A 281808-nucleotide genomic window follows, 5' to 3' on the forward strand; every position below is an offset into this window, starting at 1 on the left:
TGGGAGATCCAGGGGAAAATTCACGAGGGGAGGGCCAGTCAACACTCCTCTCCCCAAAGTCAGATGTTTTTTTTATAAGTCTTTTCACCCCGAAGCCAAACAAATCAATTCCAGGTCATACAGACCCAGAATAGCAGTGTAAACAATTTTGGAATCAATTTGGTTTCGGAAAAGACAGCATTTAGGAGAGCTGTGGTGATTCATTAGAAAATTATTTTCTCATCCGGGCAAAGCCAAACAAGAAAAAAACATCATGACTCCACCTTTGCTTGCAAATATCCATAAGCAAAGCACTCAATTATGCCCCAAAAGACTTCATGATGTCGAGAGACACTCTCCTAATATGCTCATAGCTGTATTTTTGATGAAAAATACAAGCAACCATCAACTTGTGCTGGCTTTAGCACAACGACGAGGGATTAAAAGTGGGGACCGCAAAGCACTGTTGGAAAGCTTGGATACCGCTGACTAGGTGCAGCTGTGTTTGACTTTGGCGGGCTGTATAAAACTCAGAATAGGGGGGGAGGTATCTGTTTTCAGTCTGTTTATTTTGTAAATTCAGCTCCAAAAAAGCCAGGAGTCAATGGGTTAATCAGGTTGACTAAAATTCCAAATAAAAGTAGTATTAGCGGTATTTAAACGTGCAAGGGGCATCTCTGATTTGATACGTCCAATGATAATGGAAGTGCGGCAGTGTTGCTGAGGTTGGAAAACATTATATGCGCAAATTTTTTAAACAAAATGTATTTTTTAGAAAGCCTTTATGGTTCCCCTGTGTCTATCCCAGAAAGCCGTGGGGCCGTTTAAAAACAAAATGGAGAACGGACGAACGGAGAGAAGTTGTTCTTGCGGAGCGCACCGTTTTCCTTGCTTCAGTCTGTACCTTAAAGACAACAATAATGGTTCCTGAACTAGGCATAACTACATCAAATGTTATTTCTTCGGGAACAAGATTGGAAGGCGCTACTGCCTATTTTATTGGCCAATTTGATGGAAGGATAGTCGATTTACCAATTTCGAGTCCTGCACCTGTGATGCGACGAACAGTTCTACCTTTTAAACGACTACTTTTTTGCCCGATTTCAATGAAATTACAGAGAATGTATGGAGGATTGTATGCTCTCAAGCGAACAAAAGTGCAATGTCCAAGGAACAATTATAGGGCTTTCTCTGGCATCGTTTGAACGGAAAGTGTATCACTCGAATGGCAAGGTCTGCATCGTGAGCCCAAAGTCTCTGAAACGAGAAAATTTGATAAATTGTGATGTCTCCCCACATTTCCTTATAATAAATGGCAGCCATTTTGACATTGTATGTGCACTATTACGCATGCGTGGCGGCCATGTTGTCTCTTATTTCTTGGAATGCCACGGAAGAGCCCACGTCTTAGGCGGAAGAGCGGAAGAGAACCAAGATGGCGCCAAGTCAGCCTCTGGACGAAAGCTCAAAGTTTCATCAGATGCTGGTTCATCTAAAGAAAGCGGCTCCAAAACACAAGACGACTCGTCGGCTGCAATATCGGGATATCGTTTCATGGATATGGAAGTTCTGAGTGGTCTTTTCAAGCAGCTAGGATGTGGAGAATGTGGGGACTTCAGCCTCGTGTTAAGCGCAGACGAAGCCAAGAGGAAAGGATGCGCCTCGTATTTACGCCTGAAGTGCCTTAATTGTGACTGGATGAATATCTCATGCACTTCTAAAGTCCAGAATAGAAGTTTTGAAGTGAATCAGCGGCTGATTTACGGCATGAGAAATCTTGGCAAGGGCCATGCTGGTGCAAGGAAGTTTTGTTTGTTCATGAACATGCCGCCTCCAACCGCGAGGCTGTTCTCAAGCTGGCGGGTCAAGCTGGTGTAAGTACCAAGTGCCTGGCTGTGGTCTGCCTGATGAAGTAATTTCCAAAGTGAAGCCTGTGTTTGTCAAGCTCAGTGATGAGAACCTTCTCAGGAAGTGTTAACATGGCAAAACACAAAACCAGAACGAAAGTCTAAATGGCCTGATTTGGCAGCGTGTGCCCAAAGAGGTCTATGTCGGAAGAGATATTCTGGAACTGTGGCTATATGATGCTGTTATCCATTTTAACGATGGATTTGCCTCAGTTCCAGAATTACTGCACCATCTACAAATCCCTCCTGGCAGATATACAGTTGCAGGATGTCTAAAGGAGGATGCCGCAAGAGTTTCACTGGCCCAGTACAAGACCAAACAATCAACTAAAAAGCAAAGAAAAGTCCTCAGAGGACAAAAAAAGAGGAAAGATGACCAAAAGAAGCAAGCTGAAGGAGCTAATTATGCTCCAGGGGAATTTTAGACATTTAGATTGTCAACAATGACCTCATTTCTAAATGCAAATGAAATGCAAAACTTTGACTGTAAATATCTCAAAACTTCAAATTTCCGTCTAGGAGCAATATTCTATCAAGTGTGGCAGAAAGACAATTCATTGGATCTCCTTTATTTTTTCAGGATAGATTGATTACAGTTTGATGTATACAATGACGAAAACTCCAAGCAGTATTTTGAAACCTTGTTAGGAGACGAGGCTCCATGAAAGCAATTATTATGCAATAACTTGCTACAATTTCGAAAAATGTGATTTTTCAAAAAGTAGTTATCATATCTGCAAGATTTTTGGTCATTGTATAGTTCAAACCATAAAGAGAAAGTTCTGAAAGTTTGAGAGCTTTATGATTAAAATTTAGAGAGTTATTTTTGCTAGAAGTATGACTGATTTTTTGTGAGCGGTGGCTCTTTACTGGTTGCCATGGTAACCATCTGTCATGGCAACTGTCCTGAATAATTCGTCTGATGATGGAGATTACACCCAAAATACTTTTCAGTTGTCAAGGAGCTTTTTTCATTTTTATCATTATTTGAGTCCCATATCGCCTTTGCATTGTACCGTTCGCTAGACCCCCAGCTCTATTCTGATATACTGCGTTGCAGCGTATGTTTGGAAGTATGGTCTGCTTTTATTCATTGTTTCATATGCAATGATACGTTCGATATCAATAACGGGAGCGATTCATTTCCTCTATCAGCACTTTATATTGCCTTTTCACATTTCGGGACATTGTTTCGAATGAGACTTTTTTTTAGTTCATCTTACAAGAGCATTGCCAGGTTTTTTTCAACGTAGTACGCTGGCGAAAAAAAAAACAGCAACAGAACCTTTTTTGGCTCTTGGGGGGAGGGGGCGTTACGCGCGCCTGGGGGGGAGGGAGTACCTTGACAACTAATTGTTGTTTGATTCGAGCATTTTGCTATCTATCCCTTTCCAGATGATGTTATCTTGCTTTGGTATGTCCAATATACCCACGCTATGGTTGTTATCCAGACGCTATCGCCGCGAATACAGCCCTGATTCTCGACGGCAAGCTTTGTTCAATTTACAAAGCCGAATAATTGACGGATGGTACTTCCGTAAGCACAGTTACACAGTATATGATCCCTCCCATGAGATTCATCTGCATTGGATAACTACAGACAAGGTGTGTGTGACTTCGTTTGACGGGAAATCCATTATGTAGCTTTGCTATCAGGCGTGTACACAGGAAAAGGGGGGGGGGGGGGGGAGGGGGTTGCGCAGGGTGCGAAACCTATGCTTCGCAGGATATTACGTACCTATAAACTCTTTTCGTCCAACAAAACAATAGTGCGTTCGTTAACGAATGGAAATAAAATATAAGAGACAATTTTGAGGTGATATGTGATGTGACATTGATCCGATATGATATGATAAATATGATAAAAAAATGTTTTATCTTCTCTATTTTCTTTTGTCTGTATATATGTATTTTTGAGAATTTGACAAGGGCTTATGATTTTAAATTTATTGGATTCATCACACTAATGTAAAAGTCTTTACACGGTACCAATAAAGTAATCTATCTATCATATTTTTGGTGGAAGGCACAAGCCACGCCCCGGTCATTTTCTTACATTTTGTAGGGGTGGGCAGGGGGAGCATGTGCCCCCAGTAGGCCTTTCCAGATTGTGCTCGGCACTATTTTAGCGCAATTTGGGTTTAGGAGCACTATTTTGATCAGAGAGCACTTTTTGGGTAAACAAGTCAACTTTTAGCTTTTTTAACCCAAGTTACTAGATTTTGTTGTCTTATATAGACATTTCTAGTTTTCTTAACTACAAATAATATTATCTTAACTAGGCTAAGACTGTAAGACTGGTGATTTCGACATTTTTGTGCTTTGGTAACCATAAATATTGGGTAGCCTGTGGAGTTCATTACAATAATAGAATGCCTTATCTAGAAGATCTGTTTGCCATGTTTTCCTGTTTTACATCTACTGTAATTATTTCTCGTTAGGAGATTGTTATAATTAAGGTCTGTTATCAGGTTTTTGATATTATTGACATTGGTGATGTTTGTAAATGAACATTGTTTTTTAGTAGTATAAAAATAACAAAGGTAAACAAACACAAACGAGAACAAAGTAATTTATAAAACAGTTAGTTGTTACATACTAAAGTGTAATTTACCCGTTCATGGACAACAATATAAGATACTCTAATGCATGTATTTAATAAAAGCAATATTCTTTCTTTTATTCAAATTTTAATTAAAACACAACTTATATCTAAATTGTTTTAAAAATACGGTAATTTTCATTTTTGCCAAGGAGCACTATTTGAGCACTATTTTGATTTTGGAGCACTTTTTAAGCACTTTTTGGGTGATTTTTGGAAGCAATTTTCTGGCTTTTTGGGAGCACTATCTGAAAACGCCTAGCCCCCAGTGCCCCAGCCCCTCCTACAGCCCTGTAATAATGAACAAAGATCTAGCCTGCGAGCCGGCTCCCCAGTGGGCTAATTCGGAAATTTCGGTTTTCGGGGTTTCGGGATTTCTGTGGCGAGCAAAACAGCGAGAGGGGAGGGGGGAAGGGGGAGAGAGAGAAGAAAGAGATCAGACAAATGTTTGCATGCTATTTTTTTTTTCTAGTTTTGGCATTATTTTAATAAGGCTTATTAAAATAAGCACTACAAAAAGTATACTGGCAATATATTTGGATAAAACTTTTGTGCTAGCTTTTCATTTAATCGTTCCTAGGCATGTTTACTTTTTCTGTTCGAATTATTTGCTACTCGTAAAGATATAGCAGTCGAAGTCCTCGTCGCTCACAAAATATGAAATGCATTGCTCACATTGTCGCCAGACGATTTCAACAAAATTTTGCCAATTCGTCTTGTTGAACGCTGTCACCATATAAAACTTATCAATTCTTTATTGTAGTACTTACAATTTCAATGTCATTTTTAAGGTGGCCGCAGCTCGGGGCTTAGTAAACTTTAGTAAATTTAAATTGATGGCTGGCAAAAGATAGGAGTGCTATTGATAGGAGATCTCAGATTTGCGGGAAAAAGCAAATTTCGCCGAAAAAGACTTACATTTCCATATCAAGAAAATTGAGCCAAAAATTGTCGTTTTTGGCAAACACGGTCACTTCCACATATGAGAACTAATATACTCCTTATTTGGAAAATCTTCATGACTTTTGTAATTTTTAGGTGAGCGTACCCCAGGGGCTTCGTAACCTTAAAAAGAAAAACAGTTACTGTGACCATCTTTAGTTAGTTGAGAAGGTCCCTGAAAAGAAACTAAGTTTCCTCGGTACCAGACCCCCAAAACGACAACGTTTTCTTCATATGTCATTTGAAATAGCGGTGGAAAAAACGTGAAGGAAGCTCATTTTGCGGTATTTGAAGGCCCCATTGCGGGTAACACTTACTCTTTGACTACTTCCTGTACGACACCAAATCACTTCCGGTTGCTTGTCTCCACGACAACTGAGCTCTTACCCAGCACTTCGTGCGGGCTGTGGATCATCACGTGACCTTGTGTTGCTCCACAGAACGAATAATCTATGATGGCGGTCGCAAACTCGCACCGCGACCATCCTTGCGCGTTTAACGGTGAGGAAAATGAGGACATTTCCAATAGCCACGAATCTGAGGTAATCTCGAGGGTTGATAGAAATACATGGCGTGTTTTGTTCAGCTCTTGGATTTTGCGGAGTGTTCGAGATCGCGAGCTAGTCGGTTTCGTGCGAGTAGTCGACCCTTGTGTTTTGTTTTGATGTATACATGCAAAACTCTAGCAGGCTTACTTATATAGTTAGCTAACGGAAATTTATATGTATCCTTTGCAGGTCCGAACAGTACAACATGTGATCAGGCTAACCAAGGAAAACCTGGACCAACTTAATGCTCAGTTCTCGAACATCCAACACCCGCCTTCGATCTTTCTTGAGGTGAATATAACGTTTGAGTATGATTACAGCGCAGGTTTGGTTGTGCAAGGAGCTCAGTGTTGCAGAGTCCTGGCTTAAAACCTGACCTCCATCCGTATTCAATTTTCTGTCTTAACGCAACCATACAACAAAATTTTCTTTTGTGCCATTGTAACTTTTGCTCAAAACCAGCATTGTCATTTGCTAAACCTACTTTTTTTTTCCTTTTTTGGTCGACAAAACCGACATATTTTATTCTCTGCATTCTGATCATCTGTCTAAACTGAGAAATTATTTTGCTATTGGCGACTTGCTGACTACGAATTGATCTTTGGTCAAAGCAAAGGCTCTGTAAATATTAATGTAAATGTAATGTTTTAGGGCTCGATTTGGGGCAAGAACTTCGCCATAGAAGAGATATGTAAATCTGAGTGATATATATCGATATCGGTTCAGATCTTTTTAGACAGTCGTTCTGAAAAATAATTACGAACACGGAAAAATATGGAGACTTCCACAAAATAAAACGTTCAGTAAACTGCGTTAAACTGAATTAATTGGCAACATTCTTCGAGCTTAGGTTTGATAATAAAATTTTATTTGTACGGGTATCCTACAATTGCTATTATGTCTGTAATATCGACCTATATTTGATTTTTGCATCAAGACTTTCGAATTCGTCAGCGGTCACTAGTAAAATCCTTTTATTCAAAAGGTGTAGTAAGTTAATTAAGATTTTTGCATCTTCGTTTAGCTTATTTGTCAAACGCTCCGTAACTTCATAACTTTTGGAATTTCGTATGAGTATGATATTCGTCATGGAAATATGAAAATAGTGAAAGTTTATTTGATAAATATTTTGAAATAAATTTTGACTCAAAGGCCAATACTTGTTATTGCGTTAAATGTATCAGATGATTCAGAAATACAAGATTGGATAATTCATTTTTGTGTGTCCTGATTAAAAATCAGTACAAACACAATTTATTTTGCCCATAGGGATAAAGTACTCCTCTAAATAAGCAATTGTTCTTACATGTGTGCAATTTTAACAGGAGTACCAAGAGTTAACAAGTAAGCTGAGTGAACTGAAATGCAGGGAAAAGCATTTATTGGAGCTTAGAAATGGTGGTTCTGTGTCAACGAGTGCCAGCGTAACACCATCTTCCTCATCTGGCCCCACCTCGCCAACTCTTAGTTCGAGAAATAGTATTATAGGCAGTGAAAATCCAACATCCCCTCCTCTTCGGGCTCATGTGCGTGCATTTCTACCAAACCAGCAGCGAACCATGGTAAGACCATGTAGCTTTTGATAGTCCATCTATTGTGTTTATCATCTATTGTGTTTCCATCTGGCAGATATGTTTGTCAATAAACTACTTCACAAGAACAGCAGCAATAAAGACTACCACTGCTGTAAATTATAGATAATGCCAAAGTGACATGTGAAATCTTGTCTATCTGATTTTAACTGTTCCCTGACAAGTTATATGAGAAGAAACTTACAGGCCACATAGGAGCCTGAGGAATGATTGGGAAGAAGGGGGGTTTAGAGTGGGTGGGGGAGGAGGGAAAGGCTTAATTCCCCAAACAAATAAGTAGTACACTTAGAAAATAGCCACAATACACCATAAACTGGTTGTCAACTCTGCCAAATTTTTAGGGCAGTCTGCCCAGAAGAATTCTTGTTAAAGACAATTTGGCAGAGTTCAATACCAGTTTTTGGTGTATTATATTTGTTCTTCTGGTTCAAGAACACAACCATTTGGGCTTTTAGAAAATAGCCACAATATGCCTCTAAACACTCCTCTCCATGGTCCCTAAACACTCCCTCTCAATGGTGCTAGAGAACTTTAACAATCTTTACAAAGTAACATAACTTTCTGTTCAGGAACTGTACTGCTCTCCCAGTTAACTTGGGTGTAACTTTAGATATATTTGATCACCATTGATATGGACAAGGATGGCAGTTGACAAGTCTGGGACAAAATTTTGTTCTCTGACTAAGATTGGTTTATACAAATTAAGTGTGAGAAGTTAAGAGTTGATGAAATAGAATATAGAAATAGTAACCAGCATCACTCCCATTTGTATTAAGTCAAGGCGGTTTGATTTTCCTGAAACACCAAGTGATGAACATGTTCAATTATGTAGCATTTTAAAAACTCACTCTCCCAGCTAATTCTAGTTGAAGTAGTATGATAACCTAACTTAGTACCAGTCATTACTTTAAATTTCGCATGTTTTGCCTCAATAGATTTTCCTTTTTTACTGAGTCTTCTAATGTCACTCTTATTGTTGATTGATAGATCAAATGTCAGCCTGGTGTTACTCTCAAGCAGGCCCTGGACAAGCGTATGAGAATGCGTGGAATTGCAATAGAAACATGCTTGATATTCCACTGCGGAACCAGGTAAAGGAAGTAAAGAAAATGACAGATGTTGTACTTTAAATTTGGATTTTCAATCCTGGTTTGTAGCAAGCAATGGGAGGGATAGGATAGGCTGTATACACCTCGGAGAGGGACATAAAAGATGCTTTTTTGTGTGTAGTGAGCTTTTTCCTTGAAAGCATTTCTTGTGAAATAAGGTACATTTCAGGTATGATTGCAGGCCTTCCAGAATTTTTTCACCCAAATTATTCCCCTTTTTCCGGAAATAATGTGTTATGAATTGAAAATTATGCAGCAATTATGTATATTGTGCAATATGTTAAAAATTACCCAAATGGTATTTAAATAGTTGTTCTTTTGTTGCAGACTTATTTAGTCTACCTACCAGCTACCAAACATTTTCTAGCACTTTTACTTTTGTTTGATCTCCCTCCTTTCTGTACCCTTTTGTTCTTGCTTCACAGGCTGATATATTTTAAAATAAAATGGGTCCACCAAAAACTGGTATTCAAACAGCTGGTGCATAAATTTCAATCACTCTTCAAAGCTGGTGCATAAATTTCAATCACTCTTCCGTGAATAAGTCTTGATAATTAAAGACGAACATTTGTAAGATTCAAGTACTAATTTTTAAAGAGAGCCTGACATTTTTAAGTAAGATGCAATGTGTGTACCTACACTTTCAGGTGTTCATTTTATTATACACCACTGGTGTGGCCAGCTCTGGAAAAACTGGATCTCAGTTGCTAAAATAATGATGTCAAGAATTACTTCTCTTTTTTGTACACTTTGTACAAATAAGGGTTTTCATAGGCACCCTTGGGTCATATTCCTTGGCTGTGTCCTGATATGTCCTAAACCTTTTCCAAAAATTTCATGTTTTAGAGACATTATCAGTTGGGATACACATCTATTCGAACTTGAAGGAGAAGAGGTTAGTGTATAGGTCACCAGGCAAAACTTGTTGGCCAGCAAATAATATGAAACGTTTTTTTTTTGTAATTTGTAAGTCATCAGTTGGTGAAGACAAGAAATAATTGAAGCTCTTGAAACATATTATCACCATTGAACCATGGTACAGACAACAGGACTCAAGGAACAACAAAACCTGCACTGTAGTTGTTTGCGCTGAATACAGTACAGTAATTTTAATTATTAAAAATTACTGCAACTGTGTGTACAAAGATGAATTTATTTATAAAATAATAGACAAAGGGATTGATTATCGCAAATACTGTAATATCTTTATAAGGTACAATGTAATGTGGCTGTATTATCCCTGTATCTGCTTGTTTTGCTTCTTTTTCAACCAATTAATGATGTACTAATTAATGCTTTTTACTCCTAGATTTCTGTGGAAATGATTGATGATCTTCCTCACACAAACAGTATATCCCACAATTTTGTAAGTCCTTCAAGTCCCCTGGGTTTGAACATCATGGCCCCCCATTATTTGACAGGCATGTTTGACAACTGAACCCTATGTACATACAGTTCTTGTTTAAACCCAGTGTATTCTCCAAACTCTGAACAATTCACATTCGACGTATGTTATGAAATTTAAATTTATATTTAGAACAATTACAAAAAGACGCACATTTATTGCAACCTTTCATATCTGTGACATTCTTCAATGTTCATCAATTGCTCAATAGCAAAGTCTTCACTTCTCAAGCTTTTAAAATGCATTGAGAACTCAGGCCTGTAGCTCGACTGGAAGGTCAGCTTTAATTGAGAAAATTAAGTACCATTGCGAGGTAGGACGTGCTACAGTATCTACTATAAAAGAAAATGGTCCCCTTTATGGGTAAACAAACCCCCTCCCCCTGCTGAAAATCCTGGCCAAGGGAACTGAAACTGTATACATATTTAACTGTATGTTGGGAATGAGAACATAATTCGATGTCCTGATACTTCACTTTTGCCTACTAGATGAGAAAGACATTTTTTACACTGGCATACTGCGACTGCTGCAGGCGATTGCTTTTTACTGGATTTAGGTATGGCTCCTTTTTTTCTGTGGTTCCTTTTTTCTCTTTATTTTCTATCTTTTTGTATCATATCTTTTATATGTGCTGTTCACCCATCCCCCTGCTTTAATCGGGGCAGGGGGCATTGGTCATGTTTGGAAAATTAAACATTGTGTGTGATAAAGGAAAACAGAAAAATAGTAAAAGTCGCTAGATTTGTAAGAAAGAAAGAGTTGATGGGGAAGAGGAGAGATGATATGAAGTTGCGATCTTTAAAAATAATGAAAACTTGAGCATTTTCTTCCCAAACAGATTTCCAGCTTTTAAATTTCCAGTCATTTAGTGGGCTCCAAAGCCTAATTGATTATCAGAAAACTTGCCGCTTCAAAAAGGATGGTGTATAAATTGATAAAGGAAGTACCTTGTACCGTGTGCACCTTCCCCTATCCATCTTCCTTTTTTTTCATATTTTCTTTTGTTATGATATTTTATTGCATTTATATTGCAAATTTATCAATTTGAAATTATTTGTTAGGTGCCAAGTTTGTGGTTACAAGTTTCATCAGCGATGTGCAGCAGCAATTCCAATTATCTGCCAACAAGCGATGGATGACCACGATGTGTACAGACGGTAGGATAAAGAAGCATAGATAATTCCCGTCAATATGCATTATCCAGCTTCTATGCAACTTATATGCTTAGGCTAGGGCCATACATTTGTCATGTGTTTAATTTTTTTATTGTTTGTGTGAGGTATAGCTTCTCTCTGTTGCAATGTGTGCTTATATTTTGCTTTGTTGTCTGTAAAATGCAAAAGCTGCATTGTTTTAGTTATGCTTCCTTTTTCCTTTTTTATCATACTCTAACAGTAGGTTTTTCATGTTTGTTCTCTTTATGCTCTAAGTTGCTCATGTTATACTCTAGGCTGTTATTTTTCATGTACTAATGAAATACAATGTTAATATAAATGACTTTGCCATTTGTTTGCTAAAAAATGTTTGAACCACTAAACCAACATGATGATTGAATGACTTTCATAAACCATATAAACCATAAACCGAGCTAAACACAAATCATTTAAATATCATTTAAAGCAAATCTGCATCAATCATTTTGAACCATGTAACCCAACGTCTGTCATTTTGGACACTTTTTGCCAAAATTACATCAACAAAAAGATCTTGTATAAACTTTTCATCTTTGTATAGGGACACTGGGCCTGAGTGTATACTTGATAAGATTATGGAGATGTGGCAGGAGCTCAAATTGTTAGTGGAAAGTATTGTACTTGATGATATTGCAGCTGTGAATGCCCAAATAATGAATAAAATGCACAGGAATGACAACATTCTTTTTGACAAATTTCTATATATTTTACTTGGTTATATAGTCAAAGCTTCTTATCAATTCATGGTACTTTTATAAGAAGCTTTGCCGAGATTTCTTATTATAAAATGGATAATGATTTTTGCTGCCTGTTTGTGGGCTCGGATTAATAGAGAAACAACGTGTTTTTATTGTTGGTACTGAAAGAAAATTGGGCATTTACAGTTTTTCTGCAATGTGTGGCTTGCATGTGTCTGCACTGTCTGCAGTGAACAAGGGGTTATGTTAGTAATGTTACTTACTAATTGTATCTCTTTTGAGTAAAAACGTAACCTTTAAAATTTTAAAAAACTTAAGTGGGTACGAGTTAAATGGTTTTTTTAAGTTACTGACGCTAAGGTTGGCGCATCGCTGTGACACGAAAATATTCATTTTCAAGCCTTATTCATTTTCATTTTTGACAGCATTAATCACAAATTGTACTATTTCTGAACCACTAATGCTTTCTTCAGAACACAATATGCAGAAGTCGCTACCACGTTTTTATATTGCATAGAAACAAAATACCATTAATACACCTTTCGAATATAGTAAATCCAAATAAACCACTTTTAAGATTGTTTTTCAATTTCATTTTTCTTATTGATTATTTTTCTTTTCGTTTTCTTTGTTGCGTGTCATAGCACTGTGCCTATATGACTAAATAAAACTGTTAAACTGCACTATGATAAAAAAAAACATAGTCATTCAAGTGATCTCCACAAGAAATAAATGAATGTTGTCATTTGTTGTTGTGATGGTGGTAGATTATTGGCTGGCCGCAATGAGTTTGATGACGCTGAGACCACAGGACACCCAAAAATCACAAGAGAGCGTTCCATATCCGCACCCAATGTCTGTATTAATGCTGTTGGTACAGACAACTTCTTAGAGGTAGGAAAGCACTTTATCCACATGTCAGGTTTTCATGGGAAGCCTGTGGGCAGATCTGTGGTGGTGACTTGTGGTGCCGAATTTGAATACTACCTCTTTGGATTCGGTAGCTTTCTAACAAGCCTAAAATTCAGTTACTCCGACTTTCACGACAATTTTGTTGTTTTTCTAATATTTTAAACTGTTATTTTGAAAATTGATACTTTCCTTGAATTACTTGATACTCAAGAAGTATAATTGGTCCGTTTTTATTGTAGAGGTGATCCAAACGGATTTAATTTGCTGCTAGAACGAATTTCTAATTTGCAAGGGTTTTGTAGCATGAGAAAACATTTAACCCTAGTTTGACCTAGAGACTAAGATAAATAACTCCTGATGATTTTACTATATGTTTTATTCATTTTTTTTTCTCTGCCTAAAGGAGTTGTATAGAAGCAGTCAGGCGTCAAGGTCTCAGGTCGCCACGATCTCAGGTGCGGTTCAAAGGCATTATCGTAGGGAACTGTTTCCTGCTTTTAAGGTTGTATGGGTGCACTATTGTCACAGCTTAACAAAATCAAAGAGACTAGACATTTACAAGCGGCAATAATTAAAAAGATGGCATTATCTGGTGAATGGTAGTTACAATTGAAAGAAAGTCTTTACAGTGGAATCACATCAACTTGAATCTACAAAACCGGAGACGCAAGAACACAGAGTTAATAGTATCTTAGTATAATCGACTATTAAGCCGAGTTAAACAGGGAGTTCGAGCTATCATTATTTCTCTATAATGCCTGTTAGACGCTAACTGTTGAACACTTCGTAATTTGTCCAGCGGTTGAAGGCAATCGCCTGATGCGCAGTAGTCGACATGGCAGACACAAAAGTGAAAGTGCCACGCATCCACGAATAAACGACATCTTCCACGACAACAACGTCCATCCGCACAAGCTAGACACGGGGAGCGTGGGTTTACCGAATGGACACGCCCACCAAAGCGAGCGGCCGCCCAGCCCGCACAAAGTACCGCAATCAAGATACCCACGTGGCCGGGTGAGGTCCACACCTGATTCTGATCACAAGAAGGTACAAAAGTATGCCTGCCAACTCCTTGCAAAACAAAGAGTTTGATTATCAATTATACGTTTTGGGTTCTGAACTTAGCGCACGTTTTGCAATGCTTTTTGTATTCTTATTCCTCCTCAGCCAAAAATAATTCATTAATTCAAAACAATCATTCGTTGGCAGGCATACGTTCTAGGCTGGTTCTCTTGAGCACTGTACACATGGAATCAGAAATTTAGGATACAAATCGAGAGATCAAAAAACTAACTGTAACCATTACAAACCGTTCTATTTCGTTCCTTCTTGTATCCCATACGTTTTTACTTACTGCTATCCCCACACGTTTCCACTTTTTTTAACCATACAAGTCTAGCTCTTTGCCGGGAACCAGCCTTTCTGTGCATGACTTCTTACGGTATCTATCCTTCACTATCTTAGCTATCATCGCTGCGGAAACAAGGCACGAGAAATATTTCACGGCGCTCTCAGCTGCCCTTTTTTCTCGCGTCTTATTTCCGTGGCATTTTACTCAGCCCTAACCCCTATCCTTCTAATATTCTCGGCCCAGTGACCTACGAACTTCAATGGTGGCGGTGTGCTAGCCGACGCCATAAAATCTCAGAAAAGCGGGATTGTGCAGAATGTGTTCCTTTTGAATCCGTAGCCGAATACAAATAAACGGTAGTTCCACGCAGTTCTGAATTGTCCGAAACATCTTAACACTCATTCAATAAACAAGCAAACAGAAACCGACCAAATGGTCTTCAACTAACACAAGGATTGTTTTCCATTTTTATTTTAATACGCTTTCTCTTTAGCCTTGCCATGCACTTGCCTTGCCATGCACTACATGTTCGTGGGCTCTGGTCTGTCCTACTGCTCGCTAATCTCGAGCCTTACTTTTCTATATCTCAAGATCTTTTTTCTACGTTTTCAATCCTAAAACGTGATAACCATATGTTAGCCAATAGATGTGAACATGCTGTGAATAATGTGGCTTCATTGATTGGTCCTTTCCTCGCTCAGTTTTTGCGAACGTTTCAGCAAGGTAAATTTAATCGTCGACATGACAAAATATAATGCGGAAAAGCTTTTTTGAACGTCAACAAGCTCTGAGCTTCTTTAATTTATTCATTTTTCCTCAATAAAGATATAAAAAACTGAGAATCATACTCTCTTGATACACCTATTTCAATATACGTTGTAAGTGCAAATGGCGAATGACAAATGGCAGTTCTAAGACCAATCACTGCTTATGGGTATAGTTATTTCTAAGAATAAAAATGATAAGTAATATAATCGCATAAATTATCCACATTTTGACGTGGTTCATGGTAATTTTCGATCTTAGAACTGCCATTGGTCATAGGTGTATGTAGGCTCATTCTGTCTTTCTGTAGCAGCGATTACGAGCGAACTCCACAGACGACTGGGAAATACTGGAGGGTGAAGTTCAGATGGGTCCTAGGATAGGATCAGGCTCATACGGAACTGTGTATAAGGGCAATTGGCATGGTATGTACTATGGCGAGGTGTGGTGTGGTATGAGTAGTATAGTGTGGTTTGGTATGGCATGATTTTGTGTGGTGTTGTGATGTGTGGACACGGAAGGGACAATTGACATTTCATGTACTCTACACATTGCCAAGAAGGGTTTATAATATTGTGTGCCCCTCTTCTATCCGAAACAATATACTTTATACAAGACAGGAAAATAGCAACGCTACATAGGGAGAAAGACCAAAAGCAAAGTAAAACCCCTAATTTTACCCAACATATATGGAAAGACAGTGCAGTTCATCCACCTTTTTATTGATCCTGGTTGTGTCGATGGAGATAATAGAGGTAATACTTATGTCATTGTATTCAGGTGCGGTTGCCATTAAGACATTGAATGTGACGGACCCCACCCCTACTCAGTTACAAGCCTTCAAGAACGAGGTAGCTGTTCTCAGGTAGGGTTGTTGGTATGACTGGTGAGCAGCCAAAAATGGTATTTTCTTTTTGAAATAACATAAGCTTTCGGCCATGTATCTTGAGTTAATGTGAGGTAAGACGTAGTTTCGTTTTACTTTTGCATATACTACGCTACTAAATTTTGTGTTTCAGCATAAGAAGCATAGAATTGCCATAGTAACCGAGTTTTCATCATGATAACATTATGAGTTCCTTTTACTTCATGCTACAAAATCCTTTTTTTAAATACTAAGCTACCACTAAACATCAGTGCAGTGGATACAGCAAATTAAAATTTTCCTGACCATATTTGACTTCTAATTGTGTACATGCTAATACTACTACTTTGTGTTGCCTCAAGGAAAACTCGCCACGTGAATGTATTGTTGTTCATGGGGTGCATGTCTAAGCCGAAGCTTGCGATCGTCACTCAGTGGTGTGAGGGCTCCAGTCTCTACCGGCATCTACACGTCTTGGAAAACCGCTTCGAGGTGCTAAACTTAATTGACATTGCACGACAGACGGCGCAAGGCATGGAGTAAGTAGCGCTTTTCTGGCCTTACATCTCGATTTGCTTGCTGGAGATTCTTAAAGTCGGAGGGGGCAGTGCTCTAAAACAAAGAAATATTCTTTTGGTGTTTGAAGAGTAACTATTTTAAATAGTTTTCATGAAAATATTTTGTCTGGATCCGTGGTAGATCTGACTCGAGCCATTTTGTTATGTTTTTCTTGCAGCTATTTGCACGCAAAGAAGATAATTCACCGTGATCTAAAGTCCAACAGTATCCACACTTTATTTAAGGCACCAAGTTGCCCTTCCAAGATTCGCCTTTTGTCTGTAATGGGAATTCTGCATAGCAAATAGATAGCCAGAACACATTGTCATAAGGTTGGAAAAGGCAGGCCTTGGAATATTTTTGATGTGAAAAAGGTCAAGGGTGATGGTAGGATGCAGTCACGTTCCCAGGATTGGCCGGGGGGGGGGGGGGGGGGTGCGCAGTCATGGGTATCATATGGAAAAAGTATAGTATTTGAAGATTAATAAGAAATGACCGACTTTGTGGCCGCCAAGGGGGAGGGGTTGCGCAGTCATGGGTGTCATATGGAAAAAGCATAGTATTTGAAGATTACTTAATAAGGAATGACTCATATTTTGGCCGCCAATGGGGGGGGGGGGGGGGGGTGCGCGCCTGCGCACCTATTATATTTCTTAGAATAACCTGTTCAGCTTGCGAGAATAACCTCAACTATCTCCCAACTATACCATTGAAAGAGGGGACTTGAAAGTGATAAATGGGGAGAAATAACGTACAATATATGAAAAACCTGTCATTCAGTCCGCTTTCTCCAGTCTATCATCATAGTTTAGCGTGAGGTCAGACAAGAGTGCTCTATTCACGCAAACAACGTGTAAAAGTCATTTTTTAATACTACGAAGTCAACCTTAATTCGTGGCGTAGATATTTTTCTCCAGGAAGACCTTACTGTTAAGATCGGGGACTTTGGTCTCGCAACGATCAAAACACGATGGAGTGGAAGCCAATACTCAGAACAACCTTCGGGATCAATACTATGGATGGTAAGAAACATTTATGTCGCTAGTAATAGTATGTTAAACTATGGGTGGCAAGAACAGATCAGGAACTGGATAGAATTGGAAAATGTTTGTGAAGCTTGGAACTAACTTTAGCTGTTTTCAGGCTGCGGAGGTCATCCGTATGTTGGATCCGAATCCATATTCATTTCATTCCGATGTTTACGCATTTGGTATTGTGCTGTACGAGCTACTTTCGAGCACTCTTCCCTATGCACATGTTGGCAACAAAGATCAGGTGAGCTCCAACGTAGTGAGGATTTTATCTAAGCATTCCAAGAATTGTGATCTAGGAGACATTCAGTCTGGCCCATTACAGGTTGATCACAAAGTAGTCCAAAATGCATTGCAAGCATTACAACCAAAAAGGCTTTGCAGTAGCTTGCCAAGAAGGCATTGCAGAAAGTCATTCGGGAAGGCATTTACTCCAATGAAAGGCTAACGCTCAGCAAAAATCTGTTTTTAAAAAGGCGTTAAACATGGTGTTCTTCAACCTTAGTTTATTCATTTTGCTGACACCACGCCTACTCAGACCACCTAGGTATTCTACAGCTTTAGTCTGTAGTTTTTCAAGTCATACCAGCTATCCCAGAAGGCTAATTAGGCAGTTACCCCAAAGGCTTGCAGGCAGTTTTATTGTCAAATGTCTAGCAGGCATTTGTAGATAGGATAGCGTAGATGTTGAGGACAGTGTTATGCACAGAGCATCGCAGAAGCATTACCCGGTATGCATTGCAGGCTTCATAGCCCAGAAGACATTGCAGGCGGTGGAGGTAAAACACAAAAGTTACAGGCAGGGTGTCCCAGAAAGCATTGCAAGCAGTATAACCCATAAGGCATTGAATGCATCGTTTGTAGCTCAGAAGTGTATTGGAAGTGCACTTCATAAGGCACGGAAATGCAAATAGTTTGGATATGCAGAAAGAGTCAGGTCAAATCGTTGTAATTCTGATTCCATTCGTGTTATCACTCTAGATTCTTTACATGGTCGGACGAGGCTATCTTAGACCGGACATGAGCAAAGCACGGAACGACATCCCTAAAGCGTTCAACAGGCTTTGCCTTGAGTGTATTAAATTCAACCGAGATGAGAGGCCTCTCTTCCCACAGGTAAACCGTAAATTCAGCGTGTGATTACTTTTCAGACACCAAGAAGTTCTTTGGTAACTCTGCTTGTGATTACTGTTCCCACACCAATAAGTTCTTGGGTAACTCTGCGTGATAACTCGCCCCACACCAAGACGTTCTTGGGTAACTCTGTATGATTACTCGCCCCACACCAAGAAGTTCTTGGGTAACTCTGCATGATTACTCTTCCAAACCAAGAAGTTCTTGGGTAACTCTGCGTGATTACTCTTCCCACACCAAGAAGTTCTTGGGTAACTCTGCATGATTACTTTTCCCACACCAAGAAGTTCTTGGGTAACTCTGCATGATTACTCTTCCAACACCAAGAAGTTCTTGGGTAACTCTGCGTGATTACTCTTCCCACACCAAGAAGTTCTTGGGTAACTCTGCATGATTACTTTTCCCACACCAAGAAGTTCTTGGGTAACTCTGCTTGATTACTCGCCCCACACCAAGAAGTTCTTGTGTAACTCTGCGTGATTACTCTTCCCACACCAAGACGTTCTTGGGTAACTCTGCATGATTACTCGCCCCACACCAAGAAGTTCTTGGGTAACTCTGCATGATTACTCGCCCAACACCAAGAAGTTCTTGGGTAACTCTGCTTGATTACTCGCCCCACACCAAGAAGTTCTTGGGTAACTCTGCGTGATTACTCTTCCCACACCAAGAAGTTCTTGGGTAACTCTGCATGATTACTCGCCCCACACCAAGAAGTTCTTGGGTAACTCTGCATGATAACTCGCCCCACACCAAGAAGTTCTTGGGTAACTCTGCATGATTACTCGCCCCACACCAAGAAGTTCTTGGGTAACTCTGCGTGATTACTCTTCCCACACCAAGAAGATTGGTCATTTTTGTTTCATTACATTTTCACCTGGTTACATGGCCATTTTTACGTGGTAACATGGCCATTTTCACCTGGTTACATGAGTATTTACACGTGATTACATGAACATTTCCACATGATAACAAATATTTCCAAGTGATTATCTTCAATATTTTCACATAATTACCGTGAACACTTTCAGGATAATATATTAACATTATTTGGAGATGTTTATGTGGTTACATATACACTTAATTTGTTTCAGATCCTGGCATCGCTTGAAGCCATTCATCGCGCTCTTCCAAAGATTCAGCGGAGTACATCGGAACCGTGGAACATCGGCGCCAAACTTACCTCCGACGACGTCTTTTTCGGACCCTCTGTACCAGAAACTCCCATCAGCCCGTTCGGCGGGGGGTTCTCGTTCTTCTCGGGCGGGGGATATTAACCCGTCACGTGATTTCTCGAGACCATGTGACATGATCTCGATCACACAGTGCTGTGTTTTGACGTTTAGAATACGCGATGGTAGCACGTCACGTGATCGTTATTGCATGCTGCACTCGGTATGCCACAATGTCTTTTACGTTATTTGGGATATCCTCAACGTGGTACCGCGTGTCTGGGCGTTCGCTGGGAGTTCCGTATTGCAGCAGAAACTCTTAGGAGGTCTTCTCGTGAAAGACAGAACCGCTCTAGTAACAGAAGGGGCTGATTCTCGACTTAGTAACCCAGTGGCTTTACCGCTATGTTGATAATCAAGCACCATGAGCTTCGTGGCTCGTAGCAATTTCAAAACTCGTCATCTCATTTCCATTGGCAAGAGCTGCTTTACTGCGACGCACGTAGACCAAGACAAAATTTTAAGAATGCAAACTAGCATGCGAGATTGGCTGTTTTGATTTACACGAACTTTTTAACTAGGTGGATTCCTTGATCTTGTTCTGATACGCTCTGAAATGTCTCTGCCAAATTGGTTATCTAGTGAGGATGATGCCAATCAGATCAATCTCACGCATTCTAATCGGACTTCTTTACTGTTAAGGTGTTCACGGTAGCGTGCGTCGCATTGAAAACCGTCGCCATGTTGTTTTACGCAAATGATACAGCAAAGCAAACGCTGAAGAAACTAAAAGCAATAACAGTGTAGTAGAACGACCAATCTCATCCAAGGACAAAATGCAATCGAGTACAAATTTTACCTGACCGCTGGATGCGCGGCAGGCTATTTAAAGAGAGCTGGGTGTGGGGTGATTGGTGTAATTTTGTAGAATACTGTAGTATAGCAAGGGTGTAAAGCGCCTTGAGTGTACAAAGCTAGTTTTTTTGTCGGTGTTCTTGTGTTATCATTCGAATTTTTTGTAATGCGGACGTGAAGCCATACCGTCGTTACAAGTGGAGGGATGGGCGATTATATATGTTGAAATTACCGGCAAAAGCTCTAATACGACCCTAACGATCTATTTCTTTTTCGATTTGAAGAGAGGCTGAGGGCTTATTAAAATTTGATTTTCCACCGTTTTGACACCAGGATTGCGGCCCCCTAGAAATATTTCCGATGTAATAAGCATGTTAAAACAAACGCTTGTCTTTATTGACAAACACGTACATTTTACATTCAAACAAGACAAGAATCGCTGCGATTTTCAGAATTCTGTGAACTCGCCCTCATAAATTCCAAGCTACAAAATACATGTTCGCTTCCTTCAGTCAAAATCCTAATTAGCCTACACATTTATGGCTTCCAACAAAGCTATCTCACTGCAATGCGTCGACCAATCAGAGGGTACAAAACGGTGTTCCGTTAGAATTCAAAATTTGGGAATCGTGCCCAACATATCTATTACCCTTTTATATTTTGCCTAAGCCCTGACTGCGTCATTATTAAATCTCTTAGAATTATCAGTGTCAGCGGCAAAGCTATCCATCCCGCGATACAGTAAATGTTATACACGTTGGAGAAGAATAATGTTTTAAAAGTATCTTCGCACATCGTCTCCCCTCCCCCCATTGCTGCGACCTCAGATTCTGATAACATGGACCGTGACGTAAACAGGTTTATAAATACGTTAGCCAATCGGGGAGCGAAATCACAGTCCGCAAAGTTCCTATGCGCCATATACTCTTTTTGCCAAGTGTTGACTGGTTATTATCAGTTAGTACGTTGTTGATTGGCCCCTGAACTGTTAATATGGCCTGGGAAGGGCGCGACGTTTTTTTTTTTTTTTTTACTGTACAAATCTCTATATGCTGTAACTGTTACTGCTATGACACTTGGAAAGGGATGAGAAATGATTGCCAATATTACTCGAAAATGATATATATAATCAAAAGATATGTAGGAATCACCCCGCATTTCTCATCACTTTTTTATAAAATTGTCGCTCTTTTAACGTTCAGACAAATAAATCGTTTGCTGCATGAAATCGACTTGATGATTTTGTTTTAAGGCCATATGGTACCCTCCTCTGCTCGCGAAGAAATCGAGGGGACACAGAAAGCTCTAGGCAGGAAGGTATGGCAACAAAAAAAAGCTGGTCCCTCTGATTTTCCCACAACGTTTAGTAGGATATAGATTTCTTATCGCTTCAACAACACAGCGAGAAATGAGAACACTAACATCCCCTGGCCAAGCTTGTAATTTGTACAGGAACCTCACGCATAACGAGGCGTGCTCAGCCACACGACCTTTGTCCATCAGCGTTGTAAGTTCTGACGTTAACCGAAAGGCTGGTGGTTCAAGCCCTCCAGAAACCATTATTTGCCACGAGTCAAGTGCTACATTCATCTAACCGAAAGGTTGGTTGTTTGAGCCCACCCCGGGAGGAAATATTTGTTTTTGCATAGTCTAATGATGTTTTTAAAGTAGTGCCAGTAACATGGTTTCCACCCAAGTCTATGTGGCGCCCGCGATCAAGGTTGGTGGTCCAAGCCACTCGGGAGCGCAATGTATATTTTGCATGGTTTAAAAATTCCTTTTGTGGCAGAGAACACTAGAAGTTCCTTAACGGGAAATGGGAAAATCAATATCAACCTAAATGCACCCTTAGATTTTGTAAGATTTCTCTTTTGAGCTAATAAACATATGACTTCATGAATAATGTTTCCATTGTTATTCAATAATAAGGCATTTCGAACCGTTTTACGGTTACCGTTTAACGCCCCCTGTCTGGGGTGAACTCCACCTCATCATCGCGAAAACGAAGGGAAATTTATATGGTTCTATAACTCGAGTGCCTTTAAAGCCGCATTGTCACCAGTTTACTTCCGGTCGATTACGTAAGAATCTCCGATAATTTTTAACGGAAAACACGAAAAATATTTCAAAATATAGAAAGCAGTGTGTCTATTGGAAGTTTCTTTTAGGATGTGACTGCTAATTTAGAGCGGATGGCCTGTTTAATATTTCGGATTCGAATAGATTCTTTTGTCTTTTAATGGTTGAGGTTTCCGTCGGACCACCGGAAGTAAACTGGTGACAATTCGGCTTTAATCCAAAATGCCGATTAATTGGGTCACTTGATTAAGGGAGAGGGCCTAATTTAACTTTAGCGTTTGTTGAGATTTACTTTAAAATCAACGGAGCTACGGCGCCATGAATAATTTCTCTATTGTTTTTCTATAATAAGGCATTTTGGATCTACACAGATGCAAACGTTCAATATGGGGCAAATTTACCTCATTAACGAAAAACAATAGAAAAATTATTCATGATATCAGATATCCATAACCTTCCATCTGATTGTCTAATAGCTTCAACTACAAGGACGGTATGAGTAAACCATCGCAATCTTAGATTTTGGAGGATTTTCCCTGGAAATCAAGAGAGATATGGTGTCATGAATAATTCTCTAATGTCTCTTTGTAATGAGCCATTCTTGCTTGTATCGTACAGCGATTCAACGCTTCTAGACCAGAGTTGAATTTACTTTATTAGTGAAAAACAAAGGGAAAATTATTCATAGGTTATGTCTCGAGCACTTTGGATTTGATTGGCTTATAAATTGGGTCACATGATCATGAGAGTGATCCTAATCTGCCAATAGCGTGCAAGGGTGTTTCTTGGGAAGTTACAGGAGATATTGCATCGTTAATAATTTTATTTTGTACTTTGACAATGATGCATTGTTGGTACCATAGAACACACATCACTTGGCTTGGACGCGAGGGTGTCCGCTTAATAGAGGTACCATTGTATTGCAAGAGAGATTCGGAAACCACCCGGCGATGTGACACTCCAACTCGAGAGGTGATTTACAAAAGTGGGATTGTTCAATGGAGGGCGTTTTTACGAAATGGAACAATAATTTTATAGAAAGGAAACCGGGATTCGGCCGAATATAAGACAAGGTTTCGATTGCATATTTAGGGGATAGCTAAATGAACGGCCAGAAAAACTGAATCCCATAACAAAAGAGGGAAACGGTGTTCACTCTACCAATCCCTTACAAAAAACAGACATTAAAATATTCTATCTTCAAGGATTGGTTCCAAAAATATTAGAACAATTGGCTCCTTTATTTCACGTTGTTACTACTTCCCTGATGGGACCCGGGTCCATAACCTGATAAACACAAACTCGTCTCTATCGAAATTATAATTATTTAGCATTTGTTATTGATAAAAAAAATTCTATATTTGTCATATCTTTTTTCCTGTCCAATGAATAAAAGACTAGAGAAACTCGATTCTAGCACCTCAAGGGTCCGCAAATAAAATATTGAGTTTGTGCGGCCCCGAATTTAAACCACAAACAAACAAAAAGGCTTCGATTCCGTGAATAAATTATTATGATGATAATGATGACTGTAATGATAATGGTGATGACCTTTCTCTCCGCTACACTTTCTATTTATAACCATCTCGGACCGGCGGGCCTTCGTGCTCAGATGATTCCGGTGATCTCCCCTGAACTTCGCTATCGGAGGCCATATTCACCACCTAAAAAACATACAGTACGATGATGAAAATTCCGCGAGTATGTGATGTATACCCAGATACACCCCTCTGTAACAGACCCGGCTAATCATTTTCTTCGTTTTTTGGGGGGAACTCGCCGGGTTTAAAATTTCCACCGGGTCAACTAATTTTTATTTACCGCCGGTCACTTAACTTACCCGTCGGATAAGAGAGAAATTGTTAGGGTTGATTTAAAAATTTTACCGGGTGCCGCGGAGGCTGAAAGCTCGTCGTGTAGGCCGATAATTTCCGCCGGGTCGGGTTTCGCCGGGTATGTTATCTGTGTCCAGATAGATATTTGCTCCAATCAAAAACCAACGGCAGCCTTAAGGCGCCACGATATCATGGCAAATAAGAGCCGTGCTTGCCTCTGTCGTGCACTTTGCCAGTTGTGAAATTATCGTAAATAATCATTTCAAAGTGTCGGTAATTCCCGAGGGTGAATGTCGTCGAGGGTGGCGAAAAGCATTGAGGGTACAATTTTCCATCCTCGGGGACCCAGGGAGTACTGAGAGTAAACAAGCGTAACGCCAGACTCGCGCTCGTTACGCTCAGCGCACGTTTCCGCTCAGTACGCCCTGGGTCCCTGAGGATGGCAATTTTCTAGAATTATAGTCGGCTATACTGAAATTTCACAACAAAGAAAACCTGTAGGATATACCATGATGGTCCGTAAACCTGTGTGCCATATTTGTTTTCATGTTATTCATGATAATGTGTGACGCTTACGAACTCACTGGAGCTTCATGATAGTGACGTTTTACATTCTCTATACATCCAATGCGATGCCAGGCCCGGATTTTTCTTGGAAGGGTGAGAAATCCGAAAAAGTGGGCCTATTTTTTTTTTTGGGGGGGGGGGGGGGGGGTGGGAGGGGGGAGAGAGTTTTCTGACCACCCCCGAAAGAACAAAATGGATTGATGACATACCAGAGTAACCTAGCTTATGCTTTATAGTTTTGTTTACAACTAGCACGTCTGTTGAGAACGGAAAATGGGCTTTCTGCCGTTGTGGGGGGTGCATCCCTGCTGGGTACAGGCCTGGATGCCAACATATTTCAAGGTCCACGTGAAAAGGCATATTCCCGAGAATGACGATCGGAAGTAAACTATATTATGCACATCTTTTGAAACAAGTGTTTCAATATCGCGTTTTGATTCCTTCGCAACGGAAAATAAAAAAAGTGAAACTTTGTCAACAATAATAACCAATGACAAAACTATTATGATAGGGAAGACCTAAAAGGCTGTTGAATCCATGATTGTGCAATTTTAGTATCGGTATTTTCGCCTAAGGCACGAGCTATTAGCGAATGATAACGTCGGAGGCACTCAACTTGATTGATGATAATTGGCAAAAAGACAATGCCGCTTTGTTTTTCGTAGTTCTGACGCTTTTCCGCTTTGCTGTTTATTACAACTAACAAGGTCAAGTAGATAGGCAATGATTTTTTTTAAAACAGAACCTGAAGAACTCTGTGCTTTCGATTGTTTCATGCAGACAAACTAAAAAATTGTCACAGATATTTTCCCAGGTGCGGATCCAGACTATTGCAATTGAGCAAATGCTCCACTCAGACTTGAGGGAATTGATTCATTTTCCTCACATAGCTTATTTTTTCTTATCTTTATTCTGCATCTATGCTCTACAGTCAGATGTTTTTCCTGGATCCGCCCCTGTTTCCTATTATAATTATTCTATATTTATATATCATATTTTGCTTATATATTGCTAACATGTTGCTATCATTTATTGTAAATTTTTTTACAGGACATTTTTTTTTGTTGCTTAAGTTCCACCATGAAGTTACACCATGACGCTTCACCGACGAACAAAATAGAGAAACTTGTCAATTATCATCATCATCATCATCATCATCGTCATTGTCATCGTCATCGTCATCGTCATCGTCATCGTCATCGTCAACATCATCGTCATCATCATCATCGTCATCGTCGTCGTCGTCGCCGTCGCCGTCGTCGTCGTCGTAGTCATCATCATCATCGCCATTATCAGCATAAGGAAATCATTATCATCACCCTAATCACCCCCATTTTTATTATTACTGTGTTCATCGTAGTAATACGTGTTTTTGATTAGTAATGTATCCTTTGGCTACAAGCATGTGTTAAGTTCGGAAATCAGCTAACATTAAACAGATGTTATAAAAAACATCATAAATTAACTTGAAATATTTTATACCTCCACTGATTTGCTATTCAAACATATTCAAGTAAACTCCATGAGTATCGATTGCGTAACAAAATCGAAAACATTATGTATGAAAAAGACAAAGCTAGCCTGCTAGCCGGCTCTCCGGAGATTCGGGATCCCTGTGATCTTTCTCGCCACAGGGATCTCGAATCTCCGGAGAGCCGGCTAGTAGGCTAAGACGAAGCATGCCTAGAGCGGAAAAAAGTTAAAGAGCCCCTGTGAGCGCTTTCATCAACTCGAGTTCGTAGATCTCTTATCCCTAGTATTCGTGCAGGTTACTCCATACTACTTCATGCAAAGAGAATACGTCAAGGACCATTGCCTTCGCTACGCCAGCTTAACAAGTCAGGACCACAACCAGAACTTAAATATCGACTGAGGATTCTAAATCCCATCTGTTTTAGGCCGACCGTAAGATACGGCATTGCACGGTATACCTAGCGGCACCACAAACTGCAGGACACGGCGAATGTTATGCTGTATTCACACCAAAACCATGTTTAAATAAACAAGGTTTTTCTTTGCCTGATAACTTGCCAAGTTTTTAATTGTGTTTAATTCTTACTAGCTAAATGATCACTTATGTACAGCACAGTCTATTCAGTTTTGTTCTTGGTTCTGTCCACTCTTGGGAGATTGAGATTTGAACCAGTTTAATTAAACCACCTTTAAACTGGTTTAAGTGCTGGTGTGAATGCGGTATTAGACTTACAGATTTGCGTGTTACGTGTAGTTTCTGCAGTATAAGTAGATAAGTAAAGTCAGTAATCCAGCTTCGGGAATGTACTGAACAAAAGGTGATTTCTACCTATTGGGCATTTGCCCTTCGCACGGATTTAAGGTGATGGCAACGATGACATCGGGTAGTTTGTAGTACAAAACAACAAACAATAACAACGTAGAATCATTAATTTTATGTCATTTAAAACGCTTACAACTTGATTATCCATTAATTTTAAAAAGGACTTTGTAATATTTTGACTTTTCGGTTATACCGGTGCTATATAGAATTTTACTTACATGTTAACAACAAAAACTAATACCTTTACTATAAATCACTATTAAAAATGGCAAAGGTGAATAGCATGAGACGGGCTACTAAAACACTTAAAAACAATCGATGAGTCAATAACACCCATACACTTAATCACGGGTGTTTTCTGTCGCGTGATGTTGTAACGGCGTTAAAGCGTTATAAACGAGCTTTCATTAAGCGTTTTCATTAATCATGATTGTTTTGTCATTTTGTAACGGCGTAAACAGAGTTATAAACGAGTTTTTAGGACTACGGAGTACTATCAATAAAAAAAAATAGAATAAACGGCGATAACGAAAAAAGTAAAAAAATAAATAAAAATAAAATAATATAGTGTACTTGGACCTTGTAGCGTCTTGACCGCATAATCTGATAATGGCTGATGTATCGGAATTCGCGTGATTTAAAAACGCTCCATCGATGCCTATTAAAAGGAACGCAATTTTTTATTACCAAAATTTTAGAGCTTGCTCCAACCTTCCCCCCCCCCCCCCCCCCGCACACACACACACTTCATTTTCCTAGCCGTGTAGGGCTACACGTGGGTTACACTTTTCTAGAGACATACTTTAAGGCTTCATGTATTAGGTGTCTCCATACACCCTTTTGTATGTTGTTCCTGTATCTGTTTTTTGACATTTGATTATTTATTGACTAAAGTAAATTTTTTTAGTACGAGGGTTATTCAGGGGCCGGTTCCTAGAAAGCTGTTAAGCGCTAACTCAGGGATAAATACGGCTATCTTGATATTTGATTGAATAGAAAAGGGCATTTATCCCTGGGTTAGCGTTAGCTTGCTTTCTAGGAACCAGGCAGTAGCAGAGGGCGGGGCACGCCCCCTTATATTTTTACAAATTAATAAAAGGGAATGAAATATCTTTTAATGTTCTGTACCGTACCTTCCCACTAATATTCGAGGCCTGCTACATCACTGTTATAACCAAGATTTTTTCGAGATACACCTAAGAACATAGAACTATATATGGGGCACCCAATTCCCATGTAAATTACTCCATATAAGTGTTCTACCTGAAATAGGAAATAAAGTCTCGTTAATTGTATTCTAACTCTCGAAATAAGGAGGAGAACTTTTTGTTTTATGTTGGCGTTAATACATCCCTAAACCTTCAAAACAGACTCTTAAACCTTCTCTCTTAATACATTGCGCTTACAAAAAGAATCATAGTCGAAATAAAGCTAGAACGACAGAGGAAATCAATGGCATGAAATTTTCCAATTCTCAATATATAAGCTCAAGATTCCACATACAAGGAGTTCCTCTGAGCAAAAGCTTAATTCCAAATTTTAAAGAAATTTTGATATGAAATTTAGATATAAGCGAGCAAAGTTGGCTTAATTTCTGATCAGAGCCCGACTTCTCCCTAAAAACGAGGAGAATTCATAATTTGAACATTTGAAAATTGCACTTCCAGCCTCATATCTCGAAGACGAATCCATTAGAAAAAATACTTTTTAATATGTTGGTTTACATAACATAAGGAACCTCTATGCAAAAATTCACGCTTACCAAACTAAACCAGACCTTATTTTGGGATAACTTGCCATTTTTTGCTCTATCAACTAGCACACCTAGGGTTAAGGGCTTTTAAACAGCTGGTGGTTGGCGCTCTCGACGAGTAATGGTCAGGCTTTGGACTTGGGTTATTAACATGGCACTCAGAAACCTACTGAGTTAACAACTATTGACATTGTTGTGTAGGGTTTGGGTCTGTGGATAATTGTACTGAACAGTGCCGAACACATGCCAAAAATCTAAATGCCATCAGCTATTTTTAATCAATAAAATAATAAATCCATTGTAACAGTTTCCTTTGAGTTATGCGTTTCTTTGTTTTGTTGCAGACATTATGGCGAACGTCATTGTGAGGCAAAGCGAAATAAATATTGCACTTCATATTGTATATACTTCCTCGGGCCTAAAAAAGGACTAGCTTTTTGTCAGCATAGAGAAAAAAGACAACAGAAAAGATATTATTATCAAGAATTGAATTGTCATCATTATCATCGCAATATTGTCATCGGCATCATCATTTCGTTGACACATCATCATCATGTGACAACCATAAATGCTCAACATGAGCTTTTGTTTCCCACACACATTCAAGGTAGGAAAAGTATCTATTTTTATCTACATTTTCGTGACTCCCACATTTCCCTTTACGTAGGTTATTGACGATATCAAATATGATTACAAAAGAATGTGGGAAGTGACGCAAAACCTTGCATGAAAGCGTTCCTTGCCTCCTTTAGAGCTTGATAAGAACCTCTTGTTATCATGAGATTAAAAAAAGTGCCATATATTAAAAACAAATAATAATACCCGCTATAAGGGCACTTTCAATAGTGCAGCCTTTTAATTCCAAATTTGGACTATTTAAACCGGTTACACAAAGCTCTGTTTGTGCGATTCCTATTAGTGTTTATCTATTCAAAAGGATAATGGATTGCATGAGAAAATTCAAGCATGTATTTATCTAAAGAAGGGGCGAATGCTTACAGCCGGGTAAATGTTTAAAGCAACAAGAGTGCACATCAATTAGTCATCTAGAAGCTGTCTTATCTCTAGTATTCGTGCAGGTAACTCCATGGTACTTCATGCAACGAGAATATGCCAAGGACCATTGCCTTCGCTACGCCAGCTTAACACATTACCACAAACAGAACTGAAATCTACAGGGCGGCCGTAAGACACCGCACCGCACGGTATACCAAGCGGCACCACAAACCGCGGGACGCGGCGAATGTTGGCGGGAATAATGCACGTGCATCTAATGCATTTTCGTGTTGGAAAAGTATTGCGATGGAAACTTTTTGTTTGTGCGTGCTTACAGATTCGTGTATTACGTGTAGTAAAGTGAATTAGTAAATGTCAGTAATCCAGGCTTTGGTAAATGTACCCGACAAGAATTGATTTCTAACTACTGAGCACTTGCCCTTCGCTCGGAATGAAGAGCTGATGTTAGCCACTCGTTGTTTTAATTTATAATAGGAACACAATTTATTTGAGGAAATTTCGACGTTTCTTGATAAACAAAGTTTTATAGCTACATTACACAATTATATGTTTCATGAAGAAACAAGCCATTGAAGTCCAAGTTTTGAAATTCGCCCAGCAATGAAAAAAAATATATATAAAACCTAACTATAACTAACTATAAAGAGTCATGCATTGTAAATGAGTTATTGCCCAAACCTATGACCAAGGGGTATTACCAATCATAGAAAGAAAATAAAAGAGAATGCAAGAAAAAAGTGTGTGAAACAAGTTTTAAAAACGCGAGATGGCAAGTGTTTATTTGTGATAGTCTCAGGAGTTGTGGCGTCTTGTTATTAACGGTTGATGTATCGGAATTCGCGTGAAATGGCCCTCAGGCTAGTGGGCTGCAAGTACGCTTCATCGAGGCCTAGCAAAACATAACGGAATCACTTTAAACATGGCCAAAATAACCACAGCTTTGGAAAAGCTATCTTTTAGATGGCTATATAGGAAATGATAGCTGGCTACATGATTAATGGAAAGATGAAATATTTTGATTGCATTCCATTATTCATAATTGCTGTCAATATCATAGTCATTATTATTGACATGTAAGAATAGCCATTATGCAAGTTATTAATAAATTTTACTTTATTTCACTTTGGCAAGGTGGGTTGAAATAAGCATTTGCTATGCAATAAAATAAAAAAAGAATACGATTGTGATGATTTATGACAAAATAAAAAAAGAATCGATAACGAATGATATAATCATCAAGTGACCAATAATTAAATGACTTAAATTATGTTATCAGTTTGCATCGTAAAAATATATGTACCCTGTTAAACAAATAAATACCTTTTTCACACAATTCAGTTTCATTATATTGTAAATGCTCATTTGTATTTGCATCATTTAAAGTTGAATATTGTAACGTTCGTCAAGTCGTGAAAGTGCGCAATGTTTCAAAACAATTAGTGTTATTTCAAACCTTTTCGATTAATTCAAATCCGTGAGAACGTCTCCTTCTTTCTAAAACCGCCTTATTTCCTTTTGTCCTTACCAATCTCTTCTAAGACATCCTAGAAGCTAAGTGATTCAATTAAATCCTTAAATATGCACTTTTATTATTGTGCAAGCTCATCGAAAACTCAAGAGAACTTTGCACACGAAACACCCTTCGTAACAAATGCACTGGAAAGCACCGCCAGCTAGCAACAAAATCGCACTCAAGACAACTTCGTATGTTGTTAGCAATAATTTCTAGATTTGCTTGAATGTTTTCCAAGTCTATCGTGCCTACGCTATCGAGACAAGATTGGCAGGCCATAGCTCGGGGGTAGAGACATAAGCAAAGTGTATTAACGTATGAATGATAGCCAAATTAGCATGAGAATAGTGACGCAGTACTCTGGACTCTATTTAGAACACACCAAGTACTTAGTGGTGCTCAACTCGCATACCGCTACAGAATCACAACATCGCCTCTCTATTAAGGTAAGTGGTCCCTCGACAACCGCCTCGAAAAGTTTGTTGACTTTACGCGTCTTCCTATCATCTTTGCTCAATAAGCTTTTCTATTTATCTCTTAATTACTTTAATCGATTTTCGCTTCTCGCATTTTCTTAAAAATGCACAATCCATGCAGAAAACTTTGGGGAACTTTTTGTGAAAACTCCACTCATCGCACAATCTTGATTCAAATCTTATTAATTCCTTTAGTGTTTGAGTGCCTGTATGAAAATAATCATTAGTACAAAGTATGACATTTTAACTTGCCTAATCCTCAGCAAACAGTTTTATTTGTTGAGGACAGCATTCGCGTGTTTAGCGTGTCATTAGCAGAAGAGGACACTCTCTAACATTTTCCTCAAACATGCCAAATGAGCCGTTAACAAGCTAACAGATTTTCTATAAAACCGCTCTACCTCTCGGTGGGCTAAGCTCGTCCCCTAAAAAAGAAATCAGTCTCCGCAACACGGCAGATTTTGTTTGCAATTTATGGTTGATGAGGTACTCATTCGAGTGAGGGAGTGCAAGGGAGCGCGGCAAGGTAACTCCGCTCTCTCATCGCCCGGCCACCAGCCGTAGGAATCTAAATTGATTAAGACAACCATCGAGCGAAAAACCCTTGCCTGTCTTACGCTCGGCAAAGCGGAGAAACAAGTCGTGATTTGCAGTAAACCATGGCGCGTTACGGTGGTAGAGTCGTGAGCGGGTTGAGTGTAAAGATACGAATGTGAGTGGGAGTATAGTCACGAATTTTGTGAGAGATGAAGAGTCACAAAAACGGAGTAGTGAATTGTACTTTTGCTTATACTATAAGTTCATTTATTAGTATTTTTTACATTAGATACGTGAGATAACTTCAGTAGATAACTGAGTTCAGTTCAGAAGTCAGAGTTTCACATTTCTATACATCAAACGGTATTAGTCACATCGTAGGAAAGTAAAGCAAGCCAAGAATCTTTATGAAATATGTACTCAAATTATCGAAGGTAACTGATGGAAACGATCGATCCCATGTTATTGCTTATTGTATAAATGATTCTACTTACGGTACAAGTTAACACAAAAAATAGTAGCTAAGCATATTTTACCGATATCTATAAAACTCAATTGATGTGGATGTAAGCGGAATTGCGTAAAGCTATCCTCTGAGATACAAGGGAGAAGGGTACAAGATCTGTGCGCGTATTTGACAAAAGATATGCGTTCGAATGCAGAATCGAAACCTCTGAGACAACGCGCTTTTACAAACAATTGTTGCTATGCAGAACAAGGTTGCCACCAATACAGCTAACTCATTGTCTATACAAGAACAGTTGTATCTAGACCACTGGAAAAATAACCGGAAAGAAAAGAAGCCCCTCTATTACACAATGCTAGCGTCGAAAATCACAAACACAGCAACTGAAATAAACAAATACATAAATACAGTTGAGGTTTCACTTAGATTGGAAAGGGCAGCGACTCGATTGCGAAGTCATACTGGCTACTTGAAGGGTGTGATAGACAAACAACACACAGGTCGAAAAGGACAACTACATACCCTAATATATGTATTACCTCGAAAACAACGCTTTATGTATGTTTTTTACAAATATTTGTTTCGAACAATGTCCGGAGATTTTTTTAATAAAAATAAATCAATAGAAAATTGTTAGTCACAGACGATGTCAATTTTGTCGGTGACGATTTTGCGTCGGTCTCTAAGGAAGTCTAAACAGTTTTGCGGCTACTAGAAGCGGTAAATCAGGTCGAACGTTTATAAAAAACCTACAGGACGCCGATTACAGCGAGACATCACTTTTATTAATAGAACTATAAAAAGCGGGCAGATATAACGGATTGGCCAGCGATCACAAAGTTTGACAAACAATTTGAAACTTTTGCTAGATACTTTGAAAGTTGAGTAACAGATTGAAACAAGCATTTATGATTCTTATGAAGGCCGAAACGGTAAGTTCATGATGCTGTTTTGTCATTAATTTGTACAGTGGGGGTTCGCCAGAGGGAGAATCCAAACATTCCTTACTAAATTTGCCAAAAAGCGGTCACGTTTCGATCAGTAACTCATCATGAACAACTCAAGTTTCCGATTTATAGGCAAACTAATACAAAAAAGTCTTACGGATTTCAACAAAGACGCCATTCCTTTACATACCCTGTTTCGAGGATATTTGTGTTTAAAAAGATTTACATGAAAGTAATTATGTAAACAGAACTACAGAAGAACTACATAATACACTAGAAAGGGATGATTTCGACATTAGTTGAGGAAGCGTATAAACGGTGATGCAGGGGGTTCTAGCGCGCTCTTCTTTGAGTTCAGAGTGACGAAGAGTGTTGATTAAAATGGGTGCGGTATTTGGATCAATATTGACCAATTGGGCGCTATCTTTGTGCAGAAAATGGCCACTTAGCAATAATCGTTCAGTTGAAGTGGCAGAGGAATGTTATCGAAATGACAGTTCAAAGAGGCTCCTCCTCTAAGGGAATAATAGCTGAACATTAGCATACACCCACTCGGATTCCTCAAAGGCTCTAGAACCCTCTGTATTGCACGCTTATTTTCAGAAAGCAAGCACGAATGGCGCGCGGAATAACTGGCAGCGAGGATTACTTTCATGTCAGTTCCTAGATAAATTGAGAAATCTCTGTAAACACTTTGTGTCCATAAAGTACTTATGAACTATCTAGACCTTGAGAAGAATTTAAATAATCTTAAGGATTGATCTGAACAAAAAGTCTGAAAAAGGTTCGAAACCGAATGCGCACAAAAAGCAAGATTTATTATTCATTAAAAGGGGAGACATCGACTAGCGAAGCGAAGCTATAAATCGATTCGACTGAAAGCTCTGGAGTTCCGCTACTTTTCAGTGTTGCATACAAAATCATCAATCCCGAAACATCGCAAATAAAAGACAAACAAACGCACAGCGGGCGACAGCGCTCTTGTGTTCAAATAATTTCGCGGCTAAGAATCTCTCGTTGCTAAGCCTTTACCTTTCCTAATTTACCAGGCTTTGTTGTGGAGTTATTACAAAAAGCCGACACATAATAGAATTTTTCAATAGGCAGACCAAAGTAGGCCCTAATACGTGATTTCAAAGATATGTATTACGCATATTTTTGCGTAAATTCTCTCGGGGGACCCGATATGTTGACTCGAGTGCTCACCAGAAACACCACTATAGTTAGAGCCCTTAGTTTACGGTAGAATAGTTTTGGAAAAAAAGGATCAGTCACAAGTAACTGCCCATGTTTGCTCAGTCGAGAATGTCGGTTTTGCCGTCCTGGTTCGTGGCGCAAATCACTGTCTAATGCAAGCCAACCTAATAATACAAAACAATAGCTTTTCAATAGCTTATCATGATAATGCCGCAGTTAGGAAAAGAAAATGCAACCAAAAGAAAGGCCTTTTTGAATGCGGCGAAACTGGCAGTGTTACCGCTCCTGACAAATTCAAATCCGTAAACTTACCGCTAAGGGCAAAACCGGGAATCTTTTAATCGATTTTAAGTCCAGGTAAAACGCGGAAATAAATCCTTCTAAAATGTTTTGCAAACTTTTTGGGCCCCAAATTAATGGATGATTAGTAACACCCTACTGACTTCCCTTTGTCCATCCGCTCCATATAAGGGCATCCCAAAACAATCACATCTGACCCCATCCAATGAAAAGCCTCAAATAGGGCAAATGTCAATCAAAAAAGCCATGTAGATGTTTAACGTGATAATAGAATGCGGTTTAGTTTGTAGTGGCTGAGAGTTGCTCGGAAATACCTTTGCACGAGGTTTGTGTAACCGCGTCTTTGCAGTCTTCTCTGCACTGGTCTTTAGCTCTCCCATTCTGCACTTAACGCTTGAATGAACTAGGTCAGAAATTTGATAGTATTTGTCTTCTCTATTTGATTTTCACAGTTTTGGCTGGCGACCAGGGGTGACAGTGTTTAGTAACGCCTCAGTGATCTTAGGAAGCGCCTGAGTGATTTTTCAACAGTCAACTCCGTGCTCACTCAAACTGCTAGTATGTCCCATAGTAAACAAGGTACGTACGGCACCATCGCACCCCTTAGCTCCTTGCAAATATATCCACGCCTAAGCTCACTTTCCCTCCATTCTAGGCCATGGCGGAGTTAACCAGCTCGGAGGTGTTTTTGTCAACGGAAGACCGCTACCTGATGTGGTCCGGCAAAGAATCGTGGAGCTTGCACAGAGCGGAGTCCGTCCATGTGATATTTCGCGCCAATTACGAGTGTCCCATGGCTGTGTCAGTAAAATCCTCTGTAGGTTCTACGAGACGGGCTCCATAAAACCTGGAGTTATTGGAGGCAGCAAGCCTAAAGTTGCAACCGGGAATGTGGTGACTAAGATAGCAGAGTACAAACTTGCAAACCCGACCATGTTCGCGTGGGAAATAAGGGATCGACTTCTCAGTGAAGGGGTCTGCACGAGTGATAATGTCCCCAGTGTTAGCTCGATCAACCGAATCGTCCGTAACCGCATCAATAGCCAGGATAAAATGAGCAACCCTAAAGGAAACCCTGGAGACAACTCTCCAATGGACATGGCACTAAAATCAGATCGAGACATGCAGGCGATAAATGTACCGAGGTCTTCGTATTCCATTAGTGGGTTGTTGGGGATTCCAATGCCACATCAACAGGTTGCTCAACACACCTCGCCTAGCAAGCGCAAATACTCAGTGGATAGCGCCGACAGCACAGGTATTTTCGTGGGACGATGTTTGTGGGAACTGATAAGATTATAACTTCAAAGTAATTCTATCCCTCGAAGTTTTGATTCGAGTCTGTTTTACTTTGGGTCGAGATTTGTTATGGTTCAAGCTTTAGTTTATTTCTCTTGCTAAATAAAGCTTTGAGCCACGCTGTTTATTATTTAGGCTAGATAATCACATAACTTGTTCTATTTTTACTTAAGAGCAAAATGGAAATTTTTATATTTCCATTGCAAATTTTGAATGCCTTTACAAACACCTACAAACATTTAACAAATTTAAACTGAACTTTACAGTAGAATTTAGAAAGCCACTTTAATTTACTTCCTGTCTATGTTGAACATAAAGATTTGAGATTCTATGATGTTAGGTTGTTTTTGACAAGTTTTTAAGTCCGAATGCGAGTTTACTATTCTATTTACAATGCTCTTACCAGTTGTTAATAGACTCTCTTGGAAATGAATGCGTATTAGCTGTTCATTTTAGCCTTTAGATGAGCGATCGTGATTTTACTGGGATTTACTACTTTCTCTTTAGACTTGTAGCATACACATGCGAGATATTTATTTTATCAACAACACTGGAATTTTCGGCCACGTGCACACACTTTCGCGCCATTTCAACTGCTTAAAAAATTCCACATTTATTTTATTAAAGTTTATTAATTTCTTTAATTCAGCTCAGTTTGTGAATAATTTAGCACAAAATTATTTATTTTTTGTCGTTCTCGGTTAATTTATTTTGGCGTGATAAAACTGTTTTTACTTTAGGGAAACCATTCAAGTACAGAATTGAGCATTGAAATGGCTTACATTTCCACTCGAAATGCGTTAAATATGTAAACAGACGTTTATAAAAGTTGAATGACAATCTTCGCAGGTCAACTGAAATGAATTTACAGACAATTACTGTTCTATTAATTATTCAAAATAGTTTTCGACGTTTGTGTGAATAATGACAAGTTAAAGTCAAGAAGATTAGTGCCTTGAGATTTCATTCGAGATTGAATTTCTGTGATTTTCTCTAGTGGTGTATTTTTTTTGAAAATTTTTTAAATTCATGCAATGCTTTACAATTGTTTATGACTCCTTCGCATTGAGGGGCAAGAATTAAGCAGGTGGTACTTTTGTTTTTACCATAGGACATGAGCAGACTGTGAAAAGGTTAAATTTCCACTGTAGTGACCTTATCAGAAATTTTAGAATTTAATGCAGACTGTTTAGTGCAACCGTATCGCCATAAAAACATGTTGTCAAAGGTTTTATATGCAATGCAACAAATTATTCTTCCATAAGTTCTGTTGATTCTGAAGCAAAATCAATTCATATAATTTAAATTGAATTTCAATTTTCTCTGTTTGCTACTGAATTTTTTAAAAACAGTGGATTAGTTTACATTACCGATTCAAGGACAGAGACTGTAATAGAAACCTCTTTGAGAAAATAGACAAAGTGCTAATTAAAATCAAGAAATTCCAGTTTGAACACAGTGTCTTTGAAGGTTTCAGTTAATTGCAATCAGATTAAGTTCCACAGTTGTTGTTTTGTTTATATTTTTGTATTTGTATATTTTAAGGCAGTCATTCAGGTGATGAGGGTGACGACCCTAATTCACAGAGAAGCAAGATGTCTCGCCGCCAACGCACAAACTTCACTGATGAACAAATCGAAAAGCTTGAGAAAGTTTTTGAGAAGACTCACTATCCGGATGTATTCACAAGAGAGGAACTGGCTCAACAAGTGAACCTGTCAGAGGCAAGGATCCAGGTATTCATTGCTAAAACGCTGGAGCTCTGCACACCATATTCCATATGGTTTGCTCAAATTCATGTGAAATTGTCAATAACAATTGTCCACAATTTTATTATTTTGCATGCGAGGTCTCTAATCACTAACTCTTTCTAACCCTAATTTTGACCATGTTTTTCAACTCCAGCTTTAGAGTAATGGATTAATACTTTATATTGTTGTTTGTCTATACTAATGTTACTCATATTTTGTTTTTATTAATTACTAACTTATGAAGACTGATTAATTATTAAAGCAGTTAGCATACTGAAATAATGATGCAAATTTCTAAGTGGGCTTTTATTTTTCTGTAATGAAACATCCTACATTAATTGCTAATTTGCTGCCCTGTTTACACTATGGTATTTTTTATTGTAAAATCATTATTTAGGTCATTTTTATAAAATACCATTGTCAGCACATCTCATTGATACATTGGTAAGACCCAATGTGCTTTCATAAAAAAAAAAATCATGCTCTAAGGACATAGAGTAAGATGAGGGAAGGTGACAAGTTCCCCCAGCCCCCTCTGGCTGTGTTTTTGATCTGTTGTATTAAAGCAATAAGAGAGAAAGAGAAGTCTGTAAGAGGGGGCAGTAGATGGGGTAGGCAGTGGGTACATGCTGTTGGGGAAAGTATGCTTATAACCCTTGTGTAACAGGTGTGGTACTCTAACCGCCGAGCAAAGTGGAGAAAGGAGGGCAAAGACGGGCCACAAGACCCCCAGGGTCCCATCCAGACGACTTACATCTCTTCCAATGGTTATAGTCACCCATCAGTCATCAGCCCATCTAACATGCAAATGAACCCCATACACGTGGAGGCAGACCACACCCAAGTTCACTATCCACCCTCAAGTGACCAGGTGAGTGGGACAGCAGTTAAAATGGGACCATATTATCAAAAAAAGAAGACCTACAGTTGTTTTATCTTCTGTTCCCCTTTTTTATAATCTCTCAAATACTAAGGGTTTTATATATTAATTATTTGATAAGCATAATATATATTGTGTTAAAGAAGCCATTTGTTGGGAAAATATTGAACTCAAATGATTTCCAAAAGCTATAAAAGAACCTTAAGGCTATAAATTTCAATCCATTTAAGATTGTGGGATTCTCAGAGAGAAAGTCAGCATACTGTTATAAATTGACCTGTATTCCTCTCTAGAATATCCATGTCAAGAGAGAATTGACTGAGTTAAAGCCCATTTCTGAGAACTCTCTGGGCATGGGAATGCCGACCATCCAGCAAAACCAACAATTCACAAGCTACTCCTCTCCCAGTCCCACCACCTACATATCAGTGCCGACTACCGGGAGTGGAGGGCATCAGTACCAACTGCAGCCCATTTTCAGTAACATCTCAGGACAGTACCAAATGCAAAACCCTATTACAACTATCGCAGACAGCGAAACAACACAGATCATACATGGTGAGTGATCCTCTATGACTTTCAATTGTAAGGGTATTAACTTACATACTTATTACTAGGGCATTTTTGTGATGTTGATAAAAAAAAACTGGTCTCTCCTACCAGTTGTTTGCACGTCCTTTGGGATGTGTTTCTTTATTTACTTATGGTGATATTGTTATTCTTGAAGGAAACCCTGCCTCAAGCCAGGCACTTTCACCGCCAGCAGCCAACACGGCACCAGGCTATGTCCTTCCTCCTGTCAGCACCCTAACCAACAAGGGCCATGACAGCACCCAGTATCAATCAGCGCAGTTTGCTCAAATTCCACCAGGCGCCTATCCTTCATCGGACCAGTGGATACCTGCATACCCACAGGGTTTCATCGGCCGACCGGCTACAGTGTTTGCTGTTCCCGCTCAATGGTGAGTTAGTTGAGCTATTGTGTGCTGGTTTGGGTAGGTATGAGGGGGAAGGAATAAGGGGGGGGGGGGTGGCATTATGGAAGGAATAAGGGGGTAATGCTGGGAAGAGTAATGGGGGTAATAAGAGGGAAGGAGTGAAGGGGTTGGGATAAAGGGAGAAAATAATTGTTGGGTGGAGGTCAAAAGAGGCAGTGAGACCTTGTGAGTTGGAAGGTAGAAGGTAAAGGAAGGGAATTTGCTGCAAATGGTGAGCTTAGCTGACTTTGTTTATATGTCAGAGTAGGACTGGAGGGGGAATTGTATGGTGCTAGAAAAAAAAGCATAATAATAATGAAGTGGGTGAACACAAAGTGGGTGGTGCTGGTAAGGGAAGAGGGATTTGCAGGTTTTTTGGCAATGTTTGCTGTTCCTATGTGTTTTGGGGGAAAAAGGGGTTTAAAGATGGGGGTCAGCTCCAAGGGTAATTATTGATTAGCCGCTCTATAAATGTAGATATTATTTGATGTGTGCGGGAGGGGGAGCTGGGCGTAGTCTGAGTAGGGTAACATTGTATGTTCTAAATGTATTCATGTGAGAAGTGGGACGTCAGAGGTTGATATTAATAGTCATTAATTGTTGAACATTTTACAGGGCAGCCCCTCCTCCTTCGTCATCAAGAATTCAGAGCTCAAAGCTCACAACATCAGCTTAGGTAAAAATCCCACATGGCACAAGGACGAAAGGAAGTCCTGGTCCATTGCTGACGTCTAGGGGGAACTTCATAGTCAAACTCAAATAAATAAATTCAAAGATGTGATCACTCATACAACTCTCTTCAAGTCAAGTTTATTTGGATTTTAAAATTACATTTTGGCAATTACTGTCAATAAAATAATGTATAATCGATAACTGCACATGCTAAATATCGTTTAATAGTTTAACGCTTTTGTAAAAAATTTGAATACTTGAGTTTAGTTGAGCCCTTGAGATGTTTATAGACAGTAGCATAGGTGTGGTTATAGTGGGTCCTTATTTTGATATTGAAATTTTATCAAATTAAGGATTTCCTGAATTGTTTAGATTCTTAGCTAAGCTATTTTTTCTTTTAGGCTATAGATATTTTAGAAGAATTACCCCCTTTTTATACAAGGGAAAATAGGTTTGTGAACTGTTTCCTTGTCCCTTATTTTGAATGATAAAGTATTTTCTTGTTCTGCTCAATGGCTCAATTAAATATTTATCAATAAGATGGTGTTTATTAACACTTCATTATTTTTTGAAAATCTGACTAGACATTTAGTCAAATATATTTTCATTCATCCACATTCTGATGCGATTGTGACATAAATTTTCTTGTAATAATCTTGCATTTGGACAAACAACCCAGATATATCATGGGAAAACAGTATTTTTGTACATATTTTTCTATCTCATGCACATGCAACATTAGAATATACAGGTTTTTTGGAATGTTCACTTTTTCAAAACCAATAGACAAGACTTGCTTTTGGTCACTAATTCTAAAGGTTTACCATGACAGCTACAGATCTGAACTCCTGTAAATTTAGAGAAATGCACAAGGACAAGATGTTTCAAATTTAATGGATAGTACATACTATATGAACATTTCCTAAACAAATTTTAATCCTGTATTAGTGATGTCTGGATTTTTTTTACAATCGAGTTTTAGAAGTAATTAGGTAAATAAACACAGAGTGAGGTAAATATGTTTTTCCACATGGACTCTACGTGTGATATTACACATGGTATTTAATGATAGTGGATCATCGGCTTTATTTAATGGCGATATATGCTTTCATACAAGGTGATATTGTTCTCAAGGTATATTTAGTAACATGTCACAGCAGCATTTGAATTAGTCACAAAATAAAAGGTTGTATATTTTTTCTGATATATTGTTGGAATTATTATCCCATCTATCACTGATAGACTAGGGGAGGGGGTCCCCATTTATTGGACCCCATCCTCTCTTAGGTAGCTCGCCCTATATAATGGTGTTCAATGTTCCTTTATTAGAGCGGACATTCCAGTCGAGGGTAAGAGCCTGTGTACCGAGAAACCTAAGTTTTATTTCAAAGACCTTCCCAATTGACCAAAGGTGGCAAAAATCATTGTCTTGTTCTGTAAGGGTGTTTTATGCCTCCAAATATTTTCTTAATGTTTCTTTATTGTGCCTACCCAATATTTTGAGCTCTGCTGCAGCACTGTAATTATAATTTATAAAGTATTTGAAGCCAAACTGTTGCGACCTTGACTGTGAATGACTGTAAGCTAAATAAGGAATCTTGTCCATTATTGATTAGTGTCCTTATGTGGAAGTGACTGCGTTCAGCGAAAACGTTCTTTGGCTAATATTTTTAGATATTAATCTTCTCTTGTGGGTGGCCGTGACTGTGATGGTGATGGGGGCGGGAGAAGAAATGATTTGTACATCTTCAACCCTTTGTCCCCACTGAGCTATCAAATTCTTGTTTTCCTACTGGTGTAGAATCGCATTATTAAGCCTTACAGTACAAGGACACATGTACTTTTGGGGCACTTACAATCAACATTTCTTTAGCATTTGGGCCGTCCACACCGCCGTGTGTGGCCCTACGCTGATTACTTACGTGTGCGCGCTTTTCTGATTAGCATGTAAACTGTTTATGTTTAAAATTACTCGACAGCATTTTTCTAATTTTTCAGTTACGAGTAGACGTTTAGTCTGTTCGTTGGAAATATTACCAAGTCATTACAGATGACAATGCAGTGCTGATTTTGTTGGTTAAACTTCCCGCCGTGTTTAGGCGGGATGCTTTTCCCTATCTTTTGAGGGCGCTTGCCGGCAGAAATGAGCACTGAACGAGTTGCTTGCTCGAGAACGAGAACTTTGTGCCTTGCCATCTTGATTTTTCTCTTGCAATATGTTTCGCCAAAAAATAAAATAATATTAAGTCGCCCGTGCCTTGAAATCCTACCTATACCAATCGCGTACCCAAGAGGTATCACATGGAAAAACGATAGTATTTGACGCACGAATTATTTAATGAGAAATGACCAACTTTTTGCCGACCAAGTGGGAGTCCTAAGAGGATTTCGCGAGTCATGGGCTACACGTAGGCTGGAGTCGTGTTCACCCTGCGTACCCCCTGTGTTTGCGCCTGTGACTTGTTTCCTCTACACAGTAAGAGTAAAGAATATGCTCCCTATGACCGACCCATAACAAGTGAGCTTCTCAAACAAAAATCCGAAACTCCCCGGTACTGGTACACAAACTTCTCAGCTGAACGCAAAACCCCGACCACTTCCTTGAAGTTTTCTTTGAATTTCGATGTTTTTCTTCTCAAACAAGGCCCACGCTTATTAAAAGCGTGGAGAATTCAAACTAATTGGGAGAAGTAGAAAACAATAAATCAAAAGAATCTCTTTCCTTGCTTTCTAAGTTGGAACGCGTCTTCTTTTTTGTTACTAAATTTATTTGATTTGGTTTCCGTGAGTTGTGTGGGTTAGGTGAATTATAAAAATGTTAATGCTTTCCTCCCTTTTCTCTCTGAAGTGGCAAAACTATTTGTATGATGGCGTTTGTTCTGGGCTTAGAGAAACCACAGTTTATCCCAATTTAGAATGCACTACAAAAGGAAAGATCTATATTAGTTCGGAAAGGAATAAATAATTTTGCGACCTCACCGACGTGATCCTATTATCAACTGTTTTTAATGAAAATCCATCAAAGTCAAAGAATAATTGAAAAACTATGCAACGATATACTTTCAACGTTTCGATAAGTGTTGTTTTGTTAATGATTAAAGTTTGTAATGTTCAACGGTCTAGAACTAATCACCACTAATTATTTGAAATAGATACAATGAGTGTATCTTTTTATCTAATTGGCTAAATGCACAGAAAAGTTGGGCACCTATGTTGATGTATAAAGGCAGATAATGAGTATTTTGTTGAAAAGGATATGGAAAAACGATTTCATGCTACCTCAACGACGTGAGTTTGAGTATCAACGTGGCGACATCCGCTATCAAAACTTTCTTTATCTTGTTTAGAACAATTTAACTTGCTTTCACGAACAGGTGTTTTGAGTCTGATCCACGCCTTTCGAGTCTCCTATCGTCATAGCGTGTTTATGCTGCGTTTATTGTTAATGGTGGTATATATATAGGCGTTTACTCGCCTAGGGATCAGAAGCTATTTGCCATTGCTGTGTGTGTTTGCGACCAAACTATTTTCTGCCTTCAACAGCACAGGGTAAGATGGTACACAATTTAATTAATGCTTGAAAAAGTAATTTTAACTTCTAGCAGATTTATCGGGTACAATAAGCGATGTCTCAGATTTTCTGATCGAATTCTCTTGCTAACAAACCAGAAATGGAAAAACACTTTTAAAAAACTAAAAATCATAACAAAAAAATATACGGTCAGAAAAGCCGTTCCTTTTGACTTATTCCTCTATTTCTAAAAAAGCAAATAGGTCAAATAAGTAATTTGATAATATAATTTTTTACAATGGTAACCGAACTAGAAAAAAAAGGTTATACACTCTTGGAGCTAGGTCACGATACAACTGCGTGCTAGCTACCATAATATAAATAACAGAATCAATCACTTTAATCTTAAGGAAAATATTAGTGTAGGCAAAATAATATGAACCAACTAATTATAGAGAGAAGGAACGTGAAGATAGCTAAGTCAGCGTTGTCATTATGTCATTCATTAATAATTACATGTCTCCCGCGGTTACAAATCAAACATTACAAAAACTAACGTTGAAAATAAAAACATGATACTTTACTATGACATAACTATATCAATCGGGTTTTGCTGTAGATAGGTTTTATAAGGTTGTTATATTTGTGTACAGATGATTTCAAGGAGCGTATTTGTGCTTGGGCTTCTCTCACTGGCAGTGGTGGCCTTCGCTGAACAGGAAGACGCAAGCAAGCACTCGGCTCTGCCAAAGAGTATCAAGCAGTCAAAGAAGCGGACTTGTTTGTCATGGGACTGCGCGGACGGTGACGAGAGCGAAGGTCTACAAGTAGTCATAGCCGAGCCCCCCTACGAGGAAGAATACGAAGACGATTCCCATGAACGCGCGGGGTCCGAGAATGGAGATGTGAGGTACCCCGTTTTGGAAGATATTTTCGGGAAAAGGGCGAAGAAGGGTGGTTCACGGCGGTGTCTTGGTTGGATGTGCAGAGAAAAGCGAGCGAAAGAGCAAGATAAAAAGAGAAAAGTATCACCCCAAAGGCGAAGAACCGTCAAGTCAGGGAGTGGTAGCAGCATTTTCCCGGTCAAGAGAAGCAAACTAACGAAGAAATGTTTAGGGTGGGATTGCCACAACTACAGAAGATCGGATGACAAAAAGCGGATGGAAGCACGGAAGGGGGCGAGGCGAGAAGAACAAGCTAAAAAACGCGAAGGAAACGAAACCCAGCAGAAGGGGAACAAACGCTGCTTGGGGTGGAAATGCAGTTATTATTATAAGAAGAAGCGAGGCATGGCGCGGGATACAGGCTCTCGAGAGTGGAGGAGGACGGTCAAGGAAGCGGCACAAAAACGATCAACTGGACTAAAAAACGATGGAGTTATACCGGTAGGTACTAAAATTAGTTATCGATTAACACGTTTACTGGAGTCGAAACCTTTAAAAATGACGGGCGAGTCTCATGTGGCACAAATTGCTAAACAATAGCTCCACAGGTTAGACGCTTATTAGGGGGCTGAAACATGTAAAAATATAAGCAACCAGTGCCCGACATACATCAGATCGCAACAAATCTCATGAATAAAAAGTTGCGACCAAACAAATAGCATTACGAAACATAAAATCTGATTGTGAAGTTTATACCGCTGAAGTCCCAAAATATCAAGACCCCCAAACCAATTGAAAAGCGGTACTTATTATTGCCGATGCATTTGTTGATAAGCAACTTTGTTTATCCACAGATTTAGTGTGGACTCGGATTCTTACAAGAGCAGCAAAACCGAAGTGCGCACAACACAGACTGGATATTCGACCATTTACACCTGTATCATTTGTATATGCATGGATATGGGATACATCTCAACAAGCAATTTTCTCATAGACGATTTGTAGTTACTATTTTGGCGACACCTATAGAACAAGATTAATAACAGAACCGTTTCCTCGTGAAGAGAAATGCGGTCCGTTTTTTGGCGCGCAAAGAAATGAGACATCATAATAGAAACCTAGTTCCTTGCGCTCTTACCGGGTTTCCGGTGCACATAGATGAACCGTGAGGAAGCGTGGGTTCTGGGTCGGGATTTCCCAAAGACTTCATGTCTTTTAACCACCACAGGATACCCGATAGGAACATCTTAGCCTTGGCTGCATGACACAACCGCGCTGTTAACGGGCCTTGATGTTCGATAGTCTTTGCGGGCGTGCACTAATCACGGAAACAGTCTGCGTTACTCAAAATTATATTGTGTTATAGTTCATTTTATTTCATAAATAAAGAAATACTGAGTGAATGCATAAATGAAAACGGATCTTATCCCTTGGGGCTGGTTCTAAATCGTCTATCCACGTCACTTTTTCAATACATGTCAGGGCCGTAGCAGGGGGATAGTCACTGGGGGCCCGTGTCCCCCAAGAATTTTTTTAAAAATATAAGAAAATGACCAGTAGGGGCGTGGCTGTGCCCCACAATATTTTCGTAATGTTTCTGTATTGTTCCCCCCTCCAATATTTCGAGGCCTGCTACGGCACAAATGGCATAAATGTATCCTTGAATACGCTAAGAAAGCAGAGCAAAAAAAAGGCGCGTAAAGAATTGGCGTGTACCCGGTGTTTCCAGAAATCATCTGAATATGTTTTTTGTCCGAATGACGCAATCAGTATCCTCCACCATAGAACACAAATGTTGACCCTCATAAAATTATTAGTATCATATTTGGGGGAAAAAACATAAATTGCGAAATAGATATTTGCGCAAAAATTCAACCAAGCACTGTGGACTTTGGTTTTATCAGCTAAAACCTCTGAGGCAGTGTCTCGTCCTAACCTACCGCCTATATCTAGCGTCTGATGTCGTCCTTGTCCAGACTCACCTGGGACTCTCTTTGCGCTCGACATTCTGGCTCTTTCACGCGAGCAAGAATGTCGAGCGCAAAGAGTCCGAGGTCTGGACTAATGTCGTCCGTGAAAACAAACTACTTTATTAAACTCGCCTTTTTCTTTGAAATCACACTTGTAAAAGGCTCCAGATTTTCGCATTACAGCGCAAACCCAACTATCGGATTCACTGCTCTCATTCGCGGTTTGGAGCAAGATCTGCATACCGAGTGTTTTGTGTAAACACGTTTGTCTATCTTAGAAGTTTGTCTCTTCTTCCAAATGATCCAGATGTGGATTTTGCGACACCTTACTTTTGCGAAACTCAATTACCGGATCACTTGATTTCGTGATATCTCGAGAATCGGGAATTTAGCGTAAATAAAAAGATTTAATTGAAGCGAAATTTTTGTAGGTAAATGAGGTAGTTCTTATTCCCCCTTAAAATCATTCATGTTGACTCTGTTATTTTCTAAGAATAAGTAACAAGACAAATTTCAATGCACGTTACGTTACGTTAGCGTTTCTTTGCAGGATGTTTTGGATACACAATAATTGAGTACAATAAATCCAATTGAAGCTTATCAGCATGAAGCGTTATGATAAATCTCCTGACCTAAGCCAAAACGCTTGTATGTGTGTGTACGGGGGGGGGGGGGGGGGGGGGGGCAGGTAACAGGCTCTACCTGCCTTTTAGATGCTTGTTCCTGTGCCTTGCATGTCTGTTACTTATTGTGGATGCGAGGCCCTAATGGTTATGCGGTTAACACACTGAAGCTTCAATTTACTGGGGACATTTTAGAACCCGTGCGGATTTATCGCGTATTCTAACCCCCCCCCCCCCCCCCCCCCTTGTTAGCCGCCAAAAGGTTGCTCATTACTTGTTTATTGCTAGTTTTATCTTCGCCAATTATATCATTCCAAGAGACCATCATGGTCCCTTGATCATTCTTCACCTCGTGGACAGCCCACCCACCCTCAGCAAATCTACACAGCACGTCTAAACAGGCCCTTTAATAAATGATAGTTCTGAATACTTCGGCTACTTTGTAGTTGTTGTTAGTTATTTAGTTGTTGTTAAGTTTTCCGTGTTTTTTGTTTCTCACTAAATAGGGGATGGGAGCGTTTCGTGACCTACACTAAGAAAGTCTGAGCGAGAGACAGGCTCGATACAAAACACGAATGTCGCCAGCCGCTATCCTTGTTCAAATAGACTAAAAATAAAATAAAAAATATAGAATTCTAAAAAACAAAAGGATCTGCTTTGATTTGAACCCAGAGCGTTTCTTAGTGAAATCTCAACTCTAAAGGCTCTATACGCCTTTTTTTTACTTCTGTTCAACACGCGTTGTGCGTTATATTTGAAAATACTTGTGTGAAATATCAACTCTGAAGACTCTATATACGCCTTTTTTACTTCTGTTTAACATGCGTTGTGCGTTATATTTGAAAAATGCTTCCTTTGCGTACCATCGTGTGTGAAGCCCTGGCTTCGCCATATGATTGAAAAGCATAACATAGTCACCCACTCCTTGTATTACAAAGCGCCTATTCAATATTGAAGTTAAAAATATACATCGCAAACAGCCAGATGTCTTTGCTGTTTGTAGAAAAGCAGATGTGAAAGAACCAATCAAGGCGAACTGACAAAACAGCGTTTTCTTTCAAATTTTCATTGCTTTATTAAGAAAGAGAAAACATGTCCGGCCTACTTTAATTCAACGCACATCAATCTATGGATTGAACTATAAATTTTGCTTAGTTTACAACAACTAAAACAAAGATTGTGTACCCCATACGGGTTTGGAAACATTGCACAATTTTGAAGCAATTTTTCCTCGGAAATTACATTCATTAGATTTCGCGTCAGCTTTGTCCGGATTTACATGCTGTCTTGTTTAATTACGGTAACAATGTTACTTCCAATTCTATTTAGGAACTTCCTTTCCTCTTGTTAAACATACTTCCTTTAGCGTGGCGTCCATGGCTTTAAAAGACAACGAGCGAAACTATGGGATAAATAAACATCCCAGCTCGCATGAAAAAGAAGAAAGTCGTTATTTTTCTGTAAAATTCAAAAAAGAACAATAACTCTTGGTAAGTGTATGGCGATGTTCTTTTTCTATCCAGTTCTTTTTTGTGCTGTCCTGTTTCCATAATCTAATATAATTTCAAACTGATATTTTCGTTACATATCCATACACTGTTGTTTCTAATTTCAGAAATGATGGATCAGCGCTTTTCAATCCTTCTTTTCCTGATGCTGTTCATCACCTTTGCACTCTCGAAACCTCTAAGTCTAGAAAAACGCTTCGGTGCAAGGAAGGGGAAAAGAGTCGAATTCCAGAGGGAAGTGTTACAAGAAGTAGAGAGAAAACCCGAGAATACCGAGGCTGGTAAATCACTTCATGTGTCAAGTCAACTGGGAAATAAACCAGCTTTTGAAGAAAAAACACGTGCTCAATGGCAAGTTTACCATGTACCTCAAGTCGAAGAGGAAGAGTACTACGAATAAAAAAAATTGTTTTTTTAATAATTTGTTTAGCATTGAATATGTGGAAATTTGTCAGCGCAAAACGCAAAGAATAACAGCCTAAATAATAACAGAAAAAGACACAAGATAAATCGAATAAGGCTAAATGAATGATAAGTGACCGTAACGATATTTAAGAAGTGACCCACAAGAACTCTAGAGAAAGGCATTATGTTTTTTACTAAAGGCAGGTTTTGTATAAACAAGGAAGCTTAATTATTGTAAATAACAAAATAAACCAGAATACAAAGAATACAATACAAAGAACTCAGTCTTTTTGGAATTATTGAGCCAAAAATATTCAATGGTTTTCTGTCAAAGGGAGTGATACAGACCCAAAAAGCAGAGTTAACAGAATTTCTTAATCGATTTGATTTCAGAAAAGACAGCATTTTGGAGTGATGATGATTCATTAGACATTTTTTTTTTCTTTTTTTCAAAGCCTAACAGGCGAAGATGCCTAAAATCTACCTTTTCTTAAAACCACCCAGTGGTGATAGGTCTATCTTTTAGGGTATAAAGTTATACCAACTGCTATCTCTTTGGGGGTGTTCAAAGTTTCTCACGCCAATGGATCATCTATCCAGATAACAGCAGGACGGGCTTCAAGACTAAAGACAACATGGCACGAATATCCGCTTTTAATCTAAAAAAAAATTCGCTGGTTTCGAGAGTGAGACTGAGAAAAATTCCCATTCTGGGGAGAGGATGGGTCATTTTTTTTTTCTGGAAGAGGGTGTGGATGTTCACTTCGTTTTTTTTTTTTTTTTGTTTTTTTTTTTAGCACGTAGAAAACCACCGGACAGCCTCTATCTGCTGGTGTGCGTCGGACCTTGTGGTCTGCGGCGACAGTTGATTTTGAAATAAAACCTTTAAAAGAGGAAATATCGTTAAAAAAAAAAAAAACAACCTCAAACCATACATTGCATCTCGATGGTAGAATACGAATATTAGATTACATTTCGCCAAACACCCTTTAGCTCGCTTTTTACGGAATTTTCCCGGACTTGCATTCTCAGCTTTTTCGTGTTTTTGATCGGCGGTTTTACGCGTGGGCGCAGGCGCAGCCACGTCACATGAGTCGATGTCAGCCGAAATGAACATTAACAAAAACTTCATCAAAACATGACTACGAAACAATACTGTAGCTAGCGGAATACAAGCTACAGCTATCTACAGCAGCGGTAAAATTACCTCTGGCTCGATGCATTGAGGGAAGTATTATGCATCTCCTGTATTTATGGGGCAGATTAATGGGATATTACCTCGCAAACACGGCGCAAAGTTTCCGCAGTCGTTCACCGACCTTGACAACTTGCCACCTGAGCTGGCAATGGCTGTGTTGTCCAACTTAAACGCAACAGATCTGTGCCTCGCTGCCTGTGTGTGGGATCACTTAGCAAATAATAATCTACTCTGGATGAGGTAGGAACGCCATTTAAATGCATCATAGATACTAAAATATAGATATCGCGAGAGAAGCCGAATAGCACAGTGTTGGTTCTAGTTTATTATGACCTTTAAAAAATCCATCGTAATTTCATGCAAATTATGGGCGATTCCTGTTTATTTTAATATTTTAAAAGTGAGGCTGCATTATTTATACATAGCTTGTCGTTGTGATGTTTAGGCATTTATATAAGCCAGCTTTTATCTTATTTTTAGCAGGCTAGCTAGTGCTCTCTCAATCGACTATGATTTCTTTAATCGTCTTCACAATATCCGTCCAACCCAAGTGCCATAACCAAGTTCGTAAATTTCACTCGTGAAAATAGATAATATGTCAAGAGAAATGATATTGTTCATTAACTTTTATGCACTTTTTTAATATAATACATTTGTTAAGTTCCTCACCCATAAATGATTGTCATTTTATTTTATTTTATTTTATTTTATTTTATTTTATTTTATTTTCAAAACACCTGACACAAAAACTAGACATGACCCCTGCCTCATATTTTCAGGCCACTGTCAAAAAGACATTGGCTGTAGTATAAAGGCAGCTTCTATCCATATTTTTCCAGCACCTTCAGTACATATATTTAGGATGTCTTAAATGCTGAAGGCATATGTCAAACCTTGAACCTAATTCAGTGGAACCTATTGCTTTGGCACCAAGTACATGGAAGGTACAACATTTGCCGCAAATTGGTTCAAGTGTGATCAGTAGATTTAAGTTAAAGTCATTGAGTCAAATCGAATCTTGTGTGGATTGATGGCATGCATTGTATTATACTTGAACCGAATAAGATAAATATATCATGTAAATGAGTACTCAATAATATCAGGGTTCAAAATTTTTTTAAATCTATTAGATTTTGCCAGCTTTGTGGCTTTTGGTGGGAATAAAATGCCTGCATACTAAAAATATGAGAAGGGGATACAGAAAAAAAGAGCAGGCAAAGACCAGAAAACAGCCGGCCATCGCCAGCAGCTATATTGAACCCTGAATATGGCGAAATTACAAAAGTCAACACAAAATATTAAATTCGGTATGCTGGCCCTGCTTTAAAGGAATAAACACATGCCTGAAACGCTAAGTACCGATGTACAACAAATGTGCTTATTTTAGATGTATTTGACCAGTATCTGACATACTGGTTGGTAATGATTATCTTTATTAGTTTTCAAAATGCACGCCGCACAGAAAGTGCATATTATTCCCATGTTCTTTTGTTTTTAGACAATAATAAATCACTGCCCAAATGGACTTTATGATGTCCTAAGGCACTTTCCAGATGTGAAAAGCTGTAATTTTTAAGCAAATTACATGCAAAACTGTTGTAAGCAACAAGCTGTAGCAGTGCTGTCGCTAGAAAGAAAAAGGCACCGCGGTATGCCTTGAAACTTCGAGGCATACCGTCTTGGGTCAGCGGTAGCTAAGCTTAACTGATAGTGTTGGAATTGAGATAGGGGGGAGGTTTATGTTTTTAGTCTGTTTTTCTTACAATTTTGCTCAAAAATACCCAGGAGTGAAAGGGTTAAATGTTTTAGGGAAAAAGCCCGCAAATTGTCAGCGGTGTTCCAAACCATGTAAAAAACAAACATGGCTGCCGTAGCTGAATTCTTTGAATGTGGTGATGATTAAGACTATGATTTAACGTCATTCCTGCCTTTTTTGCCAATAATAAAACGAGCCAAATTCGATAAATAGCTATCTGAATGCAAAGTTTCTCTTCAAGGTCCATTTGTTATCATTTCAACTTTCATTATATATCATGTGGTCAACACACTTACGAAACGCCACTGGTAAGCCATTTCTACTTCCCCTCTGCTACTGCTGGCTGTGCACCAAATCCTTTGTGTTTTTTTTGCATGCATGCTTGCTGAATTAGCTCCAACAAATTCTTCAGGGGATTACGCGAAAAAAAACTTAAAATTATGCGGGATTCTTTACTAAATTATGTGCTAAATTACACAGAAAATCAATCATTACGCGCTAAATTACGCGGGATCTGCAATACATTTTTCTCTAAAGATCAAAATTGCAGGATTCTTTACTGAATTACACGCTAAATTACACGGAATATCATCTGTTACGCCCAAACTACATTTTGTACCGAAGGAAAGCACGAAATAACTTGAAAAAGGTTTATTTTTTGCGAGAAAATATCTTAGGCGAGTTTTCATTGGTTTCTAGCCACCAGCCAATTAAAAAAGGTATTTTATTATTAGTCCTAGGCCTTCTCGGTTTAGCAAAGAACGCCTAGTCATTTTATTTGTTTTCGAAATTCATTTCGAAATATAGCACTCTTACAAAGAATATCTGTCTTTTTTACGAGAAATAGAGGTAAGAACCCTAAAAGAACACATCAGCTGTGCACTTAAATGTTTTGTCTTTCAAAATTTAGCTAAATTACGCGGGATTACGCAGAAATTTGTGGATTACGCAGAGAAACCCAAATTACGCGCTTCCGCACAAGCGCGTAATTCCAGAAGCCCTGATTCTTGCTCTTATAATTTAGGCTTCGGAATTTATCTGCACTTCACTACGAGTAGCATTGTTTCCAATGTCTCCATGAATAACATTTCTTGACTTAACTTCGTTTTTTAAATGTATATAGCAAAATCACCCTAGGAGGGCTAGAGGGCCCCTTTTCCATTAATGATATCGGGGTTAACTGGTAGTCCCTAGGGAATCAATCAGATGGGCATAGACTTAGCTGAAGCAGTTATTCCAACATCACAGTAGTACCATTGTTTGCACTTGTCTAAGTCTTCTTGGCATAAAGCCAAGAAATTTATTGGTTTGGTCCATACTCTACATACCATTTTACCCTAAAGTGGGTTAAAATGCACCAAAACCAAGCTTTTGTACCGAATTATATTTTTATTATCCACCACTTGGCAAGGGCCAAGGGCCTTTTGATTTTTTTTTTTGCTTTCTAACATTGTTATCTCAGCCAAAAAGGCATTCTTGTGACCAAAGGTGTTTGCTGCTTTTCTTATACTTTACTGGCAGCTTTTAAGTAAAAAGCTTTCTCATATGGGCAAAATATAAAATATACCTTTGTAAAAAAGGGGAATTTTGACTGCCTTTATCTGGAATTTGTTTACAAGTCATTTTAGTTGTATATAAGGACCTTGGCCCCTCAGTTCCTCTTTAATTAGTTCTAGCTCGTGATGCTAATCAATTATGAATTGTTTTAGCCTTTGCAGAACAACATGGAAGCATGTTTCAGCTTACAAAACTATGGTGAAGGTGAGTACGATGACTCACTGAAAATGAATGTCTTTTTCTTGTCAGGATGACTATCCTCCCTAATTTTTTCTTGAGTTAGCTCATCGTAGCTTGCAGTGGTACTTAATTTTCCTTCATTAGATCAGACTTTACAGTCAAGTGGGAAGTACTTCCGAACCCTCTGAATAATTATGAACTTTAATTAATTTTGATTTCCTGAACTGATCCACCTAGATTAATTTCAAACTACCTGTGGATCAGTGACACTAACAGGGTAAATAAAGTTCAGTGGCAAGATTAAATGACATAAATAAACCTAGGTCTATTTTAAGTGTTAAGATGATAGGGTTTCAATGCTGTCAGGTGAGTGTGAGATTTTAGAAAACACCCAAAGTTATTTCTATCTGCATTGATAAACCAGTTGTGCTGCTGTATTGAATAAATATAAATGTATTGCTTTCAGAAAAAGATGACCTACAAGTCCCTATATCTTTTACTTGACGATGGCACTTGCTTATTTAATATTTACCCTAAGGAGGTATGTACATAACACTGTCAGTGGTTTGCTTCTTTCTAAACTCAAGTATACTGATACCTTTTTTTAGACCTGGATGTTAAAACTCTTTTAATCTGTATTCTTTTGCTTTGCAGGGGATTTTATTTTTAGTAAGACATCATGTCCTTGAGGACAACATCAAAGACTTAACATTATTTATCCATGGTTGGACTACCCTTAACCCAAAAGCAATAAGAAATTATCTTGAAGAACGGTGAGTTGAAATTGAAAATATATCATCCAAACCTCATCGCAATGCCTAAAAAGTAGGTTATAACTTGTGAGGCAGACTATAATCAGGCAAACGTTATATATGCCTGTTTTTTTTCTTGCAGAAGAGATATACTTGTGGAGCTGGTCAACATACAGCGTTATCATGGAATGTTCTTACCAGCTGCACTGAGGTATAACAAGGAAGGGACAATTTTTTCTGGGAGATATAATATGAGTTCCGTTCATAAGCCTACGAGGAGCAAGTCGGAACAATTTCAAATAAAGAGGAGTTGCAAATAGAATTTATACTGCAAGTAGTACGATATACCTAAAGGGAACGGTTCATGGAAAATAACACCCTGATCAGGCACATATCCAGGACTGGGTGAGGGTTGTGCGCAGTCATAGATATCATTTGGAAAAAGGATTGTTTTTGACATAAGGAAACTTTTTTGGTCAAGTGGTGAGCAGGGCTCCCGCCCCCTGTGTACACACCTGTGGGCTACGACTGCTTCAGCGTGTGCGCTTTTAGCTGACATCTACATATTGTCCTTCTTCAACAGAAAGCTGTTTCATATGATAGAGCCTCCAGAGCAGAGAGGAGAATACTTAGACTCACTACTTGAGTTGTTCACACGACGGTTCCTCCAGTGTAACCCTGATTGCCAGCTATCACAAGGTAAAGTTATATTTTGAGCCCACCCTATGCTAGAGCCTTCATGCAAATCTAGATTCTGGTTTTAGATGCCCTTCTATCCCAGTAGAACAAGTCCCTTATTGGCGTAGAAGTGAGAAAGACCAAATTTGCAGGTCCCAACCTATCCCAAAATGTCATTTTGTGTCAAAGTACGTGACGAATACTGCTGTTCTGACGTTTTTCTCTGGTGTTTTTTGTGACACATTTATCCTTTCGTCTGACTCTGTACATGTGTTCTTTATTTGCAGACATTTGAATCCTTTTGTCTGACTCTGTACATGTGTTCTTTATTTGCAGACATTTGAATCCTTTTGTCTGACTCTGTACGCGATTACTCACCCTCGCTCTTTTTATTTGCAGATACCTTGATCATCCTGTGTCACTCTCTGATCTTGCTGAGTGTGGACCTCAGTAGTCCGAAGGTAAAAACAAAGATGACTAAACGTGAATTTATCAAGAACCTTCGTGGCGTCACGCAGGAGTGCAGCGTGGAGTACATAGGGGACATGTATGATGACATCTACTTATCAGGGCACATAGCCGTACCCAAGAGCAAGTGCAGTAAGCCACCGGCTTTCCCATTCGAAAGGCCGTATGGAAAGATCTTCTTAGCGGCGTGAGACCAGGAGGATGACTCAGTCCAATAAGAAGACAATAAAAGAATGACGTCATCCCAATGACATGACAATAAAACAATCTTAGCAACATAAGTCAAAGGAAGTGACTCCATCTTAATGAAATCATATTGGCAGTATAAGACCAAGAGGACAAGAGAGGCTAGTATTAGGTCGTCTTAATGGAAATATTTTCTTATCAGCACAAGTGAAAGAATCCAATGAAGTCATCTTCATTGAAAAAAAAAGGCATAAGGCAAAGTAGATGGCTTCACTTTTATGTGAATAATATTAATATTCTCGGCAACACGAAACCATGAAGACATCGTTATTGAATGTTCCTAGAAAGATGACAAAGAGTATAGTACTGGTGCATTTTGGTGAAATTGTATGGTCAAGACTATAAAAGACGTTGTGTGTTTTTAAGAATTATTATTTTCATTGTTTTCGACCCTGCCCACAAATCTACCAAGGATTGGTAGAAAATTCTTAGCAGTAAGCTGTGCTAGCACAAAACTGTACATAGACTGATTGTCAAATGATGTTAGCTTTGTATCACGTTTATTTAGAAACATTTTTTAAGCCGAACATTTTTATATTGCCTATTTTATAATTACTTTGATAAGAGGATTACACAAATAAAAGGTAGTAGAATTCAAATTACGTTTTTGGACATACCCCTCCTCGCCTTTTCCAACGTTTAAGCACGTTCAGATAAAGAAAGGACAATCCTACCCTTTGTACTAAGTTAATAACTTGTATTAGACTAAAAGTGTAACTGAACATTAAAAACTTTTTTTTTAATTAAACACCGCGTCTGCACGAAATACAGTAATTATAAACACTAATAAAGAAAGCATGAAATATCTCGTGCGAATTATCTCGTAAATCATATACCAGCAGAGATCTTTTAGTCTGTATAACGCTAGCCTAACTTAAGCGGGACGATACTCTTTCCGTACATGTCCTAACTACCTGGCATAACTGTCCGGATTGTCTGTTGAAACTGTCTGTACATGATATCTGATCCATCTCTCCGCACATTTTGATTGTCTGGTCTATCTGTCCGTACATGGATTGTCTGGTCTATCTGTCCGTACGTGGATTGTCTGGTCTATCTGTCCGTACATGGATTGTCTGGTCTATCTGTCCGTGCATGGATTGTCGGGTCTATCTGTCCGTACATGGATTTTCTGGTCTATCTGTCCGTACATGGGTTTTCTGGTCTATCTGTCGGTACATGGATTGTCTGGTCTATCTGTCCGTACATGGATTTTCTGGTCTATCTGTCGGTGCAAGGATTGTCTGGTCTATCTGTTCGTACATGGATTGTCTGGTCTATCTGTCCGTGCATGGATTGTCGGGTCTATCTGTCCGTACATGGATTTTCTGGTCTATCTGTCCGTACATGGGTTTTCTGGTCTAACTGTCGGTACATGGATTGTCTGGTCTATCTGTCCGTACATGGATTGTCTGGTCTATCTGTCCGTACATGGATTTTCTGGTCTATCTGTCGGTACATGGATTGTCTGGTCTATCTGTCCGTACATGGATTGTCTGGTCCATCTGTCCGTACATGGATTTTCTGGTCTATCTGTCGGTACATGGATTTGTCTGGTCTATCTGTCCGTACATGGATTGTCTTGTCCATCTGTCCGTACATGGATTGTCTGGTCTATCTGTCGGTACATGGATTGTCTGGTCTATCTGTCCGTACATGGATTGTCTGGTGTCTGTCGGCACATGGATTGTCTGGTCTATCTGTCCGTACATGGATTGTCTCCCCAAATATTTTTTTAATTTTTTTTGTATCCCTCGCACCCCCAGCCTCTCCAATATTTTGAGACATGCTACAGCTCTGATGTATACGTCTTTAATAGTTTCTTAGGTGGAATAAAAAGAGGAGAGGTATTATATCAGATGGTACCGTGTCACAGCACAGGCACAGAGATACAACAACTCTTATCTTTACTTGACTCCGCATCATAACGTTTCGTAAAAGGGAGGATTGTAAACATTCCGCCTTGTTTGTAAAAGGGGAGCCATAGTGACTATTCGAGGGTACCCATAAAAAAATTCTAGTAATTTCTTGGCAATGGGATCGCGTATTTTCCCATGTGCTTGCTGCCTGCACAAGACCACCCATCATCCCGGAACGTCCCGTGTCTGTTGAGAATGCAATATTCCAAGTGTGTTGCGGTCATACGATCCTTCGCCTACATATATCCACCCGGGTGCACGTACTGGAGAACCCAGTTGGTAACCATGCCTATCTGTGGGGGGGGGGGGGGGGGGGGGTGGATTTATTTTTGAAGCACACCTTTCTAGTTCTCTCTTTAATAATATATGATAGTTCCCTCTTAATCAAAAGAGAATAAAAAGGCAGATTAACGTAGATATAAAACAAATAAAGGACGTTTTCTTTATATAAGTAGACGTTAGTCGATGCATATCACATAGACGCTATCCGAGGTATAATACGTAGATGCCACCCGAAGTATATCGCATGGACGCTAGCCGGGGTATATCACATAGATGCCACCCGAGGTATATCGCATAGACGCTAGCCGGGGTATATCCCATTTATATTAGTTGAGGTATATCGCATGATACTCGAAGCAATTGAGACAACCTCAATGCAATGAAAAAACCTCGGATCTCCCGCTAAGCGATTTGCACCTCCGGCATATCAGATCACCCTAATTCGATACTATGTGCTAACTCCATTAGTAGCGGTGATAGAGAGGTATTAAACCGCAGATGGGCACGATAGAAAACTTCATTATCTTTCTTATATCCTTTCTTTACACTTTTTTAAATTTATATTTGCATCCTTAATGTCGCAAGCGCTCACGCTTCTAGTAATTCTAATAACCATATTAAAATCTAATGAGTAAAATGTATGCAGCGTTTGCAATTCAAGTAGGGTATAGAAATAACTATTTGCTTATTTTCATGTCAAATAGAGCCGAAAACGAAAATGAAAAAAGGATTTTTAGCACCGGGGGAGCTTAAGCATAGATCAGCATCAGTTCTGTAGAGTACATCAGTTGAAGTCAAACAAGACAGCAAAGTTGTTGCTCTGTTTTCGTCAGGACGAAACAAGGTTCACTAATTTTTCGACAAGACGAGCGCGTAACACAATGACCCCCGACAGACAAGCATGCTAAGGCGTCGCAGTAATTGCTACGGACAATAGATCTCATAATGTATCACGTGATCTTGGATAACAAACATATAATAAACATAATGAAAATATTACACACACACAGTCCGTAGTGCCGGTGAACAGGAGAATAACAAACGCGGTCTTGGCTCTAATCTCTTCGCAGAGCGTTTCGTCCTCATGGTAAGAATTAGCGATGTTATGAGGTTATCTAGAGGGTATCCCTGACTGTCGACTTTCTTACAGTACGGTTTCATCCACTGCGCTTTGGCCGATCTGGTCATCGGGAAGTTCGGCGAGGAGGCTTGGAAAGATATAATGTAAGTGATTGAATATCCGCGGCTATACAAAACCAGGTGTGTGCTCCGTGTGGAAGTTTTTGCGTGTTGATGAAGTGCGTGGTTCGTTATTTTTTTTTAGTAAAAAGGCCGGTGTAGAGCTGGATGGAGGTTCTTACCTCATCCACAAGATCTACGATGACGAAGAGACCCTAAGACTTGTAGGTGCCGCATGCGAGGCAACCGGTAAGGGAAATTATTATAATTATATATCAGAAAATGTTAGGACTTCGGGCGCATAGTTATGGGGGATTTGTAATCTGCCATTACTCGGTTACTGTTTATACACAAGAATCCCTACAGCTTTTAAGACGTCAAGTTAGTGATTGACATTCACAGGATTACAGTTTGCTTTATGAGATTCGTCCGCCGTCTGCTAGGGTTTTTAGACCTCGAGTTTATTCATACACCAAATAATTAATGTGTCATTTGTTTTACTGGTTGTTTAAATCGCACTCAAACATTTTCGCACTTTTACTATTTTTGAGATGCCCATCAAAAGGTCAAGCTTGTACTTAAGGTTACTTAATGGTGTATAATACAACTCCTTTGTGTTTTTATAGGTCTGGAATTGGACACGGTATTGGAGGTTTTTGGCGCTCATTTTTTCGCATATTGCGAGAAGTCCGGTTACGATCGCATCCTAAAAGTCTTAGGCAGAAATTTGCGTGACTTCTTGTGTAACCTCGATGCACTGCATGATCATCTAGCCACTATCTACCCTGGCATGGAGGCGCCTTCTTTCCGCTGCACTGAGACAGATAACGGGACTCTTTTATTGCACTACTACTCTAAGCGCCCAGGTCTCTCCTATATAGTTATCGGTCTTGTCAAGGCCATTGCCAAGCAGCTACTGGAGACAGAGGTTAACGTGACTATTCACCAGGACATCGACGAGGAGAACGATCACGTCACGTTTGCGATCAGGGAAGCAGAAAACAAGCATTCGTCTGGTTCAAAGCTAGGACTGCAGACATTCGCCTCTAGCCATGAGACAGAGAAGGAGGCAAATAAGAGGTCGAAAGATGCCTCGGTCAAAAGTGAGACACATAAAAAGAGGGAGATGAATCTGTTGTCATTCTGCAAGGCGTTTCCCTTCCATGTGATGTTCGACCGAAAACTCAACATCAAGCAGGCAGGCCTCTCTCTCACAAGAATCATGACAAAGCAAAAGCTTAACGACACCCTGAAGTTCACGGATCTTTTCAAAATCTCGCGCCCTCGAATGGAGTTCAGTTTTCAGGCTGTCATATCTCATATTAACACTGTGTTTGTCGTGACTACAAAAGCCGGAGCCGTGCAGCTTCCGGATAACATCGAGAGTACTGATGCGAGCCTTAGACTGAAGGGGCAGATGCTGTACGTCCCGGATTCGGATTGCTTGCTATTCCTATGCTCCCCAAGGGTTAAAAACATGGACTCCCTTAGGGAAAAAGGCCTGTACTTCAGCGACATCCCAGTGCACGATGCCACGCGCGATCTGCTGTTTCTCTCCCACGCGAGGCGCGCGGAACGCGAACTCGTGGAAAAGCTCGAGGAGACCAGTAACAACCTAAAGAAAGTGGAAAGCAAGTTGATCGAGCATAAGAAAAGAACGGATGATCTACTGTATTCGATTCTGCCCAAGGAGGTGGCTGCAAAGCTAAGGTTGAACCAGTCGGTCCCAGCAGAGAGTTACAAGACCGTGACTATTCTGTTCAGTGATATCGTTGGATTCACGGCGCTCTGTTCCAACGATAAGATCGTGCCGATGGACATAGTGAAAATGCTCAATCGTCTCTACACCTACTTCGACATGCTATCAGGGATGAACGACGTGTATAAGGTATTTCGTTCAGAAACCATTGATAAAGCGGTAAACCCACCGTTTTCAAAACACTGTCCTTAATACTTAGTTACATACTTAGTTACACTTTTGCGATGTTATTGTGACTTCTAAAAGCAGAGCAAGGCGGAGTAAATAATGTTTGCTGATGCTGGTCCTGTTTATAAGTCGCCCTTGATTAAAATTTTCCCTAATGATTAACCAAGCGAGGCTTCGCTTGCAATGTCGCCGCAACATGCTAGTGATGGTAAAACAAGCATAGGTTTGCAATGTTGCCGCAACATGCTGGTGCAGTTTGCATAGACTTGCAATGTTGCCGCAACATGCTGGTGCAGTTTGCATAGACTTGCAATGTTGCCGCAACATGCTGGTAAGTTTGCATAGACTTGCAATGTTGCCGCAACATGCTGGTAAGTTTGCATAGGCTTGCAATGTTGCCGCAACATGCTGGTGCAGTTTGCATAGGCTTGCAATGTTGCCGCAACGTTGTAAACAGGCTTCTAGCATACAAAAACTTTACTCGTGTTACCGGTTACTCAGAGATGAGTTTAACCAAGTGTAGTTTCGCATGAATACACAACAAAGTTAACATTTCTATTCAAAAAGTGACCTTCTATTCGCTCTAGTTCAGTTGCTGAATTCTGAGTTCTTTTGCATGACTCTTTAGCTCAAATAAGAAGCGTATTTTTGGGGGTTTATAACCACTCTAAACACTAAGTTATAATTCAGTTATATCAGTTCAGAATTCCACTTATTCAGTACCATACGACTGCCCTATGGGCACTCATTATTCTTATTTTATCAACGGGGTCAATTGAATATTTTGAGCCACCATGAAGTCCTTATTCTAATCAGTCTTTTTCGTCTGGCTCGGCCGCCTCTCAATAAAATGGGCCAAAGGGTTAATACCCTCGACATTATTGATGTTTCCGAGTAATGAGTCGCAAATATTTTTATTGACCCGCGTTATCTGTTATTGCGATCGAGCGCGCCGTTATATGTCTTTGATGGCATAACATGGTTTCAAACTTGGTGCGTTAAAAAGCCTGTTGTCACTAGATGAACATGAAAAACATCTGGAAACCTACCGTGGACTTATTTTCTGTAAGGAACAGTCTAATCTGGCCTAGTTTTCGCCAAAGATATCTCAATAACAAATTGAGATTTTCAAACAGATTAAAATTAGGAATTTCGGGTCAATTTGTATTTTAAACAAGAGTAGATTATACAGGCGACGCCGCTTCAATAATGCCAAATTACTTTTTGTACCGTATAATTTGAGTTGTGGTCTCATCTATTTTAGATTAAAGAAAAGAACCGTTTATATACATTATTCTAAGTAGAGTTGTTGAGTGATTTTCATACAGGAAAAAGAACCAAGACGGTTAAAATGATCGCAGCTGGGATTTAGTAGAGTAAACTTTCAGCCTCTGGGACCCAAGGCAGCTTCATGCCAGAATATGATAAATGAGTTGAACTTACATCGCGGGTTAATCAATCGCAAGTTGTTTTTAAAATAAAGAAACCTGAATTTTGCTCTCCCAGAGCTTTTAATACTTTGGATAGTTACACGTTTTGTCCAGCAGGCTTTGTTTTAGGCGATCCATATGGTTTATGACTCTCTGAGGGAAATTACAGCCATATAAAAATAGGCCCGCACGCAGGGAAATTACAGCCATACAAAAATAGGCCCGCACTAATCAAAATGATTAACACGCACACAGAAAACGCAATAGACATTTGTTTTCTTTCGAATAATTTCCTTTCCTATTTCCAATTATCACACAATAGCAGAATTGGAAATTATGTCGTATTTCCCCTATGTTTAAACACGGAAGAAAAAAATATCTGGGTTGCCTATTTCTCACTTCAGAAAAGGTTCGCAATAATTGTTTTAATTGTATACACAGCGTGTATTTCAAATTTAATTGCTTTAGGCAATATTCTTTAACTAGCAAGCGTCTCAAGCTGTTTCTAGTTACATTAAATTTTCTGAAAAATTAATCAGCTTTCCTTGAGTAAATTTTAGGTTAGAACAATCTAGTCAAAGAAGTTTAACATTTGCAATCATTTTATTGATTTCCAACAAATGGGTTATGTTTTTTCTGTGAACACATTCACATGAAAATTTATTTAATGTGGTTTTATGAGTTAAGATATTTATAGAAAACAAATTAAGCATTTGATTGCTTTTACTCCATATTTTACTATCATCCTGTTCCCAGTCTCTTTAATCTGATACACAAAAAAATGCGAAGGGGAAGGGGGGAGGGTGAATAAAAAGGGCAGAGAAAAAAAACACATGCTTTAGGGTCTGGGGCAGGCCACGGATTATTCCGGTTTTTGGAGAGCCCGCGAAAGTAATGGAGTATAAATTGTAAACCGCATTCCCGACAGAGAGCTAAAAACCCTTACCCTATTCCTTGCAAGTATTTCTCCATTCCAACTCATTATTCAACCTACTATCCTACCAAATCTATCTGTTCAAACTTTACTATATGTCGAAAGTACAGTTTGCATGGTTTCTTATCAGGCGCACATCTTGACAAATAAAGTTAACTTCGATTTATAGGATTCTTGTGTGTTCTTGATGACTCATTTAATACATCCAACAACTATGTATTTTTACAAATCAATCAGTTCACCGCCAATTCAAACATTCAGATAGTTAATTAGGGCAATAGAAATCACATCTTCATACTTAGCATGTGTTAAGTTGTGCTTATAGGATTTAGGGCACCGGAAGAAAAACATGCATTGTTGTTCCAATTTGGCCATGAAATCTAAAAGAACGCCAGTTATGTAGCTTTTCGTCTTAGGCGCTTTTTACTGCACAAACACTTATTATTTGGTCGGCGTCCTTTGACAAAAGCGCCTAAGCTTTGTCGTGATATATGCTTGCATCAATTCTTTAGCAATTAAAGGATTTGTCTAGTGAGAGTGATGCTTATATCAAACCCAGGCTGAAATTGGTTAGACGACATTTAAATGAGACATGCTCATCATAACGAAGGAAAGACTATGAAACATCCAAGGGAAGACTATAAAACATCCAAGGAAAGACTATAAAACATCCAAGGGAAGACTATAAAACATTCAAGGGAAGACTATAAAACATCCAAAGGAAGACTATAAAACATCCATAAGGGAAGACTATAAAACATCCAAGGGAAGACTATAAAACATCCAAGGGAAGACTATAAAACATCCAAGGGAAGACTATAACATTCCTTGCTTATAGCCAACTATCGCCTTTTTTGAGAAAAAAAAAACAACAGATATGAGTACAAAATCAGTCTTGTCTTGCAACTGGCGAATAGATATTTCTCATACAAACTTGAAATTCTCATACCTTTTTATACAGTGGAGATCACTGATGGAAAGGGGGGGCCTGGTACCATACTCTTGTAGGTGGAGACTATCGGGGACGCATACATGGTGATAGGGGGTGCCACACCCACTCACTAAAGGGTACATTTTCTTATAGGTGGAGACTATCGGGGACGCATACATGGTGATAGGGGGTGCCACACCCACTCACTAAAGGGTACCTTTTTCTTATAGGTGGAGACTATCGGGGACGCATACATGGTGGTAGGGGTGCCACACCTACTCACTAAAGGGTACCTTTTTCTTATAGGTGGAGACTATCGGGGACGCATACATGGTGGTAGGGGGGCTGCCACACCCATGCGAGGACCACGCCGATAGGGTGGCGAGCATGGGTCTCGGGATGATGGAGGCCGCCGATGTGGTCCTCTCTCCAGTCGACAGGGAGCCGCTCAAGGTGAGAGGGATCCGCAAAAAAATGCGGATGTTCAACCTTTAAATACTGAGGTATTTCAGGCGCGTAGGGGGGTGCGCAGGGTGCGCGCGCACCCCCCTCTTGGCGGCAAAAAAGTGGATCATTTCTTATTAAGGTGTCTTTATATACTATGCTTTCTGCATATGATACCTATGACTGCGCATCCCCCTCAGCCAATCCTAGGTACGCGCGTGTACTTGACAATCCTGTATCCATGTTTCATACCGTGTACCTGATCCCCTTATCAGATACGTATTGGTATCCATACTGGTCCAGTAATGGCGGGGGTTGTTGGTAAGAAGATGCCAAGGTACTGTCTGTTCGGCAATACGGTGACACTCGCGAACAAGATGGAGTCGGGCAGCCAGCCGGGGCGAATCAACATCAGCATTGATACGAAAAGGTAAGAATGCTGATGAGGGAAACGAGGATAAGTAAGGCCTTTTTGCCTTTAGATGACAATATAGGATTCCTCTAGTCGGGATGAGCGTCAACATTATCCGTTCTACTCCTGTGGCTTTTTACAACTGGCTAGAGACCCAAGATATTGTGGACGATTATAGTGACTTATAAATGTGGCTAACGACTTCCACATAGGGTGCGTGCGCTAACCCTTTGCCGCCAAAAAGAGGGGCATTTCTTATTGAAGGATCTTTGCGAATATTATCTTCCATATGATACTGCCCCCCTCCACACACACACACACACACGCCCCCCCCCCCCCCCCTTGTGTGATGCCAATGATTTCAAAACTCCCTTCCCTTGTTATATATGCCTCCTTCTCCTTGAAATATATGCCTGCCGCTTTGGTTACTTTTTTACACGTGGGTCAACCTGAAAATATTTTAAGAAACCAATCCACAGATGATCCAAAGAGCCTCGGGGGAGGGACTCTCAAGAAAAGTAGACGGAGTGATCTTCCTATCTTTTAGGTATAAAATTTCGACCAACTGCTATTCCTTAGGGGTGTTAATGGTGTTTTTCTTATTCTTAGGGTGAAATATTTTTCGTATAGAGCAATGTCTCATTATTTTCAGGCTTTTGATGAATACAAGTGAGTACGACTTCGAACCCAATAAAGTTGTAGCCAATCCCTTGGAATGCTTTTTTCTTAAACGAAGTCGTCTCGCTGCATCCCGACGAACTGCGGGGCTCGATATCGCCTCGTCGGTGGCTCCGAATAGCGTCTGCATGTTTCGCTCACCGCTCGGGTCTCCTTCGGGATCACCGGTCACAAGCCGACGACGCGCGAGCTCCGTAGAACCAGCTTCTCAATCTCGTCTCGCGGGATCCGCCGAAATGCAATGTGAAAGGCAGCGTCGCACGACGATGCATCGATTTGGTACGAGTAGTAATCGATCCAAAAGGGGACCCAAGCTCCAATACGCGCCGGATGGTATTGAGATGGATCTGGATGATATGTCTGTAGTCGGGTTGAACGAAGAGAAGATCGTACAAGTCATGAAACTAAAAGGAAAAGTGGATGATGGGTTGCGTGACTACAATGATAATGAAGATGGCTTTGATGATGAGTCTTGATATTGTTACTAGTTGCGTGACACGTGACGGCATATTCCGTACAATGATAATGGAGATGAGTTTGATAATGAGTCTTGAGATTGTTACTAGTTGTGTGACACGTGAGGGCATATTCCGTACAATGATAATGGAGATGAGTTTGATAATGAGTCTTGAGATTGTTACTGGTAGCGTGACGCGTGCCGGCATATTCCATACAATGATAATGGAGATGAGTTTGATAATGAGTCTTGAGATTGTTACTGGTAGCGTGACACGTGACGGCATATTCCGTACAATGATAATGGAGATGAGTTTGATAATGAGTCTTGAGATTGTTACTGGTAGCGTGACACGTGACGGCATATTCAGTACAATGATAATGGGGATGAGTTTTATAATGAGTCTTGAGATTGTTACTGATAGCGTGACACGTGACGGCTTATTACATGTGTGACTACAATGACAGTGAGTTCGGTGATGGACCATTAAATGTCACGTTACCTGTGGCGTGACGATTACTGCCGTGCGTGACAATAACATCGAAGATGGGCGAGTTCGAAAAGAAGTCATGAAATGTCTTGTGATAATGTCGTGCGTAACAATGACAATGAGCAAGCTAAAAGGCTGAAATGTCACGTGAATTATGGCGTGACCTGTCTTTTTGTATGTTACAACGACTTGCCTTAAAACACGAAAGATAAGGAATATGAGAAGTTCCAATAAATCGTATTTTTATTTTGATGTTTAAAAAGGAAAGTAGCAAAAAGAACATAAGTAGCAAAAAATAAAAATAAAAACTATTTTTTTTCTATCCATGCATTTGTTATGTTTAAAAACGAATTCAATAAAGCTTTAAAAAATACTTTCCTGTTAATGCAATATAAGCAGTTGACATGTGGTATTGGTTGCTTTGATAATTTTGGTGATGGTATTGATGATTGTGGTAATGGTGGTGGTGGTGATGATAGAGGGGTAACAAAAGTGTTGGTGATGATGACGGTGATTGTGGTAATGGTGGTGGTGGTGATGATATAGGGGTAACAAAAGTGTTGGTGATGATGACGGTGATTGTGGTAATGCTGATGAATGTGGTAATAATATAGTGGTGGTGGTAATATCAATGATGATGATTGTGGTGATAATAATTTTGGTAATAATGGTGGTGGTGGTGGTAATATCAATGATGATGATTGTGGTGATAATAATTTTGGTAATAATGGTGGTGGTGGTGGTAATATCAATGACGATTATTGTGGTGATGATAATTTTGGTAATAATGGTTGTTGTGGTGATGATGGCGATGATTGTGGTAATAAATGTTGGCTGTGATGATGGTTGTGATTGAAGTAATAATGGTGAAGCTGGTAATATTGATGATGGTGTTGATTGTGGAAATGCTGGTGGTAGTGGTGATGATTATGGTAATGATGGTGGTAATGACAAAGCCGTAGCAGGCTTAGATTTGGGAGGGGGGCACAATACAGAAACCTTAAGAAAATATTGGGGGGCACAGCCACGCCCCTACTGGTCATTTCCTTATAATTTTTGAAAATATTGGGGGAACATACTCCCAGTGCCCCAGCTCCTGCTACAGCCCTGAATAATGATGGTCGTGGTGGTGATGATTGTGGTAATAATGGTATATCAAGGGAGTCATTTTTTATGCTTTGCTTTTTCCACATGACATCAAAGGCAATGACACCAGTGTGTCTGTAGCCAGCGTGGCAAGCGTTCCCGTGGAGTTTCAGCAGGAATAGAGAGCAAGCGAGGAATATAGCCGCGCAAAAAATGGGGCGACTCCACAGAAACGCTTGCTACGCAGGCTAGTGTCTCTGACAAGGGCTCTTTAGGTGACTCGACGTTTCCAAACACACCGTGGTTGAAAATAATGAAGTAAAGTGCATAGATATTCTCACTATTCGTTATCTTTTTTAAACAGAAATGCAGGGCAGTCAGTCTGCGTGAAGGGGGGACTCATTCGGTTATACGGTGAGGGTCGTGCGAGCTGGGGGTGTGCTGCGCAGTCAGAATTAATTTCACACTTTTTGGCGGTTAAAGGGGCAGTCGCAACGCCAGCGGTATTTTTCAGAAATGCTACCGTCACCAATCCAGCACAGAAAAATGCTACTGGACGCTATCTAAAAGAGGTTTGATTGTCTTCTTGTGAGTAATTTCGGCGCGATGCAAAGGGATTTCACAGCTACGTAGTCATTCTGCCGTTTATTTCGCTCTCAAGAAATGACGATTCCACGGTGTAATTTCACATGCGACGCCCCTTTAAAGTGGGTGCGTGCGCACCCGAGATATGATTTTAAATTCGTGGCTCTAAGAGAATTCCCATCTGGCCAGCTACATTAATATATCATTACTTCAAAGGGATATCTTGCTGTTAGAAAAACAGTCCTGGTCACGTCTGTTGAAAAAAGGGCGGTGTGGAGATTAAAAAAAACAGTCCCCCATAGCTTGTCGATCAACGTGGAAAGCTTTTGCAAATACAAAGAAAGTAAACAAATCACTAGAAGGCAAGGTGACACCAGTAGGGTTTCTGTCGGCGAACAGAGCAAGCTTTAAAGGTCTCTTGGTAGCTTTTGAAAACGAATGTAGAATACACTTTCACAGTAAATACACTTTAAAACATGGGCGAGGGGAATGAATGAATAAATAAGACCGGACTCTCATAAAGTGGATAGAAACGGCAGTCTATCTGTACATTATTTAAATCACAACAGAAGATAACCATTCCAGACATATTTAACAGTACGAAAGACACATTTTTCTTGCTCCAGTATCCCATCGTGCAAGACGATACACGATCTCTTCTTACACTAAAGGTCGCGTTTGTTCAAACGATCACATGCTGAGAGGCCCAGTCGCTATTTGGCAGAGCAGACACAATGATCTTACAGAGCTGAGGAGGGCGTTCAGGATAAAGGAAACATTGATCATCTAGGAAACATGGCTCCCTAGGCATTAGTTTTAAAGGTGACATCAACAGATTCGCATTGATTCTAAGTTTGCTGTGAACTACATGCGCGTAACAGGGAGTACAGCACCCTACTCCCACCCCAAATACCACCTCATCTCCCATAGCCCCCCTTACCCGCAGCCAGCACCCCGCCCTTCCTTCATCCACCGACCGCCGAACAGAAGAGCGCGAGTTTTGCTATGGGTTTGCGGTAGAGCTTACTCCATTAGTGCGAATCATTTGCAAATTATGGTCTTGTCACATACAAGGATATGCAAAAAAGTGGATCACGAAATCGATACATGCCAAAACAGAATAAACGTTCCAAGAAACCCACAATCAAAGCATGAATTCATTCTAGATATGCAGATCGTAAAACAAAGCGATCATACGCGGACATTACGATAGTAATGCCGCAAAGACAACTCTCCACCAAGCCAGTGCTAATCCTGATATTTGATTTTAAAACATCATCCTCTCATAAAATAAAAATATGGCTACAAACCATTGCTTGACAGCGGCTTATCTTAATTCGATCAACGAAGGTTCTCGAGTCCCAATATCCATTTGAAAGCGTCAAGTATGTGTGAAAGCGCATTAAATCAACTTTGTGCAAGCGCGCTTATAAAGCTGGCTTAGTATTCAAGTCAAATAGTTATGAGATAAAATACGAATAGGAAAATTTTTCGTGGTAAGCTCTCTTGAATCAATCGACTAGTGCTTACAGATCTCCATTAGGGTTCCGTATAAGTAATCTGTCGTCATAAACAAACGTCGGTAGCAAGTAAATGTTTGAAAAGGGATGGCAGTTTTAATTGAGCCGCTTTTAATGAAGTCTAACAAATGGACTGCAAATGGCATACAGCCACTAACACTAATTCCTCCTTTGTTTACAAAAATCTTTGAAAAGGAAAACTTTTATAGCGACACAAATGGAAGACTGTATCCTAAAATATTGTATTCTAATACGATCGGCACATTGGATATTGGCGAGAAACAAGGCATTGGAAAGGTTTTCCAGATTGGAGTTGGGGGATTAACGAACATTTTACTATTTCACCACTAATACTTTCTAAGAAAAGCAATCCATCAATCTTCTAAATATGGCAATGTCGTTATCCTGACTTTTCAAACCTAAACTGAGGTAAAAGGAAAAAAAAACTCATCACTGATTAAAATAAAAAGACCCCGTTCTTCATAATCAACAACTAGTTCAACTTTTAATTACCTTTTATTATTTTTATTTTGAAGGGTGAAATTTTATTTGGCACTCACGGTCATTAAAATGTTTTTGTAAATAATCAAAACTTGAAATGAAAATAAAATCTTCTGGGTGAAAATATTTTTCTAAAAGCTCTCAGCCTTTTCTGTGGCTCCGGATAAAACGAATGCATAAAATAAATCTGACTCTCTATGTAAAAAAAAAACGATAATCGAGAACAGGTTGCCTAAAATATCCACTAAAGCATTTACTTTAAGGTTGTATGTCACTGAGAAAGGGATATCACCAAGCCGAAGTAATATAATCTCATCTGTTATTGGCCTTCCCGTGTCACAAGTCCATTGTGAGCCCAAATAAAATACGGAACTAATCATTAGTATTTACATAATCTCTGTTATGTTGGCTCACCGCTTGCTATCCCGCTCAAGGCAGAGATGTTTGGGGTATGAGTTGATCGCATTCTAGTAATGTTGAGGACTCTGTGCTTGGATGATACTGGAGTTGAACACCGGGGAACATTATAGGCAAAGAGACCGCAATGGCTTCAACGGTGAGACAGCTTTCACAGAGCGACTAATCATTGCTTTTAAACCCAGACAGACAGTGTCAGAAGTAGCGAAAGCTCTATAGAAAGCGTTTCGTTTGGGAAGGACGAGTATAGAATAGTTCGTTTTCCGTGTTATAAAGGGAAAGATAGGAATACGGTTTAGAAAACGGTTTTCAACTAATTGGGAAATTTATTTGCCACTTTGTTTATGAATAAGACTCAAGTCATAAGAAAAACGCGTGTAACTATTTGGTGTACAAAAAATAGCTCGGGAAGGCTACAAAAGCACGTAACACTGTTTTTTTGAAGGCATTATAGAATGTAATGAATGGAGAAATAGGAAATAGAAGGAATATAAATTGTTTTATTCAAACACAATAACAAACCTCAACACCTCGTAACCAAATAGCATTGCGTCCCAGATGACAATATAGAGATACTTTTGCTTTATGGTGTTTGCCTTGTGTGTTTGCAGCTCGAGAATCTGGCTGATTCATTGAAACTGTTCATCATTGAAACGTATGGAAATGCAAAATGGGACAAAACACAGTAAGTCGAATAATAACTTTACGCACAGCGAGAATTATGGGAAAACAAATCTCCTAAAGTAATTGACGACCATCAAAGCTAAGGCTAACGTGCATATTTCTGCTTTCAGGGAGAAAACAACACAAGTTTCTACGAGGACAAACAAGCCAAAGGATGGAGAGAAATGTTCAAAAGAGAGCGATGTTTTCGATGGTGGCTCTGTCGGGCATATGAGAAATTCCTTGAAAACATTATCACAAATAGCCGGTAAGATTAGCGCGATAAGAGGCATTAGTTGCTTTTTGTGTGAAGTGGCGATATGTTAAGAGGATCGTGTGGAATGGTATTTAAGTAAATTGTTTTGCTCTCATAACGTTTTGATGGTTTCAAGTGGCCAGTGCAGAGACTGATAGTCGATGGGGGGATTTGGCGTGTGTAGCAGCTGAATGCCGGTTGAATGATCTGTGTAACTGAACTCTAAGGTTGATCTCCTAATATCGTGAACGCGACGACATCATTTCAAAACAATCGCCATCTTATCAACATAAAAAAAATGCCATAAAGACAAATACTTCTTGACAGCAACAATATCAATGCTAAACAACCGAGTATTTTCCATTCTTTTCGCCTAATTCCTAACAAATTCAAGTTTTGTAGTAAGTTTAAAAAAATGTGTTTAGCATATAACTGAAATAAACACGACTTGTGCGCAAGCAAATCAGTAAACATACGTAAACATAATTTTCAAATTTCTCACAATTCTAAGTACGCAACTCTTATTTTCTAAAGGACCTGAAAACACGTTCAACATCTGTTGTCTGATCGATGTTTGCACCACGGGCGGTACGTGCAAACTTGATTCACGAAAGTTTAGGCCTTCAAGAGAATCCTTTTTAATTTTTTTTAACCCTCTAGCTCTGCCTTCAAACGCGGATTAACAGCGTTAGGGAAATTCGGAGAGCTTCGTTTCAAATGTGACGAATTTGACATCGTAGCCATAGGAAACCATAGGGCAAACAATGCCTTCGAATAGGGCAGATCTCCAATCTCTATTAAGATTCAATTTTACTCTATTTAGTTTTTCTTTGTGCCGACTTTTCCGGTTACTTTCCAGATCCGGTAAGATTATACTTTAAGATAAATACCATTCTAAGATGAAGTAGTTTATTTATCTTTTTTAATTAAAATAACTTTCTATATAATTCCCAAATCAGACTTCTGAGCTTATAATAAACACCATTTGCTAAAGCTCTAAAGCAGAGTCGTGTAGTTGACTCGCCCGACTACTTAGTAACTATGTAACCTGCTAAGATACATATTTTTCATTTGAGAAAACTAACGACTAAGCTTAGACTGGAACTCTAGGAAAGAAAAAAACATGGATATTTGAAATTAGACTATAGGGGGAACTAGAAACAATTTGATCGAAAAGTATACGGTTTCCACGAAAACTTTTAAAAGCTAACCTCCCAGCAGGTCTCCGAAAAATCCCATCATACGCTGATAATTAGAGATCGAATTCGATGCGTGGCGGGCGTGTTTTATGTTTGGAATTTATCATGAAATCTAGCGTGTAGTGATCTTCACCTTCGTAGATTAAAAACGAGTGATGATAATAAGGATGCAACAGAACGCGCCATGTGTACTAAGTAAGCGATAGCTCAGTCTGATAGCTTATTATTGGGGAAGGTGCTGGGGGCATGCTTCTCTAGTGTAGCCTTCGTGGCAAGCGCATTGGGGGACAAGGGGACGACAGAAAGGGTAATAGCCACTAGAAAGGAGAACACGAAAGCGTCATCACCCTTTTTCTTACTAAAGGCTGATTAAGGCAGTACGATTTAGACGACTTGCCCTCGACACCTCTACAACTTCTAGTCGTAGAGTGTAAATCAGCCTACGACTCCGCTACGATCTTCGACTTCGAAAGTCGTAGTGTGTAATTCAGGACTATGCAATGTCGTGGGCACGTCGAATACGAAAAAATCGTACTGTGTTAATCAGTCATAATACACATCGCACACAACCCTATCTTTCAATCCCTTCAAAGCTGTAGTGATGACATTAATTATCATCTTTGCGGTGGGCCCTTAAGAATCTTTTGAGTCATAACGAGGATGAAGATGGTTTTGCAGTAGACGTGATGCTTTATTGATGTCCCATTTATTGCCCAAAGCAATGCTGACCGCATCTTTCAAAGCTTAGCCGCTCGGTAGTTACCGCGATATGAAGTTACCTTAATGTGTATGCCATCCTAGAAAAACACTAAGGGAAAGATGAATCTATTGCCATCGGTTGTTTGGGATATCTTCTATTAAATTAAGTAAACGCATAAAACTGCTTTAGATGGTCACTTCTAGATTTTGTACGGAATTTGTTCTTGAATATCGGTATGAAATTAATAACAAGGGTGTTGCTGAATAGACGTCTACGACGATTTGACCTGGGGTTCAGATTGAATGTGAAAAATAGAAGTGGACTCATTAACACTTGAAAAATAAGGAAATTAAAACTAATTTTATTGCACGTTAGAGTACAGGCTGTAAAAACGCTTTCCCGCGGCGTGTTTATCATCTTTATTTCTTCTCATTCTATTGGCGCCTTGTCGATGGTTAAGGTCTCTGTTTTGGGCACGACATTGATAAACATCAAGGGATCCGACTTTTAGAATAAACTTTGCTAATATACCGTGGGATTGTTGTAAAAGAGTGAAACGGTGAAGTGTATATCAGAGGTTGATTACTTAATAGATAACATCTAGAGTGTCATCGATGTAGTTTATGGAAAAAATACAGCAATAAATCACTTTAAGCTCTGCGTTTGAAACATGTAGTTTGGAGTTTTGGTTAATCATATAAAAAAACACTAGAATGGAAGAACGAAGTTTAAGACAACTGGATAGAGATCGATATTGAATAGAATAAATGGATTCAAATTATCATGTAATTGTCTCTATGTGGCAAGATAACAATTACATATTCCAAAAATAACTTATTATTTCCTGAAAGTATATCTTTATTTTTATAAGCTTTGAGATGAGAGGGAATACTTGCCAGCAAATAGTCTTTCTTTGCAGCCCTCGCAAGTGTCTGGGTACCAAGGGCAGCTTGAAGGTTGATTGACAAATTTTTATTAGCCTCGGAATTCTCGCCTGCCCTCAACCGTCCACTCATTATGTTTCCATTTTGTTCGCCCGCACCTTTACTTGTTTTAATTTGTTGTAGAACCGAGTTAATTGTTTTATACATTGGTTTGAATAAATTGCTGCGAGCAGCAAGAGCTCACAAGAGCTTACAGTCTTATCACCAAACAATGTTTTGTATATGATCGCCGATTAAATATAGCTCAGGCAAGCTTCTCAGGTTTAGCGAAATGAGGGAAAAGCTCTAAAATACTTTTGCCCAACAAAAACCATCAAAAGATATATTCTATACATTAGGAGATTATCTAGTTTAGTATTGACCGTATTTCACAAATATATAGTTGCAAATAGATATGATGGCCTATATGGATGATCATTAGGATAATTTTATCGGTGATAATGACATTGATGACGTATTTTATGACTTATAAAGACTAAGATATTAACGGTAGGGACATGGTAATGACATTGCTGTTGGTGATGATAAATGATGATGATGACGATGACTATGACGATGACGATGATGACGATGATGGTGATGATAATGACGTCGATTAAAGTGAAAGTGGTCCATGTTGCTGTTTGTGCTGCTAATGATGATTGAAGTAGTGGCGATTAGGGTGGCTCATGTTGGTTTTGCTGCTAATGATAATAATTATGAAAGTGGGTGATAGCTTTTCCCCTCCTCCTTCCTAGTTGATGGTAACGGTTCTATTGTCCCATTTAAACGCTCTTATCCCACCTTGCGCTTGCTAAGGAGGCTACACTAGGTAAGCACGCCCCAGCCCTTTCCCCAATAGTGATATTAGTGAAAAAAGTGCTGGCGAACAACAGTAGCGGTCAGATGATAATATGATTATGTTAATGATGATTGTGGTGTTGGAGGCAGCGAAATGGTGACGTTTATGACGAGACGTCAGGCAACGAAATGCTGCCGTTTATGACGAGACGACGACGGCGTTGAAACTTGTGATAACCCAGTAAAATCTCTCTTGTTCACAGGCAAACATGAAGATCAAGTCATGGAAGCGTTTGGACGGTTTGCATTTGACACCTGCCTTAAGCAGCCACAGGGGAAAATACTCTTCTCCCTCGGAAACTCCTTGTGCGACTTCCTCAACAGCCTGGATAACTTCCTGGAGATCTTTATTCAGTCACACGAGTGCTTGAGGAATGCCAAGGCACCCACCTTCAGCTGTAAAGTTATGGGTCGATGCCTGGAGTTGCATTATTATCCAACCCATAGCGGTTGGGAACACTTCATCATCGGCTCAGTAACACGGGCTGCTCACGTGCTATTCAAAAGAAATGTACTAATAAAACTAGAGGATACTGGGAGAGACCCGGACCATAGAGTATTCAGCATACGGGAGAAGGATCAGCAATTAAAAACGCAGAATTCTTTAGCTACTAAACGGCAACTACGTTCGACATCGCCTCAGGACCTACCCATTGGTGTCCAAACACTGTGTTCAACTTTCCCATTCCATGTGATTTTGGACAAAGAACTACAAATTAAACAAATGGGGTCAGCATTATTGAGACTAATAGGTCCGGCAATCCGACATGATAGGAAGTTTAGTACGTACTTCGAGCTTGATCAACCGGATATAACGTTAGGTTTCCAGCCGATTTTGTGCAGAATAAACGCGACGTTTTCCGTTCAACTAAAGTCTGCTACTCAAATAGACGACTCGGGTAAAAGGGTAACATTGATGGAGTTAAAAGGACAAATGATTCATCTCCCTGAATCAAACGCCATCTTATTCCTCGCCTCGCCATTGGTGGAGAAACTCGAACAACTAAAAGGGCGTGGCTTATTCTTGAGTGACATTCCAATCCATGATGCCACGCGTGACTTGATTCTGGTCAGTGAGCAGGCAAATGCACAAGACGGCTTAAAAAAGCGCATGGAGCAAATACAAAAGGAGCTACAGCAAGCGTCGAGTGAGTTAGAAGAAGAAAAAAAGAAAACTGAGAATTTACTTTCTTCTATATTTCCACACGATGTGGCGAACAAGTTGATAAACAAACAGCCAATTCCCGCGCGACATATCCAGAACGTCACCATGTTGTTTAGCGATATTGTGGGCTTCACGGCGATTTGTGGTAAATGCAGCGCTATGGACGTTGTTGAGATGCTGAAAAGTCTGTACACCAAGTTTGACAAGCTTTGTGGTGAGCTGGATTTGTACAAGGTAGGAAGAAAACAATGTGGAAAAGCAACCATCGCGCGACTTGGGGAGCAAGTGGCGATATTTTTTATTAAATTTGGTAAATGAAATATGAAACTTTGCTTTTGGATGGTTATTTCGAGATTTTATCGCATATTTTTTTTACAATTTGAAAGTAAACAAAGCTACAAAGCTTATTATGTCTCTTTAATACTTCCAATGCAACAAAACAAACACAATTTTCGCCCAAACTTTAACTAGATTCTAAAGAACTATAACCTAAGTATGTCATATGTTGCGAAGTCTTGAAGCTCGCGAGACAGTTTCAACGCTGATTCCGGCATTCCCTTGTGAACGTGTCAAGTACCAAACTGTACGCGACACTTTTTCTTGTTTACGATATTTCAAGAATCGCTCAATATTAAGTGGATGCTTTATATAGGGAGAATACTACATGGAAAGTGCGCGCGTACGGTTTTTATTCACGAGTTGTGCGCAGTATCAAAAAACGAATGAGTGAGTTTTTTTTATGCAAAACAACGAGTGAATAAAAACTGTACAAAGCACTTTCCATGCTGTATTTTGTTTATTATATGCATACTGAGAAATTTATAATGAGCTTATTACATAACATTTTATTAGACTCGGCTGCAGAGGCTCCGAAGTTTGTGCTGTTCGACGGTTTAGACGAAGACAGACAGAAACTAACATTGAAATGAATCTGTTTCGCTAATCTCACGCACGAGACTGTGATGTTAGATAGCGTTTTAACAGCCTTACATCTCGCTCGGTTCTACCCTTTGTATTCTGGTTTTCAAGACTTTCTACATAATCCTCTACTATTGTCTTCCATTTGGAACTCTTTGAATTCAATTTTCACAGTGAAATTTCATTCTCTCGCTCAATGGAGCTCAATTACAAGATACATGCAAAGCTACCCGTCTCCCCGCGTTAGGATCATGTGCAGTGAAAAAATATCGTTCGTCCAATCAGAACCGCGGACGACTTTTCTTCAAGGTGAAAAAACATCGTTCGCGCCTCTGATTTACTGAGACCAGTGAACGAACGAAACATTTACTGAATATGTTTTCAGTGAGTATTTCTCAGTATGTATAATTATAATAAAATAAGGTACTTACTTCTATCCATGTGTCTCAGGTGGAGACAATCGGAGACGCGTACGTGGTGGCGGGCGGGGTACAGAACCATTGCGGGACTGCTGAAGACGCGTACCACGTGGCGCTCATGGCCGTGGGGATGATTGATCACATACGAGACGTGCTCTCACCAGAGGGCGTGCCACTAAAGGTACGACGAGCCGCCGTTATTTTTTGTACCCCTACAACTTAAGTCTGCTTAGCAGCCATTCTTAGTGTCACAAGCTTTTGGGGCAAGCGTGCATGCCACTAAAGGTACGAATAGAAGCCGTCATTTTTGTGACCCTACAAGTTAGGTATGATTAACAGCCATTCTTAGTGCCACGCACGCTTTCCCTACAAGTTTGTGGTGAAGGCATGCGTCACACTAAGAGCGGCTGCTAAGCAGACTATTACAAGTTATGCACATATAAAAAGACAAAAGGTTATATTTAAAAAAGGTGATGGGAAACAGATTTTTCTAAAGCTGTAACCACCCGTCACTATAATATTGGATTCGCCTCTATAACAGAGCTATACCAGGCCTTGAAATATGGGGCGTGCGTGTCCCTAGTGACCCAGCCCCTGCTACGGCACTGATAATTAGTAAAGTGGAAAATAAGAAAGATGCTGTACAGCCACCTAGCCAGTAACTAGTCATCACGAAACCATTAAAAATGGTGTTGCAGTAAACATGGACATTTTTACGCTTAACCTTCCTTGATCGAAAACAACAAAAAGAGCTCAACACCAGATGTTTCTAGTGTAAGTCTTTACAGATTTCATTGCCACTTTCATTACTTGCAAAGTGTTTGTAGTGTCCGATGTTCAGATATTCCTATGCCATTTTCAATACTTGCAGATGCGCGTTGGTATTCACACTGGGTCGGTTTTGTCAGGGGTGGTCGGGACCAAGATGCCTCGCTACTGTCTCTTCGGTCATGACGTCACCTTAGCCAACAAAATGGAATCGGAGAGCGAAGCTGGCAGAATAAACATCAGCCCTACTACATACGAGTAAGTAAATGGAAGGGCCATTTAATAACACCCTCTTTTCAAGGTACTTAGATCACCGGGGACTGGAGGGTTCGCTTGCGGTTTCGCTTGCCCGCGACGCCTAAGAGGGTGGTGTCCAAAGACCCCATGGTTAAACAAACCCTTAAGTTTTAAAATGGCCGCGTTTTACCGACTAACTGTCCTACATATGGGAAACAAAAAAAAATTAAAGCAAACGTTATGCTATAAGTTTCTGAAAAGGGCTTCGAACTTTATAGATGGCGGCCAATACAAACTGTCAATATCTATATCTGCATATCTTTTGTTCAGATTAATCCGTGAACACAAGGAATTCATTTTCACTGAACGACCACGTAGCGCTCTGCCAGACGGTTTCAGCAGCCATGTCCATGGAACATGTCACTTCCTGAAAAAGAAAGCCACCTCCCTAAAACACGACGAGTCCTTATGGGAGAAACTTGAGTCGAGCAGAATCAGGCGAAAAACATCGCCCGACACGCCGACATGGGACACGGAGGGCAGCTTGTGTGACGTCACAGATGATACCGTCACGGGGCTGACTGCAAAGACATTTCTCGATGATGTAAATAACTATGTAACAATCGAGAAGGCGACTAGAAACTCTTTTAAGGAGACGACAGTGTGATTTCAGATTATAAAGTAAATCTATGTAGATATAATCCTCATTGATCTACCCTATACATAATGGTCTTGCAAAGTCCCTATTTCAAGCTCTACATTAAACGCAACAAAGAAAATCAGTGATTGTTTATTAAATAACCAGAGGGGGGAAGGGAAGTTATTGTGGGGATAAACTCTGAAATTTTTAACCACCGAAATAGGTGGGGGGAGTCCGAAAAAAATGGGCCCTCTAAGGGGTGCTCTGAATTTCCTGGAGGTTGGGGGGGGGGGGGGGGGGGCAGAAAACATGGGTCGAAAGCTTACCCCCGCCCCACACCCCCAGACACCCTTCTCCTTCTCTTCTGCCCTCAGGGTATATGAACACTCCCTAGGACATCACCCTGGATGTCACAGTCAAACCCTAACTGTATAGACCATTTACAATTTGCGTCGTTTCTTGATCAGGTTACTGTAGCCCACAGCTTTAGTAGCTCAACCCCAAAGAAAAATGGAACTTAATACAGCTCGTGTTTTTGTCATCAAAAGAAAGCGTGCGTGCGTGGTTGATTACAACCCACTAGTTAACCCCCTTTGTTTGCATATGAAAAATATATTTAATTTTCACTGACGATTAACTTTATATTTGTACATTACCCGTACACAGAAATTGTATCTCTGCAAGGGGAGAATAGCCTTAGGCTATAGACGTGTTTGGGTTACATAATTATGGGAATTGAGTTTGGTCAATCACAATAATAACACACTTCAACTGTCTCATTTCAATATCCTAAAACAATTAAAAAGAGTTGTTTTATACAAAAATTTATTTCGCTGAGTCGAGACAAAGCAGACTTGCGTGCGAAACCTTTTTTCTCTGCGGTGGTCAACGAAATGTAGAAACACCCCCATGATTCCTTGCTCTCTGACCGGAGGGTAATCATTAGCCGCGATCTCACTCATCTTCGAAAGCAAACAATAAAACATTAGACATCTGGTTACAGATTCCTACTGAACGCATCGCTCGTTATTAAGTTCATCTGCACTTTAGAAAAAGAGCTCTTGAACCGTATCGAGTAGTTCAAGGACTATGTACGGGTTCGTGAATAGAGCTCTTCAAGATCTTGTCATACAAGGCTACGGGCCCGATGTTTGGAAGGAAATCTTGTAAGTAAGACCGTAGAACCGGCGGCATTCGCATCGCTACTTGACATATGACCACACAGTGCACAGCAGCATTGTAGCATTGCATTCTAATGCTTGTTATATCATGTATTTAGGAAAAAAGCGAACCTAGATCTTGGGGACTCCAGAGAGTTCAACGAGAGGCGAATCTACGACGACCAAAACACTTCCGATCTATTGATAGTCGCTGAGGATGTGATCGGTAAGTTTGATAATGCTGCTAAATGGGGGGCTACATCACACAGCCTTCGGGCTGGTAAATTCTTTTGAGACACACTTGATATACAAGTACGGTCTATGGCGATTTTAAGAAGGCGCTGTTTCGAATATTCGACTGATGAGACCAATCATCTGGCGGCATAATCATGAACCTGTAATTGTCGGAGTCGTTTTAGTTTAATTGACTTGCACTTGACGCTCATGACTGTGGAAATACATCGAGATTGATATACCACATTTTATTGTTTCGACGGATTCACTCTGGTATTAGTTTGAGTGTTCGGGTATATCAGGATGTTTATAGTATTTTTGCTGGTATCAACAACGGACTGTAAAAGTAAACATTGTTTTTATGTTAGGAGAACAGGGGACATCTATCTACGTAACAACAACATCCATCATCGTGCCGACAAGTAGTGATAATTATACAATGTATAATACCGATAAAAATTGATTTGAGCTTACAGCTATGCTCTATAGATTCATGGATAAATTGTGTCTGCCCTGAAGAAGTCTTATTAAAGACGAAAATTTGGTAGAGTCGAAGACCAGTTTTTGGTGTATTCTATAGATCCTATGGGATGCTATTGTCTGTTGTGTATATGAAGATGAAAAAGGAGAACCAAAACATAGGCGTTTAATCATCCTTATTCCCTTTGCCGCGCACATTATAATCAATGAATTACCCTTCACAGAGAAATAGCAATGCTAGCGATCTAACCAGTAATCAAATAATTATTTTGTTTAGTAATTTATCGCACTAGATGCTCGAAAGAGCGGGAATAATGCTTTTATGTATGCTTGTTAACCTTACGGTAAGTGCCGCATGAATCTATACGATTAAAAAGAACAATAAACTAGCGCACCAAAGACAGCGTAAATGAATTCAAAAACACTGTAGCATAATGTGGAGCCATTATCCAATCTGACATTAAGTGTCAAATTGACAAATGGTTTTGAGGCAAAATTTGACAAAAATGACCACAAGGCCAGACCCGGATCAGTAATAATTATCCTATATATAGAAATGCGTGAATTCGGAAACCAAGATATTTAACAGATGCGAAATAAAATGATAAGCATTGAATGAGTTATAAAGCATTTTTTGCATGTCATACTTGCTCATCATCCAATCTTTCTCGAGAATTTTCATTGTTATGCGGGTGGTAGCGATTAGTGAAGGTCAACGATCCGATAATCGAAGTTATGAAGAGATAGGGCTCCTGAAAGGTTTAATCTGTTCGATCGTGTCTCTATGATTTTTTTTAATAACGTCTTATTTTCAGTGGAGGCTGGGCCGTTGGGTTGGGTTGTTAGGAACACAATTTTAGAACGCATCACACTAACAAAACAATCTTTTGCTGCTATCTGAGCCTTGACATGTTCTTCGATCTCAAACTGGACGTTCTTTACACAAAAAGTAATAAAGACATAAGAATTTTCCAATTCCCCATCATCCGTTTCTAGACGGGATATACTGTTGCGAAGGGACAAGGGGACTGACAACGTGTTTTATCGGCTATAAAGCCATATCTGTACATTATCAACATAATATCCTTCGCTTCTCTCTCTTCACTAGGGTTATCCAAAAATACAATTCTCGAGAGATTTGGTGACGCCTTCTTCGAGCATTGCATCGGATCAGGATACGATAGTATGATCCGTAGCCTCGGAGGAAACCTCATGGACTTTTTCAACTCCCTGGACGGGCTTCACGAGCAATTACTTCTCCTCTACCCAGGAATGAGGCCGCCATCTTTCCGAGCTAAGCGACACAACATCGACATGAAACTTGAGCTTGTGTACACATCTGAACGCTCTGGTCTCGAGTACATGGTCGTTGGACTTGTCAAGACAGTAGCAAGGAAGCTTTACGGTATCCAAGTTAACGTGGAATTAGCCTCAATGTCAAGTAAAGACCAGTCCTGGGCCATTTTCTACGTTTTATCTCAACATCAGGATGAGATGAAGTATATATTACCTACAGACACAACTCTTGAAAGGACTATGAAAGAGCTTAGCATAATGACCCTTAGTTCAAGAATCGGAACTGCAGCATTTTGCAGGGCGTGCCCTTTCCATGCGGTATTTGACCAGCGGATGGTTATATACCAGGCAGGCATCTCGCTATGCCGTGTGCTTCCAGCAGTACGAGTAGGAAAATCTAAACTCACAGACATTTTTGAGAGCATACGGCCGCCTATAAAGCTGACATTTGATAACATTTTACAGTACATTAATAAGGTTTATGTTATCAAGACGAAGTCAGGTCTTCTGGATTCTGCTTCATTGAGTACAGTTTCTGAAGATGACTACGGCAACTTGGAGTCCCCTTCAATGCGCTTTCGGGGGCAGATGATGTATCTACCAGAATGCAACAGCATAATGTTTCTTGCATCTCCAAGTGTTGTAAATCTCGATGGACTGAATGAAAAAGGTTTGTTGTAGTTGTCGTTTTATTGAATAGACAGTAATCGCCATATTATTTTGCTTGGCCGTGCCTCCACCACAGCTGGCGTGCGTTAAAAAAAAAAAAACAAGATGGCGCGAGATGACCTCAAGAAAAAAAAACATCTCATTATGCGAAACCATAGACTAAGGACAAGAGGGTTGAAAAATGAAAGACAGGCGAATATGCAAATTTCAAGTTGGTAAATAACGTGCTTGGTCTTATAACATAATGTCGTTGTTGTTGTTTTGTTCTTCCCATGAGCATCCCTTTTTAGTCTTTCAATTTAATTTCAAAGTAACTATCTAAAAATAGAGTTACATACATCCTCGTATATCAAATCCACTCAATCATGTCACAGCTGTTGTGGAAAGAGTAAAAATACATCCCACGACTTATACTAAACGTGTGATTTCATAATGAGGAATGATCCTATTCGGCCTTACTTTGTTGCAGGTCTTTACATGAGTGATATCCCTATCCACGATGCAACTAGAGACCTCATTCTCCTCTCCGAACAACACAATGCGGAGTTCAAGCTCTCGCAAAGGCTAGAGATCCTAACAGACAAACTACAGCAGACGTCTCGAGAGCTAGAGAACGAGCAGCAACTCAACGATCGCCTACTCTACAGCATCCTCCCTGCCTCGGTGGCGAACGACCTGCGTCTTCGAAAGCCAGTCAATGCCAACAAGTATGAGATTGTCACTATCATGTTCAGTGGAATTGTCGACTTCACCAACTACTGCAACAAGATCAAGGAGCCAATGGAAATCGTGGAGATGCTGAACGAGGTTTATACGGAATTCGATCAACTCACGGATAGCAATGATGATATTTATAAGGTAATGTCTTTGCAGCATATCTTACATTTAAACGAAATTCAACCAAGTGACGGTGCAGCATTCCTTACATGACGAGGTTAATGCGAAATTCGATCAACTGGTGAGTAACAATGATGATTTTAAAAGGTAATGTCTTTGACGCATCCCAACTGACAGATAAAAATGATGTATTTAAAAGGAAATTACTTACTAGCTTCTCTGTAAAAACGCTTTTGTTTTACCTAGGTTTTCAATTTGCTTACCCTCCCCTAACCCCTTTTATCACCTTCATAAAAATATTGGTGGAGAATACGTACAAAGCTTTGTTATTAATCCAAGACATGTTATCTGGTGACAGGTTGAAACAGTTGGTGACAAGTACATGGCTGTCAGCGGCTTGCCGACAAGATGCGATAAGCATGCGCTGAACATCGCAAACCTTGCACTGGATATGATAGACATCTCGAAGGGCATGAAGGCCAAGGGCATACAACTACAGGTAAGAAACTACCTTTTCTTATTCGGATGTGATTGACATCTCCACAAGTATAACAGTCAAATGACTGACATGTTGTTCGGGTCATGGCATCCCCATCTCAGTATACACCTCCTAAATATATATATGTATAAAAGGCATGGAGGCGATCGCAAAATACGTCTTTTCTCTAGATAAAGTGCTTTTCACAAAATGCAAGGAGTATTTTTTTTTTCAAAAAACATAACTATACAACTTCCAATGATAAAATGTTGTGGCCGTTAGTACTGTTAGTTTTTTTTATTGCCAACTATTAAACGTACAGTTCCTCTAATCATCGAATTGTTTTGTGCAACACGTTTAGGTAGGACGCTTGTTCAGGGGAGGGACTTATCTATATTTTTTCCTCTCCTTTTTCACACGATTTTCTTACCTTGTTTTGCTGCAGGTTACTATAGGCATTCACTCGGGGGAAGTGGTGGCTGGTGTAGTCGGGCAGAAGAAACCTCGGTATTGTCTGTTTGGAAACACTGTGAACCTCACCAGTCGAACCGAGACTACGGGCCTGAAGGGGAAAATAAACGTCTCGGAATACGCATACAGGTAAATTTATTATTGTATCATTATTTTTATGATGAGGATCGATGGAAAATTGATGACAAAATCGCAAAATTTGCCCAAAAATGATGGTGCTATTTGATATTTGAGACGGTACCACTCAGATAATTCTCCCAAAAGTACTTGTTGTCCCGAGATGTGAGTTTTTTTCTAGAGGTTCATGTCATACACTCGGGGTCAGCCATAAGGAAAGACTGAGCCAACTTAATAGCTGACCTTATTTCAATTCACGGCATAAATCGCCGAACTTTGTTTTTATTAAAACTGCTTTGCTTCAGCTTGTACCGAATAAGGGTAAAGTTTTCGTGTGAATGACACTTGATTGACACATTCTATTGATTGTACAGGTGTTTGTTGGTGCAGCCGCATGAGCAGTTCGTGTTCAAAAAGAGAGGTCCAGTGGTCATGAAAGGCAAAAAAGAGCCAATGATAACTTATATCTTACAAAGGAATGACAAATATCAACCAGACGGCGCCGAGCAAGACATAAGCTTGCAGCAGTTAGAGTAGAAAAAAAGAGGTCTGGGTATGACCATACCCAGGATTGGCTTAGGCTAAATAAGAAATGCCTTTAACAAATTAAAAATGAACCTTTTAATGTGTGAATAGAACGGTTTTTGTATTTATGTATGTGATAGTGAAACTATTAATGAAATAATTTCATTAGTGAAATATTTTATTAGTGAAATAAATTAATGCCCTAGTCGGGATCTTAAACAAGATATTGGTTAAACGTTCAAAAAGGTATATAAGACTCTGCTAGCAGAACAGGCACGGCAGCGCCCGTCCTGAAAAGTCATGACGAGAATCTCGAGTACCAGTGTTTGGTTAATCTAGCCCTGTTCAAACAGCGCAATTGCTGAAGTCCAAACCAGTCGACGTTACATGCCCAGCAATGCAGCGTAGATTGTAAACCATGTTGGGAGGTGCTGTGAGGTGAAACCACAGTATTAGCAGTGCCGCCAAGCTCTCAGTGGTAGAGAGAGTTTTGGTAAACAGAAGGTAAACACAACATTATACGTTGTTGTAGACAAATTTTCTCTTCTCTGGATTAATTCGTGATAAGGCTTTGAACAGGTATTGCTTACAGAAGTTTAATCTATTAAGACATAAGATAATTTGATCGACGTTGCTTGAAAAGCCCATATAACAGGAGAGATCTCAATGGGCTGCTTTACAAGGATAAAATCATTCTTATTAGAGAATGTTGCCATTTCACCTTAGATCACACGTCTCAAAGCAGACAAAACAGCCCCAGACGACAGCGGGAGTCCCATGCAGGATCACCTATCACGATATCCTTTACGGTACACCTCTAAAACATTACGACCTCAAAGTATTGAGGGTAAGAAAAATATTCGTTTTCGCCCATTTTCAGCTCTTTTGAAATTGCCATTTCCTTTGACAGTAGACCCTTGCCATCTTTTCCACAAACACATAGCTTGTGATGTTATCTGTCTTTCATTATGGGGACCCTGTGGCGCTATGGTCGCTAGCGAACCTGATGAGTCTGCATGGTAGAAGTGTGTTTTGATGTTTAATAACAGCAACCCTTATTTTATGCCGAGAAATATAGGATGTAAAAAGGATTAATATGGAAACGGGTTTTGCTTGCCTACCAAAGTTTAGGCTATTATAAGTGGCTGGTTATAGTTATACCGATTGGTTTTCTAATTAAGATATCACAGCCTGAAGATTCGAACATTGCACTATTCGATGTTGAAAATAAGTTAATTGTCACTTCACGGCTATATCTACATATCTTCAACTCAAGTAAGAGCTTAATTTTATTTTCTAAGTCAAAACTATTTTAAAAAAAGCATATATGTAAAATAACTGCTAAAAGCGGTATGTTAGTAATCACTGACGAAAAACGAAAATGAAAGGGGGGAAAAAACCTAAAAGTAATGAAATCAGTCGGGTAATAACAACCAAGATACTCGACCAATCATCACCGGGCAATTTAATTAGGGGTCTCAAAAGATTGACTTAATTCTATTTGCAGCCGAGGCCAGCCGAGGCCTAAGCAACACACGGGCTTGACATTTGAAGATGGTGAGTGGTCATTACAGCTTTTGCTTCGTTTCCCTGGGGAGTTTAAAGTAAGATTTTTCTCTTTCAGTATGGGTTTGTGAATCACGCGCTGGAACTTCTGGTCGTGCGTAACTTTGGGGTCGCGAAATGGGAGGAAATAAAGTATGTTCTTATTTTGATTATCTGACTTTCGCCGCTGGCTCTATTCTTAGCACCAGAGAAACATTGAATTTGCATGGCTTTTTTGTTCATTAGGCGAGCAGCAGAACTAGAAATCGAGGGCCATTTTCTCCAGCGGATTATTTACGACGACGTGATGACATATTCCTTGGTGGGAGCCGCCACTCGAGTGCTCGGTGAGTCACAAATAGCGCCGTAATAATGAGATTAGCAGGTTTTCGAGTGGTCACTTTTAAATAAATTTTTATTTTCATCTATCTCAGAAATAATTTTAACCACTATGCCTCTTCGATTATATTTCTTTACCTATATATATCCTGAGTATACGTATCATAAATATTCTTTCTTATTTTGATTGTAAGAAAATGAAATGTTAAACCTCTTATTCAACTCCAGTTATATTATTTCACTATTTCTACAATGTCAACATTCACATTTCTCATTCGGATTCAAGAAAGATATAATTCGAGTCCTTTTGCAGTAATTATTCTATTCAGCGTCTCATTTTACATCAATCATAACAAAACAATTGTATAAAAATTTGTTTATGTTTCAACAGACATCGAGACAAGTGCAATACTCGAGAAATTCGGCGAGATGTTTTTCGATTTCTGTCAAGAGTCCGGATACGATCGCATCCTTCAAGTACTTGGCGGGACCCTTCGAGATTTCATCGGGAATTTGGATGCGCTTCATGACCACTTGGGATCGATATACCCTGGCATGCGAGCTCCGTCTTTCCGCGTCTCCGATCGCGAATCTGACGGCGCTCTTATACTTCACTACTACTCAGAACGCGATGGTTTGGAGCCAATAGTGGTCGGTATAGTAAAAACAGTCGCTCGTAAGCTACTCAACACTGAGGTCAGCGTAGAAGTCGTAAAGGGGAAAGAATATGACGGGGACGATGTGCAATTTGTAATCAAAGAGATCAGTGATCGCGGAAGAGATTGCGATTCACAAGTGAAAAATTATGACCCGATCAAAGATTCCTTCCAGCTGTCAAACGAACCAAAAATCTCGCCGGCGACATTCTGCAAGGCATTTCCGTTCCACTTGATGTTCAACCGGGATTTGAAGGTTACCCAGGCAGGGGAATCTGTAAGTCGAGTAGTGCCCAGCCTCACCCCAGGGGATGCAGACATGTCAGAGATTTTCGAGCTCATAAGACCTCAGTTGCGATTCACCTACGAGGCTATCATAGCTCACATCAATACAGTCTTCGTGCTGAGAACCCGAGAAGGAAAACTTTCTAAGCCGGCCAACAACATGTGTAATAAGAATGGTTGCTGCAAGCTCTGTGGGGACTCCCTCCCCCTTCGACTCAAAGGACAAATGGTATACATCCCTGAGTCAGACAACATGATATTCCTGTGCTCGCCAAGCGTAGGGAACTTGGAAGATCTAGCAGATGTTGGTCTTTACCTAAGTGATATTCCCCTTCACGACGCCACCAAAGACCTGATCCTCCTCTCAGAGCAGTTCAAAGCAGAGTATGTCCTGACTCAACAACTAGAGATCCTAACAGATAAGCTACGACAAACGCACAATGCCCTTGCAGAGAAAAAACAGCTGACGGATCAGTTGCTATATTCAGTGCTGCCACCATCTGTGGCCAATGAGTTGCGGCATAACCGGCCTGTCCAGGCAGAGAGAGCTGAGATGGTTACCCTTCTATTTAGTGGTATTGTGGACTTTGCACAAATCTGCAAGAACTCCAAGCCTATGGAGATAGTGATGCTGTTGAATAATATCTACACCAAGTTTGATATGCTGACAGATCCATCTATCAATGATGTGTACAAGGTAAGTAGAACAAGCCTTAAGTTGAAGAGGGTACATTACGTATCTAGCAGAGTGAAGGAATACTGTATGTATCTTCAAGGAAGGTAGACCAAGCCTTTAAGGGTGCAAGGGCATATGTATGTTGTTACTAAGGGGACAGGTGTATAGACAGGGGTTGGCATAGGTTTACCATGCACCATCCCCCCATGGCTGCCACAAGCGAAGTCTATTTGTCCTAAACAATGACCTGCACTATAAAAGGGCTTAGCTCCGCCCCCTTCGGCTGAATTAAATTCAAACTTCAAGATGACAACATGCCATAACATTGTGTCAGTAGTGAGACTTTTTAGTTATGTTATCATAAATAAATAGAACTAATTTTTTACTTCCAGTCCTGCTCTTTTGGTGGGTTATTCATTGTTTTAGCCAAGAGGAAATAAACCGAGCCAACGAGAAGATAAGTGTTCAAAAGTTGAGTTTGGGTTTCGCTCCTTGTCGGCAAACAATTAAGACACGCTTGACTGAACACCATAGCTCCGCACCGAGTAACCGTAGTCTGACAACTGAGCCTTTCGTGGACCTGGTCCAGGCCCTTTTATAGTGCGGGTCCTTGTTTAAAGAATCACCAAACTTAAACAGTTTGCATACATTATGATACCCATTTGGTTCTTAAATGATTTATCTGTATCAACCTGGGAAGGGGGGGGGAAGGGGTGCGAGGATAATTTAGAGTCAAGGATAACCTTGTTGTGAAGTTTTTTTGTAGTCTTAACCTTGTGTCTTCAAGGAAAATGTTGTCATATTTGAGGTACATGAAATGCTAAATTTCCACACTAACTCCTAACCCTCTAGATTGCAACATGATCACTGTGCTTTAAAAGTATTTACTTCTCACACCCTTGTGTAAGCACAGGGCTTGTGTCTCACTCGACTCTCACTTGACAAAGTAAATGTTGGTGAAATATTTCGCAGAACCTCCAACAGCTTAGATCAAAATTGTTGGCTTTTGTAGAGGGAGGGAAAACAGAAGGGAGGAAAACTGAAAAGAGGAGAACCTGAGAACCCAGAAAAAACCTTCAAGCAAAGACGAAAACCAACTATCTTAACTCATGTTAGAACCGGGAATCAATTCCAGAACCCAGTGGCAAGGGTCACAGGTGCTACAGAGCAATGCTCTGCTAACTATTTGCCAATGCTTTCTACTCGCTTGTTGCCATTCTCATCCTAGTTCTAAAACCTTTCTAAATTATTACTTCCATGGCTTGATTGACAGGTTGAGACAGTTGGTGATAAATACATGGCAGTGAGTGGGCTTCCTGAGCGTTGTGCATTCCATGCACGGAGCATCTGCAACATGGCTCTCGACATGAAACATGTCACTCAGTCAATTATCCATAAGGGAGACAAAATACAGGTTGGTCCCTTTTAATACTGCAAACCACCCCCACCAAATTTCTAGCAGGAATTTGGATATCTGAACACAATTAGTCTCCTTCATTTTATAATTTTTTGTACTTTTATTCCCATGGCTAAATGCTACCAAGTAAAAAAAAAACTATTACCTTAATCATGTGTGTGTATCATGGTGCTTGCTTCTCATCTGTGAATCCTGTCGCTAGCTCTTCTTTGTCTTTACTTCTTCGCATTCTCTGTCCGCACAGGGTGTCCATTGTTTCCACTCCAGTTTATCTAGTCAGTAAAACAGTAAAACGGTCAAGCAAAGTGATAACACAATATCTACTTATCTACGTATCTAGATCCTTGCTTTTGGGGTTTTACAGTGCTTTTTAACATATTTAATAAAAGGACATTGGTTGGTTTATATCCAAATACTAAAATTTAAGATTACTTTTATCATTTCTATCAGACTTTGTGAGGCAAAATTATTGCAACGAATCAACACATAACAATAAGCATAAAATTCATAAAATCTCTAGCCAAAGCGGTCATAAAGAGATTATTACAAACAGAAATGGTGCACAAACAAAAATACATGTTTTTTAACCCTTCTGGAGTCGCAAATTCTTATGGACCTTTACAGCTTACGTACAATATGGTTGACCACTGTTTGTTTGTTTTGACTTTCATTCACGTTTCCTTCTTTTCGCGCGAGCTACGATCCGCTTACACATTACTGTGGGCTCGAGGCGACTACCCACAATGCAGCAGAAATACCACAGGGGACATCACAAAATAATACAGCAGGGAGCAACAGGCGTTCATGTTCCACCGACGACGGCAGAAAACAATGGAATTTGATTGATAAATCAATAGAAGCACGTGAAAATGCGCTCTGCCTGATATATTTTAGACTTTCTCCGCCAAACCACGACGCGAAGTTTCACGGTCTATTGACGACGCGGACGATTGACCTATTTATTACCAATGCATGGTGCTCGCTAGGTGTAGCAGGACTGTTGCAGGCCTTGAAATTTATGGGAGGCACGATACAGAAACATTAAGAAAATATTGGGTGAACAACCACGCCCTAACTGGTTATTTCCTTATAAATTTTGAGGGGGGGGGGGGGGGTGACGCCAGGTCCCACCCCCTGCTATGGCCCTGTGTGTAAATAGTGTCCTTAGTTTATTTCTTTTGACCATAATGTTTTGCTTATTGAATATACTAGTTTGGAATCGAACGCCAAGCGCGGACGTGTCTTTTTCGATCTCGTTGTCCTAGCCGTCGTCGTCTTCGTCCTTGCTTAAGCTCCCTATCACTTGGCTCTCTTTCTGTTTAGTATTGCCAATGCGCACAAATTTTCTCAAAAAGTATCTGTTATTTGTAGATCAAGATTGGCATTCACTCGGGGGAGGTAGTGGCTGGGGTAGTGGGGCACAAAACGCCTCGCTACTGCTTGTTTGGCAACACCGTGAATTTGACGAGCAGAACAGAGACCACAGGGGCCCCAGGTCAAGTCAACATAACCGAGTTTACATACAGGTATGTACGAGAAACGGGAAAGGAGGCGAAAAGCCTGTGTTCTGTGTTCTCTCCTTGTCTATTTGGCTCGAGTCTTTCTAATCGCAGTGCATGATCTTACGCTCTTATCGGTTGAGAGCCCTACACATCCCCGTGCATACGACGCAACACTTTTGATGACAAATTCAATCACAGTATAATATGAATATCTTATTATCCTAGTCTGCTTGGGCTCCGCTACCGGTAGCTAGGATTCAAAGAACACACTATTTCCCCCACAGGTGTCTTCTGGAACCCGAGTGCCAGGACCCAAGCTTTGTGTTCGAGAGGCGTGGTCCTGTAGCAATGAAAGGACGACAGGAACCCATGGTGACCTACCTACTCACGAGAGACCCACGGCATCGAAGCAGCTCATACATTGACAATCTAGAAAACAAGGGTACTTTCCTTAGGAGGGGTTCTGTACTGACAGACCAACCCACAGCTCAGATCATCAAACAATCGCCTCCTGTTACAAGATGTCCCATCACGAATGCAGCTTGCCAGGCTAGAGCGAAGATTGTCACGGACGTTTGAACTGAAGGGTGTAGAAAAAGTGATCATGTGACGACATGAAGCCCTCCTCTCCCTTCAGGCGCAAGTCCTGGTTTTGCCAGGGAAGGGGAACGCAGTCATATACAGTTGATTGGCAAATGGTTGTCGTCAACCGGCATATATTAGCCAAAGCGCATACGGTGATGTCTGGTGCACACTAATTACATAACAACATAACGACATGAGCGCGGTCGTTATGTCTATGTCGTATGGCGGGCTAAACAGATTGCGCGCGCCATGTCGTTATGTCACTAGTGTGCACTAGGCGTAAGACTGAAGTTATGCGTTGGCTAATATATGCAGCTAGGCGTTTCAGTGGTTTTTACCCATGCTTACATGCGGGCTTGTCGCGTAGTCGCGAAGCCGGTTGACGATTTTGGGATTTCTGTGGTTTTTTTTTTTTTCGAATCTCCTGGTTATGGTGATGTGACGTCATCCGAAACCCTCTTTTCTTGGTTGGCCATCCCCAATCGTAAACGGCCAGCTAAAGGAGTGTCGAACAGGGGGAACGAAGGGGGGATAGAAACAAATTGATTTATTAAACATCCGCTTGTGATTGATATATACTGTATGTTGTTAGCTAAACAAACTTATATATACCAGACATGTATATACCTGGAGCAACCGTTCAAATGTAGAAAGCAAATTCTGCTTATAAACAAAGCATGAACAAAAAACGTGAAAATGTGCTTACTAGACTAATTTTACAAATGATGGTTCAGTAAGAAACAGCGCAAAATACTTTTGGTAGAAAAATCCTTTCTGTAGATGTTTATACTCTCCCATCACTTCAGTGCCTACTCTAGCATCTGCGTGAAAACGCTGCTTCGTAGTATTTTAGATAGTCATATAATTGACTAGTCGTTCGGGCTTATGGTTGCACGAGGCGAGGTTTCGCTTCTGACTTTCGTCGATGTTCGTGAAGATTTCGTTCGCTCATGATTATTCAATAAACTCCATTTTGTATTTCCACACAACGCTTTTAATCCTCCAGAAATACAGAACATCCAAAGAAGACATTCTCTGAGTTTTGACCATCAATTTTGTAAAATAATTTAGTCCAAATTGATACGTCGCTCTCAACTCGAATTGATCGTAGAAATGTCTTCTTTCGCTTTAAATCCTCCACAGACGATAACATATATTCACTGAAAAAACTTCTTTTGGATGTGGATACGTTAAGCTGGTTATGCAGGTAAATTCCTAAAGTGATTTGTCGTCTTGCTGCTTTTTCTATCCCAAATAAACTTTCAGCAAACTTGAAATTGTCGCGCGCGTTGCAAGATCATTATGGCGGGAAATTGTCAAAACACAGGGAGTTTGAAGCCGATTTTCCGTAAAGTCAATAATTCTAGATAAAATGGCAAATAAAATGCCGTTTTAGTGTGAAGACCTATAACCTTGGGAGTAAAAATCCAGTTTTCGATGGTCATTTTACAAATCAACTCACCATTTCCAGCTTTGGAGGTGAGCGGTCCGGTCCGGATCGTAGGATACCGGACCTTACGAGAGCCAATCAGAGCGCGCGCTATTTGATGGATACCGGACCCTGAAAAAAATAAAAGAAATTATTCATTTAGTTTATTTATATATGGAACGTTCCCAGGATTTTTCTTGGGGGGGGGATGCAAAATTGAATCAAATTTTCGGGGGGGGGGGGGGTGAGGGGAGTGAGTTCTTTGATAAAAATCTGACCACCTCTAAAAAACGAAAAAAGGATTTTTTTTATGCCTTTGCAGTATCTCCACAGAGGTTTATTGTCGGATTTGGCTACGCCTATTGAGGACCGAAAGTGGACCTTCGGCCATTGTAGGAGGGTGCGTTCGCACCCCCTGCACCCCCCTGGGTAAGGGCCTAAAATTGCAGTTTAGTGCATTGCCCGTAATAAAAACATGGATCCTCTTTAATCCCTCAAAAGATCTTCTAATCATGACTTAGACTCGTTTATTTTCTGCCAAACCCGTAAAGGTGATATGAGGACAGCGACTGATTATGGCAAAGTTGTGGTAACTGGCGCTATGGAATTGAGGAGAACATGGAGAGACTCTAAGAATTGAGAGACAATTGAAAGGCTTCAGGTAGTCATAAACACAGATGGCATATTTTGGCATACGAAGTGCTATTCCCTTTTCACAAGCAAGGATAAGATCCAAAGATTCCAGCAAAAATTTCTAAAGGGTCATCAGGCAAAGAAAATGCAAGCGATCCCACACAAGACAGAAGGTGGTTTTGTTGACTTCGAAGATGCCCTTTAGTGTTCAGAGCTAACCACGAGGAAGCCGATACAAGGGTTAGTTCTGCACTGCGTTGGGAGCACCAGCGATATAGTGGTTGTTGCAGCAAGGGATACCGATGTACTTTGGCCCATTCCCCAAGTACCTCGTCTCGTAATGTTTGGATAATGGCTGGAACAGCTGCAAGGCGGAAGTACTTAAACATCAGAGCTAACTGTGACAGCCTTCCAAAGGGCTCACTATCTGCGCTCCTTTCGTTTAATGCACTTACTGGTTGCGACACACGACATCGTACATCTGCAACCACGCCAAACCCTCGGCATTGAGGACCAGCTCCTGTCATTGTTTGGCGAGGAAGAGCTAACGATCGAAAAGATATGTGAGGTTGGGAATTTTGTTTGTGCCATGTATAAGTGCAAGTCCAGTCTGTAAATGCGGCACGAGTGTTTGCTTATCTGCCAACAGCGGCCTGTACTGCCAAACCCAGACGGAAACGATGATGTGTGATGAGTGAGCAATCACGATGGAGGTTTTGCTCTTGCGCCACAACTGATGACAAAGGAACCGTTACCTAAAGCTTGTAAAGAAATCATCTCCTGCAACTGTAAAACGAGCTGCAAGTGGCTGTAAGTGGCCTATGGGTCAAGAACCCGACATATTGACAGCTCATGTGATTACAAGATCAGATAGCATAGCCAAAAGGATTGAGACCAGAATCAAAATAAGAGCTATATATAAATAACAGGAATACGCAGCATACAAACGGCTATCCCTCGTCATATTGTTACAGACTGAATTGATCTTAAATACTCGATTCCGGCTGCACGATTGATGTTTTGATCATTGCTATTTTTGGTCGTTGTCATGGTAAATGGCTTTCATGCAAAGGAGGCCCGGTCCATCAGACCTCATGAATATACGGATAAACGGTCAAAGCCGCACGTCCGTTTGGTTTAGAAGTAAATCAGCATTTTAGCATTCTAGATGGCTGTTAAAAAGCTTTTTATAACTTTTACTGTGATCGCTCTACTTTGTCGATTCTCAGACGGGGACGATTCGACAAGTGACCCTTTAGTGGTTCAGACTTTAGCCGGTGCCGTTCGGGGTAGATTGAATCCGGTTGTGCACGGCTTACAAGTGCGACAATTCCGAGCTATTCCGTACGCTCAGCCTCCGGTAGGAAAGCTTCGATTTGCTGCCCCTCTGCCGGCGAAGCCATGGTCAGGTGTGAGAGATGCGACCCAGCACGGCCCGGTCTGCCCGCAGTTGCCCGATGAAGAATTTGGTAAAATGCTAGGACTAGATCTTCCACCTGGGAAGACTATCGAAAATAGTAAGTCAGCAAATATAAACAAAGCCTCGCTTCTGGCAGTTTCATTCTTTATGGTGATATATTGACCGCAGTGATCTTGCATAGCCGTAGCAAGCCTCGAATTATTGGGATGGGCACGTGCCCCCAGTGCCCCACCCCCTGCTATGGCCCTGCCTGGGATACTAAAATTTCTTAAATACTAAACGGATACGACATGACGGAAAAACATGACGTGACGCTTCAAATAAGCCCATTTCACATTGAATAAGGCGGAGAATTTCCAGAGTACTTAGTAACTTAAAGCAAACAAAATATCAAGTGCGACTTTTTTTTAAATTGATGCGACTTTTTTCAGCTCAGGGACGAATTTTCAATCAATCAATCAATCAATCAATCAATCAATCAATCAATCAATCAATCAATCAATCGACCAATCAATACTTTACTCGCATTTCCATAATTCTTAATTTATACATTATTTGTTTTCGAGACTATATCTCATTGTTATTTTCTATGTTTAAATTTTGAGTCAGTCCAGGAAGAAATAGAAGAATAGTAGTATAATTGTAAGGAAATGCCTAGGACCTAAATGAACCAAAATGGTTTTCGAGTTGGGTCCCTAGCCAGAACTTGTAGTGAATCGAAAAATGTAGCCTTAGAACACACATACAAAAAAATAAACAAGCGAAAAAGCACACAAAACACATAGCAAGAAGCACACATGGGGAGGGTTAGAATTTTATGTGTAGAGTTCCATTTTGTTTTAATAATAAATAACTTCCAGCCTTTTTGCAAAACATATTTTATTAAGTTGTTTTAGATCAGGGGGCAGTTTTTCCCAGAGATTAGTCGCTATAACAGAGAGTGTTTGTTTACCAGTATTTGTCCTAAAACGAGCTTTGTATAGATTGTCATTTGCTGCATAACGGGTATTATAAGAGTGAATGTCCTTAGCGTATTTGAAAGAGTTGTCAAAGATAGGGGGAAGATGTTGCTTGTGCCAGCCATGTATAAATTTTAAAGTTCGGAGTAAAAAAATGTGATTTACTGTTAGGATATCTAAAAGGTTCAAGAGTGGTAAAGCACTTTCTGTATTTTCACCAAATAAAGTTAAGAAGAAAATTACCCTGGCGATATGATTTTGTTTAGTTTGAAGTATTTTTGTATTTGATTTATAGGTGCTTCCCCATGCTATTATAGCATATGAAAGGTAGGGAAATATGAGGTTGTAGTAGATCTGTCTAAGTTGGGATGGGGATAGATAGTGACGAAGTTTATAAAATATACCTGTATTTCTTGATATTTTGGAGGAGATAAATGAAATATGGTACTTCCAATTTATTTTGTCATCTAGAATAACGTATTTGACATGGTCTTTTTTTTCCAGGGTAACAGTTTCATCACCATTCGGGAGTGCTATTTTTATTTCCGTATTTAATTTCTTTTGGGCTGATTTAATTATCATAAAATTAGTCTTTTTAAAGTTTATTGACAGTTTGTTTGCATCGCACCAGTTCTTAACATTGCTTAATTCATTGTTGATAAGTATTTCGAGATCTTTTGAGTTTTTATTAGAGGCAAAGACATTTGTATCATCTGCAAATAACCGGAAGAATAATTTATCAGAAGAATTTATGATATCATTAATATATAGTAAAAACAATAAAGGTCCTAGGGTACTTCCTTGAGGAATCCCACAAATCACTGTTTTTAGGGAAGAATCAGTACCATTAAGGGATACAAACTGTTTTCTATTTGATAGATAACTAGAAAACCAATTTAGAGGGGTCCCACGGATTCCATAAGATTCAAGTTTCCTTAAGAGTATTACATGATTCACAGTATCAAAAGCTTTAGCAAAGTCGAGGAAGACCCCACATGTATAAAGATTGTTGTCTATTGCTTTTTTTAAATTTTCTGTTATTTCTGCTATGGCTTGCTGGGTTGAGTTGCCTTTCCTGAATCCAAATTGGCATTATCAGTGAGGATGTTAAATTTCTCAATATAATTGATAAGTTGTTTGTAGACTAGTTTTTCGAATATTTGGCTGAATGATGATAATGTAGAAATGGGCCTGTAGTTGGTAGGATCAAACGTTTCCCCGCCTTTGTCAACTGGTGTTACTTTTGATATTTTTAGTATATCTGGAACTACTTTTTGTAAGAGGGACAAATTAAAAATAGAAGTTATTGCCTCACTGATACTTGAATTTGCTAGTTTAATGAATTTTATTGGGACACAAATAGTAGCTTTATTAACTTTAAGGTTCTTAATAAGATCTGATACTTCAAAAGTACAGATGCCCCTAAACATGAAGCTACTGGTGAATGTTCGTTTAATAAAAGATGTGGGTTCTGTATCCGTAGTTGGCAGTTTATCAACGAGAGTTAGTCCTACATTGATAAAGTGTTCATTCAATTTGTCACATATGTTTTTTGTATCAGTAAAGCATTAATTGTTATAGATTAGTTTGGATATACAAGTGTTTTCCTTTTTATCCCTGTCAATTAACATGCCAATTAGCTTCCAAGTCATTTTTAAGTTATCTTTATTCAATGAAAATTGAGAGTCAAAGTAATTTTTTTTTTTAGCTGCAGCCATTATTCTGTTTAATTTGTTGTTATATGTTTTGTATTGTTTAATCATTACAGGATCACCACTGAAAAAGTGTGATTTATATAATTTGTGCCTTTGTTTGATTGAAACAAGGATATAATTAGAAATCCATGGTTTCCTGAGTTGTTTCATTTTGGCATTGGAAGCTTTCTTGATAGGAGCATGTTTATCTGTGAGTTTTTGCAATACATTGATAATAGAGGACATACTTTCATTGACATTTGTATTGACAAGATGTATATATATTTCGTCCCTGAGCTGATACACAGGGCAATGATGATCAAGGAAAATTATCTTAAAAAGCCAAAATCTGGTTATGTGCACTTCGGCCTCACGTTATTTGTGTTTTTAAAATAATATCTAAATTTCATATCTTCTAAATTTCTTTAAAATTTGGAATTAAGCTTTTGGTCAGAGATACTCCTTGTATGTTCAATCTTGAGCGTATATATTGAGAATTGGAAAATTTCATGCCATTTTTTTGCTCTGTCCCCAATTACGCTCCTCGTCTCAACGAGTCAACGCTCGAGCTTCCTCCGCAGGCAAATCATAATGAAAAGGACGGAAAGAATGGGTTACCTGTGGCGAAATTGCGGAGGAGGGAGACTGTCACTTCCGGTTTTTTTTGCCACAGGAAACCCAATCCTTTTTTCCTTTTTCTTGTCTTTGAGATGCCTGCGGAGGAGGCTATCTACGCTCGAGCCACACGAAATTACACGCTAACAAAATCGACTTTCTCTTATTCTCTCAAGATCCACAGAGCGAAGACTGCCTGACAATAAGCGTATACACTCCACAAAACAGCGACCCCGACAAGCAGAGAGCCGTCATGGTGTTTATACACGGGGGCGGTTTTACCTCGGGGGCTTCTCGCGATTACGACCCCTCTGTGTTAGTGGCCCTTAATGACGTCATCGTTGTTACTATCAACTACCGTCTAGGAGTCCTTGGCTTTTTCAATATCCCGGATACAGAGTACAAAGGCAATTATGGTCTGCTTGATCAGGTAGTTTTTTTGGTAGTTTTTTTGGTGTTACGGAGCACCAGCACCAAAAACACAATGGAACAAAAGCCAAAAACAAAGACCTTAGAACCAGACAATGAAATAGAGTACAAAGGCCTTAAGCACCATAAACAAAGCTCATCGTAACACCTTTTTTTCTCACGCTTTTGCATCAATGTCACATCTCTTCGTACGACGTATAATACCACAGCATAAACCACATCACACCGAGTATCAGGTTTTTTAGGAGGAAGAGGGAGTCCCCCTCCCCTGAGACTAGCCTTGTCCCCATAATTCACCTCTTTATTCCATCGATACATATCTCAGGTTCTCGCACTTCAGTGGGTCCAACAGAACATCGCAAGTTTTGGCGGGAATCCCAAGAGTGTTACTATATTTGGCGAGAGCGCTGGTGGCATGAGCGTCTCCCTTCACCTCCTCTCCCCCCTTAGTAAGGGTTTGTTCCACCGCGTGATAGCTCAAAGTGGCTCGGCTGTCACCGATTCTTTTGTCGGTCACTATGTGAAGACCACGGCTCTACTTGAGGTGTTTTCCAAGGCGGTGGGCTGCCCTTTCGACGACAAGCTTGTGGATTGTCTTAGGATTACAAGGTAATGATAAAATAAGTAGCCGCGTAAAAGGGGGGGGGACAAGTCTCCCCTCCCCCCCCGGTTCCGTCTGTCCGTCCGTCCTTCTGTCTGTCCGTCTGTCAATCCGTCTGTCCGTCTGTCTGTCCGTCTGTCAATCCGTCTGTCCGTTCGTCTGTCTGTCCGTCCGTCTGTCAATCCGTCGGTTCGTCTGTCCGTCTGTCTGTCTGTTTTGCTTTAATTCTGGAGTCTCTGTTGTACCTGCAAGATTATTGGAGACGCGTTTCATGGGACTTTTTTTCCTGCAGCTCCGAGGACGTTTTTGCAGCACAAAGCAATGTTTCGTATCCCAATAATGTTGGCGCTCAACTACTGACGACACCAGTTATCGACAAGCACTTTCTTCCTGATAAGGCCAGGAGATTACTGGGAGAGGGGAGGGTGAACAAAGCAGATGTGATGCTAGGAGTGACTGCCAACGAGGGAGCTCTTCTCGCGATGATGACCCCAGGGCGAATAAAGGGTGGTCTTACATTGCAAGAGCTCCACCAGGTGATTGAGTATGGGCTTGACACGTGTCCACCCGACAACACAATGTGTAAAGAAGCCATAAAATTTGAGTACCAAGACCACAGGGACCCCAACAATAGCGTCACAAACCGACAGCTATATATGGACTTATACTCGGACTCTATGTTTATTGCGCCTGCTATTTTCGAGGCCAACGCCCTTGCAAGTGCTGGTCATGCGACATTTATGTACAAGTTTGAGAACCTTCCAGATTTCTTTGCTCTTCCCCCGTATTGTGCAAGTGTGCATGGGATAGATATTCCCTACACATTCGGATTTCCGCTGACCCTTGGCGAGAGTTCGCCTCTGTTTGCGAGCCTCGTTAGGCGCCACTCTGAGCGGGAGAAGGGTTTGTCTATGTACATGATGAAGACCTGGGCTGACTTTGCTAAGCACGGGTAAGTGAAGTTGCCTACTGAGGGAGGGAGGGTGGTGCGGCTTGTGCCAACCCCAGAGCAAAGCGCCCTGCTATACAAACAAGATTGACTGGTCAAACTTGGTCGAAGCATAGCCAGGGGTCTAGTTTTATTTTTATAAAAATGACAAAATAAAAAAACCCTTGTGAACCCGGGGTGCGGCCTTCTCCTCAGAGATAACGAACGATACAGACGTCCAGAGTAGCCATCCCAAAAGAAATTTCTCTCCGCCTCCCCATCAGCCTGCCTTCATGTCTGGTTATTTCTCTGTTGTAAGTCATTTTAACAGAGGTGGGTGGCGGTTTCTCGTCCCCACCTTTGCCAAAGTGACGGAATTAATGTGTAATACAATTACCTTGATCGATTTTTTAATTATTCAATAATAAAATGTCACTCAAATGTGGCCGGAAAAATCCATATCAATGTGTCAATTACATCACTTCAGCAAACAAGCACGCCGCTCGATGTTGCTCGCATAAAGCCAATTTTAATGTTATATATTAAGATAAAAACTTGCCCGGGATAAAAAATAATTTCGCTGAATCGTGAGGATACATTTTGGTACACTTTTTAACATTACTTTTAGCTGATAACTGAGTTATGCTGTTTGACTCTTCAGGGATCCTAATCATGATGGAGATGCTCCAGTCCCTTGGCCACGGTACAACACCACCGCGCAGGCGCATTTGGTCATCGCACACGAGCCGAGAGTCGAGTACAAGTTCCGCGCGGAGAAGGTCGCATTTTGGAACGAGTTTATCCCGAAACTGACCAAGTTGGTGCAGACGAGTGATCGATCAGGCGGATACTATGGGAAATCCCAGAAAGACGAGTTTTGAAAATCTACCGAAGATGCTTTTTTTTGCAACGGCTGTTCAAAATAAATTGATGAACAAGCTGACAACATAACATAAACAACAACAAAACAAGATGCCAAACACTTTGTTCATTTTGTGCCGAGCTTTTGCGGGTCGCTCGTTGCAAAGCTTTTCAAGTTAAAAACATCACTTGGCTGTATAATCGTGGAAGTGTTTAGAAACTTGTTATTTAGGTTAAACATCGAAAAAATGGGAGACAGCCTTGCAGCTATCTGATTACAATAAACGTCTTCTATAATATTAAAATTCGACACGCCTTCTTGATATTACTTATAGCCCTTCTAGAGGATAGATGTTTTTGATTATAAATACATACCAGACATACACAATACTTAAGTACATATCTAAAGTCACGCGAAATGTTTATTTGCTTTATGGTGATTATTTCTCCTAAGGACGCCACGCTCAATTTCGTATACTTACTGTTGGGATGTAATAAAATAAGTTCTTTGAATGAAAACAGAGTACATTTCAAGTGAGACTCAGCTAGAATGATACATTCCTATAAACCTTGCAGTTTGATTGAATTGAGCGTTTTCTTGGTTCGGTGAACCAAGCCTTCACACTCATCAGGCCCGTACCCTGGGAGGGGGGGTACAAGGGGTGCGAACGCACCCCCCACACACACACAACGCTCAAAGGTCCACTTTCGGTTTTCAATAGACGTTCTATTATTTGTAGATAAAACTATTAAGCATCAGCTAGATCACTCTGGTATGTAGCCAAATCCGACAATAAACGTCCCGTGGAGATACTGCAAAGGCGTGGTCAGATTTTTATAAAGGAAATCCCTTCCCACACACCCCGGAAATATTAGGTCCACTTTTTCCGCACCCCCCCCCCCCCCCCCCAAGAAAAATCCTGGGTACGGGCCTGCTCATGCCGCATCCCCCGCATTTGTCTGGCGGGGGATGCGGCATGGGCAGACATCTTCCGAAAGAAACAGAATAGAGGTTCTCCACCAATATCTGCTGCTCTGTTGCAGCACTTTTTGCGCACTGCTTACATCGCTGGTCATTACTGAGTCAGACAGTCACTGCCTGTCCTACAATCTCTTCACAATCTAAATGGGACAATACCAAACCGGCAGTGGACAGTGGGAGCCTGTCTGGACCTTTCCAGAGCTGTCAAGTGTTTGTCAGTTACTCCTACGTGTGGGTGTTAACCGGAGAAAGGATGCGTGGTCGATGCAAGTTCGTCAAGTGGAACATCCCAGGCACAGCCAGGTGCAAATGTAACGGAAATTTGGAGGGCCAATAAAGCGCAAACTATTCACGTTGTTAAGAGCTAAAAATCAAATGGAAATAATATAGGATGATAACCTTATTCTGTTCGTAGCTTTGCATACCGTGCAAATTTTAACTCAAAATCTTGGACACCGCGTCACTCCAAGCTGTCGTCCACTGTAGCATGCGAGGCAGATGGAATCCCGTCACCCCTTATCGTGTGCAAGGCCGATGGCATCCCGTCATCTATTATCGCGTGCGAGTACAATAACATCCGTTGTTATCGTTTGCAATTTCGATGGCATTCCTTCACCACTTTTCGCCCGCGTGTCCGATGGAATTTCTTCACCCCCCTCACCGCAATAACGATGAAATTCAGTCATCCCTGTTGTCAGATGACAATCCAGCCTTTTTCTGTCTTGTATTACACTAGTCCAGACCTTGGACCTTCTTTGCGCCCGACATTCTGGCTCGCGTGTCCAGTATTTATTGCAGGCGCATGCGCGAAAATTGGTCGCTAATTTTGGTCGTGGTCAATGAGCTTTCCAGTTTTTGTTATTTTTACGCGCGCGCTTTAGTACAATAGCGTCATTTCAAATGAGCGCACGCTTTTTTGGAGTTTGATTTTCAATCACATTTTATCGTGATGTTATAGAAAACAAATCCCAAGCAATTCGCCGATATTCCTTCACATGTATAAAAACATTCTTTTTCAGCTTAGCAATGATCGATTTTCGGAGCTCTGCACGCGACAAGGTCTAGCGGGAATCGACTCTTAACCCTATTCAGACCAGGGGGTCTACACCGAATCGTACTGTAATGAACGCGGAAGGGTAAGCCACTGCTAGCAGGCTATAACATTGATCACCAATTATCTAGTTGTACGTTTCATCAAGTCATACAACTGCACAGAATTTCCCTGGATTTATCTTGCTTTCACACTCGGAATGAAGACACTCCAAGAAGAAATTTTAGCAGGGATATTAAAACTAAAATGAATCTTCTACAGAATGGCAGCGAGTCTCATTAAAAAATGAAGCTAAATCATATACAGAATGGCCGCGAGTCACTCTTTATTGTATGCAATTAAAAGACACTTAATGAAAGTACTATGTTTAAATGTTTATATTTGATCCTGGAATAAATAGATTTGCTATGATCAGTAAATCTCAGGGATGGCGGTCATTATACATTGCTGCATTAGTTTGCTATTACTCAATGTAAAAAAAGTCCTCACCACAAATGCTCACATTATGGCTTTTTATAAACGGATTCTAGAGGGGGCACTTGTTTGAGGGGCTATGTAATGTGCTTATTCAATGAGGAGTGTATGTATACCTCGCTGTAAGAACCAGCCCCAAAGGACTTCATTGTATTCAGCTCTGTTTTTATCATGATTCTTTTTATCAAACAAAGGAAGTTTTGTGACACAAATCGTGCTTAATAAACAGGTTCTAACACCAAGTTAGAGCCATTGAGGGTGTATTCCATTTTGTGTGCAGACAAATGGAAAAAGGCATAGAGTGTACACTAGGGTGAAGAAAAGGCAAGGTAAGGGCAAAGGGGTGGTGGCTAAGGGTATGTCGCATGGGGGGGTGCGGACACAGGTTGTGAAGACAAAGTAAACTTGTACCAGGTTTGATTACTAGGCCTTGGAGATAATAGAATGGGAGTGTAGTCATACCCTGGGTACCAGAGGCTCCAAGATTCACTAGAGCAGATATATGGAAAATATTCATTCATATTTGGTGATACTTTAGGCCCAATTTTTTTTCTCATCAGTCTCTATTATATGTGCAAAGAGTTTTTATTTTTACAAAAAGGGAATTAAATTAATTTGATTTGATAGGCAAGTCTGAGTGTTGTAGCTCCCTTCTGAAATTATATAGTGATAGTAACAATTTATATGTTTGGGGTATAGAATTAGGTTTGGGTATTTGTTTGGGAGGTAAGTTTCTATAATTGGTATATTTTATGTATAGAACTCAGGTTTGGGTATTTTTTTGTTTTTTTTTGGGGGGGGGGGGCTAATTTGACAAAAAGTCCTTATCGCAAATGCTTATTTTAGCCCTTCTTTTTACCCCTCTTGTACCAGGTTTGATTACTAGGCCTTAAAGATTCTAGGTGTATGTGGGTGCAGTAATAGATATCATACTGTATGGAAAATAAATAATTATATTTGGCGATACTTCAGGCCCATTTATCTTCTCAGTGCCTATTGCACAGAGTTTGTTTGTTGTCTTTTTTATAAAAATGGAATAAAATTGATTTGATTTAAATTTGTTTCTTGGGCTATAGAATTTAGGTTTGGGTATTTGTTTGGGAGGTAAGTTTCTATGCTTGGTATATTTTATGTATAGAACTCAGGTTTGTGTATTTTTGAGGATGAGTGGGGGGGGGGGGGCTCATTTATCAAAAAGTTCTTACCGCAAATGCTTATTTTACCATATTATGCCCCTCTAGCATTAGATTTAAAGGGGGGAAATGGTTTGAGTGGCTATGTGATGCGCTTACTCAATGAGGGCTATTTTATGGTGTGTGCAGACAAATGGGAAAGGGCATAGGGTGTAAAATTAAAGGTTGAGAAATGCATGGTAAGGGGAGTGAGGTTGTGATGACTGAGGGCATGTCACATGTGGTGTGCTCACACAGGGTGTGAAGACAAGGAAGTAAAATTGTACCGGGTTTGATGACTAGGGGCTTGGAGGTGAGGAGGCTTGAGTTTTTTTTATAAAAGGGAATAAAAATAAATTTAATTTGATAATCAAATTTTCCTTCTAAAACTTCATCTATAGTATTTTTACGGGACTGGCAAGTTTCAAGCTTTTGTATGTTTTACGAATAGAACTCAGGTTTGGGTTACTTTTTGGGGGGGAAGGGAAGGGGGCTATCTATTCTTGGTGGAGTTTTGGTTATAGAATTCAGATGCGGGTCTATTCTTAGGGGTGGCGCAGTTCCATTCTTTTGGGGGCATAAAATGTTCGTATCTGTCGGAACCATCAGTCGTGTTTACAGCTAGAGTGCCCCCCCCCCCATGTTGTTGTGGTGGTCGCAGGGCAAGACATTTTGGCAAAGAATGATAAGAAGCGAACCCCCTGAGACAAGGAAAGGGTAAAATGCTTTTTGTTTAAATGTTTACACGGATTTTCATACCTATTCTTCGGAGTTTTTTTTCCTGTATAGACGTTGGGTCTTGACTCGCACTTTCGTCCTCACAATTCAACCTACGCTCTCCTCAACTTTCACCATACCCTGTGGGCACTCGTTTCGGCTTGTGGTGAAAATTGTTTTAGTATGCCATGATCCCCTTTTATCCTAGTTTAGTCCTGTCAAGTTTCTAAGCCGTAAAATTTTGTCCATCACACTCATATTCCTCTTTTTCTAAACGTAAACATTACGAAAAGAGTTCGATTTTACGGCAGTCTCCTTTAACCTTTAAATAACTTTGCCACTAGCGAGCTAATCCGGCAATTTGAAAAGGTTCCCCAAACGATATTTTACTTTCGAACACAGGAAGTCATCAATCAAATATCAAACTTGGTATAGGGCAGGATATTTTGCTGTTTTGGTTACTTTTTTGCGATGTGACGTCTCTCTAACAAAACAAATTCAAGTTTCAAACTCCGCGCAGCCATTTTGAATATTTACATAATAAGTTGGTAAACCGATATTACCAAAAATGGTAATGTACAGCACTGTTAGAAATCAGTGGGCTCCAGTGAATACTGCAGTGTACTTACATGCAGAAGCTATTGTTTTGGGAGAAGCAGGAGATCATAAATTCTGTATAGTTCACTATATGTTAACACATGAGCAGTAATCATTTCAGTAGCTATTTTCATGGCCTCCACTTAGACCGAAATAGTTTACTGGGTACGTAAAGGTATGCAGCTAGGGGTTGGCACATGGGTTGTGCCCCTCCCACTCAACCACAAAAAGCAGTCTTTTTAAAATATACTTATTTTCCATACTATCTATGACTGCACTTCCCCTCAAAGGCTAATCAGATTGTCTGTTATGATTATCAGACTTCACCTTTTTAACATAAAAACATAAAATACAATGTCTTCAATTAAATAATTTTGAAGAAGGAAAAAAGGAAAAAGGCAGGTGAAATATAAGTAGTGTAATCAATGTATATATATATATATAGAGAGAGAGTTCTAGGGTGTAGAAAATGTTGATCATGCGACAAAGTGACCTGAAGCCCTCCCCTCCCCTCCCCTCCCCAAAACAATGTGTGACACTGGAGTTACATTCCCTAAAACTAAAACATAGCTCTCATACAAACAAAAAAGTTCAGAACCTTCTGAGTATTTAGCGACACGAAAGCAAGGGCGAATCGCTCGGTATCAGAAGAGCATGCAAAGTCAAGTAAAACCCACAAACGCTACGTGTTTTACCAAAGAAATGACCTTCGTTTACACAAAGCTCAAAAGCTGTTTTAGAAAAAGACACGTAGGATTGATAGCCATGCTGGGTGATGCAGCAAGGTGCTCCAAAATAACCCTAGTCTTGTGGTCAATCGAATGTGTAAGCAAACTTTAAGGATGTTGAGCACTGTTTATACCAGGGTTTACGTTTGAAGCTCAGCCATGTATAGAACCCTTCGGCCTTATCTTCATTTCAACGTGCTTCAAAGAATAAGAATATCCTTTCCAGCTATACCATAAGAGCCCCTTTGCATACAAGCTATTGCTGCCGTTGAGATATACCCCATTGAGGTTGGATTGATGACATGCACGATACCACCACGCCCCCTCGAAAAGTTCGGCACAATTAGAGGGATAAGCATCATTGTCTCGATCCTTTGTTGAAAAAGCATATCCATCGTGGTAAAGCAAAGAATCCCCAGCAGTTCCTGGAAAGAACAAGAAATGAAAACAGTTTGCACCACAAACAGACAAACAACAGATAATTGTTTGAACATTTGATTACTTTCTGGCCGGATTGTTCGTTAATTTGTTCTATCTCTAGCTTTCCTAACCGGGTTTCGTGCATTGAAACATTTCTAGTGGTAGAGGCTTTTCGGGTATTGATTACACTATTGCACACCGATTTTGCTTTTTCTCATGTTTCTGTGCTTTGTTTTCGAGACACATTCTGTCAAATCCACCAAACAACCGTTCCTTTCCGGAACAAATTGCCATTATTTATTTTTTCCTAACTACTATAGGTGACACCTTTTAAGAAATATAGCCTTTTCCCCCAAAGCATCGCTTAACTTAATTTAGATCATTTACCGCTGTAACTGTCCACGCTCAGTCGATATTTGTCCGACTTCTCTCCGACTTCAAAGTGATCGTACTGAGCATGCGCAGTTTCCCCTTCTTCAGCTTCCATGTCCACTCTTAGCTCGTTAGTTGTTGCATTGGTCAGCCTGTGGATTCGGCCCAGTCCTAGCCAAAACTCGCCTGCGAAGTCACCGAACCCGTGTTCGTAATTGGTCCAATTTCGGTAGAAGTCAACGGAGCCATCTTGGCGGCTCTGGAACACTATCCAGCCACCGCCAGAAGTCTCCTGGTCACAGAAAACCTAAGAGCAAGGTATACGTATGTAAACAATTGAAGGCGGGGGTCCGTTGGAACACGGAATTATAATATAACGTTAAATTGTAATGCTGTTTATACTACTAATTGAGAACTACAGCTCAGAGCAGTTGAAAAATGTATCTTTTGTTAAAAAAAATATTTACAGCACTTTCTTCGCCCGCACAAGGCGGAATGGAAAAGGTAGCCCTTTTATCTCAAACTCCTATTCTTTCGGCGGGCAAAATTTGTTCTAAGCGGGTGGGCTTGGCCGTCACTACTTAACAAAGCATTGCTCATTAATTTCGCTCTAAGTCTTATGATTAATAATGGCGGTGATGGTTATGGCTGGTTATATATGTTGATGGTGACAGTATTTGTGATGATGAGTTGATGGTGATCATGGTGGTGGTGGTGGGTGTTGTTGTGTTGGTAGTGATGATGACTGGCTGTGGAGCTGATCATGATTATGTTGACTGGTTATAGTGGTGATGATAATGATGGTGGTGGTGAAACGAGCATTTGTAAAGATCATGATAGTATTGGTGGTGGTAATGATGATGACTGGCTGCGGAGATGATCATGAATATGTTGACTGGTTATAGTGGTGATGATGATGATGGCGGTGGCGATGATGGTGATGATGATGATGGCGGTGGTGATGATGGTGATGATGATGATGGCGGTGGTGATGATGGTGATGATGATGATGACGATAGTAATGATGTTGGTTATGATGATGACGATGGTAATGGTGGTGGTGATGATGATGACGATGGTAATGGTGGTGTAGATTCTGGTTATCTTGTTGATGATGATTATGATGAAGGTTATGGTAGTAATGGTGGATAAGATGGTGGTGATAATGATGTTGGCGATAAGGGTAGTGGTGGTGGTGATTGTGGTGACTGCTAATTTTGGTGGTGATGATGATTGCGATGGTGGTAATGGTGACTGGTTATGGTTATCAGAACGAAGTTGTATTTTGATTCGAGTCGATTCCTACTAGAATACTTCTCAGCCATAGAAGCCAGATAGAAGCCGCTCAAGGTATAATTTGTATTTGCTTTGCCTAAAAGTGTAGTTTAATTCCTTTGTAACTTGCATCTTTGGGTTACTTTAAATTTGCAGCTTTACGAAAATCTCGAGTGAGAGATTTCAAGTCAAGCCAAGCGGCAAAATAAAAGCATTGTTGAGTACAATGCCTGCAGTGATTGGTTATGATGGTTATAGTGACTGGTTATGGTGATTATGGTGACTGGTTATGGTGACTGCTAATTGTGGTCGTGATGATGATTGCGATGGTGGTTATAGTGACTGGTTATGGTGACTGCTAATTGTGGTCGTGATGATGATTGCGTTGGTGGTTATAGTGACTGGTTATGGTGACTGCTTATTGTGGTCCTGATGATGATTGCGATGGTGGTTATGGTGACTGCTAATTGTGGTCGTGATGATGATTGCGATAGTGGTTATAGTGACTGGTTATGGTGACTGCTAATTGTGGTCGTGATGATGATTGCGATGGTGGTTATGGTGACTGCTAATTGTGGTCGTGATAATGATTGCGATGGTGGAAATGGTGACTGGTTATGGTGGTTATGGTGACTGGTTATGGTGGTTATGGTGACTGGTTATGGTGGTTATGGTGACTGGTTATGGTGGTTATGGTGACTGCTAATTGTGGTCATGATGATGATTGCGATGGTGGTAATGGTGACTGGTTATGGTGGTTACAATGATGATGAAAGTGATGTTGGTGGTGGTGGCAATGGTGTTGAGATGAGAATGAGCGTTTCTACCTTCAAGGGCTCTCCGTCATCTGGTTCAATTGTGTATACACCGCTAGTATTTGATCCAGCGTTTAGAATATCAGCACAGCTTCTCATCAGTTTGATAACTACAAAAAATGAGTGATTTAAGTTTTTTGTTGAGGGAGAGGGGAGAGGGAGACATTGATATCATGTGCAAAGTATCAAATGTTTGTGTAATCTTTAATATAAAGACTATATTTTAGCTTACCGATGGGTGGCTTCTGGATCCTGCTTTTTTCGGAATTATCATAAAACGTATTGCCTTTGATAATACTTTGTTTTATCAGGTGGTTATAGATTGATTGAGAGTTCTATGAACTTGATGCACCGTTTCCAAATGCCAATTAAAGAGCTGTAGCAAAACATTTAAGGAACAGCAACTTATGTGAATAATAACCTATTGAGAATTATTCTAGGGCATAGGTTGTGCACATAAATACACCATGGTATAACTAAGGTAAGATAATCAGGATATATCCTGTAGCTAAAACGATACCTATTTTACAAACAAAACCCAACCTGTTAGCAAGTGATGCCTTATATTGGGTTAAAGTAATATTATTTTTTTTCCTCATGCTATGTAAAGCTGTTGAATAGCTAACATGTCTGGTACCTGTTTTACAATCTTTGCCAGTGTATCCTTTGGGGCACACGCACATAAAGCTGTTATTGGAGTGATTCGGGATGCACCTTGCTTTTGAAGAACAGGGAGAGACCGAACAAGCGTTCTGGTAGGAAAAAGAATGAGAAGAGCCTCTTATATCAAGCCATCTCAAGAGAAAATGGGGCATGTCATTCATTATTCGTAAAACTTTAAAATAGCAGTGAGAAATTACTGACATTAATGTGATAATCTTTGCAGTAGCTACATATTGAACTTTGCGGGCCAATTTTCTTACCTGAGTGCCGAGATAAACTGAATTCGTGCGATTAATAAAGTCGTCGGGATCGTGATATTTGTCAGATTTATTCAGCTCACACAAGCCCGTCTGATTGTCGTAGTTCGCTGATTGGCACCCGTCAGTCAAATAGCAGCGTACGTCACAGTTTGACAACTTGACAGCGACGGCTTTGAACATGTGATTCTTGAGGTATTTCCCATTCTGGACGGGCTCAAATCCTATTCGTTTACATCCCTTGCCAGCTTAGGTTGGATCATCAAACAAGACCGTTAGATCAACTCATAGGTATCGCTCTTATTACTAGGGCAGCGTCATGCAACATTCGCGATCATTGGTTCAAGAACTTTAGTCACCTATCACCCAGCGTGTGTGATTGACAACATGAAGGGCTGCGAGCTTTGCGTAGGAGACGACACGATAACTTGAAATAACATTATTTGGCTTTTTTTCTTTCGTTTAATTTTCAGGGCATTATTTAAGCCTTCCTTGTGTAAATAAGATGTACATTTCAATAGCGAAATAAATCCGCTCGAATCACGAGCATTAGGATAGTCCCGGCAGTCTTTAAAAAATAAGGATTTGCAAAATTGAAATTTAATCAGAATCGTTATTTGTGTGCATCTAGTGAACTATTGATATCCGCTAAACTGTGCCAATTTCTTTACCTTTAAAATGATTCCAATTTACCCTACATGCTTTGAAGAATCCCAACAAATCCTTTAAACCGCCACAAAACTGGTTATTCACATCTAAATTTGCAAATTTGAAATACAGATGGGAATACTCCTACCGCCCGTGTTCGAATCCCTAAAAAAGTATATAGTATAAAATAATATAGGGTAAAGTAAGTTTTCCAAAATGACAATATATTTTATATTCGGCATAAAACCAAAACAAAAGTGTCAAACGCAAATCGGGTCCAAAGTCTTTATGATTTCCACAAAATTGTACTACTTCATAAATTAAAAAAAAATGTATAGATGTAGTTTTTGGCGAAGCATACACATATATAAGGTTGCAAGCAGAGAACCCATGAGTCATTGCCCGCCGTGCTTCATCTGTATCAAGTATAATAAAAATTTGTTTTTCAAGCTCTGTTTGAGTCTTCGGATTAGCGTAGTCGCTTGACGCGTCCTTTTTGTGATTCCTCTACTGTAATAAAACCGAGAGTATGACGCAAATCGGATCCGAAGCCTTTATGATTTCCATACTGCTACACTAGATTTGGCTTTACCGACTCTTTCTTAAAAAGCATAGACAACTGCTTAGTGTGACTTTTTCCAATTCTGTATTAAAGGAAAACTTGTATAAATAATATAGTATGAACAATTTTGGAGATTTTCAAAAAATCGATTTGAATTCATAAAATGCTGGTCACCTTACATCAATGTTGTTATCAATTTTCATACTTTCCCGCTTTCCTTCGCTTGATTTTTGTTACCTCGATTAAACAGCCAAAAATAGTCAAGTATTTCATATCCAAGCTCAATACAACACCAAAAGTAAGTAAGAGAAAAAGGATTATGGATACAAGCAATAGCTTTAATCAGACTGTTAAATAGCGATTTCAACATAAAGATAGAAGTAAACTAGAAACAATTAGTGCGAAAAGTGGGTAAGAAAAAAAAAAGAGAAAAAACAGCATGTTTATCATATCCGGGGAAATGGTATAATAATAAGAAAATCTTTTTCGACCACCGCAGTAGTTATATAAATCTAAAAAGTGCGACCTTAATACAAAATAAGTTATTATGTAAAGAAGCTACGAAAATCTGCATGTACACCCTTGATTAAAGCTTTTTTCTTTGAAATAACAAGGGACAATAAATAAGCTCTTTTCTTTACTTGCCTTTGACTACCGCAGACACGACAGCAACACAGTTAAGGTAAAAAAATACCACTTGCGTTATTCTTGCCATCCTCCCTGCAAACTGACCTCAAAAAGCTGAATGGATTCTTTTTCTCCAAACACATAATGCACAACGCGAAACACGAGGGGGTCGCCAGAATATACGTAACACTTGCTGAGTTTTTTATAAGAAAGATAACTCTAGATTAAATTCTATTCACTCTTTCTGTTTACTTTCCATTGAACCGTTTTCAAGCTCTGTTTGGGTCTTTTCACTTGCGTTCGAATACAAAGGGCATGCGTGTGAAAGCAGACAGACGGTTCGAATTAGGTTAGTCTCTGAAGTTCTTTTTGAGATCCTGTACAGAACCCGAAACAATCCCGGGTCCCGAAAAAATCCCGGGTCCCGAAACAATCCATGGCAGTCCCCGAAATGAGCCCAAAGGTATTGCTAGGGCCCCGGAATGGTCCCCCAAAATTTTGAATTGCTCGCAGTTTTCGACTATGTTCGCATGCTCGCAGTTTTTTTCGCCTTGCTCGCATTGTATTTTTCGATGGCTCGCTGCTCGATATATTCAACAACTAAAAATGCTCGGTCTCGCATAAGAAACGGGGTGCTCGTCAAAGACCATTTGAGGGCCCTATTGCTGTAAGGGACAAAGACGCTCTTCGATGAGAATCCATGAGTCATTGCCCGCCGTGCTTTTTCTGTATCAAGTATAATAAAAATTTGTTTTTCAAGCTCTGTTTGAGTCTTCGGATTAGCGTAGTCGCTTGACGCGTCCTTTTTGTGATTAATGCTTTTTTCTTTGAAATAACAAGGGACAATAAATAAGCTCTTTTCTTTACTTGCCTTTGACTACCGCAGACACGACAGCAACACAGTTATGGTAAAAAAATACCACTTGCGTTATTCTTGCCATCCTCCCTGCAAACTGACCTCAAAAAGCTGAATGGATTCTTTTTCTCCAAACACATAATGCACAACGCGAAACACGAGGGGGTCGCCAGAATATACGTAACACTTGCTGAGTTTTTTTATAAGAAAGATAACTCTAGATTAAATTCTATTCACTCTTTCTGTTTACTTTCTATTGAACCGTTTTCAAGCTCTGTTTGGGTCTTTTCACTTGCCTTCGAATACAAAGGGCATGCGTGTGAGAGCAGACAGACGGTTCGAATTATGTTAGTCTCTGAAGTTCTTTTTGAGATCCTGTACAGAACACGAAACAATCCCGGGTCCCGAAAAAAACCCGGGTCCCGCAACAATCCATGGCAGTCCCCGAAATGAACCCGAAGGTATTGCTAGGGCCCCGGAATGGTCCCCCGAAATTTTGAAGTGCTTTCAGTTTTCGGCTAATGTTCGCATGCTCGCGCATTTTTCACGCCGTGTCGCATTGTATTTTCCGATGTGCTTGCTGCTCGATATATTCAACAACTAAAAACGCCCTGTCTCGCATAAAAAACGGGGTGCTCGCAAGTGCTTGCAAAAGACCATTCGAGGGCCATATTGCTGTAAAGGACAAAGACGCTCTTCGAATTAGCTTTAGTCCCTGGCATTTTCTTTGGAACTCCTCTGCTGTTTCCCTCTCAGACCCTTTCTCTGGGTTAGCACTGCAGCCCCAAACCTATGATTATACGATTTAAAAAACAAGGCGGATACCGATATGTACGAGGATAAAATCAAACGCGACGCATTAGATATTACGAAAATGTTCTTTAAACGGTTGGTTCCTGCACATTGGAATTTTAAAAGTGCGCGTGCGCCGAAGGGATCCAGGTACCTATTTTTTGTATCACAATTTGGTTCTATCTTCGTTTTATACAAGCTATTAAACTCTAAGAAGTTATCATAACTTGTTTGAGAATATCATGAAAAATGACAATAACAGGCCCCGGTATAGTCCTATAGGCGCACTATTCATCAGTTTTTAATATATGGTAATTAAAAGAGCTGAACATGGTACAATATTTAGTACAAGCAACAAGCCAAGTAAAAAGTGTCAACCAGCTGTTGTCAAAGGATTTCGATAACCAGCTTGCTATTAGTTCTTGAACTCCCAAACTTCATAGAATAAAATTAAAATTAAAACAATTAAAATTAAACTGATAAAAAATCTAATAATCTAATTTTTAATTTAAGTTTAATCTCTTTCTTGGCCTATTTGAAACCACCGCTTTGCATGACGCCCCTTACAAACCCCATACGTGGTTAAGATACATCGACGATATTTTTGTTGTATGGACTGAGTGTCTAGACAAATTGAACGCTTTTGTAAATAATCTTAACAATCTACACCCCACCATTAAATTTACAAGCTCCCACTCCTATAACAATGTACCTTTTTCTTGACGTTAATGTCTCCCTTGTTAATAGTAAAATCGAAATTGACCTTTACTCCAAACCTACTGGCAAAACCAACACCTTCTTTTTTCATCTTGCCACCCTCATCACACCAAAAAGGCTATCCCCTATAGCCTCGCCCTCCGTATTCGCCGCATTTGTTCTACAGAAGAAAGCTTTAATAACCGCTGCAATGAACTCACCAACTACCTCTTCAAGCGTGGCTATAAAGCAGCTTTTCTCAAGAGACAAATCCTACGCGCTGCTAACATTTCCCGCATTGACGCCCTACGCCCTAATAATAACAACCAAAAAAAGTCCCGTCGCATCCCCTTTGTCACTACTTATAACCCTACACTACCTAACATCAACGACATAATCCGTAGAAATTACAACCTCCTACTCTCTTCAAAGCGATGCCATAAGGTTTTTACTGAGCCCCCTCTTGTCGCCTTTAGCCGCTCACCTAACCTCCGCGACGTTAAAGCCATGCTACCTTCCGACCGCTCTAACACCAACCAACCTCCCGGTGCTTTCCGTTGCGGAAAAAACTGCCTAATCTGCCCCTATATTAGAACCGAAGGCTTGACAAGCAACACATTTTTCTCAACAGGTGAAACACGACCTAACCTGCAATACTAAAAACGTGATTTATATGATTCAATGTAACCGCTGTAACCTTCAATATATTGGGGGAACTAAACGCAAATTAAAAGAACGCTTTAATGACCACCGCAGAACTGTAGACTCAGAATCTCGATCCATACCAACCTACGCCGCTGAACACTTCCTAAAACTTAACCACTCCGCTTCTGACATAGAGCTCATACTTATTGAAAAAATAAGAAATAACCGCGACTCCATCCGCAAAGAAAGAGAAGCCACACTGATAGCTCGGCGCTGGCACTCTTGAACCCGGTGTCCTCAACCGGCGTGAAGAAACCGTTTAGCTGTTTAGTAATCCACACCACCCTATTTACCATCTTTAATAAGTTACTCCTTACTCAATTACTATTTTTACATTTTGTTAGTTAATCATCAATGAACTTTGTACATATACTAGCTGTAACATGCCATTGTAACTCATTTATATCCTGAAAAAGGCAGGTATTGGCCTGTCGATGCGAAATATCGTTCTAAAAAACATAAATCTGCTTTGTTGTCGACTTTTTCTTTTAAAGGTTTTATTAATTAATTAATTAATTAATTAATTAATTAATCAACTGTCGACGCAGACCACAAGGTCCGACGCACACCAGCAGATAGAGGCTGCCGGTGGTTTCTTCCTACGTTTTTGTCAAAATGAGGTTATGATTTAATTTTTAGTAAATACATACAATAGACGTGTTCGATTCATGCAATCTTTATTCGGTAAAACTAAAAGCGTGAACAGCAGTTTCACTACAGACGAGACCATATGTGCTTAATACATAATGGTATCATAAGGGTACAAAAAGCCAAGTAAAACCCGTGACGCTGCGTGTTTTCCCAAATACTGGCCTTTGTTTACACAAAGCTTTAAAGCTGTTTTAGAAAAAGACACGTACGATTGATAGCCATGCTGGGTGATGCAGCAAGATGCTTCAAAATAACCCTAGTCTTGTGGTCAACCGAGTGTGTAAGCAATCTTTAACGATGTTGAGCACTGTTTGTACCAGGTTTACGTTTGAATCTCAGCCATGTATAGAACCCTTTGGCCTTATCTTCATTACAACGTGCTTCAAAGAATAAAAAAAATCCTTTCCAGCTATACCATAAGAGCCCCTTTGCAAACAAGCTATGGCTATATGACATGCACGATACCACCACGCCCCCTCGAAAAGTTCGGCACAATTAGAGAGATAAGCATCATTGTCTCGATCCTTTCTTGAAAAAGCATATCCATCGTGGTAAAGCAAAGAATCCCCAGCAGTTCCTGGAAAGAACAAGAAATGAAAACAGTTTGCACCACAAACAGACAAACAACAGAAAATTGTTTGAACATTTGATTACTTTCTGGCCGGATTGTTCGTTAATTCGTTCTAAATCTAGCTTTCCTAACCAGGTTTCGTGCATTGGAAACTTTCTAGTGGTAGAGGCTTTTCGGGAATTGATTACACTATTGCACACCGATTTTGCTTTTTCTCATGTTTCTATGCTTATGTCTTCGGGACACATTTCGTCAAATCCACCAAACAACCGTCCCTTTCCGGAACAAATTGCCATTACTTATTTTTTTCCTAACCACTGTAGGTGACGCCTTTTAAGAAATATAGCCTTTTCCTTCAAAGCATCGCTTAACTTAATTTAGATCACTTACCGCTGTAACTGTCCACGCTCAGTCGATATTTGTCCGACTTCTCTCCGACTTCAAAGTGACCGTATTAAGCATGCGCAGTTTCCCCCTTCTTCTTCTTCCATGTCCACTCTTAGCTCGTTAGTTGTTGCATTGGTCAGCCTGTGGATTCGGCCCAGTCCTAGCCAAAACTCGCCTGCTAAGTCACCGAACCCGTGTTCGTAAGTGGTCCAATTTCGGTAGAAGTCAACGGAGCCATCTTGGCGTCTCTGTAACACTATCCAGCCACCGCCAGAAGTCTCCTGGTCACAGAAAACCTAACAGCAAAGAATAAGTATGTAAACAATTATAGGCGAAGCCCGTTGTAATAGGTAATAATAATATAACGTTAAATTGTAATGCTGTTCATACTATAAAATGCATCTTTTGATAAAAAAATGTTTACAGGACTCTGTTCGCCCAGAAAGTAGAATGCAATGGTGGCCCTTATCTCTAAAACTCCTTTTGGGGACAAAACTTTTGTTAAGCGGGAAGGCTTGGCAGTCTTGTGTGTGTGGGAGACTATTGCTATTGTGGTTGTAGTTATGATGGTTGTCCTGTGGTTCTGTTAGTGTCATTACTAGTTGTGACTGGCTGTAGTTGTGGTGGAAGTGATGATGGTGACTGGATGTACTTGTGGTGTGATGATTGTAGATGTGATGGAAGTGATGATGCTGACTGGCTGTAGTTGTGGTGTGATGATGGTAGTTGTGGTGGAAGTGATGATGCTGACTGGCTGTAGTTGTGGTGGAAGTGATGATGCTGACTGGCTGTAGTTGTGGTGTGATGATTGTAGATGTGGTGGAAGTGATGATGCTGACTGGCTGTAGTTGTAGTGTGATGATGGTAGATGTGGTGGAAGTGATGATGGTGACTGGTTTGGTAGTGGTGGTGTAATGATGCTTACTGGTTATGGCGATGATGGTGGTGGCGATTATGAATGGTTTTGGCGGTATAGATGGTGGTAATCTTGTTGATAATGAGGTTATGGCAATAATGGAGGATAAGATGGTAATGGAAGTAATTATTATGGTGGCTGCCTATGGTGGTGATAATGATAATGGTTGCGATGATGGTAGTGATGGTGGAAGTGATGATGATGGTGACTAGTTTGTGTATGACTGTGACTATGTTGTAGGGAATTTCAAGATGCAAAAATGTTTTTTTTCGACAGAATTTTCACTTCAAGGTAAATATAAATATTAAATCAAGATTATAAGCCATAAAGCTCAGTGTAATAAATAGCATTGTTGATAAGAAAAAGTAAAAAGTTCAGCATTGCGACCCATTGTGAGTCGTTGCCTAAGATATTATGGAATGCTGTAAATGATTGTCAAAAAAGTTAGATATTATTAGCATTAATGCGATGAGCCGCCTAAGTTATAAACAAAGTCAAATGCCGTGATTTATCGTTTGGAGGAGAGGCTTCCGATGTAGAGTTATCATTGGGGCCGTAGTCCCGCAAGGCGAGCTAGAGGTACCTGCATCTGTAGAACACTGAATAAAGCTCGAGCGAGCTCTCAACCAGTTCAGCCTTTGATCCCGTATTGCTAAGGTTTCTTTTTCTCGGCCTATTATCCTGACGTTTAGTTTTTAGTCCTTGTAGTGAGCTCACAGGTCATTCGTATAGAATCCAGTTATTTGATAATTCTCTTCAAATTTGTGTAATGAAGTTCTAAAGCACAAGTTAAATATTTCATGCATAAACAAAAACTGAAATTATTTGGCCATTCGGCAAATCGCGATATTTTTTAAGACACGAAGTACCATGTTATAAAGCACAAAGTTAATTATTTTATGCAATAGACAAAAACTGAAATGATTTGCGCATTCGGCAAATCGCGAGATTTTTTAAGACACAAAGTACCATGTTATGAAGCACAAAGTTAAATATTTAATTCACAGACAAAAACTGGAATGATTTGCGCATTCGGAAAATCGCGAGATTTTTTAAGACGAAAAAGGCCCATGTTAATATATAGATTTAGGCACTGCCTAAAAGCGGAGCCAGCAAAAACACCTTTTGTGTTGACTGATCAAAGGTATTATTGGGGGATCTAGGATCCTGCTCTCTACTGAGATTTATTTATTGTACCAACCAAATGGATCCAGGCCTTATTCAATAATTCAAATTATGCAGTACATCAAAGTTAACAAACACAATTCCTGGTGTGGATATGGCTGTCAAAGTTGTCAAGAGTCTAATGGTAAATTCTTATGTCCCATCATAGAAGTTCCATTATGAATATTATTTTTTTAATCAAAACAATACTCCCACAAGCTTTGCCCTTGTGCAGAAAATGTCATGGATGTAACAGCATTCCAAAGATTCAAAATAATATATTTAGACTGTTTAGATGCCATACTGTGATTTTTATGTATTGATTTAGTGGCGTTTCTCTCCTTCATTGGACCGAATATTCAGAAAAATGTCTGGAGATTAAAATCCAAAAAATATATCTACTTTCATGCATTACATATTGGTGCAACCCACTTTACAATATAGTGGCCTTGTTGTTGGTGGCCTACTCCCAAATGAATGCAATGAAGAAAAAACAGATTGAAAATGCTAACTTCTAATTTCAAACCAAACCCTTTCATTGATCTATGTTTGGGGTAGAGAGGAATCAAAGAATATCAAATGACTAAAAAATAATCGACGGGAGAGGAGAGAAAAAGTGAATTGACTCAACTTGAAAGGTTTGGTGAAAAAAATATAACAGTAATGAAAATAATTTGATTGAGCATTTCTTGACATTTCCCCTTTCCCATTATCTTAACCCTTTCACCACAACAGGCCTCTAAAGAGGCCATGTCTTTGCTATCCAAGCTATGTGAACAGAATTCTATTATTGAAAAAGAACAAGGTTGTTGCTAGTGTTATAAAGTTTAAGTATCTTGCCCTAAAAAACCCTTTCCCTTAATAAAAGTTCCATTAATGTACATTTGTAAAGCTACATTCTGACAAGCTTTGTTCTTGCGAAGAACAATGGATAAAACAGGATTTCAAAGATGGAATATAGTGTCAGACACAATTTTAGATAAGATGCAATGCTGAAGATTTAATGTACTATTTAAAGTGGTGATTTTCCATCCCCATGGGAATTAATATCTACAAATATACATCCAGTAATGCATTATATTTTGGTGTTTTGAGAAACCCTGGATCTAACTATTCCAATAAAATAAATCTAAACATTTAAAATAAATGTAATGGGCAAGAGACTTGGAAAGAAAATCCTAAAAAGAAAATATAAGTGAAAGTAATAAATGAAAATTTCTAATTAAAAAATCAAATCTGTTCATTAATTTATTTTTGGTGTAGAGGGGAAATAGCAAAGAGCATCAATTGCATAAAAATAGTCAACAGGGAGAAGAAAAAGGAAGAAATATGACTCTTCCTTAAATGTTTGAAAAGAAAATATAATAACAATAATGTGATAATTATATTCAGTACTTTTATAAAATATCCCCTTTCCCATTATCTTTAGGTTGATAGAAAACTGTTTTCTTTACAGATTTATTATTTTAAAAGCAAAAGTTTGTTTTTAGTTTTATATTATATAAATATCTTGTTCTAAAAAAACCTATGAGTGTGTACTGCTGAATCACATAGTAATGAACTAGTCATTTGCGCTCCCTCCCTTATGGTCCCGCAGAAGTCAGGGGTTAATGTGGGGTTTTAGACCACTTTTTAACCAGAATATGTCAAGAGGGGTGGTGGTATTGACTGTTTTTGACTCTTAACTTGGAAACAGGCTTTTATTAAAGTTTAATCCCCCACCCTTCCCTGGGACCATGGGTGTGGGGGTATCAAATGACTAGTGAATAAGAACATCCTACTGTTCTCTTCAAGACATGATTTTTAATTGTCATGTCTTCCAGTCTTTAGCATTCATCTTGGCCCTCAGGTACTTCCTGGTTCATAAAGAGTGAAAACAATTATTTATTAATTCTTTCAAAACATTCTTTTTATCAAGCCATTTATAATCTAACTAATTTTCCACAACTAATACATGAGATGCAAGATGCAGACAATAACAACAATACATATTGAAAATAGGTTTTTTTTATCCTCGGTAAGGAAAATTTCTCTTGTAAATTGAAAAAGCTGCTGTATCTTCTAAGGATATGTATCTTCTTAGGACTAAGAGCACAGGATATAAAGACAAGAACGGTCTTCTTTAGCAGTATTTGACAAATGCAACACGATATTGGTTAGCCTTTATGAAATATCTCAACACAATCAATCTGCCCTGAAGAAGTCTTATTAAAGACGAATTCCAGTTTTTGTTGTATTGTATTTTATTCAACACAATCAAGAATATAGATAAAACGAAGAATGTCAAAACAAAACCTTTTATGCTCAAATAATTTGATTACTAAAATAAGTACTCGCATTCTCAAAGCATACAAAAAGGACAACAAAAAGCCTAATAACTGTCATATCCTCAATAGACAATACAAATATTCGTCCGAAACTCACCTTGCATTGTTTTTTTGATCGTTTTCTTGTGGTTCTTTTCGCTTTTTAATGTGAACTGTTACTTGCTTAAATTTACTAGCTAAAACCAGATAAATCTTGGCGTGAATGAATGTTAGTAGATCTTCTCTAATTGACTTTATCCTTAAGTTACAAAATTTGAGGCAAAATAAATAATCATCGCATAATCGACAAGAACTTTTTCCCTTGCTCCGTGCTTGTATCTAGTCGACATTTCGGGGCCGAGTGGGGCCTGGGAGTCGCGCGGCTGACTGACTGGCTGGCTGGCTGGCGAGTGACTCCACAGGGTACCCGCGCGATGACCACAAAAACCAAGCCGCATACCTATACCATATTTCTATGCCTATGGGGCTACGTGCGCGGCCTGCGGCCGCGCTTAGCTCCGCTATAAAGCACAAACTCAAATATTTTATGCAATAGACAAATAGTGCTATGTTATTAGCACAAAATTGAATGCCGTGAACGATATACTTAAATGTTTTAAGCAAAGGCAAAATGATGAGTTTTTTAAGACACAAAGTGCGATGTTTTGAGACACAAAGTGCGATATTGTGAACTAAACCTGCAATGTTTTAAGCGACAATCAAATAGTGCTTTGTCGTGACACTCAAAGTGAGTTGTCGTGACGCAAATAGTTCGAAGTCGTGACCGAAAGGTGAGATGTTGTTAACGAAAACCTTGAGTGGCCCTCATGGGCTTCCGTAATATACTTTCTATTCAGTCTGTTACAAGCCCTGTTTGAGTCTTTTCACTTTCCTTTGAGAACAAAGAGCATGTGTGTGAAAGTAGATAGACGCTTCGCATAGACTTTATCGGCTAACAGTGTTTACAGCTTGTTGCCATGCAATTCAGATCATGGGTTGATTCCTTTAGATGGATACTTTTGTTCGTTTTCACACAACTCAAGGTACGGTAATACGAGCAGCAAAATCTTAAATGCAGAGTCAAATTGAGTTTAAAATATTAAAAAAAACTTATTTTAGCAAATAAATACAAAAGTCGTGTTCGATTCATCCAATCTTTATTCAGTGAATTCATCCAATCTTTATTCAGTGAATCTATTTCAAAAAGCATGAAACAGCGGGTTCACTTCAGTCAAAGCCATGTGGCACTGGGATAAGGGTTACGCCCCCTAAAAACGGTTATGCAACATTCGATCTCATACAAACAAAACAGTTCAGAACATTCTGAGTATTAAGCCCAACTTCCTAGGGAAAGCAAGGGCCAAGTAAGCGCTCATGTTATAAGAACATAAAATGTCCATTAAAATTGGCGCTCATGTTATAAGAACACAAAAAGTCCAGTAAAAGCGGCAGCGATTGCGCCGACCCCACACATGATCTGCGACGCGCTCGAGGTCGGCGACACAGGCATCGGCTTGGCCGTGCTTTTACCCGCTCCTCCAAAAAGCTTCTCGACAACTGCGTTGTTGGGGTTAGCGCCATTGAAGTTGAGGTTCAAACACTCGCCGGATTTCTGGCTGTACTTGAAGGAGTCACCCCACTGTTTGGTACAAAGTCCGGTACCGTTCTTGTAATATTCGCTAAACTTCTTGCACGGCGTTTTGCACGTGTTTTCGCCACTGCTTGTGTAGTTGAAGCCAGTCAGCCAGTCCTCCGCGCAAGTTAAGTCATCTTTGCATGCATCAAACCAGTCGTCGCAGAAGTTAGAGCACAATGGAGCGCCCAAGAAGCCTGCTTTGTAAGTAGGGTTTTGCCAAAACGCTACATTTGGAGAGCACCGATAAAAACACTCAACCGCAACCTGGAATCTCTCGCATTTCGAACTGAGCTTGGCCTGTCCGCACTGGAGCCACGAGAAGTTTCCGACTCCTTTGACTGGCGACGAGAGCTGTTGCGTAAAAGTCGCGCTGCAGCACGAGTTGTTTTGGTAAACCTGGCAGGCACTGAACACATCTGAGTTACTGGACGGTGATGTCTTGGCTGTTGAGGTCGATAGGCAGGTCTTGGTAAGGCCCTGAGTGCCGATAGCAATGCACGCCACAACAGCAAATGCTAGCAAAACACGCGGCATCTTTGTAGGGGTAGTGATACTGTTCTGTGTTGAACTGTAAGAAAAAGAGAGCGATCATTAAGAAGCAGTGCCTATTATCTGTTACGGAAGTCAGTGGGGTGCCTAAAGGTCAACACCTTATAAGGCTATATTGAAAGACCCCTTACGCAACTGTTTCCGTAGGAGAACTGTCGCTTCCGGGCTCATATTGCTTTGCCACCCGGGGGGTGGGGGGACTCAGCCTGTGTTTGGGTATAGGGGTGCCGCTGGGGGTTATGAAACCTGACCCTGTTTAGGACAAAAACTCTAAAAAAACATACCCTGTTTAGCACAACACCCTTTGACATCCCAGCTTGCGATTTTGTGAATGTAACTTGAGACACACGCGACGCGCAACAATATCACTGCAGGACAATACTTTTTCGCGGCAGTTTTTTATCGCAAAATCGATCACAGAACCAAGCACTATATGTACCCTGTTTAGGATAGAGGCCTGAAAAGTAAACCCTGTTAAGGACAGAGAGGTAAAAACCATACCCTGTCCAGCGGCACGTCCCCGTATAGCCCATATAAGGGAGTACCCATCCCGGGGTTTGCGATTACCCTTTTTTTTCTTTATTTTCGCCGCGAAGGTTTTCTCAGCACATTTCGCGATCTCGGAGAAAAATTGTTTGCAAATTTAAATTCGCGAATTCATTTATTTGAAATGGAAGATACAGGGAAGAGGGCGATACTGGATATATATACCTTATTACACTTAATTTTCGCGACGTCAAAATTATGCGATTTTGAGATGGCTACATATCGCGACACTATATTATCGCGATTTTCCTAAAAACCAGATCACTTTATTTTCGCGATTTCGGGATAATAAAATCAAGCAAAACAAGTGGAATTAAAATCTGTTGTAATCATCAACACTGAAACAATTTGTAACAAAAAGATGCGTAGGCTAAATTTAGTTTAATAAAAAAAGTCCAACTCAACCCCTTACCGTACTATAGGTACATTAGATGACTAAATAGACAAGGTGTTTCCATAAAGCTTATTTAACGGCCAATATTCACCCTGCTTGTGTACTCACTTTATTTTCGCGAATCCTTTAAAATCTCGAAATTCGCAAAGTTAAAGTGACGCGAAAATTAAGTGTGCACAAGCACACTACAAGGAACCAGGACGGGACGGTCGATTTGACAACTGGGGGGAAGGTGTCTTTAAAACATCAGATTTTCAATAAGAGGAGAACAGAAAAAACTGCTGAATTTGAATAATTTCTCATCCAGACTTCACCCCTATTTAAATCATGGGTTAGAAATGGAACTTCGTCAGTACAATTCCTATAATTCCAAGCACGTGATGTAGGTAAGCATTCTCTTTTGTAATGCCATTTGGAGCTGGTAATATCATGTGTGGCATAAAATACCATTGGATCTTATTGTTGTAATGCCATGCTATATGGAATTGGAGCACTATGGTTCAAATGTGGGGCTTATAACGCCATATGGATCTAGTAATGCCTTGCTATGTGGGCTGTTCACATGTGGGGCTTATAACGCCATTTGGATCTTGTAGTGCCATGATATGTGGGCTGTTCACATGCCGTGGGGCTTATAATGCCATTTGGATCTTGTAGTGCCATGCTATGTGGGCTGTTCACATGCCGTGGGGCTTATAACCCCATTTGGATCTTGTAGTGCCATGCTATGTGGGCTGTTCACATGTGGGGCCTGTAACACCATTTGGATCTTGTAATGCCATGCTATGTGGGCCTGGCGCATTATAGTTCATAAACTGATGACTGCCCCATGTGGGTGCACATGGAAAGACATGGTTTCAATCCCAGGGAGACACTGACAAGTGGCATGGAAGATCTCCATGCAGTTAAAAAAGTCACAATAAATCCATATCTCCTTTGCCTCCAGCTGCAGTCTAGCATTGCAATGAGGGAACTCACCCCTCTTGATCTGGAAGCAGAGCTTTTTCCAACAAACATTAATACTGAGGCTTTTCTTAGATAAACCTAAGAAAGAAAAAAAAAATAGGTCAAGGCTGGTGATTGCAACAATGGTCACACCTCTTACAGGTCCTATAAAAAAATAAAAGGGTGTAAGATTTTTAAACAATATCATTTGTGAATGATTGTACTTGGCAATCATTTGTAAATGATTGTACTTGGCAATCAGTTGTGAATGATTTTACTTGGCCCTCAGGGGGGGAATTGTGCCTGACGTTTGTGCTCTCATTTTTTGTCATGTGCTTTTCAAGAGCTAGCCTCACAATAACTCTCAAACAATACAGTCATGTGATGTGGATATGATGTATATATGATGTAAAAAAACGGTTAAAAACTTCTCTGTTTCATCTATTTACAAAAAATATGAGATTGAACAAATAATCCTTCATTAGAGAATTTTGAACCATGCAATGTTTCTAAAACAGTAAAAAGCCTCAATAACACAGAAACCTTACAATATTTCCTATTTATATCTCTCTTTCACATTAAAAAGGTTGAATGTATAAATTATCTAAATTGCTGAAAGTTAATTCATTCCTCAACAATTTACCTTCTTTCAATATCCACTTTCCCCTACGAAAATCTCCAATTTTATATTTTTCTCTACAAGCCACCACAAGATTGTTATCACTATTACAAGGAGAGGTTTTTGCACTTTGCCTTTCCTTCCTGGACACTGCGGAGGCACACCACACCTGAGAGCATCAACAGATACCAAGTCAGTTACTGGGCTAAACGGAAAGTAAAAAGACATAGGAAGAAAGTTGGTAATGAGCTAGGGTCATGTCTAAGAATTTAAAAGGAAGGAGGGGAGGGGGTCCAAAGCCACAAATTATCCCTACACCACAAATTATCCCTTTCCCTCTCCCTAATTTCATATTGTTTTTTTAGCCTAATTAGCACTTGGAAATAATGCATAAGGAGCAGAAAGGAAAACTGTCCCATTGCTTATTGTGGTAGAATGTAGACTTAAAGAACGCCAATCACGCAGCCATTTGAGCTCCCACTCGATGCCGAGTCATAGAAACATTTCAATTCCATTGGCTAATTCAATAGAGAAACCAAAATGTTTTAAATCAAATCTCATTAACTTATCAGACTTCATTTGTTGATTGATATTTTGTTTTCTTGCAAATAAACTATTGTATCTCTAATGGTAAGTAATAAAAAGGAGTGGTTGATCAACATTCTTTAAGACAATGGAAAGAAGTGAAAGGTATAAATGAGGTGTTAGGCCCATATGAGTCATAGAACATACATGATTTGCCATGTTTACCGCTTCTGATGACCAATCATTTGGCGTAATCTTAAATGCATTTGAAAGTTCATTGTGGCCAATAGAAGGAATGCGTTTATTGTACACAGGGCAGAATTCTTGAAGATCCTCTAACTGTCCAGGATCTGATAAACTATTTTTGAATGAGGTTATACTTCTCTTAGAATCTTGTCTTATTTCAGGAGGGTGATATTTATACACCAGTGCTGTCCCTGTTCCAATTTCTAAAAAAAAATTTGCATGGTAATACAAGTGGTAAAAACAATATAGGCAAGCTGAAATTTGTAGTATGAGTATCAAGCTATTCTATTGTCCTTTTCCAGTGAGCTGTCAAATAGACATGCATACTTGCCAACCTTTAGCCTGCATGTAGCCGCTGATTTGCAAAAATATCCTCTCGTAGTGTCTATGCAACGGCGGCGATAATCATGTTCCATGACGTCACTGCTTTAGCAGGAAAACCTATTTTTTTTTTTTTTTTTATTTTTTTTTTTTTTTACCAATTACAGCCTGCCCCTCACATTTGAGGATTGTTGGCTGGGGGGGTCAGAAAGCACTGTCACTGGGGGTGGTCACTGCCAGAGGGTTTATTGCGTCCCCAGCGGTTCTTTTACGTCCCTTCGGTTCAGGTTTAGTGTAGTACAGCTTGAAGAGACGGGACCTCCGGTTTAGTGTCCTTATCCGAGAAGACTGGAAACACGGGAGAATAACTTCAACTCACTTGTGACAAATTCGATTCAAGGCAGGAACCCGGAAAAATCCCCAGTTTGAGCCAGGATTCGAACCTGGGCCACAGCGGTGAGAGGCCGACGCGCTAACACACTAGGCCACCCGTGCTTCCATAAACCTATAATAACCTCTAATAACCTATAATAGTCTCTGATTGGCCAATCATTTAGTTATTTCACCTGGATATTTTGATTGGCTCAGATCGGAAGTCGAAATTATGGGTTCCCGCTGTTTCCAGTGTGAGTTTATTGAGTGGTTTAAATATGGAGAAAAACACTACGACTCTACCACCTATTCTCGATAAATCTTTCCTAAGATTAGACTTAAAGATGTGTCAACATTATTTGGGATAGAGAAACCACTCAAAGAACAAGAGAAGGCTATCTTTGCTTTGCTGAATGATGATGTTGATGTCTTTGTGAGCCTTTCTACTGCCTACGGAATGCCTTTCATTTACCAAGCAATGCCGTTATTTAAGCAGCAGATCACGGCTGCTTCCTTCCAAGTGCACATTCCTTTTACTTTAATTTTGCTAATGTATACCTGCATTCTTTGAAAGAGGGTAATTGACTTTCAGAGTTCGAAGTGAACTTGAGCGTTTAGATTTCTGTGTACACAACACAAGCTCATACATATGCAGGAGTTGCAATTTAGGGTGATGTTGGAATGTTGTTTTGCAGGACGAAACCTTAATGTGTCGCGCGTGCCGAATAATAGGGAACCAATGCACAGATGTCTAAATTAATTTATTCAAATTTATTACAATTGCATTACAGAACACGATTATTGCTGCCGTTGTGTAGACGCTACAAGAGGATATTTTTCAAGTCAGTGGCTACATGTAGGCTACCCATACAGTAAACGTACAGGGATTTTTAATCTTTTTGCTGGGAAATAAACGTTAAAATTATCCTGCGAAACCAAGAGAGTGTCGGCTACGGACATGTCATAGGACCACTGAGCTTGGGCTCCCTGTGCTTTAAGGTACTCGTGCCTATTATCGCCCACTTCCTATTATAGGCCACCTGAAAATAATGTCAAATATTTCGTAAACTAAGAAGAACAAGCCGAAAACTACCAATCGATTTGAAGAAACAACTTCCGTGAAACATGTTTTCAAAAGCTTTTTACGATTGTTTATTATTTCACTTAGCTACGACAATTTATTCATACGCACCGTAAAATAGTTCGATTTTTATTTTCGTTTTAGAATTTTTATTGTTTGTAATTTGTTGGGAAAGAATTTCAATTGGGGCTTACGCCCTGTTTTCTTTTCCCGTCACATTGTTTCTTATTTTCTTTATTTTGTTTATTTCCTATTGTAAACCGTAGTATTTTTGTGTGACAAAGCCAATAAACTAAACTAAACTAAAAATTGTCTTTTACTTGAAAAAGCGATGACTAAAAGAAGCTGTAAAAATATCTAACATTTACCGATCGCGATGAAAATCGCTCAGAAAATCCGCCATTTTGTTGTTGATGCCCCAGGGTGCTTTCTGGTCTTTGTTTCAGCCTCGGTTTCATGTGATCTTTCATTGTTTGGGCCTCGGTCACATGTTCTATTATCGGCCACTCGAACGATTCAAAACAAATTTGAGTGATTTGAGGGAATGCGAGTTTCGCTGGGCAGTGTGACACGCACGTAATGCGTAATGTCAGTTTTCAATCGCTTAGTACAGAGCCAAATGAAGCTTAAAAATGAAGCTTAAGAATTGAGAAGCACTTTTGCAAACTACATTTATCAGGGATTATTGTCTGTGGTATTTTAGCTAAAATAAACCAAGTTTTCTGTGCTATTTTCCTTAAATTGGCAAGTGGCCGATAATAGAACATGCCTGGCCGATAATAGGTAAGGGTGGCCGATAATAGGAAAGTCAAACACTCTCTACTAATTATTGTTTCCTCTCTAAGCAAACCGGTAAATTAAAAATGTTTCTGTAGAATACTCATGTCGAATAGTCAAAGAATCTTCGTAGCAAATTATGGGGAATGAATTTTTTTGTTCGCGAGATATCTCAGCGTAAACATAAAGTGGCCGATAATAGGCACGATTACCTTATAAGTATGGTGTAGGAAAGGGAATGGTTTGTTGTTTGAATCATATAACCAAATCTACCGATATTTTTTGCGGTTTTCCAGCTCCAAATACATACCCTTATACCAAGTTTTGAAGTCTCTGTGGTTGATAAGTCTAAAGCTGTCACTGATATTTCCGTATCCAGTTAGAGTGATCTTCTCCACTATCTCCAAAGTTTGTGAAATTGAATGCAAACTGTTGTCGCCATGTGCTCTCTGGTATACAGAACATGTCATATCCATGCGAAACAACTGGACAGGTATGGAAACTCAGTTCATGTCTTGTCCGCTTGTCGTATAATAGTGCTAACAATGAAAACATAAATGCTCGGTCGGTCGCCCAACTTGTCTTCCATTTTGAAAATACACGATGCTCGCCCCAGGCTCTCGATGTCCCAGATTTGGCGCGTGGGAAAAGCAGAAAAAAAAAATCAAATAAAACCAAGGAAAAATATATGGAAAATGCTAAACTACTAAATTTATTGATTAAAAAAAAGAAAAAGAAAACAGAAAGTTTCAAGCACCTAAAGCAATTCAGAGATTTAGAATAAATATAGGTATAGGGCCCCAAGGCATGCCGGGTTTGTTTTTGGTAAACGTAACCATGGTAGTGACGTCACAACTCCCCCTCAACAAAATGGCGCTTGAAGTACTACAAGAAATCACGTAAAAAACACTGTAATTTCGCTAATAGGAGTCATTGAGAGGAAACAATTCAAGAGTAAAAAGGTAGTCTTACCCCTGTAACGATAATTTTAGTAGAATTTATTGGTTTCGGAGAGTTTTTGGGCTCTTAAATCCTTGTGACTTTTCAACTTCGACACTTGGGAATTGGAAACCTTTCGGTGTGAAAACCTATCGGTGTGAAAACGGTGTGTTTGAGGCTTTCTCTGTACGGCTCTGAAAAGACATATCCTAACATTTTATACGGGAGTGAATCCGGCCAAAGTGAAATATCGATTAGTGTCAAGAATGATCATAAACTGTCATTATGAACGTTGATACCACTATTGTTACTATCTATTAAGTAAGTCCTTCATTGCCATAACGCCCTGAGACGCCTGTAAAATATAGGCCCAACTCCAAAACGTCAAAAATGCAAACTAAACATCACCAGACCCGGATACTCATAGATTCATCCAAGGCATAGAAGACCTTCAAAAGCGCATCTAAGCAATGTAATAGAATTGACTTTTTTGTCAAAATATCAACCTTGATTTCTGACCAATTCGTAAACAAATGCTTAAACTTAGAAACATTTCTTACCAAAAAAGACACAAAATTCCGAACTACAAATAGAGACAAGCAAACACAGATCAAGTCACAAATAGATACCTTTATTGCGCTCCGTCAGGTCCCATTTTACCGCAATCAGTCACAATAATCAATGCTAGAAGCTCTATTAGAAGCGAATCACCATGTTAAGCCTATTTTGCAAGCCTGCACTGTATCATGGGAGTCTTGGAAACACCTTGACAGACAGGCGGGCAATCTCCTCCCCCACAATCATAACAGTTTTTTTTATAAGTCTCTAACAATTTTTGAATAAGGTTGGGTAGCAAAGATGGCCCACATTGGAGAGTATGAGGCCATTCACCAGAAAATTCCTTTCTCACTTGGTGAAGCCCAGACAAGGAATTTTTCCATTGAATCAACCTCAGCGTGCAAACATCCATAAGCACAGCATTAATTATGCCCAAAAAGACTTCATGATTTCCTAAGGCACTCTCCAGATGTGAAAAAGCTGTAATTTTTAAGCAAATTACAAGCAAAACTGTTGAAAGCAACAGGCTGTAGCAGTGCCGTCGCTAGAAAGAAAAGGCACCGCAGTGCATTGTTGGAAACTTCAAGGCATACCGTCTTGGGTCAGCTGTAGCTTAGCTTAACTGGTAGTGTTGGACTTGAGATAGGGGGGAGGTTTCTGTTTTCAGTCTGTTTTTCTTACAATGTTGCTCAAAAGTACTCAGGAGTGAAAGGGTTAGATAGTACATTTGGAAGTATAAGTAAATAGTGTATATTCCATTTGAGAATTATATTTAAAAAGCTGCATACTAAAAAAATATATCAATGAGAACCAGTTCTATATCTGAAATAAATTTTTATTAAAAATAAATCCTACCTTATCCTTTTTAAATTCATGTATTGTTTAAGCTGATACTTATTCTATATTCTTGAATTTCAGATTATTGAGGTGATCCTTTTTATGTTTGTTCTGCAATGACGTCTGTATCAACCCTACCAGCTATAAAGGTTGGAGGTCAGGTCACACAGCAGGTTATTAGAACTGTGCCGTCTTCACCTTCAAAGACAGGTTCCCTTGGCAGTCCAGGGGCACGATCACTGCGAACAGCACCAAGTAGAGGACAACAAGAACTCAAGAAACAACCAAGCTTTGAAAAAATTGAAACTGCCAGGTAAAAAAAAGAAAATATAGGTAAAAAAAATTGTATACCAGTGATGTGAGCCAAATTTCTTACCACCATGTACTGGCTTATCCATGATCGTCTCTGTTTTTAAATGTTTTGTGACAAGAAATATTTATAGAGAGTGGAAGGAGGTTATTTTGACAAACAGCTGAATTTTGATCTATTGTCAGGTATCGCAATACATATGAGCATAACCTATGCCTGGACATGCTTCGTGATGGCTTCCACCAGTCATTCTGTGAGCTGTTTAACCTGATGAGACAACAGCGGGAGGAACAGGAACGGCTTGGTCCAGATAGTGGCCTGGCCAACCAGGTATTACTAGAGGAGGATGCCGACAAGCTGGACCAGCTAAAGTACCACCTGACCACAGCTGAAGCAGCTAAAAGAAGAGGTATGCCAGGGGCTTAGCCAGGAGCATGGCCCAGGGGGCCCGGGCCCCCCCTTCTAGCAGCCAAAAATACAGTAAATGTATGAGTCATTATTTTAAATACAGGAGCAAATGCCTTCACTGGGCCTTTTGGGCCCCCTCCTGTTAAAAATCCTGGCTACGCCACTGTATGCTAGAGCTGTGACTAATAGGTCATTCCAGCTATAAGCATGCACATGTACTCGAATGGAAACGTACCTCAACTACCCTCATGATGGGCACGCTTCGTTTGATGCAAATGTAAAAGGCAAATGCTGCATTCCAGTAGTTGAGGTAGGTTTCTTGCGTGTCAAGCTTATAGCTTGAATTACTATATGTGTCCATTGTGGTTTTGGATCAAATATTCCAATTTTAAACCACCAAATAAAAACAAGATGAAGCAAGGTGGGAGATCTCCATTTTTTGAAAAAAATGACCACTATTTTGACCCATATTTCCTTCAACAGGTAAAATGGACCATGTGTACAGCAGTCTGTTAGCACTAGCTCAGTACTTTGAGCAATCTGGAGATGCTTGGCTATCAGACCATTTCTACAGTTCATGTCTAAAAACTAGCCTTAAAATCCGTGGAGATGGGAGAAGAAAGGAATCTGAAGCTAACTGTAATGTTGGACTTTCTCTTGAGAAAAAAGGTATAGATAAGGTTGTTATAACCTGCAACAAAAATATACTTATTTAGCATTACTTAAATACTGGGATGTATTATTTGAATATTTGATAACAATAAGCAAATAAGCAAATCTAATTTTCAGTCAATTTTTGCTTGGTGTTATGCCCCATATATACTACGTGAAAAATCCCCTTCTCACATCAATACTTCCTGAGACTCTGAAACAGTTGTTAAAATTTACTCCCTGTGAGTAGAGAGTTTTGTGGTCTCTGAGTTTGTTGCTGTTTTCTAAAGGAATGATATTCAAGGCTATGACTCAACTTTTCTCACTCTTCTTGTAGGTGATCTTTATAAAGCAGCCGAGTATTTTGAGTCATTTTATAACCTGACTAAAGGAAGAATATGGCAAATGGACAGTGGAGAAAACTTGCATTCAATGTCTTGTGAGAATCTAAGGCGAGTCTACACTGCTATTTCTGACTTGGTAAGTATACCTACTGGATCCCATACTCTGCTTGCAAGCATTTTCTCATAGAAAATGAATAAGAAACCAATGTTTAACAAAGTTAAAATAATTAGCATGTACATAATTGTTAATTATTTTGTTTAATGATAGGTAACTGAAGAAGATGTCAGGGCTGGTATAGGATATCTGCTGAAAGCATATGAAATGGCCAAAGAGAGTAAGAAAATACCCCTCCTTGCCCCTATATGGTTTGAGGCTCACTGCACTGACCCCATGGTGCACCTTCCTGTGCCCATTTGATAGATACCACACCCCTAATTCTGTAACAGGTCAATTGGGATCCAAAAATACCATAAAAGTTTGTTACTCAGGGAATGTTTCCATGACAAAAGGTCTTTGATATCCCTATCACTTTTGTATCATACTGTATTTCTCTGGGATTATAAGTATTGTATGGGCTATAGAGCAGCCCAAAGGGGGCGGTTGAACTCTCACAAACTAAAAATATAATGTTTAATAAATCACCATTTTGCCATGTTGTGGGACCTCAGCGAATCCAAAATCCTTGTCTTGTGTGCTGTAGCACCTAGTGAATCAACCGTCTAAACCATTTTTAGACGGGTTTTATGTTTTCACTGTCTCGTTATAAGCCATTTGACTGTAAACAGTAAAGAAAATTGATTGGTCATGGTGGTATGATGTGTGGTGGTATGACTAAGTGCAATTCCTGGACAAGAGTGGATTTTGATTTTTCAATGGCTGAGCAAAAACCAATTTGGCTATGAAAATGGTCAAGAATAGGGTCCTCTGCCCCCAGGCCCTTCCACTCCTTGCCCTGTATCGTCATTTGACTTGCTTTCTCATAAGTTAAGCAGTCTCCATCACCACCACCTGTAGGTTAGTACTTGACTTGGTCTCTTTTATTTGTTCAGGTGGAGATACAAGACAAGAGGGACTTGCAGGATATCGACTGGGTGCAGCTTATGAGTCTGTTGGTGACCCAGAGACTGCTCTCTTGGTAAGCAAATATTTCTAAATAAGGAAAGGTAAGTATTTAAGTTATTTCCCAATAGCTCTAATGATATTAGTTAAATATATTTGTTTTTTTCTCCACAGTATCACAATGGATACTTAGAGAAGTGTCAACAGCTCCAGGATGACGTTGGGATGGGAAGAGCTTGCCAGGCACTAGCAAGAGCCTATGAAATGTAAGTAAAACGTTTCATTGACAAAACTTGCTACTGTAGGTCTATTGTGGGTTAAACTACATGTTACATAATCGGCGAAATAAGGATCACAGGTAGCCCAGTGTTTTAGTATGTCAGACTGAAACAGGATGGATATGGGTATCATCAACATAGACACAATAAGACTGACTGACAACAGCACAATTTGAAAAGCTGTTTACTTGTTTATTACCTCTATTACTTCTAACCAGCTTTGATTGCACACAATTATCATTGATATAAAATCTCGCTGTATTACAGACAAGGGGATGTTGGCAGTGCCATGAAATACTTGGAGATGTTTGTTGAGCTGGCTGATAGAGCCAAACAGTTGCCTGAGCAACAGAAGGCATGCTTCTCCCTGGGGTCCATGTACAACTCACAGGTAAGGTTGATGATCATGCGGAAGACAGTTTCTGTCATGTGTACAGTACATAGCTGTCAACCTCGCTTTAGGAAAAATCTTGAGAAAATACAGTGAATGTATCAGAAGTACCAAGATAGCTAATGCGGGAGAATACAGTAAATGTAGGATATTTTCAAGAAAATTAGGCGTAGGAAAAGGTTAAAAATCTTGAGACTCCAGCTAAATATGGGAGATTTGACACTGTGTACCACTGTTATTAATTTTTCAAGAGTTTTTTTAAAAAATGGAGTGTATATTTTAGAAGAGAAGGTATTTAATAAAGGGGTTGTTTTGCATCTTATTATGGGTATTATTGAAGTAGAGTAATAACCACAAAAAAGGTATTCACCTTAGCTCTTCTGGGTCAAAGAAGAGGTTGGAGCATGGTTTGTTTAGACTGAGACTTTGATTTGATGTTGAGAACACATCACATTATTCAAAGCAATTTTTGTTTTTTACTGTTCTCCTCAGGGGAAATACTTGGATAGTGTCAGAATGTTCCAAAGGGCGTATGAAATAGCACAAGATCTCCACAACCCTGTGATAACAGAGCAGGCACGCATTCAACTTGGAATTGCAAGCGGCCATGTTGTGCTGAGTGGCTATGCTTCCTGCATGAATGACGTTAACAAACCAAACATCATCCGCATTCTAGACTTCAAGAGCACACGAGAGGACTCTTTCTCTGGACTTGAAAAACCATTAAAAGGATTCCGGCCTATTTCAAGTGATGACGACAAGCAGTCTCGCCAAGAAGTTATCATGAAAAAGGAGGATAGAACAGGGGAGTCAGGTGTTGTGGAGGAAACCCAGGAGCCTGCTGTTGATGAGGAGGTAGAGGGAGCTGGAGATGAAAATGCTGCTGATGGAGAGGAGGGTGATGTGGAGGAATCACCCAAGGAGAGCTCTGATTCGGGTGTGACGAGCGAAGGGGATGAGATCAACAAGGAAAACAGTTCTTGAAGTGCTGTCTTGAATTATGCATCAGTTCAGCAAACATCCCATGTTTGGAGTTGATAGCAGTTGGGCACACCGGTGCTTTTCACATCAATATAACATGTTTATCGTAACAGTCATTCCAGAATTTGTGTGTACTTTTTCATGACTTAAATGTAAATAGTTTAACTTTATGACAAAGAATTTGAAATAGTCTTACTGCTTCAGTCCTGAATTCAATGCAATATAATATGATGGTTTATGAATGTTGCAGTTGTAAATAAACTACAATAGCTAAAGACAAGTGTTGAATTTTTCCCATTGCTTTATTTTTTTTCCATTGACACCCCATATAATATTATAGTATGAGCTGACAATTGAATCTTATGAAATCCTGCACTAAATTATTAGATTACATACAGTGAAAAAGCTACATAGCCCAAGAGTTCAAACCAAGGCAATGGTCTACTTCTTTCCCTCAAACTGAATGGCATCCAGCACTTTGCCAATATCGTACTCCTTGGACTTGATAAGCTGGGCGAGCCATCCACTATCATCCTCAAACCCCATGGCACGCATCTGGGCTATAGCCACCTCTAAGGGGTCCACAGGTGCCTCATCTGTACCCTCTGCTGCCCCTCCCTGATCCTCAGTTGTGTTCTCTGACTGGTTTTCTTTGTCAACCAACACATATCCTTCTCCATGCTCGGTGTCCTGTGTTCAGATATAGTTATATGCAAAATTATTTTCTATGCACCTGTTCATTGACACCCTAATTCCCAGACAACATTTTGGATCCTTGGAGTTGTTTATCAAAAAAATGGGTAATTACTGGGCCTGTTATCAACATTTTGAGTTCAGCTGTATAGTCCTATAGTCATTTTCTATGTTAAAAGTAGAGGCTGTGGTTTATAAGAGATTCTACACGTTGACCAGCAATTGTTAATAGTGTAAATTGCTAGAGTACTTGTCTAACTCAAAAACAAAACGATAATGCCAATAAACATAAAGCAAAGTGGTTACACCAAGTCTATGGTGTTATTTATTTCATAAGACTATACCATAGGGAGGCTGTCTGTGGCTTCTGCTGTTTTTCCATCTCTTTCTTCCTTGTGCTTGCCATGTTTTCCTTTCTTGTGGGCCTTTTTCTCGTTCTCACTGTCACTGGAGCTGCTGCTTGAGCTGCTGGAAGAAGAGGAGGAGGAACTATCCTTGGGGTACTTTTTACCATGCTTTTTGTGGGAGCAGTTGCATTTTCCTTGGCAGCAATCTGTAAAACAGGGTTAAAGTGAGTTATTGCACACCATAGAATATGAATGGAACAGCATTTTTTTTTAAAAGCATTACACAGATTGAAAATTGGCATGCTAGAAAAACATTAGGAACTGTAAAATTAACTGTGGCAGAGAGTCAAGGGAGGCGCACACGCAATATTTTCGATTGCGCTACCACATTTTTATCCCTCTGCCGTCACGAATCTTATGTTCGCTATTGAGGAAGGTAAGTCTGTCCCATTCCACAAGTAGATAAATCAGATTTCCTTTCTCCTACAAATATAGCCTAAGCCAAACACAGTGCTATAATGTCAACAATTACCTTGCTCATCATCAGCATAAGTGTGGACTTCAACTCCCATTGGGCCTAGAAAGGAGGCCAGTGCTTCTCCCATGTTGTGCAGAAAGGGTGGTCCTACTGGGACCTCCTGTCCTTGTTCTTCAGCAGATGTACCAGGTTGTGGCTGCTCAGTACTCTCTTTGGCTTTCTCCTGATGCCGATTGCACCTAGGGCCTCTTCCCTTGCCACAATGCCCCCTGGGACCTCCACAGCGGCGGCCAGGGCCCCAGAAGTGACCTCTGTGGCCATGCTTCCAGGGCCCAAACCCTTGGGCAAAGTGTTGAGGCCCAAAAGGTGGTGGTGGGTTGGCAAACGGACCATGGAAATGTGGATGGGCCCGTGGGGTGCAAATGCGGAGCATCTCATGCTCACGATGAAGACCTTTGGCTTCACATTTCATGCACAAGTCAAAGTCAGGGCAGATGACGCACTTGAAGCGGGTGCCCATGATGTTGACATTGCACCCATCACATACAACGCCGGGGTGAATGGCGTTTGAGGCCCCAGAGTCATCTGAACCTAAAAACACATAAGGGTCAATATAAAGTAGACATTTTTATCATGAATGATGGTGAATAATAATACACACATAAAAAATATTGCAAGTTTTGAACATGAAAAAGGATTGAAAAAATATTTTGACTTTAGACGAAAGGCAATCAAGTATTTAGTTATAAAATTGGATGTTAGTTAAAATGTGCTGAGTAATCATTTACAAAATATACTGGTCAATTCAAATATAGGAGGTGTAGGGGTGTAACATAGTTTGGATTATGATTCTTTACCTTCGGGGGGTATGGGCACTTCACCAACGGGCTTGATGAAAAGGCGAAACACATTTCCATTTAGACTGCCAAGGGCTTCAACCAATTCCTCATCACTAGAGAAAGTTACGAGTTCTTCGTCAGAATCTGGAAAATACACAAAACAAGTATAAACAAGCAACGTTTTGCAACAGTGATTATTAGAACCGGGTTGGAAAAAAAATAATAAAACAGAACTTTCTGAGGCAAAGGTGACGACAACAAAAATTAAAGGGGGGGGTAAGGGTTTTAATATAGCAATGGTATATCTTTTAGATACTTTTTGCAGTGTCATAAAGTAGAAAATACAATCTGGGTTAAAATAATTCTTTAGTTGTAAATAAAGCAAGGACTAGAAAATTTTTTCAGGCATTTCTGCCTAGTCATGGTTCTTTACAGTTAAACATTTTCGTTAAAATTTCTTTGAAACTGTCGTAAATCAACTTTCTTCGTAATGCACAGATAATGTGAATATAAGTACGTTAAAAATTCTGTAACACAAATCTGTAAAAACAAAATAACAAACGCAATTTTGGTTTCATGTGTTTCCTTTTTTTTGCAGTGTCATGCTAAGCTCCATCTTCGTCTCAATCGAACCCATATAAAAAAAAACGGAAAACATGTATCATAACTAAATTTAACAAAATCACAAATTGTGAATGCGGTTAGGTCGATTTTTTTTTCACCTTTGATTAAGCTATAGAATCGTAACATTTAAACAAAACAGTGTAAAAGGCTTATACCTTTCCAGTAGAGTCGAATCCCTCTGCCTCGAACGTTAGGAAAAACCGACTGGACTTTCTGAACCAAATAGTCATAGTTGGTTGAAACTCCTTCGTCGACGGCGAAACGTCTGATCTCTTGGTTGCCGTCATCTTGGAGAAGATAAGCTTTCACGGACAAGGACATGGTTGTCTTGTTTTTGATCCTTTGCGTCTCAATGTTTTAGCTACGGTTGTGTATTCTTGGTCGACGAGCGATCGCTTTGGGCGATATCTTTTGCTTGAAGGCTTTTATACTGCGAGAGATTTTTCAACGTCACCGAAACGTAGCAAGTTTAGAACTGCAAACTTGCTGTTATCATCCGCAAAACAATAATATTTTGCATCGTCACCGAGTTTTATTCCCAGTGCGCAGAATCAGACTTTATTTTTAGCAACATGATGTCATTGTAAGCAACACAATCATAATTGACAATAGCGCTCTGGAAAATTCTAGAATACCCGAGATAGTGGTAATTTTGCTGTATCATCGTCGCCTAAACCATTTCTATTTTCGTTCACAGTCTTGCCAATGTTTTTGTTTATTTATTTTTGTGCATGGTGCTTGAAAGAGAGACCCTGGGAAAGAGTTGGCACCATATTAGGTGAGGGATGGGCAAAGTGCTCTTTCAAATGATCGAATAACGAGCCACGTACGCACTTGGAGACGAGAGAGCACCATATCGATAAATGTCCTATATAATTTTGTTGTACAAATTGTACTATTCTCGCTAAAAGTGAAACAGTTGGTTTTGAGTGCAATGCTACTGATTTTTCGTATTGAAAAAGGGCAAATTTGAGCGTGAATAAGAAGTTTTTGTAAGGGACGTTTTTGACATGTCACGGGAGATATCAACCGAAAGTGTCCCCGAGCCAATGGTAAGTTTTATAGAAGATTTGAGAATATTTCGTTAACAATTTATCCACGAATAAAGTAGAAATACGTTTCAAATAATAAAACTTATACTCAAAATTGAATTTTGCCTGTGTTGCGAAACTAAATTTCTTCTACTCTTCCTTGTGTCTTATCTGTTTCCTGTCACGTGATCTTGATTTGCTTGTAAAGAAAACATGGCGGGATTTGGGAAAGGTACAAATTCCCAAAAATCGCCATGAAATAATAAATCGAATAACTCTTACCCGTCCAGACAAGTAAAGGACTCCGCTAGAAGTCAGGGGTCTCATCCGAGTATCTTATTTCCTCAATTCTATTGCGTAATCGAGAGATATTTGCGAGAGACGAGTTGTGTATGTCAACCGTGTCGAATCACTCGCGAAAGTAAACCACAACTTCTATTCAACTTCTGAAATGGGGTCAGTCTAGTGGATATTGTGCTTGACTGGTAGAATGATTGAAGAGTCCATCAAAGTCTGTGAAAAGGTCTTGGAGATTTCTTCGTAAAATGGAACCAAAGGTATGAGTAATTCAATCATGTAAAGATTCTCTCCTGGATCGGCATGGTGAGATCAGAATCTGTGGAAAAATAAATATAATGTGATAGAATATCATGCGATATCGCCAAAAAATCATCTGTGAATTGTGACAACTACGTCAATAGTACTGGATAATCTCTCTATTGTAAAAATCACTTTATGTTGATCATAATGTGTTTATCTAGTGTTTGGGTTTATAAGCTATCAAACTCTCTAACCGAGCGTGTAAAATGGTTTGATAAAAAATACTTAAAAGGCATATATCATTATTCAATGTTCAATAAATCGCCCAATAGGCTATGTTATAGGTAAATATATAGTAAAAAGTATCACATCTTTCCGTGTCATGCACATGCCCCCTTGCCTTTGTAGATATAGAGGCTGGTTTCCATGTAATTGCACTCAATCCCACACTGTTACACAAGCTCAGATAATCACAGTCTAGGGCATACAATTATATGGAAAATCACCCTGCGTTCGTGTGCAGTTATATGGAAACTACATTGCGATAATAATGTGATAATGTGGTCGCTTGCCACCATAGGGTCATTTTACCTTATTCTTCTTTATTTTCGAGTGTCTTAATTTTTGCAGATATTTTCTTAGCACATTTCGCAAGTACTTAATTTCACGATCGTGCAGAAAAATGTGATTGCAGGGGATTTAATTTTGTCAATGGTACCTCCAATCTCTATCATAGATTTTTCTTTATCTAAAGTTTGAGCTTGCGAATTAATAAAATAAGATAGTTGTGATTTAATGTAATCAAGTGCAATCATATGGAAACCAGAGTAAACAGACAAACAAGTAACCATCTTATATTCCATAGAAATTTCAACAACTCATGTCAAAACTATCCTGTTCCCCTTTGGAAAATGAACATTCATGTTTCAATCAGGGTAGTTAACGATGTCTATTATTCTGGTTTAACAACCTCTTAAAAAGCTTTTTTTTCTTTCTTGAAAACTAAAATGCTTTTGTTGTAGCCCAGTCATAAAATGCATTTTTTTTATTGTCTCAAAATTGATCTTGTTATACATTGACTATAACACTTTTTAAATTATTATTTTTTTATTAAATTGAAATCAAATTTTGAATTAATAACTTTAATTTATTAGATCGGACCAACAGAATAACTGTATTTCCTATGGTCCCATTTTTCCAAACTTCATCTTTAGAATATTCTGAATTATCCTGCAATTATTCTTGTTCAGGTTTAACCCAGAACTCATGGGTATTTAATCTTTCTTTTGTATTTGATAGAATAGAAAAGATTACAGGTAATCCAAGCTCAGTGTGTGATCACATTATGTTTTCACTTTTAGTTTGTAGTGAACACATCCACTCTTCCCTCCCCAGCAGTGACATATCCACTCCACCCACCTCGGCAGTGACAAACGAATTCAAGATTTCATCCTAAGATAGATACCCTCACCCCTTCTATGATCTTGAATGTCTTCATCACCCTAAAATCAAATAAAGTGAAAAAGGAATAGATATTTATTTCTTGAAAGCTAGTACCCGAATCCTTAGCGGGGAGGGTTATGGTAGTAGTTAGTCCCGATCTCCCCAAACCATGTCTGGGCTGACCGCCATGGTCATAACCGTAGGGCAAGTTGGATAAAAAATGTGTGCTTTCTGAGAAAATAGAATTTAAATATTGAAGTGAGATTGGTCTTGATGGCATGTAAAAGGATCACACTAAAATGATGTGAAAGAATTTGCAAAAATATTGAATTCTGTGTGAGCTAGAAGCGAATTAGTACAGCTTATGGTGTCTAGCCAGCCAGAGCTTGCTATGTTACCTCTCTTCTTGTATTGGGGGAGACCTAACAGTGTAACTCACAAAATACTCACCCAGGTAGCTTATAATTTCATTTAGACTACATTGAAGACATGCCAACATGTAAAAATATTATCAAGTTTTGAAGAGTTTATTTCATAATAGAATAAATGGCTCATTTGTACTCCCATAGAGACGCGATGATTAACATGATCACACACTGTGAGAGCTTGTGGTAACTGTTGAAAGATCGCTTAAATAATGTTAGTGCTTTGAAGATTGATGTTTTTTTTTTTTTTGGAAAGCAATCCTTTTGAATAGATTGGGGCCACCTTGAAGGGCTCCAAAATGCCCTTGCATCTTGGTTCTCAAAGATAAAACACTTGGCTAACTTTTCCCTATCAGCCTTTATTTTACTGTAGATCAGTTTGTTATTATTAAAGATCTTTCCTTTGATCTTTAGGCTACTATTATTGGTCAGGTTTAGTTAGAGCCTGTTGCCCTTGTAGCAGCACACATTGCACATAAGTAAAGTATTTTATAAACAAGACCCAGGTCCATCTACCTATAATCATAAGTAATAGTGTTCTATCTGCCTTAATTATTGCTAATTCTTTGTGATGTTATTTAAAAAAAAGGAAGTAATAGAAAGTATAATGTATGCTTGTATATTTCATGAATTGTTTTGACTCACCTAGGTACTGTAATTTTTATCATTTCTTCTTTTTATGTTCTACCAGACTGTTGCTTGTCTTTTATATGCCAACAAAACATTTTTGTTAATGTAAAAAAAAAACCCTGCAATTTTGTGTTGTTGACTATGTCTATTTTGACACCAGGAAACAGAACATAAGACACAGCAGCTGATTAAACTGACATATATATGAATTTTTGGATTTTTTTCTTGTTTTTGTAAAATAAAGATCAAATGCTAATTTTGTCATCTTTTGGTCTATTTTTTTATTTCTTGTATATAATTTGCTACCACACAATCTATTATTTTTAAGGATAACATTTATAAGCAGTGTGAATACAATTTTCTCTTGAAAGCCCTTTGTTTGAGAGACATTCATCTTGCAATTTAATAGAGTATTGTTTTCTAAATGCTTTTTCATTTCCTTTTAATATTTCTCTTGTGGTTTTCATTGTTTTATTTTACTGCATATATTAACAGTAATAATGCCTTTTTGCAGCCTAAACTGAACTAAGTACTGTAGTTAGTTATTTTTTCCCAAAAAGTTAAAAGACAACATCTAAATACCATATATTTTATTCTATAAAAGGATATTTTTTATGTATAAGGAATAAGATACAGATAAATATATGGGTGAAAAGATAAGAGTTGAACTTTATATTGTCTCAGCTGGGAGATTGCCTTTTGTTTTCAGCATCTTAAAGTAAACAATGAGAATCTTCTTGCACTTTGATCCTACCTTTGATATAACTGGCCCATGGTGTCAAAACCTGTGGGTGTACAGTACATTGTATAGAATTTGATCTCTACAAATCTGCATGCTAACAATTTGAGTGGGATGTTTGTGTCTTATGATACACCTGAAAGCTTCTCCTTAACTCATTGTTTTGGATAAATTTGACTCTGTTTCCTAAAAAGAAGATTTCACCCAATTTACTAACCCCAGCATTTGTAAGGTAACTGTTTAATGTTTTTTGTTGAGTATAAACTGGGTTTTTAACAGGGTTTATTGGATGGCCTGGTGTTTAACAGTTAGGACAGATAATTATATGGTTCTTATGCTTTCCCTTACTCTTAACTTACCTCTACAAATTTACTTAAAGTTTTACTTCATATCTATCAAGACTGTTAATAGATTTATTTATTTTTTTGGTAAGTTATTTGGTATATCACTGAAATTTTTTTTGGGAAAGAATTTCAATTTGGGCTTACGCCCTGTTTTCTTCTCCCGTCACATTGTTTCTTATTTTCTTTATTTTGTTTATTTCCTATTGTAAACCGTAGTATTGTTTTTTGTGTGACAAAGCCAATAAACTATAAACTAACTAAACTAAATCTTGATTTTTTGTCATGTATTTTTAAATTGTAGGTTTTTTTTAGAATAAAAATGTATGCATTGAGTTTATCAGTAAGTTTTATAGCATATTCTTTTATTTGAACATCTTTAATTACTTCCTCTGTGTTTTAAATATTCTACCTAAGAATATCTTATTCCAATTTATTTCAATGTTTTATAGATTTCTCTATTGTTTCTCCAGGTAATCATCAAGGATAAAGGGGGAGTTACACCTATCCCAACACAGAGGGACCTCCCTCCTGTTCCAACCCTCGAGAGTACTGCATCAATTGCTGTTGCCTTACAGTCTGCTGATAAGGAAGCCCTTAACATAGCATATATTGCAGTCAAAGGAATGACTTGTAACTCCTGTGTCAAAACCATAGAAACAAGTATGTCATCGACAAGTGGTGTGAAAGATATTAAGGTTTCCCTTGAGGAAAAAGAGGCGGAAGTAACATTTGATCCAAAAATAACAAATGGGACATCTTTGGCTAATGCTATTGATGACATGGGTTTTGAGGCCTGCCTTAAGAGAGTTGTGGACATTTTAACAAAGCAGGAAGTTGCTCAATCTAAAGGGACTTCTATCAAGAATGCTGATGAAAGGGAAGAGGAAATAGAATTTACAGTTCATGGCATGACATGCCAGTCATGTGTAAAGTCAATAGAGAAAGCACTCTCAAAGAGTACAGGAGTTCTTAATGTAAAAGTCTCTCTTCCTAAGGAATCAGCAGTTATCAAGTATAGGAAACTCCTAACAAGCCCTGAGAAATTAGCAGAGCTGATTGAAGATGCTGGTTTTGAAGTTGTTCTTCCTAGAAAGGGCTCAACAGATGTTGAGACTGTGATGATAACAGTGCAGGGGATGACGTGCAACTCATGTGTAAACACAATAGAGAAGAACATATCAAAGATGGATGGAGTGCAATCTGTTAAAGTCTCCCTAGATGACAAATGTGCAAGACTTGAATTTGCCCCCGAAAAGGTTACTCCTGAACAGATGCGTGAGGCTATAGAGGACATGGGTTTTGATGCCTTGTTGCTAGGCAACATTGTCAATATGACAGACAAGGACATTCATACAGCTGTTATAGGAATTGAGGGAATGACTTGTATGTCATGTGTGAAGACGATAGAGAAGGAAATGGCAAGTACAGCTGGTGTGGAGATGGTAAATGTGTCCTTAGACCTAAAGCAAGCTGAGTTCAAATTTAACCCATCCATAACTACGCCACAATTCCTGTGCAGTGCTATTGAAGAGATGGGATTTGAGGCTTCTTTGCCATCTAAAGGTACACATTCAATTCCATATAGCACTATTAAAGCTTTAGCATTTATTAGGATACTCTCACAAGACAGGTGCAACAAGGACATGTGTCATGGATGAGCATATTGTCAAAACTACAGTATGGCAACTAAAAAAACAACCGTCAGGGGGTTTCAGAGTAGGCACTGGAGATTGATAAGTAGGGGATAGAAGTTATTTTATTTTATTTAATCAAATGAAACTTAAATCAACTTGTTAAAAGGAAAAGTAGCCAGCTCTTGGTGGAAAAGAGCTGCCCCTGCCCCTTTCAAAGCAACTTTGATTTACTTAGGACATATTATGAATGGTGAACTATCATTGGGAGTATTATTAATTAAAAAAATATTATTTTAATGTTATGTATCTTATAATTTTCTAATTTCTTGATCTGTGCAATCAAGAAATGAGAAAGATATTCTGATAGAAAAATCATGTTTTTTATCTTTGTTTGATTACACAAAGTTATGGTTTTATTTGTTCTCAGGCATAAAAACGAATTAGTTTTAAGATTATAACAGCATTATGTAATTGGTATAGCCTTTCTGCTTTTTTAACTTTTTAGATTTTCTCTTGCAGTTATAATTATTGAAATACTCACCATTGTTCACAGCAGCAAAACAAATCTTACCATTATGCTAGCTATCAAGGAACTACTAACAAATCTATCCTGCTCTCCTGTTTCATCCTTGTAAAAATTAAATTTCCAACAAGTTTAATATTTTTATCTGTTGTTTGCAGATCCCGATACTGAGTCAAAGGATGAGTTTGTGGCAGTAGCCGGGCAAATGACGGGGGACTGGGGAGTGAGGTTCAGCAGCCGTAAAAAGCATGTTGAACAGGATCCATTGGAAGATGTGGAGAAGATATATCTTCACATTGAGGGGATGACATGCGCGTCATGTGTGGCTAGCATTGAACGAGCCCTCTCCAAGAAGGAAGGTGAGATCTGTTTTATTTTTTTTTTTTTCGTGGTGTTACACCTATTTTCAAATGTATGCGGAATTTTGTCATTCAACATAGTCATTCGATAAGGCTAGTACTTTGTGGATGCCATAAGCATTCTCGAATTTGGAGGATCTATCAATTGAGTTCCTAACATCAAACTACATGAAGTATATGTCTAAACAACTCTCTCGACATGATCCAGCGGCTCAAACCATAAAAGCTTTTAAAGAAAATGTGTGCTGGATAGTAGTTTTCAATCAATATTAACAAGACTCATCTGTTGAAGACATCTGTTGAAGCAGAGCAGTCATTGTTGGGAAATCAGGCAGCTCAGAAAGAAAGGGGGCGGGTGAATAAATTCGCCCGTTTCACCTCCTGGATCCGCCCTTGGCTCGCTTTCTCTTCTACGTATTATGAACAGAGAAGATAGAACTGTAGGACAGCGTTGGATTTTTTTGTAGCTACTGCTCACGTGCTAGTAGCTATTATGTGCTATTAGCTATCATCACGTTGAAAAATGGATTTACGAGTTATTTAGGGACTTCTGTGTCACTCGATCATCGATCGATCATTCGTAAACTTTTTGTGGTCTTTCTGTGCTTTTGCAACACAGCAATCCTTATATCATCTGTAAACTTCCGGGGTTCAAAGCTTAGTAGTATAAAAGGGCTTTCTTGTCGACCTGTGACCGCTATGGTCAAAAAGCAAAGGAGCCGTAAAATATATACACCTATTTCAAGTAAGGTTGAATTCGGAGAATCTGTGTATCGTAACACGCAGTGCTCCATGGGTATCAATTAAATTAGCAAATAAGCGGACAAATCCAGATATCAAAAGCTGTAGAATTCTTGTTTACATTCTTATGAACATTCAAATAGCTTTCAGATACAAGGGTACAGCCGTTTATACTCTACCCATGAACCACCGCGTGTTACGGCTAATGGATTTTCGATTGCAACCAATTTGAAATACGTGTATACACCCATTTCAATTAAGGTTGACTCTTAGAAAATAGAAAATGATGAATGCCTAGAGCACCACTGGTTAGGGAAAACAAGTCTTGTATCTTAATAACATTAAGTGAGGCTAAATTAAGTTTGTAGCGAGGGCCATGTAATGAATGAACGCATTTTTAATACAAGAAGACATTATCATCGGCCAAACTTTGTTCCATTTTCCATTTTTCTTATAGTCAAACTTAATTGAAATAGGTGTAAGCTGGATTTGTCAGAAAAGTCTGTGGGTTGAGCGTGCGCATGCGCCTTACATTTGTCACCGACGGCAATCGATCTACGGTTCAATTCAATTGAAGTTATTCGTTTGTAAACAAAACAAGCGGAGCTTTTCATTCTGTTTGTTTGTCGATTCATGTCTCTGGGTTTTCGTGTTATTTGTTTGAATTTGTTCTGAAAGAGCGAGTAGCCAGAACGGTGTCTAAATCCAACCCGGTCCCCACTCACGCCTGAGGCGTTCGAGGTAGTTAAGCCTAGTTTAAACGCCGGTTTTTTCATGCGCCCTTTCCAAATAGAAGGTTTTAGGTACATGAAAAGAACGGCGTCTAGATCAGGGTTTATTGAAGTTACGGAAACTATCATTACTTTCCACTCATTATGCTCTGCAGCTAAGCAATAGAGAATAGAATGGCTATTTACAAGTTACAGCCAAGTTAAAGATTTTTCAAAAGTTTATGATGCCAAATATTTGTATTAATTGATTTTGAATTGATAGGTTACACAAATTGCTTCTAGACTATTCGAACTCGGTCATGATAGGTGCCAATATTGAACATTTCACTTTTGTTTTGATTTTTTTTCCTGTTGAGCATTTGTTCTCCTTAAAAAAAATGGAATTATGCGTACTGTGGGATACCGATCAGAACACTTCCGTTTTCTCTGCCTGATATCCATAACGCCCCCTTTTTTTAAATCCCACTTCAGCGTAGGAGCGTGTCTGTTGTCACGCGCCGCCACTTCTGTCTTTTTGCGGTCTGATATTATTCAGTTATGTGGTTTCGGGAGGAACATATACTCACACCTGCTTTGTGAATACATATCTTTATCTGGCCATTTTGGGGACAACTTATTCGTGTTTCAAGAATTAAACACTTTCTCCGGGGTGACTCAGAGGACAGGCTCGAAAATTATTTGGTTTGTGAATTGAAATTGTGAATTTTATCGCTAAATGTCTTCATCACATGAAGATACAAGCAAAGTAAGTACCGATTTTTATTATATTTAGAAGACAATTTGTTTTCTTCCATACACATTGGGTAAATTTTCTTACTTGCATAAAACAAATAACGCTGATCATAATAGCATTAAAAGCAGCAATATGTTTTGTCTGTAATGCTGGGAATAATGATGGTATTTCTAAGTTTGAACCAGACTGATCGCTGAATGGCGTACAAATCTTGCTAAAAGCTATATCTTCTCTCTATTTTAAAGTTGTTATGTTGGTTTCTTGTTATTATTGAGTCTTTAATCATTCTTCCGTTATTTATCTCTATTTATAACTAGATTAATATTTCAATTTTAAAGTGGTGCCACGACCCCTTCATTTAAAAATCAGGAAGCAAAACTTTTAATTTTTAGTTTGTTCATACCTTGAATTCTGGCTTGAATTTTTGAATATAAAAAAAGTATCAGAAAATCAGCGTAAATACATTTAAGTAAGGCATCAAACATACCTATTTTCTTTTTTTTTTGCTGATTCATTGTTTATTTACTAGACCGTGATTATTTAAAGATTGATTGATAAGTGAATATAATTAGATGTCAGAATAGTCTTCCAATATTTTCTCAAGATTTTGCTAGATACTTAATAACTGTCGTGTTTGTCGAAAGATCTTTGCGAGAATAAGCAAAGTACAAAATGAGAAAGTGGTAGATTTTCAGTGTTTCATTTTCCATCAATTTGTTTCCATCTCTTATTCCCTCTTACGATCTTATTAGGTTGATTAAGAAACACGTCGCCAACGCATGGTATTTTATTTTAAATCCATCTAGTTTGTTCGTGGCGACATTGCTTCCTGAAATTGATTTTGAAGCACAAAACACAGAAGAAATTAAACGTGCGCACACACCTTGATAATTGCTTCGTCTTTTTGTCAGTCTGACGGAGAAAACCAGACTCACCAACCAAAATCTGTTAAAAAGCTTTATATTTTAAATAAAGTTCTTAGAATTAACGTACAAATCGGGGAATGAACTTTATCCATTCCTATGACTCGAGATATTAATTTAAGGGAAAAGAACAGAACAAATAAAACAAACCAGTGTCTAAACTGATCTGCAATTGACCTTTTGAATAACCTTTCCTTAATCTAAAACACCCCACCACTTACGCTTTAAAAAAAGTTCAAATTACATCTTTTTCTCAGACAGGTCAACGAGCCCTGTAGTAGCAAAAAGAAATAATAATCATGCCGTAACTGTTAGGAGGCGTTTTACCCCCTCCCCTCTGGAAATTCCTAGGCGTTTGAACCTCCCACCCCCGGAATTTCCAATCCCCTCAATGGGGGGGGGGGGGCATGGATATTTTCTGGAACTACACAATTTGAATCATATCGCTGAATGACATAACGATCTTGTTAAAAGCTATGTTTTCTTTCCAATTTAAAGACGTTAAAAAATTATTGTTGTCACGACACCTTACTATGAAGACAAGAAGCAAAACTCGTGTTTTTTTTTTTCATACAGTCCTTGCAAATAGCTTTATATTGACATAAAATAATAGTATCAGGGGATGAGCAACGAGCGAAAATACATCTGCCTTATTGTCTATTAAATACCGTCTAGAATCATTCTCAATTTGTGCTGAATCATTGTTTATTTTTTGTAGACCTCGCATACTGTATATCTTTTCAAGGATGTAATTGAGTATAATTAAAAAAAACAGCCCGCCAATGCAGTACACGGTCTTTTTAATCCATTTTGCCGTTTGTTCGTGGCGACATCCTGAAATTGATGTTCCGAAATTCTTTATCTGAGAAAAAACTCGAAAATCAGCGCGTCACCTTAAAGCTGTTGAGAAGTAAAATGAAAGCCAGACTTGCTCGTGGGCTCTTATGCCTGGTGCACACTAGTGACATGACGACATGGCGCGCGCCTATAAGTGTGAATGGTTCGACAAAGACAGAAGCCCGAAATAATGACATGGATATAACGGCATGAGAGAAAACGTGCGCCTTATCGTTATGTCACAAGTGTGCCCCAGGCATTAGTGAGTGTGGCGTCTAGTGTTACATGCGTCACGCTATTGATAGTGTAACTAACAGAAGTGTCCTTGTAGGTGTCAAGTCTAGTGTTACATGCGTCACGCTTTTGATAGTGTAACTAACAGAAGTGTCCTTGTAGCTGTCAAGTCTAGAAGTGTCCTTGTATGTGTCAAGTCTAGTGTTACCTACGTCACGCTTTTGATAGTGTAACTAACAGAAGTGTCCTTGTATGTGTCAAGTCTAGTGTTACATGCGTCACGCTATTGATAGTGTAACTAACAGAAGTGTCCTTGTAGCTGTCAAGTCTAGAAGTGTCCTTGTATGTGTCAAGTCTAGTGTTACCTACGTCACGCTTTTGATAGTGTAACTAACAGAAGTGTCCTTGTATGTGTCAAGTCTAGTGTTACATGCGTCACGCTATTGATAGTGTAACTAACAGAAGTGTCCTTGTATGTGTCAAGTCTAGTGTTACATGCGTCACGCTATTGATAGTGTAACTAACAGAAGTGTCCTTGTATGTGTCAAGTCTAGTGTTACATGCGTCACGCTATTGATAGTGTAACTAACAGAAGTGTTCTTGTATGTATCAAGTCTAGTGTTACATGCGTCACGCTATTGATGGTGTAACTAACAGAAGTGTCCTTGTATGTGTCAAGTCTAGCGTTACATGCGTCACGCTATTGATAGTGTAACTAACAGAAGTGTCCTTGTAGGTGTCAAGTCTAGTGTTACATGCGTCACGCTATTGATAGTGTAACTAACAGAAGTTTCCTTGTATGTGTCAAGTCTAGCGTTACATGCGTCACGCTATTGATAGTGTAACTAACAGAAGTGTCCTTGTAGCTGTCAAGTCTAGTGTTACATGCGTCACGCTATTGATAGTGTAACTAACAGAAGTGTCCTTGTATGTGTCAAGTCTAGTGTTACATGCGTCACGCTATTGATAGTGTAACTAACAAAAGTGTCCTTGTATGTGTCAAGTCTAGTGTTACATGCGTCACGCGATTGATAGTGTAACTAACAGAAGTGTCCTTGTATGTGTCAAGTCTAGAAGTGTCCTTGTATGTGTCAAGTCTAGTGTTACATGCGTCACGCTATTGATAGTGTAACTAACAGAAGTGTCCTTGTATGTATCAAGTCTAATGTTACATGCGTCACGCTATTGATAGTGTAACTAACAGAAGTGTCCTTGTATGTGTCAAGTCTAGTGTTACATGCGTCACGCTATTGATAGTGTAACTAACAGAAAAGTCCTTGTAGCTGTCAAGTCTAGTGTTACATGCGTCACGCTATTGATAGTGTAACTAACAGAAGTGTCCTTGTATGTGTCAAGTCTAGCGTTACATGCGTCACGCTATTGATAGTGTAACTAACAGAAGTTTCCTTGTAGCTGTCAAGTCTAGTGTTACATGCGTCACGCTATTGATAGTGTAACTAACAGAAAAGTCCTTGTAGCTGTCAAGTCTAGTGTTACATGCGTCACGCTATTGATAGTGTAACTAACAGAAGTGTCCTTGTATGTGTCAAGTCTAGCGTTACATGCGTCACGCTATTGATAGTGTAACTAACAGAAGTTTCCTTGTAGCTGTCAAGTCTAGAAGTGTCCTTGTATATGATAGTCTAACTAACGAAAGTCTTCTCTTAGGCGTCAAGTCTGTGTTGGTGGGTCTGCTTGCTCAAAAGGCCGAAGTGAAGTACAACAAAAATCGCATCACAACAGACGAGATCGTCTACCACGTGACAGCCATGGGATTCGGCTGCGAACTGATGGACAAGACGGGCCAAGGGGAGAATGTTGTCGATATCAGGGTGGGTGGAAAACGTACCCGGGGGAGGGGGGGAGGGGAGTAACATAAACCTGCTAGTATCCTACGAAGTCTTAGAATAGGAGGAGCTGTTATAATGTGGAGGGAATCCCTTGGTCAACCCGAAAAGGGATCAAATAGGAGAGAAATAAGAGAGGAAAATATGGTAAAGAAACTAAGATCACAGGGCAACATACTTTTTTATATGTCTTTTCTTTCTAGTGACAGCGCTTTCACATTAATTCCGATTCTTCTTGTTTGTTTAAAGCAGGCTATACCGATAGGGCTCGGTTTCACCTTTCTTTGTATTTCAGTTGCTCGTAGTTTCTTCTGTCCATGATAACGAGGTTTTCTAAATAGCACGACACAGTAAGGCGCTAATTTAAGCCGCATTATCACCAGTTTACTTCCGGAGGGCCGACGGAAAACTCAACCGTCAAGAGTCAAAAGAATCTATTAGAATCTGCGCTATTAAACAGGCCAACCGCTCTAACTTATCAGTCACATCCTCGAAGAAACTTCCAATAGACACACTGCTTTTACAATTGTGAAATGGTTTTCGCAATTTCCGTTTCAAAAGGAGATTGTCACATAATTGACTGGAAGTAAACTGGTGACAATGCGGCTTTAACTGCAGTTCTTCCCAAATAGAAACACCTACGTTTCCCTTCTAGATAAGCGGAATGACGTGTTCGTCGTGCGTTCACCTCATCGAGTCATCCCTGATCAAGCGGCCGGGAATCCTTCAAACCTCCGTTGCTCTTGCAACCAGTAGCGGCCGGTTCAAGTACGACACCGAGATCACGGGTCCAAGGGACATCATCGAGGCCATTAAGGGGTTAGGCTTTGGTGCGGCATTAGCTGATAGCAGCTCTAGCAAGGACAAGGTTGACCACACCCTCTCCATCAAGAAGTGAGTGATCCATCATCAAGCCTGCTCATGGTTCGCAACTTTGAGAGAAACGAAACAGTGGTCTCTGGGTTTTAGGGGATCCAATGTTACCCTCAGTTTCAAAGAAATGCAATTTAGACATTGATATTGTATATACAATACGTTATTCTCCTGCCATCACGTTTGCTTTGATTACATCAGGTAGATGTTCAAACTCACTCTTTCGAAGGCTCTTAAAAGCATATTAGTTAAGGAGAGTGACTTTGCGGAAGCGCGGTGGCGTTTCTCGGTTCCCTGATCTCTGGTATTCCTGTCTTGTACATGTTAACCACCAGTTAGCGTCGTTTTTTTTTTCATTTCCCTGATCTTTGGTCTCCCTGTGCTAGTTATCACTAGGGCATTTTATCCACCTGTTTGCGTCGTTCGATTCTCGTTTCCCTGATCTTTGGTCTCCCTGTGGTAATTATCACCGGCTTTTTTTTACCGCCAGGTGGCGTCGTTCGTTTCTCGTCTCCCTGATCTTTGGTCTCCCTGTGTTCGCTATCTTCATCTCCTACGTGTTCCTGGAAGAAGCTGGTAAAAGACCTCACGTCATGGTCATACCTGGACTTTCCCTGGAAAATCTTCTCATGTTCCTGCTTTGCACACCAGTCCAGGTAATCCATTCATTCCAGGTAATCTATTCAGTCCAAATTATCCATTTAGTCCAGATAATCCATTCAGTCCAGGTAATCCATTCAGTATAGCTAAGCCATTCAGTCCAGGTAAACCATCAAGTCCAGGTAAACCGTCCAGTCCAGATAATTCATCCAGTCCATGTAATCTATTCAGTATAGGCAATCTATTCAGTCCAGATAATCCATTCAGTCCATGTAATCCATCCAGTCCAGGGAAACCATCCAGTCCAGGTAATTCATCCAGTCCATGTTATCCATTCAGTATAGGCAATCAATTCAGTCCAGATAACCCATTCAGTCCTGGTAATCCATTCAGTATAGCTAACCCATTCAGTCCAGGTAAACCGTCCAGTCTAGATAATTCATCCAGTCCATGTAATCTATTCAGTATAGGCAATCTATTCAGTCCAGATAATCCATTCAGTCCAGATAATCCATTCAGTCCAGGTAATCCATTCTACCAAGGTAATCTATTCAGTATAGGTAATCTATTCTGTCCAGATAATCCATTCAGCCCAGGTAATTCATTCAGTCCAGTAAACCATTCAGTCCAGGTAATCCATTCTGTCCAGGTAATCCATTCTTTCCAGGTAAACCATCCAGTCCAGATAATCCATTCAGTACAGGTAATCTATTCAGTCCAGATAATTCATCCAGTCCATGTAATCCATTCAGTATAGGCAATCTATTCAGTCCAGATAATCCATTTAGTCCATGTAACCCATCCAGTCCAGGTAAACCACCCAGTCCAGGTAATCCATTCAGTATAGGCAATTTATTCAGTCCAGATAATCCATTCAGTCCAGGTAATCCATTCTGTCCAGGTAATCTATTCAGTAAAGGGAATCTATTCTGTCCAGATAATCCATTCAGCCCAGGTAATTCATTCAGTCCAGTAAACCATTCAGTCCAGGTAATCCATTCTGTCCAGGTAATCCATTCTTTCCAGGTAAACCATCCAGTCCAGATAATCCATTCAGTACAGGTAATCTATTCAGTCCAGATAATTCATCCAGTCCATGTAATCCATTCAGTATAGGCAATCTATTCAGTCCAGATAATCCATTTAGTCCATGTAACCCATCCAGTCCAGGTAAACCACCCAGTCCAGGTAATCCATTCAGTATAGGCAATTTATTCAGTCCAGATAATCCATTCAGTCCAGGTAATCCATTCTGTCCAGGTAATCTATTCAGTAAAGGGAATCTATTCTGTCCAGATAATCCATTCAGTCCAGGTAATTCATTCAGTCTAGGTAAACCATTCAGTCCAGGTAATCTATTCTGTCCAGATAATCCATCCAGTCCAGATAATCCAGATAATTCAGCCCAGATAATCCATTCAGTCCAGGTAATCCATTCAATCCAGGTAATCTATTCAATCTAGGTAATCTATTTAGTCCTGGTAATCTATTCAGTCCAGATAATCGATTTAGTCCAGGTAATCCATTCAGCAGACGTTTCATGCATCATGTTTCGCATTGTGCCTTCGGTAAATGGAAGTTTATGAACCATTTGAATAAGAACAATCTTAGTAGCAAACAAGATAACTATTGCATAATTGCACTTACTCTAATAAAGGTTCACTATCGGAAAGCATTGCTTCATGATATACGATTCATACTTCAGCGTTTGATTGTTCAGAATTTATTGAGATAGGTGTATCGCATCGAGGTTTATTTGGACGCACGTTACTTCATGATAACGGTGTTTTCTCGCATTGCAAATTTAGCACTAATATGCATATAAATGAATGTAGCCAAAATGTTCAAGCTTGCAGTGACAGCCCCTCCCGCCATAGCGTACCACACCATCACAGCCCGTATTTACACATAACTCACAAAGACAAACTTACAATTATACACCAAATTAGGTTACACTAAGAGAATTCAAATGTTGTCACTCGCAGTGCGTCTTGGTGAATTGGCTAGCCACTCATTCACTTTGAAACACGTCTCAAATGCGAACTCCTTTCTCACTAGACCTTCTCCATCTTTCCACCCACCCCCTAGCATCCCTCGGCTCCCAGTTTTATTTCTCCCCTTCGCATTTGACTAGTACCTGGTCTTACCTCCTGATGATAAACCTTGTGCTAGAATACACGTAAGGTTGCTTTACATTTCGAAGAGCTCTAAGAAATATCCCACCTTTCCATTTTGTAACTCTATATACTCGTTTTTGTCATCCCCAGTCTTGCCATTCCACGCCATCATTTATGTTCAACATTTTCCTCCCTTCCAGATCATCTATCCACGTAACACCCACCCCCCCCCCCCCCCCCCACCACCACCCACCCACCCCAGGTGCTTTGGTACGAATACCCGCCTTCAACCGAAAACTTTGGAAAGCTGTAGCATTCTTGTTTATGTACTTGTAAAGATTCACTTGTTTTTAAAGACCGGGATTGAGTCATTTATCGGTGAATCACTGCGGTTTACGGCACATCTTCGAATGCAACCTTATTTAAAATAGATTTATACTTACAGTACCGTATTTCACATGGTCACACCTAGGCTCCGACGACCCAGTACGACTACTCAGAATAAAACTTGCTATCCTAGAAGTAACGCAGATCGCTTGTTTAGATTCTCGGTGGAAGGCATTTCTACGTGACGGCGTACAAAGCCCTGAAGCACAGAAGCACAAACATGGACGTACTAATCATGTTAGCTACTACTATAGCCTACGTTTACTCGGTAAGTGTTATCAGGGCGTCCGTCTACCCATTAGTAATATCGCTAATAAACTTTAACCATCTCTCCTCCATCCTATAAAAACTTAAACAGCAATTAGCCTTCGTCAACAGGCAAATACATGTTTTCATCGTTCTTTGCAAACTCTGCTAAGAAGTTTAATTTCGTGACCAGAGAAAAGAAGCGGGATTTGTTAATTAAAATGTTTGAAAATTTCGTGACAAGCCGGGATTAGGGTGTAAGTTTTGCATCTCACTAGACTGCTATTTTATAGGTTTTCTTCTTCTTTCGCAAAGTCATTTTGACCTGTGTTGACGATAAAGTTGAGAAATCCGTGGCACTCTAAAGCGTGTTTTATCTCTACCTGCCGAAAGACGAACATATATCGTTATTTAAGAAATAGTTCTCATTTTGGTGTGCGTCTGTCCTCAGATTCTCAAATGACGTCACAGAGTGTCATGAACAAAAAAAGTACGCAACGAGACGCAGTCGAGTGACTGTTCATGACACGTTGTGGCATTATCTGTGCATCTATTAGAGGAAGTTACAATCTAGTCACAAGCTTTGGGGAGCGTGCATGCTGACGCCAAGGGTGCGTGTGTCCTTCGGCTCTCGGTAGATATTTCGCCACTATCCACCTCAATGGAAGTGGTATAATTGTTAAATAACACACGATCCTTCGACCAATCAGAGCGCGCGATTTACTAGTGTCGTATAAATTGTTATAACATCTAACACATTTTTTTTATAAATATATCTTAGATTCTTTCATTCAACACATGAAGCTCGGTAAAATTTTTTATCTCGAAATGACTTTTATATAATAACAAAGAAAACCAACTCTACGTGTTTTAACTACTCAAACCAAATAAATAAAGTATTCTTTGCGTGCCTTCATTGAGTTTTTTTCATTGTGGTGTTTTTGTTTGGGAGAATTCGAGAGCAGATCAAATTTCAAGCAATATTTACTTCATCGTTTGGTGGTTCATCTATTTGGACTTATTTTGCAATTTCCTATTTACCTGCGACACGTTTTTCACCCGAAGAATAATATTTTTTTAGATTTTAAAAGGTAAAGTTTGTGGGAATTCACAGGGTTGTTGACTGATGATGCACAAATTCCCCTTACACGATTTTAGGGTGCGTCGTGGCAGGACCTTCATGTTATTTTATGATTACCGTTTTATACCTTGTCTCCCCAGATCGTCGTGTGTGTGGTCGCAATGTCAGAGCAAAGCTCTCACAGCCCCATGACATTTTTTGACACGCCTCCCATGTTACTCGTGTTCATATCGCTGGGTCGATGGATGGAGCACGTGGCGAAAGGCAAGACCTCAGAGGCGCTCGCCAAGTTACTGTCTCTACAACCCGCTACCGCCATGCTTGTCAAGCTTAAGCCGGGTTCACACCAGATCACGGAGGAAACAGTCATAAGTGTGGATCTTGTTCAGAGGGCCGATGTACTTAAGGTATGGGGGCAATTTTATACAGTCTAAAGCTTGGTTCTCACCATGTCACAGAGGAGTTCGTAGTTGGTTTCGTGGCCGATGTTCTCAAAGTAATGGGGACAAACTAAAGCTTGGTCTACACTAGGTCATTAAGGTGGATCTGTTTCTCTGTGTACTGTGATAATGGTCCTGTAACCAGGTTCCACCCAAGTAAAGCCGTATTTCCCAGGATACAAATAAGGAATTACTAAGATATTAGAGTTAAGATTTGGCTCCGACCTGGGAGCTAGCTAAACCCACTTTAAAGACAATCCCTCCAACAATAGAAACGGCTGCACTCTAATTTTTTTATCTCATTTATCCTGGCTTGACAGTTACACTTTGACTATTTGACTATAATTTGTTCCACGGCTTTATGGAAAAACATTCTACTTTTCAGAATAATATATTTCAATAATCTAAAATAAAAATGTAACAGCAGTTCTTCATGTAAGTGCGTACAAAAATATTCAGAGTGATCGGGTTCTCCACCACTTCTCACTTGAATGGCGGTAAGTTATCACTCATCCCTTACTTGTTGTAATCAGGTGGTCCCCGGTGCAAAGATCCCAGTAGACGGGCGAGTGATTGAAGGAACCTCCATGGCCGATGAGTCCCTGATCACAGGGGAATCCATGCCTGTCCCCAAGAAGGTTGGCGACTCTGTGATCGGCGGGACAATGAACCAAAACGGCGCCATCCTTATCGAAGCGACCCATGTGGGACAAGACACTACGCTTGCGCAGATCGTCAAGCTCGTAGAAGAAGCTCAGACATCCAAGGTTTGTGAAGTCACATAGATGAAATGTTAGATTAAATGATTTACCAAACACTGTTATTCGACTCTGTCAAATGTTTGTCTTCACTTCTTCAGGTCAGACTTATATTTTATGATCCTGGTTTGAGATCACAATTACTTGGAAGTTTTGTATTGTTTCAAATGATGTACCTTACAAAAAAGTGTCTTCATCGAAAATATAAATTCTTTAAATTTTACAACACCGCAGATTTATCGCATTTTTAATTCAAATACCATTCAAATTATTTGTTATTACATTTATTTTATATAAGAAACTGGCTTGTGAACTTCTTCAATTTGCTCGTTAAATATCTCTTCTCTTGTCTTCTCAGGCACCAATTCAGAAATTCGCCGACACGCTGTCAGGATACTTCGTGCCCATCGTCATCCTTATCTCCATAGCAACGTTCATGATCTGGGTCATCATTGGTTACTCAGACATCACAATTATTCGCATGGTCTATAACGTGAGTACATGGCCATGAAGTCAGTCATGATTGCTACGTTGGGGTTCCCGTTATAATCACTGCGTTGTTTGCCAAAGGAGGCTAATCGAGACAACTCGTTCAGGATCGATCATCGAGACAGAATGTGACAATGCTTGACTCTTAAAATATGTCTTCGGCAACAATATTCACTGCGTTGTTTGCCATAGGAGGGTAATCGAGACAACTCGTTGAGGATCGATCATCGAGACAGAATGTGACAACGCTTTACTCTTAAAATATGTGTTCGGCAATATTAATCACTGCATCGTTTTTTGTGCAGCCGAAGGAGGATAATCGAGATGAGTTCATCATCGGCTTCGCGTTCCAGATCGGTATCACCGTACTAGCTATCGCCTGCCCCTGCGCTCTAGGGCTGGCCACCCCTACTGCCGTCATGGTGGGAACAGGGATTGGCGCGCAGAACGGCATCCTGATCAAGGGCGGGGAACCCCTCGAGACTGCCCATAAGGTAACCTACTAGCAGAGAATTGGACTAATGTATTGCAACAATAATCTAAAGGCTGGTTAGCATATAGTCATGTGAAATCACATTGCATTGTTACATTCTAAAGGTTGGTTCTCATTTGGACGTAAGCGCAAGCGGAACGCACGTAGTTTTCCGATTCTCACTAGAACATAAGCGCAAGAGAACGCAACTGCTTGATTTTCTTGCGCTTGTGTTTGACCGATTCTCACTTGTGTTGCGCTTCCGTTTGCGCTTACGCTTGCGCTTGGGTCCTAGTGAGAACCAACCTTAAGCTTCTTGAAATTCTCTCTGGTATGCGAAGCCTCAAACCGATGCTCTTGCCGTATTTATTCGCTCTAAGCCCATCTGTCCAGGGGACATAGTGGAATTCGTAACTGGACTATTTATAACTTTGTCTGCCTAAGTTTGCCTAAGCTCTTTTTGACTTGTGGCGGTTTAAAATGCGAAATATATGTCTTTTCTTATTTTCGGAAATTCCTCGTAATGCCGTCGTATTTGACTTAGTGGTATTTAATAGAATTGGTTTCATGACGAATGGTGGTGCGGTTTGCTGTCGTTTTTTTTTTTAATCATACTGTCCTCGTATCCTCGAGTAAAACTCTTAATATTATCGTTCACTGATCGTATTTTCTACTAGGTTACTGCTATAACGCACAGTGATTCCGGTTGGCTGTCGGTCTTACTGTCTGTCGAACTATTCTCGGGCCAAACTCGAGATGCCATCGTTTTCTTGTCGTATTTTCCAGGTAACGGCAGTGGTGTTTGATAAGACGGGCACCCTGACGCACGGTAAACCCGAGGTGGTGAAGACAGCTCTGTTCGTCTCCCCTGATATCTGTGACCTTCAGCTTCTTCTTGCGGTCGCCGGGACAGCTGAGAACAGCAGTGAGCACCCATTGGGCGTGGCCATTACCACGTATGCTAAAAAGGTCAGTGCAGCGTACAGTACCCCCCTTCCCCCTTAGCCCATCTTAGTTACAGTTTTTCATTCAATGGAAGTAAAATTAGTTTTTACAATAGATAGTCTGGTTTATCGCGCATAACGCAAAACTTGAAAATTGAATGGTTGAAATGTTAGTTGTTTCTGCCTGCTCTCGTTTCCTGAAATTTCCCTGAAAATATCATTTCCTGGAAATTCCCTGAAAGAAACTCTCAGAAACTCTCTCCTCTGCGTGGCCAATGGGAAGCTTTAAACTGCATGTGCGAACGAGATCGTAACTAATGGTGGAGTGGGTTGATAAATAAACCTCCAGATATGAATTGCTTAATCGGATAGCCCTATGTTTTTTTTGCCAAAAACAAAGGTAGATGTCTTTTTTAATGGCGGTTTCATGATCGCATAGTACTGAAGACTTTAAGTAAATGGCACCTTCTTATTGATAGTTTTTTATAAAGTAAGCATGTTGTATTGTGACCCATTTTTTTAATGCTTCGCCTGATTCCACGTGTGTCATTGTACAGGAGCTCAGTACGGAGAATCTTGGCATATGCAGCGGCTTCAAGGCGCAACCTGGGTACGGTCTGACGTGTACTGTGTCAGGGATAGAGGACCTTCTACTAGAACCGAACCAGCGACAAAGCAAGACCAGCAAGGACAGCACACAGGGTAACCTGATATTACCTGTCGATGGCAGTATAGCCAGGGATTTTGTTAAGGCTGATTTAGACAGTACGATTTAGTTGTATGACACTTCTACAACTATAGTTGCAGGTTGTAAATCAGCCTACGACTCCGCTACGATGGTCGACTACGAAAGTCGAATTGTGTAAACAGGTCGCATACAACTAAGTCGTGCAGTCTAATCGGCCTTTAAGTTTTTAGGATGGTTTTTCTCCATTCAAAATATGCTTGTTTTTATCTGTATTTGCGGGCTTTATTTTAATTTAAATTACCCTTGCAAAAGGAAAGTTTACTTCTTCGATGAAGTTGAGTTAACCTTGCAAAATATCTGGCTACGCTTGCTACTCTATCAAGCAAGACACTAAAGACATAGTATCATGGTATAGCTATGTATGCTTTCGTCTAAATCCTGCGTTTTAATGTCTTTGAGTTTGGTGAATTGCATTTTATTTCCCTCATGCTTGAGTTCTGAATGTGAGCGATTGTCGTCTAGGCAAACAGTATAAAGTGCTGATCGGTAACCGAGACTGGATGCAGCAGAACGGACTTGTGGTCACAGACGAGATGGAGGAAGACATGGTGGCGCACGAGACCATCGGACACACGGCTATACTCATAGGCATAGGAGGTACTAGGAAACGCCCCATCACAACCCCTAACACCCCATCATATAAACTAGCACGAGACCATTGGACACACGGCTATACTCATAGGCATAGGAGGTACTAGGAAACGCCCCACCACACCCCCTAACACCCCACCATATAAACTAGCATGAGACCATTGGACACACGGCTATACTCTTAGCATAGGAGGTACTAGAAAACACCCCACCACACCCCCTAACACCCCACCATATAAACTAGCATGAGACCATTGGACACACGGCTATACTCTTAGCATAGGAGGTACTAGAAAACACCCCACCACACCCCCTAACACCCCACCATATAAACTAGCATGAGACCATTGGACACACGGCTATACTCTTAGCATAGGAGGTACTAGAAAACACCCCACCACAACCCCTAACACCCCACCATATAAACTAGCATGAGACCATTGGACACACGGCTATACTCTTACCATAGGAGGTACTAGAAAACACCCCATCACAACCCCTAAAACCTTACCATATAAACTAGCATGAGACCATTGGACACACGGCTAACCTCATAGGCAAAAAGGTACTAGAAAACACCCCACCACACCTCCTAACACTCCACCATATAAACTAGCACGAGACCATTGGACACACGGCTATACTCATAGGCATAGGAGGTACTAGGAAACGCCCCACCACAACCCCTAACACCCCATCATATAAACTAGCATGAGACCATTGGACACACGGCTATACTCATAGGCATAGGAGGTACTAGGAAACGCCCCACCACAACCCCTAACACCCCATCATATAAACTAGCACGAGACCGTTGGACACACGGCTATACTCTTAGCATAGGAGGTACTAGAAAACACCCCATCACAACCCCTAAAACCTTACCATATAAACTAGCATGAGACCATTGGACACACGGCTATACTCTTAGCATAGGAGGTACTAGAAAACACCCCACCACAACCCCTAACACCCCACCATATAAACTAGCATGAGACCATTGGACACACGGCTATACTCTTAGCATAGGAGGTACTAGAAAACACCCCATCACAACCCCTAAAACCTTACCATATAAACTAGCATGAGACCATTGGACACACGGCTATACTCATAGGCAAAAAGGTACTAGAAAACACCCCACCACACCTCCTAACACTCCACCATATAAACTAGCACGAGACCATTGGACACACGGCTATACTCTTAGCAAAGGAGGTACTAGAAAACACCCCACCACACCTCCTAACACCCCACCATATAAACTAGCACGAGACCATTGGACACACGGCTATACTCTTAGCATAGGAGGTACTACGAAACACCCCACCACACCCCCTAACACCCTACCATATGAACAAGCACAAGACCATTGGACACACGGCTATACTTATATGCAAAAAGGTACTAGAAAACACCCCACCACACCTCCTAACACCCCATCATATAAACTAGCACGAGACCATCGGACACACGGCTATACTTATAGGCAAAAAGGTACTAGAAAACACCCCATCACACCCAATACAACACAATACCACATATAGTCAAATATATCAGGGTGACGAACACTGCCGAACTGATTGGCAACGGAACACCCCACTACTCCCTCTTTAAGTTCAATCTTTACTGCTTCGTATTTAATCATAACACACCAGCATTTCACAATCCTTTTGCACCCGACCCATATAATTGGCTGAAGTCCAGATATCCTCACCAAGACACCTTTTCCGTTTGTTTCTGTAGATTCGCTGGTGGGCATGATGGCTGTGGCAGACACGGTTAAGAATGAAGCACAGGTTGCCGTGTCAACACTCAGGCGCATGGGCTTACGCGTAGTACTGCTGACCGGGGATAACAAAAAGACAGCAATGGCGATTGCTAGACAGGTTGGAAAAATCAGCCACTTCAATTTTTGCACAGCAACAGTTTTGAATAATTTGTGCGCGCATCTAAAAGGAAGAGGTAATAAAAATATAACCAAAAACATACCAACGTTTTGGACTTTTATTGTCATAATATTTATTAAATACACAACAAAGCAAGCCACCGCCATAGTTACCATAGAGCAATGCTGTTAGCTCAAATAAATTTCTGTAAATTCATTTGAAAACTCTTACATGCCAAATTATTAGCTTGTTCACTTTCTTATAATCTCCTTACTTCTCTCCGTGTTAAGCAACCAAAACATGAATGGCCTTTCTTTTGCCATAGTACCAAAACTCGTCTATCTAAGTACTTCAGATCAGTATGTGATGATTGTTTCTGGTTCAGGTCGGCATCCAGCAGGTCTTTGCCGAGGTGCTGCCGTCCCACAAGGTGGAAAAGATTCGCGCGCTTCAGGCCAAGGGCTTTGTCACAGCAATGGTTGGCGACGGCATCAACGACTCGCCAGCCCTTGCCCAGGCGCATGTTGGGATAGCTATCGGCACCGGAACTGACGTAGCCGTTGAGGCAGCGGACATCGTGCTGATCAAGGTGCGTGGGCATGGCATTTAGTGGTATACCGCTGAAACATTATGTCGTTTTATACAAACATCAGACAGGCGATGTATGTCTTTATTAACGCAAAATCGAATGAATATACTTCTAAGCCAGTGAAGAATTATCACAGAATAACTCCTTCCTTATTTATCAAAGATGAAAGAACCATGAACTATATAGACTTGACGTGAAATCCACCGCTATAATTAGAAATCGAACCGCGAAAAGGAGCTTGGAATACTAGTTGTACCTCCTCCTAGTAAAACCCATCCCTTCTGGGAATAACCTTTGAAAGCTAACCCGTCTTCTTTCTCGCTGATAAGGCGCGTTCTTATTCATACCTGTAGAGTGATCTCATGGACGTGGCGGCTGCTATCGACTTGTCCCGCGTGACGGTCCGCCGAATCCACCTCAACTTCGCCTTCGCTCTGCTGTACAATATGATCGGGATCCCGTTTGCGGCAGGGGTGTTTGAACCCCTGGGCGTGGTCATGAAGCCCTGGATGGCGAGCGCCGCTATGGCTCTCTCCTCGGTGTCGGTTGTCACTTCGTCACTCATGCTCAAAATGTAAGTTATGAACTCATGTTTGGACATATGGGGTTACTGTCAGGTCTGTAGGATATGGGCTGACAGAGATCTACAGCTTAGTCCCTGTGCAGGACAACAACCTTAGTGGTTAGCAATAGAATACTTGCACTTAGAAAACACTTGACTTCTTGGATGGCAAACTCAAGCCAAAATAAACTCAGAAATGGCTGAGGTTGTTCGAAAAAAGGAAGGCCCTCTCTGACAAAGAAACTTTCTGATTGATTCGTAAACGCTAAATAAGTTGCTTTTTGTTGTTGTTGTTGTTATTTTGCCGCCAAAAGCAGGAGCGCGCGCGTGTTTGTCACGCGTGTTTGTCACCCAAAACGTCGTGATTTCGTAGTGAAAGTCACATATTGAAAGTTATTCACGGAAGATCGCAAAATATTGAAAAACCCAGCAAGGACAGCAAACTAAACTTAGTAAACCTTACTAACAAATCCAAAGTAGAGTGTCAGATGAAATGAAAAAATCTAGAGACGCAAGTGGGAAGGCGTCTGTGACGCTAAGAGCGACTACTCAGCAGACTAGTTTTTAGCACATTTAAAATGTCACTGCTTCTGTGCCGTTTGGGAGTCTCGCGATAAAAGGGCGTTCTCGTATTATGCACACTTGCTTGTGATATATACCCTGCTAAGCCCTACCCCTAGCCTATGGGGCGACAATGTCTATGGGGGTACCACATTCCCTGGGAATTGTATTGGGAATGTATGGATTCATGAGCTATCTACTTCAGTGAATAAAGCCTTTTGTCATTCATCAAACCAGCCGTCTTAAACCCCACGTGTGTGTCACTGCCACCCGTCAAACCCAGTGGAACCACGCGTGAGTCGAGACCGATTTTTACAGGGTATTCAGGTGTCGGGCTAGAACGCTGGGTCTTGGGCTCTACTAGTGTGGTTGTTTTCGTACGACGAACCAACTTCAAATCGTGTCGTGAATCATGTCGTGAATCATGTCGTGAATTATGTCGTGAGTCGTGTCTTGAACCGTGTCGTGATTGGTGTTGTGACCGTGTCGTGAATGGAGTCGTGACCGTGTCGTGAACCGTGTCGTGAATGGAGTCCTGAACCGTGTCGTGAGTCGTGTCGTGAACCGTGTCGTTAATCGTGAGACGTAAAGCGTGGCTTCATAGCTAAAGTGTTCTCAGTAGTTTAACTCCCGACATGCGTCGCGCGCGGCGTCGAGATTGAAAAGAACGTGAAAACGATTCCCTGTAAACACAGGTCTCGAGTTATTTCTATCGCTACACGTGAGACCTCTGTTAGCAGCGAATGAAAAAATAATGAAGCGTTTTATAACCGTAGCCCTCTTGCGAAGTTTCTGGTTTGCCCATAGATTACGACTCTTTCACGGCGCGACGCGTTCTGAGTCACGAAAACAGTTTCATTATTTCTTACAACGCAACTAATGAGACCGTGAACAAAGAAAATATGTATAAATTGTTTTTCCTCCAATCACACGCGAGATATTCATGTTTCAGCGCCTGAATTCTCGCTTTTGATTCGTCAGAGGCCTATACACATCTGACATATTTTTGGCGCTCACAGTTTCACCGGTTCGCGCTGTAATGGATTTCCTTTGTATTTGGGAATCTTTGGGGACTCTGGTATGTTCTGTTTTTAATCAATTAAATAAACATTATGGAATTTTACCGTGGTAATGTTGGGTAAAGATAAGGGCATAGGTAAGAGTGGCTAGAGGTGAAGTCGGGCAGGGGCCGCGGAGCATCATGGGAAGGACTAGAGGAGGGGCTCAATTAGAAATGGTACATCTTCATTATCATCTCTGCCAAAATGGGAAGGGGGGGCTAGCCTCTTACCCTCCGTGGCCACTGTTGACTTGACCTCAGGCAGAGAAAGGATAGGGGAGACCAGAGTAGAAATACGGTAGTATATCGAGGTCGGTGTATAGGTGGGATATTCCTAGGCGATACAATGTTGAGTAAGCTGAACCGAATTTGCATTAGCTTCCGTATTCACATCTCTTACGCGCTTCAGGTATAAGAAGCCAGAGCCGGACGAGTCCCAGATGGGTGTACGCCTGCCCTTCTCTTCAGGGTACAAGCCAATCAGCACTAGTGACTCAGGAGGTAACATCAGGTCAAGCGGGGTGTTTGGACGCTATAAGAAGCGCGAGAATAGCGTTAGCGACGATAACTTCATTGCCGAAGACCTTTAACCAGCGAGAGGCATAACGACTCTGGGCGACGGGTTTTATTTTGAATATCCTGTGGATAGTGTCGGGAAATTGTCGGGTCGCGGGATCGACTCGGGTCTCTGTTTCGAAAGCCGCTCAAGGGAATGTTTTGAAGCCCCAGGGTTTTCTATCGTGTAGACAGAATCGAAGATTGATAGGTGTCTACATTTTTCCGAGCAAACAAGTCGTTATGGCCGTGTGATGTATAGTGTAGTATGGTCAGACAACTTTCAATGCAGTACAGAAAGTGTTTTTCGTAAACCCGTGGAATACAATTTAATGTTTTTGTTCTTGTTTGTCCTGTGTCGCCTTCCACTCTTTGTTTCACGGATTTATGAAAACGTCTCTCTACACACAATCGCCAAACAACCACTATCATATGAATATTAACGATAGATATAATTTGCAAGTGTATAGGGGTACTAAATATAATTCAAGGGGTCATGAAATATTGTACCCGAACAAACACTATTTTTCTATTTTTATACGCTTTTATTGATCGTTTTCTTTTGACAAAGGATGTGTAGCGCCCGAAAATGTAATTAAGTTTTAGTAAGGTTTTACTTGCAAATTTAATATGATTTTACCTGCAAATGGTTTAAGGTTATGAATGAAATAAAAAAAGTTATTTTTTTCCAGGCACTGTTAGTTTTAAGCCTATCATGGACAATAAATCATTGATAAATCCAGCATCGTCTATTCTCATATCGTATGATTTCTGTATCCTGATATCTGCCATGATTTATAACAGATTCGAGGGGTTTAACTCACCATTTTTTTTTTAAATATTTATAAAAAGTTCACGAGAAAGAAAAAAATTGCTCTAAGGTCTTTAGCGATCATAGTTATTAGGAATAAGATAGCATATTACAATTTGGTAATATTTGTCATATACAAATAGTTACAATTGCAGAGTAAAGAAACAAGCGGTCGTTGGCGATCAATGATCAAAAGCCATAATATATAGATTTAGGCATTACCTAAATGAGGAGCTCCAAACGACCAAATCTTGCAGTTTCGCTTAATTTATAGTTTATGAAATATTAAATATTATTTTATTTCTGTTTTTGACGACGTAAGCATGCATAATTAATAAAGCAAAAAATAAAATAACAAGTTCTCGCGGATAAAATATATATTATATAAAATATATCGCAAATTTCACCACATTTGCAATATGCTATCTTATTTCTAATTGCGGTAGTTGACCTTAGGACTATCTTTTCTTTTTTGTGAACTTTTAAAAATATTTTAGAATTAAGTTTATAAATATTTTAGAAAAATAGTTGCGTTCTTTAACCCCTCGAATCTGTTATGTATTGACCACTTTCACATCCTGGAGTTATCTATTATTGTCCAAAAAATGCTTAAGCCTAACGGCGCCTGACTGAAAAAACTTTCCTATTTCATTCATAACTTAATTACATTTGCGGGTTTCTTACATGTGCGGGTAAAATGTTATTACATTTTGCGGGCTTATTACCTTTGCGGGTAAAACCATATTACATTTGCGGGTTTCTTACATTCGCGGGTAATTATTACATTTGAGGGCGCTACAGATGTAAGAACATTCTGCCAGAGAAATTTGCATTCAAGCTGCGTGATCTCTGCTGTTGAGATGTTGGGACTTTTTGTTTAAAGATGTCTGGAATTGTCGCAGTTGGGTAGCGTAGAGTTTAGCCAGGGTTTAGCCAGTGTGGCAAGCGCGGTCAACACCCCCATTAACTTTGAACGCTATCTTAGTGTTAAGGGTCGCCGTCTTGACAAGTAAAACTTGTCAAATAAAAGCAAACACGCCAGCTTTTGAAAAAGTAAACTTGTCAAGCAAAAACCAATTTCCCCGTCTACACGAGCAAACTTTACCTGTCAAGTAAATCTTGTCAAGTAAAAATTTCCCGTGTAGACGGCCCTGGGAATGCAAGTTCATGGGTCTTTACTTGAAATTCTGAGTGCTTTCTATGAGAGCACTTGCAAAGATCGCTGGGGGTCCGGCGCAAGTAGCTGAAAAAAAAGAAGGGCTGGGGAGAAGGGAAAATGTGTTCCCATTCACCACTAATTTTTTTTTTTTACTATTTGCGCTTGCTACTCGGGCTAGTAGGGGGTTAGTCTTTTGTAAAATACATGCAATACATTTCAGTGTTTTTAAAAATTGCTTTAAGTGCGGTGTTTCGTGTGGAATATTGGTATATAGAGGTATAATTCAATAAATTCTAAAAATATATATATATAGTAGATCCTTACCACCGCAGGATTTGTATATTGAGATTAAATAGTCCAATGTTATTTTTGTACGCGGTGTCATTCTGTGCTATATTAAAGCATTCAGTGTTACTGTATTTTAATAGTTTTTTCTTGATGGTTAGAATTTTAGTATGTTACTTATTGCTTTTTTCTCTATTGAAGCCGCATTGTCACCAGTTTACTTCCGGAGGTCCGACGGAAACCTCAACCGTTAAAAAACAAAAGAATCTATTAGAATCCGAAATATTAAACAGGCCATCCGCTCTAAATTATCAGTCTTATCCTCAAAGAGACTTCCAATAGACACACTGCTTTCAATATTTTGAAATGTTTTTCGCGTTTTCCGTTAAATCATCGGAGATTGTTAAGTAATTGACCGGAAGTAAACTGGTGACAATGCGGCTTTAACTTCGTCCTACAAAGGAGAATGATTGGTATCCGTCTTTATTACTATCACAAAATGGAGAAAGGTCACGCGCAGCCCAGCTCTTTAAACTTGCCAATAGCACTAGTCACACTACAACCTCCCCCTAATCATCAAATCGATTTATCTGTGCTGTTTGTATTGATCCATAGCTTGCGCGTGTACCCTCTTCACGACGAGAGCTGTTTTACCCTTTCAGGGGCGGGGGGTGGGGGAGGAGGGGTCCGTATTCAACCATGCTCATATTGACGAGATGAGTTCGACTCCGGTTGACCCCTGAAAGAAAAAAAGTGGTTCTAGATGGATCTAGTGACCTGAGCTGCTGATGCCCATTTGAACTTAATTTAACCGTGTTCGACAGGGCTGAATAACGTATGCGCGTGTTCTGGTGAAAACAAACGCAATCGTTGTGTTGAATCATTCGAGTAAAGGTACGAAAGGCTGATTTCAATCGCTGTTTTGGCTAACTGTACAGCATTAAAACCATACTGTACAAAAGATGACAGATTTGTTTGATAATGAGAGAGCCGTAAAGAAAATTATAGCCTTAAGTTTGGAGTTTGGTCTAGTTTTCTTAGGATTCGCCAAAATGTGACAGTTCGCTGGTAAAACGCCGCCATTTCAAAACAAAAAGGGCTGGTTTAAACGCGCGGTACTTGAGTCTTGCGTTTTTAAGCACTGCTACCGTGGTCAATGAATTAATACTTTGAACACGACCCTGCCTGTTCCTTTCATTTGTTCGAATACAGTAAAATCCTCACCGTTTTCAACCTTTTATTGATAGAGTTATAGCTTCAAACATTTCGAAGCCTACATATATCAGCCTTCTGTATATTCACAACTTATTACGTCATTTAGAATAACGTTGCGTTAAAAATATTACAAGCGCCAGTCGGTAATGAGCGTATTTACGAATGTGGGTAGAGTCTGTTCGCTGATGCACGATTTGATGTACTAGGCTGGGGCATCAGTCTACGTCTGTAGCTTTAATTTCCCTTGGGCCACGCGAAACAAGATTATTCTTCAGGCGATAGTTTGTCGAAGGGGCTATGCTCCGAAAACGTTTACGTAGACGAAAAATACAGTCCACTGGCTAAAGTAGGGAAACCAGAAAATCGTACTGCACTCAAGATTCTTCCGGCTAGCATTCGGCTCTCCATATTTCCCATTCTTGCGTTGTTCGGGGGATTGGTTGGAGTTCATAGACTGCTTGCAGTCCCTTCTTTGGCGAAAGTTCGTGGGGACGAGGAAGCGAGTGTCGAAGGCACTAGTTCGCGCCGCAGGGGAGAAACGCGCACTCGCTCCCTCGTTTTCCTCGTCCCCATGGACTTTCGCCAAAGAAGGGGCTGCAAGCATTTTATCGAGTTCATAAAAGAGAACAGCATAATGGGACGATTTTAGTCGACGCAATTCAACATAAAAAACATGTGCGAAAGACGTCACTGCACCCCATTCCTGAACGCCTGGAGGCAAAGATGTGTCCCTTTACTAATGCAATCTTTCCGAGAAAAGTATATTGCGCGCTCTTGACACCGAGAACGGCGAAAAGTGAATCCCTTACAATCACTTGTAATGGTTCCTGGAATGATGATTAATACAGCCTCAGCGCCATTGAGTTCCTGAGATGGTGACCACCTCAGTCCAAGAACCATATAATTCCAGGAATGGTGACCAAATCAGCCTCAGCGCAATATAGTTCCTGGAATGATGACCACTTCAGCCTCAGCGCCATACAGTTCCTGGAATGATAACCAATCCAGGCTCAGCGCGATATAGTTCCTGGAATGGTGACCAAATCAGCCTCAGCGCCATATAGTTCCTGGAATGGTGACCAAATCAGCCTCAGCGCCATATTGTCCCTCTCATGGATGTCTGGCTCCTTAGGGCGTAACCCCAAACCCGAGTTTAAAAGCTATCTCGACCGCACACTGGGGCACAATATTGTGATAGCACACGTAGAATTCCTTGGGATGCTTGCCAGGAAAGAGACGCCTGGAAGAAAATTAGAGAACACATCAGAGAGTTTACAAATAACATATAATAAAAAAGACGTTCCAATATAAAACAATGGTTCATTGCCGATGGCTGAACTCCACACGTTCAGGCTGTACTTATTACTAGTAGCAGAAAAGAAACATTCAATATACGATGTGAAAAATGTAAGGTTCGGAACTATTCGAAAGTATGGTTCGGGACTATTCGATGCCGGTTCGTTGCTTGTCGAAACTGCTTCGGTACTATTCGATACTGGTTCGGGACTATTCGATACTGCTTCAGTAATAATCGGGAGTGGGTCGGTAATATTCGATAGTGGTTCAGTACTATTCGAGAGTGGCTCGGTGATATTCGGGGGTGGTTCGGGACTATTGGATAGTGGTTCGGTACTATTCGATACTGGTTCGATATTATTTGATACTGGATCAGGACTATTCGATATTGGTTCAGTACTATTCGGGAGTGGTTCGATGATATTCGGGAGTGAATCGCTTCTTACCCGATCACCCAGTACTTGAGGGTAGGTGAAGCTTTTTTGTGATCTGTCGTGTTTTCAGGAACACATTGAAACATCGCCCCGTGCTCGAAGACTCCTTCTGGGCCGCACTTGGAGAATGCTGCTACTTTACCTTTAGTTCTACTTGAAGATCGCTTCTATAAAAAAAAGTCCGTAAAGAGTCCTTATAAGCTACATTGAATTAGTTCTACTTAAAAATCGCTTCTGTAAAAAAACGTCCGTATAATCTACATTGAGTATAGCTTCCTGTATCAGCCATAAATGTACAGGGACGAAATAATGTTATTTGATGACCTGGTCATTTAACGAAAAAAATAGTTTCGTTATCAAGTTAATATAATTAAAATTATTTTATCGAGATTTCAGGCAGATCCTACATATCTAAAGTTGGTTTTATTATAGTTTCCCAAAGGCATATGTTTCATTTCGTTGATAATACTGACAAATTCAAACCAAGTTGTTGTTGAACATTCTGTGACCTATTGCGGCTAGGGAGACGTTCCGGTACCTGTTTATAGAAGGGAAGGAAGAACCGTCGAATGTTCAGACAAGTCTCGTGGAATGTTCGTAACACATCAGCGTGTACAGTGCCCTGTCTCGGCACCGTGTCGGAAGAGGTCGGGCACACAACCACTCCGCTCAACGAGTCGAACGTCACAAAGTGAAACAGTGTGTTATCCGGACCCGCGGTTAGCCTGTGGCGATCAAGGTGCGGTCACATTAGGATGACATTTTACCTCAACTCAAGTCCGCTTTTCTGTGTCTGTGCGATTGCCAAAATTATTTACTACGCCGCTCTGCTGCGTGTGTGATAAATTATAAAGCCAAATTTCGATGGCATTATTTTTTCAGACTGTCCCCTCCTTGCACAACCCCCGGATTCTCAGCCCCCTGGAATAGATCAACATAACCTTTTTTTTTCTCGGGGATCCAAAAGCTTCTGCAAGAAAAAGCGAATTTCTCAATGAAGGACGCGAATGTATGTTGTGTTTATTGCTTCAAAATCGCACAAAAAAAATTAAAACTGACCTTGTGATGTGCGCATGTGCTGGGTCCAGGTTCCCCTCGGTCATACTCTTTCTCAGCGACCCACATGACTGCAGAGAAGAGAGGGAGCGATAGGAGCGCAACTTGCCCCTGGCCGTTAGGCTACTAACACTCCCTGAGCTATCTGAACCTCTCCTGCGAAATGCCGAGGGTAGGCTGCCGCTATCTGAGGAGTCGATCTCATCCCCTACGGATTAAAAAAAACATTGAGACCTTGAAGGAAAGTTAAGAGAGTGCGGAAGTTAGGATTCGTTTATGTTTTGTTCCAAAATGAGGCTGCTGTCACAAGAAAAGAATTTAAGTGTCTACCTAGACATGTGAAACAATCAGAAATGGAATAAAAATCTACTTGTCTGATGCTTAGACATCCCAACATGGCAAAGCAACAATTAGACGTTTAACCTGCTCTCATGAATGGTGCTAAATTGGTATATCTGCATTGATATCAGATGTATAAGCAACTCCAATTGAATGCTGCGATCTTCTATGTGCCGCCGTCTAAGGATGTCTGCATTGACGTCACATGTATGTGCCGCGAACCAAGGATCTCTGCACTGACGTCAGATGTATGTGCCGCGAACTAAGGATCTCTGCATTGACGTCACATGTATGTGCCGCGAACTAAGGATGTCTGCATTGACGTCACATGTATGTTCTGCGAACTCAGGATCTCTGCATTGACGTCACATGTATGTGCCGCGGTCTAAGGATGTCTGCATTGACGTCACATGTATGTGCCGCGAACCAAGGATCTCTGCACTGACGTCAGATGTATGTGCCGCGAACTCAGAATCTCTGCATTGACGTCAGATGTATGTGCCGCGAACTTAGGATGTCTGCATTGACGTCACATGTATGTTCCGCGAACTCAGGATTTCTGCATTGACGTCACATGTATGTGCCGCGGTCTAAGGATGTCTGCATTGACGTCACATGTATGTGCCGCGAACCAAGGATCTCTGCACTGACGTCAGATGTATGTGCCGCGAACTAAGGATCTCTGCATTGACGTCAGATGTATGTGCCGCGAACTAAGGATCTCTGCATTGACGTCAGATGTATGTGCCGCAAACTAAGGACATCTGCATTGACGTCAGATGAATAACCTGCTCCCAGAAATGGTGATAAAGAATAATCATTGCAATAATGTTAGATGTGTGCAGCGAACCAATGCGCTTTGCATTTAAGGCAATCTTCACATACCTGGCAGCCGTAGACTCTCTAAGCTGTTGTGCTTTCGCCACATGGGAGGGGTTGAAGGGGATAAAATGTTCCCTGAGGTTGAGCTACGGTCCGATGGCGCAGAGGATGATGACGCGCTTAAGATGATATCGGCTGTCGTCAGGGGTGGGGTGGGAGCACTACGCAAGCTGCAAGAATAGCTAGGTTACTACCTAGGTGTTAAATTGAACTTTCTTAGTTTGTGTAAAGGGAGGAGGGTTGAATTTGGGTGTATTAGTTTCGAGAAAGATAAAAAAATATAAAAGCAGTCAAACTCAATTTCTTATATATAACTTGTAAACAATGTTACCACAACGCAAAAAAAAAACAATAGCTGTGAAAACAGTCGGTAAAGAAAAAATCCGTATAAAACACCACAGTTAAGACAAATGTGTTTATGTTGGGCATTTGGAATTCGCGCCTTGCGCGTTCCCTAGAGGTTCACTCATGCCTATATATTTAGCTAATTACATTCGTCTTTCACTTGACCTTACCAGTTTGCATAACGCGCCGTTTTTCCGGGGTTGTTTTTCCCCAGTCTTCTGCTAGTTGATACATGAACATGTTTGTATATTTTACATTACATCTATACTTGTTATATCGTCTCCAATAAACTGGTACGCGTCACTCCTCACACCTTGTTTGTTGTTAATGTAGAATATACAATATAAACATTTTCTGTGCGAAGGATCGCAGAGACTAAGCACAGAATAGACCTTTACGCGGTTAAAATAACAACACTTGGGTTAAACACTCACCTAGCTTCACAAATAGAAGCAAGATCTTGCGTTTCAATTTGCATAATAGTGTTCTTTACTTGCTCTACATAATAGGGGTCTGGACCTGGTGTTCCTTGTGCCCTGTAGGATGCACACAGTCGGAAAGATGTTAGGATGTAACAGTGAACACATGAACAAATTGTACACTTTAGAACAGACATTGGTAGCGTATACTAAATAGCTTAATCCTGGTATCTGAAACTATGCCAATAATCACAGGAGCATAGTTAACAAGAATTCTACAGCTATTAAAGACTGGATTTGCTTTTATTTATGCTAAGTTGATTATTCACTTGATACCCAGGAAGCACTGCATGTTCTGATATGGATCCTCCATAGCCTACAAGCCGGCTCTCCTGTGAGTTAATTCAGAAATTCATGGTTTATTTGGCGCCACAGGGATTCTAAAGAACAAAAACACACAGGAGAGCCGGATCGCAGGCTAGATTCTTCAAGTACAACCTTATTTGAAATAGGTACTTCAAAAATCTGATGATAAAGAATACTAAAAGAAAACCTGTACCATTTGGCTGCCCCTCCCGCTTCAAGTAACACACACATCAGAATGTGTTTCTGAAAAAAAGGAACAAACACAATTATGTATTTTTGAGGCTGTATCTAGCCTCACTTAGTGTCAGAATTTGAATCTCAGGTAAACGTTATTCACAATAATTCCAAAGGAATGTTGCATGCTTGCCATTGTAAACATCAGCAAATATTTAAAAGTGGTGTGAAACATGTAGCACTTTCTCAAGTAATGAGACAAGAGATACAGTAATGTAAAACCACATAGTAATGATAGCTCCTTACCAGACCAACAATAAGAAGGAAATGCCTTGCATCTGGTTCTTTGTAATCTTGAGATTTCCGACTTTCTTTCTTATGTCTTCTAGTCAAATGAACCTGAAAACAAAACACATTACTTGAAACAAAACAAGTCGAGAAACAAGAGTTACTTAAATACTTTTTCATGGTTTGTTTGGAGGCAGAGAGAGGGGGGAGGGATTAGGCAGAGAGAGGGGGGAGTAAGAGGGGGTGGCTGCCAATTCAAAAACTTATCGTGGCTTGACCCTCACCCACCTCTCTCTATACATACACATACACCTATATCAAACCGGCAGTGAATTAAATAATCCAAATAAGCGTAAATAAAATATAAATCCAGAATTCAAAAGCTGTAGAATTCTTATTTTCATTCTATAAACATTCACATAGCTTTCAGATACAAGCATTAAGCCTTTATATGCTACTCCACATGGATTCTCAAGTGCAACCTTATTAAGTGCAACCTCATTTGAAATATGTATATACAGCTACAGTATTCCCATAAAATGTTGTCAGCACAAATAGCGAATAGCAAATGGCAGGTCTACAACTGAAAAGAATCTAATATGGAACCATGCACGTTATGGTCCTAGATCTGACATTTAACAACTTAAATTCGCTGCTTGCACTGACAACCTTTTTTCAAAAGTTTATATGCAGATACATCTGTTCTGTCTGGACAACTTTCAGATCCTCTGCTGATGATACAACTTATTATCCAAAAGCTTTTAGGGTATTTTATTTTATTTTTATTTTTTTTTTAAGGATTTGGGTTTTTACCTCTCTCCAAACGACAAGCTGCCCAACTCTTTGTTGCTTGCCAACATCCAGGAGACAATAGTATTTACAGTATAGTGTAATATCTTCAAAATCTTCAGAAAATAAATGATTTGCTAATAAGATGCCCTACAAAAAGAGAGCGTTTATAATTAGATATGTAGACCTTTTGGTTTTAAAAATGGTTAAACTATAGAGTAAAATGTTCAGAAATGGTAACAGACGAAAAAACAAACCTTATAAAATACACATGATCCTAAAATTGTATAAACTCTTCTAATTTCAAATAGCTCGTCTGCAAGCTCGCCATAGTCAGCAGCCTCAAGTTCACTCAGGCAACAGTTAATATTTACCTGAGAACAAACAACAATATTCAGGGCAAAGTCACGTTTTTTTGTCTTTGAATTCACTGGACCATACCCATTTTACTCATAACATCAACTAACATTAAATTTATTCTAGATTTTGTAGTTTCGCAAAGTTTTTGAAAAGAATGGATTCTAGCCTACAAATAGCTGCTGACTTGAAGATACAATCAAATTTGTAGTTCAATGAATAAGCAGCTTCACGTAGGCTAAATGGACTCTGCAATTGGATTCTTTAAAGTCATAGAAACAAAATAACATGGGGACATTGTCCTTGTAGATTAAAAGATCAACCAAAAGCGAATGTTAAGGTTCGTTCATTGTTTTTTTTTTTTGTTACACAATTGAATCAGCTTTTATTTTATATCATATTCAATAGAGTTTCTTACCATTGCAGCAATTGGAAGATTGAGCCATCTAACGCCAGGCAAACAGTCTGGAAAACTGTCTACTGCTCCAGTATGTTCTCTAGAGCAACTCTTGCCAAGAGTGTTGGAAAACAATAAGGAGAAGAAGTGGTCTAGTCTGCCTTTATTAGTGCTCTCAGAAAAAGCTCTAAATTGGAAAAAAAGAAAATACAAGATGAGTTAAATCAAAACCTTTACTCAAGAATCCTCTAGTAAATACCATTTTAAAATCTTACTTGTCAGAATGAAAATCAATATTATCCACCACAATCCAATTCCAGGGGCAAAGCTAAGATTTTTTCCCATTTAAGCAAAAATGCTGTTCAAAATTCATGGGGCTTTTTTATTCATTTTCCTTTTATATTTTTTCTTATATATTTCTTGTTATATGTGCAGTTCATTTAGGCATTCAGGCCATACAGTATAAATCACTCATGTGTAATGTACATTACACACTCTAGTACCTACCTGTCCATGGAACCAAAAATCGTAAACAAAGTTCTTGATATATCAGACACTATCTTTTGCAGATAGAGAAGTGGTACCCTAAAAAAAAAACAATCCAATTATAAACCTATCAAAACTTACGTCCACTTTAATTAGCTTGCTGTGGCCACAGTACCGAAAACTAGGCTGTTCAATATCAAACTGAGACACAGTCTGTCAGTTCAATATGTGATAAAGGATACTACAGTAAGCAGATGTCTGGAGGTTAGACACTATTAAAAGTGATTTATCAATTTGTATGTTAAAGGTGTTGATTCTGTTCAGGACCCTAAACGATCCCAGGACCCGAAATGATCCCCAAAAGTACCCCTGGCCAACTGATCCCAGAAACTATACGGAGGGGTCCCCGAAACAACACCGAGGGGTCCCCGAAGTCAACCACAAGGAATTGCAGTAATAGACAAAGGGAAAGCAGAAGAAACCACTTGCAATTTTTAAAGCATAATTAAGGGTTTATAGTGAATCTATTTCTAAATAAGATGACTTTAAAAACCCTGAATTCCAAAACAATACTTCTATTCATTACATTGCCCCAGCGGTAAATCCAAAAACAAAGTCCAAAACAAATACACAGTTTTTAATTGCTACTGAAAGGAATACAACATAAACATAGCACAGCCAGCTTGCCAAACTTTTGACCTTCCATCACACCCTAAACATTTGCAGTTCCGACACATGACTCTGACACTATAAATCATGGTTTGCGGGAAACATCACCCCTAAAAATCTATATTCATTTGACAACGAAAACGTGTATTTCACCACAAAATCCATGTTCACATGAGGGAATATTCACAGGTACATTTCGGCAGCTGGTTTAGCTAAGAAGTTGGAATGACAAAAGCACTGAGTAATGCACTCGAACAACCCTTTTACTATCGTTGCAAAATATTTAGAGATGTGGCTTTTGTTGGAAGCAAATTATGTGAGTTTTGGAGTTCCTGTTGTAGTCGTGCGTACATTCCTGCATAATCTCATGGTAGGTCTTTCATTCACCGAATACAAACAAACATGCAAAAAATAACACATTTCCTACTCTCTCTTCCTACGGAAAGCAGCATGTCTTATTTGTGGAGACTTTCTTTCATGGCTTGTTATGAATAAATAATTTATTCACGCCTGGTTCTCCACATTACTATCACGGGAATTGTTATTTGCTCCTTTTGTTTGTCCATTACCACAATTCCTTGGGGTCCACCTCGGGGGATCCTGGGGATCGTTTTGGGTCCTGGGAACAGTTGGGGAACTTTTGGGGATCGTTTTGGGTACTGGGATCATTTCGGGTCCTGTACAATTCTGCACTTTGAACATGAAAAAAGCACTTAAAATTAACCAATGTAAAAATTACTATTCTATAAGGAGAAGAAAATTATCATTCTCGTGGTGTTTGATTTAATTCTTCATTGTGAGCGTGAGTAATTTCAAAATATGAAATTATGGTAATTATGAATTGAGTCTATGTTATCCATAACAAATGCTCTCTTCTATTAATATCTCACTTGTCTGCAGGCATGGCCAGTACTAGTATACGCTTTCCAGCTTTATAGTAGCCAATGTTGATAACTTTTCCACTTATAGTCAATGAAGTACTGAAAGAAAAAAAGAAGAAAAATTATGGCCAAGTGCGAAATTACCTACAGTTGAATCTTGATGCCTCAAACCTCAAACTCAAACATTGTGCAGAATTGAAGTTCCCCTTCAAGTATTGTCAAGTGTTGTTCTGATTAACTCTTTTCTCAATAACATAAACTCCCAATCCTTTTACAGTAACTCCATCATTTATCTGGGGGTATTTACTTAATAAAAACTCCCTTAGTCATGCATCATACCTTTGTACATTGGTTCCAGTGACAGAGCTTAGAAGATCATTAAGAGTAAGGAAGATCCCCCTCATAGCAACTAGCTGAGCTCCAGATTTAGACACAGGGTACTGGTATACAATATCCTGTAAATACACATCAGATATTAATCAATCATCAAACTTGACATAAGTGTCATTAATGCACAAGTCCAGAATACAGTACAAGGGGATGTAAGGAGTTAAAAAATAATCAATGCTATTTACATCATTACCTCACTTCAATCTTTTCAAAAATCCACAGTATTGATGCAGATTTGTACAAATGCTAAATATGTTAGCTCACTGAGTAATAAATTAAATAAATTAATAAGCAATCTATTTCAGTCTATTTATTTAATAAATTAAATAAATTAATAAGCAATCTATTTCAGAATATGAAATTCTTTAATCTATATGTTTTCCTGTATACTGTGCTCTTGTTTCAGCAGGGTGGGGATCATGTGACAGGGCACTTCTACATCAGAGAGAGCCTATTTTTTATGCCCTTTGAAGTTCGCAGAATTTCCTATCTAGTCCCCTTTATTACTGTAACAACTATGGGTAGATTCTGATAATGTACCTTATCATCGTCCTCATCTTCGCTACTGCCCATACTGAGGTAAAGCACCACATGTGCAAGGTCCAGTAAGTCTGGCTGGCCTTGTACAACAGCTAGCTCACCACTGATCAGCTTGATCAGATGGCTGTCATCTTTCATTGGCACATTGGACGTGATGACTGGGTTGACAGGCTGCGTATATCGCTGGATTGTTAAGATGATCTACAAAATTGGCAGCATGCTTTAGTAAAGTATTCCTAAAATAGTAAATTACCCAATTTGACAAGATAAGTGACCCTAATTTTGCAAAGATTGATTCAATTTCATTTCACTGCAATTTTAATATTTAAGGATTTATACACTTAAGATCTGTGAAAGCTTCACTTTGCTTCAGAACTCCTAGGTTCCATCCTGGGTTAACTTACTATAGGTATAAAAACCTGGTTCTCGAAATATTGGTGACTGCATAACTTACATTGATACCCAACCCTATAGGCCTCAGATGAAGCCATCTAGTATCAAAAAACACAAACTGCTCTAAATTTGAATAAAATATATAAGGTATTTGTAGGAGATAGGAATTTTGGATAATTGTACCAAAAATATAGAGAATTGCAGGGGGGAAAATCGAGAAGAAGAGAACCAAATCATTACAAGCAAGGAAGGAATGGGAGTGGACAAACCTCCATTGGTCCAGTAATGGCGGCCAATATTGTGTTCATATTGCTGGAATTCAGGTCTAACTTATTCAGAGAAAGAATAAGGTCCCCTGTGAAAAAACAAAAACAAACAGGAGATAACTGCATCTTTCTGTCAAAGCATAAATAAAAAGTATGTAAAAAGTACAGTTTAGAATTCTCAGTATATCTATATCACTGATGCCACCAGCCATAAAATATATGGAAAACCATTTTTTTCTGAAACAAAACCAAACACTGTCCCTTAGCGGCAGCTGAATTATCCTTTCTAAGAGATGGATATACAGACTGCTCCACGCAGTTTACAATTATGTGTGTGAGTTAGTGTGTAAGCATTGTCACTGAAGATGGTACCACTGATCATAATAGAACCTTCAATGGTTTTATTTATATCCACCAAGAAATTTCGTGAGATCAAAGTTCACAGTCTTCATTTTTCACAAGTCTTCAATTTTCTCAAATCACAAAATGCACAAGTTTAAGTATGCATGGAAATTAAGCAAAATAATGTAGGTAAGTACAAAATCTTTCCCTAAATGATACAGTATTGACATTATGCTTACCAATTCTCAGTTCCCCACTTTTCAAAGCCGGACCATCAGGTACAAAACCTTTAATAAAGATCCGTGATCCTGAAAAACTATCACTTTGTGACATCCTCCCTGCCTTGTCCCGGCCAGGGATGATCCCTAGTAGAGTCTCAAGATCTTGACGACGCCCAGAATGTAGCTTTGGCGGTGTGACTATCAAGTGGATGTCCATTTTTATACTTTTTCCAGTCATCCCTTCCCCTCCATCCAATATGTCCTGCCCATCCAGATTAAGACTGTTGCGAAGATTCTTTTTGTCCATTGTCTCTTCATTTTTATCCCTCCGTAGGATCTTTTTTACACTGCTAAGTTTTTTTAGGACAGCTTTACTCTTCTGTCTCTCTGTGGAGCGATCAGGGGTCGAGTTACCGCTGAGGTTCAGATGTTCTATTTCATTCAGTAGAGAGGAGGAGGGCTCAGTGTAGGGTTCTACATAGAAAAGGTCCCCTTTGTCCTTTACTTGGTCAGCCCATGGTGGCTCGTCATAACTAAAAAAAATCAGTTGCAAACCAAATTCAAGCACTAGAAATATAATTGGTTTTAAAAAAAATAGACCAATTAAGTTACTGTATTTTGAAATACATTCTAATAACTTTTTAGAACTTTTTAAGAAAGTTTTAAGAAATTGTAACCATCCTCTAAGTTGCCAGTCAAAAAATATGCACTGAGATGGCATGCATGTAGATAAAATAATGGACATTTCAATAAACAAGACATTATCGCAGTATGTATAAGGATTTCAGTGAACAAAGATTAACTCCTCTGAAATCTAGACTAAACATACATAATATTGAAATAGCAGTTCAATAAGAAATTCGAATCCACAGAGAGAAGACACCTTCAAGAGGTTTGAGATTGTGATATAAATATTAATATCTTGGTTTTGTCATTGAGTATACAAACTTGACCTTCAGCTTTATTTTACTGTTAGGAAAATTGCTTGGAATTGAAAACATTTTACCTGAACTAAAAGTAATTGCAACAGAAAATAATGTATACAGCTGCAAGGCAATTTGAAATAAATAACTTAAGTACTTAAGTCAATAATTAACACCATACTTTACTATTCTATTTTAATAAACAAAGGGGAGTCAAAATTGAGGATAATATTGGCAGCCATCTCATTACACAAAATAAAAAAGTCATCAGATTACTCGCTCCTTTATAAATATCCGACATTTCTTTACTAGTACACAAGGACTCCTCTGTAAACTGAGAAGTTGTTATTGTTTCACGCTAAAAATAAACATCTCTCGCTCCTTTATAAATATCCGACATTTCTTTACTAGTACACAAGGACTCCTCTGTAAACTGAGAAGTTGTTATTGTTTTACGCTAAAAATAAACATCTACATCTCAACAGCTTAAACCAATACAAAGAAAGCAGCTAAAGTTATAAAAGAAAGCAGCTAAAGTAACAAAAAAAAACTAGATTTTAACGTCCGTTCTTTTTAAAGTTATTTTTAGGATATCTTTCAGACATAAGACCGGAAACCTAATGTGACTTGACCGAAGCTAGCGATGTAAAATATCAAATTTGTTCCGCGTAATTCAAACTGTAAAATAACCATTTAAAATGCAATGTAAACGGATTCTACAAAGGCAAGGCAAAAAAGACCGTACATTGTAAAAATAAACCCTGATGGTGTAAAAATAACAACTAACTGGTCGAGGGAGAAAAGTTTGATCGACCCTTTCATCACTTACGGTTCCTCTTCGTCAGAGGGGACAAATTCGTCTGCTCCCTCACGAAAATGGACGCCTCCTCCATAAAAAGGCTCAGAATTATAATTGTAGAAGCCTTGCTGGTACATTCTATGTCCATTTTCGTAGTAATCTTGGTGCATTCTCAACTGAACGAATCAAATTCCTTCATGATGGTATCCCTGGCATTCGAGCAGCCGCCATGTTAGTTTGTTTGAACATACGGGTTCTTTAGAATTGAACCCGCGGGAATCGCTCGGGATTCACTCGGCCCAGACATCACAAAAAAAAAGATCGAGCACCCACGCCTGCCCCCCCCCCCCCCCCCCCCCACCTAAAAATACTAATTATAAAAAAAAAAAAAAAAAAAAAACATGTAATCACAGCAACAGCAACATGAACATGAACCTTTTAAGCGAGAAACTTCCGGCGGAGCTCGATCTTCTGCAGCGCCGCTGCTTGATTGGAGGCCATCTTGACAAGGTGGACCGTCCGGTGAACCGTCCAAGATCCGTCCGCATTGCCGTTTGGCGCTGTCAATAACAAACAATGAGCAACGGAATAATAATCATTATATTCAGTAATTCTTATATATACTCGGATAACTCGAACTTACATCTCGGGTTACGAAAGCAGAACCGAACTCCATTCTTTGATTTTTTTTTTAATCCCCATCCATAGACCTATCTACCCTCCCTATTTTTTTTTAGTTTGTGGTATCCATCCACCCTTTGTCATGCTAGGTTAACACTTTTTAAAGAACATCCTTTTTAAAACTTTTTAAAAAGTCCTGATCCGTGATAGGGAGTCATAATGTTGCGAAGATTACTTTGTCCAGTCGACGTGACGTAAGCTGGGTTTCTAGTCGTAAACCGATCAAACTTTCAGACCTTTAAAATCATCCAGCATGCCTCTAAGTCCTGCTTTGAAGAGATAAGGCCACTTACAGTAATCAAACATCAAAACGTGGCCCATGAAAGATAAGGCAAAGAAAGCCTGACATGGAAGATCATTATTTTTTAATATCATCGGCGAAAATTTGGCTATACGTTTTTTTTTTAAATCCACTAACCTGCTAGCCGGCAGGTTAGTGGAGGGTGCAAAGAAATGCAGCTTCGGCCCAGCGCACCTCGGCCTTCGCGCACGCACAGGGTTCCCAATATCCGAAAATAAAACATTTCCGAATACCCCACAATGAGAGCCGGCTAGCAGGCTAATCCACCTACCTAGTGTGCCACGGGTTTTTACTTCAATTCAAGGTCATGTAATACACCCAATAAAAAAAAGCTAATATTTACAGTTTGTACAGTCAACTCTAATATCTCGAACCCCTGAAGGATTCTCAATAATATACCAACATGTCTTAAATTTGTATAATGAGTTGAAGATAGTTTTTAGCTCCGAGTAGAATCAAGGCGTAGAATGGAGGTCTCAAATAAGCCGCAGAGCATCATGGGAAAGTTTAGCGAGTCAACTGCTATACACTCTTTTTTTATAAGAACGTCTAATTTTCAGTTGAAGCTGGGCCGTTCTCATTTTTTGGGACGTTTGAAGGCTGAATATGTTCTTAACGATATTCTTAAATTTTAGTGTTTATAAGAATATAATACCCAATGAATTATCAGGAAGAGAATTACACTAATAATCAATAGCAATAAAGGTTGTTACTACGAGCAAAATTTGATTCTGCATTTTAGAAAGCGTCAGGACTAAAAAAGAAAAAAATCTGCTATCTGAGGATCGGTATGTTCTTGGCATGTTCTTCAAATTTGGTAAAATCTTATAAAAAAAGGGTTCTTATAAAAAAAGAGTGCTGAAAAAAAAGGACACGAAAACAAATGCCTCCTCATCAGCTCTTTTTCGGATAATATAAAAGATCCGAGGATGTGAACACCTGATACATCGACCAAAAGACGACCAGCATTTGGGGTCGCTAGTCATTGATGATAACGATAGCCTTCGCCCAAACTACTGGCAATCTGTCATCCAGACAAAGCGTTTAGCAAGATAGATACATTTTACCATTTCCGGCACCTAAGACCCCTGAAGACACGCTGCGAACGTCTCGAGTTTGAAGAATAGTACAAATGAACTTTTTCAACCTTGTCAGGTTTTGGTCACGTACAGTATAAGATATCAAAGAAAACATCGGTTAATCTCTATCATTTCTTGCCCACTTTTAGGAGTTTTTTTTAAATAATAAAAGTTTCATTTATGGTTTGTTTTTATTTCTGGCCTAGCTCTGTGACCAACCTTCACATTTTCTTTTTTTTACATCACTAAAATTAGCTCTAATCGTTTGAGTGTTTTCTCGTGTCAAGAAGGTTGTTCGTTAGAATTTCAACGCACAAGTAGATGTTGCAAATTGGTTCATCTAATAACCATTAGAATGGTAAAAATACATTGCCCATGTAATGCATTTTTATTTAAAATCTTAATAATAGAAATTCATGAGAAATATAAACCCCATTATCAAGGGCTGCGATCAAGAAATAATCAAAGCTATTCCATACACATCTGTAACGTTTTTATGTATGATGTTTGCAAAGATAGTGAGTCCTGACCACTTACCTTCTAAGAACGGACAATTCTTCACTTGAGATGCAGTCTTGAAGTACCTAACTTTAAGAAAAAAGAGCAGGCGTGATTGACTTCGTTTCTAAAGCTCAGAGTATTTCCCTTCCAGCATTTAGCGTGTTTGTGATAGTAAACCTCTTTAAGTTGTCAATTCTATTCCAGAGTTATGTCAAAACTTCGCAGAAATTCCGATTCAAATTACATCACAATACTCGTTAGTCCAGTCTAAAAAATGGTTAAAGACCGAAATGAACTCTACTTTGCTTTATCGTTTATTAGTGTCCTGACGACTTGAAATAATTTTCACCCGCTATTCCGTTTACTGTGAGAATATACTCTTAGAGAAGGCGTGGTCATTAACTCGCTTATCTTTCTAGTGTGGCATGATGCATGGCAGAATATGGGAGGCAAAGGCATGTCTTCTCATTTTCAGACCTTTGCCATAAATACGACACAATGTCGTAAAATGTTTGACCTTAGGAAGACAAAGGCTTTATTTTGGTCCCAGGATAATTGAATTAGAAAGATTCTAACACAAAAAGATGATCATGTTTACGGAAGTGTCCGTTATACACGAATTTCAGCCTAATAACCATGTATTAGCCAAAGTTAGCTTTGCTCAAAACGAGAGAAACTAAAAAAAAATCAATTCTTATTGAAAAAAAAAAACTTTTTCATTGAGATGGTTGGGTACTCATTAATTACCATGTCTATCACATCTACAAACTCTTATTACGACTCTAGCTACTCATAGCTTCTCCAGTTTAAAGGTTCCCGATTTACCAGGCAAGTAGACTGGATTAGGGTTTTGGAAGGGAGAGCATTTTTCAATCTCTCCTCCTGTACTTGTCCTCAACACTCAAAAGAGGCCTCGTTTCCACGTAGCCACGAAGGGTTTTCTCAAGTTCCACACGCCTTTGTCTGAGGTCGTCACGAACGTTTTTTCGAGAGTTTTTTTTTTTTTCACTTTACACTAACCCCCCCTCCCCCCTACGAACTTTCATAGTGGCCGATGATGCCCAAAGGGTAGTCACGTGACCAAGAAGTCGTCAAAAAGTGAAACGCGACGGGCCATTTAATAAAAGTGGCCGCTTTATTAGAGATAGATAAGCATTTCTCCAATAATTTGTTGGTTTTGAAAGTTGTTGTAAATATATATGATATATTAATCAAGAGACCATTATGGCATCATGGTCTCTTGATATGATATATGGCAATGATATATACGATATATGAAAACGCTTTTCAAGAGGGCTTCACCGCATAACGGGGAGGATATCGGCCGGCGCGATACTAAAGTTCAAATACTTAACAAAGGCCAACAAAAGACATTCTGGGAAATTGAGATGACGGCATATTCATGCCTCGTATCATTGACGTGGATAATTTCGAATGAAAATTAATTGAAACTCAAGCGAAAGCGTGGCTCTTTCGCATGTACGTTATTAACTGAAAATTAACTAAATAGTGGTAAAATACCATTGACCGGTAAATATATTGTGCATGGATAATTATACATAGATAGTACAAATGAAATAAAAACAAAGGGGTGTATACAGCACCCTAAAGCACGTAGATTAAGCGCGCAGAGTGGGAGACCACAAAGCGCATTTTGCGTTACTTACCAAAAATATATATATAAAAGGATGGACCATTTTATGAAGGCATTTAGTCAGTCATTTTCCCCTGTGGCCCAAAAAGTGTTAACCGAACTTCATGTCGGTAATAACTGTTTTTGTGGCGGAAACCTAACTACCAGAGTATCTTCCGATCTTCTAAGCAAGCGACCGCAGTGCGTCTGCAAAAAATATAGCCTACCAGAAACGACAAAGTACTATTAGCTAAATGAGCTGTTGATGGTAAAAACAGCTTCCAGCGTTAAACAGAAAACGCTTTGACAGTAATTCCTATTACAGGTTTAAAGACACAAGGAATGACTTTTGACTTCATTTGTCCAGCTAGAAGCAGGAATATTGCTAAGAAAATTGGATGCAAACACCAAAAGGACAAACGATTAGCGGCATGATTTGTCGGTGTTGGTTTACATCAAGGCTATACTTCACTGTCAATCGCGTGCCTTTTGCAAACTATTTCCCAAAATAATACTGTTCTCAGTAACAGTAACTCTAAGAAATATAGGCCAAAATAGTTGATATATAGGAATGAAATCAGTGTAATAAATATTATGTAGAACAGTTGTTAGTGAGGCAAAGGAAAGAATACATATGAGATTACAATAAAAATTCTATACATACAGCAGGCAACGAGGAATACAGATGTGAGAAGATTGTCAAATTATTCATGATTTCTTCAGAGTTCTACCCGAGAGCGGGTGATGACGCGTAATTCTACCAAAGTTATATCATTAAAAGACGTTTAAGTGGAGAAAAGGAAGAAAAAGTCATCGGAATTTGCTACCCCTTTCATTTCCTGCTCCCCGACTTGCTAAAAATATTAACTAAAGCCCCGTGCATTGCTAGGCCAGAAATGCTGGCCGACTGCCCCAACACATGGCCAGCATTTTGGTATAAGTTCACGCGTGACTGGCGTTTGATGCATGACGGGACCAAAGGCAACCCAAGACCAGCATTTTTACTTGCGTTTTGCAAAGACAATCAACGATTCCGCTGGGTTCCGGTTGAATTCGGGTCTTTTTGTCCCCGTATGTTGTAGCGGTCATTTTTACGACTACGAGTGATAACAGGACGATAAAAAACAATGAATTTAATATAATGTGATAATTAGAAAGTAGCACGAATGATTGTGTTCTGCGTGATACATTTCAGTCATATATCGTTTTCTCGACCAAAAATTTGCGATATTTTCTTCGATTATAGATGCGGTAACGTTTATATTTTTTTGAAATGACAGCATTATTCGGACGCGAGCTATTTTTTTCTATGAAAACGATGCAAATGAGCCCAGCAATGCTGGCTTCTTGTGCAAACTGCGCCAGCAAAGCTGTGGTATGCTCGAATGACCACGAGACGGAGATGCTGGCAAAGCGTTGGCCAAAAGTTTGAACTTAATCAAAATTTTGCCTACACTTGCCATCACGCACCAGCCAGCACCTCAACTGCGCCTACATTATGGGCCAACGTCTGGCCAGCGTCTCACCAGTACGGGGCTTGAGACAGGCGTTTCCTATTTACCGCCGTTTTCTACGCGGCCAACTAGGATGCCGATTGTTTGTTTGTTTTGTTTTTATCGAAAAACAAATGTGATATCAACGCACCATCCCCCGTCAATTGCGGGGCCCCTGAAAGACTAGCCTACTTCTAGGCTTTGATAGTTTTCCGGCACAAAAACCCCGAAAAAAATGAGGCATTACCTAAAATACAGGAGAAAATGCCTTGAAAGTCTCTTTTAGGCCCCCTCCTGTAAAAAATACTGGCTACGCCGCTGCAAAGCCTACAGGTAGGCTACTGAGAGACGGAAAACCCTAGGGGTTAAAAGGGCACTTTCGTCACGTGGTCAACGAATGGTTTCGGATTAGACATTATACTTAGTGCTTAGTAACTCCAAGAAAGAAAAACAAACAAAGATTTGTGGAGATACTGCAAAAGTATATTGTCGTTGTCGGGCTGGCTGTGTAATAGTTTGCTGAGCCTTGGGTATGAATCAGCGGCAAATAGGAAGACTGGGTACCAGTGTTTTGAATAGGAAACGGCCTTCGATTTGAAAAAGCGCACGAAACACGAAAATAACACTCCATCCACCAGTTTACGAGCTTAATGGTCGGAACCTAAAGACTAACCTTAGAATGTCTCAGAGCAGTAGACCCTCTCGGAGTAGAAGCTCCTATTCGAGAGGTAACTCTGGAGACAGCACACTTTTATCAAGCGACAACGAATTCAACAACACAAGCGCCGATGTTGACTCGAGTTCGACTCTCCTCACCTCAGCTTTATCTACTACACACGGAGAAAGCGACAGCGAAAGCAAAGTCACAAAGCAGATGATCGAGCGTAAACAGCTCCTGCATGACCTAGAATTACTCAAAATTGAGCTCAGTCAAAGGAATTTAATCATAGATAACATGAAAGCAGAGCATATGAATAAAGTCGAGGAGTTAGAAGAGCAAGTATCTGATCACAGACACGCTAAGCAGATGATTCAAGCCCGACTAGAATCGCAGTTAAGATTACAGCAAGAGGATTCTAGGAAAAAACTCGAAAACATGAGACAAGAGTTGAACTCTATTATGCGAAGACAGCAACAGCTAGAGACTGATAATGTAGGGTTACAAGAAAAAGCTGGGGACTTGAGGTCAAGCTTAGAAAATCTTGAACTTCTTTCTGGCGAAAGATATTTGGAGCTGAAATCCACTGTACCTGAACAACTCAATTTGAAAGATTTTGTCGCTGTAAGTTTTAGTAACATTGGAAATTGCTTGCTGGTAAATTTGTCAGTTCAATAATATACAATGCTGTATGTGGTGTAACTTATGTTTGTGGGAGTTCAAAAACGTTTCCTTGTACAACAGTGACCTTAAGGTCTTCGTCGGCAGAGGGGTGCATACACAATGGGTGCATACATTGACAACCCATGTGCTGAAAGCATACATGTGTGCTGTCACCGTCGTAATTCTGAAAATCTGTTTCAGATCTGGTTCACATGTCTGGCTTTTTCTGTGCTGGACTCAGCTCATGGAAAGCACAACCATCTGAATCAATTAAGCTCCTCAGAAATATTTTTAACTTTGTACCAACTCAGTCATCATAATTTTTATGGTCATTTGCTCACAAATATAACATTTTTGAGTAGGTACTCCTTATTGACTGAGTGTGCAGATCATCTGGGGGTTTATGGGTAGGATTATTTGACAATCATTTCATGGCCCGAAAGAAAAGCTCAACAGGCTCCAGATGTTCTTTCATGGCAAAGCAAGCCTTGTTTTCTGGGGCCGTCCAAAGAATTCTGGAGGACAAAAAGGTCTTCATTGTGTACATTGTTTTGAATAAGCATTTCAGAGCGGGTCGTTCAGAGATGTAGGGCCACTTAATTAATCAGTGAGTTTGTGTGTAGCACCATACTAATATAATAATAACTAAAATAGCCATGATTGCATTGATATTCTCCTTCATATTACATCATCACCTGGTCTGAGTTAAGCGCTCATGCTGGGTGATCAATCTCTATGAGGTCATTGATTATTACTGAAGTAATTTTGTGTAGGTAAAAATATATGAAGCTTGCAACCCATACAAGCTTGAGTGTGAAAGCCAACAACAACAAATTGACTTGTTGTCTCGAGAACTTCAAAGCAAGATTGAAGAGGCTGCTTGTTACCAGAAGGTATGCTGTGACAAGAGGATCAACACATACTTTCTCAATACAAACACTTTGAATTAAATTTAAGGAGCAAACTATTGAATAAAGGAAAGAAATACTATGATCTAAGGAGGAGAGAGACATAGCCGTAGCAAGCCCCCAATTATTTTGGGGGCACGATATGTACAGAAACATTAAGTAAACAATGGGGGGCACAGCCACGCCCCTACTGGTCATTTTCTTATGATTTTTTTTTAATATTGGGGGGGGGGGGGCATGTGCCCCCAGTGCCCCACCCCCTGCTACGGCCCTGAGAGAACATAATCCACTAAATAGATAAGAAACCTACTCACTCCATATCCTCGCTACAGGCTTGATATGTCTTTTTAATATTTTCATGGAATATTTGCATAGGAAGCAGAGCAAGAACGTGTATCTCGATCAGAGTTAGAGTACCGGGCCCAAAGGCTTAACCTCCAAATAGATGACTTGAAGTCACGCCTCAACAAGGATACTTACCAGACCTCCAATTTTGATAACATCAGAGGGTAAGCATTTCTTTAGCCGTAACAGCTTAACGGTTGAAGAATTTTTTATAAATCAGGCATGATAATAGAGCTCAACATCCGATACATTTTACTCTGAATTTAAACCCAAAGTATATGTATCAGTCTCATGACCTCCGCTAAGGAGCTAGAACCCCTTCGATCTGTAATTACTGGAGGCGTAATTAATAACGAGCATGGATACTCACTAAGATCCGGCAGTATGAATACCTACAAACATATTTCTGTAACTAAACGCTTTGGTGACTTTGTTACTTATCGGTTTCTGTAATATTATAACGCTATATGTGCTGGCCCTTTGCCTTAATTCAGTCTGTAATACTGCCATGGCAATTGAATAAAACCCCCTATCTATCTATATCTATATTATGTTTTTTTAGGGAAAGAGATTTACTAGATAGGGAGGTGATGGACCTCAAGAAGACTAATACAGTTCTAGAAGCAAATCTGAAATCAAAAATAGATGAGCTTGGAGAGTATCAGAAAGAGGTTTGTTTTAAAGAGATTGACTTACTGTAAATGCTACAACACTAACAGTAACATTAAATTGGTTCTTTGGCTCTATAAATTTTTTTTTTAATTCTCTTGATTTTTAAGTGTTTAGAAAGGATTAAGAAGTCTGTTTTTTTGTTTCTAGATGCAAGCGACTAAGCAGTCCCTGGCTTTGCTGAAGCAAGACAAAGAGTATCTAAACAAACAAGTGCAGGAGCTCAGCACTCGCAGTAGTCTAGCAGAGGAGCAGTTAGGACAAGTTACCAAACAGTTGAATGATGTGAAGCAGGCAAGAGAAGAATTGTATGAGAAGTACATCAGTACTAGGTGAGAGACTAGTAAATCAGTGATGATTGAAAATATGTATGAGAAATACACCTGGGGGGGGGGGGGGGACTTCGAGAATAACAGATGGGGGTGCTCGACAGCAAAATTAATTTTAACTCAAGGGATAGCACTAAGGGCATGGTCAAAAACAATTCTTACCCCTAAGAGATAGCCCAATTGGTGTGGCCGAAGGAATTTTTAACCCTAAGAGATGGCATTTAAAAGACAATGCCTGTTTTAATTGGCTGATGGATCCCGTATTGTTTTGCTGCGGACAATAAAGCCTGTAGTATCAACCGATCGGTCGACTTTAGCGAGAGACACCCTACAAGATAGCAGAATCGGAAAATTCCTCGTCCCCAGGCGTGAAAACCCCTAAAAGATAGCAAAATTAGAAAAATCCTTAAACATCCCCTAAGAGATAGCAGTTGGTAAGAATTTTAACCCCCAGGAAAATACATCAGTACTAGGTGAGGGGGAGACCATCTCAGTGATTATTGCAACTGAGCAAAAGGCAAAAAAATAAAACTACTCTGTTTTCAAAGAAGTATCAAATATTATATTATTGTTAAAGCCGCATTGTCACCTCTGGTCGATTACCTAACAATCGTAACAAGTTTTGATTCCAAGTTGATTCTACCAAGCTTGTCTCTGGCCTTTCTATTTATATGATAACTGCACTAAAAGTATTGATATCTTTTATTTATTGTGCAGAGAACAGTACAAGTCCGAATATGAGGTGAAGCTGAAGGGAGAACTGGACCAGATAAGTCTCAAGACACAAAATGAGCTAGAGAAGATCAGAAGCGACACTCGTGATATGTATGATCGCGAGAACAGGTGAGTGAGTGAAACTTGTGATAAGACACGTCAGTGACGTGCATCATGTACAATGACAAAAGTTCAGTGACATGTACAATATGTGCGAAAGTGACTTTTTGTGTTGAGCCATATTTAGAATGATGACAGAGACGATTTTGGTCAGATGCTAGAAAGGATTGCATTCAATCTACATATTGTGGTCACTTGAGTTATAAGTCATTCCTTGATCCAAAAACATGGACATTCTTGTACTGGCCCGCATTCAATGTTTTTATTTTTGTTTTCTAAAGTTGTCAACTGCTATGCAGTGATCTCACAAATGCTATTTTCAGAAATTTGCGGGAGTCTCGGGACAATGCAGAAGCTGAAAAGCAGCGAGCTGTCAACAGCGAGAAGGAAATCACAGAGAGGCATAACCAGCTTCTAGCAGAGTAAGAGAACACACTTTATGTACATATATAGAACTGCATCTGTTGCCACACAGAAAATGAGTAAGATATTATCATACCCAACAGCCGGAAAATATGTAACATATCTAATGCAGAAGCTAGGATAGCCTACTCACAGCTGTTTACTCAGTGTTCCTTGGACAGTGGGTTTAGCCGCGACTGTTATATTGTTTTGTTTGCCTGGTCCTACGTTTTAAGCTCCTCAGCTCTTTTGCGCCTAGCATAATAATGATGGAGTTTCTACTTTATCAGTGATTAAACACCTATATATGTCTGCAAGCAGGCTTAAAATAAAAAAGCAGTTGGACATCACAAAAAGTGATACCAAATTAATCCAGATATTTGCTATCCCACTAACCCGCCAAGTCACCCCGCCACCCTCCCCTGACTATACGGAGATTAGGCAACGACAACGGCAACGCGAACGAGGGCACAAAACAATAATATATAGCGGAGCTCCAAACGACCAAATCTTTGCTTATTTTCGCTTAATAATTTAAGAAATATTGAATATTATTATATTTCTGTGTTTGACGGACGTCAACGATTTCACATATCATCCGACCAACTTGTTATACAGTACCTCTTCACCTCTCCCTTGACATCTACATGACAACAAGTGACGTCACAAATAACGTGACCATAATTTTGCACCTCCCTTGACACATACATGACACCTGCCAAGTTTGGTTGTCATACGATGGGACGGACAGACGGACATCGCGTCACGAAAACTCGAGTCGATGGGTCACCACCAATATTTGTTAACATATTTGTTTTGTATACCTTATTACACTTAATTTTCGCGACGTCAAAATTTCGCGATTTTGAGAGGCCGATATTTCGCGACACTTTATTTTCGCGTTTCGCTATTTAATAAAAAGCAGGTCACTTTTTTTTCGTGATTTAGCGACTTGGGGATAAAAAAATCGAGGAAAACAAGTGAAATTAAAATGTACTTTAGTTGTACTCACTTAACTTTCGCGCATCCCAATTTTCGCGACACTTTATTTTCGCGTCACTTTGATAATGTGTCGCGAAAATTGGGATGCGCGTGTAATAAGGTACCACTTTTTCTTAGTTCTGGAGCTCCGCTATAAAAGTCAAAGAAACAGACGTGAAATGTACTCTGTCTGATACATTTTAGCCGTACGCTGTCCTTCAAACTACCAGACGTAAAAACGTCAAGTTTCGCGGTCTAGCGTCCTCGCTAAACGTGTGCGCTGAAAACTTGTTTGCTATGTTAGAAATAAGGTTCAAGGCTTGGCTGTAATTCTAGGGGGACCACTAACGAGTGAATTTTATCGAAACTAGTTTTAAAACAAGAAAATAGAATTAAGCGCTAAGCGTGGACGGCAACGGCAGGAGGGAGAAGATGGCCCCAAAAAACCATTCATGCTTTGCGCTCAATAAAAACTAGTTTTAATAGAATTCACTCGTTTTTTTTTTTTTTGGTTTTGTTTTTTTGTTTTTTTTTTTTTTGTTGTCCCAAAAAACTAATACAAGCCTAGAATCTTATTTCTAACATAGCGAACAAGGATAGCCTAGTTTTCGGCACACACGTCCCCGTACTCGCTTGACCGTGAAACTTGGAGGTTTCACGTTGTAGTTTGAAGGACAACGGCTGAAATGTATCGGGCAGAAGCCATTTCAGAGTGCTTTTCGCGTCTGTCTTTTTGAATTCTCAATTGTTTTTGCCGTCGCTGTTCGCGTTGCCGTTGTCGTTGCTTCCAGCAGATAACAGCTAAATGAACGCGTGAATTTTGACCATAGGTTCAGTCAGCTCCAAGTTACATCAGACGGCCGACAGTCTGAGCTGCTGAATGAATTAAAGCTGAAGCAGTTTGAGGTTGACAGACTCCAACTGCTGCTAGACGACACCGCTAAGAATTTGAAGCAGGCCCAGCTGGACTATGAGAAGGCGGCCACCAAGAACGAGGTGCGTGGATATCACGTGAATACTCACGTGGCGCACACGCACCCTTCCCCACATCTTCTCACAACTCTTTGCGACGCGCGAGTGACATCGAGGATAAAAACAAACTTTGCCATCTTGTTTACAATTTTGACGCCTGGGGTCGTTTCTCAAAACTCCCGGTAATATCCGGGCACGTTAGGGTACAGGGAGAGTTTTCGGAATACTTTTCCGGGCGAGGAAGAGCGTTTCTCAAAGCTTGCGGTAGCGTCCCGGTTGTTTACGGGTTCCCGATAAGCAAATTATAATTTTTAGAGTTAAAAAATAGATTGGCTAAATAATTATTGAATATCAATAAAAATCGTAGATTTGTCGATGTCTGTAGACAACTGGTACCCTAAACAATGCTGTGGCATCGGCACTTTTCAAAAAAAAGACAAAGAACAAGTAGATAAAGTCTCATTTTGTAGCAAACTTCCAATACCTTCGCAAAGCTGTTTTCATTTTTTTTAGGCGCACGGTGACAGCTAAATGTCAAATCATTTGACAGAAAAGAAACCTGATTGGCTGGTAGGGAATCCCATAAAATGATGTTAGCCGTGATTGGCCCACTTCTTTCCGGGCAGTGACAACTCGATACAACTTGAAAATGGCGAGATTTAATCGGAAAAAAGCACCAAATTGGATAGTTCAACTTGGCCAATTCTAGATGAATAGTTGATCTATAACTTCAGCTGAAAATATTAAGGAAAAACATCGTTTTGGGTATCAATTATCGCACTAAAAGTAATTCCCGGTAAGTTAACGGGAGCTCAAGTTACCGGGCGAGTTACCGGGATTTTTTCCGGGCCCGACAATAACGGGCGTTTTGAGAAACACCCGTAAGTTTATTGGGGGCTTACCGGGTGACTTTCCGGGTTTATCGGGACTTTTGAGAAACGACCCAAAAACAGGGGACTTGCGCTAAAAGAACACGTGACCTTTTGGGTGGCAAATTCAATCCTAAATAAACACCGAAATGAAAGCGCCCGTCACGCCAGAGAACGACGAAAAAATATCAAATATTGAAATGAAAATAAACCCTTTCTGAAAAAAAAATGTTTTTGTTACCTTTTGTTGGTTGCTGTTTCTTTGACGCTAAAAGCCTGAGCGCGCGCTAATTTGCTACCCAAAAAGTCACGTGATCTCTTAGCGCAAGTCCCCTATTACATGATATCAAATTGTGAGAAGCATCTGAATATACTCATACGTGACACTCACATGATAACTCATACTAATACTGTAATCACACAAAAAAATACGCTAAGAAAACTTATGAAAATCTGTCTCATATTTTTCTACTTACCTTTACATCTGCAACAGGCCCGCATTTTCTGTGCATGTTTTAAACTGTCATTTTTTCCCTAGGTTCTCAGTAAGGAGTTCTATGCGCTACAGAGGTCGTCAGACAAGCGCCTGACGGAGCTGGAATCGCGTTGTACCGAGCAGACTACCAAGCTTGGCGTATACGAGGGACTGGAGCGAGAGCTAGATGACGTCATTATGCAGGCTGCCGAGAGTAAGTACGCATGCGTCATGAGCCGCCCAGTTAGTTGATGGCGTTATGGCAAACATTCAAAATATTTCAACGCCTCCTAACTCGTGAAACATTTTAACTTATAAGCCCTCTCTACTACGCAGTATTGAAATTGTCATTTATCGTATTTTGGCATCCCCTAATACGGGTCTTTGCTATAGTTGACTTGGTTGTTAGCCAACTTGCTCCATGCGGCCCTATTACTGACAGTTGTTCAGCAAGTCTTTTAAAAACAGCCTCTGTCAGCCGGCATTTCGCCATCCAAGCAAAGTACCAAGTATGAAAGAGCATCCAATTCAATCGGCTGATTTGGGGAAGCAATCCGATATTATCGATTGAATTTGGTAAATAAAAAATTAAACTTTGTTTTTAGATGGTTATTTCGAGATTTTAGCACATTATACAATACAATACAATTATCCTTGTTTATCGAGGGTAGAATATTAAATATTAAACGTATTAACAGTTTTCTAAAATATGGCCCTCGTAAGCATTGTAAGCACTGTCACTGTCGGTGGTCACTGCCAGAGGGTTTATTGCGTCCCCAGTGGTTCTTTTGCGTCCCTTCGGTTCAGGTAAGTGTAGTGCAGCTTGAAGAGACGGGACCTCCGCTTTAGGGTCCTTATACGAGAAGACTGGAAACACGGAAGAATAACTTCAACTCACTTGTGACACAAATTCGAACCAAGGCAGGAACCCGGAAAAATCCCCCAGTTTGAGTCAGGATTCAAACCTGAGCCACAGCGGTGAGAGGCCGACGCGCTAACACACTAGGCTACCCGTGTTTCCACAACTTGTATGACGATTATGCGCCTTCAAATATTGAAATGATAGCAGAAATAGTTGTGATTTCACTTTAAACGTTTTGTTTGTTTTGTAGTTGATAATGAGGCTGAGGCTGAGCGAGTTCTCTTTGCGTATGGATATGGCGCCAACGTCCCAAGCACGGCGAAGAGACGAATGCAGCAGAGGTATTTATTGTATACCACACACATCACATCGTGTCATGACCCCACAGTACCTTTTCATCTCTCTTGTATTACTCTCGTTTACTTGCTTGACGGGATTTTTGTGTGACAGGGTTCACTTTTATGTGTGTGTGATGGGTTTCAATTGTGTGAAGGTTTTGCTTTTGTGATGTGGTTTACTTGTATGAAGAGGTTTTCTTTTTGACGAGGTTTACTTGTGTGGCGGGGTTTTCTTGTATGACATGTTTTTTTTAATTTTTTTGGTGTGACGGCAGGGGCGGATACAAGGGGGTTGATTGGGTGGATATCCACCCCTCCCCCCTTTTTGAGAAAAAAAAAATTGAAAAATCTCTTTATTTGGAGAAAATGAATGTCTGAGGGACGGGAGGTACTGTCCATGTTCCTTCGCCTGCTTGACTTTGCTGACGCGACAAATTGAATTCAGCGTGAATATTGTAAGATCTATGAGTAGTGACCTACCATGATCCACTGGATCAGTTATAAGCTGTCTATCTGGCCATCATCCACCCCCTATTTAGAAATCCTGTATCCGCCCCTGGACGGTGTTAACTTGAGTAACAAGGTTTACCTGCGTGACCCGTTTCACTTGTTTGACAAAGGCTTCGCTTGTGTTATGGGCTTCACATGAATGACGCGGTTTACTTGTGTGACTGATCTTTTGAGTTCCGACGCAAATATATCAATGCAATCAGGATTCAAAATTTCAGTAGCAAACTGAGCCCACTTAATTAACACACTGTAAAATTAATAAATCAATTAAATCAATCCTTCAATAAGAATTGCTTTTATTCAGGGATAATTTTATACCACCCCACCCCCTGAACCAGTATGCTGGACGTTTTAAAGCAAACTAAGGATAATATCCATTTTAAAAGTATGTTTTTTAAATTTGCCTCCCTTTGTTCCAGTGTCCATCTTGCGCGTCGTGTGCTTCAACTTGAGCGCGCCAACACATCCCTGAAAAACGAGCTTGACCGCGAGACCAAGAAACGTGATCATCTAGCTCAAGAGGTTAGTCTGATGCTCTCTGGATATCACACGTGATCATCTAGCTCAAGAGGTCAGTCTGATGCTCTCTGGATTCCACGTTTGACCAACTAGCTCAATAGATTTAGTCTAATGTTCTCTGGATATCGCGAGTGGCCAGCTAGCTGAAGAGGTCGGCCTGATGCTCTCTGGATACCACGTTTGTGTTACTACAGCCTTGTGTTACCGATGTTTCAGCTGGGCAATGCAACGACACTTCTAAACGAGGCCCAACAGCCGTACAACTACCTGATCGAGAGTATTCGCACACGTGACCAACAGAATCAGGGCTTAAAGGAGCAGATCGCGATGTTACAAGACGACCTCAAGTGAGTTTGTAGGACTTCCCTGATTTCGTCATGTAGACTTGCATATATTCAAGAGGACGACCACAAATCCGTGTTTCTGATATAAGCCCATAAGGTTATGTCCCATATTCATAAGAAAGCTTTAAGTAAATATTTTTCCGTGAAAGTATGGCTCTAATAAACCTTGGTTAATTTAGAGGAGGAACAGGGTTTAAATGGGGCGACTGAAAAATATTTCATTGTCTGGTGGGGTCTCCTCCCATTCCCCACTTTTCAACCCTGACTTGGTTGATTACTATGATTTCCCGAGGGAAAGGGGACTTTCTTTTCATGAACACCGCAGAAATGACACAATTTGATGACAAGAAATTAAAATAATTCTCTACGACTAAATAAGAAAAAAAGAATAATGCTCTGTATACTGTTTTAAATCTATTGACATTGACTTCCAGGAAGGTCAAACAGGGGCGGGACGAGTTGACGAAAACTAAAAATGAAATGGCGCAGGATCTCGAGCGACTCTTGAACCAACGAGAGGTGAGTCAAACGGGTTGCAGGGCCATAGACAAAAGAATTTGCCATTTTCCCCACGTTTATTCTTCCATTCCTTTTCGAGTAGCCGGTATATGTCGATGGCTTGCTCAAATACGCCATTCTCGACCTTAATTATTCACGAAAAGACAAAAAAACATATGGTGTATTGATTCTAGGAAAGTCCATGATATGACAAGTTGTGTGTTGATTCTAGGAGATGTGCGTGGTGAGAGAACGGCTGAGTGTTTATTCTAGAAATTGTCTGTTATTAGACAAGTTTTATGTTGATTCTAGGAAATGTCCGTGATGAGAAGAGTTGTGTGTTGATTGTAGGAAATGTCCGTGATGAGATAAAGTGTATGTTGATTCTATGGGTATGACAAGTTGTGTGTTAATTCTAGGAAATGTCCGTGATACGTCAATTTGTGTTTTGATTCTAGGAAATGTCCGTGATGAGACAAGTTGTCCTTGGATTGCAACCAACGAAGCCAAAGGCTCCTGTTACTCGTACCTCAACCGCTGTCCACGCCCCGCAGGCTCGTGCACGCCATACTGCGGTACTGGACACGAATTATACAGCTCCAAAGCCCACAATATTTGTAAGTTTAAGGGTATCTCGTAGAACCCAATCTTATGATGGTGATGTCAATACCTATTTTGTGGCAATATTAGTGATGGTATTGTGACGTTGTAACGACTATGATTATGGTAGTGATAAGTTCGTAAAGCTGATGATGCTCGTTATGAAGTTAGTGGTCTTGATGGTGATGATGATGGTGGTGGTGGCGGCGGCGGCGGTGGTGGTGGCGGCGGTGGTGGTGGTGGTGGATCATGATCATCATCATAATCATCACCATCATCGTCATCATCATCGTCACCATCATCGTCATCATCATCGTCATCATCATCATCATATGGTGGCGGTAATATCTTTATTGGTGACTCTTGTCGTATTTTTTTTACAAAAGACGCGGTCCGAACCACCATCGTGGTACAGAAAGCTCAAGAGCAAGAGATAGCAGAAGATGGTAGGAGATAGCAGGTGATGTCATCTGAACAATTTGACCATATCTTGTCCAGAATTGTATTATATATTTATAGAAAAATTAATAAGAATGTTCAAATTGTTGAGTGCGGGAATAAGCAATGCTTTTTCGGATTGTTTTCTCTTCTTATATATGCATATTTATTAGATTCTAGTGAGAATTGTAATATCAGGCTGGTAAAGGGGGGTATGGATCACGTTTCACGGACCGGGCAAAATGGCGTTTCACGGACAGAAAAATGACCTTTTAAATCGTTAAATCACGTTTCACGGACGTCGAAATTGGACGATTTCACGTTTCTCGTAGGGTGAAAAATGGCCAAATCTCGTTTCACGAAAATACCCTTTCCACCCTATAATATAACAAAAACGCTTTCTCTGCGTATAGTTTTAGTTTTAACAGCACGTCACATATCGTGATTTGTTCGGTGCACTTATTAATAGTCTAAACAAACAAAAAACATTTTTTTCAATGAAATTCAAGAAATTAGCGCGTTAGGGAAGGGAAGGGCCACAATGGCAGAGTATTTTCATATTTGTGATAGAGTATTTTCATATTGTTGATTAAACACATCAAATATTTACGCTAATTTGCGTTCTGACGACTAATGGGTTGAATAACAAGAAGTGTAAAACGCTAATTTGCTCACCCAAAAGGTGTGTCATTCTCCCATTATGGATTCAAACTTCTTGTGTCCTAGACTGAATAAAATATCATCTGCAACGAATACCTCAGTTTCATGATGTGTGTGTTAACATTCTGCTGTGTCTGGAAACGGAAAACCCGTTTGATTACTTCGGCAAACAAAACAAAAAGAACAGAATAAAAATATAGATGAAAAATAATCACCATGCAGGCCCGTACCCAGCGGGGTGATGAGACTTCCAGTTAACTTTTTGTAGACAAAACTGTTAAGCATAAGCGAATTAGATTAAAAAGCATTCTAGCATGCCAAAAATCTAAAATCCAAACGTCTTGTGGAAGTCTTGTCAAAAATATTTTCTCTTCGTCAACCATTACTTTAATTTATCGCAAGTTTAGCCTTTGATCATTATAGCGAACTTATGACGTAATAGCCTCGTTTCCAATGAGCTTACGCCCAGGCGCCCTGGATCGTTTAGCCGGCCGTAATTATTCTAGAAACATTGCGAAAAGCGCGCTTACGAGCGCACGTTCCTCCAAAACTCGGGAACAAAGTTACGCGTGAGCTTGTACCATTAGAGAAAAGAAAAATACTGCACTAACAATTTCATTGTAGAAAATGCACATTACTCCTTTTTCAAGTGGCATATGCACACAATCCTACACTTATATGCGTTACATTTGATGGGGTGTTATTTCTTGGAAATTTATGTCTGTAACGAGTTGAAATTTCTTGGAAATTCCTGACATGTTATTTGCTTGTTGCTTTGCTTACTCCGCCTATTTGAACCTTATTCCTACTGGATGCAGTAATAATATTGATAAGTTATTCGTCTGGCTTGCTTATCCATCTTTATTTCTACAGAAATAAATACGCATGAGCAGCGGCATCCTTATAACTGCGACTTGCACTGACAACGTTTTTCAAAATGAGTGTATATACGTTGTATTCAAGGCATTGTACCATGCTTTGCCATTGAGATATAAAGGAATTTGAATTGAACAATTCAAAACAGCGGTATTATATTTTTCTAATGATACGAGGTCACGACTAACTCCGCCCTGAACCTTTTAGGAACGTGCGCTCGCAAGCACCTCATTACAATGATTCTAGAAAGAGGACGGATGACATTAAACCGCTGCTTCACAAACATTCTGGCCGCTATATTACCTGGAAATTACCAGGCGGTCCTCGCCAGACTTATAAATACCCATTTCGTGGGCGTCTGATGCATTTATTTTTCTCGATTCTGTTCAATGTGACCTCCATAAACAAAATGAATGTGGGCGAAAAGACCGAGAACTTGCACGAACGATTTCGTGCTGATGTCATTAAATTCCCCGCAACAATAATAACAAGATACTAATTTTTCATTAGCCGCTTTCTTTACCTCGTCAAAGAGCTTTGTGTTTCTGATGTCATTTTGAGGGCTTATTTTGCTGGTTTCGGGGTTTTAACACAAGCTTTGCTAACATTTACCTCTCTGGCGGGTTATCAGAGGGTTCATTTCCAGCCGTATAAGACTTGTCTTTGTTTTGATTTTTTGCCCCATTATTCGCATGCGTACCTCACTTTGATAATTTATTCTTTATTTTATGAGTACAGATACATAAATAGACGAAAAAAGTCAGCGGTTAATTTGTTTATCTCAACTGTGCTGCCTTCGTACAACGTTTGCTAAATGGCTGTTTTACAAGAAGAGCTAGAGGGCGGTTGGTGGAGCGAATGATTCGTCCGTATTCAATAATGATTTCCAGCGAAATCACATTCGGACTAGTTCCGTGGCTTACTGAGCTGAAAATAGGCGCTGCTATTTCTGGATATGAGAGACGTGATGCTTGTAGGACTGAAATAAGGTTCAACTATCGGTAAAAGGGTATTCGTCATTGGCAGCAGACAAAAATAACATCCGTGTATCAGTGCTTAGCCTAGAAAAGTTCTGCCCTTTTTCTGTCTCCAGCGGTCTTGTCTCATTTCATACATTGCTTCACATTGTAGTTTGCTTGCCATCTCACAAATAGCTATCTTCCCCTGATAAGATAACTGAAAATAAAGCATGGCATTAGCTTTTTGTACCTTTTAGTATATTTACATGCTTTTAAATATTTTCGGCCAGAATATGCAAACATAGGGTGGCTGGCGTTCTACACTATACGGTCACGGGATATCTGTTTGTATTTTCGTTCTATTTTCCGGGTTTCGCTTTTTTGAAGTGCGGTATTGGACTCTTCTGTACTGCTTTGTCCTGCGTTTTCGGTGTGTTTCTAAACGGTTTGCGGGTTTTAACCTCCTTTTTTAGCCCTCGTGCCTGGTGGGTCACAGTAAAAGACTTTATGCCAAAAGTCATCAAAGTAAAATAGTGTCACCTATACCATTGCCATATAGCCCACTCATCTACCCTAGAGTCTGTGTCTATTCTATTCGCAGGTAGGAATAGCGAACGTTCATATAGGTAGGAATTGGAAACGTTCTTATAGGTAAGAACAGGAAACGTTCTTATAGGTAGGAATTGAAAACGTTCCTTTAGGTAGGAATAGGAAACGTTCTCATAGGTAGGAATAGGAAACGTTTTTATAGGTAGGAACAGGAAACGTTCCTATAGGTAGAAATTGGAAACGTTTCTATAGGTAGGAATAGGAAACGTTCCTATAGGTAGGGATTGAAAGCGTTCCTATAGGTAGGAATAGGAAACGTTCTTATAGAGGAATTGAAAACGTTTTTATAGGTAGAATTTAGAAACGTTCTTATAGGTAGGAATTGAAAACGTTTTTATAGGTATTAATTGAAACGTTCTTGGGTAGGAATTGAAAACGTTTTTATAGGTATGAATTGGAAATGTTTTTATAGGAGGAATTGAAAACGTTTTCATAGGTAGGAATTGGAAACGTTTTAACGCCCGAAAATGGAATAAACCCGCAAATGTCATATGGTTTTACTCGCAAATGTAATCACACAGGAAGCGCGCGTTTGCTTCCGGTCTCCACGACGTCCCCGAGGATGAAATGTTATGGTTTTGAATTAAATAAAAAAAAAAAAGTAATTTTCAGTCAGGCACCGTTAGTTTTAAGCCTACTATGGACAATAAGTTCTTATAGGTAAAGTAGGTGTCTAACTTTGCATTATACAAATATTTTTAATTATTGTTGTTATTGTTAACAACAAGGGATCCAAAATGGATCAAAAGGGATCCACCATGATAAAGTAAGAAATAAGCTGTGCTAAAAGTAAGCTGTCATTCGCCATTATAAGCTCTTTGCATACATGTGTTAAAGACTCTGGACACCATTTGAACATATTACGCTGTGCTAAAAGTAAGCTGTCATTCGCCATTATAAGCTCTTTGCATACATGTGTTAAAGACTCTGGACACCATTTGAACATATTACGCTTCTCGCACGACGTCTTGCAATTCCCCGCACGAGGCTGGCATATTGTGTAAGAATATCTTAACGTTCGTTTTTCACTGGGGCAATTTTTAAATGATAAACAATTTCATTATAATTACTATAAAGCGCCTGTAAGGCATTAAAAAAAAAACAAATAACTGTCATTATAATCCTTTTTTTTTTTAACATTTCGATGTGGTTTATAAATGTGTCATTTCGTGTGAGCTTGCCCCGTGCCTTGTAAAAAACATATACGGAAAGTGGCCATAAAATGGCTATTTCTCTAACGGCGAACCACCCGAAATCCGCTCTGAACGCAAATAGTTATTGCTAAAGTTATTGCTTTCCTTTAGGAACGGGAACCAGTAATGTAATTAACGGGTGGGGGCGCCACTCTCTATGACCATATTTCTTTGAAAGAAAAACTGTTCTCCACCCCACTGATTCTTGAAGAGTTTCCCATTTGAACCCACTTATTTGAACCCTCAAGCTATGAATAGCTTAGTTTGTATTAACCCTTTAGCATGATTAAATCCGGATCAGGATTTACAAGGCTTTTAGCAGAATTTTGTATAGGCGTTATTAATTTATGTCTTTGTTTTTTAAGGTTATGTCTAAAAAGTTATGTTTAGAGGTGGTGACGTTTTTGTTCTTCTCAAAATTAACCTGACGCATTATATCTGATCTGACTGATAAGAGTTTAAGTTTATAACAATTATTTTTAGGTCCTGTAACACGTACGGTTTTTTGTTTCTGTTTTCTCGTCTCGCAAAAAAATATTGATGGTTGCAAGTTGTCTTAGCTGTGACACCACCTCTGCAACTTGTTTTTCTTTTCTTAAAGTGTCACAAAAAGTAGATGACTCACTTTTATTTTCCGAAACAAATGTTTTTAAGTCGCAGGCTAAACCTCACGTGTGACATGGCGCGTGCGATTTTCAATTATTTTTAGGGGGGAGACAAGTTGTATGGAAAAAATCGTACGTATGACACGGCCTTAAATCTGGTGATGGAACTAGTCTAGAGATGAATTGCCAAATTTGGTTATGTGGTTCGCTAGATCTGTTGTTTTTAATGTTTGTCAAGGAGAAAACTCCATGTAAAACCACAATATCTCAACTCCAGGTGTTCCTATGGCAGTAGGTGGTAGTCTTTTGATATTCGCCGTCCTTTCGGTTTTTTTCCCATGATTATGTGCTACGTTATGAGCTGTGTTCATCTAATATTTAGCAAGCGCGCGTGTGAGGTCATTTCGCCAGATGCTCAGCCGTGCTACAAATTTCATTGGCTGTACGTTCGCTTGTTTTTATCGCCAAGACTGGTAAATGAAATCCAATAACGTCTTTATAATTGAAAAGGCCTCAAATAAGCTTGATATCCAAGGGTAGCTTTCAGCATGATCTGATTTGTTACGAAATAGACGAACAAGAGCAGTAGCGTTTTACCTTTTATAGTGATTCACGCTCTCAAAGTGATTTGATGTACGTGAATAACGACCTTACTGACGCACTTTAAGACGCCTTTTAGACGTATACATGTCCTAGATGTTAGCACTTTTGTTATAAATAGCGTATACTTAATGTTTAATATCTTGTATTTGCGCCGAAGATCATGGCAATAAATTTTAAGGAACAGATGATGGATGTTTTTGGGTATTTACGCCGAAGATCATGGCAATAAATTTTAAGGAACAGATGATGTATGTTTCTGGACATCGCCAATCATAGTGTTAAAGGGGCCAAGTAGTTTAAACTTGCTAGAAATAATAAGACGTATTGTTTCTTCTTCTAGTAAAATCTAGAATTTAAGTAAAATCTAGAATTTATCATGTTATTGAAAGACTTCTGCATGATATCTTGTATTGTCCATTTTTTTATAGAATATAAATATTGTTGTGTTTTGTCCATTTTGTCCATCTGCCTTTCCATCATGCTGTTTCCCAAAAACTTACAATTCATCCCATTTATCTTTCTCGATTAGACCAAATCTCTTATCCGGTGTTTGTTCTGCTTACCAACTTGTCATAAATCGTATCCAGTGTTTTAGAAGTAAGATGATTTTGTCGTTGATTTATTAGTTTACTAAAAGCATTTTACAAACCACCTGTTGCGCGAGCACTATAAGCGATGACTGCTTAAAAAGATGTCTTCCTTTCTCTGATTTATTAATACTATATAAACTGTTTGACACACGCTTTTAGATATCGATTGCAAATCCTTTCTTTAATTGTTTGCCTGACCTAAAAGTTCAGATACTATTAAGTGAAAATGCCATGACGCCGAAGATCGCCTTTTATCTTCATAGCATAACGGAAGTCAAGTTTAAAGTCATTTTGGACGACAAACTAAAGAAATCAGTCTTTTTTTTTTTTTCATTAGCAAAAATATATATATATGAACGAGTTTGAAAGATAGCGTGTTATTTTGAGATGTGCGTTATTATTTTTTTGTTTTTGTTTTACTTTTATTAAATTTTTTTTTAAGTAAAGGAGTAGAGTATAGGATTTGATTCCTTGCGGGCACGTGTGTCAAGGGGGATGTTATTCTCCTCTATCAGGTCGTGTTTCGTAAACCCTAAAGATGAGTGTCAAGATATCTGATAGATATATTACCAAATCCGTGACATTGGGTGTTTAAGATAATATCGTGGTGATATTATAGGATAGCGCTCTTGTCGTTTGTTTAGGTTTGAAAGGCCGATTGAAGGAGGAAAACCAGTCGCCTTAGATTGAATTAACAGAGTGTTTCCTGTGGGTGATTCGAGACCAGGTACATTTGTAACGTAAGTCTGTTTCGACCTGTGATCTCCTGTGATTGTCGGCTTACAGAGCTTTTCCCTTCAAATAATGAAACCCTCTTTTTTGAGTGCCTTTGTGTACTACCACACACAATAGTTCCCCTTATATAATCCAGCTTTTCAACAAAACTGTGCACATTTTCCCTTGTAATATGTTTTTCTAGTTGTGTTTTATATGTTTGTGCCATCGAGGGACGGACACCTCAACGGCTCGTTACGAGAAGGCGTAACTTAACTATGAAAAGAAAAGCTATTTTGATAAGAGCCCAGTTCTACTACTCGTCGGGACCTTCAGTTTTTTTTTTTTTTTTTTTTACTAGACATTTTATTTCTCTTTCCTCATAATTGTAAATTCTGAATTTTGGAATTCATAAAATCAATAGGAGTATGTAACGTGGCCGGGACATCATTTTAAAACGTTGTTTGCCGATGTAATTATGGCAGATACTTTTAGGTATTAGGTATCTGATGCTATGTATAAATCACTAACTATTAAAACAGAGTAACGAATTCAACTAGAAATCGCTCGTTCTTTTTTTTTTGTTTGCGATTTTTCTATCACCATCATATTTTTTAAAGACCTATAGTTTTGCTGCTGAAATAAATTCTAACGAAATTTTAACACATTGACGACTTCGAGTACTACAGTAAAATATGACCTAGAAATTAGCCAATTATCTAGAAATAACCAAGAAATAGCCTAGATGCCAGCTTGAAATAATGTTACAAATCATATCTGATTTTTTAAATCCCTGTTAATATTTACCTTGGTCATATCACAACAATAAGTTAGCTGGTTTATTATAGTTTATTGGTGTTTTTGATTATTGTTAAACGGGTTTCTATAACAAGAAAGCTCACCTTTACTGAAGCCTGTCGCTTGCCGCTATTCATACTACCAGTAGTAACACCCTGGGTTGCAGCACTGCACGAAGAGATCAAAGACAATAGAAACATGAAGGACAGAGCGAGTGTGATACTCCCTTGCATGGCTTTCATCTTGTACGAAGGCTTAGATGTGCAAGCCTTTTAAGTACTGCCGCCCGCTCCGCGACTCAGCTGTGTTTGTGCTTCTGCGTGGTTTCCACCTGCACTCGCGCACACAAATTGATATTTAATTGATTGTTGTAAATTGTTGGCAGAAAAAAGAAGACGATTACAAGGAAGGAAGAGGCAACTAATTTATAGCCAGTTGAATCGATTCTACCTCGCGAAGGTCTAATGTTTTGCTGGGAGACTGCATTTGGGAACCTCTATTAAGAAATTTCCTCTAAGAACATGTGGAGTGTTTTTTTTAACACTCTGTTGTCTTCACGTGTGGCTGTATTTTGAGGGCGTTGTGACGTTTACCAAAACTAATCAACTAGTCGAATAAGTTTCCGTTTTTCTCGAGGGCAAACGTCTTAACTAACTATAAACACACTGCTGGGTGACCTATAAATGGTGAAAAAGAGATAAAGATCCATCTCGTGTGAAATGCTGTTATTTATGATACAGGCCCATAACAGTTGATGAGTTGCTCCTTGTTATGCAACGATTGTTTAATCAGACCAAGCGGCGGGACTCAGTAGGCGACGGGCCGTGGGGATTCATGAGAATCCGGTCATTTAGCTACCCGCGTGTTTCACAAACACACTGATATTTTGGCACAAAAATCGCCACTAGTGTTCAAATATAAGTGTTTATAAAAACCCCAACAATCATAGAAACAAACAGCACAAAGTGTTCGCGAGTAATGACTAAAATGAGAGAACCCCAAGCCGAATGGACGATAGAACGTGCAGGAGACCAGTTGTGATGTTAGGAAACTCAATGACTCCTTGGTAAGATTTCCAGATGTTTTCCAATGTGATGTTCTTTTTATTCATGTGCTGCCGGCGGGTCAGCGTGAGATCTGCTTGTCCAGAGAAAGAGAAGTAGGGTAGCCATATAAATCACCCATTCACCAATCATTATACGTTCATGCGTGCATAACATCGCCTAGACTTAGAGGCCACTTTTTCAATGGTTTTATTTCCTTCTCTTGGTCTGCTCTTTATTATCCGTCATCTGTTTGTAATGACTTATCATTTAAAGCGCTAGTCCTTTAATAGAATGACATTTTATGAAATAAATAATCATTTTATTTTTGTTCTACTTCAGATGTTGTGGGCCAATTGAGCCATTCTTACAAGGCTATGCCCCTGAATTTTTCTAGAGACCCCCCCTTTTCCCACACCACCTTAAGCTCTTCTGTGGAACAAAGTTACTATGAAGTACTTCCCTGAATGAAATTTGGTATATCTGTTTTCATTCTTAACGCTATGAATACCGAGGTCATTGTCCGGGAGAACTCACTGGTAGATCAATAAGGAACGAAACTAAATATCTTTAAATGTGTAAAGATAGCATGGGGATCAATGTTTTGTGCCAAAATATCAGTGTGTTTGTCAAACTCGCGGGTAGCAGCTAAATGACCGGATTCTCGAGAATTCCCACAGCCCGTCGCCTACTGAATCCCGCCGCTTAGTCTGATTAAACAATCGCTTGATAAGAAGGCAGATCGAAAATTTGGGTTTACATTCAAAGAACAAAATGTAAACTTTATTTTTTGTATTTACTTCTTTTGACGGGATTGAGAGTTCTTTAACTACGGCGTGGTTTGTTCCATCTTCGGCGAATAAAGTTTTAGATTTTTTTAGAATATTCGTTGGATTTAGAGGGTGATCCTTATGCTGAGGGTATGAGGGTGAATTTTATGCTGCGTCATTGAATGTCCTTCATAGTGCTTTCAAATTAGATCTAGTTCCCAGTCCCCTTATTTTATCCGTGCGCTCAACGCCAAACCTGAAGCTTTAGATAGCTCTACAACGCAACTGCTAACAGGCACATATCCAGGATTTTTTCAGGGGTTTGCGCAGTCATTGGTATCTTATAGAAAATAGTTAGTATTCGACGACTCTTAAATAGGGGGACCTTTAAGCAAGGACGGCTAGGATAACGAGCTCGAAAAAAAATCTATTCCCATTGGCGTACAGTTCCACTCCATTTCCAAAGGAATAAGCATAGTGTAGTCAGAAACATAAAAATAAACTAAGGGCATTATTTCCGCAGTAGCGAACGTAGTTAGAGGAGTTTACAGTGCAAACGCCCGCGTCCCCAATTGACCGCGAGTTTTCACTTAGTGGTTTGGTGGTAAACGGCTGAAATTTATCAGACATAACGGATTGTCACGTGCTTCTATTTGAATTCTGAATCAAGTTCCATTATTTTCTCGTCTTCGTCGTCTACGTTGCCGCCACATTCGATTAAGGTCCCTAATAAGAAATGACTCACTTCTTGGCGGTCGAGGGTGTGTGTTCCCATCCTACGTACACGCTTGAAGTGAGTCATTTCTTATTAGGGACCTAATGTGTACACATGAGGAAAATTTGATTTAGAACCACTCATGGTCGGCTCGATAGCTAGCCCGCGTAACAAGCGTTTCTGTAGAGCGAGCGAAGAGTATGGCCGCGCGAAAATGGGGCGAGAGCAAAAAAGGCCATACTTGGTTTTGTTCTTTATTTCCCTTGAACTCCACGAAAAATCCTTGCTACCCAGGCTACTCGATAGCCGAAGGTTAAGAACCCCTTTGGTCTTTGAATAGCAAACTAGATGACTGTATTCCAGTAATATTACAGTTTAACCTTGAACAAATTCGCAATGTACTTTTCTCTTCGAAAAACCTTTTTGTGGTTACAAATACACTAATATTATAATTCTATTACTATTTATGTCGGCCATCTTGGATTCTATTGTTATATAAAAGCACAGTCTCTACGGCTGCAAGCCCGACATTACGTTTAAACAGAGCTGGTGATAGTGCCCAAAGGAATTATGCTTATTCGTTCGATGTAATTCTCCCGCTACAAGTTCTGTCATTGAATAATGATTGTCATTCCAAACGAGCATGGTAAACTACGATGTGAATAGAGCGCACAAACCATTTTATTCTTGCGATAAGAGTCATAACTACAGGGCCGTAGCAGGGGGTGGGGCACGCCCCCCCCCACACACACACAATATTTAAAAAAAATGACCAGTAGGAACGTGGCTGTGCCCCCCATTGTTTTCTTAATGTTTTCCTATTGTGCTCCCCCATCTTTCGAGGCTTGCTACGGCTATGAACTAAAACCGAGAGCATGCGAGATGGACTTACAGAATAACCAAAGATGGAAATGACATATGTCTTTGGTCTGAAAAGGGAAAGACAGACTTGGGCTTTTTAAAACAAGAGCAGTTCGTTTTCGTTTATTTTTACACCTATTTCCAAATACTCTGGAAGTGTAAAATGGAAATTAGCAGTTCTCTTAAAAAAAATACATTGGGTCTCGTCTTATTTCTACAAAATACACGAAAATGTGGACAAATCATACGATTAGTTCTTCTAAAAGATCATTCATACAATATGCAGCAGTCAGTAAGTCAGTCTTAGAACTGTCATTTTCAATTTGCCATTACCATCTGCACCGGGGGCGTTTTCGAAATGGGTGTATATTTCCAAAACTAAACCTGTCACCACCAGAATTTTCACAAAAGGAAGTTTGATGCAAGCAAGCTGGCAGCTACAGGATCGAAACGAAACGAACGAAACCTATCAATGACTTGATCGACTAAGTTATATATGAATAGCCAAATTAAAATTTTATATTTTTGGTTTTTGACAATTAAGTTGACATGATGACAGATAAGGGTCAATCCAATCTCTAGGATAATGATGGTCTAACAGTTTTTGGATTATTTATTGGCACAAGACAAATGCGTTATAACGTCTTTTCTACGTATAGATAATTATACCAGGTAAAATAATCAAATTGAAATATATATTATGATAAAGTTGATAGCTAAAGCCTAATGGTTAGATGATGAATCGTCACATACGAAATATAAACTTGAACTATTTTAATAGGTTCCTTTATGAAATAGGATGTGCTTTAGTCAAGTTCCGTGACAATAAAAAGTCACTGAACATCACAGTCAAGGATCATTCCTTGTATAAGCTTAATAGGTTTATAGATAAAAAATAATTTTAGCTTTCAGATAAAAGTGCTTGTAATTATGATGGTGAAATAATTCACTTTACTTTTACTATGCTACCTTGAAAAAACAATATCAATACATAGCGCAGCCCAGCTGTTTTATAGCGCTTAGTCGAGCTTCGAAAGCGGACACATTCGCGTGTGTGGAAACTATGTCTTGGGCCAAATTGGTAAAAGTAAAAAAAGATCTCTAAGCATCCCCGATCCAAACACCCGGTACCGAAAAGATTGCGTTGCTACAGTGCTATAATCCATAGCCGTGTGGTACCCACAAGCCTAAAAAAATGATAAATGCTATATAAACACAACGAGATCCTTTTTAGGGTCTGTTTTTAACTCAGTGACCCCTCAACCAGCCTGTACCGGCTTTGGGAAGTACCCACAACCCAAAAAATTCATAAATGCAAAATACAACACAACAAAACCAAGATACTCAGGCATCAGTCTAAGGGATAAATGGTCTTGAAGATATGCATCCAACCAAGGTGATAGCAACTACTCTTAAGCCAAATAATAGCTCAGGTTCTTCGACAATTTTAAAATCGAACAAGGGAAAAAACAGCAGAATTGACCTTCTCAACAAAATGCTCAAAATACCTTCCACACAAGGAAAATCAGCAAACACAACTCAAGTCACAAATAGATACCTTTATTCTGACCCTTCGTTTCAATAGCCTTAGAACAATGTCCACTCCTTGAAGGCTAGCTTCTGGGCACAATCTTGCCGGCATCACAGCTTACAAAACATATTATGGTATATTTCGTAGAAAAATTCGGAATATAAACGTATTTTATTATAAGCTCTTTATATCGCTGTTATTGCTATAAAGATCAGCTCTTCAACGGACAATAACACGTTCTTTAGTAACGCATACACGTGAGTCATTCAGATTTGGTATTTCATAACAGGTATTTTGGTCAGCGGAAGTAACGTGGACCCGAACATCTGAAAACACGAGATCTCCACTAAAAATACTCGAATTTCGATTTGCATCAAGATGTAAAACTCAGTCATTTTTTTATTCAGCCTTACCCTGACAAACAACCTGTACATACATCAGTCTGTATGAACCCAGTTTGTTCTCGATATAGATTTATTATTGCCTCTGGATTTGTACCCTTTTTATGGGCTAGTGTTTTGAGTAAAATCGTCCATTTATCAATGCAACAACAATTTTATTGGGGATCATGCAGAGCAGTGTCCAAAAATAATTAATCTCTTGCTAAGCACATATAAATAGCAGGTTTCTCTCCCTGGTTATCTTTTAGCAAACAGAGTGAAAGGAAATCCCCCTAGCTAAGGCTTTACACAGTTGCACAATAGGCGACTTGCACTAAAATCACGTTATTTTTTGAGTGGCAAATTCAAGCCAAATTTCTGTGGCCGTCACGCAAGAGACGAAGAAATATAATCTTTTGATGAAAATAAGCCGTTTTGGACAAAGAAACTTTCTGGCTGATTCGTAAGCGCTGAATTATTTTCGTAGTTGTTGTTATTTTGCCGCTAAAAGATTATAGGAATAATAATGGTCATAGGGAAGAAAAGGAATGTTTTTTGTACAAGCTAAATAGAGCTGGATGTGCCCAAAAGACAAGCAAGGCGACCCCTTTATTTGCCCTGAAAATTTTATTTTATTTTATTAGCTTTTCCATTTAACATGACTAAGAAAATTACAAAATTTACACGCAACAAAAATTTTCGGTAACTGAAAAAAAAAATCATCCCTTAAAAAAATATCCCTTATTCGATGGGGTCTTCTGTCGTAGCATGTCCTTATTCGATGGGGTCTTCTGTCGTAGCAGGTCCTTATTCGATGGGGTCTTTCGACATGGTGCTTTTAGCAGCAGGGCCTGTAGGTCCGCTATTCAGGATGCACTCCCCTGCAAACTTCTCCGACAGCTTACATCCACTTTTCTTATTTCCCCACCTTCCCAAATATCTGAAGAAGTACGCCCGGCCATTCCATTCACCATACGGTGTTACCATAAGGTTGCCCCATGTATACCATTTATGGCCCGCGTTGGTCTTATCCTGCAATTTTTCTCCGTTAAACAGCTTTTTGTACGTGTGCGTCCCTGGGCGATCCCACATTCCATGTGAACCCAAGGCGCTATACACCACAGGGTGAGAGTCATGCATGGCTAACACCCTATTACCGCTCCGGAACACTCCGGTGTGTTTGTCGTAGTTGTACCGAGTGCCAAAATTGTGCGCACTCACGTAGAGCTGTAACGGCTCCATATTCCAATTGAGACGAATGGTCACGTGCTCCCAGTCGCCCACGTGGTGGCCAAAAGTGCTGTAGCCGCCGATACACCCGATTAACTTGGGTTTGAGGCCAATACAGACCCTCTTGCCGCGGTTGTAGGGGTAGAACAGCCAGTAGTAGATGTCGTAGTAGCGATTTTTGGTGGTCTTGATGATCGCGTAGGCCTTTACAAAGCTTGATGATATACCACGGAGCACGCGGGCGTTCACAGATGATGGACTCTTCAGGGTGACTTTGGTCTTCAGGTAATCATCTGAAAAAAAAAAGAACGTTCGATGATGATGATGATGATGATGATGACAGTGGCTAATTATGATAGTGATTGGGATGGAAAGGATGATGGTGTAATGAAGAAGATGATGATAGTGGTCATGGTGATGGAGGAAGTTGGTGACAGTGGCTGATTATGATAGTGATTGTGATGGAAAAGATTATGGTGTAATGAAGAAGATGACGATAGTGGTCATGGTGATGGAGGAAGTTGGTGACAGTGGCTGAATATGATAGTGATTGTGATGGAAAGGATGATGGTGTAATGAAGAAGATGATGATAGTTGTCATGGTGATGGAGGAAGTTGGTGACATTGGCTGATTATGATGGTGATTGTGATGGAAAGGATGATGGTGTAATGAAGAAGATGATGATAGTGGTCATGGTGATGGAGGAAGTTGATGACAGTGGCTGATTATGATAGTGATTGTGATGGAAAAGATGATGGTGTAATGAAGAAGATGACGATAGTGGTCATGGTGATGGATGATGTTGATGACAGTGGCTGATTATGATAGTAATTGTGATGGAAAGGATGATGGTGTAATGAAGAAGATGATGATAGTGGTCATGGTGATGGAGGAAGTTGGTGACAGTGGCTGATTATGATGGTGATTGTGATGGAAAAGGATGATGGTGTAATGAAAAAGATGATGATAGTTCTCATGGGGATGGAGGAAGAGTGGCTGATTATGATAGTGATTGTGATGGAAAGGATGATGGTGTAATGAAGAAGATGATGATAGTGGTCATGGTGATGGAGGAAGTTGGTGACAGTGGCTGATTGTGATTGTGATGGAAAGGATGATGGTGTAATGAAGAAGATGATGATAGTGGTCATGGTGATGGAGGAAGTTGGTGACAGTGGCTGATTATGATAGTGATTGTTATGGAAAAGATGATGGTGTAATGAAGATGACGATAGTGGTCATGGTGATGGAGGAAGTTGGTGACAGTGGCTGATTATGATGGTGATTGTGATGGAAAGGATGATGGTGTAATGAAGATGATGATGATAGTGGTCATGGTGATGGAGGAAGTTTGTGACAGTGGCTGATTATGATAGTGATTGTGATGGAAAGGATGATGGTGTAATGAAGAAGATGATGATAGTGGTCATGGTGATGGATTATGTTGATGACAGTGGCTGATTATGATAGTGATTGTGATGGAAAGGATGATGGTGTAATGAAGAAGATGATGATAGTGGTCATGGTGATGGAGGAAGTTGGTGACATTGGCTGATTATGATGGTGATTGTGATGGAAAAGGATGATGGTGTAATGAAGAAGATGACGATAGTGGTCATGGTGATTGAGGAAGTTGGTGACAGTGGCTGATTATGATAGTGATTGTGATGGAAAGGATGATGGTGTAATGAAGAAGATGACGATAGTGGTCATGGTGATGGAGGAAGTTGGTGACATTGGCTGATTATGATAGTGATTGTGATGGAAAGGATGATAATGTTTTGCTGATGATGACGATGGTGATGTCGACAATGATTGTGGTGTTGATCTTCGTTACAAAATTGTCGTACTTTTGTGCCCACTGCATAGATTGGACGACGTCAGTGTTGGCCTGTTGCACGTCTTCTGACCTCTTGAGTTCACCATGTTCACGTGACGCAGGAAAAAGTCCACGTCAGAGGGTCTAAACGTCTCACTCTTGTGTAGAAACACAAGTGGCGCTAAAGCCCTGGCTGCGTACTCCAGTCGGTCTGCAATCAACACATCCATGTCAACCTCCGAAAATCTCAAGGCTTGAGAATTTTTTTGGGGGGAGGGGTGTGGTATATTCATTTTGGGGGGGAGGGGTGGGTATAACCTCAGGCGTTTACCTGAGATCTTACGGGGGTGTTACATAAAATGCGCTACGCAAGAGAACTATCATCCTCGGCACACAGGGAGCGCGCAATAAATAAAGAGAACGAAAAATCGCTAAAAAGCGGGAGATATGGGGTCCAAAATCTCGGGAAATGACGAGCGCACAATAGGGGTAGCGTTTTCTCGCCACAGGGATCCCGCGTCTAATTTTTCTATTCATTTTGGTTTTTCGATTTCCAATACACCCAGAAATGCCTGTCCTATGTCGAAGTTTCTTTACATAATAATTTGTCTTTCAGGTGTTAAATGATAAAAATTATCTTAATTTTTTGTGTGCAAATTCATACCCATAAAGAAAACAAAAACAATCCATTCTAGGCTAAACCGAGGTTTTGGTTTGATTGATGCAGTATATACGAGCACAAGTATGATGGAGTATAAGCTATATATTTTACGTTTTTTGTGCTCACAGTCTGTAGAACGAAAAAAATGTATTTTGCAATCTCCATGGGGAAAACAACACAATTTACACATGTGAAATGTAATAAGCGAATGTGTGAGGAAAATGAGGTATTTGATTAAAAAAAATCGAATTTAATATTACAATCCGCTTTCTGTCTGTATGCAAAATCAGTTATTTGAACAAGAGAAAATTGTGCGCTTTGTCTGATTTAAACAAATGAATCATATCAACTTACGTTTCAGATTCCTTGCGCATGGCCGTCTGTTACACCCGCGTACTTGTATCAAGGCGAGGTCACACTTCCCGCCACACTTTTCGCTTCGAGTCTTAATGCGCGTGCGTCTCTGAGTCCCGTAATCCCCGCAGGCCAGGTTACAACGACTCCACGGCACCCATTGCCCTACTTGGCAGTTTTGTGGATTGCAACGTCTGCGCCTGCGTCGGCCCCACAAACTATGAGCTGACGCTATGAGCAGCAGACATATCGTGACCAATAAAGTGGACTTCATTCGGAGTCCTGTCAATACGAGAGCAGAATTACCATGACGTCATAAACTCAACTTGAATGTGGCACTTTAAAGTTCACGGCCGAAGAGAGATTATTCGTAAAACTCAAAAACAGTCAAAATCATGCTGAAATACCAACACTTTCCCGAATATTCCTTATTATTAACACTCTTTTGTACTTAAAAGTTATCGTAGTTTGTCGTACGGCTTTACTTTTAGCATGTTTTCTCCCGGCGGTTTACAGAGAGGACCGCACTCAATGAAGTCTAGTTGTGAATGGCGAATAGCTTGCGAAAAAGGAGGCTGAGCTATCCCTTTTATAGCGCGCGTTCTTGTTTAACTATAATATATGCTGGTATTGACTGCCGGAATTAGTCAGGGCAAATCTCGTCTGACCGTCAGCTATAAATCATATAATTGATCACTTTTATACGAACGAAGTATCATCATATGTCTTCAGTTGATGCCTATTCGCTTATCATTATCATTCTAACGAGAGACAATCCCGAGGCTGACGTAATGAGTACCCAGTTCTCGCCAATTGTTAATTTAACTTTGTCAAATCTGTCAAATATAACTTCTTTACCATAATTAATAAGGCACAATCGAGCGGAAAGTTTATTGTCTCTTCCAAAGATGCAGATTAATCCAAAAAATCGAAACCCCAAAAATGAAAATGTTTCGAGTTATGGTGAAGTTCGAGAATCCGTTTTAGCAGGATTTTCAAAAGTTATCGTAAATTTTCTCTTTGTTTTTGGGGTCCAGTTTTCGGAATGTTGGGTTTAATTAGACAATACAATTTTACTACCATACAAACTCGCAAAAGCCAGCAACCATTTCAAAAACAACATCTCCAGATTAGAAGGAGGCCGCCAGTTTTTTTTTTTTTTTTTTCATTCCCAGTGATTTGAGTGAATAGTGGAACTAATAGACATTATACAAACAATTCAAAATGAGCCACTATTTAAAAGTACCCAAATACTTTCCACTAGTCTAGTATTATCACTTAAAGACGTGTGCAACACTTCTCACAGTAAGTGACCATTCCGACTAACCTCAAGAAACGATTAATGTTGTTGAAGTCTATGTTTGTTTTGCTGTTTGCCCTTTCCTCGTCTAACCTCAAAAGGTTGCATCTATTTATGATTATTGCGTGACCGAACATAACGAAAAACAAAAAATGATGATAGGCGTCATTGCGCTTTATATGACGCACTAGGCTTTAAATTAGCGTCGATAAAGGTAGTGAGCATTCTGAAATATGATGACCAGTCGTGTATGCTACTTCTAAATAAATCATTTGCTGTTGAAGATATTATTGAAACCCGGCTTGAAAAAGAAATAGGATATAATGAAGATCATATTGATGGCTGCCACATTAAAAGGAGGGGGCGTTGCCCTCTTTGTAAGATCAAGGCCCATTGAACGTAGAAATGACTGAAATTTCTTAGTCAAAATCTAAACCCCTATTAGTTTCAACCTGGTTTTGGCCGCATCCATACGCAGAGCAGTTAAAAAATATGAATCGTATCTGGAAAAATAGATGAAGAGTCCAAGGAGAGTATATAACATCCCACTAAGTGGTTGAAATCATTGAATAGTATCAGTATGCATAAATAATTCAAACGCCTACGGGGATCACACCAACATTTCACACACTTATTGATCAATTTATACGAACGAAGTATCATCATATGTCTTCAGTTGATGCCTATTCGCTTATCATTATCATTCTAACGAGAGACAATCGCGAGGCTGACGTAACGAGTACCCAGTTCTCGCCAATTGTTAATTTAACTTTGTCAAATCTGTCAAATATAACTTCTTGACCATAATTAATAAGACACAATCGAGCGGAAAGTTTATTGTCTCTTCCAAAGATGCAAATTAATCCAAAAATTTGAAACACTAAAAATGAAAATGTTTCGAGTTAGTGTGAAGTTCGAAGATCCGTTTTAGCAGGATTTTCAAAAGTTATCGTGAATTTTGCGTTGTTTTTGGGGTCCAGTTATCGGAATGTTGGGTTTAATAAGACAATACAATTTTACTACCATACAAACTCGCAAAAGCCAGCAACCATTTCAAAAACAACATCTCCAGATTAGAAGGAGGCCGCCAGTTTTTTTTTCATTCCCAGTGATTTGAGTGAATAATGGAACAAATAGACATTATACAAACAATTCAAAATGAGCCACTATTTAAAAGTACCCAAATACTTTCCACTAGTCTACTATTATCACTTAAAGACGTGTGCAACACTACTCACAGTGACCATTCCGACTAACCTCAAGAAACGATTAATGCTGTTGAAGTCTATGTTTGTTTTGCTGTTTGCCCTCTCTTCGTCTAACCTCAAAAGGTTGCATCTATTTATGATTATTGCATGACCGAACATAACGACAAACAAAAAATGATGATAGGCGTCATTGCGCTTTATATGACGCACTAGGCTTTAAATTAGCGGCGATAAAGGTAGTCAACATTCTGAAATATGATGGCCAGTCGTGTATGCTACTTCTAAATAAATCATTTGCTGTTGAAGCTATTATTGAAACCCGGCTTGATAAAGAAATAGGATATAATGAAGATCATATTGATGGCTACCACATTAAAAGGAGGGGGCGTTGCCCTCTTTGTAAGATCAAGGCCCCATGGACGTAGAAATGACTGAAATTTCTTAGTCAAAATCTAAACCCCTATTAGTTTCAACCTGGTTTTGGCCGCATCCAAACGCAGAGCAGTTAAAAAAAATGAATCGTTTCTGGAAAAATAGATGAAGAGTCCAAGGAGAGTATATAACATCCCACTAAGATGGACTCGAACACTAAATGATTGAAATCATTGAATAGTGTCAGTATGCATAAATAATTCAAACGCCTAAGTGTAAGTGACCATTCCGACTAACCTCAAGAAACGATTAATGTTGTTGAAGTCTATGTTTGTTTTGCTGTTTGCCCTCTCCTCGTCTAACATCAAAAGGTTGCATCTATTTATGATTATTGCGTGACCGAACATAACGACAAACAAAAAAATGATGATAGGCGTCATTGCGCTTTATATGACGCACTAGGCTTTAAATTAGCGGCGATAAAGTTAATGAACATTCTGAAATATGATGGCCAGTCGTGTATGCTACTTCTAAATAAATCATTTGCTGTTGAAGCTATTATTGAAACCCGGCTTGAAAAAGAAATAGGATATAATGAAGATCATATTGATGGCTGCCACATTAAAAGCCGGGAGCGTTGCCCTCTTTGTAAGATCAAGTCCCAATGGACGTAGAAATGACTGAAATTTCTTAGTCAAAATCTAAACCCCTATTAGTTTCAACCTGGTTTTGGCCGCATCCAAACGCAGAGCAGTTAAAAAAATATGAATCGTATCTGGAAAAATGGATGAAGAGTCCAAGGAGAGTATATAACATCCTACTAAGATGGACTCGAAAACTAAGTGGTTGAAATCTTTGAATAGTATCAGTATGCATAAATAATTCAAACGCCTAAGTGTAAGTGACCATTCCGACTAACCTCAAGAAACGATTAATGTTGTTGAAGTCTATGTTCGTTTTGCTGTTTGCCCTCTCCTCGTCTAACCTCAAAAGGTTGCATCTATTTATGATTATTGCATGACCGAACATAACGACAAACAAAAAATGATGATATGCGTCATTGCGCTTTATATGCAAACTAGGCTTTAAATTAGCGGCGATAAAGGTAGTGAACATTCTGAAATATGATGGCCAGTCGTGTATGCTACTTCTAAATAAATCATTTGCTGTTGAAGCTATTATTGAAACCCGGCTTGAAAAAGAAATAGGATATAATGAAGATCATATAGATGGCTACCACATTAAAAGGAGGGGGCGTTGCCCTCTTTGTAAGATCGAGGCCCAATGGACGTAGAAATGACTGAAATTTCTTAGTCAAAAACTAAACCCCTATTAGTTTCAACCTGGTTTTGGCCGTATCCAAACGCAGAGCAGTTTAAAAAAATATGAATCGTATCTGGAAAAATAGATGAAGAGTCCAAGGAGAGAATATAACAATATAACATCCCACTAAGATGAACTCGAACACTAAGTGGTTGAAATCATTGAATAGTATCAGTATGCATAAATAATTCAAACGCCTACGGGGATCACACCAACATTTCACACACTTATTGATCAATTTATACGAACGAAGTATCATCATCATATGTCTTCAGTTGATGCCTATTCGCTTATCATTATCATTCTAACGAGAGACAATCGCGAGGCTGACGTAACGAGTACCCAGTTCTCCCCAATTGTTAATATAACTTTGTCAAATCTGTCAAATATAACTTCTTGACCATAATTAATAAGACACAAACGAGCGGAAAGTTTATTGTCTCTTCCAAAGATGCAGATTAATCCAAAAATTTGAAACCCCAAAAATAAAAATGTTTCGAGTTAGTGTGAAGTTCGAGAATCCGTTTTAGCAGTGTTTTCAAAAGTTTTCGTGAATTGTCGCTTTGTTTTTGGGGTCCAGTTTTCGGAATGTTGGGTTTAATTAGACAATACAATTTTACTACCATACAAACTCCCAAAAGCCAGCAACCATTTCAAAAACAACATCTCCAGATTAGAAGGAGGCCGCCAGTTTTTTTTTTTCATTCCCAGTGATTTGAGTGAATGATGGAACTAATAGACATTATACAAACAATTCAAAATGAGCCACTATTTAAAAGTACCCAAATACTTTCCACTAGTCTAGCATTATCACTTAAAGACGTGTGCAACACTTCTCACACATCAAGAAACGATGAATGTTCTTGAAGTCTATGTTTGTTTTGCTGTTTGTCCACCTCTTTGTCTAACCTTGAAAGGTTGCATTTATTAATGATTATTAGTGACCAAACATAACGACAAACAAAATATGATGATAGGCATCAGCATAGGAAAAGTCTCTAAACTGATACAGTGTGCACTGTGTGTATGGTGGAGTCTGTACAGTGCGCACTATGTGTATGGTGGAGTCTGTACAGTGGGCACTGTGTGTATGGTGGAGTCTGTACAGTGCGCACTGTGTGTATGGTGGAGTCTGTACATTGCGCATTGTGTGTATGGTGGTGTCTGTACAGTGCGAACTGTGTGTATGGTGGAGTCTGTACAGTGCGCACTGTGTGTATGGTGGAGTCTGTACAGTGCGCACTGTGTGTATGGTGTTGTCTGTACAGTGCGCACTGTGTGTATCGTGGAGTCTGTACATTGCGCACTGTGTGTATGGTGGTGTCTGTACATTGCGCACTGTGTGTATGGTGGAGTCTGTACAGTGCGCACTGTGTGTATGGTGGAGCCTGTACAGTGCGTACAGTGTGTATGGTGGAGTCTGTACAGTGCGCACTGTGTGTATGATGGAGTCTGTACAGTGCGCACTGTGTGTATGGTGGAGTCTGTACAGTGCGCACTGTGTGTACGGTGGTGTCTGTACATTGCGCACTGTGTGTATGGTGGAGTCTGTACATTGCGCACTGTGTGTATGGTGGAGTCTGTACAGTGCGCACTGTGTGTATGGTGGTGTCTGTACAGTGCGCACAGTGTGTATGGTGGAGTCTGTACATTGCGCACTGTGTGTATGGTGGAGTCTGTACAGTGCGCACTGTGTGTACGGTGGTGTCTGTACATTGCGCACTGTGTGTATTGTGGAGTCTGTACATTGCGCACTGTGTGTATGGTGGTGTCTGTACAGTGCGCACTGTGTGTATTGTGGAGTATGTACAGTGCGCACTGTGTGTATAGTGGAGTCTGTACAGTGCGCACTGTGTGTATGGTGGAGTCAGTACAGTGCGCACTGTGTGTATAGTGGAGTCTGTACAGTGCGCACTGTGTGTATGGTGGAGTCTGTACAGTGCGCACTGTGTGTATTGTGGAGTCTGTACATTGCGCACTGTGTGTATTGTGGAGTCTGTACATTGCGCACTGTGTGTATGGTGGAGTCTGTACATTGCGCACTGTGTGTATGGTGGAGTCTGTGCAGTGCGCACTGTGTGTATGGTGGTGTCTGTACAGTGCGCACTGTGTGTATGGTGGAGTCTGTACATTGCACACTGTGTGTATGGTGGTGTCTGTTCAGTGCGCACTGTGTGTATAGTGGAGTCTGTACAGTGCGCACTGTGTGTATTGTGGAGTCTGTACATTGCGCACTGTGTGTATCGTGGTGTCTGTACAGTGCGCACTGTGTGTATGGTGAAGTCTGTACAGTGCGCACTGTGTGTATTGTGGAGTCTGTACATTGCGCACTGTGTGTATGGTGGAGTCTGTGCAGTGCGCACTGTGTGTATTGTGGAGTCTGTACATTGCGCACTGTGTGTACGGTGGTGTCTGTACAGTGCGCACTGTGTGTATGGTGGAGTCTGTACAGTGCGCACTGTGTGTATGGTGGAGTCTGTACAGTGCACACTGTGTGTATGGTGGAGTCTGTACATTGCGCACTGTGTGTATGGTGGAGTCAGTACAGTGCGCACTGTGTGTATAGTGGAGTCTGTACAGTGCGCACTGTGTGTATGGTGGAGTCTGTACAGTGCGCACTGTGTGTATTGTGGAGTCTGTACATTGCGCACTGTGTGTATTGTGGAGTCTGTACATTGCGCACTGTGTGTATGGTGGAGTCTGTACATTGCGCACTGTGTGTATGGTGGAGTCTGTGCAGTGCGCACTGTGTGTATGGTGGTGTCTGTACAGTGCGCACTGTGTGTATGGTGGAGTCTGTACATTGCACACTGTGTGTATGGTGGTGTCTGTACAGTGCGCACTGTGTGTATTGTGGAGTCTGTACATTGCGCACTGTGTGTATTGTGGAGTCTGTACATTGCGCACTGTGTGTATGGTGGAGTCTGTACATTGCGCACTGTGTGTATGGTGGTGTCTGTACAGTGCGCACTGTGTGTATGGTGGTGTCTGTACATTGCACACTGTGTGTATGGTGGTGTCTGTACAGTGCGCACTGTGTGTATGGTGGAGTCTGTGCAGTGCGCACTGTGTGTATGGTGGTGTCTGTACAGTGCGCACTGTGTGTATGGTGGAGTCTGTACAGTTCGCACCTTGTGTATGGTGGAGTCTGTACATTGCGCACTGTGTGTATGGTGCTGTACAGTGCGCACTGTGTGTATGGTGGAGTCTGTACAGTGCGCACTGTGTGTATGGTGGAGTCTGTACATTGCGCTATGTGTGTATGGTGGAGTCTGTACAGTGCGCACTGTGTGTATGGTGGAGTCTGTACATTGCGCACTGTGTGTATGGTGGAGTCTGTACAGTGCGCACTGTGTGTATGATGGAGTCTGTACATTGCGCACTGTGTGTATGGTGGAGTCTGTACAGTGCGCACTGTGTGTATGGTGGAGTCTGTACAGTGCGCACTGTGTGTATGGTGGAGTCTGTACAGTGCGCACTGTGTGTATGGTGGAGTCTGTACATTGCGCACTGTGTGTATGGTGGAGTCTGTACATTGCGCACTGTGTGTATGGTGGAGTCTGTACAGTTCGCACTGTGTGTATGGTTGAGTCTGTACAGTGCGCACTGTGTGTATGGTGGAGTCTGTACATTGCGCACTGTGTGTATGGTGGAGTCTGTACATTGCGCACTGTGTATGGTGGAGTCTGTACAGTGCGCACTGTGTGTATGGTGGAGTCTGTACAGTGCGCACTGTGTGTATGGTGGAGTCTGTACAGTGCGCACTGTGTGTATGGTGGAGTCTGTAGAGTGCGCACTGTGTGTATGGTGGAGTCTGTACAGTGCCCACTGTGTGTATGGTGGAGTCTGTACATTGCGCACTGTGTGTATGGTGGAGTCTGTACATTGCGCACTGTGTGTATGGTGGAGTCTGTACATTGCGCACTGTGTGTATGGTGAAGTCTGTACAGTGCTCACTTTGTGTATGGTGGAGTCTGTACATTGCGCACTGTGTGTATGGTGGAGTCTGTACATTGCGCACTGTGTGTATGGTGGTCAGTACAATGCGCACTGTGTGTATGGTGGAGTCTGTACAGTGCGCACTGTGTGTATGGTGGAGTCTGTACAGTGCACACTGTGTGTATGGTGGAGTCTGTACAGTGCGCACTGTGTATGGTGGAGTCAGTACAGTGCGCACTGTGTGTATGGTGGAGTCTGTACAGTGCGCACTGTGTGTATTGTTGAGTCTGTACATTGCGCACTGTGTGTATGGTGGAGTCTGTACATTGCGCACTGTGTGTATGGTGGAGTCTGTACAGTGCACACTGTGTGTATGGTGGAGTCTGTACAGTGCACACTGTGTGTATGGTGGAGTCTGTACAGTGCGCACTGTGTATGGTGGAGTCAGTACAGTGCACACTGTGTGTATGGTGTAGTCTGTACATTGCGCACTGTGTGTATGGTGGAGTCTGTACAGTGCGCACTGTGTGTATGGTGGAGTCTGTACAGTGCACACTGTGTGTATGGTGGAGTCTGTACAGTGCGCACTGTGTATGGTGGAGTCAGTACAGTGCGCACTGTGTGTATGGTGGAGTCTGTACAGTGCGCACTGTGTGTATTGTTGAGTCTGTACAGTGCGCACTGTGTGTATTGTTGAGTCTGTACATTGCGCACTGTGTGTATGGTGGAGTCTGTACAGTGCGCACTGTGTGTATGGTGGAGTCTGTACAGTGCACACTGTGTGTATGGTGGAGTCTGTACAGTGCGCACTGTGTATGGTGGAGTCAGTACAGTGCGCACTGTGTGTATGGTGGAGTCTGTGCAGTGCGCACTGTGTGTATGGTGGAGTGTGTACAGTGCGCACTGTGTGTATGGTGGAGTCTGTACAGTGCGCACTGTGTGTATGGTGGAGTCTGTACAGTGCTCACTGTGTGTATGGTGGAGTCTGTAGAGTGCGCAGTGTGTGTATGGTGGAGTCTGTACAGTGCGCGCTGTGTGTATGGTGGAGTCTGTACATTGCGCACTGTGTGTTTATGGTGGAGTCTGTACAGCGCGCACTGTGTGTATGGTGGAGTCTGTACAGTGCGCACTGTGTGTATGGTGGAGTCTGTACATTGCGCACTGTGTGTATGATGGAGTCTGTGCAGTGCGCACTGTGTGTATGGTGGAGTGTGTACAGTGCGCACTGTGTGTATGGTGGAGTCTGTACAGTGCGCACTGTGTGTATGGTGGAGTCTGTACAGTGCTCACTGTGTGTATGGTGGAGTCTGTAGAGTGCGCAGTGTGTGTATGGTGGAGTCTGTACAGTGCGCACTGTGTGTAAGGTGAAGTCTATACAGTGCGCACTGTGTGTATGATGGAGTCTGTACATTGCGCACTGTGTGTATGATGGAGTCTGTACATGGCGCACTGTGTGTATGGTGGAGTCTGTGCATTGTGCACTGTGTGTATGATGGAGTCTGTACATTGCGCACTGTGTGTATGTTGGAGTCTGTACAGTGCGCACTGTGTGTATGGTGGAGTCTGTACAGTGCGCACTGTGTGTATGGTGGAGTCTGTACAGTGCGCACTGTGTGTATGGTGGAGTCAGTACAGTGCGCACTGTGTGTATGGTGGAGTCTGTACATTGCGCACTGTGTGTATGGTGGAGTCTGTACAGTACGCACTGTGTGTATGGTGGAGTCTGTACATTGCGCACTGTGTGTATGGTGGAGTCTGTACATTGCGCACTGTGTGTATGGTGGAGTCTGTACAGTGCGCACTGTGTGTATGGTGGAGTCTGTACATTGCGCACTGTGTGTATGGTGGAGTCTGTACAGTGCGCACTGTGTGTATGGTGGAGTCTGTACATTGCGCACTGTGTGTATGGTGGAGTCTGTACAGTGCGCACTGTGTGTATGATGGAGTCTGTACATTGCGCACTGTGTGTATGGTGGAGTCTGTACAGTGCGCACTGTGTGTATGGTGGAGTCTGTACAGTGCGCACTGTGTGTATGGTGGAGTCTGTACAGTGCGCACTGTGTGTATGGTGGAGTCTGTACATTGCGCACTGTGTGTATGGTGGAGTCTGTACATGGCGCACTGTGTGTATGGTGGAGTCTGTACAGTGCGCACTGTGTGTATCGTGGAGTCTGTACAGTGCGCACTGTGTGTATGGTTGTGTCTGTACAGTTCGCACTGTGTGTATGGTGGAGTCTGTAAATTGCGCACTGTGTGTATGGTGGAGTCTGTACAGTGCGCACTGTGTGTATGGTTGTGTCTGTACAGTTCGCACTATGTGTATGGTGGAGTCTGTAAATTGCGCACTGTGTGTATGGTGGAGTCTGTACAGTGCGCACTGTGTGTATGGTGGAGTCTGTACATGGCGCACTGTGTGTATGGTGGAGTCTGTACAGTGCGCACTGTGTGTATCGTGGAGTCTGTACAGTGCGCACTGTGTGTATGGTTGTGTCTGTACAGTTCGCACTGTGTGTATGGTGGAGTCTGTAAATTGCGCACTGTGTGTATGGTGGAGTCTGTACAGTGCGCACTGTGTGTATGGTTGTGTCTGTACAGTTCGCACTATGTGTATGGTGGAGTCTGTAAATTGCGCACTGTGTGTATGGTGGAGTCTGTACAGTGCGCACTGTGTGTATGGTGGAGTCTGTACAGTGCGCACTGTGTGTATGGTGGAGTCTGTACAGTGCGCACTGTGTGTATGGTGGACTCTGTACAGTGCGCACTGTGTGTATCGTGGAGTCTGTACAGTGCGCACTATGTGTATGGTGGAGTCTGTACAGTGCGCACTGTGTGTATGGTGGAGTCTGTACAGTGCGCACTGTGTGTATTATGGAGTCTGTACATTGCGCACTGTGTGTATGGTGGAGTCTGTACATTGCGCACTGTGTGTATGGTGGAGTCTGTACATTGCGCACTGTGTGTATGGTGGTGTCTGTGCATTGCGCACTGTGTGTATGGTGGAGTCTGTACAGTGCGCACTGTGTGTATTGTGGAGTCTGTACATTGCGCACTGTGTGTATGGTGGTGTCTGTGCAGTGCGCACTGTGTGTATGGTGGAGTCTGTACAGTGCGCACTGTGTGTATTGTGGAGTCTGTACATTGCGCACTGTGTGTATTGTGGAGTCTGTACAGTGCGCACTGTGTGTATGGTGGAGTCTGTACAGTGCGTACTGTGTGTATGGTGGTGTCTGTACAGTGCGCACTGTGTGTATGGTGGAGTCTGTACAGTGCGCACTGTGTGTATGGTGGAGTCTGTACAGTGCGCACTGTGTGTATGGTGGAGTCTGTACAGTGCGCACTGTGTGTATGGTGGATTCTGTACAGTGCGCACTGTGTGTATCGTGGAGTCTGTACAGTGCGCACTATGTGTATGGTGGAGTCTGTACAGTGCGCACTGTGTGTATGGTGGAGTCTGTACAGTGCGCACTGTGTGTATGGTGGAGTCTGTACAGTGCGCACTGTGTGTATGGTGGAGTCTGTAAATTGCGCACTGTGTGTATGGTGGAGTCTGTACAGTGCGCACTGTGTGTATGGTGGAGTCTGTAAATTGCGCACTGTGTGTATGGTGGAGTCTGTACAGTGCGCACTGTGTGTATGGTGGAGTCTGTACAGTGCGCAGTGTGTGTATGGTGGGGTCTGTACAGTGCGCAGTGTGTGTATGGTGGAGTCTGTACAATGGGCACTGTGTGTATGGTGGAGTCTGTACAGTGCGCACTGTGTGAATGGTGATCTGTACAAGGCTCACTGTGTGTATGGTGGAGTCTGTACAGTGCGCACTGTGTGTATGGTGGAGTCTGTACAGTGCGCACTGTGTGTATGGTGGAGTCTGTACAGTGCGCACTGTGTGTAGGGTGGAGTCTGTACATTGCGCACTGTGTGTATGGTGGAGTTTGTACAGTGCGCACTGTGTGTATGGTGGAGTCTGTACATGGCGCACTGTGTGTATGGTGGAGTCTGTACATTGCGCACTGTGTGTATGGTGGAGTCTGTACAGTGCACGCTGTGTGTATGGTGGAGTCTGTACAGTGGGCACTGTGTGTATGGTGGAGTCTGTACAGTGGGCACTGTGTGTATGGTGGAGTCTGTAAATTGCGCACTGTGTGTATGGTTGTGTCTGTACAGTTCGCACTGTGTGTATGGTGGAGTCTGTAAATTGCGCACTGTGTGTATGGTGGAGTCTGTACAGTGCGCACTGTGTGTATGGTGGAGTCTGTACAGTGCGCAGTGTGTGTATGGTGGGGTCTGTACAGTGCGCAGTGTGTGTATGGTGGAGTCTGTACAATGGGCACTGTGTGTATGGTGGAGTCTGTACAGTGCGCACTGTGTGAATGGTGATCTGTACAAGGCTCACTGTGTGTATGGTGGAGTCTGTACATTGCGCACTGTGTGTATGGTGGAGTCTGTACAGTGCGCACTGTGTGAATGGTGATCTGTACAAGGCTCACTGTGTGTATGGTGGAGTCTGTACAGTGCGCACTGTGTGTATGGTGGAGTCTGTACAGTGCGCACTGTGTGTATGGTGGAGTCTGTACAGTGCGCACTGTGTGTAGGGTGGAGTCTGTACATTGCGCACTGTGTGTATGGTGGAGTTTGTACAGTGCGCACTGTGTGTATGGTGGAGTCTGTACATGGCGCACTGTGTGTATGGTGGAGTCTGTACATTGCGCACTGTGTGTATGGTGGAGTCTGTACAGTGCGCGCTGTGTGTATGGTGGAGTCTGTACAGTGGGCACTGTGTGTATGGTGGAGTCTGTACAGTGGGCACTGTGTGTATGGTGGAGTCTGTTCAATGCGCACTGTGTGTATGGTGAAGTCTGTAAAGTGCGCACTGTGTGTATGGTGGAGTCTGTACAGTGTGCACTGTTTGTATGGTGGAGTCTGTACAGTGGGCACTGTGTGTATGGTGGAGTCTGTACAGTGGGCACTGTGTGTATGGTGGAGTCTGTACAGTGGGCACTGTGTGTATGGTGGAGTCTGTACATTGCGCACTGTGTGATGGTGGAGTCTGTACAGTGCGCACTGTGTGTATGGTGGAGTCTGTACAGTGCGCACTGTGTGTATGGTGGAGTCTGTACAGTGCGCACTGTGTGTATGGTGGAGTCTGTTCAATGAGCACTGTGTGTATGGTGAAGTCTGTAAAGTGCGCACTGTGTGTATGGTGGAGTCTGTACAGTGTGCACTGTGTGTATGGTGGAGTCTGTACAGTGGGCACTGTGTGTATGGTGGAGTCTGTACAGTGGGCACTGTGTGTATGGTGGAGTCTGTACAGTGGGCACTGTGTGTATGGTGGAGTCTGTACATTGCGCACTGTGTGATGGTGGAGTCTGTACAGTGCGCACTGTGTGTATGGTGGAGTCTGTACAGTGCGCACTGTGTGTATGGTGGAGTCTGTACAGTGCGCACTGTGTGTATGGTGGAGTCTGTACATTGCGCACTGTGTGTATGGTGGAGTCTGTACAGTGCGCACTGTGTGTATGGTGGAGTCTGTACATTGCGCACTGTGTGTATGGTGGAGTCTGTACATTGCGCACTGTGTAATGGTGGAGTCTGTACAGTGCGCACTGTGTGTATGGTGGAGTCTGTACATTGCGCACTGTGTGATGGTGGAGTCTGTACAGTGCGCACTGTGTGTATGGTGGAGTCTGTACAGTGCGCACTGTGTGTATGGTGGAGTCTGTACATTGCGCACTGTGTGTATGGTAGAGTCTGTTCAATGCGCACTGTGTGTATGGTGAAGTCTGTACAGTGCGCACTGTGTGTATGGTGGAGTCTGTACATTGCGCACTGTGTGTATGGTGGAGTCTGTACATTGCGCACTGTGTGTATGGTGGAGTCTGTTCAATGCGCACTGTGTGTATGGTGAAGTCTGTACAGTGCGCACTGTGTGTATGGTGGAGTCTGTACAGTGCGCACTGTGTGTATGGTGGAGTCTGTACATTGCGCACTGTGTGTATGGTGGAGTCTGTACAGTGCGCACTGTGTGTATGGTGGAGTCTGTACATTGCGCACTGTGTGTATGGTGGAGTCTGTTCAATGCGCACTGTGTGTATGGTGAAGTCTGTACAGCGCGCACTGTGTGTATGGTGGAGTCTGTACAGTGCGCACTGTGTGTATGGTGGAGTCTGTACAGTGCGCACTGTGTGTATGGTGGAGTCTGTACAGTGCGCACTGTGTGTATGGTGGAGTCTGTACAGTGCTCACTGTGTGTATGGTGGAGTCTGTACAGTGGGCACTGTGTGTATGGTGGAGTCTGTACAGTGCGCACTGTGTGTATGGTGGAGTCTGTACAGTGGGCACTGCGTGTATGGTGGAGTCTGTTCATTGCGCGCTGTGTGTATGGTGGAGTCTGTACAGTGGGCACTGCGTGTATGGTGGAGTCTGTTCATTGCGCGCTGTGTGTATGGTGGAGTCTGTACAGTGGGCACTGCGTGTATGGTGGAGTCTGTACAGTGTGCACTGTGTGTATGGTGGAGTCTGTAGATTGCGCACTGTGTGTAGGGTGGAGTCTGTACATTGCGCACTGTGTGTATGGTGGAGTTTGTACAGTGCGCACTGTGTGTATGGTGGAGTCTGTACATGGCGCACTGTGTGTATGGTGGAGTCTGTACAGTGCGCACTGTGTGTATGGTGAAGTCTGTACAGTGGGCACTGTGTGTATGGTGGAGTCTGTACAGTGCGCACTGTGTGTATGGTGGAGTCTGTTCATTGCGCGCTGTGTGATGGAGTCTGTACATTGCGCACTGTGTGTATGGTGGAGTCTGTACAGTGCGCACTGTGTGTATGGTGATCTGTACAAGGCTCACTGTGTGTATGGTGGAGTCTGTGCAGTGCGCACTGTGTGTATGGTGGAGTGTGTACAGTGCGCACTGTGTGTATGGTGGAGTCTGTACAGTGCGCACTGTGTGTATGGTGGAGTCTGTAAATTGCGCACTGTGTGTATGGTGGAGTCTGTACATTGCGCACTGTGTGTATGGTGGAGTCTGTACAGTGCGCACTGTGTGTATGGTGGAGTCTGTACAGTGCGCACTGTGTGTATGGTGGAGTCTGTACAGTGCGCACTGTGTGTATGGTGGTGTTTGTACAGTGCGCACTGTGTGTATGCTGGAGTCTGTACAGTGCGCACTGTGTGTATGATGGAGCTCAATGTGTGTATGGTTGAGTCTGTACAGTGTGCACCGTGTCAATGTGATAAAGTACACTGTATGATTTAATATGTTCAGTGCATTGCATGATGAAGTATGTAAAAAGTTTTGCTGTATCACGTATTAAACAGCTTTTTCTGTTTTATCATTATTTTATTTTCTTTCATCTAATATATAATATAATTTCTACCTTGAATAGTATCTGATTGGAGTCTCAACCAGCTCTTGCTTTAAATTATCTTTTGTTTGAGAGAAAACAACAGTATCATAAAGTGTAAAATGACAATGCAAAGGTGTATAGGTGATAGGTGTGGTTTCAGTACCAGTGTGGTGTTTGTTTCAGTTTTTGGGCGATTTATCACAGCCTTGACCTACGTTGTTCCTATTGTCAGTTTTCCATAATTTTTCAAATAGTTTTGCAGTTTCAAACACCCTTTCTAATCTTGCACTGGTTGAGCCTCTTTTGCATAAATAAGCTAGTGTCCTAGTGTGGCTAGACACTTCATTTGATTTCACAATATTACAAGCATATATATGTTCATCAACATCTACTGAGCTTTACTCAGACGAAGCTCTACTAGGTTGTATAAAAAATCGTAAAACAATTTCTAATGGAGGCTTCAATTCTCCTAAGAATTTCCTGTAATTTTGATCATATGTTAAAAAGATTATGACAAAGAGGGGCATTATGCGTTATGGCGTATTTGACATCCAGAATCATTTTCATTTTTTTGTCTTGATCAAATATGAATTGTCCCTTATGGGATTAAATAAACAGAAGCGTAAATTCACAATGATATGAAATTTACAGTGAAAACAAAATGGATACAAAATTTTAGATGCAATTCAGTCACCTCAAAGTGATAACTGAACAACATTGCGATGGTTGCTGAACTTGCAGTCAAATACCTCATCACGCAACATAATAAACATGGTCTTCTGAAATAGCAGCAGGAGACAGGGGCCGATCTAGGATCTAGGGGTTTGCCAAGTGGGCCCCAACCTTAACTATATTTGGCTTAGAAATAACAGGAAATCGATAGAATAATTATGAATCAGACCCTATTTTCTTGAAACTATCGCTTCCCCTTCATTTTTTGGGAGTCCTGGATCTGCCCCTGAGAAATACAATATTATACAATGTTTTAGATTTGACTAGTTGAGTTATCAACATTTGAAAAATGCTCTCTTGTTATAAAGGAGCGTTTTCGTATATTTTAGGGGCCACACCTACTAAGAAGACAAAAATTTAAACAAATATTTTATTTGCTAATCTGTACATTATCATTACCATTACTTTATTATGATTACTCGTACTATATTATCTGCATTATAATATTATCATTTCTATTTCTATATTATCTTCAAATGCATATAAAATGCTTTATTGGAAATTCACAAAGCAGATTATCAACTTAAAACTAAATTCATTTAAGGTTCACATAATAAAAGGAAACACAAAGCTGACATATCCCACCACTCGAGAAATGCAAAAAAAGTACAGTTCAAAATCAGATTGATAAATTGTGTTGTAAATTTCCTATTGTAAGGCAACTTTTATTTACTAAAATTTTTAATCCTTAGAAGAAATTCAGCAAAAATATAATTTCCTAAAATACTCTATTCTAGTAGTTATCTAACTTTGCTAAATATAATCTACAGTGAGATTACTATTATCATATGTTTTTTATTGGCCTTTACTGAGTATTTATGATAAATCTATTTTCAATAGTTTTAGTTTAATTTAGAAAAGATCTAGAGATACAACTATGATAGATTTTTAAGGTCTGGACCTGGACAGAGAATGCTCTTTATATTATCATAATATACAAATGTATTATGCATTATTTATGTTAATATGTCATCATTATTCTTTTTTTATAATTATATCGTTGATATATAACATTTAGTGGTAGGTTCTGTTTGAGTAACTGCTATTCTCTGTAAGAAAACTAGACACATTACAATCTTTGGCAATGGTTTCAAGGAAAATAAGGGCAACAAAGCTGAATAAAAGTTTAAATTTGGTATGGTTAAATGTGCCAACAGACATTTTATCAATGTCAAATTACTTAAAATGGATGAAAATAAGACGGCATACAAGACCAATCATCAAGAATTAAATGAACTAGATACTTAAAATATTGCTCTAGGAATTAAATAAGTTAGTTCAGGGATTTATTAACCTGACTTTGACATTGTAAGCTTGAATGTCATGAATCAGTAAAGCTGGCAATAAGGGGAAAATCCCATGTTTAACATAAGGTGCTTTTGGTATCTACTTACTTGGGTTCTGTGTCTGATCTTTTGTAAACATATGAGAAATGGTATTTAACACAGCTGCATTGGTAACTGAATTAAGCAGCTACCATCATGTATTGAGTAACCACCCTCAATTGTACAACCACTTAGCACAGTCGAGCTAGTTGCAATTTAATAAATGTCTTGTATATGTTTTACTGTTGTTATATTCCTACCTAAAGAATTATGTAGCAATTATATTGTCTTCTATACATCATAAGGTTGTCTCACCAGGAACCTGTAAACAATAGAGATATTAATGATTTAAAAATGCCAGTTATGCCACCATTTTATGCTACACCACTCATCAAGTCACATAAAAAATTCAGTTTCATTGGCAAATGTGTAACTGAGATGAAAAACTGTTGTTATTTAAGTAACATAATTCAATCATGAATAGCTACTTTGATGTTTTCTTTCAAACAGACCATTTTATTTCAAGATTTAAACAATGAATAAGGAAAGACTGATCAACCTTATTTAACATTTTTTCCCCTTTCAAACCACACCCAAGAATTCGGTATAACTCCACAAATATTGTGTGGAATTGGTAAAAAATAAATTGTAATAATATTACATTGAGTGAAAATAAGAGACCCACAAAAATCAAGAATTGTTTAGCAAGACGGGTAAATCTGTTGTCTGCCAATCAAAATAAAAGCATCCTAAAAATAATGGATCAGGCATTGAAATTATGTATGGAAAAAACCCAAGTTAATACATAAAAATAACCACTCAAACATTAAAATAAATTTAAGTTAAAATAATAATAACAATAGTTATAAAAAAATTTGGATAATTTTTTAATTGCAAATATAAAACATGTGAGAAGCAACAATTCTACTTCACATAAATATGAAGCTTTGGAAACCCTGTGGGCAGTAGATAATAAAAGGGCAATCTGGAAATATTCTGACATTTCTATGCTTGAAATATTTTTATTAATCTCTTTTCTGTTAAAACACCATCTTGAAAGAATGCATTTTTATTGTTTCCGTGTTTGACCCCTTCAGGGCTTAAGCTGCACAATACTGCAGATGTCTAAGCTGTTGATTTATCGAGGGAATAGCTTTTTTGATAGCACATCAATTTGAACCTAAGTATTCCAAAAGCCTTTTTAGCAAACAACAAGGATTTGAAAGCCTTTCCTGAAGAGCACTACAGAATTATCTTGGTTTTATAGAACACATCCAGCATGGCATGCACTTTGACTCAACAAAAACAAAAAAGGGAGTGTTCATTAAATACCCTGGGGGGAGGGATGGAGGGAGGGAAGATTTTGACTCAGGACAGCTTGAAATCTCAAAATCCCTCTTCATTGAAAAAATATATATTCAGTGTCCCCCTTTAACAAACCCAAGGATTACAGAAGCCTCCTTAGAGGGCACGATTTTTCAAGCCTCCCTTTGAGTGGTAAATTTGTTTTCTAAGCCTCCTCCCACCCTCAGGATGTTTAATGAACAATCAATAGGTCAAGAAAGGAAACAGAAGGTAGCATCCTTTCATTCAGTTTTAATTTTTTTAGGAACAAAGACAAATAAAGATTTCATTTGATTATTTTCTTACCTTGTTTCTGCCAAGGTAGAGATATGTTGTGACATATCCCTTCCCTTTAACAGGAATGGTCCCTCGTCTCTCAAATATGAAGAAGTCATTCAACATTTCTTTGGTTGATTCGCTGACTTGTATCTTCTCAGGAACTCCAGTGGAATCCATTCGGCTTGCAAGGTTCACAGTGTCCCCCCAAATATCATATAGTAGTTTAGTCGTTCCAATTACTCCAGCTGTTACTGGCCCAGCATTGAAACCGATTCGAAGCTTGAATTTAAATCCTAGCATGTGTTCGTTAAATCGATCAACTACATTGAACATCTCTAATGCGAACTCCACTAGCTGTTTCAAGTGTTCATAGGGGTGGATTTCTCTTCTGATGTTGTCCTCTTGGTTGAGACCAGCTCCAGCCATGAATGTTGATCCATTCACGGTCTTTATCTTCTCAACCTCCATATATTCAATATTATCCAATAACTCATCAAAATCACCTACGAGTTCATTCAAAACCCGGATGCACTCTTTTCCACCTTCAAAGTTCTCTTCGTAAAAATCTGAGAAGTTCACGATGGAGGCAAACATTACTCCGGCATTGTTGTAATTCATTGAATAATGGTCTGATGTCTTAAGTGCTTCTGAGACGTGCTTTGGAAACAAGCTCAACAAAAGCCAGTCTGCCTGTTGCTTGTGCACCTGTGACTTCTTCTTCACCTTAGCCGCCTCTGCATCCCCACTAAAGTTCCTTCTTACTCCCATTTCAAGTTGTCGATTCAACAATGCAACAAGAAGCCATAATAGAACCAAGGCGGCAGTGACCTCCTTTGCCATCCTTGACCCTTCTGTTGTCATGGGAGCAGCTCTGACACAGAAATCATCAAATTGCAGAAGTATAATATACGTCACTGTGAACACTGCCGCCAGACTTGTCTTCATCCATGAGGTTAGTTGTGTGAAATTACAGAAGTGCAAGAGAGCCACTGCAACAATATAGGAGAAAAAGTTTCTGGCATTGTTATCTGCAAGTTGTGAGCAGTCCATAAAGTTGGAAAAAACTGTAGCCATAGGAAGGCACATGAGCAATGCACCTACGATGTGGCTTGTGAACCAGCCAGAAGTGTTCTTAACAAGTGGATGGAACCACTGAGGAAAGCGGCGGGGAAAAGCTCTGGCAAAGTTCAGAAAGAAGAGTGTGATTTCAACAATGAAAGCTAGAGGTGTTAATACCATCATACTTAGAGATACAGGATTAAACAGTAAGAAACACAAAACACAGATAGTAAAGAACACAATATTAGACAACAAGACATCAGTGAAGAAATTCACTTTAGGTGAAGCAAATGTTGTGACTGACGGATTCAAGAGGGTTGAGTCTTGCCCCTCATTCTGATACTGCTGCTCTAGTTCTTTATCGTAGAACTGTAGCGTACACGTAGAGACAGGTGCATGAAAGTATTCATCACCAACACCCTGCTCACTCATTAAATGAACAAGCTGCTGATCGTTCGATGTTCTTAGGGTCTCCCGCATCAGTGCCTCTGGTAATGATAGTGCAAGAAAAGCCTGTTGAGAAAATCTTCGTGCAAACTTCTTAAGCATTGTTTGGCTGTCTTCATCTTCGCAATCAGAGCCTAAGTTTCCTCCATCAGAACTTAGATAATCCATCTCAACCGTGTCTTGACGAGTGCTTTTCAAGTTACCCTTTCGAGGGCCGTTCTCAAATACTGACTCCTCCTGTCCCGACATATTTGAATCTGAGCTGAATGCACGCTCTGAAGTTGAGATATCTTCAGATATCTTGACATGCTTCTTGGGTTTTGGACTTGACTGTTTTGTGTTTGCTTGGATTGGAGCAGGTGTTTTGCTCTGGTTATTAGCATTCAAAAGCTCAATGGGTTTTTTCATCCCATTCTTTCGACCAACAATAAAATATGTGGTGATACCCTTCAAAGCAGCATTTCTGGTTTCTCCATGGCCATTCTCAACAATGTATTGATCCCTCAGAAAGCCAACAGTTGCCTCCGTTATGTGGACTCTGCCAGGGAGACCAGCGGTTTCCATACGGTTAGCAAGTGTAACATCATTCGACCACACGTCAAATTTGAATCTCTTGGTTCCAACAATCCCACAAAGGACTGTTCCAGTATGAACACCAACCCTCATATCCACATCGTTATCTGTATCATTATCGAACTCTTTTATTTGTTCCAGCATATCAAGGCCCATTTCCACGCAATAAGTGGCGTGATTGGGGGTGGGTTTTGGACAGCCAGCCACACAGTAATAGCAGTCGCCTAATGTACTTATCTTTTCACAATGATTATACTCGGTTAAACGGTCAAAACGTCCGAATAAATCGTTGAGCAATCGAACAAGTTGATCTGCCGATTTGTTAGAAGACATCTTGGTGAAGCCTACAATATCGGCAAAGAGTATGCTCACGTTTTCCATACGATGCATTTGGAATGGTCTGAAAACCATTTTCGCTTTCTTGTGTTTTCGCTTTCCGTTGCCCATTTCACGGCCGTTGCCGTTTTTATTTTCATCTTCGTCGTCAACATTCAACAGGGAATCTGCAACGATTTCAGGCATCACCGAGCGAATCATTCGTTCTTTTACTTGCTTTTCGATCTCTAAATCGCGGCGAGCGACATAACTCTGTCCAACTTTCCAAAATGTGCTTCTCTCGCGAACCTGAGCCATGAAAAAGATCGAGATTCCAATCAGATGAATGCAAGCGTGTAGCAAAACAATACTAGCGATCTCTTCGCCTTGTCCTTTTAAACGCTGTCCCTTTGAATTGCCGAAAAACGCATAGAGCACTTCATGGGCGATAGAAAAAGCCACTGTGATAAAAATACAAATGTACAGTCTAAGAGAATGGAGCATTGTGTAGATGACCAAAATAAAACATGTGCAAACGGAGAAGCGAGCTGTGATCGAAAACTCCTCCAGAAATGTGTATGTGGCGAGCTCGGCCGTTATTAGCCACAGGGAAGTAAACAACGAAATATACGCTGCACACTTCTTGTACAAGTTGCAGTATTTTGTAAACAGTATAAGTGCAGCAACCACAATCATAAACACCAAATCCCCAAGGAGAATTTTCCAGTAATGAGTCCTTTCCGAATAGAAGGCGCCAAAGAAGATGGCCCAGGCACCGGCGGCTGCTAATATGAAAAATAAAGCACGAATTAGTCTTCGTTTGTTGTGAGTAAACGTAAATCTTTGGAATTCCTCTTCCAAGATTTTGGAATCGAAGCTTGGATTCCACCATTTGGAAGAGGCACGTTCGAAGAACAAGGGAATGCAGCCTTTTTTGAGTCGAGTATCAACTTGAGAGAACGAACGTTCTTTCTTCATAGCAGATGGTGGTCGAAAATCCATACTGATCGACTCGGGGTCTACGCTAGGCGTACGAGAACTTCTTGCAGAGCTAGCCATATCGACAGAATGGGACTTCGCAGCTTACAGAAAGGCGAAATCCTAGATTATTTATCGCAAGAGACAATATAGCAGCCGGGGTTTCTCTCAATTAGGAAGCTTCGCACTTTCGCACGCTGGTAGATTGTACACGAGTCGAATTCATCTATGTATGTCGGAGATCATTTCGTGTGACCGCATCAGGGTTGATCGAGCATTTAGCGCAGAGGTAAATCCGCACGAATTACTGAAGCAAAGCTTACGATCACGACATTATTCATGCCTCGGTGATTCTTTTGCTTTCCGAACGCCTTTCTTGTCTCACGTGACCCAAAAGCTATAATAACAACCAATCAGCGCTACGGGAAAGTTATTTTCTAATATAGATCACGTGATTAAAACTTTCAATTTTCATTCGAATCCTCTTATTCCCACTAGGAGTATTATTATGTTTTTTAAGTTTGTCTTCCGTTAGAGTGGAGCGGTTCCTTAGTAAATGCAACATTTGGGGCCATTTTGCGATTTTCAGTGGAGGGTATCGCTTTATTTGTTCAGGTGATTCACCTTAATAATGACTTTGCATCATAAAAGATATCGAGCTGTTGTCAAAATACTGATAGGAATCGACGCTGTTTAAGCCTAGAAATATTTGGTAAAGTAAAAGCAAAACAAAAAAAACGTTTATACATATAATGAAACGCTTTGAGAAAATAATCGCACATTTTGTATCTTTGTTTTTGAAAAATTTGTAGTTAAATAACCAAAGAGGATCTTAAAGATAGAGTTTTTGATTTCTGGTGTGGTTAATAGCATCATATCCTTTAGATCAACAAAACCGTTTCATCACCACCTTGTATTACTATATTTATCGAATAAATGATTAAGCGAGATTGCGTGTTTTGATACGGTCACGACTTTGTGGGTCGTGCGTGGGTTTTGTTTTACGACATTTTGCCCTTACTTAGGCCAGGAAATAGATATTTGGAGAAACAATGCGGAATTTAGATCCTTCCGTCCCCTTTCAAAGACTGTTGGTGATTTAGTCAGTCTTGTTCCTTGCTAGCAGAGGCCTCTTTTTTTCGCTGGGCTGCCGTTCGCGAACGCCAGCCCAGCGAAATACAGAGAAAAGAGGCCTCTGCTAGCAGGGAATCAGTCTTGTGGGTTTAGAAACACAAAAAGAGCTGATAAAAAGGCTCGCTATATAATACACGTGTTTGTTTTAGTTCACTCTAGGGGATGAATGGATAAAACGCACCGGGTTTTTTTCCTGTTTACCGCCCCTCAATTTGAAAAAAGTGTATATATATATTATATATTACTAAAATCACTTTGAAGCTTAAATATCAGGCCATTTTTTTCTCCAAAAGCTGAAGACGAAAAACAAGACTTACCTTTCTTAGTATTAAAATACAAATTATGCGAAGAGATCATGAAATAGCCATCAAAAAACAAAGTTTCATACAGTCATTTACCGAATTCATTTGAAAATATCACAACTGCTTCTACAAACCAGCCAATGGACATGATTACTTTTTTACATTTGGTATTTTTATTTTTTGGGGTCAAAACGGCAGCTGGACTCCCAGAGGCTTCACACGACGTCCGGCATCCGTCCCTAAAATATCAAGTATTACTCGAGAACATGAGAGAATCGAATTGACCTCCATAAAAATGTCAATATATTGATTCAAATATGTAAACACTTCCGTTTCACCGTTCAACATAAAAACATTTCAAAATTTCATAAACATATATCATATTGTACACAGTTAGTTTCCCTCAACTAAATTAACTGCTGAATTAGTTATCACAAAACAAAAGTTATTTGCATGTTTAATAAAGAATTATCTGTTGTTTTTATTCTACTATCGGTAATTATGTGAAAAATTAATCGGAAGGCAAGGTGTGTTCAAGCGATGTACATGTAAAAAAGCATACAATTGGGTTATTAGATTTAAGTTTTACACGATAAACAGGATAACCACCGTTCATATGTATTATGTTTAGTTTTTTTCATCATTTTAGACGATGGCCAGTCCACTGTTATTTCGGTAACTTACTTTTCCTCCACAAACGTACGTACTCTGAACCTTCATCATCGACATCATCAAAAATTGTTCGAATTATCGAGGGTAAAATACAGAAACCGAAAATTCGTGTTTTAGGGTTCAAATATTTGATAAATTCGTCGTGCAAGCAAGAATCTCTTAAAAAACATCGAACAAGCGATAGCAATTTTTTTTAAAATTTCACTTAAATCACTTTGAGGTAGCGGGAAATTGGATTGTACATCATGCAGGTTCGAGTTGTCGGTCGTAAGTACTTGTGGGTTTCCTGTGTATTTCTCGCCTCAGTCTCTGAAATTTTCAAACATCTGCTCGCCCTCTCGATCCTTAGCTGAAAGAGTGAAGTCAGCTTTAGAAAAGATCGCCGATTTAAACGCAAAATGTTAGTACAAATTAATCCTGATGGACACAATAGTCCATAACCTTTACTGCTGAATATTCAAGATATATTTTTGTTGCCTGATTTTTTCTATAGGTCGAAAGTAACCTTCAAAATAACTCTTACGTCCGACCCAAAATTGCCTTACAAAGTGTAAGTAAAATTTAGATGAAGTCTTAGTATGTGTATATTTAGATCGCTTGTTGATTGCTCATACTGTGGTATAATTTGCTTGCAGACTTAGTGTACCAGAAAATACACCATTCACAGCAGTGCTAAGATTTGCTGCCGAAGAAGTGAGTGGATCGCTTTAAAGCTATTGAACCGTAATTGAATCATATGATCGCCAGCAATATTTGGAACCCAATATTTTTATCTTGTATTGAAAATGCAATTCTATGTGGGGGTAAGCTTACTCAGCTATCATTTGATATTAAAAGACAATAGGGGGTACATATAGCTTATATCCCTTTCCAACAGTGTATAGAATGTATACACTGATTTATTTAATACAAAGGCATTTTATAATATCAATACTTCCTCTGTATGTGAGAATGACTGGAGAGCAAAAGGTAAGGTAGATTATAATGGGCAAACTTATAATCACGAGGTCAAGGAGTAATGCACCCCCTCCTCTTATAGTTGGGACCTTAAAATAGTAGGGGCCTTAAAACTTACAACAAAAGTCAACATGCTAGATTTCAGTGCCGCCACCACATTTTTTTTAGTGCACCATAAATCTAACGTGGAACATGGAAGATAATTATTAATAGATAAATTTCACAGCCCTGGCTTCTTTGTGCCTGGCATGGATGGTTCCACTTTTCCTTGGCTCTGTGAATGTAGTGTTTCCTATGTATTCAATAAGATCTCAATTCACTTTCCTGTTTCAGTTTAAAGTTCCTCCTGCTACAAGTGCTATTATAACAAATGGTAAGTAAAACATGTATCAATGTGTGATTTACAAACGTAATATTTATTGTTCTGATAATCCATGTGGCAGGGGGCATGAGAATTTTTGTAGTAAATTTATTAAATGGTTTTTATGTACCAGAGCTTCCAAAATCTATTTATTTTTCTGGAGAGTATGCTACTAGATCCACCCTCATAAGTGTGCACTGCCTGCCCCCTCCCCCCAATGGAAAATTATGCTTCCACTGCCTAACATAGCTTCTAATGCCTAGTTTTTGACATAAAAGCTGCTCCTCTCAAAACAAATTTGAAAATGCAATTGCATTGAATTCAAAGGCAAAAAACTATCGTTTTTTGTTGCTGTTGTTGTTATACGTGTTTTGGGACCCTAGTACTTAAATGGCTGAACATCATTAAGCCCAATCAATGAATAAAACTGTCTTTAGAGGGTCCGGTTCAATATTCAAGAAATATCTGACACCCTTGATACTCTCAAGTTATTGTTATAATCCAAAAAGCTTTGAATTTAAGTGTATATTTGCATTTCCGCAGATGGTATTGGAATCAACCCAACTCAAAGTGCAGGTCAGTTAAAGGCTATAATATAAACAATTATCAAATTCTATTACATGCCATGGTTCTGTAGATTACTTTAAAGCATCTCAAATGATTTAAAGATCCTATCCTCCAGAATATTCACCCTGAAACAGGCCCATAGTTAGGGGGAGGGGGTTGGGGAGTTGAGAAGAACCGCCCAACTTGTCTACAAGCATAACTGAAAGGTTCGCTTTCTGTAAATAAAAAAAGAGAAATAATGTGAACTAGGAGGAGCCTGTTTCTAAGACAAAATACTCCAAACAACCCCCGTCCCTACTCAGTCAATCTGACCTCTTTCACGCTATGTGCTTGAGCGCATAACATGACAGTGGTCAGGACAACTGCATAGGAGAATGTCCCCCCTCTCCCTTGCTCAAAAGCCTGGCTACCAGCCTTTTGGAAATAGTATGGACAAAATAATGTGACAACATTGTGCATGTGCTCCTAGGATCACTCACATTGGATCCTTAAATATTGGAATACCAAAGTTATATCCCCTGCTAGTTTCCCTTGCTCAAAAGCCTGGCTACTGACCTGATGGAAATAGTGTGGACAACATAATGCGACAACATTGTGCATTTGCTCCCAGGATCACTCACGAAATATTGGAATACCAAAGTTATACCACTGCTAGTTAACAGTTACAGCCACATTGATCCCAAATGAATATCAAATAAATGATATCTTCAGCTTTACTGTGCTTATTCCAATTCCAATAATTTAAACAATATCTTTCTTTTTAACCTCACAGGGAATGTATTTTTAAAGCACGGCTCTGAACTACGACTTATACCAAGGGACCGAGTGGGAAGCCAACATACGTGACTAGAATGAATTATTTATTAAATGCCAAAGGGATTAACACCAAATACAAATCTTGTCTGTTGTTATGACTTTCCTACCTCAATTATCGATGAACGGGCGAAAGTTTACCTTCCATTGTACTTTCTGATACTTTTTAGCACTTTTATTGAGAATTGACAGAAACCTATATCCTCAATTAGGTCCTATGCATAAACAAAACACCTAATAACCCTGCTAAATAGTACATTATGACACGACTGTAAACAGAATGGTCATTTGATTTAGAATTGTTACAGTGCCATTGCTTGATTGAAATGCATTCTTCACCTGGAACTTTATTCATATAATCCATACACACCAAGGAAGATGTAGCTGATCTGAAACATAAACTTTTTGTTTGTCACTCTTGGCTTTAATCATGAAGAGTGAAATGAAAAGCTAAAAAAAATTAAATGAAATGGGAAAATGGGAAAATAATTTAGAATTTTCTGTTAGGTTTTTAAAGTTACCTTCTGTATCCAGTCTAAAGACGTCAGGCGACTAGCACAAGTACCTATTGGAATAAAGCAGGGGCGGATACAGGGGGGGGGCGGGGTGGATTCGGTGGATATCCACCCCCTTTTTTGAGTAAAAGTTGATTTGTTTGAAAATAAATGTCTGAGGGACGGTAGGTATCCTGTCAATTTTCCTTCGCCTGCTTGACTTTGATGACGCGACAAATACAATTCAGCGTGAAGTATTGTATTAAGATCTCATTGGCGCGAATAATCGAGACAAAATAGCGGCTGGTGATGAGCGACTCTTGCTTTAACCCTGCTATCTTCATTTCCTGTTACGGCGTAGAAGACAAAGAAGATTGCGAAGATCCAGTGGGATCAATTTTCACTTTTTTTCAAATAACGCCCGAAGCCTCAGTTCTGATGTTTTATAACTTTTTTCCGCTTCACGTGAGGCATTCATGTTAAATTTGTCGCCAATTTTTTTATTTTTATAAAGGCAGTTGTATTTCTGTACCTCCTCCATGAATAAGTTGGTTTTTACCCCTCCGACCCCGCCAGACGCCATGTTTTTGTGATAGAAGGTTCTGGGATGTGATAGTAACTTACGCAATGAACTCTGGGATACATTTTTGTCGCAACTGTCGCCTAGAGAGAATTTTTTTATATCTCTGCGACAGTCGTTTCTTGTCGCAGCTATCGCAACCGTCGCTCAACAGAGCGTTTCCAACAGCGTTTTTCGACGACAGTGGGGACAGTCGCGACTATATGGAGACCAGGCTGAAGTGTTTCTTATCAATTAACTCTTCTGTAAACAAAAAGTATAAGTGCCAATGTAGCACGTCCTTCCTCTGGCCAATAAGAGCAAAGATAAGCACGTGATCATTGATGGCAAAACTAGACGTGATTAGCAAAAGCGCTGCAGCCCTATTTCTCGTTCATTACCTGAGTGTTGGATACTGTTAAATGTCAAACAGCCAACCATGGCAGACACAGGAATGTACTTCTTCATACCTTTGGCGTTTTTACTGCAACAAGTCATTTTTACATCAGGTGAGGTATTGTTTTGTACTTTTAAAATCTTAAATGATTGAATCCCAAAAGTGAAATTCAATTATGAAAATCCGTATCGTTTGAAAATGAAGGGGTTTAAGTACAAATCGCTTAAGATTGGATAGCACGGCATAGTCATTCTTCTAATCAAATTTTATTAATATCAACACGTGATTATAGCAAAATGTGATTGCTTCAATAAGCTGTGGTGCAAACTACAGAACCATTTTTCCCTGCTGAGTATTTCCAATACAAAACAAAAACTCTTTCATACTAACCACATTTTTATTGAATCCTAAAAAGCACAACAGTGCTTACCATAACCAGAATTGAAAAGAAATATTGGATGCTATTTTTGAAGTCGTTGGAATAAGGAATCATCTGTAGAACGTTTTTTTAAAGAACAGTATTACTCGAGAAATTTAAGGCGTGTTCGTCGAAATCGATTATAGTCCTTAAACCGAAAGCCTGACATTAACATGCGTCAGCAGTAGTCGGCATATTGCGTCGCTTTAGCTTAATATCGGCTCCGTCTGGAATATACGGCGATGATTATTACACCTAGATAAGAATGTACTTTGTAAGCAAAAACCTGATAAATATACCATCCTCTTCGTTGTGTAAAAGTTCAATGTTACGGTTTACATGTTAACTGAATAAAAGCAACGTTTGAATAGCCATTTTATGTAATACGGTCATACAAGAAACATTTCAGTCTGAAATTGCTCAGAATCAAAGAACTATTTAGCTGGTTGCTCAGAAAGAGTGAAGGTAACATTCCGAAATCTTGCGGTTGACATTCCGAAATCTTGCGATTTGCGAGAAGAGAAGTTTTGATGTTTTTGTCAATTTCCGAAAATATTTTCTTTGGAGGAGGGGGGCACAGCCACGCCCTACTGGTCATTTCCCTGCGCAAGCTGGCCTAGTTGAAAAAATTGATAGAAACTAAGACCCTCTCAGATAAAGAGCTCGAAATAGAGTGGAGCATCGTTCTCCGATAAAGAACTTGCATTTCTGTGTCTATTTTGGTTTGAATTTGTCACTTAAAAGGTCACGTGATGTCTTAGCGCAAGTCCCAGCTTCAAGATTATCTTAACTAAAGACTGTCCGCTAACTAAGGACATTTGGTCCCATTTCCAACTGTACTTACTACGATCTGAAAAATACATAAATGTATACACCTATGCCAAATGTTGATTGACAAATGACAGTTTTAGGACCGAAAAAGCCCATGGATCCAAAGATATTTACTCCAAATTCAGAAAAATATAAATAAAACTTACTAATATCCATAAGGGAGCGGTCATTAATTACTGGGGGGGAGGTGGCCGGCAATTTTGCAAAACCCTGGGCTCAAACATTTTGGCGCCCCAATCAAATCCAAGCCCAAAAATCGTGACCCACACACCCCCCCCCCCCCCCCACCCACCTCCTAAACCGGACGCCCAAAAATTTGCACCTTCCACCACCTCCAAATTTTTATATTTAATAGTTATATCTCTTTAAAACCACATAGACTTGATATAAATACTGAGTGTAACTGAATATAACCTTAACTAAAATATAGATCAGCTAGCATGGCAATTTTGTCCTATTAAATTTCAACTGATTAGAACGGGCAGCTTTGTCTGTCAACCATGAGAGGGATTTTCAAAATTTATTTATATAAAGACAAGATTTGTAGCTGATCAATATGGAACTAGATATAATAGTAGGAAACATTGTGAACTGAATAAAATTTACATTTGAACAATGACTCTCTTGCTCAGTATTATATTTAAACCAGACTTAAATTCGGCCCCCAAAAATGTGACCCCCACTTTAACGAAAGCCCAAAAAATGTGACCTCCCCTAAATCGGCGCCCCAAAAAACGTAGCCCCCCCCCTACATATTTGCCCCCCCCCCTACCCACTAATAAATGACTGCTCCCTAAATGTAATGATTAATGGTTCTGATATCGCTTGAATTTATTTACCTTTATTTTCTACAAAAAAATACTACCCAAAAGCATCTTTCGGTCGTAGAACTGCCATTTGCCGTTTGCGCTGACAACCTCTACTGAAATAGGTGTAAATATACGGGCCACATTCGGGGGGTAAATCGGACTATTTTTTTTCCCAAAAAATGCCTATATCAATGTTTTATGCCTCTGGACGTCTCTAAATAATCGTTTATGCATTGCCAAGGAACTTGTGGAGACCCTGCATTGGGGATGCAGAACGGCAACATATCAGATAACAAAATCACAAACGAACGTAGAGCTACAATAGGCGATCAGGCCAGGCTTGATTACACGACCAAAGACTCATGGTGCACGACGAGACTACCTGGCCCTTTCATTCAGATCGACCTGAGGACCCCCCACATCATATGCGGCGTGGCTACACAGGGTAACCACAAGCAAGACCAGTGGGTGGAGAAGTTTTTGCTAAGATATTCATCCGATGATAATACCTACATCGACTACAGGGAGAATGGCCGAGTGCGGGTAAGCGACACATACCCCCGGGGGTCGGGGACTACAGGGAGAATGGTCGAGTGCGGGTAAGCGAAACATACCCCCGGGGGTCGGGGACTACAGGGAGAATGGCCGAGTGCGGTTAAGCAAAACATACCCCCGGGGGTCGGGGACTCTGATGCAGACTGGGGTGAGCGTCGGCAAAATCATTTTTAACCCTAAGGGATATAACTTTGGGTGTGGTGAACAGAAATTCTTACCCAATTAGCAAATTGGGTGTGGTAGAAGAAATTTTTAACCCCAATATAAGAGATAGCAGAACCAGAAAAAAAAAAACCCTAAGGGATAGCAGTTGGACGAATTTTTATACCCTAAAAGATAGGCCGATCAAACCCCAACCCCCCAGGTGGCCCACCATACTCCTGTCACTCTGCAAAAATTGCATGCTATCTGGTAAAATCAAATACACCTCCTTGTTGGACTAAAGATGGAATGATTACACTATAGACTAAGTATTGAATATGTGACAATTTACCCGCAGACATTCTATGGCAATCAGGACCGTGATGGGAAAGTCCATCAGATTCTGTATAATGAGATCGTCGCCAGATTTGTGCGCATCATTCCCCTGACCTTTCACGCAAGAGCTTGCATGAGGGCCGAGATCTATGGAGTAATAGTCACGCCAGGTAAGAAGATAGGAAATGACGTCACGGCATGAGGGCCGAGATCTATGGAGTGAAGGTCACGCCAGGTAAGAAAATAGGAAGTGACGTCAAGGCATGAGGGCCGAGGTATATGGAGTGAAGGTCACGCCAGGTAAGACGATAGGAAGTGACGTCACATGATGAGGGCCGAGATATATGAAGTGAAGGTCACGCCAGGAAAGAAGAAAGGAAGTGACGTCACGTGATATCATGACCTTTACGAGAGGTAAAGCGATGTGTTATATTATCCAGTATATATGAACATTGTACATGAACATAATCGTATCAAATTTTTGTGTGTATTCACCACACCACATCTGCAAAATCCTTGTGTGGGAGTCTCCGATGCACCGTTATCTTAAGGATATCTTTAAATAATTATCTTATATTTTATATCCCTTTTTCGAAAAAAAAAGCTTGTGGTAACCAAGCCATTGGCGTGACAGACGAAAAAGTGATCTCAGACGACAAGATGACCGCGAGCTCTTATCTCAGCGGTTTCATGCCTAGCCGTGCGCGACTTCACGGTGCAGGCGCGTGGAAGCCCGGCATTGGAGACTCTGGCCCCTGGCTTCAAGTCCACCTCGGCGCTATGTATCACGTGTGTGCTGTAGCCACTCAGGGGAGTCCCAAGGACGAGGCCAGGGCTCGTAACTACATGACCAAGGTCTCCCCTGACGGGAACGCCTGGACGGATATAGATGATGTCATGGTAAGATGCGTGCAGTCCTAATTTGATCTGATTATCGGTGAAGCGGCATTCTGAGTAATAGTTAATGACGCGCAGAAGATTAGCCAGATCTGTACCTAGGATTTTTATTGGGAGGGGAGGTACGAAATGTCAAAAAAAAATCCGGGGGGGTTGAGTTTTCTGATAAAAAAAATCAGACCACCCCGTTTTCTGATAAAAAATCAGAACATAGGTATTTTTATGTCATTGCAGTATTTCCACAGAATGTATTGGATTTGTGAGGGGGGGGGGAAGCTGCGAACGCACCGCAGCCCTCCCCCCCTCCCCTCATGGGTAGAGTACGGGCCTGATTAGTTAGGCCTCGTCTTAACATGTTTGTTTATTCATGCTATGTCAACCAGGCTGGGAATCGAGACCGTAACGGCGTAGTGAAGCACCCCGTATCCGCGGCCGCCATGTTTGTCCGCTTTTACCCGCTGGAGATAAGCTGGGCATCGGCTTTGAGGGTTGAGATCTACGGCGTCCAAACAGGTACGGGAAAACACGGCCCAATCCATAACCCAGAAATAAAATGCGTCGAGGGACACGCCAGGCCCTGTGGCTCGGCGTACAATCAAAACTTTCGTAACATGTTTGTATTACCGGTCTCCCCTTGGTATGGTGGACAATGAGAACAAGTTTCGCGCTTCATTTTATCCCGCTCTCTTCGCGCTAAAGTAAAACAAACGAACAAGATTAAGGATAAATTAAAATAACGCAATAACAAAAGCGCGCGAAAAGGCGAGAAATCGACGGTGCGCGAGAATTATTGCGCGCGAAAATATACTCGCTCACAGACTGTCATCAGCGAATACAATATGCTGGCTCATTACAGTACTGTCATGCCACACTCATAGTAATACTCTCTTGTATTAGCATGCTCGAACCCTCTTGGCATGGAAGATGGGCGCATCCCGGACGACAAGATCTCATCATCTTCCTCCAAACCCGCCTTCTTCTCAAGCAACGGCCGTCTTTATGGAGCCTCGACCTGGTGCAAGGGTGACACGCTAGACGGCCAATACATACAAGTCGACCTTGGTCACGTGATGACGGTGGTAGGGATAGCCACACAGGGGGACCCCACGGGAGATAACTGGGTGATGAGCTACATCGTGTGGTACAGCATAGATGATAAAACGTGGATTGATTACAAGGATCGGGGAGCCGCTAAAGTCAAGGTAAGTCACAATCCTTTCCTTGCCCTTGTATCACTTTTAGTTGGCAAAATGTCTAGAAATATGGGTTGATCCGGTCTGCTTGCGAGACTCTAGCTGTTATGCCCACTGACTTTGCTTTACCTTATCTGTAAGTTGTACTGTAATATCAGTTAGCGGGTTCAGTGATTGCCGTAATGAAAATATTTATAGATAATGTAATTTTTTTTGTCTTATTAGCCGATAAGATAAGGGAGAGGAAAGGTCAGAAAGCTACCGGCTTTATCAGATGGGTGCAAATTGTAAATCGAGGGAGGCGTGTTGTAAAATAAAAATATATGTGTATAATAGATATATAAAATATAAATATAAATATATGTATAATATATATGTGTTAATAAATTCGATTAATTCATTTATCTCTTCATTTGTTCATTTGTTGAGGGAGGCGAGGACAAACTTGATGTCAAACATTTTTTTTAAGGTTTTTACCGGCAACGAGGATCGGACGACAGTCAAGGTTAACTGGTTTGATGTTCCTGTTGCTGTGCGCTACATTCGAGTTTTCCCGGTGACCAGTCAAGGCTCAAGTTGTCTTCGAATGGAACTCTACGGATGTAAGAGCTGTAAGTACCATCTCAGCAACACAACAACTGCCGTGTTTGATTCGTTTTGCAGTCGCGTACACAGGGGGGTGCGCAGGGTGCGCGCGCACCCCCCCCCCCTCCTCGGCGGCCAAGAGATGGGTCATTTCTTATAAAGAAATCTTCAAATATTATGCTTTTTCTATATGACACCTATGACTGCGTACCCCTCCCCCCCTCAGCCAATCCTGTGTACGCACTTGTTTTGTCATGTCGTAATCTGTCTAGCATCCAAAGACAACTCAGGCCGGGTCAAGCAGGTGCCTTCCCCTATTCTTTATACGTACAATAGCTCCAACCCGCCTCCCACCTCTAATGGGTAATACTTTATCCGCCCCGATAGCCGGGTCGTGCTGTGCCTTTGGTGAGGTGGGCAAAGGATTATGGGTAATCAATCACCTCCTTCAAAGAAACCATTGCTGCAGACGCGTACACAGGGGGGTGCACAGGGTGCGCGCGCATCCACCCTTGGTGGCCAAAAAGTGGGTCATTTTTTATTAAGGAATCTTCAAATACTATGATCTTTTCATATGATACCTATGACTGCGCACCCTCCCCCCCCCTCGGCCAATCCTGGGAACACGCCTGTACTGCACCATTAAAAGTGTCCGTCCCCCCCCCAGAGAACTTGGCAAGCCCCTTGTATATCGTCCCCCACCCCCCCCCCCCCCCCTCGGCCAATCTTAGGAACACGCCTGTACTGCACCATTAAAAGTGTCCGTCCCCCCCAGAGAACTTGGCAAGCCCCTTGTATATCGTCCCCCACCCCCCTTCCCCCTCCCTTCATTCTGAAGACTGAGTAAGGGTCTGTTTGGAGACGATTTTTTTCATTGTTCCATACAGATATCGCCCTGACTGTTGATAGACTAAACGACTCGACCCTTCCTGCCAAGCCTGGGAGCCAAGTCAGCCTAGATTGTACCGCACGTGGGTATGGCGAGCAAATGGACTTAGCGTGGATTTGGCAGGACTTCGACATCACGGTTCTATCACGTGGTACTACCAGGACCTTCTCCCAGGCCACCTCTACTCTGCGGGTCAACTACACGGACGCGGAAGATGTGTTTAAGAGCTTTTCTTGCCTAGCGCCTTCTCCAGGAGGAGATATACCGTGTAGTGTTACGTACAGTTGTTTTGCGTCCTACAAGGAATTACCTGGGGGTACCATGAATAGTAGTGGGGTGTCAGTCAAGACCACACTCAGTAAGTCTCGGATCTGTCTAAAAACGTGCTGTCGGTTGTAAGTGCTACGGAGCATCCCCTACATGTCTGTTTGTGGGGTGTTGGTGACGGATGGGGGAGGGGGAGAATAAACTCTTCGAACAGGAAAGGTGTTCAAGATCAACCTTTTTGCCATGTTCTTCGAATCCCACCCCTGGCCAATGCTTTAGGTCAGGATTTTTTGCGAGGCAGGGGTTGGAGGGATTTGTTTACCCTTAAAGCGGACCTTTCCCTTTAGGTAGCTCGTCCTAACTCGAAGTGGTATTTTAATATCCCCTCTTGCAATCAAGTGGGTAAAGTCGTGCCACTTTTTTTCTTGGTTATAGTGAGGACGGAATGTAATATCTGATTTGTAACCCCTATGATGTTTGTGGTCGAGATTCTAGTGTCCAAAAACAAAACCTTTCTCGGGCGCACTCTACATACCTGAAATTTGATGCTGATTATGTCTGATGCTTGAGGTCTATGATCTTTTAATTGAAATACTTTGTCTTTGGTGTATGAAGATGAAAGCAGTGTATATCTCATAACGTTTTAAAACATTAAAAGCAATTGAGAATGTCGATCTGATTTATACCTTTTTTAACCGCAGGACTACCAGGCGTCCCATACGGCCTCTCGTCACATGATGTTAAACCGCGATCGATAATCTTCACTTGGAAAACGCCGGCGAAAAAAGACGGCGAAGGCTCCGTCACGTCTTACAAGCTGGAGCTGATGACAACAGGAAAGATTCTTAACACAGGACGAGGCGATCTTTACCTGAAGGTGGACGAGCTGTTGCCTTATAAGGAATACAAGTTTAGAGTGAAGGCTGTCAGTCAGCTAGGGGAGGGGCCATGGAGTGCTGAGGCGACAGTGCGGACTAAGCAAGATGGTAAGAACACATGTTAGACGGAAAGAGGGGAGGGCCCCTAGAGACTTGAGGCTACAATATAGTACGAGGCAGAGACTTGGGGGAGTTTAGACAGGGGAAAGAGCACGTAGTAATTAGGTTACAGTGCGGACTAAACAAGATTGCAAGAACACATGTTCAACTAGCGAGGGAGGGATAAGATATGAAGAAGGGCCGAGAGAAGGGGAAAAGTATAGCTGGTATATTAACCGGATAAAGCATGATGACATTTTTATCAAGGTAGGGAGAGAGGGGGAGGGGTGTCAGGGGACATGGGAAGGAGAGGAGGTTAATGAGATTAGCTACGACAGGGATACTTGATGCCGTGTGCCGCAAGTTGCAATGGGGGGGAGGATAAAGAAAGAATACATCTATATAAGTCAGGGATGGAGCCCTTATACAAAACTGTCTATTACAATTTCCTCTTTACTCCTCGGTCAGGAAAAAATATATTTTTTCTTTTCCCTCAAGCTCCGAGTGCTCCACCTCAAAACGTCACCATCTCCCAATCAGAAGACGGTAATCACACCATCTCATGGCAACCAATCCCTGCCGAGCAAAGCAATGGCATCATCATGGCATATGAGATCACGTGGATACGGACAGCCAATCAGAAGACGCGAGTGCGGCGAGCGGCAATGTCATCTGCTGTGACAAGTGACACGTCATACACTCTGACAGACCTTCCTTCGTGCTACGTCTATAATGTCAGCGTTCGCGGATTTACAGCGGCTGGACAAGGACCATTCACTCGACCGATACGACTCAACACAAACTGTAAGTACGGTTCTAAAGGACTTTGGTATTGGCGACGCAAAACAAAAAAGAATACATACAATTGACCTGAGATGGCTAGTACTTTTGCTGGAATTTGAAAAACACCTTTTTTCATCAAACAGTGACCGACTGACAATAAGCGCTTGTGTGTGTTGTACTTCTCTATCTAATTGGATGTACCCGCCAGCTAGTAGTACTGTGTACAGGTATCTCATGTTTACCAAACACGCCTCACCTACACAAACACCTCACAGGTCCCTACTTGAGAACATTTGGCTGAATAGGCCATTCCAGCTGTATGTTTGCGCGCGCATTACCATAGAAACCTACCTCAACTACCAGAATGCAGCGCGCGCATTTTCAAGCTTGCACAAAACAAAGCGCGCGCTGCATGCTGGTAGTTGAGGTAGGTTTCCGTGTCGAGTGCGCGCGCATGCTTATAGCTGGAATGGACTATCAGACTAGATTTACTCACGCTCACAAAAGGGTTCGTATGCTGAGACCTTTAAGTGATTTCCTCTCTCAGATTATGGCATACCAAAAAAGGTTTCTGTTATCTGGACGATGCACGAGGAGGCAGGGTTGAGCTGGACTAAGCCCGACCAGGAAGGACCTGGTATAATCAGTTACAAGGTACAGAGTTACATACACCAATCCACAAGTCCGCATCTCTTGTAACTAGTCCCCAACTTCCCCTCCACAGCACCCAGCCACCGCCTCAGTCCTAATTCCCCCGCCCTAATCCTAATTCCCCCGCTCCAGTCCTTATTCCCCCGCCCTAGTCCTAATTCCCCCGCTCCAGTTCTTATTCCCCCGCCCCAGTCCTCATTTCTCGGCTCCAAGACCAAGTCACACTCCTCCCCCCCCCCCCCCCCTTTCCTAATTCCCCCCGCCAGTCCTTATTTCTTCCACGCCAGTCCTTTTTCCCTCACGCCAGTCCTCACCTCTCACCTCCCAGCTCCGTCCCCAGTCCTCGTTTCCAGTCCTCATTCCTCAACTCTCAGCCCCCGTCCACAGTCCTCATTCCACATAACCCTGTCCCAAGCCCTCATTCCCCAGGCCCCGCTCTTCCTTCCACTGTTGATTATAATTTCAGATAGATAGACCTAAAGATCTACGGAAAACTTTTCTGTTGCCAGTTAGATAAATCGATAAAAAGAATTCTCCTTCATATTTTATTTTGGCCATCAGATTTATGTGTCCGGCGTTAAACCCTATGACCGGACATTCAACCACTCACTGACGATACAGCAGACAAGTATCATCACCGCGTCCACCCTGACACGCCTAGTCCCGGGAACACGATACGAATTCAGGGTACGAGCCATGACGGAGTGTGGAGAGGGGAGATATAGCGAGCCTGTGAGCGCGGATACGGCTATCGACGGTAAGGAACTCAGCGATCCAGTGAGCAACTCATAACTGAGGTTTGCTCATGACGAGTTAATGGCAGGATCGAGAAGCACTTTGGTGGCATGGTGCAAAGCCCGTAAATTTCTTGCTCTATTTGCTTTGTTATGGAATATGTCAAGTTATCCGCCCATGTCTGTATTTAATGAGATATTCAAGTCCTAAGTGGATCAAAGTCTAAAAGATAATATACCGTTTATCTGTTTTAGACCCTCTGGCTCCAGATGTAGGAGATGTGCTATTAGTGAATGAGACAGAAGAAGGAAAGGCTAACATTACTGTGTGGCCAGCGCGACAAAGGAATGGGCCTATTAGGTACTTTGAATTCCACATCATTTTTCATCATCATTGTCATCCTCATAACAATCACCATCATCTTCATTTATCATCACAATTATCACTTACATACAAAATTATCATAACTACGATCATGATCATCACTACTGCCATCATACTATAAACATCACATCCATCATCGTCACCATTATAATCCCTACCATCACTTTAACCATCATCACTACCTCCGCCATCATCATCATTACACCATTTCACCAGTAGCGCCACGAAAGTAGAAATAATTGAAAAAAAATCTTTTTGCTATTGATTTTAGTTTTTACCAAGTTCTGGTGGTCTCGCATGACGGAGAGTCCGTTATCAGTTATACAACCGCACAGCTTCCGTTCCTCGTTGTCGGAGAAGCAGGGCTGAACTTCACCCTTGGTGACGGACGCACATACGATGGCGTTACTAACACTCCGCTCGTCAAAGGGAGAACCTATCGCATATATGAACGCGCCATGACCAAGACGTCAACGGTAAGTAAAGGAGTAATAACTGAAACCCTATACTAGATGGTCAACTGGATGAGGATGGACCAAGTATCTGTCAGTGTGGTATCCCTTAGCGAGAACCTATCACATATATGAACGCGCCATGACCAAGACGTCAACGGTAAGTAAAGGAGTAATAACTGAAACCCTATGGTAGATGGTCAACTGGATGAGGATGAACCAAGTATCAGTCAGTGTGGTATCCCTTAGGGAGAACTTGACACATATACGAACGCGCCATGACCAAGACGTCAACGGTAAGTAAAGGAGTAATAACTGAAAACCCTATATTAGATGGTCAACTGGCTTAGGATGGACCAAGTATCAGTCAGTGTGGCATCCCTTAGGGAGAACCTATCACGTATATTAACGCGCCATGACCAAGACGTCAACGGTAAGTAAAGGAGTAATAACTGAAACCCCTATACTAGATGGTAAACTGCATGAATATGGACCAAGTATCAGTCAGTGTGGTATTCCTTAGGGAGAACCTATCACGTATATGAACGCGCCATGACCAAGACGTCAACGGTAAGCAAAGGAGTAATAACTGAGAACCCTATACTAGATGGTCAACTGGCTTAGGATGGACCAAGTATCAGTCAGTTTGGTATCCCTTAGGGAGAGAACTTATCACATATACATATACTTATCACATACGAACGCGCCATGACCAAGGCATCCACGGTGATTAAAGAAGTCATTGCTACTGAGAACTCTATCTTTAACGGAAAACTTGCTGGTTATGGACCAGATATCAGTCAGCGAGGAATGCCTTAGGGAGAACTTATCACATATACGAACGCTCCATGACCAAGACATTCACGGTGAGTAAAAAAGTTATAACTGGGAACCCTATCTTGAATTGACAACTGGCTGGAGATGGACCAGGTATCAATCAGTGAGGTATCCCTTAGGAAGAACTTATCACATATATGAACGCGCCATGACCAAGACATCCACGGGGAGTAATAAAGAAGTCATTGCTAGTGAGAACTTTATCTTAGATGGACAACTAATAATAAGGTAAAATAAACAATTATTTTGATCTTTATAGAAAACCTATATCGGAGAAGAAGCTTTGATAGCCAACATCACAACTGAAGGTGAGATGTGATATCTGTGACATATTTACGTCATGCAACATTATGTCGAGTCACGGTATCGCCACTTCTCATGTCACGTCATCGCCAGACTGTGTCACGATATTGCCAAGTCATGCGACGGTATAGCCCTGTTATGTTTGTATCCTCTTGATTTCACCTTTTGCGTAATTTCATGTTTTTCCAGAGTATGTGACAATCGCGCCTGCAGAACAGACCGGAGGCGGAGTTGGACCGGAATTGATAGTCTATATTCTAGTCCCTCTCGTCATTATTGTTCTGGTTGTCATAGTGATTGTTTGCTTGAAAAGGTACTTAATGCATTGCTTAAAAATTTTCAATAAAAAGGAAAGGCAAGGTTTTCGATATCCGGGTCTGACTTTATTGACCGTTTTGAGAGTCTGCGTGCAATCGCACCAGTTAACTCCCGGGGGATCGACGGAAAACTCAACCAATAAAAGACAAAAGAATCTATTAGAATCAGCACTAACAGGCCACCCGCTCTAAATCATCAGCCACATGATCGGATAAGCCACCAATAATCATCGGAGATTGTTACGTAATTGACCCGAAGTGAAGTGGTGCGATTGCCGCTTTAACAATGTGTGGCCAGGCCAGGCTACCATGGACAATTCGCTGATAATTTAAGCTTTCTTTAATCTAGTTGAATTATTTCAAATAATCTAAAAATTACAAACTGTTACTTTATGAGAGAAATCAATCATACTTAATTGTTTATCTATGTTTGTAGGCGAAAATCCTCAAAGAAGTCACAAGATATGGCTCTTTCAAGTATGAAATATCGTCCGCGTAAGAAGAGCTCCCCATAACACTAATGGAGGCGATCGCCCACCCCATAGGGGTACTAACAAGTGCGAGAACTTAGGGGTGTTCCTCTCCCCTGTTTGTCTGTACATTAAGGCTTAGTCTAGTCGCCATTTTATTCATGTGCCGTACGAAATGTAAATGAATATAAATGGTATGAAACAATAGACTTCGTTTATTTGCATCTGGAACGCTACATTAAAATAACGGCGTCTAAACTATGCCTCAACCCTCGGGTCAGTACGCAGCTCTTACAAGCTGCAATTTGATTGGGCAAATGAACAATATCCGCACGTCGACACAAAGAACGAGAAGAATAGAGACAAAAGAACTCCTTTGTAGAACGAAGATAATAGGAGACAAAGCAGCTGCGTACTTACTCCAACCCTCTGTACTCGTATGTAATGATATTTGTTCACTGCCCATGAAGACAGGGTACCCCTCCCAAAATATTTGAGGTAGGGAAAGGCTTCCCCTAGGGGCCTCTCCCTCACCAAGGAGAAGGGAACCCTACTTGGTAGGGGTATCCTCATGCCGGCACGTGCACAGGGGGGTGCGCAGAGTGCCCGCGCATCTCCCATCCCCCTTAACCGCCAAAAAATGGGTCATTTCTTATTGAGTATGCGTCAAATATTATCCTTCATTCACAGGATACCTGTGAATGTGCCCCCCTCCCCCCTCGGCAAATCCTATGTACGTGCCTGTCATGTGAACCCCCCTATAGGGCACTAGTTTATTTCTCTTGTCAATAAGCAGTGGTGACCAATATGTTTTGAAGTCCTTTTTTTTTGTTTAAGGGGATTTAAGTTTTGGCAAAAATGACAACCTACCTACAGATCTAGAGGGTTCTTTAAGACCGCATTGTCACTGTAAGAGAGTACCTTGCTCTCATTTGTTATATATTGATGCAAAAGATAGGGACACCACGCCAAATAATGGGGCACCATTTTTAACCTCTTTCCAAATTGAAATGGAAATAGGGGGACACTCTGAGCGGAAGTTGTATATGAGTGCTTATGTTTCGCTTTACGGAAGTTCTACAATAACTTTATGCTTATGCTTAAAGCCGCATTGTCACCAGTTTACTTCCGGTCGATTACGTAACAATCTCGATGATTTTTAACGGAAACTACGGTTAATATTTCAAAATTGTATAAGCAGTGTTTCTTTTGGAAGTTTCTTCGAGGATTTGGCTGATAATTTAGAGCGGATGGCCCGTTTTATAGCGCAGATTCTAATAGATTATTTTGTCTTTTGGTGGTTAAGGTTTCCGACGGACCTCCGGAAGTAAACTGGTGACAATGCAGCTTTAATGTCAATAGAATCAGTCAAAATATCTTGGAAGCATGTTGTAATAGGGGATGAGAGGGGGAGTAATAGAGAGTGGATCTTAATACAGATTTTATGGTATGTGGATAATGTCTATTATGTCGTTGATGTGCGGTAATTGTTTGCAGACACGCCCAAGCCCACAGACCTCTACCCTTCCGACCCTTGACGATCATCTAAGTGACAGCAAGCATGACGCACAGCAAGAGAGGAGTATACATTGAAACCAAATCCCCTGATGAGTGGGCAACCACGAACCAGGCTTATAAGGATGGACCAGTAGTTTCCGTGTTTAACATTGGAACCTTCATATAATGGACAACTTAGGAACTGAAAATGTGTGCGCTTAGATGGTTTTATTTGTAGAGTTTGACTAGGAATTTTAAATTGGGACTTATGTATTCTCTCCTATTGCCATATACTTTTTATTATTCTTTATACAATCTACGCTGAAAACAAATGGTTGTGGTCTAAATGAATAAATAACGGATCACTAAGCTACAGGACACGGACACAACAATAGCCAAAGCCAGTTCCATAGCCAAGAATGAGTGGACATTCGGGGGTTAGTTTTCTTACTGGCGCGGCGGCCTGGTGCCGACACGGTTTGTGAGCGCCAAATTTAAATTCCATCCTCGGGGACCCAGGGCGTCGCGGAGATCGGGCACACAGGGAGCGTGGCGCGAGAAAAAAACAGGTCGAAAGACTTTCAAAGCTCTTTCTTTATCGTGCCGCGGGCTCCCTGTGTGCCCGATCTCCGCGACGCCCTGGGTCGCCGAGGATGTTTAAATTGTTAAAGCGTAGCGAAAATACAAAGAAACGGGCAAAAATGGGTCAAATTGGGTCTAGAATAGTCTCCCTTCAATTTCTCAAAAAGTATTTGGAAAAGTCAAACTATCACAACGGAGTATGTTACTAGAAACATTCCTTATTCTAAATATATCAAAGGTTGAATTTTACGTCTTAACACCGTGATGGAAATCGAGGTTAGATTTTGAAGACTTTTTTTGCGATTTTTGTATGGGATTTGTTTGTTTTTAGTCATTAGCGCCACTTTGAGTTAGGTTTACTCCTAAAACTTCAAACCGGTACTAAAACATCACAACGGATTATTTATCTAGGATCTCTGTAGTCTGTTTTAAGCCCAAAATATAAGACGCGGGCCTTTAACATAAAGGTGGAAACTAAGAATCGTGGATATTAATCAGGCGTAATGAGACAAAAGCTCATTTCGTATTCATTTTGGCAGCAGTGAACTCCGCCTCCAGATGTCTCATGGGAACACAGACTAAACCAAGCTCCGCCTTCTGAGTACAAAGGCGCTAGATTTAAAAACCATAAGCCGCGCTCGATGTATTCTAAGCGAACCTCGAGAATTGGGAAGAAGGCTAAGTTGTCAAATCGGGAGCAAAGCCGACAACACAAAAAATACACAAAAAAGTCCGAAAACTTTGAACACTTTTATAATTCAGTTGAAGCTCTCGTAAGCGACCACATTGGGAAATGAAAATTGTGGTCGTTAACGGAGCTGGTCTTTTACGAGAGCTTGCTCTCATAAGCGACCACTGGGCGCCAAAAACTTGAACAATAGGTGTTGGTCGCTTACGAGAACTTAATTAAAATTGAATCTAAAAACTTTTGTGATAATAACAACGCTGTAATATTTTGGTTTATTGCTTGATTTTAATGGGAAAATTTGACTGAAAACATCTACAAAGAAAGTGCATTATATTTCAACGGCACGCAACCATATTTCTACAGATTCATTTTTAATACCTAAAACCTGTGACCCCAAAAGCTACGACCCCCCCCAAAAAAAAAAAAATTTCAGTTATTATTTAGTCTACCTTGTTTCCCAAATGGCTACACAGCGCGAAAGTTTCATATGGAATCAGTGATCCTAATGAGGATTTGGTAATTCAGCGAATTTTGTTGTGCTTTTCATGGAGGAATTATTCTCGTGCGCGCCAATGAACTATTTTTAATCGTCGTTTATTTGTCCAACTAAAAATTGTAGTTGCACACATTTTTCAGACACGCTCCTTTGCCCGAAAAATTATACCAAAAACTCTCCCGGTAACCTAACAGACCCGGCAATTACCGGTAATTTAGAAAAACGCCTTCAGAAAAGTTTTCGAACTCCCTGGCGCGGAAGAGTGTTTATCAAAACAAAGCTTTTGCGTAGCGTGCCGATCAGGTTCCCGACAAGTAAATTATAATATTTCCAAAGTTTATGAATAGATTGGCTAAATAGTTATTGAAATCCTAGTTTTGTCGATGTCTGTAGACAACTTGCACCCCAAAAATTGCTGTGGCATCGACATTTTTCGAAAGAAAGACAAAGAACAATTAAATAAAGGTAATTTTATTTAATTTCGCAAAGCTGTTTATAACGGAGCCAGCGCGGCCGCAGGCCGCGCGCGGAGCTCCATAGGTATAGAAATATGGTATAGCTATGCGACTTGGTTTTGTGGTCATCGCACGGGTACCCTGTGGTGTCAAAATCCATCCAGTCAATCGTGCAACTCCCAGGCCCCCTCGGTCTTACGTTTTTTTTATTTTGTTACCTCCTTCAAAGTTCGTATGTTCACAGCGAAAAAAGGCAGATTGAAAATAGCATTTAATGAGAAAATATGCGGATTCAAATGGGCTGAAGTCTTTGAGGAACCGTTTTGTCTGAAGTACGAGCCGATAGTAAAATCTACCCGAGTGTTCGTGAATCCCGTCCGTTGCAGCAGCAAAAGAAAAAGACTACTTAGAGGCTCTACACTACCATTCTAATAACATTCATTCACGTCTATATCTGTGGAGATCTATAAGGAGATCCTGAGAAGAAAGGGCCTTGGATTGATGTTTGTTTTCAGCTATAAAAATAATTCACTTGTGTCGACGAGTTTCTTGCTAGCAGAAAGTCGACAAGTTCACAGTTTACAACAAAAAGCGAACACAACCACACAAGCGACAAACAGAAAGCGACAAAAAACACTGCCAAGGTGAGTTTTGAACGACGGTTTGTATTGAGAGTATCACAGTTATTTTTCTTTTATTGTTGTGCTTTTATAATGCTCGTTTCTTCGTGTTTTTTTTTCTCCAAAACTAATCGCTCAAGCTAAAACACCGTACCAGTTTGACGTCAAGATGTCATATCAAAGTCATCTATCCCTATTTTGATTGGCTAAAATACCATCTACTTGAATTCCGATTGGCTTATAATTTTAGGGTGCACTTGAGTGGTTTTCATTTCACTGGCAATCGCCATGAAAATGTTAAAATCGTAAATTCTTACATGTTCTATGAATTCAAGCATATATTCCTCACGGTAAGTAAGAATTTAACGACAGAAATACGTAGTAGTCTAGTTACTGTTTCAATGTCATTTAGCTTGTTCGATTTATACATTTGTTTATAGAGTTTGCTTTGAGAATTCGTGGTCTAAATCAAACAATTTGAGCATAAAAACATCCTTTGATATTCTTCGTTCTCTCTATACTTTATTGACTGCGTAGAGATATTTAATAAAGGATGACAAATATCATCCTGTCATTTATTGCTAAAAAATTTTGTCTGCATCTTGCATACTATCTATTGTGTTTATTTATTTATTATTTTTGTGGAAAGTTAATAAGGTTATAAATGGCATGATGAAAATGTTGTTTTGAAAAAAAAAATACTTATAATTGTTTTCACTTTTCTTTAGGTAAAACCAACCAAGGACTACCCGAAAGGCCATGATTGATGCTGAAGGCTGGAAGGCATGAGAATAGGCAAATGTCTTAAAGATAATAAAATAGGGGATTTCTAGCTTTGATACAGCAGTAAATGTGAAATAGGCTTTTTGAGAGCAAATACTTGCCCTCAATGTTAAATCTGAAAACATTTTTTCTATCAACCTAAAGATAATGAGGAAAGGGGAAATGTTAGGAGAGTGCTCAACCAAGTTGTTTCATTACTGATGATTTTTTTCATATATGCTATAGTCCAATTTCTTCCTTTTCTCTCTCTCTCTCTATTTGACAATTTATATTATTTGCTGTTTCCTCTCTGCACCCTAAATAAATTAAAATAGGTAATAGGTTTGAAATTAGACATTTTCAATCAATGTGTTCTCCTCTGTTTCTATTAAAAAAAAAACAGCAGGCCGCCATCCTGCAGGGTGGGTGCACCAATGTCTAATGCATGACTGGAGGTATGTTTGTGAATTTTAATTTCCTTGGTAATGGAGTATCACCAGTAATAAGTGATATATTAATCTTCCATATGGCACCTGAAGTGTTTCTAACTATATCATTCTATCTTTGGAATGCTGTTGCATCAATCATTTGTTTCTTTGCAAGGGCAAAGCTGGTCAGAATGTAGTTTTGATACAAGTGTACATTAATGAAACTTCTATCAAGTGAAGGGTTTTTTATTAGAGCAAGGTCTGGGGGGGGGACTCTCCAGAAAGATAGACGGGGGTGCTCGACCTATCTTTTACGGTATAAAATTCTAACCAACTTCTATCTCTTAGGGTGGGTTTTAGGATTTTTCCGATTCTGCTATCTTTTAGGGTGTCTCACCTAAGTGGTGGCCCAATCACTTGAAAAATTTTTTTACAAAAAACCACAAGTCAACTGATCAGTTAATACTTTCGACTTTATTGTCGGTAACATAACAATATAGGATCCGTCAGTAAATTAAGCATTGTTTTTTTTAATGCTATCTCTCAGGTATAAAAATTCCTCTGACCATACCCAATGGGCTATCTCTTAGGGGTAAGAATTGTTGTTGACCATGCCCTTAGTGATATCCCTTAGGGTTAAAATTGATTATGCTGCCGAGCCACCCCGTCTCTCCCCCTGGGAGCAAGGTACTTAAATTATATAAAGACAACATCAAACTTGTGCTTTTTCATTAATAAATCTGTAAAGAAAACAGTTTTATATCAAACCCATAGGTAAAGAGAAAAGGGAAAATGTTAGAAATATGCTCATTTAAGCTATTCAAATAGAGTCATTCATTTCTCCCTTTTTCTTCTCCCCATTGACTTTTTGTTATATTTATTTCTTTTTAACCCTAACATAGGTCATTGAACATAGTTTGGTTTGAAATTAGAAATTGGAATTATGCACTTTCAGTAATAATTTAGGATTTGCCTCTATTGCATTCATTTTTGAGTAGCCAGTATGGGTGGATCCAGGGTTTATAAAACCAACAGGCCAATGGATGGGTGCACCAATATGTAATGCATGACAGGAGGTATATTTGTGGAGTTTAGTTTCAACACATTCTTCTGAATAATCAGTTGTGGTACATGAAAACTACAGTAGTGGGTCTATGAGGGGGGGTAGGGTGTTTAAACCTCCCCTTGGTTTTTTTTTTATTGTTTTCAGTGTATCTTTTCATTCCAAAATCGTTATGAAGGTAAAATAATGACAAAAATTTTTGGGCCAAATCCCCCCTTGACAAAAAGCTAGATCCGCCCCTGATCTACAGTATGGCATCTAAATCTTTGGAATGCTGTTGCATCCTTGATATATTCTTCACAAGGTCAAAGCTTGTTAGAATGGTGTTTTGATAAAAATATACATAGTGGAACTTCTATAAAGGTAAATAATAATTGACCATTAGACTCTTAAAAAAAACATTCTCATCAACTCAGACACCTTGAACTTTGACAGCCCTTTTCACACCAAGTTTTAGTATTTTGTTAACTTTCATACTGCATATTTAATATTATTGAATGATCGTTGCTTGATCCATTTGGAGGGGCCAATACAATTCATAATTACATGGCAGTAAAATTTGACATATAAAAATAAACATTCTAGAGACACCAAGATCCCCTCTAAAACTTCCCCTATCAGTCAACACAAAAAGGTGTTAAATGCTGGCTCCGCCTTTAGGCAGTGCCTAAATCTATATATTATTTTTAGGCGCACTTTGACAGCTGAATATCAATTAAACTCATTGTCTGATAAGTTTGGGGTCAGGTATCGGATAGCTTGGTGACCTCCTAACCAAGCGCACCCGAGGAGCCGGGCCTCCGGGACACAGCTCCCCGCCCCCCCGGGGGATACCTGTCACACCTTTCGGTAGAATATACTTACCCAATAGATACACTCCACATAAGGGAGTGGTGGGAGGGGCAAAATATCCCCGAATCCCGTGCTGAGTCATGAATTTGCAGGAATTCAAGAGAGAGTACAAACGTGCCACGGCTTGAATGGAAATGGGCCCAGGCGCCAGCGGTCATCCTCGATTTTAACTTATGCTAAATTATGCTAATGTAGCATCCATTTAAACTCATCGTCTGATAAGTTTGGGGTCAGGTATCGAATAGCTTGGTGACCTCCTAACCAAGCGCACCCGAGGAGCCGGGCCTCCGGGCCACAGCTCCCCGCCCAAACAGGTGCTTGAAAAGAAGGGACTGAGGACCGGGGAATGGTACCTCCTGACCCCAAACATAACCAAGCACCACCGGAGAACAAGCACTTGAAGACCAAAGGTCGGGTCACCACGGGGAGCCCAGCAAAATGAAAAGCCAGCAGGTATGCATATAACCAGGCACGAAAACCTGCCCTGTGTACCATCACCATACATTCCGTACGCCCGCTTGAGAAAAACTTATTCGCCTCGCCGTCTCGGTAGAACAAGGTGTAAGCACTATGTATGGCCATTGGCCTAACAGCACGCTTCTACCAGTGCCTGAGTAACCAGCTGTCCTACGGACTAAATCGTTCCAAACCTGGGAATGTGACGCTCTGTATCCGGGCACTACATATACCCGAACACGCTAAGTTGGGAGTAGCAGACAAGACCCCTTGCTTACCAACCGGCGATGCCCGATCACCTACCGGTGACATTTTCCGAAATAATAGCTTAAAGTGCAGGCACATGCCTCATAGGGTAGCTAATGCGTGTACTCTGAATTTATTGTAACCATATACCATTACAGAAAGAGTTCGATATCTGTGTAGCCGCCTATTACACTGCCTCACACCCATATGCACGAACCCTTGCGTCATACGGGCACGTCGCGAGAGGGCTTCAACGTCCCCGCCGTGCCCCTTACCTCATAGGAGAAGAGCCCCTTTGAGGTTGGGATTCCCCTGGGGTGATTCAGCTGCTAATCAACCGTCATTCTCCACGTGACGCAAGTCTCGAGGACCAATTGTTCACTCAGACTTTACTCTCAATTCATCTCTCTTCCCTAATAGCAGTACCTATTAGCAGTCCCCTTAACGCCCCTCTTGCCTCCTAAAGCTCTCCCTGGCGGAAGAGAGACCGCGGTTGTGCTTGCCAGTGCGGCACCGAGTGCACAGCATGACCTTATTTAGCCCTTCCCCAGGGCAAGTTAAGCGCCAAGCCAAAGTAATCATAGGGTCTTGCTTATCCACCGACGATAGTAGGAGTAGTGGGCCTCGCTAACCCGTTCGCGATTGATTGGGCGTCGGGTCTCGATTACCCACCCGCGATATTTTTTATTGAAGGACTCGGTTTACCGCCCACGGTAGTATCTGCGCCTGACTTCCTTTGCCTGCCCGGGATTGAATGGGCAAGGGCCTCGATTACCCATTCGCGATAGATTGGGCGAGGTTTTGATTGCCCGTCCGTGAGAAAAAACGTGTAAAGGCCGCGCTGGCCCCCCCTTTCATGCCTAGGCGTAAGGGCCGCAACGGCCCGTCCTCGTTTGTCTGGCCGTCCTCGTTGGCCCATACTTGCTTGCATGGGGTTTGAGCCGCCCTGGCCCGTTTTCACTCGCATCGGCTTAATGGCCGCCCTCACTCTCATGGGCTTAAGGGCCGCCCTGGCCCGCCCTCCCTCAAATCGGCTTAATGGCCGCCCTGGCCCGCCCTCACTCGCATGGGCTTAATGGCCGCCCTGGAAAAACCCTCACTCGCATGGGCTTAATGGCCGCCCTCACTCGCATGGGCTTAGTGGCCGCCCTGGCCCACCCTCACTCGCATGGGCTTAATGGCCGCCCTCACTCGCATGGGCTTAGTGGCCGCCCTGGCCCACCCTCACTCGCATGGGCTTAATGGCCGCCCTTACTCGCATGGGCTTAGTGGCCGCCCTGGCCCACCCTCACTCGCATGGGCTTAATGGCCGCCCTCACTCGCATGGGCTTAGTGGCCGCCCTGGCCCACCCTCACTCGCATGGGCTTAATGGCCGCCCTCACTCGCATGGGCTTAGTGGCCGCCCTGGCCCACCCTCACTCGCATGGGCTTAATGGCCGCCCTCACTCGCATGGGCTTAGTGGCCGCCCTGGCCCACCCTCACTCGCATGGGCTTAATGGCCGCCCTCACTCGCATGGGCTTAGTGGCCGCCCTGGCCCGCCCTCACTGGCATGGGCTGACAGAGATGAAACCTGATTGGTTGGAAGGAAATCCGATAAAATGATGTAGGCCTTGATTGGCCCACTTTTCACCGGGCAGTGGAATGGTTTTCTCTGTGATGAAAACTTTCTACAACTCGACACAACTAGAACATGAAGCGATTTCCCGTAAGTTAGCGGGCAATTAAGATTTTGGAAGAAACACCCGAAAATTTTTACTGGGTGACATTCCGGGTTTCTGAGTTTATCGGCGTTTTAAGAAACCAACACCTGGAAACACAAGTAGTTCCCTATTTCCCAATTAAAAAAAAAAAGAAATTGAATAAGCTTATTATCTCATAAGGATCACTGATTCCTCATGGAACTTCCACGCTGTGTAGCCATTTTGGGAAACAAGGTAGGCTTAATAATAACGGCAAAATTTTGGGGGTCGTAGCTTTTGGGGTCACAGGTTTTAGGTCTTCGTTTTGTAGACACCCCTTTGTGAAACATTACAACATTTCCGCTATCTATGTGATTTTAGCATGCATTGGACATGATGTTTATCAGGTGTTGACTGATGTTGTAAAGCGAAAATTCATTATGGTCGCCTAAAGCTTAAAAATAAAAGAAAATCTCCGTTGGTGGTTTGAAATTGTGGTCAACGGAGCTGGTCTTACCGATAAGTTGGTCGCTTACGAGAGCTTAGAATTACAGTGTTTGTGTGACAATTCAATCGGTGATTCGTGATCATGGTCGTTATCGGGGCTGGTCGCTTACGAGAGCTTAGAATTACAGAGTTTGTGTGACAATTCAATCGGTGATTCGTGATCGTGGTCGTTATCGGAGCTGGTCGCTTACGAGAGCGGTCGCTCAGAGAGCTTCGACTGTAGTTACGATAAGGTATCCCTAATAAACGAAAACTATACAACAACGACATGCTTATATGTCGGCGGCGACTTAATCACGCCGGCTTACGTTCGCTCAAAAAATCACGTGTCAAACACCCCCCCCCCCCTTACCCTGGAAACCAGAGGCTCGAGTTTTTTTTTTTTCGAACCCCCCCCCCCAAAAAAAAAGAAAAAGAAAAAATCTCCGATATGTGAGCTTTTTTTTGCAATAAAGATTGTCACAATCGCTACATTGCTCCATTTGCGCCGAACGCAAACCAAAGAAGCGTCGTTGTTCGAGTGTCAAACTATCACAACGGACGGCCTGTGTGTCGTCGAAAGTGACAGTAGTGAACCAACACCGCTGATTTTAGGTAATAGCATTTTATTGTTCTACGTTCTACAACGTATACTAGACTTGTATAACCTGTCTGTATTTTCTTTTATGTGTTTTTTTGCAATTTATGTATAACAATTAAGACGTATGCTTTGGCTGTTTCATAATCAGCATATTATATGTTACAAAGACTGACGCTTCTCACTACAGGAGGCTTATGCAATAACGACAACCAATCAATTCAAGTGCAATATTTTTCATCTAGTCGCATTTCAAATAAGTTTTTCAAAGCAAATAGGGATTGTTAAATGGTAGTTTTTATTCTCACTCATAACCTCCTAGATTAAACAGCATCCTATTAATTCTAGATGAAAAAGGAAACAATCATTTGTTTCTTCCCTTAGTTTGCTCTAGGTAAAGAATGGGCATTGTACCGTTAAAGGTTAATGTTTACAGGTTTATGTAATATTGGACACTACACTGTTTTTTTTATAAAAACGTCTAATTTTCAGTTAAGGCTGAGCCGTTTCTATTTTTTGGACATTTAAAGGCTGATTATGTTCTTAACGATGTTCTTAAATTTTAGTGTATATAAGAATATAATACTCAATGAATTTTTAGAAAGAGAATTACACTAATGATCAATAGCAATAAAAAGGTTGTTGCTAGAAACACAATTCGATTCTGCATTTTAAAACGCATCAGGACTAAAATAGAAAAAAAATTCTGCTATCTCAGCCTCGGCATGTTCTTAGCATGTTCTTAAAATTTGGTGAACTCTCAGCCTGGACGTTTTTACAAAAAAGGTTCTTATAACAAAAAAAGAGTGTATTTGGCTTGCTTTTTCTCTATGTAGAGTCTATGTATGAGGTTTATTAAAATATTGGACACCATTCGTGCATTCGTGTTTATCCCTAGTTTATACAAGGAGAGTCTACCACAAAAAGCTCATGAATTGGAAAAAAAATCAACCATTTTCTCAAATTTCTAGATGCTTCAATAAGTCCAATGATACTACATCCAGTTCACTGACATCAAAATGTTGTTGGGAAATCTGTTCAGTGGACCATACATAAAAGAATTAATAGTTATGACATCTTTCCCTGAGAACTGGAATTGGAAAGCTTATTTTAATAAGCTTTCCAACTTTAAAAAGTCATCATAGTTTACTACTAACACACCTTAAGTATATGATTCAAGTTTTTCATTATTATATCTGCCAACTGGTGAAATTTTAGTCGTCTTTTTTTTCTCCATTCCCTGCTAATTCAGCTCTCAGCAAGAAAAAAGAGAGAAGAGAGTAAGGAATTTTTTGGGGGTGATCTTAAGTTTTAATGAAATGAGCAAGGCCTAGACAGGTAAGGTGAGAAACAGCAATGGGGCCAAGTCTACCTAGGAAGGCAAGTCTAACTAGGAAATTAAGTTGGCAGGTACTAAATATCTTAAATGACATTTTGATGGAATGATGGAGAGTTCTATGTAGATTGACTCTTTTCACCACTCTGGTCAAATAGTAATGGCCAATAGCATAAGATATACATAGGGAGTTGATTGTCCTGCCCTTCTGTTCAAATAATGTTTTTTTTTTCACCTCCCTTTTTTAAATTCTAGATCTGACATGAAATATGTTGTCTGGCCTGTGAAATGAAATACCTCTCTTTTCGGTTTATACTTCTGCATATAATGTTGTTAATGTTTTCCATGATTTACGGCTCACTTTTGCCCATAGTTGTTCCTTGGCAAATTCCCATGTGATGATTTTTGCCTTTTGATAGGCGATTCTTTTTTACATCTATCTTTGGAGATCTTTGCAGCACTTCCTCCTAAACAACTCTGTTCTCGCACTAGTGCCCTGCTTGCTTTTCTGACAACTTTTTCTCAAGCTCACTGGCTCTGTCTTTTAGTTGTTGTAATTCCTCTCTCAATCGTGCATTCTCTTTCTCGAGTTGCTTCCATTTCATTGAGATTTCAATCTCCTTTTGACGCCTCATGTCACGTGATCTACGGGCTGCAACATTGTTTTTAACTCTGCGAGCCCAGTATCGATCATCCTTTTCCTGATCAGGAACAAACTTCCTGCGCGCCTTTTTACCGATGGGTAATGGATTATATTCATACTCATCTTTAGGCTTTTTACAGCTCTGTTGTCCATTTAAGTCTGATTGTTGTCCCTTGAAGTCATTAGCTGAATCCCTTGACCTTGATTTTTGTCTCCTAGCCATGTTTGTTTCTATCTGCAATTTCATTTTTCTGTCAGGTGGTTCACTTTGACCTGAGTCAACAATAACAGGGGGTGTATGGGAGACAGAGCTGTTTGAATTTATAGACTTTTTGTTTACCATATTGTTTTGTAGTCCATCATCACATTGGTTTTCCCGTACACCTGACACTGATAGAAACTCATCAATGTCCATGTAATCGGATGGAAACTTGTTACTTGAGCCCGTAGAAGAGACGGAGTCGATACCACTGTCATTTGACTCATTGGATTCAGTATCAGCTAAAATATATGAGAAAAAAAAAACATTTAAGAAAATATTCTAGGACAATGGGGCCAACTGGATTAAAAATTGACTGATTTGATTAAAATTGGTAATAATATAACCCTCTATAAATAAAGACCATTGTTTAATGGAATATTTCTAATGTGTAAGGGAGGGGTGGTAGCACAGCAATAATAAGATTGGATGTTCATGTCGCGTAAAAACGGAACAGAAAAACCAAGGTTAAAAATAGCCTCTACGTGTTTACGTGAAAATTGAGTCTGGAGTCTTGAGAACGATTTGGGTTACCTGTGGCGCGCAAATGTCTGCCAATGGCAAAAACTGCACGGTATCTTGCATGGATTTCGTTACGTACGCAAAAAAATGGATGCCATACTCAAAATATTAAAAAATTGAAATCGCGTTTAGACATTTAAAAAATAAAACTCTCAAAATAAACACTGGAAGGCAGTATAATAAATACTATGGTATACTAAAAATATCTAACTAGTCTGAATATAACAACATAAATCACAATTTCTAATCGCGCCAATGTTCATTTTGAGATGAATTCCAAGTTAAACTTTAGGTAAAGTTTTGGCCTTAGTGTGTTCACGTAATAGTAGACTTCATTGGGAAAACGACCGCAGAGGCAAGCGAGTCCGCGCAAAACATCATCATAAAAACTTACTTAAAGATGAACCCGTTGAGGATGGCGAAGGACTTGGTGGTGTCTCACACATTGTAGAGTTTTTTTACAGTACGACTCGTTTCTGTCACAATTTCTCGATTCTATCCGAAAATTTCTTTCTGCGCGGTCTACTAACATCGTATCTTTGTTTCCCGCTCTGTGATTGGTCACTCGACACGGTCATAGAAGCCAATACACACGTGCAAGTTTGTTATGTAACAACTGTGATACTTTTAGCTTTTGTAGGATTGAAAATGCAGTTTTAATATTTTGATTTGTGAATTGTATTTTTCTTTAGGTGTGCAATAGTCTTCGTTTTCAGTGGGAATACTAGTTTTTCACGGCTTTGTTATTGTTCCTAATGCTATTTCACGTGGACAATTGTTATGTAAGAGATTTTATAATTTATTCCACAGGGGGCCCGCTCAGCAAGAAGTTTGCGTTTTATCTAGAACTTCCCCGCGCAAAAGGTGGGATTAAACTGTTATATCACAAGCATTTTTAATCGATTCACCCATGTTTCAGAAAAGCTAGCATGCTTTTCATATGGAACTGTTTCAAAAGAGTTCAACGCCGCACGTTCATAGTTTAAAAATAGGGTCAATAAATTCAGTAAACTGTCATGCACCCACAGGCGGCCTTTGCCATATAGAATTATACATGTTGCATAATTTTTTATAAATCTATTTTTCTCCTTTCCATTTTCATAAAAATTTTCATAAATGGCCGCCAAGTAGCCAAGCCTTCAGCTATTTTGGGGCCCCTGTGTCAGCTGTGTGTAGGCCAAGATGGCGGCTCAGGATGGCGGCCCTGTTATGCCATTAGAGGTACGTGTCAGAGTGGGCGAAAGATGACGCACAGCCTATTGTGTGCCCTGATTACATTTGAATCTGTTGTAGCTCACGGACGAAGAGAGGGCTGTTTTACGGGAATGCAGAGTGAACAGTTTGTATTTCAGAGGTTGGTGAAAAACACTTGGCATAAAGAAATGCTCTTAACTTAACTTAAGTTATATATAGCCTTCAAAAATAGTCTACTTTAAGCAGCCGTCTTTTAGTGTCAGTCTAAAATTCATCCTCGCGTTTGAAGCTGACATTAGAGACAGTCGCACAGGAAACTACCAAGTATGTCCAAAGTATATGTACTTTTAATTTTATGAGTTGCGTCATGTATCGTACCATTTCTAGACTAGCCTATAGAGATGAAGCAGTTTTTCATCTGAAAATACACGAACTTGTTCGTAGTTTATTTTGTTAACTTTTGAATGGCGGTGCAAGGGGCGCCTGGAATAACTGGCTGCAATCAACCCCATGAGATTTTTTGAAACTATTTTTTTCTGATTGGCTAATGTAACAAAAGCTTCTCGACAAGCCACCACATCTAGCAAATTACTAGTTAGTAGTAAAATGGAGTCGAAGTAAGACGGATTATTTGAGTGTGAATTAGACAAGTGCTTAGAAGATTTCCAAACTTATGGTTCAGATAGAAACTATCCAGAAATACCTTTAGCTCATCGTTAACAAATTTGATTCCCATGCCTCTACAAACTTCACTTAAGACAAGACCAAAAAAACTTTGTTCTTCGATTGGGGGGTGAATAGGTTCGCGGATAGGCAGATTCAGCCCCGAAATGCTCACGGATTACGGATTTTGATGATTATTTCAGCGGATTGGCGAATTTTGGAAATACAGCGGATCACGGATCTGTTGACAATTTGGGCACGGATTTTGGATTTTGACTGCTTTGACGGTCGAATTTCAGATTTTAAATGAATTTCAATCGATGCTATTGTTTATTTGTCAAACCATGCGGATCTAAAAATATCTGCAGATCCATGGATTTGCCCTGAAAATGTTGCGGATCGGCGGATTTACATACCCCTATTCACCCCCCCCCCCCTTCGATGGGCAGAATAGATTGATGAGGTGGAATGACCGCCACTCTTCTCAGAAATTTTTTAAAACTTGGTTTTAAAAGAAACTTCGCAAATATGGCAAAGAGAGTTCAGATAATTGGCCACAGTCTGCCATGTTTATTTGGGTAATTTCTCCATTAGTAGCAAGGCAGCAAATTCCCAGGTTTCCCACCAATGTTTGCATAGGCATGATTGGTTCATATTTGACAGTGATTGGACAGCTTCTTGTCATTTGAACAAGTGCTTGCCACACACAGTGGCTACTACGAATGAGTTAGCGTATTCTTGGATAGAAAATTGCTTTAAAACTGAACATAACCACCAGATATGCAGGCTTTTCCAAGACCTAGCGACTTCTCATCATCGTGTAATATCACGAAAACTTAGGTTGAATTATAAATGCTTCAAAATGCGTTTTATAATGTGACAGCACAGGGAGCTTTCCTTCAATGTTCAAATGACATTGCTGTACCTTGTTAATTGGATAAGTACTCTATAAGTCATGTGGCTTTAGCTTTGGCTTTTGTTTGTGTTCTTTTCTACTTTGTTTAACCTTGCATGATCGGGGCTCTCTCATTACTCTGGTAATGGATGTGTTGTGGTTGGAAATTCATTTTGGTTGGAATTTTTACCAACCAGTTGGAAATTTTTCAACTAGTTAGAAATTTTACAACCAGTTGGAAATTCTCCAAGTGAAAGGACCAGAATTAAGATCATATCAATCCATTAAACCATTGAGGAATTTTATACACTCAATGTGTAATACTTACTTGCTATAGTAATTGTTTTTACAAGTGAAGTAAAACTATTATGCACTTCAATTCCAGGGATCCCACTAGGAACAGTCTCTGTCCTTCTTACCAGAGAGATAATTAAATGGGGTAAGTTGAGTTAGGTGAAGTATTTTTAGAAGCAAATAGAACGTTTAACTGGTTACCAACCCTGGATGTAAAACCATAACAAAAGAGATACTTTCTTGTTAATGTTAATCAGGTTACCTTCCCAAAGCCAAGAGGTTTGCCGGACTTTATTACTCTGGTATGTACTTAATCATAATGATAATCCTAATCATGATCATTTTCCTGGAAATGCCTGACATATTAAAATATATTTCATGCAATGTTATGAATGTCTGCGATCATTACAGGGATGTTTGCTGTTGGTCTTTTCGCTGGGATCGGGTCATACCGTAAAGCATGCATGGATAAGATTATGAGATTGGAAAATTCAAATCTGGCAAATCAAGTTAGAGAGTTCTACAAAAAGTGAGTGGACTTTTTTTATAGGGAGTGCTTATAATTATTATATAAAAAGTATTATTGTTTTACTTTATCCCTGATTAACCAACAGGCCTCTGACAAAAAGAAACATAGCATAATAAAAATCATAATTTTATCACGAAATGTATTGGTTACTGTGTGAATAAAATTACTTTATTTAGGAAAAAGGGATTTATTTTATATTTTGGGGGGGAAATTATTAGGTTTTATGCACCTTTGTGCCATGCATGTACATACCATGCATAGCTAAGTTATTTTTGATGCTTTATTATTTACAGGGCAGGAATACAAGAGGGGTATGGAGCTGAGCAGAATTTGTCCACCTCTGATGAGTTTGGGGAACATAAGTCTGGTAGTTTTGCTATTAGCAAGAACTGTATTAGTTCATTATACACCAGCTTCTCAAAAATTTCTAAATAGAAAAAGTTGAAAAAGTTCTGTCTGGTGGTTTATTTTGTTGTTGTTTCAGGATTAGGATCTTATGATGTTGTTGAGATCATCTTGATGACAAGGGTGAAAACACTGATTATCTTTCTCTTATTTGTTTAGTATTTCAAGAGAGCTTGCCACTGACTCAGTCACCATCACAAGAGCTTCGTTCTGATAATACAGAGTCTGCATGGCCCTTGGCTCATCCTGACGATCTCAAGGCCACAGGAAAGACCTACACCAGTTATGAAGATCTGCGCAAGCAAAATCGTAACCAGTGGGCAACACCACAGCAACATCCAAGAAGGGACAACAACTTGCAAGGAGCTCAGGTCTTTATTGGTTTACAAGACAGGCCTATAGCAGCAAACAAATATATGGGGAATAGATATGATGAAGGGCTTGAAATGCTTGAAATATCATTGGAACTCAGGATGGGGACTTTTCTGAGTGATCTAACTAAGAATCAAAAAAGAAATATAAGTACCTTCAGATCCTACAGGCTATTGTAATTTTGGTATTGATTCTGATTTTTCTTGAATATTAGCACCCCGCTGCAGATAACTTATCA

General features: G+C 40.2%; 22 protein-coding genes, 3 long non-coding RNA genes and 1 pseudogene across 52 annotated transcripts in view; 16 read left to right on the forward strand and 10 right to left on the reverse strand.

Annotated features, from left to right (window-relative positions):
- Window positions 1-5833: 5833 nt before the first annotated feature.
- On the forward strand, window positions 5834-21849 carry LOC5519181 (serine/threonine-protein kinase A-Raf). Of its 5 annotated transcripts, none has more exons than XM_048733305.1 (20): window positions 5834-5972; window positions 6168-6269; window positions 7304-7540; window positions 8558-8661; window positions 9526-9574; window positions 9989-10045; window positions 10573-10640; window positions 11146-11241; window positions 11819-11878; window positions 12743-12869; window positions 13291-13342; window positions 13687-13937; window positions 15317-15431; window positions 15787-15871; window positions 16234-16410; window positions 16608-16654; window positions 17333-17451; window positions 17573-17704; window positions 18442-18576; window positions 19689-21849. In XM_048733305.1, the coding sequence occupies exons 1-20, from the start codon at window positions 5883-5885 to the stop codon at window positions 19869-19871; spliced, it is 2286 nt and encodes a 761-aa protein (XP_048589262.1). In that variant the 5' UTR covers window positions 5834-5882; the 3' UTR covers window positions 19872-21849. The 5 variants fall into 5 exon arrangements, with proteins under 5 accessions (XP_048589262.1, XP_048589263.1, XP_048589264.1 ...); XM_048733306.1 differs by having other exon boundaries at window positions 5871-5972; window positions 15320-15431; XM_048733307.1 differs by having other exon boundaries at window positions 5871-5972; window positions 13687-13904.
- A 9948-nt stretch (window positions 21850-31797) lies between these two features.
- On the forward strand, window positions 31798-42387 carry LOC5519180 (paired box protein Pax-6). 4 transcript variants are annotated; one of them, XM_032364116.2, is made up of 8 exons: window positions 31798-32127; window positions 36057-36183; window positions 36260-36862; window positions 38449-38627; window positions 39322-39525; window positions 39828-40092; window positions 40262-40496; window positions 41127-42387. In XM_032364116.2, the coding sequence occupies exons 2-8, from the start codon at window positions 36165-36167 to the stop codon at window positions 41185-41187; spliced, it is 1566 nt and encodes a 521-aa protein (XP_032220007.1). In that variant the 5' UTR covers window positions 31798-32127; window positions 36057-36164; the 3' UTR covers window positions 41188-42387. The 4 variants fall into 4 exon arrangements, with proteins under 4 accessions (XP_032220007.1, XP_001639151.1, XP_048589656.1 ...); XM_001639101.3 differs by having other exon boundaries at window positions 31799-32127; window positions 38449-38639; XM_048733699.1 differs by lacking the exon at window positions 31798-32127 and adding an exon at window positions 33949-34092 and having other exon boundaries at window positions 38449-38639.
- A 2059-nt stretch (window positions 42388-44446) lies between these two features.
- Window positions 44447-46989, forward strand: LOC116603106. The gene is made up of 3 exons (XM_032364118.2): window positions 44447-44732; window positions 45348-46079; window positions 46433-46989. The coding sequence occupies exons 2-3, from the start codon at window positions 45348-45350 to the stop codon at window positions 46436-46438; spliced, it is 738 nt and encodes a 245-aa protein (XP_032220009.2). The 5' UTR covers window positions 44447-44732; the 3' UTR covers window positions 46439-46989.
- A 2528-nt stretch (window positions 46990-49517) lies between these two features.
- LOC116605648 lies at window positions 49518-50364 on the forward strand. The gene is made up of 2 exons (XR_004291599.2): window positions 49518-49661; window positions 49787-50364. It is a non-coding gene; the product is annotated as an uncharacterized LOC116605648 (long non-coding RNA).
- Window positions 50365-51159: 795 nt separating this feature from the next.
- On the forward strand, window positions 51160-57724 carry LOC5519236 (F-box only protein 8). Its single transcript, XM_032364117.2, has 7 exons — window positions 51160-51522; window positions 54748-54799; window positions 55242-55316; window positions 55430-55548; window positions 55670-55738; window positions 56111-56226; window positions 56605-57724. The coding sequence occupies exons 1-7, from the start codon at window positions 51338-51340 to the stop codon at window positions 56862-56864; spliced, it is 876 nt and encodes a 291-aa protein (XP_032220008.2). The 5' UTR covers window positions 51160-51337; the 3' UTR covers window positions 56865-57724.
- A 2350-nt stretch (window positions 57725-60074) lies between these two features.
- Window positions 60075-68375, forward strand: LOC5519235 (guanylate cyclase soluble subunit beta-1). Its single transcript, XM_001639099.3, has 7 exons — window positions 60075-60207; window positions 60271-60344; window positions 60445-60548; window positions 60926-62187; window positions 65828-65974; window positions 66241-66395; window positions 67030-68375. The coding sequence occupies exons 1-7, from the start codon at window positions 60205-60207 to the stop codon at window positions 67529-67531; spliced, it is 2247 nt and encodes a 748-aa protein (XP_001639149.3). The 5' UTR covers window positions 60075-60204; the 3' UTR covers window positions 67532-68375.
- A 3738-nt stretch (window positions 68376-72113) lies between these two features.
- On the forward strand, window positions 72114-87346 carry LOC5519234. Its single transcript, XM_048733548.1, has 14 exons — window positions 72114-72250; window positions 72723-72796; window positions 72906-73042; window positions 76917-78112; window positions 79247-79396; window positions 80087-80241; window positions 80551-80883; window positions 81937-82026; window positions 82140-82246; window positions 83843-84700; window positions 85169-85557; window positions 85895-86035; window positions 86460-86614; window positions 86977-87346. The coding sequence occupies exons 1-14, from the start codon at window positions 72239-72241 to the stop codon at window positions 87137-87139; spliced, it is 3960 nt and encodes a 1319-aa protein (XP_048589505.1). The 5' UTR covers window positions 72114-72238; the 3' UTR covers window positions 87140-87346.
- Window positions 87347-87437: 91 nt separating this feature from the next.
- On the forward strand, window positions 87438-94706 carry LOC5519178 (guanylate cyclase soluble subunit beta-1). The gene is made up of 9 exons (XM_048733698.1): window positions 87438-87631; window positions 87854-87974; window positions 88635-88684; window positions 88752-88825; window positions 88919-89019; window positions 89403-90649; window positions 91902-92042; window positions 93417-93571; window positions 93832-94706. Exons 3-9 carry the CDS (start codon window positions 88682-88684, stop codon window positions 94124-94126), a joined length of 2016 nt encoding a protein of 671 aa, XP_048589655.1. The 5' UTR covers window positions 87438-87631; window positions 87854-87974; window positions 88635-88681; the 3' UTR covers window positions 94127-94706.
- LOC5519177 (ficolin-2) lies at window positions 92239-117970 on the reverse strand. 2 transcript variants are annotated; one of them, XM_048733701.1, is made up of 7 exons: window positions 115080-117968; window positions 113228-113472; window positions 112942-113056; window positions 112317-112414; window positions 110230-110521; window positions 95595-95693; window positions 92239-92317 (listed from the first exon to the last, which is right to left on the reverse strand). In XM_048733701.1, the coding sequence occupies exons 1-7, from the start codon at window positions 115147-115149 to the stop codon at window positions 92244-92246; spliced, it is 993 nt and encodes a 330-aa protein (XP_048589658.1). In that variant the 5' UTR covers window positions 115150-117968; the 3' UTR covers window positions 92239-92243. The 2 variants fall into 2 exon arrangements, with proteins under 2 accessions (XP_048589658.1, XP_048589657.1); XM_048733700.1 differs by lacking the exons at window positions 92239-92317; window positions 95595-95693 and adding an exon at window positions 108163-109847 and having other exon boundaries at window positions 115080-117970.
- On the forward strand, window positions 97342-104006 carry LOC5519233 (carboxylesterase 5A). Its single transcript, XM_032364102.2, has 5 exons — window positions 97342-97711; window positions 101059-101312; window positions 101637-101920; window positions 102205-102864; window positions 103502-104006. The coding sequence occupies exons 1-5, from the start codon at window positions 97363-97365 to the stop codon at window positions 103719-103721; spliced, it is 1767 nt and encodes a 588-aa protein (XP_032219993.2). The 5' UTR covers window positions 97342-97362; the 3' UTR covers window positions 103722-104006.
- An 800-nt stretch (window positions 117971-118770) lies between the features above and the next one.
- Window positions 118771-121224, reverse strand: LOC125573178 (annotated as a pseudogene).
- Window positions 121225-125245: 4021 nt separating this feature from the next.
- Window positions 125246-146108, reverse strand: LOC5519232 (riboflavin-binding protein). Of its 3 annotated transcripts, XR_007314021.1 has the most exons (4): window positions 145939-146108; window positions 143932-144185; window positions 143168-143501; window positions 134908-135859 (listed from the first exon to the last, which is right to left on the reverse strand). XR_007314021.1 is itself a non-coding variant. In XM_001639028.3 (2 exons), the coding sequence occupies exon 2, from the start codon at window positions 126273-126275 to the stop codon at window positions 125523-125525; it is 753 nt and encodes a 250-aa protein (XP_001639078.3). In that variant the 5' UTR covers window positions 126276-126309; window positions 143168-143306; the 3' UTR covers window positions 125246-125522. The 3 variants fall into 3 exon arrangements, 2 of the variants coding, with proteins under 2 accessions (XP_001639078.3, XP_048589720.1); XM_001639028.3 differs by lacking the exons at window positions 134908-135859; window positions 143932-144185; window positions 145939-146108 and adding an exon at window positions 125246-126309 and having other exon boundaries at window positions 143168-143306; XM_048733763.1 differs by lacking the exons at window positions 134908-135859; window positions 143168-143501; window positions 143932-144185; window positions 145939-146108 and adding exons at window positions 125246-126309; window positions 136807-136832.
- On the reverse strand, window positions 126933-132766 carry LOC116603068 (shieldin complex subunit 3). Of its 2 annotated transcripts, none has more exons than XM_048733764.1 (5): window positions 132427-132766; window positions 129527-129768; window positions 128819-128963; window positions 128015-128274; window positions 126933-127808 (listed from the first exon to the last, which is right to left on the reverse strand). In XM_048733764.1, exons 1-4 carry the CDS (start codon window positions 132590-132592, stop codon window positions 128039-128041), a joined length of 789 nt encoding a protein of 262 aa, XP_048589721.1. In that variant the 5' UTR covers window positions 132593-132766; the 3' UTR covers window positions 126933-127808; window positions 128015-128038. The 2 variants fall into 2 exon arrangements, with proteins under 2 accessions (XP_048589721.1, XP_048589722.1); XM_048733765.1 differs by having other exon boundaries at window positions 129545-129768; window positions 132427-132765.
- On the forward strand, window positions 132959-139148 carry LOC5519175 (tetratricopeptide repeat protein 29). The gene is made up of 10 exons (XM_001639094.3): window positions 132959-133078; window positions 134532-134763; window positions 134946-135169; window positions 135652-135837; window positions 136157-136299; window positions 136432-136498; window positions 137214-137299; window positions 137398-137489; window positions 137769-137892; window positions 138385-139148. The coding sequence occupies exons 2-10, from the start codon at window positions 134567-134569 to the stop codon at window positions 138874-138876; spliced, it is 1611 nt and encodes a 536-aa protein (XP_001639144.3). The 5' UTR covers window positions 132959-133078; window positions 134532-134566; the 3' UTR covers window positions 138877-139148.
- Window positions 139157-142417, reverse strand: LOC5519231 (sequestosome-1). Its single transcript, XM_001639027.3, has 5 exons — window positions 142010-142417; window positions 141249-141374; window positions 140446-140982; window positions 139911-140119; window positions 139157-139563 (listed from the first exon to the last, which is right to left on the reverse strand). The coding sequence occupies exons 1-5, from the start codon at window positions 142173-142175 to the stop codon at window positions 139315-139317; spliced, it is 1287 nt and encodes a 428-aa protein (XP_001639077.1). The 5' UTR covers window positions 142176-142417; the 3' UTR covers window positions 139157-139314.
- On the forward strand, window positions 142534-172919 carry LOC5519230 (copper-transporting ATPase 2). Of its 3 annotated transcripts, none has more exons than XM_048733758.1 (18): window positions 142534-142906; window positions 147477-148569; window positions 149322-149522; window positions 155390-155553; window positions 156224-156462; window positions 156932-157097; window positions 159703-159813; window positions 161013-161279; window positions 161846-162079; window positions 162429-162563; window positions 162865-163053; window positions 163818-164000; window positions 164533-164677; window positions 165186-165320; window positions 167061-167203; window positions 167589-167792; window positions 168146-168366; window positions 170385-172919. In XM_048733758.1, the coding sequence occupies exons 1-18, from the start codon at window positions 142865-142867 to the stop codon at window positions 170563-170565; spliced, it is 4053 nt and encodes a 1350-aa protein (XP_048589715.1). In that variant the 5' UTR covers window positions 142534-142864; the 3' UTR covers window positions 170566-172919. The 3 variants fall into 3 exon arrangements, with proteins under 3 accessions (XP_048589715.1, XP_048589716.1, XP_048589717.1); XM_048733759.1 differs by lacking the exon at window positions 142534-142906 and adding an exon at window positions 143306-143442; XM_048733760.1 differs by lacking the exon at window positions 142534-142906 and adding an exon at window positions 146752-146894.
- A 1088-nt stretch (window positions 172920-174007) lies between these two features.
- LOC5519229 (protein inturned) lies at window positions 174008-191435 on the reverse strand. 5 transcript variants are annotated; one of them, XM_032364031.2, is made up of 20 exons: window positions 191282-191435; window positions 189651-189701; window positions 187488-187612; window positions 185349-185863; window positions 184771-184856; window positions 184109-184309; window positions 183518-183633; window positions 183188-183277; window positions 181650-181727; window positions 181164-181329; window positions 180646-180762; window positions 180413-180538; window positions 179618-179710; window positions 179331-179380; window positions 178787-178888; window positions 178011-178177; window positions 176790-176994; window positions 176269-176455; window positions 175743-175897; window positions 174008-175240 (listed from the first exon to the last, which is right to left on the reverse strand). In XM_032364031.2, the coding sequence occupies exons 3-20, from the start codon at window positions 187598-187600 to the stop codon at window positions 175129-175131; spliced, it is 2679 nt and encodes an 892-aa protein (XP_032219922.2). In that variant the 5' UTR covers window positions 187601-187612; window positions 189651-189701; window positions 191282-191435; the 3' UTR covers window positions 174008-175128. The 5 variants fall into 5 exon arrangements, with proteins under 5 accessions (XP_032219922.2, XP_032219921.2, XP_048589718.1 ...); XM_032364030.2 differs by lacking the exons at window positions 189651-189701; window positions 191282-191435 and adding an exon at window positions 187970-188103; XM_048733761.1 differs by lacking the exons at window positions 189651-189701; window positions 191282-191435 and adding an exon at window positions 187696-187836.
- Window positions 191436-193304: 1869 nt separating this feature from the next.
- On the forward strand, window positions 193305-205707 carry LOC5519228 (progesterone-induced-blocking factor 1). Of its 3 annotated transcripts, XM_032364006.2 has the most exons (15): window positions 193306-194022; window positions 194835-194954; window positions 195345-195478; window positions 195877-195985; window positions 196134-196315; window positions 197030-197155; window positions 197470-197568; window positions 199360-199525; window positions 200909-201059; window positions 201958-202048; window positions 202975-203077; window positions 203291-203421; window positions 203853-203937; window positions 204375-204533; window positions 204903-205707. In XM_032364006.2, exons 1-15 carry the CDS (start codon window positions 193420-193422, stop codon window positions 204951-204953), a joined length of 2310 nt encoding a protein of 769 aa, XP_032219897.2. In that variant the 5' UTR covers window positions 193306-193419; the 3' UTR covers window positions 204954-205707. The 3 variants fall into 3 exon arrangements, with proteins under 3 accessions (XP_032219899.2, XP_048589380.1, XP_032219897.2); XM_032364008.2 differs by lacking the exons at window positions 204375-204533; window positions 204903-205707 and adding an exon at window positions 204229-204276 and having other exon boundaries at window positions 193305-194022; XM_048733423.1 differs by lacking the exons at window positions 203853-203937; window positions 204375-204533; window positions 204903-205707 and having other exon boundaries at window positions 193305-194022; window positions 202975-203126; window positions 203291-203422.
- A 1484-nt stretch (window positions 205708-207191) lies between these two features.
- Window positions 207192-213974, reverse strand: LOC116603057. Of its 2 annotated transcripts, XR_004290457.2 has the most exons (3): window positions 213012-213351; window positions 212666-212892; window positions 207192-207666 (listed from the first exon to the last, which is right to left on the reverse strand). It is a non-coding gene; the product is annotated as an uncharacterized LOC116603057 (long non-coding RNA). The 2 variants fall into 2 exon arrangements; XR_004290456.2 differs by having other exon boundaries at window positions 212666-213974.
- A 4499-nt stretch (window positions 213975-218473) lies between these two features.
- On the reverse strand, window positions 218474-225825 carry LOC5519227 (putative vacuolar protein sorting-associated protein TDA6). Of its 4 annotated transcripts, none has more exons than XM_048733426.1 (4): window positions 225726-225825; window positions 221927-222208; window positions 220943-221122; window positions 218474-219384 (listed from the first exon to the last, which is right to left on the reverse strand). In XM_048733426.1, the coding sequence occupies exons 2-4, from the start codon at window positions 222198-222200 to the stop codon at window positions 218669-218671; spliced, it is 1170 nt and encodes a 389-aa protein (XP_048589383.1). In that variant the 5' UTR covers window positions 222201-222208; window positions 225726-225825; the 3' UTR covers window positions 218474-218668. The 4 variants fall into 4 exon arrangements, with proteins under 4 accessions (XP_048589383.1, XP_048589382.1, XP_032219894.2 ...); XM_048733425.1 differs by lacking the exon at window positions 225726-225825 and adding an exon at window positions 225104-225194; XM_032364003.2 differs by lacking the exon at window positions 225726-225825 and adding an exon at window positions 224484-224600.
- Window positions 225826-237381: 11556 nt separating this feature from the next.
- On the reverse strand, window positions 237382-244841 carry LOC5519173 (adenylate cyclase type 9). Its single transcript, XM_001639023.3, has 2 exons — window positions 241117-244841; window positions 237382-239788 (listed from the first exon to the last, which is right to left on the reverse strand). The coding sequence occupies exons 1-2, from the start codon at window positions 244540-244542 to the stop codon at window positions 239765-239767; spliced, it is 3450 nt and encodes a 1149-aa protein (XP_001639073.3). The 5' UTR covers window positions 244543-244841; the 3' UTR covers window positions 237382-239764.
- A 2018-nt stretch (window positions 244842-246859) lies between these two features.
- On the forward strand, window positions 246860-249350 carry LOC5519172 (ubiquitin-fold modifier 1). Its single transcript, XM_001639091.3, has 6 exons — window positions 246860-246969; window positions 247063-247119; window positions 247205-247262; window positions 247860-247899; window positions 248431-248463; window positions 249227-249350. Coding segments are annotated over exons 1-6 (264 nt in total). The 5' UTR covers window positions 246860-246967; the 3' UTR covers window positions 249301-249350.
- A 607-nt stretch (window positions 249351-249957) lies between these two features.
- On the forward strand, window positions 249958-265422 carry LOC5519171 (receptor-type tyrosine-protein phosphatase T). Of its 4 annotated transcripts, none has more exons than XM_032364048.2 (18): window positions 249958-250829; window positions 253017-253318; window positions 253830-253977; window positions 254412-254707; window positions 255088-255217; window positions 255602-255906; window positions 256367-256508; window positions 257370-257729; window positions 258340-258624; window positions 259114-259419; window positions 259946-260052; window positions 260611-260806; window positions 261039-261144; window positions 261440-261644; window positions 262717-262765; window positions 262950-263073; window positions 263514-263634; window positions 265045-265422. In XM_032364048.2, exons 1-17 carry the CDS (start codon window positions 250760-250762, stop codon window positions 263590-263592), a joined length of 3210 nt encoding a protein of 1069 aa, XP_032219939.2. In that variant the 5' UTR covers window positions 249958-250759; the 3' UTR covers window positions 263593-263634; window positions 265045-265422. The 4 variants fall into 4 exon arrangements, with proteins under 4 accessions (XP_032219939.2, XP_001639140.3, XP_032219937.2 ...); XM_001639090.3 differs by having other exon boundaries at window positions 263514-263624; XM_032364046.2 differs by having other exon boundaries at window positions 263514-263572.
- Window positions 265423-267493: 2071 nt separating this feature from the next.
- On the forward strand, window positions 267494-269310 carry LOC125573310. The gene is made up of 2 exons (XR_007314065.1): window positions 267494-267909; window positions 268614-269310. It is a non-coding gene; the product is annotated as an uncharacterized LOC125573310 (long non-coding RNA).
- A 5159-nt stretch (window positions 269311-274469) lies between these two features.
- LOC5497987 (hepatic leukemia factor) lies at window positions 274470-277771 on the reverse strand. Of its 2 annotated transcripts, XM_032382501.2 has the most exons (3): window positions 277613-277771; window positions 276778-276938; window positions 274470-276672 (listed from the first exon to the last, which is right to left on the reverse strand). In XM_032382501.2, exons 1-3 carry the CDS (start codon window positions 277662-277664, stop codon window positions 276283-276285), a joined length of 603 nt encoding a protein of 200 aa, XP_032238392.2. In that variant the 5' UTR covers window positions 277665-277771; the 3' UTR covers window positions 274470-276282. The 2 variants fall into 2 exon arrangements, with proteins under 2 accessions (XP_032238392.2, XP_032238384.2); XM_032382493.2 differs by having other exon boundaries at window positions 274470-276938.
- A 568-nt stretch (window positions 277772-278339) lies between these two features.
- LOC5519225 (OCIA domain-containing protein 1) overlaps window positions 278340-281808 on the forward strand; it is a 5091-nt gene continuing 1622 nt past the window's right edge. Inside the window, exons 1-8 of the mRNA XM_001639089.3 lie at window positions 278340-278439; window positions 278512-278572; window positions 280356-280409; window positions 280522-280566; window positions 280676-280793; window positions 281087-281160; window positions 281358-281569; window positions 281785-281808. The exon at window positions 281785-281808 is cut by the window's right edge and continues 151 nt beyond it. Of these exons, the coding sequence (XP_001639139.2) occupies window positions 278401-278439; window positions 278512-278572; window positions 280356-280409; window positions 280522-280566; window positions 280676-280793; window positions 281087-281160; window positions 281358-281569; window positions 281785-281808 (627 nt within the window). The 5' untranslated portion in view covers window positions 278340-278400. The remainder of the gene's footprint in view (window positions 278440-278511; window positions 278573-280355; window positions 280410-280521; window positions 280567-280675; window positions 280794-281086; window positions 281161-281357; window positions 281570-281784) is intronic.

Source organism: Nematostella vectensis, chromosome 10 (assembly GCF_932526225.1).
Source record: "Nematostella vectensis chromosome 10, jaNemVect1.1, whole genome shotgun sequence".
NCBI classification, from domain to species: Eukaryota; Metazoa; Cnidaria; class Anthozoa; order Actiniaria; family Edwardsiidae; genus Nematostella; species Nematostella vectensis.

Bases quoted from the DNA above. Each gene is read 5' to 3' on its own strand.
- LOC5519181 (XM_048733305.1), top strand. From the start codon at position 5,883: ATGATGGCGGTCGCAAACTCGCACCGCGACCATCCTTGCGCGTTTAAC. The intron at 9,575-9,988 runs GTTAGTGTATAG...TTTTACTCCTAG, and splicing joins TCGAACTTGAAGGAGAAGAG to ATTTCTGTGGAAATGATTGA. The intron at 17,705-18,441 runs GTGAGCTCCAAC...TTATCACTCTAG, and splicing joins ATGTTGGCAACAAAGATCAG to ATTCTTTACATGGTCGGACG.
- LOC5519180 (XM_001639101.3), top strand. The intron at 38,640-39,321 runs GTATTCATTGCT...CTTGTGTAACAG, and splicing joins TGTCAGAGGCAAGGATCCAG to GTGTGGTACTCTAACCGCCG. The intron at 40,497-41,126 runs GTGAGTTAGTTG...AACATTTTACAG, and splicing joins TTTGCTGTTCCCGCTCAATG to GGCAGCCCCTCCTCCTTCGT.
- LOC116603106 (XM_032364118.2), top strand. From the start codon at position 45,348: ATGATTTCAAGGAGCGTATTTGTGCTTGGGCTTCTCTCACTGGCAGTG.
- LOC5519236 (XM_032364117.2), top strand. From the start codon at position 51,338: ATGGGGCAGATTAATGGGATATTACCTCGCAAACACGGCGCAAAGTTT. The intron at 54,800-55,241 runs GTGAGTACGATG...TATTGCTTTCAG, and splicing joins CTTACAAAACTATGGTGAAG to AAAAAGATGACCTACAAGTC. The intron at 56,227-56,604 runs GTAAAGTTATAT...TTTTATTTGCAG, and splicing joins TGATTGCCAGCTATCACAAG to ATACCTTGATCATCCTGTGT.
- LOC5519235 (XM_001639099.3), top strand. The intron at 60,549-60,925 runs GTAAGGGAAATT...GTGTTTTTATAG, and splicing joins TGCCGCATGCGAGGCAACCG to GTCTGGAATTGGACACGGTA. The intron at 66,396-67,029 runs GTAAGAATGCTG...CATTATTTTCAG, and splicing joins ATCAGCATTGATACGAAAAG to GCTTTTGATGAATACAAGTG.
- LOC5519234 (XM_048733548.1), top strand. The intron at 82,247-83,842 runs GTAAGTTTGATA...TCTCTTCACTAG, and splicing joins AGTCGCTGAGGATGTGATCG to GGTTATCCAAAAATACAATT. The intron at 84,701-85,168 runs GTTTGTTGTAGT...ACTTTGTTGCAG, and splicing joins CGATGGACTGAATGAAAAAG to GTCTTTACATGAGTGATATC.
- LOC5519178 (XM_048733698.1), top strand. The intron at 88,826-88,918 runs GTATGTTCTTAT...TTTGTTCATTAG, and splicing joins GCGAAATGGGAGGAAATAAA to GCGAGCAGCAGAACTAGAAA. The intron at 93,572-93,831 runs GTATGTACGAGA...TTTCCCCCACAG, and splicing joins ATAACCGAGTTTACATACAG to GTGTCTTCTGGAACCCGAGT.
- LOC5519233 (XM_032364102.2), top strand. From the start codon at position 97,363: ATGGCTGTTAAAAAGCTTTTTATAACTTTTACTGTGATCGCTCTACTT. The intron at 101,921-102,204 runs GTAATGATAAAA...TTTTTCCTGCAG, and splicing joins GATTGTCTTAGGATTACAAG to CTCCGAGGACGTTTTTGCAG. The intron at 102,865-103,501 runs GTAAGTGAAGTT...TTGACTCTTCAG, and splicing joins GCTGACTTTGCTAAGCACGG to GGATCCTAATCATGATGGAG.
- LOC5519177 (XM_048733700.1), bottom strand. From the start codon at position 115,149: ATGGCAAGAATAACGCAAGTGGTATTTTTTTACCTTAACTGTGTTGCT. The intron at 113,473-115,079 runs GCAAGTAAAGAA...ATCCAACCTAAG, and splicing joins CGTGTCTGCGGTAGTCAAAG to CTGGCAAGGGATGTAAACGA. The intron at 112,415-112,941 runs GTACCAGACATG...CATTTTTTGTAG, and splicing joins TGGCAAAGATTGTAAAACAG to TTATCAAACTGATGAGAAGC.
- LOC116603068 (XM_048733764.1), bottom strand. From the start codon at position 132,592: ATGGATATGACATGTTCTGTATACCAGAGAGCACATGGCGACAACAGT. The intron at 128,964-129,526 runs GTATGTTCTATG...TGATGCTCTCAG, and splicing joins CGGTAAACATGGCAAATCAT to GTGTGGTGTGCCTCCGCAGT. The intron at 128,275-128,818 runs GTAAATTGTTGA...TTTCTTTCTTAG, and splicing joins AAAGTGGATATTGAAAGAAG to GTTTATCTAAGAAAAGCCTC.
- LOC5519175 (XM_001639094.3), top strand. From the start codon at position 134,567: ATGACGTCTGTATCAACCCTACCAGCTATAAAGGTTGGAGGTCAGGTC. The intron at 134,764-134,945 runs GTAAAAAAAAGA...ATCTATTGTCAG, and splicing joins GAAAAAATTGAAACTGCCAG to GTATCGCAATACATATGAGC. The intron at 137,490-137,768 runs GTAAGTAAAACG...GCTGTATTACAG, and splicing joins CTAGCAAGAGCCTATGAAAT to ACAAGGGGATGTTGGCAGTG.
- LOC5519231 (XM_001639027.3), bottom strand. From the start codon at position 142,175: ATGTCCTTGTCCGTGAAAGCTTATCTTCTCCAAGATGACGGCAACCAA. The intron at 140,983-141,248 runs GTAAAGAATCAT...ATGTGTTTTTAG, and splicing joins AGTGCCCATACCCCCCGAAG to GTTCAGATGACTCTGGGGCC. The intron at 139,564-139,910 runs GTATAGTCTTAT...ATCTGAACACAG, and splicing joins CCACAGACAGCCTCCCTATG to GACACCGAGCATGGAGAAGG.
- LOC5519230 (XM_048733758.1), top strand. From the start codon at position 142,865: ATGTCACGGGAGATATCAACCGAAAGTGTCCCCGAGCCAATG. The intron at 148,570-149,321 runs GTACACATTCAA...TGTTGTTTGCAG, and splicing joins GGCTTCTTTGCCATCTAAAG to ATCCCGATACTGAGTCAAAG. The intron at 157,098-159,702 runs GTAATCCATTCA...TCGCTTGTTTAG, and splicing joins TGCTTTGCACACCAGTCCAG to ATTCTCGGTGGAAGGCATTT.
- LOC5519229 (XM_048733761.1), bottom strand. From the start codon at position 187,728: ATGGAGTTCGGTTCTGCTTTCGTAACCCGAGAT. The intron at 187,613-187,695 runs GTAAGTTCGAGT...TGTTATTGACAG, and splicing joins CTGCTTTCGTAACCCGAGAT to CGCCAAACGGCAATGCGGAC. The intron at 179,711-180,412 runs GTAAAAACCCAA...TTTTGTTTTCAG, and splicing joins AGCTTGTCGTTTGGAGAGAG to GTTCATTTGACTAGAAGACA.
- LOC5519228 (XM_032364006.2), top strand. From the start codon at position 193,420: ATGTCTCAGAGCAGTAGACCCTCTCGGAGTAGAAGCTCCTATTCGAGA. The intron at 195,479-195,876 runs GTAAGCATTTCT...ATGTTTTTTTAG, and splicing joins AATTTTGATAACATCAGAGG to GGAAAGAGATTTACTAGATA. The intron at 202,049-202,974 runs GTATTTATTGTA...CCTTTGTTCCAG, and splicing joins AAGAGACGAATGCAGCAGAG to TGTCCATCTTGCGCGTCGTG.
- LOC5519227 (XM_048733426.1), bottom strand. From the start codon at position 222,200: ATGAAGTCCACTTTATTGGTCACGATATGTCTGCTGCTCATAGCGTCA. The intron at 221,123-221,926 runs GTAAGTTGATAT...TGTTGATTGCAG, and splicing joins ATGCGCAAGGAATCTGAAAC to ACCGACTGGAGTACGCAGCC. The intron at 219,385-220,942 runs GTACGACAATTT...TTTTTTTTTCAG, and splicing joins TCTATGCAGTGGGCACAAAA to ATGATTACCTGAAGACCAAA.
- LOC5519173 (XM_001639023.3), bottom strand. From the start codon at position 244,542: ATGGCTAGCTCTGCAAGAAGTTCTCGTACGCCTAGCGTAGACCCCGAG. The intron at 239,789-241,116 runs GTAAGAAAATAA...TATTGTTTACAG, and splicing joins TCTACCTTGGCAGAAACAAG to GTTCCTGGTGAGACAACCTT.
- LOC5519172 (XM_001639091.3), top strand. The intron at 247,120-247,204 runs GTAAGTAAAATT...ATTTGCTTGCAG, and splicing joins CCAAAATTGCCTTACAAAGT to ACTTAGTGTACCAGAAAATA. The intron at 247,263-247,859 runs GTGAGTGGATCG...TTCCTGTTTCAG, and splicing joins TAAGATTTGCTGCCGAAGAA to TTTAAAGTTCCTCCTGCTAC.
- LOC5519171 (XM_032364046.2), top strand. From the start codon at position 250,760: ATGGCAGACACAGGAATGTACTTCTTCATACCTTTGGCGTTTTTACTG. The intron at 258,625-259,113 runs GTAAGAACACAT...TTTTCCCTCAAG, and splicing joins AGTGCGGACTAAGCAAGATG to CTCCGAGTGCTCCACCTCAA. The intron at 261,645-262,716 runs GTAAGTAAAGGA...TGATCTTTATAG, and splicing joins CCATGACCAAGACGTCAACG to AAAACCTATATCGGAGAAGA.
- LOC5497987 (XM_032382493.2), bottom strand. From the start codon at position 277,664: ATGTGTGAGACACCACCAAGTCCTTCGCCATCCTCAACGGGTTCATCT. The intron at 276,939-277,612 runs GTAAGTTTTTAT...CATATATTTTAG, and splicing joins CTCAACGGGTTCATCTTTAA to CTGATACTGAATCCAATGAG.